Source organism: Syngnathoides biaculeatus, chromosome 19 (genome assembly GCF_019802595.1).
Source record: "Syngnathoides biaculeatus isolate LvHL_M chromosome 19, ASM1980259v1, whole genome shotgun sequence".
In the NCBI taxonomy this organism is placed as follows: domain Eukaryota; kingdom Metazoa; phylum Chordata; class Actinopteri; order Syngnathiformes; family Syngnathidae; genus Syngnathoides; species Syngnathoides biaculeatus.
The window spans coordinates 1,390,548-1,678,905 of NC_084658.1; the positions used below are offsets into that span (position 1 = coordinate 1,390,548).

Consider the following 288,358-nt stretch of genomic DNA (forward strand, 5'->3'; position numbering starts at 1 on the left):
TCAACATCTTCATTTCTGCCACCTCCAGTTCTGCTTCCTGTTGTTTCTTCAGTGCCACCGTCTCTAATCCATACATCATGGCCGGCCTCACCACTGTTTTGTAAACTTTGCCCTTCATCCTAGCAGAGACTCTTCTGTCACATAACACACCAGACACCTTACGCCAGCTGTTCTAACCTGCTTGGACCTGTTTCTTCACTAACCATTGCTCTGGATTGTTGACCCCAAGTATTTGAAGTCCTCCACCCTCGCTATCTCTTCTCCCTGTAGCCTCACTCTTCCCCCTCCACTTTTCTCATTCACGCACATCTATTCTGTTTTACTTCGGCTAATCTTCATTCCTCTCCTTTCCAGTGCATGTCTCCATCTTTCTAATTGTTCCTCTGCATGCTCCCTGCTTTCACTGCATATGACAATATCATCTGCGAACATCATGGTCCAAGGGGATTCCAGTCTAACCTCATCTGTCAGCCTATCCATTACCACTGCAAACAGGAAGGGGCTCAGAGCTGATACCTGATGCAGTCCCACCTCCACCTTAAATTCCTCTGTCACACCTAAGGCACACCTCACCATTGTTCTGCTGCCATCGTACATGTCCTGTACTATTTTAACATACTTCTCTGCCACACCAGACTTACGCATGCAGTACCACAGTTCCTCTCTTGGTACTGTCATTGGCTTTCTCTAGATCCTCAAAGACTCAATGTAGCTCCTTCTGACCTTCTCTGTACTTTTCCACAAGCATCCTCGAGGCAAATAATCCATCTGTGGTACTCTTTCTAGGCATGAAACCATACTGTTGCTCGCAGATACTTACTTCTGTCCTGAGTCTAGCCTCCACAACTCTTTCCCATAACTTCATTGTGTGGCTCATCAACTTTATTCCTCTATAGTTCCCACAGCTCTGAACATCCCCTTTGTTCTTAAAAATGGGAACTCGAACACTTTTCCTTCATTCTTCAGGGATCTTTTCGCCTGCTAGTATTCTGTTGAATAAGTTGTTCAAAAACTCCACAGCCATATCTCCAGATTGCTTCCATACCTCTACCGGTATGTCATCAGGACCAACTGCCTTTCCATTTTTCATCCTTTGTAGTGCCTTTCTGACTTCCCCCTGAGTAATCATTGCCACTTCCTGGTCCTTCACACTTGCCTCTTAACTCTTCCTTCTCTCTCATTTTCTTCATTCATCAACTTCTCAAAGTATTCTTTCCATCTATTTAGCACTCTTTCTGACTACTTGGCACACTACTGGCACCAGTCAACACATTTCCATCTCTATCCTTAATCACCCTTACCTGCTGCACATCCTTCCCATCTCTATCCCTCTGTCTGGCCAACTTGTAGAGATCCTTTTCTCCTTCTTTCGTGTCCAACCTGGTGTACATGTCTTCATATGCCTCTTGTTTAGCCTTTGCCACCTCTCCCTTTGCCCTACGTCGCATCTCGATGTACTCCTTTCGCCTCTCCTCAGTCCTCTCAGTATCCCACTTCTTCTTCACGAATCTCTTTCCTTGTATGACTCCCTGTATTTTGGGGTTCCACCACCAAGTCTCCTTCTCCCCTTTCTTACCAGAAGACACACCAAGTACTCTCCTGCCTGTCTCACTGTTTACCTTGGCTGTCGTAGCCCAGTCGTCTAGGAGCTTCTGCTGTCCATCGAGAGCTTGTCTCACCTCATTCCGAAATGCCGTATAACATTCTTTCTTTCTCAGCTTCCACCACATGGTTCTCTGCTCTACATTTGTCTTCTTAATCTTCCTACCCACCACAAGTCATCCTACACACTACCATCCAATGCTGTCGAGCTACACTCTCCCCTACCACTACTTTACAGTCAGTGTCCTCCTTCAGATTACATCGTCTGCACAAAATATAATCCACCTGTGTGCTTCTACCTCCGCTCTTGTAGGTAACTATATGTTCCTCCCGCTTCTAGAAATAAATGTTCACTACATCTCAATCCTTTTTGCAAAGTCCACCACCATCTGTCCCTCAAAGTTCCTTTCCTGGATGCCGTACTTACCCATCACTTCTTCAACGCCCCTGTTTTCTTTACCAATGTGTCCATTACAATCTGCACCAATCACAACTCTTTCGCTGTCTGGGATGCTCAGAACTACTTCATCTAGTTCCTTCCAGAATTTCTCTTTCAACTCTAGGTCACATCCTACCTGTGGGGCATAGCCGCGAACCACATTATACATAACACCCTCAATTTCAAGTTTTAGTCTCATCACTCGATCTGATACTCTTTTCCCCTCCAAGACATTCTTAGCTAGCCTTTAAAATGACCACTACTCCATTTCTATTCCCATCTACTCCGTGGTAGAATAATTTAAACCCTGCTCCTAAACTTCTAGCCTTACTCCCTTTCCACCTGCTCTCTTGGATGCACAGAATATCAACCTTTCTCCTCATCATCATGTCAACCAACTCGTGAGCTTTTCCTGTCATAGTCCCAACATTCAAAGTCCCTACACTCAGTTTTAGGCTCTGTGCATTCCTCTTTTTCTTCTGACGATGGATCCGGTTTCTTCCTCTTCTTTGTCTTTGACCCACAGTAGCTGAATTTCCACCGACGCCCTGCAGGTGAGCATGCCGGGGGCGGGCGTTGTTAACCTGGGCCACGACCGATCTGGTGTGGGATTCTTTAGATGAACGCTCATATTTGTTTGGCACAGTTTTTACGCCGGATGCCCTTCCTGACGCAACCCTCTGCATTTATCCGGGCTTGGGACCGGCCTACAGATTGCACTGTTTGTGCCCCCATAGGGCTGCATTAGTTCCCTTTCATACTCGGAGATAAAGTTGCATGTGTGATTAGGGATGGCCTTTAAATAACTTACTGGATTCATATAACATAACTGTAAATTAAAAATAAAATAAACAAATACATAACTAAAATAGAAAACTAAAATTTAAAACTCAGAAATTATTATTTATAATTTCAACTGATATTAGTAGAACATGATATAAAACAGAATTTAATCAATAAAAATTATTGTTCTGACAAACATTATCTGAAGAAAACTTAAATGCACTGGCCTTTCAAGGAATAAACATGAATGGTCTATACCCGCAATGTTTTGAAAATGCTGAAAGTTTAGTTCGACATAATCGGCGTTCGTGGCAACAAGCTAGCGATACATTGTAACAAACATTCCTGTCGCCAAACGTGAGGTGTTGTTGTGGGAGGGGCTGGGGGAGCACCCATCGCCACAATTGCCGTAAATAGGTGGCCGGCTTGCTAGAACATGCCTTTATGTGCATGTGCTTGACGTATTGGCCACACCTGAATCAAGCGACGAGGTGGATGATAGTCTAATATCTTTTTTTTTTTTTTTTTTAAACCGTCACACTGCTTCGCGATTGATGCAATGAGCACCCCTGGCATAACTGAATTTCCTTTGACATGGCTGTTGCATGATGTTGATGACTTTCGACGTAAATGCGCTCCCAGTACGTGAAGCAGCTCTGAACATGCCCTTTCGGCCCGAAGAAATTTTCACAAAAATTAGAAAATCGGAATTCCGGGAAAATGCGGAGGACATTCATCACTGCAAATAGAAGAGGTAGTGCATCCTTGTGCAATCCATCCATTTTCTTAGCCGCTTATCCCCACAAGGGTCACGGGAGTGCGAGTGCTGGAACCTATCCCAGTTGTCAACGGGCAGGAGGTAGGATACACCCTGAATTGGTTCCCAGCCAATCGCAGGGCACATAGAAACAAACAGCCGCACTCATAATCACACCTATAGGCAATTTAGAGTGCCCAATTAATGTTGCATGTTTTTGTGATGTGGGAGGAAACCAGAGTACCCGGAAAAAAACCCACACAGGCACGAGGAGAACATCCAAACTTCATACAAGGAGGGCTGGGAGTGAACCCAGGTCCTCAGAACTGTGAGGCCAACGCTTTCCAGCGGCGCCACCGTGCCACCTCCTGTTGCAAACCAATGTTCCCTCTAAGCTGCACAACTGCGCACACTCTCAGCACGGAGGAAAACAGATCTAGCGCAGTGAACAGGCTGACGCAGTCACTCACCTTTGACGAGCACGCCATCGCACTCGCAAATCTACACAAACGATCATGAAAAATCACACGCGTACTATTTGTTACGAGTAGAAATACAGACATTCTCAGTGCTCATGAAAACAAATCCAGCGCAGTGAACCACAGCCAGACTTTTTTTTTTTTTTTTACACGAAAGCACACGGTCTCCTGCTCGTTTACCTGACCCCCCCCCATCTTAAAGGTGTACACTCATTGCAAACACCGTCCACCCACACATTCTGGGCAATGTAGAGCAAAGAAAGTTTGACATGCTGCTTGTGTTTACAAAAAAAGAATTGCTGTTGCTTTAATGAATGTCGGGATATGTGAATAATAGAAAAAGTGGTGAAACTGGATGAGATTTTCTCTTTTTTGGGTAAAAAAAAGTTGGATCTGAAGCCAATGTAGAAAATACAGGATGAGATGGTGTCAATTGTTAAAATTCCACCTTGGCACAGTGTAGGAATAATTGTGATCATAATTATCATACATTTGCTTCCAATAAAGAAATGCTTTGCTCTGCCCTAGATAACGTGGCAGCCTCCGAGCAGGAGAGAGCAAGAACAAAAACATCTAATCATCAGAACTGTTAGAACTACTGCCTGTTAAAGAAATGATGACCACACATGTATTCAGCAATCTTCCACACATGCACACGCACATGAACAAACTTGTACATCTTGTTTCAAACTGTTTTGCTTGTCGTCTCCTTTTTGTAACATCCATGTAAATAAGGGGCATCTTAAAACTAAATAAATTGAGGTGCTGAGGAGAGGATAATCAGAGAGTGCAGTGGTGAATTGTACAAGACAGTTCCTCTCCTCTCTCCTCGCGAGACTTGAACTGGTGTCTTTGCTTCCTTCTTTGTCCTGTTTAATGAATGTCTGATTGGTGAACCTGACATTTACTTGGTCCTTCGAGCCGGATCTCAAGATACCTGAGGTTTCCAGGGGCCGAGTCGACGTCCAGGCAAAGACCGTGGCCACGGCTCTTGAGACCCTTTCCAGGACTGGGCCTCGACTTTGCGCCTGGAGGCTGAGGGTTGACGAGAAGCCCAAGGAAGTGAAGACATCTCTGGTGAGTAGGAAACTCCCACACTCATGAGGAATGAGTGAATGCGCGTCTGGGTGACTGCGGCAGAACCAAACCTCAAGAATACTCGTCACTATCGAGTAGACTAATTAGTCTATAAAACAGAGAAAAGGGCAAGGTGTGTCCTGTACGTGAGCTCCGTGAACCGTGTGCATGTGTAAAAGTGTGAGTGGAGGTTCGATACCTCATTTGAACAGGAAATTGAGTGACAACTGTTTGAGGATGCAGAGGTAAGAATTCCTCGCCACTTGTGGTAGAAGCTTGAGAATTACCTCAAACGGAACGTAATTGTCACCCTGTTCAGGGTAGGTACCCGAGGTGAACCACTGACTCCAACAGGGGAAAAACAAATAGCAAAAGTTGATAAATAGCAAAATAGTTGAAACACAGCATCTGGAAAAAAAAATAATAATAATGATGCGTAAGGACTAGAAGTTTGTAGAAAGCAAATGTCCTACTAAAACAAAACATCTAAATTTGTGGATAACACAATATGACTTTGCTGGCCAGCTCAACATACACAAAAAAAAAAAAAATATATATATATATATATATATATATAATATATATATATATATATATATATATATATATATATATATAGTTAACCTGCAGGATAAAATAAGAGAAACACACACACACACACACACACACACTCACAAAACACCAACAACAAAAAAAAGGCTGGACTCAAGATGATGCAAAAACGTCCATAAAAGGTATCACATCTCATAAAGTTGATGTAACATAATTCGTCCAGGGAACGCAAGACTTGATTAAATCTTACCACATCAATGGTGTGGAAGTACAATAAATTTGGATGACAGCAAAGTACTTTCTCACAGCAGCAGGGAGTTTGAGGGTTAATATCGCGCACCTCTGCGAGAGTTAGAAAAAAACCCCAAATTGTTCTGCCATTGGAAGAGCAAAATAAAATAACCATGAACCATTTGAAGAATATATAATTGGAATGACTGCATGTATTAAAGCAAACAGAGGCATTCCTGAAGATCACACTCCAGGGAGTGTGTATCAAGGGCAATTAAAAAAAATGCTCTTCATGCAAATTCAAATAATCCTACAAAACAATGGATTGAAAAACATTGGGTTGACAAACCGACTGGCAGCCTGTAACATTACGTTAACCAAGCACTACACGCAGAAAGAGTGCTACAAAATAAGAAAAAGAAAGTTGACACCTTTCTGACAGAGGAAGGAGAAATTTATGGAGCTTTATGCGAAACATTTAATAATTGTGGCCAGATGAGAGAGAGCAGCCATCTCACCATCAAAAATGTCACAACTAATGCTCCCAAAATGCAACATTTTTAATTTGCCCCGTACAATTTTTTGGGAAGAGATGGCTTGCTGAAACTACGACTGGGCTTAATTCCCTCTCTGACAAGAAAAATAGAAGTAAAAAGAAAAAAAAGGAATTACTGGGAGGACAGTTAGATATCTTACAAAATAGGAATCCAGCGCTCTATAATTACACCTTAGATATTCCAAACAAACCTCCCACAAGAACAGGAGATTTCTTGCTGCAAACAGCTCAAGACGTGATTGAACAACCACAAAATGACCTAGGAAGAGACTCATTGCACGTGACTATGTAGTATAAGATACTGTAAACTTATAACAACCCACACCAGAAAAAAATCATGATTATCTGTAATCAGATTGTATATCAGTTGTGGTGACAGGAACAAGACTGACTGACAAACTAAATGCACTACACAAGGAATGGACACCACCACACACGTCATTACAACAGGAGTGGGAGAGTTTGGGACAATTTGTATTGGTAGAACGAAATGTTCCTGATTGGACAGAAAAAGAACCAGGTTTGGATTGGGACGACTGGACTGTACAGACAATATCTTATTGGACAGTCTTAAACAATCTGAGACCAAATGCTGCTGTATTCACGGTGGTATCACAATCTACACAGACAACACTGGAAAAATAGAGGAATAGCGACAACGACAGGGAACACAGTGACACATGCAGAGCTACTACAAAATTTGCTCATAGCAGTTCAATTACCAAAAGAAAAAGTAAATATGCAGTACACACATAAAATACAGACAAAGAATCTTTAGGAAATGGATTTACAGATAAAACAGCAAAAGAAGCAGCAGCCAAAACCTTTATGGGATTAGCTGACCATGTAACAAATGAAGACATACTTTGAGATGTGTTAAACAAAATGCAACAACAAAGCTTACCAGTAGAACTAAAAATGTGGAAAAAATAAGGTACTACATTACAAAATGGGAATTATGTCAGCACAGATACAAAAAAAAAAAAAATTCTACCAAAAACATTTTTTAAGTGGGCGGCAATCTTGAGCCATGGGAAGTCTGAGGTCTCAACAGGGGGAATGGTAGCCCTGGTACAAAGGCATTACATGATCCATGGATTTAACTTGTATGCAAAAAACTTTTTGTGTAGGGCTTGTTTGATCTGTGTGCGACATAATCCACAAGGAAATGTGCATCCAAAATGTGGTCAGTTTCCTCAAGCTACACATCTATTTATCCCTCCATCCATTTTCTTAGCCACTTATCCTCACAAGGGTGGCGGGGAGGGCTGGAGCCTATCCCAGCTGTCAACGGGCAGGAGGCAAGGTACACCCTGACCTGGTTGCCAGCGAATTGCAGGTCACATGGAGACAAACAGCCGCACTCAAAATCACACGTAGGGGCAATTTGGACACAATGATAGATTTAGTTTAACTAATTAATTTAATTAACTGTCATAATGGCAACTAAAGGGTTAAATTTTACTGTTGGGTGTTGGATGAAAACGCTACCCGTTATTTTCATTTTTCTGTTCGAGTGGTACCTGTTTGAACCACTCATGGTCCCACCCCCAAAAAAATATATAAAATAAAATAACAAAACAAATTGGATAACTACATACAAAAAAGGTGTTCAAAAGATTGTGTTGTTTGCACAGATCCAGAGATAATACCAATGCTATTAATTGATAATGAATGGAAAAAAAAAAAAGTTGGGGGATTCTGTGTATCCATTAACTTCTCTTGAAAAACAAAACAATGTTTTCTCATGGCGTGCCACGAGGAAATTTCACATGCATCAATTTAATAGGACTAGAAACAAATTGGGAATTTTATCAGCATTGATGTGTAAAGCCATTTTTGTGCCATCGTCATGGTGGTGCGGCAGTAACTGTCTTTTTGATTTTCTTACGCCATATGCCTTTCCTGATGCAACCATTCTGCATTTATTCGGAGAGAGAGCTGAAGCCAATCCCAGCTAACTTCGGGCAGCGGCAGACTACAGCCCGAACTGGTCACCAGCCAGTCGCAGTGCAGATGTCGACACCATCACTGAGCGGGAATCGATCTCACGCTGCCTTCACTCGAAATGTCCCTCTGAGGGAAACCCGAACTACAATGTGGCCCTCAAGAGAAATGAGTTCGACATCCCTGCACTACACCATCAAAAAAAAAAAAAAGTAACAAGTTACTGTGCTTTAATAACCTTCTTACTGTCATTTGTTTATTCATCCTATGTCTGTTTATGAATTAACATCAACTGTACATGCAGTTTTATCCGAACACTGGCATAGACTGAGCAAGAGCTGAATGACATGGACAAAATAGCAGAAAGAAACACGTGGATACACCATACACACTGTTAAAGGTCATCTCAGCTGAGTCACCCAAGGGGAAAGGTGAGCAAAGACCAGCATACGGTGGGTGCAGATTTATAGTATCTGAAAATACCTGAAGGCTGGTGAAGATCTAAAAGACACTTGACTCATTTAGGGGTGACTTAGTCGACATGACTTCAAAATGGCTAAATAATATGATAGCATGTTGGGCTGCAACATTGACAGCTGTAATGATATTTTTGTTCATATGCTACTTTTGGACACCTGTAAAGCTGACAAAAATACATAACAACAGAACCAATAATTATACTCAGTCAACTATGCCTACCACTCATAAGAGGCGCAACCTCATTTCAAATAACTTTGGTAAACAACTATGCGGGATGCATGAGGCATGAGAGGAGGACTCCATGTGTGCCTCCCAGTGAATCAGTTCAGCACTTTTTCAATTCCTTGGCAGTCTAATTGCTGGGGATTCCATCTTTGGGCTTATGCTAAATGAAACCCCCACTTTTTTCTCACCATTTGCCAATTTAATGCTACCTTAAACCCGAATGCCATACAAAAGAGTACGTAAACTATGGAGGGAGTATTTTAACCAAAAAAGCCTGAGGAACATTTTTTCATTATTATGATTATCATTTTTACAAATAGGAAACAAAACTGGTTGTTATTAATGTAGAATGCAGCTAACAAGGTAAACTATCGTTACATCACATGCATGGGCCCTGGGCCACTAATGCGTGTCATTCCAACAGAAATCCCAACACAATGCACCCTGGAGGTAATGACTAAAACAACTCCTAACACCACTTCTCAGAAATGGAAAAGTGTTTATCCAACAACTAAGGCAGTAAATGATAAACTGATATTTTCTACTAATGTTGCATTGGCTAATTTCTCCTGTGTTAGCTTTACAGGGACAGATTTTAAGGTGGGAAGTCTCAACAAAACATGGTGTCATGATATCCATCTGCAAACTGCCCCACTGCTCCTATGCAGCGATTTGTTGTGGTGGTGTGTTGGTCAAAAGTTGTATGACACACTGATAAATGCAACAGGAACAATTTCACTGCTCTTATCTGTGACTGTGTTTCCATCCAAAGCAGAGGATATACAATTGGCCGCATCTATCTTTGGACCTCCCCTTGGGTTCTCCCGAAGGCGAAGGTCCTCTTGGAAAGATGGAGATCTGACATACATTGATGCAAATGGCATCCCAACTGCATACCAGATGAGTATTAAGGACTACACGCAGAAAGAGTGCTACAAAATAAGAAAAAGAAAGTTGACATCTTTCTGACAGAGGAAGGAGAAATTTATGGAGCTTTATGGGAAACATTTTATAATTGTGGCCGCAGATGAGGAAGAGAGCAGCCATCTCCCCATCAAAAATGTCACAACTAATGCTCCCAAAACTCTAGCGGTGTGTCGATTGATTGAAGCCAGTTGGCCATCATCTTGGCACTCCCAAAATGTGTGGAGAACATGGTTTACAGGTTGGATATGGCGGGGTTTTTCTTCAAAATTTGGCATGTAGAATTAAAAGTGGTCATGTGATTGTGACATTTTTTTAATTTCTGGTAACATGAAGGATTTTTAATTCAACTTGGTAAGCCAAAAAAGGCTAAGTGCAAAGGAAAGTCATAAAACAGTCACTACCAAGAAACCTCGCATATTACCTAGGGCCCGATTTCCATGACATTTTAACTTTTCCCAAAATACACTGTGAAGCACGATCATAAAATGGGAAAAAACTAAGCATTTTTTGCCATAAAAATATTACATTTTAAGTCAATCAGTTAGATATATTTTTGGAAATAAGGACTCACAATGAAAAAAAAAATACATGCTAAACGCATCATTCATTTGTTGTCCCTGCGATGTCCTATTTTAGACAGAAAATTTAAACGTGTTTCCTCGCATTTGAAAATCAAATTTCAATTCAATGTATTATGAATTTCATCAAAAATTTCACAGTGTTTTCTTGCTTATCCACTGATGAAGTTTGGGAAAATATTTACAGCCTATAAAGGTGAAACAGAGAGTGAACAGTGAACAACAACCGTAAACAAAATTTTGTTCAAGTGAAGCTGATCTCACACAGACTCAACTCCCTCCTTTACCTGACACCGCCCCGTACACTAATAATTTCAAACACCGGGGTATGTGAATAATAGAAAAAAAGGTGGTGAAACTGGATAAGATTTTCTCTTTTTTGAGTAAAAATGGTCTGGTCTGAAGCCAAAATAGAAAGTGCAGGATGAGATGCTATGTAATGTTAAAATCCCACCCTGCCTTAGCCTTATTGAGCATGAAAGCACGGATGATACATTGCCCATAAAACTAATTCTGTACTTTAAATATAGGAGGCAACAAAACATTAACCCTAAAACTGCTTGGGAGCATCATTCAGCTTTCAGCATGCATTGCGAAAGATATTCTGCAAGCAATAATTCAGTTTTACACCAAAAACACAGACAGGGATATTATTATGGGTTAAAAAAAATGAAACAAAGTTGGAAGCGACATTTCTAATTTATAGGTAATAGTTGGCTTGGTATGTATTTGTTTTATAATGTATTTTTTTGTTGACATTTTCAGTGTAAGTTTGCAAAAACAAAATTGTTCTTAAAAATGTTCTGATGGGAATGTAATCTGAACCTTTTGAGTCATGTAACTTCAATGGATGACTGATCTGACTATAGTGCATACGTCTGATGTTGCTCACAGTGATCAAAAGGAATGCTCACGACCTTAGTGTGTTTGCTCAGACGTAAAAAATTCAAGGGAACATTGGTTGCAACCATTTCATTTTGTTTAAACTTTATTTAATCAAGGAAAAGACCAGTTAAAACAGAACAGCACTTGAAATTAGTGAGCTGGTCAAACAGGCAGTCATCAATCATCAACTTTACAGGGTTGTACTGTTTAACATGTGGAAACAATATGTTCATCAATCCATATTCCACCACATATCCGGGTCAGGTCGCGGGGGCAGTAGTTTTAGCAGGGATGCCCAGACTTCCCTTTCTCCAGCCACTTAATCTAGCTTTTTCTGGGGGAATCCCAAGGCATCTCTCCAGCATGTTCTGAGTTGACCCCCAGAGTCTCTTGCCGGTAGGACATTCCAGCAACATTTCATCAAGGGCCTGGGAGCCATCTGAATCACGTTAAGGATCGAGGCTCAGACTCACCCGCAGAGAGGAAGATCCAGAGCTGAAGGCCATTGATCAAATGGCCAAAGGTCTGCAAGAAGGCTTTGTGGGAAAAAGGTCATCATGGATCTCTGCAGCATTTTGGAAGGGATCGGAGCCACCAGTACAAAGAAGCTGGAAAGGGTAGGTGTAGTTTATATGTATGGAACGGAACAATTTGGAGTGGTGGAAGGCAAACAGGCTGCCCCAGCTACCCCCCAAAAGTCCAGAATACAGGAAGAGATAGATAGCCTGATCAAGCAGAGGAGGCAGTTGAAGAATTTGTGGAGGAAGTCCACAGAGGAGGAGAGGGAGGGCATAAACTTGTTGCAGGAAGAAATCCAGGATAGGCTGGCAGCACTGAGGAGAAAAAAAAAAAAAAAAGTAGATGGAAATAGCATGCAAGATCACGCTTCTATAAAGACCCCTTCAGATTTGCGAAGAGTCTCTTTGCAAAGGAGAAAAGCGGATGTCTCTGTGACAAAAGCCTTTCTGGAAGAACACCTGGAAAATTCCTGCACAGATGACTGCTGTCATGAAGAAGTTATTCTCCCACCGGATATGCCACCAATCGATACACCAGAGCACGAGCTGGACATCACTCCACCCAGGTGGGGTGAGGTAATCCATATTCTGCGGAGAGCAAGGACTGCATCAGCTTCTGGTCCTAATGGGGTTCCATACAGGCTCTACAAAAACCACACCACATGTCCTGCGATTCCTCCGGAAGCTGATGAGGGTCGTATGGCAGAAGAGGGAGATACCAACTGCCAGAGCTGAAGAAATTCTTATCGCAAAGGAGAAGGACTCATCAGAGATTGGGCAGTTCCGACAGATGAGCCTTCTAAATGTCAAAGGGAAAATTTTCTTCAGCATGGTTGCTCTCACTGGCTATCAAAATACCTGCGAGGTAACAAACTGAAACATCAATCCAGAAACCAGGAATACCTGGCTTTCCCAGATGCATAGAACACTAGCATCATCTCGAATCAGATCCAGATTGCCAAAAAAGATCAAAGAGACCTTCATGTGGTGTTCCTGGACCTTGCAAACGCCTTTAGCTCAGTCCCTTATAATCTTCTGTGAACTATTTCAAGGTCCCAGTGGCGATTGCAACCCTGGTTAGACCCTACTTCAAGGATATCCAGCTCTGTGTTACAACAGCAGGGTACACCAATGCATGGTAGTACCTGGAAGTGAGAATCATGGCTGGGTGTACCATTACCCCGCTGCTATTCACCCTGGCCATGGAGGTCATCTTCCGGGCCTTTTGCTGTGTGGTTGGTGGGCAGCGAATACGACCTGAGGTGAGGCTACCTCCAGTCAGAGCCTACATGGATGCCCTCACCACACGTACCACAACCAAGGCCTACACTTTATGACTGTTAACAAAGGTCCAGGAAAACATTGAGCTGGCTCAGATGTAGATCAAGCTGAGTAAATCTGGAAGGATCTCCATTGTCAAGGTAAAACTGTGAAACCACCGCCTTCACATTGATGAAGAACCAATTCCAACTGTCTCCAAGAAGCCTGAGAAGAGCTTAGGCCGGTGGTACGACGCCTGTCTTAAGGACAAATAGCAAGCAGAGCAGCTCAGAAAGGAGGTGGACAGTGGCCTGGAAAGATTCGATAGAACCCTGCTTCCTGGGAAGTTGAAGCTCTGGTGCTTGCAGCATGGGTTACTTCCTCGACTCCTTTGGCCACTAACCCTCTATGACTCTCAAAGGTAGAAAAGCTGGAGAGATTGATCAGCTCATTTGTGAAGAAGGGGCTGGGCCTTCCCAGGTGCCTCAGCAGCATTGGGCTCTATGGTAAAGGAATGTTACACCTGCTCATTTCCAGCCTGGCAGAGGAGTACAAGTGTGCCAAAGTAAGCCTTGAAATGATGTTACTGGATTCCAGCCATCTACTATTAGCCGAGACTGCCCCCATTCTGGCCACTGGGAGGAAGGGGACACCACTGGCTGCAACTGAACAAGCAAAGGTAGCACTCAGACACAAAGATCTCGTTGGCCGAGTGCAGGAGGGGAGGAGTGGCGTTGGGCTTGGGGCCAGTAGACCAGTATGGAGCAACACCACTACTGCTGAGCGGTGCAAGATGGTGGTCCAGGAGGTAAGTCGAGAAGAGGAAGCACAAAGGTGCGCCCAAGCTGTGTCGCAGGCTAAGCAAAGGCAGTGGTTGGCCTGGGAAGGAGTGGAGGCAAGGAAGATCACCTGGAAAGAGCTTTGGGAGATGGAGGCATTCAGGGCAAGCTTTACCATCAGAGTAGTATATAATGTCTTGCTGTCTTCCACGAACCCACACCAGTGGTATGCCAAAGATCCCACGTGCCTGTTATGCCCAAGTCCTGCATCACTGAAGCACATTCTGGTTAGTTGCAAGACCAGCCTTACTCAAGGCTGTTACACCTGGCGGCACAACCAAGTGCTGAAGTGTCTCGCTGGTGTTCTGGAAAACCAGCGGATGAGGATGAACGCCCTCTCGCCCTCACAATGGCCTCGGAGGGGGGGGTGTCGAAGAGGCGTATGAGCGGAAGCGGCTGAGGTATGCAGGACTTGTGGCCTGAGGTGCAACAGCAAGGCTGGAAAGCAGAGGTACGCTCGGTGGAAGTTGGCTGCAGAGGGTTTACAGTGAAGAAAATAAGTATTTGAACACCATGCTATATTGCAAGTTCTCACACTTAGAAATCATGGAGGGGTCTGAAATTTTCATCGTCGGTGCATGTCCACTGTGAGAGAGATAATCTAAAAAGAAAAATCCAGAAATCACAATGTATGATTTTGTTTAACGATTTATTTGTGTGATTCAGCTGCAAATACATATTTGAACACCTGTCTATCAGCTAGAATTCTGACCCTCAAAGACCTTTTAGACCTTTTTAAAAGTCCACCTCCACTTCATGTATTATCCTATAATCAGATTCACCTGTGTGAGGTCATTAGCCGCATGAAGACACCTGTCCACCTGTCAGTAAGACTCAACTTGTAACATAGCCAAGACCAAAACCTGTCCAAAGACACCAGAGACAAAATTTCACAACTCCACACAGCTGAAAAGGGCTACGGAGAAGAAAAGGGAAGGTTCCCCTGCTTCAACCAAGTCATGTCAAGGCACGTCTTAAGTATACCAATGAACATTTGGATGATACAGAGGAGTCATGGGAGAAGGTTTTGTGGTCAGATGAGACGAAAATGGAACTTTTTGGTCATAATTCCACTAATCGTGTTTGGAGGAAGACGAATGATGAGTTCCATCTCAAGAACACCATCCCTACTGTGAAGCATTGGGGTGGTAGCATCATACTTGGGGTGTTTTTCTGCACATGGGACAGGATGACTGCGTTGTATTAAGGAGAGGATAACCATAGCCATGTATTGTGAGATTTTGGGGAACAACCTCTTTCCCTCTGTCAGAGCATTGAAGATGGGTTGTGGCTGGATCTTTCAACATGACAATGACACGAAGCACACAGCCAGGAAAACCAAGAAGTGGCACTGTAAGAAGCATGTCAAGGTTCTGGCGTGACCAAGCCAGTCTCCAGACCTAAACACAATAGAAAATCTTTGGAGGGAGCTGAAACTCTGTGTTTCTCAGCAACAGCTCAGAAACCGGTCTGATCGAGAGATCTTTGTGGAGGAGTGGGCCAAAATCCCTCCTGCTTTGTGTGCAAACCTCGTGAACAACTACAACTCTGTTTGACCTCTGTAATTGCAAACAAAGGCTTCTGTACCAAATTTTAACATTGGTTTTCTCAGGTGTTCAAATACTTATTTGCAGCTGTATCACACAAATCATTAAAAAAAATCATATATTGTGATTTCTGGATTTTTCTTTTTAGATTATATAACTCACAGTGGACATGCATCTACGATGAAAATTTCAGACCCCTCCATGATTTCTAAGTGGGAGAACTTGCAATATAGCAGGATGTTTAAATACCAATTCTCTTCACTGTATATTCTCTTACTGAGGCTAATCTTCATTCCTCTCCTTTCCAGTGCATGCCTCGAAAAGAAAAATGGATATATCTACTTTTGCGTCTGAACGCTTTATATGTGCATGAATGAGAGGCGTGGGGGTTGGGGACGGGAGACGAGATATTGTGGGTGGACGACTTCAAATACTTGGGGTCAACAATTCAGAGCAATGGTGAGTGTGGTAAGAAAGTGAAAAAACGGGTCCAAGCAGTTTGGAACAGTGGTAGAAGGTGTCTGGTGTGTTCTGTGACATAAGTGTCTCTGCTCGGATGATGGGCAAAGATTATAAAACAGTGGTGAGGCTGACCATGACGTACAGATTAGAGACTGTGGCACTGAAGAGACAACAGGAAGCAGAGCTGGACGTGGCGGAAATGAAAATGTTGAGGTTCTCTCTTGGAGTGAGCTGGTTTGATAGGATTAGAAATGAGCTCATCAGAGGGACAGCCAAAGTTAGATGTTTTCGGGTCAAAGTTAGAGAGAGCAGACTTCGATGGTTTTGACACTTCCAGAGGAGAGATATTGGTAGATGGATGATGAGGATGGAGCTGCCAGGCAAAAGAGCGAGCAGAAGACCAAAGAGAAGGTTGATAGCTGTTGTGAGGGAAGACATGGGGGCAGTTTCTGTTCGAGAGGAAGATGCAGGAGATAGGCTTACATGGAAAAAGATTAAGCCCCGTGGCAACCCCTAATGGGACAAGCCTAAAGGAAAAGATTACGTTCAGCGATATATGAATTTGCACATACACATTATATACATATTTTTTTCAATGTTCATGAGGGCTGCAATGTGGCTCATCTGGAAAGCATTGGCCTCACAGTTCTGAGGTCCCAGGTTCGATCCCAGACCCGCCTGTGTGGAGTTTACGTGTTCTCCCCATACCTGCGTGGGTTTTCTCCGGACATTTCGATTTCCTCCCACATTCCAAAAGCATACATTAATTGGACACTCGGTGTGATTGTGAGTGTTGCTGTTTCTGTCTGTGTGCCCTGTGATTGGCAACCAGTTCAGGGTGTACCCTGCCTCATGCCCGTTGACATTTGGGATAGGCTCCAGCTCTCCCGCAACCCTCACGAGGATAAACAACTGAGAAAATTGATTGATGTTCATGATGTGATTTAAAAATCATGTTACTCACAGCAACTTACTTAATACGTGTAATTTTTTTAAATAAGTCATTTCTTACTTCTGAATAATTGTTGGAATTCTTTCGACCTTTACTTAAATCATAAAATTCACTGTAACAGAACTCTTGAGTACATTTGGCTTCGCTACCGATCTCTGCTAATAAAGTTGGGATATGAATGACATTCAAAAATGTAATGTGACCATATTATTGTTTTCTTTTCAGCTTGTCCCTTTCGGGGTTGCCACAGCGTATCATCTCAGATGAACGCATATATATGTTTGGCACAATTTTTACACCGGATGCCCTTCCTGACCCAACCCTTCTCAGGGAGTGGAGGCCCCAGTGGAATACAAACCCACAACCCCTGGCTTACCAAACCAGTGCTCTAACCACTGAACTACGGGGCCTCAATGTGACCATATTATACCTTCTCATTTCAGACCCCTGTACATGCCATCTAATCAATGATACGTACCTGAATCACAATCCTTTAGGAGCTCCTTTGTTGGCCTCTGTGGATCCTGAGCCTATTTCCCCCTCCTGCTATTGGGTCTGGTTGTGTCCATGTTTCCCTCCTGAGGGGTGAAGCTCCTGCTGTTTGGAGTGACACACACAGGCTGTGCTGGACTACATCAGGTTGTGTATGGAAACTGTGTGTGTGTGAGGAAAACCCTCAGAAACCCTGGATGACAAGCTAGGTCTGTTCACTCCTCAGGGTCTATAACAATCATTACCATCACCAAAAATAAATCCTTTACTAGGACTATTACCCTGTTACCCTCACACCTGTCATTATTAAGTGGTATGAGAGGTTGGTTCTCAAATACATCAAAGACTGCCCCCCACCCTTTTTCAACTTCCACCAGTTTGCATGCCACGCAAATAGATCAACAGAGGAATCCATCGGCTTTGCTCTGAACGCTGTGTTGAATTACCTGGAACAACCCCAGAGCAACGCTCGGATGCTCACTGTGTATTATAGCTTGGCATTTAATACATAATTCCAGACATTCTGACAACTAAAGTGGACATTTTGGGCCCCCTTTCCTCTCACATGCACCTGGATAAAGGAGGTTTTGACCAACAGACCCAAGACTGTGAGGATCGGCGCCTCACTTTCCTCCATACACCACCCATAATCATCATAGGGGTGCATGCTAAGTCCACTTCTGCACTCTCTCTACACCTTCAACTGCAGCCCAGCCCACAAAAATAACTGTAAAATTCGCTGACGATACAACAGTGGTCGGTTTGACATCAAAGGGAGACAAGGCACCCTACAGAGAGGAGGTCCAGAAGCTCCGAACCTGGTGCACAGACAACAATCTGGTAATGAACTCGATAAAAATAAAGGAGATAATTGTGGACTTCAGAAGGAACAGAAGTGAACTGGCACCGCTCTTCATCAACGGTGAGTGTGTGGAGAGATTCCGCAGGTTCCTTGGGAGTCCTGATTTCTTAGGATCTCTCCTGGACATAAAACATCACAGCAGCCATGAAAAAGGTTCAACGTTGTCTTCACTTCCAGAGAATGCTCAAGAACAATTACCTGAGCAAAGGTAGCTGCTGGCCTTCTACCCCTCATTGATCGAGAGCCTGGTGGGATACTGTGTCTCTGTTTGGTACGGGAGCTGGACTGCGGCAGAAAGAGCATGCTTCAGAGGAAAATCAAAGGGCAGATCGTTGGCTCCCTCCTCCCTTCCATCGCAGAGATTCATGCCTATCGGTGCCTCAGCAGAGCTCAGAACATTAAGGACACTACACACTACGGTTAACAACTGTTTGAACACCTGCCATCTGGAAGGGAGTACAGATGCACAAAAGCAAGGACCAATAGACTAACGGTTATTTTTCGAGAGCCATTACCATCTTGAACTCTCATCTTTCCTCGAGCCATTCCATTAATGCAAAGCCACATTGGTCTCAAGAACTTGAGCAATGCTTTTCTTACACTCTCTTTTAGACATGCATCTTTATTTGTATTTTTTTTTATTTTGATTTTATATATGCACTGAGACATAAGAGGCTCTCCAGTTTTGTTGAACAGTCGTATAACAACAATGGCATTTATTTGCGCCAGGAAAGTGCTTGCTTCACTGGCCCCTCTCTGTGCGTCTCATCTGGGGACTTGGGGAACATGCTGCTGTGTGCCAGGCCTGTGTCCTCCTCCTCACTCCCATGGGAGTCTGCCGTGGTTGTTGCCCTCTTCTCTCTCGGGCTGTTTGTAGTTCATGGTTGACTTGGGGTTCATGGTGGGGTGACAGCTCCTCCTGCCTTGGACAGGGATGCCTTTTGGGTCCTGTTCTGGTTCCTGGCCGATAGTCAGGGGAGGTTGGATAATTAGCTGCAGGGTTGGGAGGGGTGCCACCTTTTTCTCTCTGGGTGCCAGCCGGTCGGATCAGATCAGCAGGAGTCTAGCCTCTTACTTCTCTTTCTCTCTCACAATACTCGCATGCACACCCGCAGACACACACTGCACATATTTAGTACCCACACTGTAAATACTTGGCACATTGTCCACTTTACTTTTTTTATCATTAGCACAATAAAGTCAAGATTTTGCGAAACTTTTCAATCACAATAGATCTAGTGTACATAAATTATTTGAACACTGCAGAAAACATTCTTGGAGTACAAAAGTATGCTGACCTCTGGCTCTGACCCTTTCTCAAAGCTCAAATGGAAGAAAAATAGAACACTGCTTCCAAGAAACATTTATTCCATAAATGGGAAAATATTTAAACATGCTTGAAAAAAGAAAAAAAAAAGTTAAATGTTTAGTTTCTTTCATTTGCCTTTTCTGAAATTTCTCGGCGTGGCTCCAGTTTTCAGCTTCTTTTGAGTAGATCCTTTTACTTCAGGCTCCTGTGTGGGGAAATGAAAGTTGGTCAGAAAGACAAAACATAGCAATAACTGACAATGAATATAAATAGAAGCTACATTGTCTCATGATAAACTTCTTTTTCTTTTGGCTTGTCCAATTAGGGGTCACCACAGTGCTTTTCCATGTAAGCCTATCTCGTGCATCCCCCTCTCTTACACCCACTGTCCTCATGTCCTCCTACACAACATCCATTAACCTTTTCTTTGGACGTCTTCTTCTTTTGCCTGGCAGCTCCATCTTCAGCACCCTACGACCAATATACTCACTCTCCCCTCGAACATGTCTAAACCATCAAAGTCTGCTCTTTATAACCTTGTCTCCAAAACATCCAACTTTGGCTGTCCCTCTAATGAGCTCATTTCTAATCCTATCCACCGTGTTCCCACCAAGCGAGAACCTCAGCATCTTCATTTCTGCTACCTCCGGTTCTGATTCTGTGATGTGTAAAAGTGTGAGTGGAGGTTCGCCACCTCATTTGAACAGGAAATTGAGTTTCCCTTGTGGTAGAAGCTTGAGAATTACCTCAAACAGAACGTAATTGTCACCCTGTTCGGGGGGAAATCAGTATAGTCACCTTAGGTGAACCACTGACTCCAACAGGGGAAAAACAAATTGCAAAATAGTTCATAAATAACAAAATAGTTGAAACAGAACATCTGAAAAAAATATATAATAATCATGTGTCAGGACTAAAAGTTTGTAGAAAGCAAATGTCCTACAAAAATAAAACATCTAAATTTGTGGGTAACACAATATGACTTTGCTGGCCAGCTCAACATACACACAAAAAAAATATATAGTTAACCTGCAGGATAAAATAAGAGAAACACACACACACACACACACACACCACACACACACACACACACACACACACACAAAACACCAACAACAAAAAAAAGCTGGACTCAAGATGATGTCAAAATGGCCATAAAAGGTATCACATCTCATAAAGTTCATGTAACATAATTTGTCGAGGGAACGCAAGACTTGAGAAAATCTTACCACTTAAATTGTGTGGAAGTACAATAAATTTGGATGACACCAAAGTACTTTCTCACAACAGCAGGGAGTTCGAGGGTTAATGTCGCGCACCTCTGCTTTAGATTTAGAAAAAAAAACAAATTATTCTGCCATTGGAACCGCAAAATAAAATAATTAACTATTTGAAGAATATAGAATTGGACTGACTGCATGTTTTAAAGCAAACAGAGGCATTCCCGAAGATCACACTCCTGGGAGTCTGTATCAAGGGCAATTAAAAAAAGTCTCTTCATGCAAATTCATATAATCCTACAAAACAATGGATTTAAAAATATTGGGTTGACAAACCGACAGGCAGCCTGTAACATTACGTTAACCAAGCACTACACGCAGAAAGAGTACTACAAAATAAGAAAAAGAAAGTTGACACCTTTCTGACAGAGGAAGGAGAAATTTATGGAGCTTTATGCGTAACATTTAATAATTGTGGCCGCAGATGAGGAAGAGAGCAGCCATCTCACCATCAAAAATGTCACAATTAATGCTCCCAAAATGCAACCTTTTAATTTGCCCCGTACGTTTGTTGGGAAGAGATGGCTTGCTGAAACTAGGACTGGGCTTAACTCCCTCTCTGACAGGAAATATAGAAGTAAAAAGAAAAAAAGGAATTACTGGGAGGATAGTTAAATATCTTACAAAATAGGAATCCAGCGCTCTATTATTACATCTTACATATTCCAAACAAACCTCCCACAAGAACAGGAGATTTCTTGCTGCAAACAGCTCAAGACGTGATTGAACAACCACAAAATGACGTAGGAAGTGACTCATTGCATGTGACTATGTAGTATATGATACTGTAAACTTATAACAGGCCACACCAGACAAAATCATGATTATCTGTACTCAGACAACAGTCGTGATGACAGGAACAAGACTGACTGACAAACTAAATGCACTACACAAAGAATGGACACCACCACAAACGTCATTACAACGGGAGTGGAAGAGTTTGGGACATTTGCTGTGGTAGTACGAAATGTTCCTGATTGGACAGAAAAAGAACCAGATTTGGATTGGGATGACTGAACTGTACAGACAATATCTTATTGGACAGTCTTCAACAATCTGAGACCAGATGCTGCTGTATTCACGGTGGTATCACAATCTACACAGACAATACTGGAAGAATAGAGGAATAGCGACAACTTCAGGGAACACAGTGACACATGCAGACACAAAATTACTACAAACTACAAAATTTGCTCATAGCAGTTCAATTACCAAAAGAAATAGCCGTATGTAAATGTGCAGTACACACATCAAATACAAAGTATAATTAGGAAATGGATTTACAGATAAAACAGCAAAAGTAGCAGCCAAAACCTTTACTTAAAAGTGCAAAGCCTTTAGTAAAATCGGTTAAAAAGTGGACCAATGAGACGAAACTAGAACTTCAAAGATGCTTTGATTGCACAGATGTGGAGTGTCTTCGAAAATTTGGCATGCAGCCTAGATGAATTCACGGATATTGTTACAGCGTATGTCAGTTTCTGTGAGGAGGTGTTTGTGCCAACAAAAACTTTTCGCACGTTCAATAACAACAAGCTGTGGTTTTCAGCCAGACTTAGACAACTCTGCCAGGCTAAAGAGATTGCATATTGTAGCAGTCACTACGTATGCGCCTGCGCGCCATTGCACTTGCAAATCTGCACAGTCGAGCGTGAAAAACCACGCGTGTAAAATTTGTTCCGAGTAGAATATATCAAATATCGAAAGACGTCACTTATTTTGTGTAGTCTTTACATTAATTTACGTGTTTATTTCATAAACGTTGGTAACAAAACAAGCCTGATCCTAAACAATCAGTATTCACCCAGAAACAGGAAATAAAAGTTAACTGTACTGAGCACGATCGGAAGTTATGCCAAAAGCACATGTTCCGTGCTTCTTCACATACTGCGAGCACATTTACGTCAAAGTCATCAAGATCATGAGACATGTCAACGGAAATTCAGTTACACTGAAAACATTTCTGGGATGTAACCCATCCCAGCCCGGCTCAGCTCCGTGATAAGCCTCGTCGGCACCAAAAATGAGCCACTCCTGCCGAGGCGCGGCGTGGGCCGGTCACGGTTTCAGCGAAGGCTGCGCGTCGGGCTTGCAGACAGCGGCGGCTCTGATGAACGCTGGGGACAATGCCGCACTAAGCCGCGTGGGACGACAATGCCGTATAGTGCGCCGGCTCGACGGTGTTCTTCATCGCGTACTGCGGCGGCAATGAACAACCCCCTAAAGCAGCCCGGCTGAGCTCCGTGATAAGCCACCTAGGCGCCGAAAATGAGCCACACTGGCTGGCTGCGATGAGCCGCGATGGCTCATCTCTGGCACGGAAGTGGATCGGATGGGGAGGCGGTTTGGCCGTGATACATATCATTTGAATATGCCTCGAACCAATGGGGTAATATTGCCCCGATAACTTCACTCAGTCTTCGAAAAGAGCTTCCGTGTCAGAAGGGGAGTGTTCGTCTCCCATAATAGGGTCCACCGTGTGTTTTCATTGGAGAATGTCCGGGTGACGTCACGGACAGGGGATGCAGCCAATATGGTGACCACTTGGATGTCGTAGACTGACACTTCTGCAACTTTGCGCATGGATGATTCGCCCCCCCCCCCCCCTCATTTATTTTTTTGTATAGACGTTGAAGTGAATAATGCTATATGTATTCATCATTACAATATCTATTTTAGAATGTTTATAGGGATGACACTTGACCTTTGAGGAACTGTCTCAAAACAGAAAGTGTAAATTAACTGTTAATCATTAAAATTGAAGGCCCTGAAGAAAAGTTTTTGATTTTGATACAAGTTTCTGTAAACGGGTGACCAGTAAAAAGAGGAGAATCTTTATGGCAGAAGTCATGCAAAAACTTGTGTTGAACAGCGACGTTATTTTCTATAGCCAGGAGTATAGGAAAGAATTGAGAAACTTTTTTATTTTTATGACACATCTCTGTCATTCTTGATGTTTATTAGATTCAGTTACCAATAAAAATACAATTTCTTGTATCACATTTACATCTGAAAGTTATTTGTATGCATGAAACCTGAAGAACAAGAGTATTAGTCATGTTAATCGATTGCAATTTGACCGGCATGTGATTGGCTATTTTTTGGCTATGATTATAGAAAAGCGGTGAGTGAAAATTTATTTTTGAGAAAAAAAGGCTAATGATGAAAAAAGGATACCCAGGGCCCTGAGATATGCCAAAAGCGCATGTGCAGACCTTCTTCACGTACGGCGAGCGCATTTACATTGAAAGTCAAAGGAAACTTAAAAAAAAAAAGTGTGCCTTTAGTGAAATTGTTCATTTCTTTGGACTTTTTATGGTGCTGCACAGTCACTGTGAATTGTAGAAACAACTGTCACCTTCCACCTGCTTTTATCTGCTAATTGAGAAAACTGCAATCTGAATAAACGGTAAATGCTATTGAATGTCAGGAATGTGTTTTTTTTCCAGTCACCGACCACAAATCAGTACTTGTTGAGAGACATTGATGACTCAAAAGCAACTGGCCTTTTTGAAAAAGTCACTCTCCCAGGAAAAGTAATCTGTTATTTTGCCCATGACTCAAAATGGCGGAATTTTGGAGTAACGCACTAACTGTATGTTGTGATATTCTAATTCATTTTTTTTTTTTAAATCCAATTGAGACAATTCTGAGGTGATTTTTGGTTTCTTATTGCACTGCTGAGTTATCGGATCAGGACTCGGTATCAGCAAAAACAAACAGAGTGACTCAGACTACGGTGCAAAACAATTAGATCGGGATAACTACCAGGAAACCCTAATGAGTACAAATGCTATGGAAAATGGATTGTTTGACATTATGGGTTCCTTTGAACCAGCATCGTCTTATAAATGTTAATTCTCTGCTCTGTACTTCACGTCAGTGTACAGTACCTTCCGTTTGGATGACAGCGACCCGGTGACTGAGAAGAAGGAATCCAGTCGTCCTTGTGTGCTCCCTTGCCGACTCTTTAAAATCTTCTTACACCCATTGCGGATCCTGTCTTCACTACATGGACATACAATCAACTTACAAATGTGAGTAATCAGTGTAAAAACATGTCATCTTGCATTCAAGAGTTTGTTTTTACCCTGTAATAATCTGCGACCAAAAGTGTGTATGGTGATACTTGCAGTAAAGTGAGCTGCGATAAGATCAGGCTCACTTTTGAGAGCACTACCAAAAAAGGATGAAGGGTGGGTGCGTGCATTTTACCTGAACTGTTTTTCTTCGCACATGAAGTGGAGCAGCCCGTCCTCATCTGGCTCAATCCACTTCAGCTCTACTGTGGAACAATCCACCACTTCAGGCTTCAGAAATAGTTCCCTTGCCTCCTTGTAGAGCCAGTCGTCTGGAGCAGGGTGCTTCTACGCGTCAGAAATGATCAATCAATCAAATCACTTATTTAATCCAAAGAAAGCAATTTAAATTAAAACCAATGGTTCCAGACATTCCCCAGGCTTGCTGGAGCCAGGAACATTACAAAATGGCATTGCCCTAGAATAAATAAATAAATAAGCAAACAGTCAAATAATTGAATAAACAAACAGGTGGGTAAATAAATAAATAAATAAAAATTGCTTTTGGAAAATACGCCTTGCCTGCGGAACCCATAAAAAAAAAAAACGCCGGGTAAAAGTATTTTATTATGCATTTTGTTTTGTACTGCGGGCACTTCCTGATTGGCTAAATTTTGTTCTATGTCAATTCACAGCATCATGACCTGGGAGAATCTGGCTCGTGCTTACACAAGAATATTGTTTAAATTGTCCACTACGACATGTTTACAACTCGAAAATAGGGACGAATCCACACTTAACACACATCAAAAAGGTGGTGTGGTGCTCCTCGCGCCTGCTCCCTTCGTCTTCTCTCGGTTTCTCTCTTCTCTTCCTCTTCCCATGAGGTTGGGTGGATGGTCCCCTGCGGGCTGCAGGGCCAGCTGTAGGCCTTTTTTTCCTGCCTGGTTGTGAGTAGGGTGAGGTGGGTCAATCTTACATACAAGGGGGCAGGCTGTGGGTGGGTGGTTGGTTGGGGATTGGTCGGTGCTACGTGTCTGAGTGGGGAGCCTTTTTGTCGGGGCTGTATGGCCTGATGCGTTTGAGCTTTAGCAGCGATTGCCAGTTAATTAATCACTCACTTAGCTCACACTCACACCACTCACTGTAGATATTTTTCAAATCTGGGCACATCAATAGTGTTCCTGGGGGACTGTTATGGGGTTGGGAGGGTGTGGGTGTCTGTGCTGTTTCCTGTTGCATGTGCCCTGCACCTCGGGCCTGCCCGACCCACAGGATTTTAATTGGATAAATAAATCCCACAGACTCAACCCTTTTTGTAATGCACCACAAACAACCATCTCTGTGGGAGGGTGGGTCATAGGTGGGGGGGATTCACCTGTTAGGCTACTTCAAAAATAACAATATTGCTGTACTGGATAATCTTTTAAGTCTCTTGAGTCTTTTCTGCTGTTCAACGTCTTTGGTCGGAAAGGTGAAAAACTGGCATAAAACAGGGTGTCTTTGTGTCAACCGGATCTAAGGCAGTGTCACACATTTTACATGTAAATAATGTAATCCATTCCAGCGCCAATTCTGGCACTTTGCTTGAGTTCATTACGATAGTTGCAAGCGCGCTTTGCTTGTGTTTATTCCGGTATTTGCATGCGCACTTTGCTTGAGTTTAGTACGGTTGTTACGGGTATTGTGACAACAAGCTCAGAGTGTGTGGTTATGTGTGATGATGGGTGAGTAAGACGGGACTGTGCAGGCGTGTGCAGTGTGTGGGTGAGAGGGGAAAAAAAAAGCGCGATGGAGACCGTGGAAGAATAACTATATTTCCCGCTACTCAGCTCACCTGTGCAACTGTGAGGAGGACAAGCTCTCCCGACCACTGTCACGTGATCACACCTGGTAAGGTTCACGGTATTTTCGTAAAACTGGCATGCACATTGAATGAAAATAGTAAGGTTTACCAGTCAGATCGTGATCATTGGAAATAGCAATTTGTCAATTTTGCTCTGAAAATGGGAGGCGAAAATGCAATTAGACGAAAATATATGGATAAACAGGATGTTTTTACCAGAGCAGAAAGCTCAGATTATTTTGTTGAGCGCAACGGCCAACCACTGTGCCTTTTCAGTCAGACGTCTATTACACTTCACAGTTTCAAATCTTCACTTCATCTCATTCTATGCTTACATTGACATGGAATTTCCAAAAGGGACTGAACTTCCCAGTCACAAATTAGTCACTTTGAAAAATGAAACAGAAAAGCAGATACAGTTAAAAAAAAAATACCAAAGCATCCAGAAAAGCTTGTGAAAAATGCAAGGGCTACTAAACCATACAATTAAGGGGAACCTATTAAAAAAACGCATCAGTGGTGTCGCTAAAATCTTGTGTCCTGAAAACCAAAATCTTAATCAAATGTTATCAGATCTTCACCTATCCCACCACACTGTTGAACAGATTAGATTAGGATGGCTACAGATTCACAGTTGCACTCAGACTTCCAATTATGTATTTTAGTGTTGCATTAGTTGTGACGTACAAGACACATACAAGACTGTTGAACTGGTAGTTTAACTGTTTGAGAAAGAACGCACAATTTTATTATTATTTTTTTATTATTACTGGCCTGTGATCTTGGTACTCTGTAGGAATCGATTTTTCTTATGTTGGTGTGGGATTTACAATAAATCTGTCTGAGCAAAGGTAAGTGTGTGAGGAGAGGAAGATGTTCATGTGTATGGTGCAGGTCTTTGGTTCTTTCATATTTACGATGTGGGGATTTGCCGTACCACAGTAAAAAAAAATATGGCTCTTGGATGTCTGCTTTGGCCAACACAGTGGCCAAAACACTTTATGTAGGTACTGGGTCTAAGGCATGAATATACACTGGGTCAACATTTCTCAGAGGCAGAATTATACAGTGACAAACTTTCACACGCAGAATTGATAAATGTACTACATTTATACAAAACTTCATCTCCACCATCACAGTAGACAAAGAGCTTTACAAAGCCTCATAAACACGCACATGCGCACACACACACACACACACACACACACACACACAACACACACACACACACACACACACACACACACACACACACGAGAGAGCAATATTGTCCACCATGGTTGCCCTCGTGAATCTATTTCTTATTCCACAAATGCAATATGAATCAGAATATTATGCTTAGTTTAGACTCGGGGGGGAATATCCTAAATATATATTTTTTCATGTTCCCTTCGCCTTTATCTTTATCAACCTTACATTTGGGTCAATGTTTTCCAGGATCTCCTCGATGCTGCCGTGCTGCTTGATCAAGTCGATGGCTCTCTTGGGGCCAATCCCCTTGATGGTGCCACAGTAGTCGCATCCCAGCAGAATACATAGGTCTATGAACTGGTAGGTAAAACATTAAGGAGGTAAGAAGATTACAAAAGGACAGGCTAAGAGGTCCTGCGGCTTGACATTTCCTGTTTTCAGCCAACAACTAAAAATTATCACGACAACGCAGTTCATTGTTCTACTTTTACCTGTTCATTTGTCAGGTTAATGTCCTGCAGAATGCGACTGAAGTGGAACTCTTGGACTGGAAGCTTCCTATAAACAGAAATTTTCAGAGAAAGAACACACTGCAGTTCATAAAGATTAAAAAAAAAAAACAATGTCTAAGAATCTTTTACAATTCCAGTGTCAGACTGTCTCAAGCATTGTTCAGAACACAATAAACCATCCATTTTATTCCACTTATCCAAGGTTGGGTCGCGGGCCAGTAATTTCAACAGGGACAGCCAAACTTCCCTCTCACCAGCCACTTCTTCCAGCTTTTTCCAAAGGTATGCCGAGGGATTCCCAGGAAAGCAGAATTGTAGTCTCTCCACCATGTCTTTGGTCATCTCTGGGATCTCCTCATGTTGGAATGTCCCAAGACGACCTCACAAGGAAGGCGTCCACGAGTCATCCTAAACAGATGCCCGAACCACCTCATCCGGCTTCTCTCAAGGCAGGGGAGCAGCAGCTCTACTCAGAGCCCCTACTGAATGACTGCGCTTCTCACCCTATCTATAAGGGTTTGCTCACCGGGGTATCCGTCCGTTCCATTCTTCCCTTACTCATAAAGAAAACCAAAGGTACTTGAACTCCTCCATTGAATTGGGGCAAGATCTCATCCCTGACCTGCAGAGGGCACGCTACTTGTTTTCAAACTGAAAACTATGCCCTCTGATTTGTGCTGATTTTCATCCCAACCACTTCACACACTGCTGTGAACATTAAATGGGATGGATGGTGCAGATTTCAATGGACAAGTTGGCGGAGGAAACAGGGGCAATGAAGAAGTGATGGGTAAATACGGCATTCAGCAGAAAAACTTTGAGGGGCAAATGGTGGTGGACTTCGCAAACAGGATGGAATTGGCAATGGTGAACACTTATTTCCAGAAGAAAGTGGAACCTAGAGCAACCTACAAAGCAGAGAAAGAAGCACGCAGGCGGATTCTATTTTTGTGCAGTGTAATCTGAAGGAGGTAACCGACTGTAAGGTTGTGGTGGGGGAGAGTGTAGCTTAACAGCATAGGATGGTGGTGTGTAGGATGACTGGTAGTGGGTAGGAAGACCAAGAAGACCAAGGTAGAGCAGAGAATCAGGTGGTGGAAGTTGAGAAAGGAAAAATGTTGTGTGGCCTTCCAGAATGAGGTGAGACAGGCTCTACATGAACAGGAAGAGCTCCCACAAAATGGAATACTACTGCCAAGGTATTAAGAGACGCAGGCGGGAGAGTACTTGGTGTCTTCTGGTAGGAAAGGGGAGGAGACTTGGTGGTAGAACCTGAAAATACAGGAAGTCATCCAAGGAAAGAGATTAGCGAAGAAGAAGTGGGACACGGAGAGGACTGAGGAGAGGCATAAGGAATACATTGAGATGTGTCGTAGGGCAAAGGTAGTGGTGGTGAAGGGTAAACAAGAGGCATATGACATGCACTCCAGGTTGGATACAAAAGAAGAAGATAAGGAGCTCTACAGGTTGGCCAGACAGAGGGATAGAAATGGGAAGGATGTGCAGCAAGTAAAGGTGATTAAGGATAGCGATGGAAATGTGTTGACTGGTACCAGTAGTGTGCCAAGTAGTCAGAAAGAGTGCTTTGAGAAGTTAAATGAAGAAAATGGGAGAGAATGTAGAGTAGAAGAGGCAAGCATGAATGGCACTGAACAGAATGAAAAATGGAAAGACAGTTGTTGCCGATGAAAAACCAGTGGATGTATATAAGTAATTTGGCGTGGTGGCTGTGGAGTTATTGAGACACTTATTCAATAGAATTATAGTGGGAAAGAAGATGCCAGAAGAATGGAGGAAAAGTGTGAAAGTCCCAATTTTTAAGAAACAAGGCGATGTTCAAAACTGTGGAAACTACAGAGGAATAAAGATGATGAGCCACACAATGAAGTTATGGGAAAGAGTAGTCGAGGTTAGACTCAGGACAGAAGTATCTGCGAGGAACAGTATGGTTTCATGTCTAGAAAGAGTACCACAGATGCACTATTTGCCTTGAGGATGCTCCTGGAAATGTACAGAGAAGGTCAGAAGGACCTACATTGTATCTTTGTAGATCTAGAGAAAGCCTATGACAGAGTACGAAGAGAGGAACGGTGGTACTGCATGTGCAAGTCTGGTGTGGCGGAGAAACATGTTAGAATAGTACAGGACATGTATGAGTGCAGCAGAACAGCGGTGAGATGTGTCATTGGGGTGTCAGAAGAATTTAAGGTGGAGGTGGGACTGCACCAGGGTTCCGCGCTGAGCCCCTTCCTGTTTGCCGTAGTAATGGATAGGCTGACAGACGAGGTTAGACTGGATTCCCCTTGGATCATGATGTTCGCAGATGATATTGTGAGCTACAGTGAAACCAGGGAACAGCCGGAGGAACAGTTAGAAAGATGAAGGTATGCACTGGAAAGGATAGGAATGAAGATTAGCTGAAGTAGAACAGAATATATTTGTGTGAACAAGAGGGGCGGAGGAGGAAGAGTGAAGCTCCAGGGAGAAGAGATAGTGAAGGTGGTCAACAATGCAGAGCAATAGTGAGTGTGGTAAGAAAGTGAAGAAACGGATCCAAGCAGGGTGGAACAGTTGGCGGAAGGTGCCTGGTGTTCTATGTGACAGAAGAGTATCCGCCAGGATGAAGGGCAAAGTTTATAAAACGCCGGCCATGATGTATGCATTAGAGATGGTGGCACTGAAGAAACAACAGGAAGCAGAACTTGAGGTAGCAGAAATGAAGATGCTGAGGTTCTCGCTTGGTGTGAACAGGTTGTTTTGGAGACAAGGTTTGAGAGATGATTTGGACATGGTCAGAGGTGAGAGAGTGAGTATATTGTAAGAAAGATGCTGAGGATGGATCTGCCAGGATAAAGAGTGAGAGGAAGACCAAAGAAAAGGTTGATGGATGTTGTAAGGGAGGACCTGAGGAGGGTGGCTGTTAGAGAGGAGGATGCACAAAATAGGCTTGGAGGGAAAAAGATGACACACTGTGGTGACCCCGAATGGAACAAGCAGAAAGAGAAAAAAGTGCCCAATGAAATACACACACCTGTTGTCGTGATCTTTTCATTTCAGGTAGGAATTATTCTTCTCAATCTTAAATTATCAAGAAGTATTTATAATGCTAATTTGACTCATTTGAGAACAATGTGTATTAAAAAAAAAAAAAAAAAACGTCTGTCACAGAGAGGTTTACGGAGGTAAATGTGGCAGCAAAACGCTTCCGTGAATGGAGGAGACGACTCCCTGTCCTTAATATTTTTCCACCCATAGTTAATGAATGCGAGTTTGTGTAAAACCAGAGGTAGTTTATTTAAATATTAGTATTTGTATTGAAAAAATCTGAGTGGGAAAAGATCCATCAACTAAGTATTTCTCTGCGTCCTGACTTTTTTATGCATTCAAACTCTGTGTATATCTTGATGACTTATTCGCCAGATACATGTGTATATCCATGTGTCAAAGACAAGCGGAAGCGAATTAACAGTCAAATTTCTTCCTGGCAAAACATTGATTTCAGCATTAAATATGGATCCTCTATGGCAAGGGTCTAAAATTTTTCCACATACCTTTGTTTATTAGGGTTAGGGTTCAAAATGTTAAACGGTATTGGACAAAACCCTGGGTGTCGTACTATAAGACGTTTTCGTTTCATCTCAATGGAATTAACTTGCTTTGTTTGACCAGCAATATGGCGACGTTAACAAAAATCCCATGATTTTTATGACGTAGATGCACAAGCTCTATACTGCTGAAGCTGCCCCCCCCCCCCCACACACACACACACCAGACTCCCGGACTGACAAAATCGAAGTCCACAAAACAAATTTAGAATCATTGGACGAACTCCATTAAAGCCTTGAAGAACCTGCCAAAGGCATAGAGGTGGTTCCACTACCAACAGGAAAATCACACTGTTCTTCCAGAATCTGAGAATTGACTTCCCAATAGACCCACTCTCCAGGACTGCGGAATAGACCTTACCGGGCAGGTTGAGGAGTGTACAAACCCTGTGGTTGGAACACACCTTTTGGACCACTTTCTTAAAAAGGACGATCATAACCCCAGTCAGCCAATCCAGAGCCACTGTCGCCAATGTCCATGTGCAAAGGAATGTCAACCACGACAGAATATCCAGACGCTTCAGGAACTCCAGGCGAACCATATCCACTAAGGCGCTCTTTAACCACCCCGGAGACCTCAACCCTAGAAATAGGAAACCCCACCTCATAGATCTCTTCACTGGGGCCCCACCACAGGAGGGAGGCCTGGAGGTGAGGCTCAAAGGTGAGCACCTGGTGGCTGGGCCTGCACCCATGGGGCTCAGGGTAATGTCCCCTTCCCATGGGTCCACCACCTGTGGGAGGGGTAACAGGGGTTGGCTGCACTGTGAGCTGGGCGGAGGCCAATTCCCGGCTACGGAAGCTGGCTCCAGGGGCGTGGAATCCCACCTCTCTGGCAGCGAAGGAGGCCAAGATGTTGTGCGAGGTCAAGAAGTGTCCGAATAGAAATAGAGGGGCTCACCTCCAAACACCGCTAGGCCTTTGGGACCAGTCCTCTTGAGAGGGTTTAGACTCTCTTCCACTCTGGAGTTGCTCTTGGTGAGTGGTGTCAACCAAACGTTGGTAAAGTTATTTCCCCTCAGCTCAGCACTTGTACGTTGTGGTTCACCCCTGTGGATGAAAGGGCAGCATCCTTCTGTATATTGGGAGGGGAACAGGTCTTGACTGTTGTTTGTGCCGATGGATAAAAACAACAGTTCAGAGTATCCACTCTTTTTGGAGTTCCGAGGGGGAGTTCTGGAGAGTGCTTCCCCTGGGGACTTCCATCATTCTGCTGTGGGACTTCAATGATGATCGACTTTGTGGTTGTGTCATGGAACTTGCGTCTGCATGTGTTGTACATTCAAGTGAAGAGAGCGGTGGAGCTGCCAACTGATCACCACCTGGTGGTGAGTTAGCTCCAATAGTGGGGGAAAGATTCCAGTCCGACAAAGCAGGAAGAATCAGAAAAAGTTTCAACTCCCACTTCCAAAAAAACTTTGTTCATGTTCCAGGGGATGTGGTAGACATTGATTCCGAGTGGCCCATGTTCTGAGCTTCCATTACTGAGGTGGCTGACGGGAGCTGCAGCGATACGGTAGTCGGCTCCTGTCGGGGGCCAGTCAGACTCGTTTGAGAACAATGCATATTTAAAAAAAAAAAACGTGTCATGGAGAAGTTTACTGAAGTTTAACGTGGCCGCAACACGCCTCGTGTATGGAGGAGTCGTCTTGCTGTGTCCCCCCCCCAATCGTAGCTAATGAATGCGAGTTTGTGTAAAACCAGGAGTCATTTATTTAAATATTGGTATTTGTATTGAAAAAAATCTGAGTGGCTCCATTGCTATGTGGGATTTATTCTTGATTGAGAACAGATCCAGCAACAAAGTATTGGTATGCGTCCAGACTTCTCTACGCTTTCAAACTCTTCCATATAAATCTCGCCGACTTACTCACAAGATACATGCGTAGATCCAGTTGTCCAAGACAAGCGTAAGCAGGTTAACAGTCCACTTTCTTATCGGCGAAAACATCAACTTCGGCATTAAATATGGGTCCTCTATGCCAAGTGTCTCTCATTTTTCCACGTACCTTTGTTTATTATCACCTTCTAAATGTTTAACAGTATTGGACAAAACTCAGAGTCGTGGTATAGGAGGTATTTTTGCGTGGTCTCCAACTGACTTAGCATTAAAGAATGGTTTGTTTGACCAGCACTTCCGGCCAGTGATGTGATTTGATGACGTAGGTGCACGACCTCTATTGGAACAATTCCACCGACACACCTTCCCATGAGGAAGCACAGTCTGGGTTCTCTGAGGTGGGCTCTCACCGAGGTGAGGTCACTGAGGTGGTTAAAAAGCTCCCCAGTTGCCAGGGGTGGATGACATTCGCTCCGAGTTCCTAAATGATCTGGATGTTGTGTGCCTGTACTGGTAGACACGCCTCTGGAACATTGAATCGACATCGGGGACTGACTGGGGTGGTGGTCACCTTTTTGACGAAGGGGGATTGGAGGGTGTGTACAGACGACAGGAGGATCACACTCCTCAGCCTCCCTTGTAAGGTTTATTGAGGGATGATGGAGAGGAGGATCCATGGGGAAATCAAATCTCAGACACAGGAAGAGAAATATGGTTTTCGTCCTGGCCGTGGAACAGTAGACCAGCGATACAACCTTAGCAGGGTCCTTTAGGGTGCATGGGAGTTCACCCAATCAATCTGCATGTGCTTTGTGGACTTGGAGAAGGCGTTTGACTGTGTCCATCGTGGAGTCTTGTGGGGGGTTCTTCGGGAGAACGGGGTATCGAACCACCTGACATGGGCTGTTCGACCCCTGTACGACCCGACGGTAGAAGATGGATGGGGGAAATGTAAAGCGCACAAAAACTGTGGTAGAGTAACATTACTTTGCTTCACTGGCTGTGAGGTGCCTGAGCAGGATGTTTGTTCCGAAAGTCAGTCCGTCCATGTCCTCTGTTGCTGTGGCAAAGACCTTTCCTGCTTTGACCAGAGCTGCACAGCTGGCCTCAGCCTCACACGGCGCCTACAAACGAAGTACAAACACTATTAAAGCCCTGAGTAGACAACAGCAAACCAGCCATTGCACCCTGTTTTTCATTGGTCTTTGGAGACAAGCACATGTCCACCCAATTTTGCATAGAGGGCTAAAACAAATATTTTATAAATATTTAAGGTAGCCAACTGTGGGAGTTTTGTATTTTACGTACCGCCTGGTGCTTAGTCCCTGCATCAATGAAGTTATATTTTTAGTCACCCGCAAAGTAAAATTCTCCTTCATTTGGGATTTATTGCCATGGCTTCCTATTCTGTTCCTCAATGTTGATACAGCTTCCTTTTTGTCATAAAAAAGTAATTGTGCTCATCCTGGTAAACTTTTAAATCTGCTTTACTAAAAAGGGGAACATTTGAAAGGAAAAGGAACCCTCATACTAACCTCTAAGTAAGGCACTCCCATTAGATTCAGCAGCTTCTTGCATTCATCATTATGCTGCTTGGTGACTTTGACAAGACGTTTAGTGAGTTTATGAATGCTTTCTTGCTCTCCTAAGTTGTAAAAAAATAAAAAGATTAAAAAAAAAATAAAATCACTAAAGGTCTGAAATGTGAAAAAATATATATTTAAAAAAATTCAGGAAACTGTTATTCCAGTGTCAGTGAAATTCTGTACCAAGTTCCTGGGCTTGTGCAAGCATTTTCTCAGCTTCCGCTCTTCTCTCACCTCGCTTTTCTAGCTGAGGTCAAACAGAGGAGTAAAATTAAACAGATGCATTTATTTTAATTTCTTGTCTTCATTCAGGCCACAGATCAGCTGGAGCCTTTCCCATCTGATTTTAGGGGAGGGGTCGGGTATACCCTGGACTGGCTACTAGCTAGTAGTACATAGTAGTAGTACATAATACGTACACTACGTGCATAAACCAATCAAAGAACATTATGTAATACTGACAGTACATACACTTACATCAGTCACGCCTCCGGTAGGTATACTACACTATGTAGTACTACGCTGCAATTTGCTGGCAACCAGTTTAGAGTGTACCCTGCCTCCTGTCCGTTGACAGCTGGGATAGGCTCCAGCACTCCTCTAGACCCTCGTGTGGATAAGCACCAAAATAAAATGGATGGATGGATGTAGTACTACGGTACGGTATGGTGCAAACAACAGCCATGAAAGTATTCAACATCAGTGAATATGTGGTTTTGATGTGGCAAAAATCAAGAAAATGAACTGCGCCAAGTTATGAATACAAAAGAGTTTCTGTGGGAATAAAGCGTGGTAACCAAAGTTAAAACACGTACTTGAACAATGATTATTGAACAAAACAGCCGGGACAAAGTCTACAGTCATCACTTGACTCAAGCCAATAATGACAGCACAAGACATGAAGATCGAACACTTTCAAGGAGCTCCATCTTGATGCTTTTGTTTTATGAAAAGGTGCCATATCTCTATCCGTGCAACTCCAAGAAGATTGGAAATGTGTATTGTTAAATCGTAGAATAAAGTTGAAATCAAACTCAGTTTTGCATCCGTTACCATTTTTTTGTGTGTAGACTATGTTTTAGCATGTGCCCTATAATGCGGTGCACTTTAATCAGTCACTCACATTTGAAAAATGTACGGGTGTGGTCAGTCATGGTCACAGATAAAGATGCGGGTGTGATTAGGGATGGAATCTCAAGACCTTAAAATAACTTACTGGATTAATATAACATAACTGTAAATTAAAAATAAAGTAAACACATAAAATAGAAAACTAAAATTTAAAACTCAGAAATGATAATTTCCAATTTCAACTGATATTAGTAGAACATGATATAAAACAGTATTTAAAATTTTTCATCAATAAAAATTCTTGATCTGATAAACTATCTGAAATAAAGTTAAATGCCCTGGCCTGTCAAGGAATAAACATAAACGGTCAATACTCGCAATGTTTGGAAGATGCTGAAAGTTTAGTTCAACATAATCTCCATTCGTGTCAACAAGCTAGCGATACATTGCAACAAACATTCCCGTCAGCAATTGTCATGTATTCTTGGGGGCGGGCATGCATCGCGGGACTAGGGGGGCAGGCATTGTGGTGGTGCCGTAAATACGAGGCCGGCTTGCTATAACGCGCATTTATGTGCATGCGCTCGACGTATTGGTCACACCTGAATCAAGAAACGAGGTGGATGATAGTCTGTCTTTTTTTTTTTTTTTTTTTAGGGGGATACGCCGTCACACTGCCTCGCGATCGACAGAATGAGCAGCCTTGGTGTAACTGAATTTCCTTTGACATGGCTCATTATGTTGATGATTTTCGACGTAAATGAGGTCGCAGTACGTGAAGCAGCTCTGAACATGCGCTTTCGGCCCAACTTCTGTACATGATCAGTACGGTTAACCTGCATTTCCTGTTTCCGGGTGAATACTGGTTGTTTTGGAGCAGGCTAGTTTAGTTAACGTTTATTAAATAAACTTAAATTAATGCCAAGACTACACAAAATAAGCGACGTCTTTCAATATCAATTTTTTTCTACTCGTAAGAAATTTTACACGCGTGATTTTTCGTGCTTGACTGTGCAGATTTGCGAGCACGGAGGCGCATGGGTGCGAACGCACACGTCAAATGTGAGTAACTATTTTAATGTGTATGTGTTGAGTACAGCAATAGATCATGTAATTGAAACTGCACTTTATAATCTGGTCTGCTTTATGGTGCGGAAAATATGGTAATCATCAGGAACCTAACATGCATGTTTTCAAAATTTGGGGCGAACCCCAGAGTATCTGAAGAAAACCCTTGAAAGCAAAGGAAAACATCCAAACTCCGCACAGTAAAGGTGTTTTGGAGCAGGCTAGTTTAGTTAACGTTTATTAAATAAACTTAAATTAATGCCAGGACTACACAAAATAAGCGACGTCTTTCAATATCAATTTTTTTCTACTCGTAACAAATTTTACACGCGTGATTTTTCGTGCTTGACTGTGCAGATTTGCGAGCACGGAGGCGCATGGGTGCGAACGCACACGTCAAATGTGAGTAACTATTTTAATGTGTATGTGTTGAGTACAGCAATAGATCATGTAATTGAAACTGCACTTTATAATCTGGTCTGCTTTATGGTGCGGAAAATATGGTAATCATCAGGAACCTAACATGCATGTTTTCAAAATTTGGGGCGAACCCCAGAGTATCTGAAGAAAACCCTTGAAAGCAAAGGAAAACATCCTAACTCCGCACAGTAAAGGGAAAGGGGCTCAAACCTTGAACCTCATAATTGTCATGCAGCCATTCCAACCACTATGGTGCTGTGCTACCTGTAAAGACTAAAATAATGCTTTAAAAAAATCCAACCATGTATAGGTATTCATGCTAATGTATGATCTGTTTTGATTCTGAGAAATAGGACTTTACATAACGCAACAAAGTAGGGACGTACTGAACAACAAGAGCGTAAGCACAGACAAACCTCTCCTGACTTGAGCTGTGGGGGCTTGCCATCAAACACATAAACAGGTTTAATGCCATGTTCTAGCATGCGGATGGTCCTGTAGAACATTCCCATGAGGTGGCTGGGAATGAGAAGCAGAATCAAAAATCATGTAGGAATGAACAACCATCATGCAATTACTAAGGTTGGGCCAAATTACCTCAAGATAAAATTTAGATGTTTTTCAACAAAAACAATTTCTGATATGACATGAGCTCCCTCTTCTAGAAAAAGCTAATGAAAATGACATCAAAAACATGTTTTGATATTTTTTTTCCTTCCCTTTCAGTATTGGCAGAATTTATTGATTTATAAATATTTTCTGGGGTGGGCACATTTTTCTTCCAACATGAACTTGTATCAACTTCTACAGATATTTTTTTTACTTTTTAGATGTGAAGATGAGGACTTCTTGTTGGAAAAATGTCCAAAATACAAACATGATTCTTTGGAAATGAAACTTTCAAAACAATTTAATACTGCACAGCAGGGTCGGGAACATTGGAGACTGAGAGAGCCATAAATGGCAAATATTTTAAAATGTAATTCCAAAAGAGCCATCCAATAATTTTAAAAAACTAAATACAAGTGTATTTGTGCATTTTATGTAAGACCAACACTTTAAGAGTACAATAAGTCTGTAGATTAATTTAAATAACATTATACTGTTGCGAACCAATGATGACTTTTTACCATGAATGAGACTTCTTTGCTGATGGCTTAGTTGTCTGTTTCATACGTCATTAAATTAAACTTTATGGAGCCTTTGAGACTTCCATCCATTATTCATGATTGTAGGTTGATCGTAATATATATATATATATATATATATTTTTTTTTTTTTAAATGTGAGAGTTTTCATATGCATAGGTATAACCAAACATTGTCAGTACAGCAAAATTCACACATCGCAGTGTAAGGTATTTGGCGGGAAGTGCATTCCAAGTTTTCACCATCAGCTGGTCTGCACATTTAATTTTTTTCATTTCTCCCCACTTATGTGCACTCGCCAACAGTGCATGCTGACAGAGGCATGTCTTTGTGTAAAGAAAAATTATGGTGGTGGGCAGCGCATAAGCACTCTGTCATTATAAACCACACTGATAGGCTGCGTAAGGACTGTAAGATTTGTAATTATGAGTGTACCGCTTTAAGAGCGGAGGAGGGGTCGGTGCAAGGTAAACTAGGAAGAAGAGTGTGGACGTCATAGCTACTTTTCATTGACGTCACGTCGACCACGTGTTTGTTTTGGACGGCAAGATCATGTCTACATATCATGATTAGGAAGGAATAAGTGTATACTGTAATGTTTTGGCTACGGTTATCGTTGATCTTTTATCTTAATAATCCTTTGAATAATGAACACTAACTAGAAGTGATGGGGGAATAGTGCTGGCGCAAGGAATAAAGAAAGAAGAAGAAAAAGAAGCCACGTGAAACTCGAGAGCATTGTGTCGACGTCAGTGGGACAATAAGGGACAATAAGGAAGTGACCGAGAGAGGTTGGTGGGGGGAGAAGCGAAATATCACCCACGTTAAAAAGTACAGTTGGACTCACGTCTACGTTGTTCAACAACACGACAGCAAGATCATAACATGGTGTCAGAGTAACGGTAGTATAACTCCGGACTCAAAGGCGGCACAGGGGGGGGGGATGAGGACGACGACGAATTGACCACGATGGAGGCGTACATTCGGTGTTCCAAGCCCAAGGATGGACTGGGACTCATCCAATTTACCTGATGCGTGGCGGAGATTCAGGCAACACGCCAAACTCATGTTCACAGGACCGCTTAAAAACAGAGCTGAAGAGGAAAAGTGCAGTTCCTCCAGCGGTGGCTCGGAGATAAAGGACGGGATGTCAGCAATGCGTGGACATTGACCGGAAATGAAGATAAGTTGCTAATAACGTATTACAAAAAATTCTCTGATTACCTCACTCTGAAAGCAAACCCCATACATGTATTTGCTTGATATAAGTTTCATGAGACGGCACAAGGTAACTGTAAGTCATTTGAGCACTTTGTGACAGAACTCAAGCTGTTGGTTAAAGACTGTAACTGCAGAAACAGCGATGAGATGGTCAGAGACTACATACTTTTTGCCACCAACTCAACGAGTCTGCGCAAAAAGTTACTTAGCCAGGGGTCGCAGCTCATGCTTGAAAAAGCGATCAGCATAGCCCAGTACCGGTGGTTAGCAAAAGTGCAGCTAAAGGCTATGGCTAGCGAGAGCCACAAGGTTCACATTATCCACCGCAAATCTGGAAACAAAGTTTCACTGCGGGTGTTCGGAGGCTTTTTGACAGCCCAAAGACCTCCGAAAAGATATGTAACAAGTGTGGAGGATACCACAGTAAATGAGCTGAATGCCCAAGAAAAGGTAAATAATGCCTGAAGTGTCAGAGCCCTTTTTCGGTCTGTTCTTACAACCATAAGCCACACAATGAAATACCATGATGAAAAGGCCGTAACAAGCCAATATTCACAAAAAGATCATGAAACATCACGAGTTGTATTGTAATTTTGCCGTCCAGTGGTTGTCGTAAACAAGTCATGTGACTCCTGACGTCACATGTAAAGTATCTATCGGAGGCCGTGCAGCAGGCTGTTGTTAGAGAAAGTTGTGTGGTGCCAATACGTTAAAAAAAAAAAAAAACACACATTCGGCTGAGGTCTTTTTTTTTTTTTTTGGCTACGCACTCTCACAATCCACCAGAACTTCCAGTCAATCGCGATTGACACATTGAGCATCCCTCCAGTATACAGTATGTCGTTATAAGGATTCTGCGAGCCATACGTAACCACCAAAAGAGCCAGGTGTGGCTCGCCAGCCATAGGTGCCCGAACCCTGCACAATATACTGCACCAGTCTAAACAGATGACCAAATATACATTATTTATTGTGAATAGAATTTTTAGCACTTATGTACATAGTAAACTAACAGGTCTCTTAAATAGTGATTCCATCTTGTGGTTGGATCAGTGATCAGTTAGCGTTTATTTTATTTTATTAACTCACTGATCGGCCCTAAAAATCCTGATCCTGTGAAGCAGGATATTCTACAGCCTGCAGGGCTGGCGCGGTGGATGACCCTGTCCAGCCCGCCTAAGGCCAATGACGAAATAGAAATTAGTTTTAAAAAAATACATATGCCATGCACGTAATACAGCTGTGTTGGTTTTATTTTGAAAAGCGTTATGTTCGTGTTTACTTCTGTGTGCACGTAAATGCAAGCAAGCAGTGAGCCATGAGTGTAGGTAACAGCAACAAATAATGCTCGCTAGGTTACCCTCAAGATCTCAGCTCAAGGCAAGAAAAATCGATGTTTGTCTTTTGTTTGTCAGATGAAAAAAAAAAATAATAATAATGTGTAAGGACTCGAAGTTTGTAGAAAGCCAATGCCCCACGAAAATAAAACATCTAAATTTGTGGAAAACACAATATGACTTTGCTGGCCAGCTCAACATACACACAAAAAATATATATATACTTAACCTGCAGGATAAAATAAGACAAACACACACACACACACACACACACACACACACACACACCACACACACACACACACACACAAAAACGGCAGCTTGACTCAAGATGATGTGAAAATGGCCATAAAAGGTATCACATCTCACAAAGTTGATGTAACATAATTTGTCCAGGGAACGGAAGACTTGAGAAAATCTTACCACTTAAATCACAGTACTTTCTCACCGCAGCAGGGAGTTCAAGGGTTAATATTGCACACTTCTGCTAGATTTAGACAAAAAGCTAAATTTTCTGCCATTGAAAGAGCAAAATAAAACAACAATGAACCATTTGAAGAATTTAGAATTGGAATGACTGCAAGTTTTAAAGCAAAGAGTGGCATTCCTGAAGATCACACTCCAGGGAGTGTGTATCAAGGGCAATTAAAAATGCTCTTCATGCGAATTCAAATAATCCTACAAAACAATGGATTGAAAAACATTGGGTTGACAAACCGACTGGCAGCCTGTAACAATAGGTTAACCAAGCACTACACGCAGAAAAAGTGCAACAAAATGAGAAAAACAAAGTTGACACCTTTCTGACAGAGGAAGGAGAAATTTACGGAGCTTTATGCCAAACATTTAATAATTGTGGCCGCAGATGAGGAAGAGAACAGCCATCTCCCCATCAAAAATGTCACAACTAATGCTCCCAAAATGGAACTTTTTAATTTGCCCTATACGTTTGTTGGGAAGAGATGGCTTGCTGAAACTAGGACTGGGCTTAATTCCCTCTCTGACAGGAAATATAGAAGTAAAAAGAAAAAAAGGAATTACTGGGAGGACAGTTAAATATCTTACAAAATAGGAATCCAGCGCTCTATTATTACATCTTACATATTCCAAACAAACCTCCCACAAGAACAGGAGATTTCTTGCTGCAAACAGCTCAAGACATGATTGAACAACCACAAAATGACGTAGGAAGTGACTCATTGCATGTGACTATGTAGTATAAGATACTGTAAACTTATAACAGCCCACACCAGACAAAATTATGATTATCTGTACTCAGATGTTATATCAGTCGTGGTGACAGGAACAAGACTGACTGACAAACTAAATGCACGACACAAGGAATGAACACCACCACACACGTCATTACAACAGGAGTGGGAGAGTTTGGGACAATTTGTATTGGTAGAACGAAATGTTCCTGATTGGACAGAAAAAGAACCAGATTTGGATTGGGACGACTGAACAGTACAGACATTATCTTATTGGACAGTCTTAAACAATCTGAGACCAGATGCTACTGTATTCATGGTGGTATCACAATCTACACAGACAATACTGGAAAAATAGAGGAATAGTGACAACTACAGGGAACACAGTGACACATGCAGAGCTTCTACAAAATTTGCTCATAGCAGTTCAATTACCAAAAGAAATAGCCATACGTAAATGTGCAGTACACACATCAAATACAGACAAAGTATCATTAGGAAATGGATTTACAGATAAAACAGCAAAAGAAGTAACAGGCAAAACAATGGGATTTGCTGACCATGCAACAAATGAAGACATACTTTCAGATGATGTGTTAAACAAAATGCAACAACAAAGGTTACCAGCAGAACTAAAAATGTGGTAAAAATAAGGTGCTACATTACAAAATGGGAATTATGTCAGCACAGATACAAAAAAAAAAAAAAATTATACCAAAAACATTTTTTAAGTGGGCGGCAATCTTGAACTATGGGAAGTCTCAGGTCTCAACAGGGGGAATGGTAGCCCTGGTACAAAGGCATTACATGATCCATGGATTTAACTTGTATGCAAAAAAATTTTGGAGGGCTTGTTTGACCTGTGCGTGACATAATCCACAAGGGAATGTGCATCCAAAACGTGGGAAATTTCCTAAAGCTACACATCCATCCATCCCTCCATCCATTTTCTTAACTTCTTATCCTCACAAGGGTCGCAGGAAGTGCTTGAGCCTATCCCAGCTGTCAACGGGCAGGAGGCAAGGTACACTCTGGCACTCTGACACAATGATAGATTTAGTCTAACTATAAATACATTACAAGCACGTAAGGGTCCCACTCCATTCAAAACACTGTTTGGGAGACCATACAAATTATCAATATTTTCCACACAATGAGAGATAGACGAATGATGAAGGAAAAAAAAAACCACAAGTGGGTCCCTTTCAGGAATTATTAACAACCCCAAACAGCTTAAATAATTGCAAAAATGGGTACTTGAGTTCATTTGTTGATTGTAAGAAAGTTATTGCTTTTGAAACCATTGTTCACGCAAACAAAACTAATTTGCTTTTCTTGGCCACTTGTTAGATAGCTGTTCTCATTCCCACTGCCAAGGTCGCTGTAGTCCAATTACACATAGGAGTGAGACTGCTGTTAAAATGGTGACTAAACAGTTAAATTTTGCTGTTGGGTGTTGGATGAAAATGCTACCCGTTATTTTCATTTTTCTGTTCGAGTCGTACCGCAAGGTCCCACCAAAAAATCTTCATCTTTTCCTTTCGGCTTGTCCCGTTAGGGGTCACCACAGCGTGTCATCTTTTGCCATCTTAGCCTATCTCCTGCATCTTCCTCTCTAACCCCAACTGCCCTCATGTCTTCTCTCACCACATCCATAAATACAATAAAATAAAAACAAGACAAATTGGATAACTACATAAAAAAAAATTGTCCAAAAGAGTGTGTTGTTTGCACGGATACAGAGATAATACCAGTGGTATGAATTGATATCAATTGCAAAAAAAAAAAAAAAAAAAAAAAAAAAAAGGGGGGGGGGTTCTGTGTATCCATTAACTTCTTTTGAAAAATAAAAAACATTGTTTTCTAATGGGGTGTCACTAGGAAATTTCACATGCAATTTGAAAGGACTGAAAACAAATTGGCAAATTTATCAGCATTGATGTGTAAAACCATTTTTGTGCCATTGTCTTGGTGGTGAGGAAGTAACTGTCTTTTTGATTTTTCTTTTTTTTTTTTTTTTACGATGGATGCCTTTCCTGACGCAACCCTTCTGCATTTATTTGGAGAGAGAGCTGGAACCAAGCCCCGGCTAACTTCGGGGTGTAGTCTGCCGCTGCCCGAACTGGTCGCCAGCTATTCGCAGTGCAGATGTCGACACCATCCCCGAGCGGGAATCGATCCCACGCTGCCTTCAATCAAAATGTCCCTCTGAGGAAAACCTGAACAACAATGTGGCCCGCAAGAGAAATGAACTTTATTACTGCCATTTGTCTATTCACCCTATGTCTGTTTATGAATTAACATCTACTGTACATGCAGTTTTACCCGAACACTGGCATAGACTGAGCAAGAGCTGAATGACATGGACAAAATAGCAGAAAAAAACACGTGGATACACCTTACACACTGTAATAGGGGAAAGGTGAGCAAAGTCCAGCATACAGTGGGTGCAGATTTATAGTATCTGAAAATACCTGAAGGCTGGTGAAGATTTAAAAGACACTTGACTCATTTAGGGGTGACTTGGTTGATATGACTTCAAAATGGCTAAATGATATGATAGCATGTTGGGCTGGAACATTGACAGCCGTAATGATACTTTTGTTCGTATGCTACTTTTGGACACCTGTAAAGCTGATAAAAATACATCACAACAGAACCAATAATTATACTCACTCAACTATGCCTACCACACATAAGATGAAGAGGCGCAACCTCATGTCAAATAACATTGGTAAACAACTATGCGGCAGTCACCGAGGCATGAGGGGAGGACTCCATGTGTGCCTCCCAATGAATCAGTTCAGCACTTTTTCAATTCCTTGGCAGTCTAATTCCTGGGGATTCCATCTACGGGCTTATGCTAAAGGAAACCCCCATTTTCTTCTCACCATTTGCCAATTTAATGCTACCTTAAACCTGAATCCCATACAAAAGAGTACGTATACTATGGAGGAAGTATTTTAACTGAAAAAGCCTGAGGAAGATTTTTTTATCTTTTTTTTTATAAATAGGAAAAAACTGATCGTTATTAATGTAGAATGCAGCTAACAATGTAAACTATAGTTACATAATATGCATGGGCCCTAGGCCACTAATGTGTGTCATTCCAGAAGAAATCCCAACACAGTGTACCTTGGAGGTAATGACGAAAATAACACCACTTGTCAGAAATGGAAAAATGTTTATCAACAACTAAGGCAGTTAATGAGAAACTGATATTTTCTACCAATGTTGCATTGGCTAATTTCTCCCGTGTTCGCTTTACAGGGACAGATTTTAAGGTGGGAAGTCTCAGCAAAAGATGGTGTCATGATATCCATCTGCGAACTGCCCCACTGCTCCCATGCAGCATGTGGTGGTGGTGGTGTGTTGGTCAAAAGTTGTATGACACACTGATAAATGCAATTATCATACATCTGCTTCCAATAAAGAAATGCTTTGCCGTGCGCGAGATAACGTGGCAGCCTCCGAGCAGGAGATAGGATGAACAAAAACGTCTAATCATCAGAACTGTTAGAACTGCTGCCTGTTAAAGAAATGATGACCACACATGTATTCAGCAATCTTCCACACATGTACAACTTTGTTTCCAACTGTTTTGCTTGCCGTCTCCTTTTTGTAACATCCATGTAAATAAGGGGCGTCTTAAAACTAAATAAATAGAGGTGCTGAGGAGAGGATAATCAGAGAGTGCAGTGATGAATTGTACGACACAGTTCCACTACTCTCCTCGCGAGACTTGAACTGGTGTCTTTGCTTCCTTTTTTGTCCTGTTAAATGAATGTCTGATTGGTGAAACTGACACTCATGCATATTGCTTTCTGTGTTTGTGCACTGGGAGTTTATTTGCCGTTTTCGCCCACCTTTTTACAGATTATGGGCCAGAAGAGGAAAGCAGTTGTTTTTTTTAGCAGAGCTAGTCCAGCCTAAAGAAAAGCAATAACCATGGAAACAAAGCTTATTGTCGTTTAAAAAAATAGAATAAAATACAAAACTGGAGAAAGGATTAACACCGACGAGCATGACGGACAAAGACGTGGGCTTCTGTCGGACGAGCATGGTAATTATTAAGGACAACGGCCGTATTTTAGCGCACGTGAAGGGTTTCGCCCCTGTGAGGTATAAAGTGATCACAAAGCAACTTTTTTCTGAAAAATAAATAAATAAATAAACCCAAAGCAACGTTCTATGATCGTTTCCGAGATGGAAAGATTACTTACGTTATGGATTGAGGATCAGAATCACCGAAGGCTTAATATCAGCCTAATGTTCATTAAGGGAAAAGGCAAGGCATATTTTCCGAACTTTGAAAGAGCAGAGAGGCAAGGACGCTCAGGAGGAATTTACTGCAAGCAACGGTTACCTGAACTTGCTTCCTTAGCAATAGCTGAGTGCAACCTCCCTTCATTCTTCGCCATCCCAGCATCGCTTTCCAAATGGTAACTGAAGCATCTTATATTTTTTATTTTAATGTATTTTACTTTTTTTATTTTAAGTAGCAACATCCATTTCTGAACCACTTTTCCTCACGAGGGTCACGAGAATGCTGGACCCAATCCCAGCGGTCATCGTAAATTTTGACTTTAAAGGTGAAATCCGACTTAAGTCGAAATTCGAGTTAAGTCACAACTGTGGGAACAGATCTCAGTCGTACACCGAGGACTCCCTGTAATCAAACACAGCTGGATTCCAATGAAGGTGTAGAACCATCTCAAGGACGATCAGAAGAAAAGGACAGTTTTTATTTTTGAATAACTAAAAAAAATTTCATCCAATCAATATTCTGAGCTGCTTATCCTCCAAAGGTCACAAGAGTGCTGGAGCCTATCCAAGCTATTTTGGGCAGGAGGCAGTGTACACCATGAACTGGTTGCCAGTCAATCACAGGGCACACAAACAGATGAACTCACACCTAAGGGTGATTTAAAGCCCTTGGGCTATAAAGATTCTAAAATAGATATAGTCATGTAAAATACATGTAACATTACTCACTTCAATGTCTATACGAAAAAATAAATATGAGCGGGGAGCGCGTCATCCATGTGAAAAGTTGCGAAAGTGTCATTCGACATCCAAGTGGTCGTCACATTGGTTGCATCTACTGCCCGTGACGTCACCCTGGACATTCACCATTGAAAACATGCTTTGCAACCTACTGTGGGAGACGAATACGCCCCTTCTGACATGGAAGTTCCAATAAGAGAACATCTCACAACAGAGTGAAGGGGCAATATCACCCAATCGTTTCGAGCCATACATAGATGATACGTGGATCATGGCTAAACCTCCCCGCCTGATTCACCTCCGCGCGGCGGTGATAAAAACGCAGCCAATGAGCGATGATGACGATGCCGCCGCCAAACCGCTTCCCTGTATGGGAGCGACGACTATGCCACGGCCAAACCTTCTCCTAGTCCAATCCACCTCCGTGCGGCGGTGATAAAAACAACGCCGCCCGTGGGCGATGACGACGCCGTGGCAAAACTGTTTCCCTGTCCGATCCACTTCGCGGTGGCTCATCTCTGCCGCGGCCCGGCGCCACAACTACCCACCCCAGCCGAAGCCGTGTCGACAACGCCAGCGGCCGGCTCGGCCTTGTCGACAACGCCTGCGGCCGGCTTGGCCATCCTTCAGCGGCTGCTGCACGGAAGCCTTCTGATGCGCATATTGAAACCTTTAGCACCCTTGATTTACGGATTACGCCCTCCCCAAAAAACTATTGTTTTTTTTTTAGTAGCTATATACACGCCTATCTGTCATTTGGAACCCACGAAGCTCTCGTCCTTTGCACCTGTGCAATCCATTTTTCACGACGAACCAGATCTTTTGGAAAAGAGCGAATCCATTCTCCCGAGTGTTCAAGCAATATCCAGCAATACAACGAGCCGGCCTTTTGGCTAACACGAAGGAACAACAAGCTACCTTCCAGCAGGTAAAACTAGTATAAACAGACGAGACCGCTTGAGTGTGTTACTGCCCTGTACGTCACTTCCCGAAAACAAATCCCTCGAGAGGATTTTCATGGCAGGAGTTACAAAAAGCCATATACATCAAAATCATGTTTTGTGATGAAAAAACAGAGGGTTCGATACCCCCTGTCGTTTTTTCATTAATAACATACTAAAAATCATGCATTTCATGACAGCAGACCTTTAAAGTCTCCGATTAATGCATGTTCTTGAGATGTGGGAGGTAACTGGAGTGCCTGAAGAAAACCCATATAGATACGGTTAAAACAGAATCAGCTTTATTGGCTAAGTATATAACAACACACAAGGAAATTGTCTCCTGTAGTTGGTGCTTCCCAGGTACGGCATAGATGTTGAGTACGAAGAACAATAAATCAATTGACAGGGAACTTTTTTTTTTTCTTAAAAGAACTCACAGTTGGCAAATGTTGTGCAAGGATGCAGTCGTCTAGCATTTAGAGCACTTACAGTGCCCATTAGAGCAATAGACCCGTGCGATGACAATTGCGCAAAGGGGTCAAGGGTAAAGGAGTGTATAAAGTTTTAAGTAATGAGTGGTGCGATTGGTTAAGCAGGGTGTGACAACGCGACACAGAAAACTAGCAACACATTGCAATGGACTTGTAAGTTAGCTGTTCAAGAGGGAAGAAACTGTTGGACTGCCAGATAACTTTTGGTTTTCATTGATTGGGAGCGCGTACCCAATGGAGGGATCTGGAAGAGCTGGTGGCCAGGATGTGGAGGGTTTGAAAGTATCCTGCCTGCTTTTGTTCTTGTTCGAGTGGGATGCAAGTCCTCTAGGGTGGGTAGGGTGGTGGCGACAATCTATTGAGCAGTTTTGATTGTCCGTTCCAGCTGGAGTTTGTACTTTTTTGTGGCATCCCCAAACCAGATTGTGATCGAGGTACGCTGTAATGATTCGATGACCTGTCTCAGCAGCTCTTGTGCCAAGCGGTGCTTCTTTCGAAGCCGCAAGTAGTACATCCTTTTTCTAGGCTTTTCTGAAAATGAAGTTGATGTCTGTCTCCCACTTGAGGTCATGTGAGAGTGCAATCCGCAAGATCTTGAATGTCTCGATGGTTGACACAAGACAGTTGGACAGTGTAAGGGGGAGCTGTGGTGATGGTGAAGGATGCCTCATGGTCCACAATCATTTCTATAGTTTTCAGTGTGTTCAACTCCAGTTTGTGTTGGCCACACCAAAGTTCCAGATTCTCCACTTCCTGTCGATACGGAGACTTTTCGCCGTCCTTGATGAGGCTGATGACAGTGGAATAATCTGCAAACTTTAGGAATTTGACAGCCTGGTGCCTTAAGATGCACGACACCATCTTGGTGTGCCCTGGTACTGATGGTGTGTGCGAATGAAGTGGTATCCCGAAGCCTTTCCTGCTGTGTTCTGCCTGTCAGGAATTTGTAGATCCAGTGGCAGATGGCAGACGAAAAGCTGAGCTGGAGAGGCTTGTTGGAAACGAGTTTGGGGATGGTGTTGAATGCACAGTTAAAGTCCACGAAGAGGATCCTCACATAGGTTCCCTCACTGTTGAGCTGTTCAAGGATGAAGCACGTTGACTGCATCATCTGCAGACCTGTTAGCTTGGAAAAGAAACTGCAGTCAGTCCAGCTGGGGACCTGTGATGGTCTTGAGGTGATCCACCGCAAGGGGTTCAAGGGACTTCATGACTGCAGATGTCAAAGCAACAGGCCTATACTCATTTAGACCAAAGATTGCAGGTCTCTTGGGGACCGGGATGATGATGGAGGGTTTGAAGCAGGTTGGTACGTCACACAGTTGTAGAGACCTGTTAATCTTTGTGAAAACTGGAGCAAGTTGATCTGCGCAGACTTTGTGGCAGGACAGAGACAGAAGGCCTGGGCTCACTGCTTTGTGATCTTTTGTTGTTTGAAGATCTACCTCACGTACAACACAATTAATTGATGGTCAAGGAAGGAGTTGGAGATGTAGTCACTGGTGCGACTTGGTGGGCGTATGCACTCAAAGCGTCGTTTTTATATCTGCAGTAAAAGCTGTTCAGATCGTCGGCTAGCACACTATTTTTTTTTTTACTGGGGAGGGGGTCATCGCTTGTAATTAGTAAACGATTGTAATCTGTGCCAGACTGATTTGGAGTCATTAACGCCTTTCCAGTTTTGCTGCATAATCTGTTTTCCAATGTTAATTTTTTTAGTCAGATGGTTTCAAGAGTGACTGTACAGGGCCCTATCCCCCTACTATATGCCACCTCTTTAGGCTCGCGGAGTTGCCCAAGGTGGTCCTGTAAACCACAGCTTGTTATTGAAAGTGCAAAAAGGTTTTTGTTGATAGACACATCCTCAACAGGGACTGACATAAAATGTAATAACAGCTATGTATTTATCTAGGATGGTCGCTGTAATTTCTGACACTCTAATCTGTGCAGTCGAAACAGCCTTGAAGTTCTAATTTTGCCTCACAAATTCCACGGGGCCGGGATTTAAACCCCAGGCCTCACAACTATGAGGTAGACGCTCTAACCAGTCGTCCACCGTGCCGCTACAAAACTTTAAAAAGTCAACAATTCAGTTTTTTTCCGTCAATATATGGTGCTGCGTGTACATTAATAGGGGGAAAAATGAAAGTATATGGAACGTCAATTTTTGAGCACAAGTTATCTTGCTTAGACAAAAATATATGTTTAAGTGTACCATAAAATACGCATCTTGTTTGATGTTTTTACTGAAAAATAAAAGTATTTACAAATACAAATACCCAAATTCTGACAGAGTTTCCCAGACATGGGAAACACCGCCTTCCATTTTGTTTTTTCCGTGTTGTGTCGACGCCATAGTAAGGAGACTTGTGTGTGTATGGATTCAATATCACTCGCAGCATTGCTTGTTGACATCGAAGAAAAACTTATTTGTTTTGAGAATTCCTCAGTGATTGTAGGCTAAAATCAATCCGTTACAATAGTGAAGAAGTATGTGGTTTATTTTTGTGTTAATTGAAATCAATCCAGTCAGTTTACATGATTCTCCCAAAGAGCCAAGCCTCAGAAGACTGAGTTGAGTTTGTGCAAACGAAGAGGGCAGATTTTTCCAAACCCAGTCAGCATTCCGTCATATGCTGTGAACATTTCACCCCGTAGTCTGTTACGGGTCTACTCGTCTGAGATGGGTTTTAAATGTATTAAAAAAAAAAAAAAAAAACAGGATCAGTGCCCACCATACATTCAGTTCCGACACCTGAACAGATCTGTGTTGCTAAAAGGACCAAATGTGAACGTGTATCAGCCGCTGAACCTGGACAAAGTGCAACAAGCTCGGTCTAGTTACTAGTTATCAGCACTGTGTGGATTTATGTGGGAGAAAACGGCATTTGTATCTGTGTTGCTAAAAGGACCAAATGTGAACTTGGATCAGCCGCTGAACCTGGACAAGGTGCAACAAGCTCGGTCTAGTTACTAGTTAGAAGCACTGCGTGGATTTATGTGGGAGAAAACGGCATTTGTAATACGTTGAATTAGGTCAGTAAATTAAACTCATTCCTTTGTTACCACATTGTCGTATCGAGATATCGCATCATAGTATACTGCAACATGTATTTCAACCTCGGGTGGTCTCAAGATGCTCATATTCAAAGCCCAAATAAGCATTAAGTGCAAATACAGAATTATGAGAGAAATATTTAAACACAGTGTAAGCATACAGTTCAATAAAAATGCTATGATTTTAGTTTTGCGGTGTAGGTTTATTTCATATACAAACATTTACACAAAGACTTTAAACAACACAAAAATATTAAGGATGTAGACCAATTAAATTCTGTGTACTCTAACCAACTGGATTAGGAAAGACGTCACGAAAGTTTGACACACAGCAGGATGGAAGTGGCACGCGGTTATTTCTGCATAGGCAGTATGTCTCAATAACCTGAAAATAAGAAAATATACTCATGACAATTTTCCTGAATGGGACTTTGTTTGAACAAGGATTGATTGAACTAATGCTCCTTTGCACAGGAACAATAATAATGGAAATAATTCTTGATTTCAAATAATCTGAATGTGAATATGTTGATTCTCATGGCAACTGAAACTTTCTTCTGTTGTTTCTGTGGGTATGCTTGTACAGTGAAGAAAATAAGTATTTGAACACTCGCTATATTTTAAATTCTCCCACTTAGAACTTATGGAGGGGTGTGAAATTTTCATCGTAGGTGCATGTCCACTGTGAGAGAGATAATCTGAAAAGAAATATCCTGAAATCACAATCTATGATTTTTTTAATGATTTGTTGGTGTGATACAGCTGCAAATAAGTATTTGAACACCTGTCTATCAGCTGGAATTCTGACCCTCAAAGACTGTTAGTCCACCTTTAAAAGTCCACCTCCACTCCATGTATCATCTTGAATCAGATACACCTGTGTGAGGTCGTGAGCTACAGAAAGACACCTGTCCACCCCATACAATCAGTAAGATTCAAACTTGTAACATGGCCAAGACCAAAGAGCTGTCTAAAAACACCAGAGACAAAGTTGTATAATTCTACACAGCTGGAAAGGGCTACGGAGAAATTGCCAAGCAGCTTGGTGAACAAATCATTTGAAAATGGAAGAAGCTAAACATGACGGTCAATCAAAGTGGCGCTCCATGCAAGTTATCACCTCGTGGGGTCTCAATGATCCTTAGAAATGTGAGGAATCAGCCCAAGAATACATGACAGGAATTGGTCAATGACCTGAAAAGAGCTGGGACCACCGTTTCCAAGGTGACTGTTTGTAATACACTAAGACGTCATGGTTTAAAATCATGCATGGCACGGAAGGTTCCCCTGCTTAAACCAGCACATGTCAAGGCCCATCTTAAGTTTGCCAATGACCATTTGGATGATATAGAGGAGTCATGGGAGAAGGTTTTGTGGTCAGATGAGACCAAAATGGAACTTTTTGGTCATAATTCCACAAACCGTTTTTGTAGGAAGATGAACGATGAGTTCCATCCCAAGAACACCATCTCTACTGTGGAGCATAGTATTGGTAGCATCATGCTTTGAGGGTGTTTTTCTGCACATGGGACAGGACGACTGCACTGTATTAAGGAGAGGATGACCGCGGCCATGTATTGTGAGATTTTGGGGTACCTCTTTCCCTCAGTTAGAGCAATGAAGATAGGTCATGGCTGGGTCTTTCAAGATGACAATGACCTGAAGCACACAGCCAAAAAAACCAAGGAGTGGCTCCGCAAGAAGCATATCAAGGTTCTGGCGTGGCTTAGCCACTCTCCAGACCTATACCCAATTGAAAATCTTTGGAGGGAACTGAAACTCCATGTTTCTCAGCAACAGCCCAGAAACCCGTCTGATCTAGAGAAGATCTGTGTGGAGGAGTGGGCCAAAATCCCTCCTGTAGTGTGTGCAAACTTGGTGAACAACAACAGGAAATGTTTGACCTCTGTAATTGCAAACAAAGGCTACTGTAGCAAATATTAACTTTTTTCCCCCCAGGTGTTCAAATACTTATTTGCAGCTGTATCATATAAATAAATCATTTTAAAAATCGTACATCATTATTTCTGGATTTTTCTTTTTAGATTATCTCTCTCACAATGGACATGCACCTACGATGAAAATTTCAGACCCCTCCATGATTTCCAAGTGAGAGAACTTGGAATATAGCAGGGTGTTCAAATACTCATTTTCTTCACTGTACATGCACAACAGTGGATATAATAAAACTTTTTAAAAATCTGTTCACGTTCACAAACTTCTACAGGTCAAAGACCCATATCAGTCCTGTACACAGAACCATCCATCCCATTTACATACCTATTTTAAACATTTAGTGCCCAAACATAACCTCGCGATACCAGTTTACAGATTTCCATATAATTTAGTGGGTTTGCTCAGGACATCTTGGAAAAATTGTGAATGTGGATGAGCGGTTCTGGGTATGGCTCTCAGAAGAAGTCCCAAGATTTGGCATCAGTATATCGGATGAAAATATATTTATGGTGAAGCAAGTTATGACCGGCTATTTCTCTCAAATTAACAACAACTTTTTTTAAACAGATTTCGATCCTTAAAATCCTTATTTGTGAAAATATACCAACTTGGACTTTGGCTACTTAGTGTCAAAATATTCAGAAGAAATATAGGGCCTTTGCATAATTTTAAAAGAATACCAAAACCTTCATATATCTATTCTTAATAGCGAAGCCATTTCTATTTATCAGTTTACAACCAAATTTAAAAAAAAAAAAAAGAACTTCATAAATGCCCACCGGTCAGTGTTTCCAACATGAAATGTGTTTTCCTCCACGGGTCTGACTCCTGCCTTGTGCTGGATTGGGATCTTCATGGCTTTGTCTTCATTTGAACTTTTGTTGTCCACCTGTCTTAAATTGATAACCTTTAACGCCTTTATATACTTCGTATTTTTTACCGTCTTCATGAGACCCTTGCTCGAATTATCGGAAAATTCATCGTCGTTTTCGTACCTGTACGTTCTTATAGTGCAGCCACGTTTGATGTTCTCAGTGTGACGTCACGCATCCTCTCGGGAATTTCCGCTGCGTTTGGGTTTTTCCGGGGAATTTGTCAACGTGCGATCAATTTTTGCCCATAACTGATAAATACAAATGTTTCCTTCATATCTAATTTTAGATTCAAATTTAGCTTAAGAAACTGTACAATATCAACAAAAGTTGCTTTGAAGACTTTCCATACCCATTAAAAGATTCTAGCAAATATTTGGCTGCAATATTACAGATTGAAAAATGTAAGGGGGCTGGAATACTTTCTATACCCACTGCATGTTATTGGTGTTCACTGTATTCAAATGTGAACTGTTTTAAAGTTTTTTTTGTGCATTTAAAAATCGAATTTGTATTTCTGTGTTTGAGGGAATAAATGTATTCATGTTTATTCATTCTTATCCATTGGTAAGATTAAAATTGTTTCATTTCTGGTATATACAAGTATTATTATTTTAACAGGCAAAATGAAAAAAAATTGCCAAACCACAAATAAGTGTGAAAAGACAAGAGAAATTTGGTATTTTTATGTTGTTGGGTTTTTTTTTTGGTGACAGTTTGGGTAGTGGTTATGCAAATCGGAATATGTTCGAGTCCGGAACTTTGGAGTGCAAAAACAGAAACGGAATCAGCTTTACTGAATAAGTGTGTTACAAGATATACAAGGATTTTGTCTTTCGTAGTGGAGATGAAAAAAAAAACGCAACAGAAAACACTTTGGAAATATATTCTGCTAAAGTTACCTACTTTTTAAATTAGTGGCGTTAATGAATCACCTAGCCTTTGCTCACATGAAGCCTTTTTATGATGCATACAGGGAACTGTACCTGGTTGTCTCTCCATCCTCATTCTGGAGCACGTTACCATCCTGTCGCACAGCAATCAGGAACTGGTAAATGCACATGGAGGCATCTATAGCAATTTTTCGGCCTGGGGGAAAAAAAATATGGCCACAGATTTTACTCCCCCTTTTTTGTAGTTCACTGCAGATCAAAGGCGTTGAATACCCATCATAAGTAGTGAATATTTAACGGATCCCAAGCAGTCTTCATCACAAGGTATTGATATACAAAATATTTCATCCATTACCAAAGTAATTCTTGATGTCTTGCTCTTTTATGGCACTAGGAGCGTGGTCAGCAATGAGTTTGGCGAGTCCATGAATCCCCATTGTGGTCGTGCAGCGCTCAATTCAAAATTCCGAGGCTGTAAAAAAAAACAATCAAAACAATTAGGGGGATTACTGTTATGATGTACTTTGTTGTCAATTTTGATTCCAGCTAGTCAAAGCTAAGCTAAGAGCTATAAGCACGCACATTTACAAAAATATAAGGTTCCCAGATTTGAACTGAATTAAACGCACACCTTTTTCTGTGAGCTCCAGAACTAAATGGCGTTTTATTAAAGTAGAGCGAAACGCGAAGACATCAACAACGGATACACATTACAACGTAAGATTGGACTGCTCACCAAACACAAGTATCCGCAAGCGCCGCGAGTCGACTCCCGCCAAGATGGGTGTTCATTTCGTGGGAGAGGAAGTAGCAGGCATGAGCAATCTACTTGTCGATCTTAATAACCTCACAGATATAATGGGAAAATAGTTAATCAAGGCCGCTAAAGTAGCAGGCCTTAGCAACGTGCCTACGCAATGGCCACGTTTGTAGGGGCACAATTCCTATAAAAGGCGAACCATGACTGTTGGAATTCCGCATGACTTGTCATCCCTCAGCAAATGTAATGAGAGTTACTGACTTATCAACGCGAAACCCCGTCAACTCTATCCTCTTGACAAAATAATAATAATATCTATAAATAGGAAGAGCGTTGTTTCCAGTTCCTCAGTTGGGATTCTACGACATTGTGTGCAACTAAGTGCAATTAATGTAGTTGCCATTCTTGTTATTTCTCTTTACTTGACGTACATACAAAAAGAATGCGCTCAGAGTATGCCCCACTAGCTGGCATCGACGTTGGCACGCAGCCTGAAGGAGGTCTCAGAGCTACCGGTCGCTCATATTTATGTCAACAGTATCGATGCGTTCGTGTGCATTTACATGACTTGTTGTAACAAGACTGTGTTTGATTGGTCATTTGACCAACAAGGAAATCCGCCAAACAGTTCTTGGTCTTTGGCAGCTCACACACATTTTGAATAAGAGCAATTGCTACTATATATCCACAATGGGTCGTTTTTTTTTCCATACCTTCCACAAGCGTGTTTGCATACATGTTATAAAGGAGTGAAGTAAAACAGAGGCGTTATTATTATTTTTTTATTTCTCCGCCCACTCCGGAACACTGAAGTAAGCGTTTGCTCTATTTCTTTTCTGAGGTGATTTGGAGTTGCACGCATCTCAAGTCGTTGCGCGCTTGAGGCGCTGTTTGCAACTTAAAGCGTTTGGACGTAAATGGTCAGTTCCCGTTTATGCTTCAACACAATTCGTCGGGAATTCCTTAAATGTTTCGCTGATAATTCTATTCACCGAGCTTCGGCGTCGACGTGTTCCGAGAGACTACCGGGCCCGAGGTTGGAGGATTCCGACGGAGAAAAAGGTTTGTGGGCCATATGAGTCACACTATGAACTCAATGACAAACCAGTAAGAACAGTGCTAGAAACTCATCAGCTTTCACTTTTGGGTATGACCTTTTGTTAAACAGTCCTAGTTAACTACTCCCTCTCACCTCCCCACCCCAAAAATGAAATTAGTGAAGTGACTGAAAATGAGGTTCTACAGGCCTACTACATTATAACTCCTGCCTTAGGTCCTTTGTAAATGCAGATGATTAAAAGCAGTTTTGAGCAAATGCAAAAATGTAACCGTTGCTTTCAGGAGTCTCGATGTGAGTTGACATTTAAATGCACAACACCACTCAGCACTGATTCATGGGTAGGGCCAATGACTGCTTGTCGGGGACCTGGCAGTCATAGTAACGAGGTAGGTAAGTCTTACACTTAGTTACATGGTGATGCTCCTGAGCCCGGCCCACCTGGGCTGGATGACTGCTTGGCGTGGGGGCTCCCTGGGTTTTTCTCTTGTTCTTGGCCTGGGATTGACCGCATCGCAGGACCTGCATGTTTTGGGGGGCTTCCTGTCCTCCTGAGGGTGGCGGGGGGTGGCATTGGGTCCCTGCGGTTGTTGGGGAGCTTCGGGAGTGTGGGCACACCACCCCGGGTTACTCAGCGTGGAATGTCCTGTCCACAGGGTTGCTCTTGGGTGGCCCCCTGGTCCTGGTTTCCATCCTCGATTAATCGGAGGAGGTCCATCACCTCCTTATTACTGACACAGTATTTAGAGGACATTTCTGACAGTCTTTTTGCATTCACTATAGCATGTATTCACTTGAATGTGTCCGTAGACACACACCCATTGGTTTCTTTCTTTGGGTGTGGGACTGCTCAGTTATTACAATAAACAATTCTATATACATCAGGAATGTATGTGTACAGTATTACACCACTTATATTCTTGTTCTATAGACCTATCATTCACTGTCAGTCTCACCACATTCCAGGTTTATAGCCATGTTCACGATCCTTGTCTAGTGTGCTTCTTAACCTATCCTTTTCATGTTCTTCCTTCACAAGGTGTAGTGCTACTGCTACACATAACATCCTTATTTGTTTCTTAGTTATAGAATGGAATGAGGGTTTTTTTCTTATTCTGTTTAAGGTTTGCCGCTTTCTCTTCGTTTATCTTGTTCACCCCTCTAGAAATTTTGTTCTGTTTGACTGATTGACTGTGATCCTCAATAGAAAAAACAAGATGTAATGGTTCAGGGAAATTTGGGGCAATTAGAGGTATCATTCATAAATCTGTCTGTTTAGTTAATTGAAAGTTTGCACTCATTTCATCCCAAAGTACAAGTTTATTTCAAATCAAACCATACCAACCAACAACATAAAACATTACAATAACAAAAAATGCCAAACTGAATTCACAACCTTTGCTTGAAATAGTGATGGGGCAAGCAGAACTTAATTCATTCCATCCATCCAGCCATTTTCTGAGCTGCTTACCCTCACAAGGGTTGCATGAGTGCTGGAGCCTATCCCAGTTGTCAACGGGCAACAGGCACCCTGAACTGGCTGCCAGCCAATTGCAGGCCACATAGAGAAAAACAGCCGCACTCACAATCACACCTAATAGCAATTTAGAGTGTCCAATTAATGTTGCATGTTTTGGGGATGTAGGAGGAAACCGGAGTGCCTAGATAAAAATTTATATATATATATATATATATATATATATATATATATATATAACCCCATCTCCTCTCTTCCAAATTACAGTGTAACTTTTATACACTCCTTTTATGAAGTTTTGTTTAAAGCGCTTTTTTTAGAACTACAAATATCACCACTTAAATTGCCATTACATCTTGCCATTTGTAAAGAAGACGTTTAATTAAACTCAAATATTAAAAACCACAAACTTATCTTGAACATTGTACCTGCGAGAACTATGTACAGTATTTAACACTGACAATAATTCAGTTTTAAGCTTCACTCAAACATACCGTATTTTTCGCATGTTAGCACTCACCAGTTAATAAGATACACTCACTTTGTATAGCGGTTTTTATCCTCAGCACAGATATCATCCTTACACACCGGTACATTTTAAGATATACACACAATAAAAATAAATGCATGAATGCATTTGCATACATCGGCGACTGTAACGTGGAAGTAAAATGGCTCAAAAATAAAAGAAAAGTCATTTTTTTAATTCTCCCTCCTCATGTTTACTGAAACCACTATTGGGGTAACCCCCCAAACAGATTGGTGGACACCCAACAGTGAGGAATGCCATCAAGCTGAAGAAGGAGTCCGATTGGGAATTTCTGGCCTGTGGGATCCCGAGGCATGTAACTGGTCAAGTGGAATGCAGTTTTGGTGGTTTCTGAGGCAAAACCCAGGCCATGGGAGGAGTTCAGTGAGGCCATGGAGAACAACTTCAAGACTGCTTCAAGGAAATTCTGGTCCACCATCTGGCAGAGGGGGAAGCAGTCCACCGTCAACATTGTGTCCAATGGGGATAGGGTGGTGCTGACCTCAACTTGGGACTATGTGGGTCAGCGGGGAGAATACTTCCAAGACCTCCTCAATTCCACCGACATGCCTTCCCACGAAGAAGCCGAAGTCTTGGCCGTGGAATAGTGGACCAGCTCTACACCCTCGACAGGATCCTCGAGGGTTTGGCCAACCAGTCTACATGTGTTTTGTAGACTTGGAGAATGCGTTTGACCATCTCCTTTGGGGAGTCCTGTGGGGGGTCCTTCAGGAGAAAGAGTTGCCGAACCCCCTGATAAGGGTTGTTCGGTCCCTATACGGCTGGTGTCAGAGATTGGCCCGCATTACTGACAAAAAGTCGGACTCATTTCCAGTGAGAATTGTTCTCGTCAAGGGTGCCCTTTATCTTGGATTTTGTTCATAACTTTTATGAATAGAATTTCTAGGCACAGAGGGGGTCCAGTTTGTTGGCTTCAGCATTGCATCTCTGCTCTTTGTAGATGATGTGGTTCTGTTGGCTTCATCAAGCCATGATCTCCAACACTCACTGGAGCGGTTTACAGCCATGTGTGGAGCGGCTGGAATGACAATCAGCACCTCAAAATATGAGATCGAGGTCCTCAGTCCGACAAGTGTGGCAGGCCCTCTCCAGGTCTGGGATGAGATCCTGCCCCAAGTGGAGGAGTTCGAATATCTTAGGGTCTTGTTCACAAGTGAAGGAAGAATGAGATTGACAGGCGGATCGGTGCAGCGTCGGTAGTGATGCAGACTTTGTATCGGTCCGTCGTGGAGAGGAGGGAGCCCTGGTGAGGTTTTCCGAGCACGTCCCACTCGAAAGAGACCCAAGACATGCTGGAGAGACTGTGTCTCAGCCGGCCTGGGAACTTCTCAGGATCCCTCCGGAAGAGCTGGAAGAAGTGGCTGGGGATAGTGAAGTCTGGCTATCCCTGCTGAAGCTACTGCCCTCACGACCCGACGAGGACAAGCGGATGGATGGGTTGTCACCACATCGGTAAATATGCCAGCGGGGTCACATTGCCAGAAAAAAGTAGCGGCTAGTCATCCCGAATGTACAGTAACTATCGAGAGGAACAACTTGGTATTACTGAAATTTTAAGATTGAGGACTTCAGGCCACATTATACTCCTGTAGTCGCCCTACGCGTTGCTCCATGCAGCACTTCTCTGTTGTGTGTGTAGCCTTACCACGCATATGTCAAAAAACGTTGTTGCGCGTGGAAATCCGGCCCATTTTAATTGCTGTAATGATGTACTCAATGCAGTCCTATCGGGGCACAAGCCAGTGCAAGCTGTTGGCAGGTCCTAAGCCCGGATAAATGCAGAGGGTTGCTTCAGGAAGGGCATCCGCTGTAAAACTTTCCCAAACAGATTTTAGTGTTCAGCAAAATACCAAACCATATTGGTAACAATGCCCGCCCCCGGCACCATTAACCTGCACGACATCGCTGGAAATTCAGCTACTTCTGGGTCAGAGACAAAAAAAGAGGAGGAAAGCGGATTTGTCGGCAAAAGAAGAAGAGGAATGCACAGAGCCTATGACTGAATACAGGGACTTGTTGGGACTATGACGGGTAGGGTGCGACCTGGAATTGAAAGAGATTCTGGAAGGAACTAGATGAAAAATTTCTTAGCATCCCAGACAGAGTGAGGGTTATGAGTTATAGAGGCGGCGATGTTCATCCATCGGCGGCGGCGTTGTTCATTGCCGATGGCAGCAATTATTTTTCCTTCCTTCCTCATTATTGTCACCTCCACAGTGCTAACAGCCCAGCCTCTTCCCCTCCATTCAGCTACAATTTGTAGCAGCTCTTCTATAGCATCAGGTTGCGACCAAAACAATGAGAGCTCAAATTACATTGAAACAAGCATTGTCGGCACATTTTAAAGAACAACCATTTTAATTGTGTGCCTTCCTTTTTTTTTTTTCCAAACGTACCGATTACACTCATTTCTATGTTGTTTGAGCTCTCATTGTTTTGATAACAGTCTGACGCCATAGCGCTCTTGTTTTGAACTCTCACAATGCTTCCGAGTTGCCCACTTCAGCAGGAGTGATGGCACGTTTCTTTGAAAAACGGCTGCATAACTAGCTCTTGTAGTCGACATTTATTGTCTTAGTTGAAGTCAAATCAAACTCATGGGCAGCCGTTTCTAATGTTTGGTACAGTAGCAACAAATATGCTACACTAACAACCGTGAAATGCCAAACTCCCATAAGCAGGCAGAGAGCTCAGGGTTGTGGCGCACAATACCGTAACACATATAAATGTGGAACATAAGACATCAAATATCATATTGACATGTAAATGTATGCTTTTTTTTACCACTCTATGTACCTGTATACTACTATACTGTTATTTTCTTTGTTTAATCTATACCGAAATATAATGTGCTCTATTGACTTTTTGACAATATTTTGGGAAGATTTTGTGCATTATATACAAGAAATTATGGTAATTTGGGCAGTGATGCTCCTGTCAGACATGAGTGCAGTTTTTACTCGAACAAGATTTTCAGCAGTATGCGTTTCGGGGAAATGTTCAATACCAAAACAAAAACTGTGCAATGATATATGTTCATCAATAAAATGGCTGATTACAGCCAGACATGAGTCTGTGTTTATGGATGGCCACATATACACTGTTCAGCTAACTGCAAAAGCCTTTGACACCATCTTTTTGTTTTGTTTTTGTTTTTGCCCATCTTATAGTTATCATCCACTGTAGTTTTCAATGCCTAAAAGGGAAGAAGAAGATAATGCTATTGGAATTGCTAGTATGGGGAAATGAGAAAAAAAAACAAGCATCATGTGCTCACATACACACCTTCTTCGTGGGGAGAGCATAGGTACAGTTCAAAGCTGTAACAAATTTTCTGAACCCTTTTACCGCCACATTAATGAAGGGCCGAAAATCCTCAATGATCACATTGAGTAATGCGGTATTTAAAGTGTAACCTAATGTTTTCTATACACTGTGTAATTTAGTACCCAAAGTAATCTTGCTCCAGTTTTATATCTCCTTCCTGTCTAATGCATGAGCAGAGATGTGTTATTATTGTTATCAGGTTTACCCATTAGACATTCATTAAACGGGACAAAAAAGGAAGCATAGACACCAGTTCAAGTTTGACAGCTTGTGAGGAGAGAGGAGACGAACTGTCTCATACAATTCACCACTGCACTCTGATTATCCTCTCCTCAGGACCTCTATTGATTTAGTTTCAAAACGCCCCTTATTTACATGGATGTTACAAAAAGGAGACTGGCAAGCAAAACATAGTTGGAAACAAAGTGTACTTGTTTGTTCGTGTGTGTGTCTGTGTGTGTGTGTTAGTGTGTGTGCGTGCGTGTAGGTGTGTGGAAGATTGCTAAGTACATGTGTGGTCATAATTTCTTTAACAGACAACAGGTGCTCCTGGTTGTAACAGTTCTGATGAGGTAGATGTTTTTGTTCTTATGCTACCTCCATGAGGCAGCTGTCATGTTATCTATAGCCGGGCAAAGCATTTCTTTATTGGAAGCAGATGCATGATAATTAGATTCACAATTATTCCTACATTTCCCCAATGTTTATCCAACATTTGCTACCACGTTATCTAGAGCAGAGCGAAGCATTCTTCATTGCAGGTAAGGACAGTTACTTAATTGGAGCAGAACAAAGCATTCTTCATTGCAGACAAACAGTTTTTTTAATTGGAGCAGAGCAAAGTTACACTCGGAGGAAAATATAGCACTAATCCCTTGTAAAGTTCTGCATCAAAGGACAGGTCTAGAAGAGAAGTCATAACATCATCATCACGGTCAACAATATCATTGTCCTTACCCTGTTGTGCCAATAGTGGATATATTTCTGACCATTTTGAATTTGTCTGGGCAATAGCAGTGCTTATATAAGTCTAAGTGATGCCCTTATGTAGGGAATACAGCATCCGCACAATGAAAGAATAGATGCAAACACAGCTAGACAAACTAGAACAGAGAACATAAAGTTTTTAGATTTGCCAAATATTTTTTTTTTCTTTTCCACCTCTTAGACCAGGCTGATGTGTTCACACCAGAGTGCTCCTTCATCTTGTGGTTCAGGGTGCAGAGGCCTTGAATGGCCCTTGTGAGTGACTCATCAGGTGCTCTGTTATTTGGAATAAACGTACAACACTGGTCACTGAACATTGAGCAGACGCCACCCTTCTCGGCCAGGAGCATGTCGACCGCTATGCGGTTCTGGAACGCCATGAGTGAGGTTGAAGCTAGTTATTCTCTTATGGCAATAAAGCCTGCTTCCGTATAGTTACCTTTTATTTGGGGTTATCCATAAAATGTATTCCCATCCTGCAGCAATCTGGTTAGCCAACTTATAGACCGACATCTGGTATGCCTCATGGGATGGCAGTTGCATCAATGTATGTTGGATCTCCATCATTCCAAGAGGACCTTCGCTTTCAGGAGAAACAGAGGGAGGTCCAAAGATGGATGGGGCCATTTGTATATCTTCAGCTGTGGATGGAAACACAGTCACAGATAAGAGCAGTTATACCAGTGCACGTGTTCCTGATGCATTTATGTGTGTCATACAACTTTTGACCAACACATCGCTGCATGGGAGCGGGGGGTGGAGTTTGCCGATGGATATCATGACACCATGTTTTGGTGAGACTTCCCACCTTACCACCTCTCCCTGTAAAGCTAACACAGGAGATTAAGATTAACATTAAGATATAAGATATAGAAAATATCAGTTTATCATTTACTGCTTTAGTTGTTGGATAAACACTATTGACACTGACAAGTGGTGTTAGGAGTTGTTTTAGTCATTACCTCCAGGGTACACTGTGTTGGGATTTCTGAAATGTAGTAGTGGCCTAGGGCCCATGCAGGTGATGCAACTCCAGTTTACTATGTTAGCTCCATTCTACATTAATAACAACCAGTTGTTTCCCATTTTTAAAATACCTGTCACTGCCCCAAATATAATTAAATATATGTTCCTCACGCTTTTTCGGTTAAAATACTTCAACTCCCTCCATAGTATACATACTCTTTTGTATGGCATTCGGGTTTAAGGTAGCATTAAATTGGCAAATGGTGAGAAGAAAGTGGGGGTTTCATTTAGCATAAGTCCAAAGATGGAATCCCCAGGAATTAGACTCTGCCAAGGAATTGAAAAAGTGCTGAACTGATTCATTGGGAGGCACACATGGAGTCCTCTCCTCATGCCTCGGTCACTGCCACATAGTTGTTTACCAATGTTATTAGAATTTAGGTTCCGCGTCTTTATCTTATGTGCGGTAGGCATGGTTGACTGAGTATAATTATTGGTTCTGTTATATATTTTTGTCAGCTTTACAGGTGTCCAAAGTAGCATATGAACAAAAATATCATTACGGCTGTTAATGTTGCAGCCCAACATGTTATCATATTATTTAGCCCAATTGTGAGGCACACATGACTGCCGCATAGTTGTTTATCACTGTTATTTGAAATGAGGTAAACTCTCTTCGTCTTATATGTGGTAGGCACAGTTGACAAAGTATAATTATAGGTTCTGTTATGTGTTTTTATCAGCTTTACAGGTGCCCATTGGTACAATTTGAACAAAAGTATCATTACAGCTGTCATATTATTTATCCATTTTGAAGTCATGTCGACTAAGTCACCCCTAAAGGAATCAGATGTCTTTTAAATCTTCACCAGCCTTCAGGTTTTTTCAGACACTATAAATCTGCACCCACCTTATGCTGGATTTTGCTCACCTTCCCTTTGGGTAACTCATCTGAGATTACCTTTTTACAGTGTGTAAAGTGTATCCACCTGTTTCTTTATGCTATCCTCAGTCTATCCCAGTGTTCAAGAAAAACTGCATGTACAGTATATTTTAATTCATAAAAATACAATAATAAAGTTATTAAAGCACAGTAACTTGTTGTTTTTTTTTTTTTTTTTTTTCAATCTGATGGTGTAGTGCTTGGGTGTCAAACTCATTTCTCTCGTGGGCTACGTTGTAGTTTGGGTTTCCGTCAGAGGGCCGTTTTGAGTGCAGGCAGCATGGATGGGATCCATTCCCGCTCAGTGATGGTGTTGACATCTGACCTGCGACTGGCTGGCAACCAGTTCGGGGTGTAGTCTGCCTCCGCCCAAAGTTGGATGGGATAGGCTCCAGCTCTCTCTCCGAATAAATGCAGAAGGGTTGCGTCAGGAAGGGCATCCGGCATAAAAAAATCAAAAAGACTGCCACACCACCGTGACAATGGCACAAAAATGGTTTTACACATTAAACACACATGATAAATTTCCCAATTTGTTTCCAGTTCCTATCAATTTGATGCATGTGAAATTTCCTGGTGACACAATCATTCAGAAAAGAATGTGTTTTTTTTTGTTTATCAAAAGAAGTTAATGGATACACAGAACCCCCCCCTCTTTTTTTTTTGTTTGCATTCCTTATCAATTAATAGCACTGGTATTATCTGTGGATTAGTGTAAACACCACAGTTTTTTTGAACAATTTTTTTTCTGCTTTTTTTCCTGTAAGGAGCCAATTAATATTTTGTCCGGAAATGCCTGTTGTAATTTGAATCTATTTTTCTACATTTAATTTAGTGTTTAAATAAGCAGTCACTCCCTAAAAACCTTTCAACTAATTCAAAGGCAACTTATTGTAGTTTGTGACCTGCACAAATCTACACAAGGAATATAACATTTTCGGAAGACACATAAGCCCTAGTTCTATTCGAGGGTACATACATTGTAACACTTGCAACTCCATGGCCTGATTTATTGTCACAAGAATGCAGATCTACTGTGTCATTTTAATTAACTCAAATTCAGTTTTTTGTATCTAGTTATCCAATTTGTTTTTCTGGGACCTTGGTGGTTCCCACAGGTACCACTCGAACTCAAAAATGAAAACAGCAATATTTAACTCTTTAGTCACCATTACGACAGCAGTCTCACTCCCATAAATGACTCGGTCGGGTTGTTTTCTTCACCAGGTTGAGACGGAAGTGTTCTAAAAACCACTACCCCCTGTGTAACCGGACTATAGCGACCTTGGCAGTAGGAATGAACACAGCTATCTTAGAAGTGGCCAATAAAAACATTGTTTTTTAGTGTTAACAATGGTTTCAAAATCAATAACCTTCTTATAATCGACAAATGAATTCAAGTATCCCTTTTTCCTATTTTTAAAGTTGTTGTGGTTGTTAAAAACACCTGAAAGGGACCTTTCCACTTAAGTTTTTTATTTTTTTTTTCATTCGTCTATCTCTCATTGTGTGGAAAATATTGATAATTTCTATGGTCTCCCAAATAGTTTTTTCTATGGTATGAGACATGTCGTGCTTGTAGTATATGTGTCCATCTTTGTTTAGTTCAATGAAATCCATGTGCATTTTCTGAAATTGATATGTAGCCTGAGGAAACTGACCACGTTTTGGACGGACATTCCCTTGTGGATTATGTCGAGCACAGGTCAAACAAACTACAAAAATTTTTGCATTCAAGTTAAATCCATAGGTCGTGTAATGCCTTTGTACCAGTGCTACCATTCTCCCTGTTAAGACATGAGACTTCCCAATGCTCAATATTTCCGCCCACTTGAAAAAGATTTTTTGGTAGAATGGGTTTTATATCTGTGCTAACGTAAATCCCATTTTGTAATGTAGCATCTTTATTTTACCATATTTTTAGTTCTGCTGTTAAGCTTTGTTGTGGCATTTTTATTAACACATCAACTGAAAGTATGTCTTCATTTGTTACATGGTCAGCTAATCCCATACAGTGAAAACAATAAGTATCCGAACACCCTGCTACATTGCAAGCCCCCCACCGAGAAACCATGGAGTAGTCCGAATTCTCCATCCCAGGTGCACGTCCACTGTGAGCGAGATTGTTGACATGTGATCTCATACGTCACTGCACTGTTCTGTGTAAATGTGTGCGTCAATAAAGTTCTTCCTCTTTCCGGTTCCATGGTAAATGAAGAGAGCAGCATTCTTCCTCCGTCGAAAAGATAATATAATGAAAGTTATTCCACGCGAGATGGCTGCGCAAACAGGTCATGGGGCCAGGCGAGATGTCGGTAACCGGTGGTAGAGACCAATGCAGGTTCAGTCGACTTCAGAGGAGGTCGCAGTGAACTCATTCACAAAAGGGACCAGGTTTGACATTAAAAAGTACAACAGACTCTATTATTTGAATACTGTAAATGATGTGACTGATGACAGTTGTAACGATATCCAGACATGGCACAGAATCCTGGGACACTGTAATTATGAAGATGTTTGTAAATTATAAAAGGTTGTAGAGGGGAAGCAGATTAAGGGTAAAGTGGATGAATCCAAACTGGGTTGGGGTATCTGCAGACAAGGAAAATTTGTTCAAACCAGGAATAGGGAGCCAGATCCATGCGCAAAATCAGCACATGAGCTAGTCCTTGCCGATAAAGCTGGCCCTGTTGATCCAGTTACTAAAGATAGATTCAGATACACGATAGCATTTACTGACGACTTTTCAAGTACTATATTTGTGTATTTTCTGAAAGCTAAAAGCGACAGATTTTTTGCTGATATTGCTCCTTATGGAAGTGTGAAAATGTTTTAGAACTGACAACGGGACAGAATTCACAGGAAAAATGTGCTGAACAAAAACAGCACCATATTCGCCTTTTCAAAATGGCATTACAGAGAGAAATTGGGGAACCTTATTTGACATGGCAAGGTGCATACTCATAGAAAACAACCTACCAAAAGAGTTGTGGACGTACGCTGGAATGACTGCTGCAGAAATATGCAATGAGAGGATGAAACAAACCCCTTTCTTTATGTTAAAAGGAAAGAAACTAACCTTTCCAGGATGAGAATATTTGGCTTGACATGCTTTGCATACAGACATGACAAAAAGAAATTAGACTCGTGATGTGATAAGGGAATTTTTGTGGGATACGACAAAAATAGTTGATCATATCTAGTCTATTACCCAGACACAAAGAAGGTCATGAAGCATAGACTGGTCAAGTTTGTTACAAAGAATGTTGTTGAACATGAAATCCAGACCGATCACACAATAACCTGCGATAATGATGTTGATACAAAGAGAGATGAGTCTTCCATGTCTTGTACGGATATGACAGGCCAGAGTGAAAAAGACAGAGAAATTGCTCAGACAGAAACATCTGATGACCAACATATTCAGATTGAAGGAGGAGATTGACTCTCAATACCCTAAAAGAGATAGGAAACCACTGTTGTACCTCTCTGATTATGTATCTTAAATAAGTGACAGATATTAATATTATTATATCATAATATGGACTATTGTTACAGAATGTACGATGTACCCCAAACTTTCAAAGAAGCTATTAGTTCACCCAACTCAGACGCTTGGACTAAAGCTATGAAAGAGGATAATGATACATTCACATTGACTCGTCTACCAGAAGGTAAACATGCAGTGGGGGGGGGTCCACGCCATCAAAACTAATGCACAAAGAGACAAAGACCTCCAAAGCAAGATATGTTGCTGAAGGTTATAACCAAGTTATGGGAGTAGATTACAAGGAAACATTCTCTCCAACTGCAACTAATGAAGATTTACTGTCAGATATCAAGAAAACACTGGCTGTGGAGTTCAAAATTAAGGACCTGGGGAAAATCAAACATTTCTTAGGTATTGATTTTGAAGTTCAAAATGGAGAAATTTGTGAAATATCTGTTTGGTGTGTAGAACTACAGGCGTAATAATATATGAAAATGTATGTAAGCATATAAATTGTGTAAAAGATAAGTCAAACAGTGTGTATGGCACGAGATCAAGTGGGGGTGTTGACATGTGATCTCATACGTCACTGCTCTGTTCTGTGTAAATGTGTGTGTCAATAAAGTTCTTCCTCTTTCCGGTTCCATGGTAACTGAAGTGAGCAGCGTGTTTCTTCCTCCGTAGAAAAGATAAAATAACGAAAGTTATTCCACGCGAGATGGCTGCGCCAACAGAGATAATCCAAAAAGAAAACTCCAGAAATCACAATGCATGATTCTTTAAAGATTTATTTGTGTGATACAGCTGCAAATAAGCACCTGAACACCTGAGAAAAACAATTAATATTTGGTACAGGAGCCTTTGTTTGTAATTGCAGAGGTCAAATGCTTCCTGTAGTTGTTCAACAGGTTTGAACACACTGTCACACATAATCAAAATCTTCCCAAACAATATTTAAAAAATGATTGCAGTTGCACACACGACAGCTCTAACAACAGCTTGAAATCCACAAAATGTTAGATGAGACGATCACCATTGCATTTTGCAGGCACTATATACATAGTCTGTATTGTATATGCAATGCCCATCAAACAATTTCCTGAAGCAGTCACGTAGTCCAGCTGGCCAGTAAAGCTCCACACATCATAATTTCCAGGTTTCGCCATAGAACACGCCCCTCGTTACACGCTTCGTGGAAACACACTTCCCATTATTCGACACGAGCCTCGGCACATATCATCCCATCACGATGGATTTGAATTGATCTGAACCGGTCCTCAGAACTGTGAGGCAGACACTAATCAGTCACGCCACCATACTGCCAAATTAGATGTCAGGCTAGTTTAATGGTCTCTCTGCTGTGTATTTTTCTCAAGACAATACCGCCAAACTGTGTCTGCGTCCTTTAATAACTAAGCGATTTAGAAAATTGATCACTTAACTTTTTTTGTCTGCACCAGGAGTTATGCACAGCGGAAGAGGACACTTGCCAAGCAACCGCCAGAGGACAATGAGCCTGCTTCGCGTCTTGGTCCTGTGCTTCCTTACAGACGTGTCGCTGGGCTACAAGCAGGGGGAGAACGTGATGGTCTATGTCAACAAAGTCGGGCCTTATCATAACCCTCAGGAGACATATCACTTCTACACCTTGCCGGTTTGCAGGCCAGATAAGGTCAGTCTCTTGTCACTCACTGGGTTGTTATGGGCTGTGGTAGTACAAAGAATGAGACGGACGTATACATTGAGAGGCCAATAAAACCTCAATAATGTCACGAACGAGGCTCGAGGGCGGACCCAAATGCACGACTCAAGAGGCAAGCAGGCAGTACAGAGGAGGTCTTTATTTGTTTCGACGTCAGTTACCAGCAAGTCAGCCCAAACGAACAGAAGTACCAGTAGCGGCAGGCTTACAAGGGTGGTCATGGGACAAACGAGGGTCAGTACACAGAAGGTAGCCGTCAGGCAAACGGGAGTGCGGGAACGAGGCATCAAAGGCAACGATCTGGTGAAGGACCAGTCATCCCCAGGGACCTATATATACACACTGGGGTTCATCGGATCGTACGAGGCGCAGGTGTGTGGCTCCCAATCAGTGGGCTGTGCCCAGCCAGGACTGGAAGGCAGGGACATGACAAATAAATTCTCATATAAGATGTTTTTGGCTTAAACAAATACACTTGGTCATCTTACAATGAAATTTAGTATTTAGGTTAGCGCAGCACAGTGATTATCATATTTAAAGAATGACAGCCCCCTCTGGTTGATAGACCGGACCTATTCTGTGTAGCGGGTTTTTTTTTCACTTTCTCACTAATTGGATCTTGGTAAATATCCATGTCAAAGGGTTCCTGGGGTGCTGACACAGGGTTGGGAGGGTGCGGGTGTCGGATCGGGTTCCAGCATATCTGTGCTATTTCTTGGTCTGAGTGCCATGCCAGACCAAGGCTCCTTGACGTGGGGCTGCTCATGGCCTGTGGCCACTCCCTGGGTTCGCACCCTAATCGTTCTATGAGGTGGCCCAATTCGCCCTGCTTTCCTAACAAATAAGGGATATTCTCCAATCCTTGGACTGGGCTGGGACCAGCCCCATTGTGGGCCCTGCAGGTTGTCGGGGGCTTCTTGTTGTCCTGGGGTTGGGGTTTTCTTCATTGATTAGGTGGGGTCCTTTGCCTCCATGTTGCATGCACATCAATTTATAGGATATTTTTGTCAGTCTTTTTGTATGCACAATGATGTGAATTCACTTACATGTGTCCATAGGCACACACACCCCTGCGATTCTTTCAATGCGTTGCACTGCACTTATTGTAACAACATGGATACACGATTTGGTTATGTATCCTCCCGTTCCATTGACTTCAATAATTGACCTTGTCAGTCCCACCACATTTCAATCCTTGTCTTGCGTGCTTCTTCTCCTGTCCTTGTCCTGTCCGATCTTGTCCTGTTCTTCCTTCACAGGGTGGAGTGCTACAGTCTCAAAAAGCATTCACATTTGTTTCTTTGTTGGAGTAATTTACTTTTCCCATTCTGTTGACAGGGCTGTCAGTTGTTTCTCCCCCCTTGAGAAATTATAAAATGAAAAGACCGGTGGTCATGACTATGAAGGCAATGGCGCTACTCGCCGTGTTTACATTCAGATGGACAAAAACAACAGCTTTCATGTTTTGTAGCATTTTCTTTACTGACTTATAACTTGAAGGCACTTTGCTATAAATTGCAAATGTTTTTTGGGGGGGTGTTTCTGGCTCTGCAGATACACACAGAAATAAGTGGTAACAATTGTATTATTACTTAACTGATGCTTATGTTAAATCTATTAAGCGACAGAGTTCTCTTACGGATTACAAATACGTCATCAAGACCATATGCTTTTCCATTTTTCATCTTCTTTAGTGTCTTTCTAACTTCTCCCTGACTAATTATTGCCACTTCCTGGTCCATCACACTTGCCTCTTCTATTCTTTCTTCTTTCTCATTTTCTTCATTCATCATATTCTCAAAGTATTCTTTCCATCTATTCAGCACATGTCCATACAAGTTATGAACAGAATCGCTGACTAAGCAAAGTCCAACCCTTGCTGGAAATTATTACAAATTACTGCCAGCAATGCGGACCCAACTATGACACCAGTCATACAGGGACTGAACAGTCAGTATCAGGGTGTTTGGTAGTCCATACTCCTGGAGCTCCCCACACAAGACTTCCCAAGGGACACGGTCAAACGCCTTCTCCAAGCCCACAAAACACATGGAGACTGGTTGCATGAACTCCCATGCACCTTTGAGGACTCTGCCAAAAGTTTAGAGCTGGTCCACTCTTCCACAGCCAGGACAATAACCACATTGCTCCTGCTGAATCTGAGTTTCGACTTCCCAATGGACCCTCCTCTCCAGCACCCCTAATTAGACCTTATTTCCTTGAATTTCTTTGTAGTGCCGTGGGAATTGTTCTGTGTCCTCACCAAACTTCTCCCACGTCTGAGTTTTATTCCTCAGCGACCACCAACGTTGCAGGGAGCGGTTTAATGGTACGAATCATGCGATAGTCTGCAGCAGTGGTCCCCAACCACTGGGCCATGGACTGGTACCGTACCACTGGAAACACATTTTAGTGACGAGGAATGGGTTGTAAAACTCGCTTACTTGTGCGACATACTCAGTCTGGTGAATGAATCCAATCTGTCACTTCAAGGGAAAATGACAACAGTCTTCAAGTTGCAAGAAGCTGGATTTAAATTCAAACTGGATTTGTGGGGATGGCACGTGAACATAGGCATGTTTGACATGTTTCAAACATTAGCGCGGATTTTGTTTGAGACTGTCTTCATTATCCCAGCTGGTGCACGATCACCTGTCTTTGCTATTAAAAGAGGTCAAGCGCTAATTCCCAAAGAAAAAGAACCCATGAACTGCCAAGCGATGGATCTACTACCCATTTGTCAACAAACCTCCGTGCAGCGGTGATAAACACCCTCTTCTGCGGCGGACATGACCCACCAAGGCGACGAGCCAGCCCGACCGACAAGGCTCGGCCTTGTTGACAAGGTCGGTAGTGATCCACAAGGCCTGCGAAGACCGTCCTTCAGCAACTGCTGCACAGAAGCCTTCCGATGTGCACATCGACACATTTAACAACCCTCATTTATGGATTACGCCCCCCTCAACGGTTGTTTTTTGTGTTTGTTTTTTTTGTAGGTGTATACACACACCTACCTGTCATTTGGAAACCATGCAGCTCTTATCCATTGCCCCTGTGCAATCTATTTTTCACGACCAAACGGGTCTCTTGCAGATTTATGAAGGGTAAATCCATCCTCCAGAGTGTTCAAGTAATATCCAACAATGCAACAAGCTGGCATTTTGGCTAACATGAAGGAACAACAAGCTACCTTCCCGGATGTAAAACTAATAGAAACAAACAAGTCCACTTGAGGGCGGCCGTGCCATGTACATCACTTCCTGCTTCTTCTCGAAAAAAATCCCTCGAGAGGATTTTCATGGCGGGAGTTACATAAAGCTGTATACGTCAAAATCATGTTTTGTGGTGAAAAAACGCATGGGTCCTTTTTTTTTTTCCACATGTATTTTTTGTATTATTTATTTCATTATTATTTTATTATTCATGATCATGTTTATTATATTAGATTTTCAATACCAACGATATTCAATACAAACATCAACTAATTAAAGTTGTATTTGCCCAAATATACAAGGTAAACCTGGAAACATCAAACATTCACAACTGCATTGCTTTTCTGTGAAGTCATCAAAAAAAGTTTACATAATAGTAGAATCATCGTCATTATCAGAGTCCACATACATTTGTTGATATTCAGAGATGGCTACAGTATCTTGAGCAGCTACTTTCATCTCAACATCCATCACCTTCGCAGTACAGACTTTGCACAGGGGAATACCACAAGCGATACAAAAACTAGACAATAATAAAATACAAATGATAATTGCGGCTATAGCAGCAGCTATGCTTTCCCAATCTCTAAACACATTCTGTAGCCATTGCAAAAAGGCATATGGTTCGAGACCTTCCATACTGAGTTTTCTCCCTATAAGCCCTGAGCAGTGTAAGGGTTTCAGTTAATGAACCATAAGACAATGTTTTTAGAGGGATAAAGGTACAACACTCACCAGATTAAAACATTCGACAAACCCCTCTTTTTTCCGCCAATATCATGTCTAATGCCTGCCTATTCTGCAAAACCACAAGTGAAGTGGCATGCAATTGTGAAGCTGTATGCGTGAACAATGCTTCTGTGAAATTTAACGTGTTAACTTTATGATTCAGATAATTGATTAGTTCAGTGTGCTTATATGTGGTTATAGAGAAAAGGTCAATTATGAAAGGCAGCTTTGTGAATGCTGCTTTCGTTTCATCTAACAATTTATCTTTGTCTGCATTATTTTGAGGTTGGACAATTGCATCAAAATAAACTGGGGTGTTGTGTGTAATTGGAGGCTTAAAATTAGCACTACTCAAATCTCTTTTCGTCCTGCGTGTAGTGTTAAGTGTTAACAAATCATTCACAACAAAAGAAGTTGTTTGCTGGACTCCAGTAAAATACACACAAGTTCTTGACCAATAGAGAGACAATTTAACTTACAAAGTCCCTCCTCCTCAATACCACAACAACTGAGACCGCCAAACAAACTTGGTGAGATTTATTGGAAAAGTCTCAGTAGTGGCGCACATAGTGAACTTGATGTTACCATGTCAGTGCACTTAGTCTGTCCAGACTTATCTCGTTTAAAGCACGTGAAGTTCCTGGAGGTCAGAGGGTGAAACATCATCAGTCTGGTCTCTCCTTGCACCATAGGAAAATGAGTAGGGTATGCTAAACAAAAAGAGGTGCCGAGCAGACCCTGGGTCTTAATAAGAACAGACTCAGATGGAACTGCCTCCACAACTTCCAAAGCAGCACGTGGTTTCATGCACACAACACAATCTTTCTTTAACGATTTAGCTACTGCCACCACTCGTTCGTGGAAGAGATTATCGTTGATCCCAACACCTGTGTCTTCTCTGAACAGTTTCAATATCTTCTCCTTTAAAGTGAGTTTTAACACCACACACTTTTTTTTTCCTTATTTTTTCCAATTGGGAGGTGACAACAGCGTTTAGATGTTCTTGCTTTGACTGGCCACTATGGATGGGTGGCTGCCAATTGTAGCACAATTTAATTGGGACACGTGGATGGCCCCCTGCCCCGTACCATGCCCATAGCGTGAGCATAGTACAGTTCTCTCTGTCTTTATTTGGTAGGGATGACATTGGCTGTAATACAAATGTTATGGTGGGTTCATCAGACCTTGTCACTTTGATAGATATTTGGCCGTGCCAAGTTGACGCTCCCTGATTCCTATGTGGATTTGACCAAGAATCACCATCAATAGAAGTGATGTAATTCGACCAAGTCAACCATTTTGTATCATCTTCATCATGGGCACTCATTAGATAAAACCAATAATCTCGCCACTGATTCATTTTAGTTACTTCAGTATATTACTCTTGTAAATCTGCCCCGAATAGTCAGGAACCACTGAGATCTTGCTAAACCATGTCTGTCGGGACTGTAATTGGTCCAGGGGGATGGTAATGGAAAGTTCTTGAGAAAGGGAAGTTACATTAATTATCATCCCCGTTGTGTCCATCAGGAGCCGAAGGTTTCCCAGGATGGACGTAGACAATAGTCTACGACTGGGCAACTGTTTGGTGTTGATGCTTTCCTTGCCGTGAGGTTGTGCACCACCTGCCATTAGGCACACCCCCTGTAAGAATGTAAACAGCATATTTGGTTGACAGGACTGCGTCAGCCTCTGGCCGGTAGTCTGCTCCATCTTCCTGAGAGGGCTGTGTTTGCCACGGAAAACCCTCTCTCCAACTGTGGTCTTTCGTTGGTACACTGGTGTGTACGTTGTGGAGATCCTACCCAGAGGGACTGGCGTTGCTAGGCCCATCAGCAGGTTTGGATATGTTCAGAGGCGGGAGAGTGAGTATATTGGTGGAATGGTGCTGAGGATGGAACTGCCAGGAAAAAGAGCGAGAGGAAGACCAAAGAGAAGGTTTATGGATGTGGTGAGGAAGACTTGAGGGCAGTTGGGGTGAGAGAGGAAGATGCAGGAGATCGGCTAAGATAGAAAAAGATGACATGCTGTGGCGACCCCTAACGGGACAAGCCGAAAGGAAAAGAAGAAAAAGATAATGTTTTTCCTTCGACTGGCACTATCCTCATTGCCGTTGCAACAATTGAAACACAGTCAGGCCATTGTCTTTTTGTTTCCCTCATTGTCTTTATGAATCTAGCTTTGAATGTTCCGTTTGTACGTTCAACAAGCCCAGCAGATTTCGGATGATACACACAATGATGCTTTAAGTCGACTTTCAGCAGCTGTCCAACCTTTGTCACAGTGTCATTCACAAAATGTGTGCCATTGTCACTTCGAATCACACTTGGAATGCCAAATGTTGGAGTAATGCGATTACACAGTGCTTTTACAACTGTCTTTGCATCAGCATGCGCTGTTGGAAACAACTCAAGCCATTTGGAGAACACATTAATTATCACCAAACAATATTGCATCCCACATGCTTTGTTTAACTCAATGTAATCCATATGGATTCTGTGAAATAGTTCTGGATGTAGAGGAAATGTTCCTCTTCGTGGTCTTACAGTAAATACCCCTGTGGAATGTTTTTTAAACAGATAACACATTGTTGGCAAAAAATTTTTGAAAAGTGTGTAAACCCATGTGTGTAATAATATTGTTGCGTCAATGCCACCATCCCCCCTGTTGACACATGACTCAACCCATGTGTCAATCTAGCTGCCCATCCAAACAATGATTTGGGCAGCCAGGGTTTTCCACCAACCAATTTGCTAACCCCGTCCGTGTCAATTTTCAAGCCTTTGTTTTCCCAATGTGTGCATTCGGTGAGTGGTCCTTTTTTCTGACGTGAAATCAAAATGTCATCTTGGTTTACTGTGTGTGCTTTTGTTTCCTCTTTTACTAGTGCTGTGTCAACTGTGGGGATTCCCTGGGCTGCAGCTTTGGCTGCTTGATCAGCTAGTCTGTTGCCAATTGTGATTGGGTCATTTCCTGATAGGTGAGCTTTACATTTGCAAATACTTTGTCGGACAGTTGTACTGCATCCAGTTACTGCTGGAGAAGTGCCTTGTGAGCAACCTCTTTACCTGTCGTGGTAATAAAGCTCCGGTCTGACCATTGTCGACAGAAAACATGAACTGAGCCTGTCAGGTTCACCAATCAGACATTCATTAGACAGGACAAAAAAGGAAGCAAAGACACCAGTTCAAGTCTCGCGAGGAGAGAGGAGAGGAACTGTCTCGTACAATTCACCACTGCACTCTGTGATTATCCTCTCCTCGGCACCTCTATTTATTTAGTTTGGAGACGCCCTTATTTACATGGATGTTACAAAAAGGAGACGACAAACAAAACGGTTTGAAACAAGGTGTAAATGTTTGTTCATGTGCGTGTGCATGATTGCTGAATACATGTGTGGTCATCATTTCTTTAACAGGCAGCAGTTCTAACACTTCTGATGATTAGATGTTTTTGTTCTTGCTATCTCCTGCAAGGAGGCTGCCACGTTATCTAGGGCAGAGCAAAGCATTTCTTTATTGGAAGCAAATGTATGATAATTATAGTAAGTTTCTTACAGCTTGTCCCTTTCGGGGTCGCCACAGCGTGTCATCTCAGATGAATGCACATATATGTTTGGCACAATTTTTACGCCGGATGCCCTTCCTGACGCAACCCTTCTCAGGGAGTGGAGGCCCCAGTGGGATATGAACCCACAACTCCTGGTTTACCAAACCAGTGTTCGAACCACTAAGCTACGGGTCCTCAAATGTATGATAATTATGATAACAATTATTCCTACATTTCCCCCCTGTTTATCCTACATTTGCTACCACGTTTTCTAGAGCACAGCAAAGAATTCTTCATTGCAGGCAGAGACAGTAACTGAATTGGAGCAGAGCAAAGCATTTCTTCATTGCAGGCAGAAACAGTAACTGAATTAGAGCAGAGCAAAGCATTTCTTCATTGCAGGCAGAAACAGTAACTGAATTGGAGCAGAGCAAGGCATTTCTTCATTGCAGGCAGAACAGTAACTGAATTGGAGCAGAACAAAGTATTTCTTCATTGCAGTCAGAAGCAGTTACTTAATACTATTTAGAATTATTTCTACATTAACCTCCCGTTTATCATAAATTTGCTCAAATCCTTAAATCAACACACTCGGAGGAAAATATAGCACTAATTACTTGTAATTTTCTGGATCAGAGAACAGGTCTGGAAGAGAAGTCATAACATCATCGTGGTCAACAATATCACTGTCATTACCCTGTTGTGCCAATAGTGGATATATTTCTGCCAATTTTGAATTTGTCGGGGCAATAGCAATGGTTATAAGTTGGTTACGTGATGCCTTTATGCAGGTAATACAACAACATCCACACAATGCAAGAATAGCTGCAAACAGCGATAGAAACTAGGACAGAGAACACCAAGTTTTTAGATTTGCCAAACTTTTTTTTTTTTTCCCACCACTCAGACCTGGCTGATGTGTTTACACCAGAGTGCTCCTTCATCTTGTGGTTCAGGGTGCAGAGGCCTTGATTGGCCCTTGTGCGTGACCCATCAGGTGCTGTGATATTTGGAATAAACAACACTGGTCACCGAACATTGAGCAGTCGCCACCCTTCTCGGCCGGGAGGATGTCGACCGCTATGCGGTTCTGGAACGTCATGAGTGAGGTTGCAGCTGGTTGTTCCCTTATGGCAATAAAGCCTGATTCTTACCTAGTTACCTAGATAATTACCTAGTTTTTGTACATTGTAATGTATGTAGTTGATTCTGTCAACGTTTTTATTCAGTTATCCATAACAAGATGGATTCCCATCCTGCAGCAATCTCGTAAACCAATTTATACTCATCTGGTATGCAGTTGGGATGCCATTTGCATCAATGTATGTCAGATCTCCATCTTTCCAAGAGGACCTTCGCCTTCAGGAGAACCCAAGGGGAGGTCCAAAGATTGATGCGGCCAATTGTATATACTCCGCTTTGGATGGAAACACAGTCACAGATAAGAGCAGTGATACCAGTGTACACGTTCCTGCTGCATTTATCAGTGTGTCATACAACTTTTGACCAACACACCACCACAACAAATCGCTGCATGGGAGCAATGGGGCAGTTCGCAGATGGATATCATGACACCATGTTTTGTTGAGACTTCCCACCTTAAAATCTGTCCCTGTAAAGCTAACACGGGAGAAATTAGCCAATGCAACATTAGTAGAAAATATCAGTTTATCCTTTACTGCCTTAGTTGTTGGATAAACACTTTTCCATTTCTGACAAGTGGTGTTAGGAGTTGTTTTAGTCATTACCTCCAGGGTACATAATGTTGGGATTTCTGTTGGAATTACACGTATTAGTGGCCCAGGGCCCATGCATGTGATGTAACTATAGTTTACCTTGTTAGCTGCATTCTACATTAATAAAAAACAGTTTTGTTTCTTATTTGTAAAAATGATAATCATAATAATGAAAAAATGTTCCTCAGGTTTTTTCGGTTAAAATACTCCCTCCATAGTATACGTACTCTTTTGTATGGCATTCGGGTTTAAGGTAGCATTAAATTGGCAAATGGTGAGAAGAAAGTGGGGGTTTCATTTAGCATAAGCCCAAAGATGGAATCCCCAGGAATTAGACTATGCCAAGGAATTGAAAAAGTGCTGAACTGATTCAATGGGAGGCACACATGGAGTCCTCCCCTCATGCCTCGGTGACTGCCGCATAGTTGTTTACCAATGTTATTTGACATGAGGTTGCACCTCTTCATCTTATGTGTGGTAGGCATAGTTGACTGAGTATAATTATTGGTTCTGTTGTTATGTATTTCTGTCAGCTTTACAGGTGTCCAAAAGTAGCATACGAACAAAAATATCATTACACCTGTCAATGTTCCAGCCCAACATGCTATCATATCATTTAGCCATTTTGAAGTCATATCAACCAAGTCACCCCTAAATGAGTCAAGTGTCTTTTAAATCTTCACCAGCCTTAAGGTATTTTCAGATACTATAAATCTGCACCCACTGTATGCTGGACTTTGCTCACCTTTCCCCTTGGGTGACTCAGCTGAGATGACCTTTTACAGTGTGTAAGGTGTATCCACGTGTTTCTTTCTGCTATTTTGTCCATGTCATTCAGCTCTTGCTCAGTCTATGCCAGTGTTCGGATAAAACTGCATGTACAGTAGATGTTAATTCATAAACAGACATAGGATGAATAAACAGATGGCAGTAATAAGGTTATTAAAGCACAGTAACTTGTTACATTTTTTTTTCTGATGGTGTAGTGCAGGGATGTCAAACTCATTTCTCTTGCGGGCCACGTTGTAGTCCGGGTTTCCCTCAGAGGAACATTTCAGTTTTAGTAGGACATTTGCTTTCTACATACTTCGAGTCCTTCCACATAAATTTTTTCCCCAGATATTCTGTATCAACTATTTTGCTATTTATCAACTATTTTGCTACTTGTTTTTCCCTTGTTGGAGTCAGTGGTTCACCTAGGGTGACTATACTGACTTCCCCCTGAACAGGGTGACAATTACGTTCTGTTTGAGGTAATTCTCAAGCTTCTACCTCAAGTGTTGGAGAATTCTTACCTCTGCATCCTCAAACAGTTGTCTTTCAATTTCCTGTTCAAATGAGGTAGCGAACCTCCACTCACACTTTTAAACATGCACACGTTTCACGGAGCTCACGTACAGGACATACCTTGCCCTTTTCTCAGTTTTATAGACTAATTAGTCTATTCGATAGTGACTAGTATTCTCGAGGTTTGGTTCTGCCGCAGTCACCCAGACGCGCATTCACTCATTCCTCATGAGTGTGGGAGTTTCCTACTCACCAAAGATGTCTTCACTTACTTCGGCTTCTCGTCAACCCTCAGCCTCCAGGCGCAAAGTCGAGGCCCAGTCCCGGAAAGGGTCTCAAGTGCTCTGGCCACGGTCTTTGCCTGGACGTCGACTCGGCCCCTGGAAACCTCAGGTATCTTGAGATCCGGCTCGAAGGACCAAGTAAATGTCAGGTTCACCAATCAGACATTCATTAGACAGGACAAAAAAGGAAGCAAAGACACCAGTTCAAGTCTCGCGAGGAGAGAGGAGAGGAACTGTCTCGTACAATTCACCACTGCACACTCTGATTATCCTCTCCTCGGCACCTCTATTTATTCAGTTTTGAGACGCTCCTTATTTACATGGATTTTACAAAAAGGAGACGACAAGCAAAACAGTTTGAAACAAGGTTTAAATGTTTGATTGCTGAATACATGTGTGGTCATCATTTCTTTAACAGGCAGCAGTTCTAACAGTTCTGATGATTAGATGTTTTAGTTCTTGCTATCTCCTGCTAGGAGGCTGCCACGTTATCTAGGGCAGAGCAAAGCATTTCTTTATTGGAAGCAAATGTATGATAATTATGATCACAATTATTCCTACAAAGCCCCAGCCACATTCGCTGTGAGTCCAGATTGTAACATGTTTCTTTACAAGCCTGGATCAGTGCAGACAACTCTGCGCCCTGTGCTGAATACACAGAGTTAAGTGTTGCCTGAAACAAGACCTTAGTTTGTCATTATAACAAATTCCACCCTGTTGCGGCAGTCTTCCCCTTTGCTTGCTGATCTGTCAACAAAAAGAACCTCTCCAGTTGGGAGGGGAGTGTCCATGAGGTTAGGTCGTGGTTTGGTGGAAATTTGTACGTGGCTTCCACAGTTGTGTGGAGTGCCCTCTCCCGGTGCGGGCATAAGTGTCGCTGAATTCAGTGCCCCAATTGTGATGTGTCCCTGTGATAAGAATGTCACAGTGCAATGTATGTGTCGTGCTGGTGAGAATAATGCCAACTTTGTTTCCAGCAGAAGGACTGAAACTGCGTGTAGCACTTTCAGTGTTAACTGGTGGAACACGATTACTTCCGCAGATGCCTCAACAGCCAGAGCAGCGGCCAGCACTGCCTGAAAGCACCCTGGAGTGGCTCGTGCTACGGAATCCAATTGTTGTGAATAGTATGCAACTGGTCTCATTTTTCCTCTGTGTTTCTACAGCAACACTGAGGTCACTAACTCATTTTTTGCGGTCACTGTCTGCTCAAAGGGCCTGTCATAATTGTGTGCTAGCACAGCTGAACCAATGAGTTCTCTCTTGACAAGATCAAAAGCTTTGTTGGCTTCTGGCGTCCATGCATTTTTGTCTTGTAATGTCATTGTCATAAATGATCTTCAGCAATGGTCGTATGATTTCTGAGTAATTTGCAATCCAGGCGCGACAATAATTGACCCCTCCGTGGATATTGCGCAATCCGCGTCACTGACCAATCAGAGGCCAGAGATCTGCATAAACCAAAGCCCGTTTGTGCTCCCGCCATTTTCTCAGACAACATTGCATGGTCCAGTATAGGTTTAGTTAGCGTTTTATCGCGTATTTGGATTATTTAACAACAAATATGGTTAAGAGGTGTAGTCACGGACTTTGTAATAGTGACGACAGGTATCCTGAAAGGCTCGTTGGTGGAGTTCCATTCGTACCCTTTCCAAAACCGAAGACCCAGTAGGAAAAATGCCTTCGTTAGATCAAACTTTGTGGAAGACCGCATCATCAACTAAATCCATCTAAAATCAACTGGAACAGATATGTTTGCACGAAGGTATGCCTTATATTTGATTTTCAATACGTCTCGTATAAATGAATTTGAAGTTCTTCGCTAGCATAACACTGCTACGTGTGAACGATTGCCACCCTTATTCTTTGTTGAGCGATATTTAGCGATGATCGGACTGCACAAACGTATTGATTTCTTGCTGGCTTCCGACCGAAGCCTAACCAGACTGTGTTTGCAAGAAGATATGCCCTAAATTTGATTTTTAATACACGTCTCGTATAAATGAATGAGACATTCTCCACTAGCATAACACTGCTGCGTGTGAACGATTGACACACTTATTCTTTGTTGAACGATATTTAGCGATGATCGGACTGCACAAACGTATTGATTTCTTGCTGGCTCACGGCAGAAGCTTAACCAGACTGTGTTTGCACGAAGATATGCCCTAAATTTGATTTTTAATACACGTCTCGTATAAATGAATGAGACGTTCTCCACTAGCATAACACTGCTGCGTGTGAACGATTGACACACTTATTCTTTGTTGAGCGATATTTAGCGATGATTGGACTGCACAAACGTATTGATTTCTTGCTGGCCCGCGGCAGAAGCTTAACCATACTGTTTGCACGAAGATATGCCCTAAATTTGATTTTTAATACACGTCTCGTATAAATGAATGAGACGTTCTCCGCTAGCATAACACCGCTACGTGTGAACGATTGACACACTTATTCTTTGTTGAGCGATATTTAGCGATGATCGGACTGCACAAACGTATCGATTTCTTGCTGGCTCGCGGCCGAAGCTTAACCAGACTGTGTTTGCACGAAGATATGCCCTAAATTTGATTTTTAATACACGTCTCGTATAAATGAATGAGACGTTCTCCGCTAGCATAACACTGCTGCGTGTGAAGGATTGACACACTTATTCTTTGTTGAGCGATATTTAGCGATGATCGGACTGCACAAACGTATTGATTTCTTGCTGGCTCGCGGCCGAAGCTTATTCAGACTGTGTTTGCACAAAGATATGCCCTAAATTTGATTTTTATACACGTTGAAATGAATGAGACGTTCTTCGCTCGCATAACACCGCTACGTGTGAACGATTGACACACTTATTCTTTGTTGAGCGATATTTAGCGATGATCGGACTGCACAAACGTATCGATTTCTTGCTGGCTCGCGGCCGAAGCTTAACCAGACTGTGTTTGCACGAAGATATGCCCTAAATTTGATTTTTAATACACGTCTCGTATAAATGAATGAGACTTTCTCCGCTAGCATAACACCGCTACGTGTGAATGATTGAATGAAATCAGAAGCATGGCGTCTCTCTCAATTAAGAATGTATTGTATTTAGAATCTATAATATATCGTTGATTTGAATGAATTCAGAAGCATGGAGTCTGTCTCAGTTCAGAATTTATTGTATTGTATTTGCCATTTTTACTGTTTGTCTTACGTCAGCGCACGTGGCGTGACGTCACTTCAGGAGGGGTGGTTAAGTGCCACGTATGGAGGGGCCAATTGCAAAGACCCAAAAATGACATTATGTGCTTTTTGGTTACCGGTTGTGGAGCTGTGGCAACGACTTGATTCTGTTTGTCACCGACAATGCATCCTCATTCAGTCAAAATGTGTCCTAGATAGGTCTCTTCTTGTTTCCATAATTGCATTTTGTCTTTTGAAACTTTGTTTTCTGTGTCATGCCAATATTGCAGTCACGCTAATCTATCGATTTTGCATTGCTCTTGTGTTTTTGAGGCCACTATAATGTCGTCCACATATACCAAAATTTGGCTTTTGTGTGGGGCATTAAATGAGGCCAAACACCTTGTGATTGCTTCTGAGAAAATTGTTAGGGAGTCACAAAATCCCTGGGATAGCCTTGTAAATTTTTCACCTTTGAACGTAAACGTGAACCAGTATTGGCTGTCAGGTGGACAGGGATGCTCCAAAACGCATTACTCAGGTCCACCACTAAAAACCAGCTGGTTCTGGGTTGTAATGAGTTAATAAGTGTGTGGATTAGGAACATTTGGTGGACGCAATTGTACTGCTTGGTTTACTGCACGCAAATCCTGAATTAATCTCCATTTGTTTGGTTATGCTTTTTGGACTGGGAACATAAGCGTTATTACATGGAGATTTTGGGCACGCACGGAAAATTCCTGCCTTTTTTAATTCATCAACTACGGGTCGGATCCCCATTTCAGCATCTTTTTTCAGCGGGTATTGGCAAATTATCGGTCTGTGTTCCGTTTTTCCCTGTATAATTACTGGTGGTGTGTTTGTCACGAGTCCAATGTCAGCAGGTCCAGTGCTCCACATCCCGGATGGAAGATGACAAATGGCATCTTCCTCAACAGGGGTGAGAACATAAACTTCGGCTAATCAGCTGTAGTGGACTTGTGCAAACCTATCAAAATTCCATCGAACACGCAATCGGAACCATCCTGATTCTGTTTCTTCAACATCGGTGAAGTTTTGTGATTGGACCCAAATTTCGTGTGGGATTGTTCCGGCCAAATTGTTCGTGTCTCTCCATTCACATTGTTTTGGCTTCGCGAGTGAAATGTGTGGATGCTGCCCAGGAGGGAGCAGCATTTTCACTTCCGCAGTGAGTCTGACAATGGCAAATCACCATTTTCCTTTCCAATAAATGTAATTGACCTCCACTTGTTGTTCAGCCAATTCCAAAAACAATTTGGTGTAATCTTGATCAGGAACCGGGATTCTTTGTACCTAATGGTGACATGTAAATTATTTCAGTTCTACATGTCACCTCCCGGGCGGACCCTCCCATGAACTACTTTTAGTAAATTTTCAACACCACATTCCTCTTCAGGCAAATCCAGCAACCAATAATAATGTTGCCCATTTTCTTAAATTTTGATGTTTGCTTCCATTCGCCCCTATTTATTAATTATGATGCTAACTGATCTCTAATTGTGTCAATGCATCGCAGCCTTTTAAATTGAGCGGGCACCGTTGGCTGTAGAACTGATTCCACACTTGTCTTTTTATTTGGGTCATCAGTACTGAACATGTGTTTAATGTTTTTCTCAACATTTTCATCGTTGTCGCTATCGGAGGAATGCAGAGGGTGGGTCACCAATCTGCGGTCCGCGGCCCCTCTGGAGTCCGGCCTAGTCATTCATCATCAGATGGATCGTTAACACTGCGTCGACTAGGCTTGGCCTTGGCTTTACAATGGCGAGAGCGATGACCCTCTTCTCCGCAGTTAAGACACTTGCCTTCTCTAAACAACTTTTGGTTTTTGGGTGATAATTTAGACAAGTCAAATGGAAGTTTTTTGTTCCTCCTGTCACGTGGTCCCCCTTTTGTGTCACGACCCTTTCCTGTAAAGTTAATGTTTACCACAGGATGCTCTACTTTTTTATTTTTCTGTTTGACACATTCATTATTTTTTGCATAATTTAGGATTTCCTCCATTGGGCTAATCGGCCAATTAAAATTATGCTTCTTTATATAATTACAAATTTCTGATCGAACTTGATTAATAAATTGTTGTTTTAAATGGGAGTTAAATAATTCCCTTTGAGCCTCTGGAATTTCACCGTGCACCTTGAAAATGGTGCGCAGGCTGTGAAAGAAATCATCTAGACTCCTCTAGTTTCTGGGTGCATTTCACAATTTCCTTTGGATCAGCACTTTTTCTGAATACATTAACACATCTTTCCATGATTTGCCGTAAACGTCCACCGACCTGACGTGTCAGTTTTTTATAAGGAATGAACTGTCCGTCATTTCGTCTCGGAACATACTGTTGGTCTATAGCGCCATATTTTGACCCTGTTGTTAATGCCACTAGTTTCAAAAATTCCCCTGCATTTAGGCTGTGAACCACGTCTGTCATTTCATTAACGAATGCATCCGAGTCGTCATTTGGATTCGGGAGTGATCTTGCAATGTTTCTGTAATCGGTTGGGGCCCATGGTCTGTACACAAAGATGGGATCATCACTCTGGACAGGCATTTTGTACCATCGGGTAGGCCTGAACTTGATCATTTTCATAGGGGTGATGACTCATGTCTGGGACTAGTGGGGCATCCGAATGTCTCCACTGGCCCACTGATCCCTTAGATTGGATCTGATAAAGGCTGGTGTTACAACTTGCCCTGCATGGTTCATTCTGTTCTATTTGCCCGTCAGTCAGTTTACCTGTCACCTGAGAATATGATGGCAAAGGTGAATATAATTTTTGCTTGGGTGTCTTTGATATCATATTGCCAGATTGTGCAGTTGTGGTCTTTTTTTTTTTTTATTTTATTTTATTTTTTTTTTTCCCCAGTTTTACGACTGAATTTCTCAGGCCCTATCCAGAAGGGGCCTTACAATAAAACCACTCTTTACCGTGGGTATTATCTTTTCTCTTCTGCCTGTCTTTAATAGATAATTTACTGAGAAGTTGGTCCAATTCTTCACATTTGTCTACATTTCCAGGAAACACATAGTTTTTCTGCCACTTTTTGGTGAATTTTGTTGTTCCCTTGTAATCAATTTCAGGCAAAAGGCATTTTTCCTTTACTTCAGCCTTGGAAAGTGGACAGTTGGATTTCTTAGTTGACATTGCCTCCATTTCTGACCGTCTTATTTCTTATAGGCGAATAGATATGATTCCTGAGTTTTGAGAAAAATTCAAAATGCCTGACTTCGGGTTGAATACCAAGCTTCTACTCTCAATTATGAGCGGGTATTTCCTGGGTGTTTTTACACACGACCACTTAGTCAGTTTTAGCTTTCTCAAACTTTGGACATTCACTGTACACATTCACTCTCACAGACTGATCAATTTCTGTTTCCTGAAACTAAAAGTTTCTCTTCGGAGGTAGCGATCTTCTGACTATCTACTTCCTTTGAAAATAGGAAATATACTAGTCATTTGACAATAGTTATTCTGTGCTATTTAATTTGTGAAAAATGTAAAATGTACTAGTTGCTCGACAAAAGTTATTCTGTGCTATTTTCTTTGTGGAAAAATAGGTAATATACTCATCCGTCGACTAGATATTCTGTGCTATTCTTCCTGTGAAAAATGGGAAATATACTCATCTTTCAACTACATATTCTGTGCTATTCTTCCTTTGAAAAAATAGGAAATATACTAGTCTTTTGACTAGATATTCTGTACTATTTTTCTTTTTTATTTTAATCTCTCCATTGGTTGAGACACATGCAATTCCTTGGATGACGTTTGTGTTCTCCCGGCGGAGAATGTCTGAGGGCTAGCCTCGTGGAAACGAGGATTTTCCAGGTCTCCTGGAGACTCGGACGGTGCACCGATTTCAGTCGTTGTCAATCATTCGCCAAAAATAAAACGTCATCCGGCTCGAAGGACCAAGTTTTAGAATGTCAGTGATGTTCCTAGAAAAACAGCTTAGACAAGCCTTGAGGACTGTCGTGAATGAATTCAAACCAACCAAGATTGTCTTACTCGCAGGGGACAAGCAGGGAGACCTACTGCATGAGTGCTCTCCCCCAGACTGCCAAAGTGGTAGTCCCCGTCTGGTCTTTTTTTTTATTGTTTTCTCAGGTCAAAGGGTTATGTGGTTACAAGCTCACACAGTGAAAATGTTGACACAGATGGCTACACCAACAGCACATTAACACTAAGGTACATGTTTTTTCAAGGCTGCAAGAGTGTCCTGATAACCCCACAAGAGAAAAAGCAGGGCATTGTTTAAAGACCTGTTTATGCCATTTGGGGGGGTATGCTCTAGTGGTAGAAAGGGGATACCGCCTCCCTGTGTTGAGGAGTATCTGCTTAAGATCAGAAGGGAAACACGCTGAGGTTCGGATAGACATCACTTCCCAGTGTTCGGGGGTACATGCTTGAGGTCAGCAGGGGGGGCATTTGGCTCCCAGGTGTCACTGGGTCACATTCTAAGACATGCACACAGCTCACAAAGAGATGATAAAACAATTCTAACAGTAACTATAGTTGTAATGATATGCTTTTTTCATGATTACTAATGTAGTAATGAATTCTTTCACACTGACACAACACGGTTGGACAGTGTCAGGGGGGCAACTGTGGTGAAGGGTGCCTCCTGCAGTCCACAATACCATACCATACCAAAGCTCCAGTCTTGCCACTTCCTGTTGATACGCAGACTCATCACAGTCTTTGATGAGGCCGATGACTGTGGTGTCATCTGCAAGCTTGGTGAGTTTCACAGTCAGGTGCCTCGAGGTGCAGTCATTTGTGTAGTGTGAAAAGAGCAGAGAGGAGAGGACACAACCTTGGGGTGCCCCAGTCCTGATCGTGCGCGTGGATGAGTTGGTGTGCCCCACCTTCACCTGCTATTTCCTGCCCATCAGGAAGTTGTTGATCCACTGGGACGTGGCAGGCGAGATGCTGAGCTGGAGAAATTTGGAGGAGAGGAGGTCAGGGAGGATGGTGTTAAACGCAGAGTCAAAGTCCACAAACAGGATCCTCAAATAGGTTCCCTGGCTGTTGAGATGTTCAAGGATGATGTCCAGACCCATGTTAACGGCACCATCTGCAGTTCTGTTACCTCGATCAGGAAACTGCTGTGGGTCCAGCTGGGTGAGGTGGTCCAGTACAAAGCGTTCAAAGGACTTCGTGACCACAGATGTCAAGGCAACAGGCCTGTAGTCATTAAGAACTTAGTTTGCTGCTTTTTTTGGGGGGGTGGGGTATGATGGTGGAGCATTTAAAGCAGGTTAGTACTTCAGTCCAATAACAAAACACTATTCAAGTTGTGATTGTGGACACAGGGACCCATTACTCCTAATCACTCCTTTCCAGATTTTTGCTCTCATTGCCCACGTTAGCAGTTAAGCCCCCCAGCAGAACTACAGTATCCCTAGCATTAGCACTCTTCAGCAAAGACTCCAAAATGGGTGGGTTCTCTGAACTGTTCTTTGATGCATAGGCCCAGACAACTATCAGGACACTTGCCCCCACCTCAAGGTTTCTGTAGCCAAGTATTGCATCACCAATATCACCAATATCAAGGTCCCCACCTTTGGCCACCACCCAGCTCACACTGCACCCGACCCCTATGGTCCCTCTCACTGGTGGTGAGCCCATGGGAAGGGGTCCCATGTCATCCTTTCGGGCCCCATGGCTCCAGGCCCAGCCACAAGGCACTCTCCTTCGAGGTCTATCTCCAGGCCTGGCTTTAGAGGGGTGCCTTTTGACCTGCTTCTGGGCAATGATAGGGGTTTATGGAGCCCTGCTTTGTCTGGTCCCTTGCCTAGGACTTATTTGCTATGCTGACCCTACCAGGGGCATGAAACCCTGAACAACTTAGTTCTCAGGATCAATGGGACCAACAAACCCGTCTACCACGATCAGGTGACAGCTCAAAAAGGTGGAGAATAAAAACACAGTTTTCTGTGGCTATTTCTAGTTCCGTTACCTAACAAAAAAAAGTTAGGATAATTTGAATGACTACTCTAAGCCAGAGTATGACCCCAACCACCACCATTCTTCTCTTGCCCAAAGGCAGCTGGGTTTGGATCCAGATCAACCGCAACCCTAATAAGGGCATGTTTTGTTTTGTATGTGTGTGCATGTTGATTGTATGTGTGTATGGGATACACCCTGAACTGGTTGCCAGGCAATCGCAGGGCACATCGAGACAAACAGCCATACTTACAATCACACCTACGGGAAATTTAGAGTGTCCAATTAATGATGCACGTTTTTGGGATGTGGGAGGAAACCGGAGTGCCCGAAGGAAACCCACGCAGACATGGAGAGAACATGCAAACTCCACACAGGCTGGTCTGGGATGGTATAAATGGTCTTTTTTTTTTTTTTTTTTTTCATTGGTCCATGTTGTCACGTTAGGGATGGCGCTTTAATATGTATCAATCCAGCTTTTTTTTTGGGCTGGGGGTATCCAGAAATCCACGATGCACTGAATCTGCGATTGGTGATCTGCGAACCAGAGTGGGATTACTGTGTGCGTGTGTGTGTGCATTTATTTATATATATATATATATATATATATATATATATATATATATATATATATATATATAGGAGGAGTGTTGCTAACCACATTTGCCCCTATTTCTAAACCACTTCTAGTCAAATAAAGCTTTGTGTCATATCTAAATATTTTATTGGTAATTATTCTGCAGGTGCACCACAAGTCTCTGAGTTTGGGAGAAGTGCTGGATGGTGACAGAATGGCCGAATCATTGTATCAGATTCGGTTTAGAGAGAATGTTGAGAAGAAAACTCTTTGCCAGCTCACACTTTCAGAGAAACAGGTATGAAATAGTTCGGGACTCTTAGGCATTTACCATAATACAATGCTGGACAAACCAATTTTTTTTGGGTTAGGGCCTAATGCTTAAAAATCAAAATTCTGAATCTCAGTGGTCAAACTGTATTAATTTTGGTTACTAATTGTTGGAGATTGCAAACCAGTGTAATCATATTTGGTATTCTCCTTCGTGGAATTAATTTGTTAGTAGCTGTTTTTGTCGTTTCTCACTGTATTGCATTGCAGCAGAATAGAATCCATTAACAGAGTAATTGGCATCTTTTGGGTGGGTTTTTTTTTTTGTAGCGTTGGCAGTCAGTATATCCTTTTGTATAATTTTTAACTGAATTAGGATCACTGTATACAAATGTACAAAACACAAGACAGTGATTCTCAACCTTTTTGGGGTCCTACAAATTTTTCCTCAACCTAAAGGAGCCCCCCACGCCAAATCGAGTCAGTGGGCGTGGTCTTTAGTGTTACAATGTGATAAAAATAGCAGAAAGTGCATTTTCAATTGCATATATTTCTTAAACTGCGTAAGAATACAGCATTTTTATGCAGTTTAAGAAATATATAACAAACAGCATTTTATTTAGCAGCATTCAGAAATATTTAACAAGATATTTTTTTTTCATTTAGTAGTCTTGGGACAATTGTAACAAAACAACAATAAAACAAGTATAAAATCTCTACGAATATATAATAAAGTCCTTTTAGTTTACATGGATAAAGGTTTTAGACTTAGAAAGACCTTAAAGGTCTTCGAAAATGTTGATGGATATTGTGAGGGAGGAAATGAGGACAGTGGGTGTATGAGATTGGCTTAGATGGAAAATGATGGCACGCTGTGGCGACCCCTAATGGGACAAGCCGAAAGCAGAAGAAGATAAAGGTTCTATCACCTTAACGATCTTTTCAAAAAGGTGTTTTGCAATTACCGTAATTTCTCATGTGTAATGCACAAAATTTTCCAAAAATATTTTCCAAAAGTCAATAGAACACATTTTACTGTATTTAGGTATGAATTAAAAGTAAAAAGAAAATCAGATTATATAGTCATATACAGGTACATGGTGGTAAAAAAAGATATACAGTACATTTACATTTCAGTCTGATATTCAATGTCTTATGTTACACATTTATATCTATTACGCTAATGTGCGCCGCCAACCTGAAAATCCTGACATGTTCACGGGAGTTTGCCATTTTATGCTCGTTACCATATATGGGGATACTGCACCAAGCATCAGAAATGTCCGCCCGTGAGTTTGTATTAACTTTAATACAAAAAAATCTCGACTACAAGGGCTAGTTATAGAGCCGCTTCAAAAAGAAAAGTCATCACTGCTGCCAAAGAAGTTGAAAACCGCGAAGCAGCACGGCAGTTGAAAGTGGCTGAATCAAATATGAGATTGTGGAGAAAGAAGAAGGAAAAAATAATCTATGGAAGAACTTTGGGATGTGAGAATGTTGCGCAGTTCCTGGAGATGGATGAAGAGCTGCTACAGATTGTAGCGGACCGTAGGGCAAGGGGCTCCGCTACTAGCACTGTGGAGCTTCGGTTCAAAGGGCTGACAGTAATGAGGAATAAAGGGAACCAAGACTCTTGGGATTCAATTCAAAAAATGTTTCCTCACAAACGCCATGGATAACATGCTTCGGGAGGAAGATGGGATCACTGTTCATGATGTAATGCAGGATGCACCAGAACTGGACCAAGTTATCAATGATGAGTTCTACAGTGATGCACCAAAGGTACCTGCTATGGATCTTTTTCAGATTGGAGTCAGATGCTTCTTTTGAAGGCTTGCCCAAGGATGTGTAATGTAGTGGATAAACTGCACGCTGTACAAACGTTTTATGCAGAAATATTTAATGCAAAAAAAAAAATTATTCTGCACAAAGTTCAAGTTAAACAAGTGTTAAACTATTTATTTATTTAAGACTGTAATATGTGTTATCAACAGTATCAATAAAATGCTATACCATCATTGAGCATTTATTTTAGTTTGTTGAGGGATTACAATTACAGGGATCAGGACAAGTGTGTCCCTGCCTGTCTCAAGAGATATATTACCGGTACATCAGCACATTCACAAAGATTATTGATGATTGTTGAACATACAATCTTTTGAAAAACAATACAAGTACAATCCTAGCAAAATAGAAATAAAGATAATTCCTAATGTTTTGAGCATATGGATAGCAGCAAATTTTTGGTGCCCAGTGTACATTGTAGAAGGGTTTTCGTGTTTTTTTTATTTTTAAGGTCAACTTTGAAGGTGCGCATTATACTTTAGGACGCATTGTACACGAGAAATTATGGTACATAAAGGACTCCGAGTGGTCCTTAGACCATGGTTGAAAAACTTTGACATAAGGGACTCACCATAACTGAGAAACATTTGACATCAGGGACTGACCATATGAGCTTTTCGCCTCGGCCACCCGCCACTTTTAATTATGTATGTTTTAGGTAGACCAGCTTCGCGAGGCCATCGAAGAGCTGTACTACTTTGAATTTGTCCTGGATGACATTCCAATCTGGGGCTTCGTGGGATACATAGAGGAGAGTGGATTCCTGCCTCACAGTCACAAAGTAAACTTGCTCATTTCTTTGTGAGGTTCAGGAGTGCCACAGTTTAGTTTTTTTTAAGAGGGACTTGGTAAAAGATAAAAACATGCATTTTAGATTCTTGCAAATTTACTGATGCAAATCTTCACTTAAACACTCTGCTGCTTTGCCTCCCTATCGCCAACAGGTGGGTCTGTGGACTCACCTGGACTTCAACATCGAGTACAATGGCGACTCTGTGATCTTTGCGAACGTCTCTGTGAAAGACGTCAAACCTGTCCCTTTGGAGGATGGTGCCGGAGTAGCCCTGAGCGGCATTGGGGTGGGTGGAGGAAGCCTGACGGTCATTCACACGTACAGTGTGCACTGGTTCGAGTCCTCACTGCCCCATGCCCGCCGAGCTGAGCGCCTTAGGGACTACTCGTTCTTCCCCAAAACATTAGAGATCCACTGGCTGTCCATCATCAACTCATTGGTGCTAGTGGTGCTCCTTCTGGGCTTCGTTATCATCATCCTCATGCGGGTTCTTAAAAACGACTTTGCCAGGTTTGTGTATTTATTTATTTTAAAGGATTCTGATTGTCTATGTCTCTCTGTCTGATTATTTTCATAATCAATAATTATTAATTAATCCAGGCATTCACAACTGGTATGTCGGGACCCATTTTGGGAGGGTCGTGAACAGCTTTTAAAAATTGCATATACAGTGCCATGAAAAAGTATTGGCTCCCTTCTCAAATTATTATATTTTAAATAGTTCCCCACTTTATGTTCATCAAACAAATGTAAATATGCAAACCAACCCAACTAAGTGAACTTAAAGTGCCACTGACACCTAAAATATGAAATTTTGTATGTTTTTAACCAAAACAAATCAGCCATAATGAAATCTTCCATTTTTTCACAGCACGGCAGAATGTTGCCATATATAGTTTTTTTGGTTTTTTTTATCCCCCATCCCTCCCGCCATCAAAAATCTGTCGACAGTGTTTGGTTGAAGAAGAAGCCGGAAGTGAAGAACTCGTGTTGCCGACTCTTGTTGCTGGATTTTGCCGAATACTCGCGAGGATGGATTTACTCTTCACATGTTTCCAAAAGGCCCGATTTGTCCTGAAAACTAGATTGCACAGGTGCAAAGGACAAGAGCTTTGTGGGTTTCTAAATGACACATGTATAGAGCTATTAAAAAAAATTATAGTTGGGGGGACTTATTTGTTTCACAGTGAATAGCATATGTTACGTGTGAATTTAGAATAAATCCCCCTGGTAAAACCAACAAAATATAACAAAGCACTTGTATTGCATTTAGGACAATTTAATCACACACAATACAATACAACACAAAACATTAACAAAATAGAAGTACAAAGACAGTTTAGTAGCGTGCAACTAGCCAAACGGCCTACGGTCACCATAGTCGAACGAATGTTCCAAATAGGCGAATATTATTTCCAGCGAATGTTCCGAAAACGTGATGGAAGACGGAAGGCAGTGTGGGGTCCGTGTACTTGTGGACTTGTCCGAAAGCAGCAGTATTAATAAAAAGCTCAGTCGACAGCCATCCTCATCCTTATAGGAATGTTCTAGAAAACCGCATCAGACAACGTAATAGAGTTAGAGCGTAACAAAAAAATCCCCCTCATAATAACTTGATAAAGTATGCAATAATGTTCGTAAGAAAGGAAAATAAAGAGAAGAACAAAGAATAAATAACTAAAATAACAATAAGACACACATAACGCATAGCTCCAGATTCATTTCGATAGCATCCATATTTACTTCGCCCGGTATGTGTCCTCTGAGTACGCTACATACACAAGAGTTGTATAAGGGTAAGGAAATCGAACAATTATGGGCCAGTCATTTTGAATATTTCATACGGTCACTCGTCCTCCTCCTCTGTCTGTCGGGGAGTCTGTTTTTAGTTAGAAGTAATCTGCATGTCGTCAAAGTATGGCTCAAAACGATATGGTAATATGACCCTGGTCGCTTCACTTGCTTCTGAGATGTTTTCTTCCTCAAAAAGAGCTTCAGTATCAGAAGGGGCATCACAAAAATCCGAAAATCGCTCTCGTTCCTCTGCCATTGCATTCGGCGCAGCGTGTTTTCAATGCCAGGGATCCAGTGTGATGCCTGTACATGATGTCACAGACGAATATGGCCACCACTGGGATGCACATAGTCAGGCATGTGCAACTTTGCGCTTTTATAAAATGTTCCCAGCTCACTTTTTTCAACTAGTATTATCATCAAAGTGATTAAAGGGAAATCCGGCCGTTTGGATTAACAATGTGTCCGATTGGTCATGTCATATGTACTGTACCTTGATATTTAAGGTTAATCCTCCACCATTTAATGATGTTTTGAGAAGATTTTTATCAGCAATTATGAATTTTCATGGGCGCCGCCATTTTGACGAGTCACATGACCTAGATGCGCGGATGTGATGTATTACGTGCGCAGACAAAGAAAATCATCGCCGGTTTGTAGCGTCTTCACAGGTGGTACCACCACAATAGGACACGGTAAAATACTGTATCGCGAAAATTTAGAAATAATCCGCGGAATGTTCATTGGCATGTTCTGGCCAGTAAGAAAAAGAATCATTTAAGGACAGGAAAGCGGAGTGCCCGGAGAAAACCCTCGCAGGCACAGGGAGAACATGCAAACTCCATAGTTCTACACACACACAAAACTCCACAAAAAAAAAAAAAAAACTCCACAAAAATCAAACCCAGGTCCTAAGAATTGTAAGGCCAACGCTTTACCAGCTGAGCTACCGTGCCGCTGTTGTGGAGGCAGTATTAACTTCCACCAAATCAAAGATCATTTCATTATGAATGATTAAAAATCATTTATACCCCTACCACCCTGTTGGCTATAACAACCTTTCCCACAATATAAGGCCTACCTTTCACTGATGGGTTCTACCATCCTTCATTGCCACAAGTGCTGTCCTCAGTGCAGTCCTCCACTGGCTGGCCCAAACGCACTCCAAAATCGATGGGATGGATGAATGGTGTGTCCCACACGTCGGCCTCCACGTAGTCACACCCGCGTCATTCTCGTCCAAAGAACCATCCGAATATTCAACATTATTTACAGCCACAGATTCAACTCTGTATGGACGTATTCCTCAGTCTTCCCGAGCAACCAATACTGCAATTTCTTCCTCAGATGAGGATAAATCTTGGAACTCAGCGCTGTCCATTATTGTGTAGGGCGAATCTCATCCACCCCTGCGGCGTTCCCACTGAGGAGCTTTTTAACCACCTCAACCTTGGAGATTGAAGAACCCCCCCTCACAAAACTCAGAATCTGCTCTCCTCATGGGAAGGCGTGTCATTGGAATTGACTTCTTCGAAGTATTCTCCCCACCGATTCACAACTTCCCAAGTCGAGATTAGCAGTGCCCCATCCTCACTATACGCAGTGTTGACAGTGCACTTCTCCCCGTTTCCTCCCAGTCATACTATTCCAGGTCTTATTGTAATCACCCACGAGAACATTGAAGTCCCTCAGCAGAATAATGGAGTCCCCAGTAGAACCGGTCTCTAGCACCCGCACTAAGGACTCTAAAAAGGGTTAGTATTCTAAACTGCTGTTTGGTTAATAGGCACAAACCACAGTCAGGACTCATACCCCCATCCGAAGGCGGAGGGAGGAACCCCAACCTACAGGCACCGAGCCAGGGGCAATAGGTATACCCGTGCCTGCTCGGCCCCTCTCACCATTGGCAACTACAGAGTGGAAAAGAATACAAACCCCTCTCAAGAGGACTGGTACCAGACCCCGAGCAGTGTGTGGAAGCGTGTCAGACTATATTTAGTCACAACTTCTCGACCATACAAACCAACTCGGCCTTTCCCTGCCACAGAGGTGACGTTCCACGTCCATAGAGCCAGCTTCTGGGGTCGGGGATCAGATAACCAAGGTCCCTCCCATCGGCCACCGTCCAGCTCGCATGGCACCCAATCCCTATGGCCCCTCCCAGAGGTGGTGAACACATGGAAAGGGGGACCTACGTTACCCTTTCAGGCTGTGCCCGGCCGGAGCTCATGGTTGCGAGCCCAGCCACCAGGCAGTCGTCCTCGAGACCCACCTGCAGGCAAGCTTGACTCATTGCTCGTTAATTTAAACATCCATTACCCATCTGCAGGTATAATGTAGAAGAGGAGGTAGGGTGTGATGACCTGGACCAAGGAGACAACGGCTGGAAGATCATACACACTGACGTTTTTCGGTTTCCCCCATACAAAAGCTTGCTTTGCGCCGTGTTAGGAGTTGGGGCACAGTTTCTTACCCTTGCTACAGGTATTTACACACACACGCACACACGTGCGGACACACATAATTGTTGCAAGTTATTGTGTTATGTTTTTGTGTCATAGGAATCATCATTATGGCACTCCTGGGAATGTTCAACATACACCATCACGGCGCGATTAACTCTGCAGCCATCGTCTTGTATGCTCTGACCAGTTGTGTGTCAGGTTACATATCATGCAGCTTTTACACACAGATTAATGGAAGGCGTTGGGTGTGGAACATCATCTTGACTTCATCTCTCTTTTCTGGTGAGTCTTTTGAAAGGAATGTTTGTGAAAGACTGTGGCTACGGAACTGAATGGCAGACACCTCTTCAGGGTTTTCCAAAATTTATACTCCCTCTTTGACCAACCATTATCAGTATATTTAATGAATGAATGTCATTTATAGTCATCATAGGAAACTGTACAATGACATTGAAGAGCCTCCCATGCGTCAGTCTACACATAAAAGTAACATATGAATAGATAAATGAGAATGTAAATAAATAAATATACTGATAAAAATGGAATGCATAAGTATTGCTCAAGATGCTGAAATCAGTGTGCCTTCACATATCAAGTAAGAGCACAGCTTCAGGAAAAATGAGAGTTCATGGTGGTGATGTCTCCCAGAAAAAACTGTTTCTCAGTCTGTTGCTCCTTGCTTTTGTGCATCTGTAGTGCCTTCCAGACGGCAGGAGCCCAAACAGTTAATAACCCAAGTGTTTAGTGTAATGTTCTGAGTTCTGCTGAGGCACCAAGAGGAGTAAATGTTTGCCATGCACTTCAAGCGCTGTTTACATGTTTAGCACTGCAAAGCATGCTGGGAGTGCCTCCAGCCTCCCAGCAACGCTACAATACGGTATTTTAAAACATGTGGTAGCATGCATACATACTATTTAAAAATGGAGCGGGACCAAAACTGAGTTCAGTTCTCCTTTAGTGAGGTATTTACCAATATAAACAGTGAGTTCAGTTGTACATTATTGAAGTATTTAATAATGTGCTCATGTTATTTTATTTGATCAATGCTCATCCACAAATCCATCTTCTGTATGCTAAATGAACAGCTGGGCACGTTCTCCATCAAACACGGGACCTGCGTGGGTTATATATATATATATATATATATATATATAATATAAATATTTCCACATTATCTACCTGACACGTAATTTCAATACCCTCACCATTTTATCATGAGATTCCTTCCCAACAAATTGATTGCACATGTGGTTGACGCCACAAACAGATACTGAAACAGCACATTTGGCCCAAAGCCACGCAATGCACATGAAGCAGGGTGCATAAATTTATCATTTGTGAAACCTCCATTTGCACACATTGAGTAACAAGATCTTTTGTTTGGAGCACGAATAACGGGCTCAGAGGCCCTCAGAATTCGAAGCTCCTGAATCAACAAAGAAAATAATAATGTATTATTTACCAACTGTCAACTGTGGGAAAGTTCATGTCAGCGGCAGTTTTCAAAAGCATCCGTATGTCTGGTGGTTGGGCTCTAATTTTTCTCTCTCAAGCAATAATCCTATCTTGAATTTCAGCATGTAATGTATCAGTAGAAAGTGTTTCTTCGTTGCAAAGAGCGGGTGTTGGTATAAAGGTGTGTTCGTGTATCACAGTTCAACTGTGCCACTCCGGGGCCCATCAGGAATCAATCAGACGCGACACTACGTTAGCTTCGTGTCGGCAACGAAGGGGGACGGGAGGCGGTACACAACTTAAACTGTAAAAGAGGGGACATCGACTTGCGCTCCTGTTGATTCACCTTGTGAACCTTCGCTCCCTAGCCAACAAAATGAATGAACTTCAGCTTCTGATGAAGACCTGCAAACACTTCGGATGTTCTGCTGGCCTGTGCTTTACGGAGACTTTGCTTTGTGGACCCGTCCCTTTGTGGAAGCTTTCACCTTCATTGTGCGGACCGTGACGTGGCGCTTACACGGAAATTCAAAGGCGGTGGAATATGCTTTTATCAATGAGAAATGGTACATGGACATTATACAACTCAACACAAACTGCAGCCCGCTTTTAGAGACGTTTTTTAACTGTAAGCATTTTATTCGGCACGTGCGTGAGATCGCATCTTTCATTCTCGTCGGTGTTTACATTCCATTTCAAGCTAGCATGAACGCAGCACTGCTAACGCTCGCTGAGCAGGTAAATGAGATTGAGAGAAAAAAATACCCAGATTCACCGCTAATTATCCCAGGAGATTTTAACACAGCTAAACTTAACCATGAACTCCATAAATAGAAGCAGCAAGTGAAATGTCCAACGAAGACAAATAACACTAGATCACCGTTACACTTCCATTAAAAACGCATATCGTGCAATCCCCCGCGCACCAATTGGCTCTTCTGATCACTGCTTGCTCTACTTAATACCTACATATAGGCAAGCACTTAAGTGTGCCAAGCCTTTGGTAAAATCAGTTAAAAAGTGGGCCAACGAGGCAAAATTAGAACTTCAAAGCTGATTTGACTGCACAGACTTGAGTGTCTTTGAAAATTCAGTGCGCAGTCCAGATGAAATCATGGATATTGTTACCGGGTATGTCAGTTTCTGTGTGGAGGTATGTGTACTAGCAAAAACCTTTTGCACGTTGAATAACAACAAGCCGTGGTTTTCATCCAAACTTGGGCAACTCCGCCAGGCTAAAGAGATTGCATATTGGAGTGGAGACAGGGCCCTCTACAATCACTCTAGAAACCAGGTGACTAAAGAAACTATCATTGCAAAGAGGGACTAATGACTATGCTAATGACTCCAAATCTGTTTGCCACGGATTACAATCGCTCGCTAATTATAACAACGCCCCCAAAAATAGAAAACAAGAGCGGGCTACAACAAATAGCTTTTACTGTAGATTTAAAATCGACACTTCCACTCCAAGCACCCACCAAGCCATACCACCTTCCACTCTACCGTTTGACATCCATGAAAGGGACGTTAGACAGATGTTCAAACAACAAAAGATCAAGAACGTGCCGGGCCCAAACCTTGCATCCTTGCCATCCTGCCTCAAACTCTGCCAGACCAAGTTGCTCCTGTCTTCACATATGTCTTCAACAGGTCTCTAGAACTGTGTGAACCTGCTTCAAATGCTCCACCATTATACTTTTCCCCAAAAAAGCAGCAGTCTCAGGTCTGAACGACTAAAGGCCTATTGCCTTGATGTCTGTGGTCATGAAGTCCTTTGAACGCCTTGTGCTGGACCACCTCAAGAGCGTCACAGGTCCTCAGATGGACCAACTGCAGTTTTCCTATTAAGCTAACAGGTCTGCGGATTATGCCATCAACATGGGTCTGCACTTCATCCTTGAACATCTCGACAGCAAGTGTACCTATGTGAGGATCCTGTTCGTGTTCTTCAGCCCTGCGTTTAACACAATCATCTCTGAACTCCTCTCCTCCAAACTTCTCCAGCTCAGCGTCTCGCCTGCCACCTCCCTTTGGATCTAGAACTTCCTGACGGGCAGGACACAGCAGGTGAGACTGGAGGACACCACCGCATACACGTGCACTATTAGTACCGGGGCACCCCAGGGTTGTTTCCTCTCCCCTCTGCCCTTTTTGCTCTACACAAACAGCTGCACCTCAAATCCGACTGTCAAACTCCTGAGGTTCACAGATGACACCACGGTCATCGGCCTCATCAAAGTCTGCAGCGAGTCTACATATCGACAGGAAGTGGCAAGACTGGAGCTTTGGTGTGGTCAACACAACCTGGCATTGAACACTCTAAAGACTAGAAATGATTGTGGACTTAAGGAGGCATGCCTCACCACAGCTGGCATCAACCGTCAAGACCTTCAAGTTCCTGGGAATTCCAGTCTCAGAGGACCTGAAGTGAGAGCCGAACATCAACTCCATCCTCAAAAAAGCCTAGCAAACGATGTACTTCTTGTGGTTTCTGAGGAAACGCAGCCTGTCACAAGAGCTGCCCATACAGTTTTACACAGCGGTCATCCAATCAGTGCTGTGTACCTCCATCACAATCTGGTTTTGGGCCACCACAAAGAAGGACAAACTCCGACTGCAAAGGACAATCAAAACCGTTGAATGAACCACTATTGAAGACTTGCATGCAACACGAACTAGGTCTAGAGCAGGCAGGATCCTTTCCTCCACATCCTGGGCACCAGCTCTTCCAGCTCCTTCCATCAGGAAAGCGCTACAGATCAATGCAAGTCAAAACTTGCAGGCATTAAAACATTTTTTTCCCTCTAGCAATTAAGTCATTAAATTCTTGATCAGCAAACCTATTTTCTGCATTGTGCCATTTGTTGGGAAACACACTTATATCCTGCTGGTCCAATTGGAGGGTTGGCCTTACCAAACCCTAAATGCACTCTGTACAAGCTTAACACAATGTGGGACGGTGACAGACACTTATCTCACACCTGTTCTAAATGAAAAACACTTTACATCTTGCACATCTGTGACTTTTATAAGGAATAGTTCCTTTAAACAGAAATGTCTCTGGTTCTTTGTTCTTGTTACTTAGTTGTTCTTTGTTCTGAATGTCGTACCAGGGTAGCACCGACTGCTGGAGAAAAATTCCTTGTGTGGCCAATCAAGTCAACTTGGCCAATAAAGACTACAACTATTTTTTTATAACTGGTCCTTTGGGTCAAATGATGAGCTAGAATCATCACAACAGCGATGACCATAACCAATGATTCCATTACTCTCACAGCTCCTCTGTTCCTGACTTGGAGCGTTGTCAACTCCATCCACTGGTGGAGCGGCTCCACACAGGCCTTGCCGGCCACCACCGTGCTCCTCCTGCTGGGTGCCTGGGTGTTGGTGGGCTTCCCACTCACTGTCATCGGCGGCATTGTAGGCAAGAACCGAGCGGGTGGCTTCCAGGCTCCGTGCCGCACTCGCAACATTGCCCGGCAGATCCCTCCGCAGCCTTGGTACAAGCATACGGCTGTGCACATGGGCATCGGTGGCTTCTTGCCATTCAGGTGAGATAATGTTGCTATTTCTACTGGGAGTAGCAGCTACAAATTACTTTTGTGTTGAATGTAAAGTAATCTATGAATGAGTATTAGGGCATCTCTGAACCGGAAAAATTACTAAATACAACAAATCCTCACTTTCGGCAGGGGTTTAAGACCAAACCCGGATGTAAAGTGAAAATCTGCGAGTCATAGAGACCCACCCCAAATTGTTCATGCGCATGGTAATAATTTAAACCCTTAATACAGTACACGGGTGCCTTGAGATACAAGTGACTAAATGTATGTTTGTCAAGATAAAAAATCATTGTTCTCCCTATTTTTTACTGTTCTGCTTTGACTTGCAAGCACATGCTTAGAACTCGTTGCCATACTAGACACATTTGACCTCTCTCAATATATTTTAAGAGCAGGCACGCGGCCCTAAAAGTCCCTAAAAACCCCTAAATTTTCGAAGGTGCATTTAGGGGCTCCTAAAAGTCCTTAAAAATCTGCGAAAACTGGTCAAGCCCCTAAAAAGGCCTTAAATTTAAAAAAATCGATGGGAGGACCTCTACCGCCAAAATTCTCCCTAAAAAAAAAGTTATCTTTTATTTAAAAAAAAAAAATAGCGATCCGTCTGGCATCCAAAACAGCTGGAAATTGTCAACGGAAGTCACCGTGTTGACAATTAGTCGCCATCTTGTCGATATTCTATTGTTTGTTTCCATGAGTAGGCATTTCAGTTCGTCTTCGTTACGACGTAGCATAGTTCTTTCATCGATCCAACTTGTATCATAGGGAAGTGCATTTTTCAATATGCTTGGGTTGAAAGTAAGGAGTTTGGGAGCTGGGTTCGACAAGATCCAAAAGATCGGCACATGTTTTACTGCCATCTGTGCAAGCAGAGTTACCAGCTTGAAAAGATGGGCGTCAAAGCGCTGGAGTCGCACCGGAAAAACAGGAGACACGCTGATTTGGCGAAGACTTTCTCATCTTCCGTTGGTATGAATTTGTTTCTAAAATATCAAGATAGTGAAGCATCAACTTCAGGCAGTTTTACTGGCAGTGCATGCGCACCTACAGTTGTCCAGTCATCGACTTCAACCAGCCAGAAGTCAGGCTTTATGAACGTAGTTCAATACACGAAGAGGGACTTGTTAAAGGCAGAGATCGTGTGGACTTTAAAAGCGATCTGCAGCCATTAAAGTTACAAATCTTGTGAAAATAATTCGAAAGTGTTTGCAGTCATGTTCCCAGACAGTGACATTGCTAAAACCTACCACTGTGGGGAAAGGAAGACTTCGTACCTGGCTACATTTGGGATCGCTGCCCACTTTTCATCTCTACTGCCTCAAAGCCAAAAAAGCCAGAATAGAGACTGACATATGTACGCTTATTGAGAAGGCTGACAGGTTGTGTGAGGAGGCAGAAGAAAAGAGGAATCTGAGGTTTATCACCGAGGCCAATGCACTCAGAGGCAGAGCAAAGGAGAAGAGAGCCACTTTGGCACCTTTGCAGCAACAAATAGAGGAGGCACTGGGTAGGCTTAAGGAGCTAGATTAGGGGTGCTGAGACAGACATCAGTAGAAGACATTTGTGTATATAGTTGGAATTGTAGTTAGAATCTGTTTTTCTGTATATTATTATGTGAAGACGTTGACAATGGTCATATCAATGAGAACTACCACAAGGAGCGACAGGTGATCACTGTCACAGGTACTGAGTTACTGGAACATTTGATGAACCAAGAACGGTTGATGGCACCATTGGGTGAGTCTTTTTTCCTTACTCTTGATTTCCCACGATGGCCCTAAATTTTTCGTGTCGGCCCTAAATTTTTTCCGTGTCGGCCCTAAATTTTTCATGTCAGCCCCTAAGAATGCTCCTAAAAAGCCCTTAATTTTTTTGGGTCAGACTGAGTATGACCCCTGTTAGAGTCTGACTCACACTAACGGCCACATCTTAGACCCAGTCTTTTCAAAGGATGTTAACATTCTATCAGTTGACATTGAGGATATGGCTATTTCTGACCATTTTGTATATTTTTTTAACTATAGATTCTTCCAAAAGTTCAAACAACCTCAGTGTCTATTAAGAAAAGGTACTTAAATGAGAGGCCCCGGAGCTCAGTGGTTAGAGCACTGGTTTAGTAAACCAGGGGTTGTGGGTTCGTATCCCACTGGGGCCTCCACTCCCTGAGAAGGTTTGCGTCAGGAAGGGCATCCGGCGTAAAAATTGTGCCAAACATATATGTGCGTTCTTCTGAGATGACACGCTGTGGCGACCCCGAAAGGGACAAGCTGAAAGAAACTTGCTACTTAAATGAGAGTACTGCCATTAGGTTTACGGCGACTGTAGCTGTGCCACAAACTGTGAATGCTAAGACCGTTTATGAACTTTTGGACAATTTTACCTCGAAAATCTCGAATGCCATGAAGGCTGTCACTCCTGTTAAAACTAAGACCATCTTGAGGTGACCTAAAACACAGTGGAGGAGCAGAATGATGGTCAAGAGCTCTAAATCAAAGTGTAGGAAAGCAGAACGCAAATTGACTATGACTTCTACAGACAATGTCTTTGTAATTTTAACCAAAAGTTAGTGAGGGCTAGACAACAACACTTTTCTGAAATCATCAGTCAGAACCTCAACAATACTTGCGCTCTTTTTGCTGTGGTTGACAAGCACACAACCCCCCCAAATCAGAAGTCCAGAACTTGTAACAGCTGTCAAATGCAATGAGTTTGCCTGTTACTTTAGTGAAAAAATACAATCCATCAGGTTAAATATCAGCACAATGATAAAATACTACATTTGAAGCCACCCAGGGAAGACTATATTGCTATGTCCGAATTTGATGCAGTTGACCAAAAAAAACCAGTTGAGAAAACTGTTCAGCAGCTCAAACCATCAACAAGCTGGCTTGACTCAATACTATCTGACTTTGATTATTTGAAACAAATAATCATTTGCTCACTTCAGCCTGCCCAGTTTCCTAAAGCTCTTAAAGTGTATGTAACATTTTATCTAGATGAAAATATATGTTCAACTGTACCATAAAATGCATATCTTGTTCAATTTTTTCACCGAAAAATATAAGTATTCATGAATTAAAGTCTGCGAACTTTGACCTAGATTCGCTGTATCTGACAAATGCCCCCTTTTGTGTGGCATACTTCTGGCATCACAACAAGGACTTGTGTCTGTGTAATGGCTTTATCGCTCGAAGCATTGATTGTTGACGCCGAAGAAAAAACAATTTGTTTCAAGAATTTCTCAGTGATTGTAAGATAAAATGGTGAAGAAGTGTGTGGTTCAGTTTTGTCACAGTTTACATTATTTCCCCAAAGACCCCAGCCTGAGAAGACTGTCAGGTTTGTGCAAACGAGAGCTAATTTTTCAGTCTTGTCATATGCAGTGAACATTTCCGCGGGACTCTCTTACTGGTGGACTCATGTCTGAGATGGGTTTTAAATGTTAAAACCTGGATCAGTGCCTATCATCCAGCCTTGAAGAGATCAGTGTTGCTGAAGGGACCAGACGTGAACTTGGATCAGCCGCTCAACCGGGACATGGTCCAACAAGCTCAGAAGCCCTCCAACACACACACACACACACACACACACACAAAAGGGCTTTTATTAAAAGACAAGGTGTGGAGGTATGTTGATCATCTTTTATTTCCTGAAAACATCGAACACTGTTGAGATGGTTGAATAAAACCAACATTCATTGTTCTTGGCGGAAAAATATTTTATTACAGCAAATATTTGACCATTTTCAACTAGAAAACAGGAGATTGCATACAAACCTTTCATTATTTAATGACAGCTGTGCAAAATGTAAATAAAAAATGCCCATGACTCCTTCATTGCCAGCTATTTAGTCTGCATTTGAATGTGTGTTCTGTGTAACTGGCTCAAATTGATAACCTTTGACGCCTTTATAATCTCGTATTTTTCACCATCTTCATGGGACCCTTCAGAATCATTTTCATTGCTCAAAGTACTGGGAAATTCATAGTCGTTCTCACATTGCAGTTGAAGAGCAGCCATGTTTATGTCTCGTCCTGATGTCACGTCCCTTCTCGAGATTTTCTGCTGTGTGCTCGGGTATTTCCGGCTAATTCAGCAATGTGCGATCAATTTTTGCTGATAATCGAAAACCACAAATGTTTTCTTCATAGCGTATTTTTCAGATTCAAGTTCATCTTGAAAAACTATGATACAAGCAAAAGGTCCTTCGAAGACTTTACATACCCTTTAAACTAGCTGCTCATCTGCCTCTTTGAAAAAACAGCACTGGACGCTTCCATGTTAGCAAGCCACCGACCTATCTCTAATCTCCCTTTCATAGTCAAGCTTGTTAAGACATATTTTTAATCAACTCAGCAATTTATTGACTTTAATTTTTTTTTCACAGGTTTCTGAAGTCATCACAGTACAGAATCTGCTCTTATGAAAGTGCTAATGATATGTTTGAATAGTGACTCAGGAATAGTGTAAATCTTTTAACTTGGATTTGAAAACATTCACACTTGAAGCTGACGTCAGCTCTGTTGACATTCCATTTTTTGTCCTGCATAATGGCTAAATGCTGTTTCACCCATGTTTGCTTTGGACTCTATACTCCACTATTTGACTTCAGTCAGTTGATCTTGGAGCCCGACTGGGTTTGTATTCTATTAGTATTTATTTAATGTATTCAGGACCTAAATCATTTAGTGATACTGTATATAGACTAGTAGCAGAACATCAAAATATAATCTGAAGATGACTGGAAGCCAGTGTAAAAACTTTTGATTTGGAGTTCTATGCTCTGACCTCTTTGTTCTGGTCAGAAGCCGAGCTCCAGCATTTTGAATGAACTGCAGGTGTTTAATGCTCTATTGGGGGAGTCCAGTCAGAAGACCATTACAATAATTAAGTGTACTTGAGATAAAAGCAATGATGAGCTTCTCTTGGTCTACATGACACATGGAAGCCTTCACTCTGGATATGTCTTCAGAAGCTAATAGGCAGTTTTAGTAATTGATTTGAGTGTTGAAGGTCAGGTCGGAATTTTTCAGAACACCAAGGTTTCAGACTTGGTCTTTGCTTTTTAAGTCCAGGTATTTAGTAACAGCAATCCATCGATCCATTATCTTTGCGTGTTCCTCACAAGGGTCACGGGGAGTGCTGGAGCCTATCCCAGGTGTCAACGGGCAGGAGGCGGGGTGCACCCTGAACTGGTTACCAGCCAATCACAGGGCACATGGAGACAAACAACCACACTCACAATCACACCTAGGGGCAATTTAGAGTGTTCACTTAATTAACAGGAACGATTTTTTTTATTTATTGTCAAAAGCAATTATCTCAGTTTAGTTTTACGAATTTCTGGCTCATCCAGTTATCTGCTTTAGGCATTGGCACAACACCATAGTTTAACTGTAGACCAAATTTCCACTTTATTATATTGCAGCTGTTTGCTAAAATCATATGTTCATTTTTCCCCGCATTAATGTACACACAGCTCCCCATATTTTAATTAAAAAAAACAAATTGGTGAAATTTTTGCAAATTGAAAAACTAAAATATCAGTATTCAGTATTAAGTGAGACTTTGTGTGAAGCAACATCAGTATATATACCATATCATATAATATGTATCATATAGTTTATGAATGTCGTACCACGGGGGCACTGGCTGTACACACTTGGCATTGGGTGAAGAGAAGGGCAGAGTTGTCATCTGATCACCACTGAGTGATGAGGTGGCTCCAGTGGTGAGGGAAGATGGCAGTCCGAAATGGCAGGCCCAAACGTATTGCCACAGTCTGCTGGGAACGTCTGACAGAATCCCTTATCAGAAAGAATTTAAACTCCCACCTCCAAAAGAACTTTGCTCATATTTTGGGAGATGCAGGGGACATTGACTTCGAGTGAACCATTTTCCGCGTCACCATTCCTGAGTCGGCTGACTGGAGCTGTGGGCTTAAGCGGTTCAGTGCCTCTCACGGAGGCAATCCTCAAACCCATTGGACACCAATGGTGAGGGATGCCGTTAATCTGAAGGAGTCCTATTGGGCATTTTTGGCCTGTGGGACTCCTAAGGCATCTGATTGTTACTGGCTGGCGAAATAGAATGCAGCTTTGGTGGTCGCTGAAGCAAAAACTCCGACACGGGAGGAGTTTGGTGAGGCCATAGAGAAAGACCTGGATGGCTTGGAGGAAATTCTGGCCCACCATGCGGCTTCTCAGAAGGGGAAAACAGTGCACTGTCAACACTGTGTACAGTGAGGATGGGGAACTGCTGACCTCGACTCGGGACCCTGTGAGTTGGTGGGGAGAATACTTCGAAGACCTCCTCAGTTGCATTGACAAGCCTTCCCATGAGGAAGCAGAGTCTGGGTTCTCTGAGGTGGGCTCGCCTATCTCTGAGGTTGAGGTCGCCGATGTGGCTAAAAAGCTCCTCTGTGGCAAGGCCCAGAGGGTGGATGAGATTTGCCCAGAGTTCCAAAAGCCTCTGGAGGTTCGTGGGGCTGTCCTTGTTGACATGTTTCTGCAACATCCCGTGGGCATCGGGGACAATGTCTCTAAATTGGCAGACTGGGGTGGTGGTCCCCCTTTTTAAGAGGGGTCATCAGAGGATTTGTTCCAACTACAGGTGGATCACACTCCTCAGCCTCCCTGGTAAGGTCAATTAAGGTGTGCTGAAGAGGAGGGTTTGTTGGGAAGTCGAATCTGAGATTCAAAAGGAGCAACATGGTTTTCCCCCCGGCCGTGGAACAGTGCACCAGCTCTACACCCTTGGCAAGGTCCTTGAAGGTGCATGGGAGTTTGCCTCACTAGTCCACGTGTTTTGTGGTTTTGAGAAGGCGTTCAACCGTGTCCCTCGGGGAGTCCTGTGGGGGGTATCCTTTGTGAGTATGACGCACCCAAATCCTCTATGGGATGTTCTGTCCCTGTACGACCAGTGTCAGTGTTTGGAATGCATTGCCAGCAGTAAGTTGGACTTCTTTCTAGTGAGATTACGAGTCCGCCATGGCTGCCCTTTGTCAGAGGTTCTGTTCAGAACTTTTATGGAAAGAATCTCTCGGCAGAGCTAAAGGGAAGAAGGGGTCCGATGGTGCAGTCTCTATTGCATATCTGCGTTTTGCAGATGATTTGATTTGATGTTTTGTTGGCTTCAACAAGCCGTGATCGCTAACTCAAGTGTGAAGCATCTGGGATGAGAATCAGCACCTCCAAATCTGAGACCATTTGGAAAACGGTGGCTTGGCCTCTCCAGGTCGAGGATGAGCTCCTGCCTCAAGTGGAGGAGTTCAAGTATCTTGGGGTCTTCTTCACGTATGGAATGGGAGATCGACAGATGGACCAGATATGGACTTTGTATTGCTCCGTTGTGATAAAGAAGAAGGTAAGCGGAAAGATGAAGCTCTCAATTTACCAGTCAGTCGATCTACATTTCGACCTTCACCTATGGTCATGAGCAGTGGGTCATGACCAAAAGAACAAGATTCCCAATACAAGCTGCCAAAATGAGTTTCTCTGCAGGGTTTCCAGGTTTTCCCTGAGAAATCAGACGTGAAGCTCGGTCATCCGGGCTGGCCTCAGAATCGGGACGCTGCTCTTCACATTGAGATGAGCCAGATGAGGTGCCTGCGACATCTGATTCGGATGCCTCCCGGGCACCTTCCTGGTGAGATGTTCCAGTTACGTCCTACCAGAAAGAGGCCCAGGAAACGCTGGTCGTGTTCCTTTATGCTAAAGAGGACATACATGAAATTTATGTTTCAAGACAATGACCCCAAACACCAGTAAACATGCAAAGTCTTGGTTCCAAATCAACAATGTTAATATCATGGACTGGCCTTTCCAATCCCCAGACCTTAATCCAATCTAGAATTTGTGGAGTGACATCAGAAATGTTTCTGAAATAAAACCAAGACATGTAAATGAATGTCGTCAAGGAATCTTGGAGTGCAATAACAGCTGAAAGATGACACAAGTTGGTTGAGTCCATGCCACACAAATGTGATGCACTTACTTACAAAAAAATGTGGTCATAAAAATAAATATTATTTTGATTCAAATGATTGGTGAATCTTAGAAACAAAGTTTGTACAAAATAATTTTGAGTATGCAACATCAACGGCTGACTGCTATTTTTTTTAACACGCCCCTTTCAAATACAACATTCCATAATTCATTTGGATTTCTTGGTTTTGCTTAGAAACCGCATTATTGATGTCACCCCACATGTTCCCAATTGGATTAAGGTCTGGAGATAGGGCTGGGCACTCCATGACAATTCTGTTGGATTGGAACCAAGAGGTTGCGTGTTTACTTGTGTGTTTGGGGTTATTGTCTTGTAGAAACACCCACTTCAAGGGCATTTCCAATTCAGCTTAAGGTAACATGAGATGACCTCTTCAAGTAATTTGACATAAGCAAACCAATAGATCCATGATCCCTGGTATGCAATAAATAGGCACAACACCATAGGAGAACCATGCCCATAGCAGGATGCTTGCACCACCATGCTTCACTGCCTTCATTGCATACTGTGGCTTGAATTCAGACTTTGGGGTTGTCTCAGAAACTGTCTGTGGCCCCTGGGCCCATCAATCCATCCATTTTCTACCACTTCTCCAGTCGGGTCGTGGGAGAAGTAGCATTAGCAGGGATACCGAGACTTCCCTATTTCCGGCCACTTCTTCCAGCTCTTCTTGAGGAATTCCGAGGGGTTCCCAGGGCAACCAAGAGACATAGTCTCCCATGCGTGTCCTGGGTCGTCCTCGGGGTCTCTCTCCGGTGGGACAAGCCTGGAACATCTCACCAGAGAGGGGTGCGGGAGGCATCCGGATCAGATGCCCCAGCCACCTCATCTGGCTCCTCTCAATGCGGAGGAGCAGCGGCTCGACACTGAGACCTCCTGGATGACCGAATTTCTCACACTATCTCTAAGGGAGAGACCGGACACTCTGCGGAGGAAACTCATTTCGGCCCTTGTATCCGGGATCGTTTTCGAAAACCACATTCCTTCTCCTGCATCTGAGATTCGACTTCCTGATGGACCCTCCTCTCCAGCACCCCTAAATAGACCTTACCAGTGAGGCTGAGGAGTGTGATCCCACACACACCGTCCAGTCCCCCTTCTTGAAAAGGGGGACCACCACCCCAGTCTGCCAATCCAGAGGCACTTTCCCCGATGTCCACGCGATGTTGCAGAGGCGTGTCAGCCAGGACAGCCCCACAACATCCAGAGCCTTTAGGAAATCCGGGCAAATCTCATCCACCCCTGGGGGCCCTGGCACAAAGGAGATTTTTAACCTCAAGCTCAGAGATAGAAGATCCCGCCTCAGACTCATAGGAAGGCATGTTGGTGGAATTGAAGTCTTTGACGTATTCTGCCCACCGACTCACAACATCACCAGATGATGTCAGCAGTAACCCATCCCCACTATACACAGTGTTGTGTGTAGTGCTGAGATGCCGGACGGTGGACCAGAATTTCTTCGAAGCCGTCGTGAAGTCCTCTTCCATGGCCTCACCAAACTCCTCCCACACCCGTGTTTTTGCATCTGTGACCACCGAAGCTGCATTCCGCTTGGCCAGCCTGTACATATCAGCTGCCTTGGGAGTCCCGCAGGCTAAAAATGCCCGATAGGACTACTCCTTCAGCTTGACAGAATCCCTCATTGTTGGTGTTTTGGTGTCCACCAACGTGTTCTGGGGTTTCCGCCAAGGCAGGCCCCGACCACCTTAGGGCCACCGGTCGGCCGCCTCAGCAATGGAGAAGCGGAACATCGTCCACTCAGACTCATTGTCCCCCACCTCCTCTTGAATGTGAGCAAAGTTCTTTCAGAGGTGGGAGTTGAAATTCCTTCTGACAGAGGAATCTGCCAGCCATTCCCAGCAGAGCCTCACAATACGTTTGGGCCTGTCACGTCGGACCGGCATCTTTCCCCACCATCGGAGCCAACTCACTACAAGGTGGTGATAGGTTGACAGCTCCGCCCCTCTCTTCACCTCAGTGTCCAAGACATGTGGTCCCAAGTCCGATGACACAACTACAAAGTCAATCAAACTGTGGCCTAGGATGTCCTGGTGCCAGTTGCACGCGTGGACCCCACTATGCCTGAACGTGGTGTTTGTTATGGACAATCCATGATGAGCACAGAAGACCAATAACAGAACACCACTCAGGTTCTGATCGGGGGGCCATTCTTCCCAATCATGCCCTTCCAGGTCTCACTGTCATTGCCCACCTGAGCATTGAAGTCCCCCAGCAGAATGATGGAGTACCCAGAGGGAGCGCTCTCCAGCACTCCCTCTACGGACTCCAAAAAGGGTGGGTTCTCAGAACTACTGTTTGGTGCATAAGCACAAACAGTCAGCTCCCGTCCCCCTACCTGAAGGTGGAGGGAGGCTACCCTCTCATCCGCCGGGGCAAACCCCAATGTACAGGCTCCGAGCTGGGGGGGAATGTGTATACTCACACCTGCTCGGCGTCTCTCATTGTGGGCAACTCCAGAGTGGAACAGAGTCCAACCCCTCTCAAGAGGAGTGGTGCCAGAGACCAAGCGGTGCATAGAGGCGAGTCCGACAATAACTAGTTGGAACATCTCGACCTCACACACAAACACGGCTCCTTCCCTGCCAAAGAGGTGACATTCCATGTCCCTAGAGCTAGTTTCTGTAGCCGGGATCGAATTGCCAAGGTCCCCACCTTTGGCAACCACCAAGCTCACATTGTACCCGACTCCTATGGCCCCTCTCACAGTGGTGAGCCCATGGGAAGGGGGACCCATGTTACCCTTTCAGGCTGTGCCCGGGCAAGCCCCATGGGTGCAGGCCCGGCCACCAGGCGCTTGCCTTTGACCCCCACCTCTTGGCCTGGCTCCAGAGTGGGACATCAGTGACCTGTGTCCGGGCAAAAGAAAGGAAGATCCGATTTTTGTATTCGTCATAGGGGCAGGGCCCAAAAAGAACAATTTTACGCTCAACAGCCCACAAAAAGTTCCTCCATTTCTCTTTAGGCCACTTATGTGTTCTTTGGCCAATTGTAGCTTCTTCTGCACAAACTTTGAATCAAAGTTCTTCTGAACAATGTGCTGAGCAACCTATTTGCCTCAGGCTTTCAAGGAGAAATGCATGTTCAACAGGTGCTGGCTTCATCCTTAAATAAGGGCCACCTGATTCACACCTGTTTTTCACAAAATTGACGACCTCACCGATTGACTGCCACACTGCTGTTTTTTTTTTTTTTTAACATGCCCCTTTCAACAAATTGCACATTCTTAAGAGTGTGTGTCTCATGAATGCTGCATCTTCTTGGTTTTATGTGAATCTACTGCACCTACTGGGAAATTGTTTGACATGTAGCAATGAAAAATATATTGAAAATGTGGATTAATGTGGTTGGTTTCGTTGGATTGCTCTTATTTTGAACACTGCTATAGCAAATAGATTTATTTCATTTTCTGTTTCACTGTCAGTCTGCATGCATACATTTGGAAGGTAGGAGGACTACTGCACTTTCATTGAAAAAGTTCCCCCATTAGTTTATATGGTGTGTGAGTCAGTTGACCCTTTCAAGATTTCTAGATGGATGTAGAAATTTATCTCAATTTAAAAGAATTTCCAAATGGGTTGTTTTATGAAAGGTACATACAGTTTGTAGATGTACTGTGATCTCCAAGTTTCAACTGTAAATGAAAACTGATTCATTATATTGCTAGATACAGGTTTGTTAGGTTTCGTCACACATCCAAAAAACGTGTATTAACTGGAGACTCTAAATTGCCCCTGTGTGCGAGTGTTGTCTACTTCCATGTGCCCTGCGATTCACTTTCAACGAGTTCAGGGTATACTCTGCCTCCTGCCCGATGACAGCTGGGATTGGCTCCAGGACTCCAACAACCCTTGTGAGGATAAGTGCTCGGAAAATGGTTGGGTGGACATTTGTGATTGCTCTATTTGAAATGCGATTGGCTCAAAGATAATCAATAAATGTGAAAGATTGTAAGTCTTTATGTGCCTTGGTACTCGGACTTTTACTATGTTGCTTATGTCTCCTAATTTATGATCTTTGCACATTATGATACTGTGCATTATACCTTTATACCATAATTCCCTTTAGCTTCTTTATACTGTTTGCTTTTGTGGCACTGTGGGCCCTTGAGTGCCATAATTTCATTTCTGCATGTGCTATGCATATCGTAGAATTGAAGAAAATCACAATATACATATAAAAGGCAACAAATTACCATGATGGATCAAATATGAAACTGATCCCCATACACTAAGTCAATGTGGCCCTAATACCCCTTTATATGAACTAATTTCTTTGACTGCCCTAATACCCCTTTATATGAACTAATTTCTTTGACTGCCCAAATACCAATTTGTACTTTCCATCCATTTTTCTTGTCAGTGCCATCTCAGTGGAGCTGTACTACATCTTTGCTACAGTGTGGGGCAGAGAACACTACACACTCTATGGTATTCTGCTGTGCGTCTTTGCCATCCTCCTCTCCGTGGGCGCCTGCATCTCAGTGGCCCTCACCTACTTCTTGCTGTCTGGCGAGGACTACCGCTGGTGGTGGCGGAGCATACTGAGCACGGGCTCCACCGGCCTCTTCATCTTCGTTTACTCTGTGTTCTACTACAGGAACAGGTCGTCCATGAGTGGCCTCGTGCAGAGTACAGAGTTCTTTGGCTACTCCCTGCTCACAGCGCTGGTTTTCTCACTGATGCTAGGAAGTGTGTCCTTCTGGGCCTCACTGGGTTTTATTCGCTACATCTACCGCAGTCTTAAAATGGACTAGGTACTCGTGCACTGCAAACTTATCACACAAAACAGTGGTCTTTGTTCCCCTGTTCTTTCCATGTGCATGTGCACACAACATGAGCAAACATACTGTGGAGTAGGTTGGAGCCAGCAGTTCATGTCGAGGAGCAGCTGTTTATCATGGATTGTCAGATGAAGTTTGCATTTGGGCTTGCGCGTAAACAAAATGGAGTAACAAAGGGATGTGACTTGTGAGGACAAGGAATTTTTTTTTTTTGCCGTGGTTGTCCACGAATGTTTACAAACTGTTAAGTATAATTAATTGTAATACAATTTTTGTCAGCCTGTTAAACAATTTGAAACCAATGTTTTTCATTGGCCCTTCAAAGGATAGCTTTGTTGCCTTGAAAAGAATGTGCTGCATAAAAGTGAGGAGAGAAAAATCAACAGTGGCAACCAATTGTAATTTGTTTTGATCTAAATAAAATACATTGTAGTCATAGAAATCTTACTATAGTCACTTAATTCTATTAAGACTGAGGAATTATACAGCTAATTATAGACAAGACATTGTGGGTTTCCACACAAATGTATTTATAGGAGTAAAGTCTGCAAAAACTTTCAAACATTTCCAAAAAGTCAATACAATGCATTGAATGCATAGTTGCATTACCGGGTACAAGGAGCACACCAACAAGCATTAAATAGTTATGTATAAAAATAAAACTTGGTGGTTAAAAAAAAAAAAAGCAGCAAGATGGGTTTTGCTCAGCTATATGAACAATATACAACCACTTGAGACAAAAAAAAAAAAAAAAAAAAAAAAAATCACAGCAGGACCCTTAGATAAAATTGTATACACACACAACAACAGTCTTACTGACAAATGTCATGTACAATGACTGGAGTTTTGGGTCGTGACACACTCTTTATCTTTTCTGTCAAAGCTGTTATCTGGCTCAGTGTTGCCAGTTGGGTGGAATACACCTGGGTTGCATTTGTACTGGTTGATCCCAGTAGGCATGGACCAACCAACTGCCTGGGACCGAGTGGGCATGACAGCCTGAGGCGTGCCAGATGACCATGTGGGATACGGAGTAGATGCAGCGGTGCTGCCCATTGTGGCAAGATAGAAGGCCAGGTTCTGTGGAGCTGAGTTCTTAAAGGGTGCTTCCATCGTGTGATGATTGTAGCATTCATTGGGTGGTGGTCTTTGGGCTTCAGCTTGATACTGAAAAGACAAGATCATCAAAGTTAAGTTACTTTCTGTATAGTGTTGAGTCTCAACTTTAAGGCCATAACCTAAACTATGGTTAGACCACCATAATGGATGCGTCCCTCTGTGTCCAAGCTGTTATATTACTGTTATTAGCCAACAGAAAACCAAAGCTGGACATCAGTATGATTAAAGGTACACACAAGTCAAAAGAATTTTCTTACAGCTGGAGGATGGGTAATGACAGTTCCACTAATCAGGCTGGCTTGCCTGCGGCTGTAGCGCGCTGACACCCAGTTGTTGTCTTTCTGGTGCCTCCTCAGCTTCATCCTTCGATTTTGAAACCAAGTCTTCACCTACAAGCACAAAAAACAACTACTGAAGACAACTGGTTAAGATGGCCTTTGCACACCCAAGTAAATTGTCAAACTGCTTACCTGTTTGTACGTAAGTCCTGTCATTTCAGCAAGGTTGTTCATCTCTGCAGGGGTAAGGTATCTCTGCACACTGAACCGCTGGACAAGAGCGTTCATCTGGCTTTTGGAGAATACGACACGCACCTTTCCTTTGAGAATCTTCGCATTAGTGCGTGGTATCTTCAGCGTTGGTAAGGGTGCTTGTAGAGGGAGCACATTGTCGTTTTGACTACCCATATCAGTACAGGAGGACAGCTCCCCCATAAGAGAGCTGGAAACCTGGTCTCCAGTATCAGGAATCCTGCTGTTGGCATCCTCACAGAGCTCTTTCTTGACCCATGTGGTGGGGTCCGCCTGTGGAAGACCACTTTCTCGGCTGCTACTAAAACTCCATGAATCTGAGAGGGAATATTAGAAGACTACAATAAGATTCACTAAAAAGTCACAAACTGGTACTTTTGAAGAGAACATGAGAAATTGCTTTGTTTTAAAACATGTTAACACTGCGCATGTGTGTGTGTGTGGCTGGCAGTGTGCATGCAGTTGTGTCGCAACCCGTAAAAACACTTCACTAATATTTTTTTTACCTATACTCCATTCTATTGTGTTTTGAGTTACTTATCTGATCAGCAACTTCCAACACTGCCAGTATCAACATCCAGACTTTGGTCGGGCTCATTTTGTTACATTGACCACCATCATTAATTGAGGCCTGCAGAAGCCTCTGCCTGTTGGACCTCAGCTGGAATCTATGTGCTTAATAGCTGCATTTTAATTACCCCAATGATTTTTGGTTATCCATTCTTAAAATGAGCTACATTGAAAAAAAAAAAAAAAACTAAGTAGTTATTAGTTATTTTCATACAATAAAGCCACTATACAAATAGTGTCTCTTATGTCCCACATACTGTGCAAAGCAGTGGCAATCCAATAGTCTGGTAAATTTACAAAAAAAAAAAAAAAAAAAATCATAAAAACAATTAAAATTAAAAAATTTAAATTTTAAAATAAAATATTCACATTCACAATACCATATTGTGCTCATAGGCACGAGGTAGCTCCAAAGGAACACAGGTATCCTGTGCACGGATGAGTTCTCTAATTTATTTACAAATTCTTCAGAGCCAAAACTATAGCCATAAATGGCGCCTTTTAGCAGATACACAAATGTATTCACTATTTACACATTTTTGTGTGTGCATTCATCTTGACTCATTTGTAAATAAACAATGCAGCTCTATGGGGGCACATTCCAGTGCAATCTGTAGGCCAGTCACAAGCCAGGATAAATGCAGAGGGTTGCGTCAGCAAGGGCATCCAGCGTAAAACTGTGCCAAACAAATGTGCATTTGTCTAAAGAATAGCATACTGGCTCGGTCAACCACGCCCGCCTCAGTCACCGTTAACCTGCGGGGCATCGTTGGAATTTCAGTTACGGACAAAGAAGAGGAAGAAACCGGATTCATCGACAGAAGAAGAGGAATGCACAGAGCCTACAACTGAGTGTAGGCACTTTGAATGTTGGGACTATGATGGGAAAATCTCAGGAGTTGGTTGACATGATAATTAGGAGAAAGATTAATGTATTGTCCATCCAAGAGAGCAGGTGGAAAGGTAGTAAGGCTCGAAGTTTAGGATCAGGGTTTAAATTATTTTGCCATCGAGTAGATGAGAAAAGAAAGAGTAGGTGTTATTTTAAAGAGGGGTCGGGAACCTATGGCTCACGAGCCATATCTGGCTCTCTTGGTGGTTGTGTATGGCTCCCAGAGCCCTCATAATGACTCTAAACAGCTTGGGTGCTCAATGAGTCTCCCGAGGCAGTTTTGCTCCGATGTGCCCAATAAATAAATAAAGTCAGCCTCTGACGTCTTTTTTTCTTTGAACATTTTGGCAGCACAAGTAACTTTCGCTAATGGCCTGTTGCACAGCCACACACTCTCCTTCCGAGTTTACCTCACCAGAAAGAGATGAGACAAGTTCTCGATGGACAGAAGGAGCTCGCAGAAGACTGGACTACTACAGCCAAGGTGATCAGAGAGACTAGGAAGAGTGTACTTGGTGTGTCTTCCGGTAGGAAATAGGGAAAAGTAGACTTGGTGGTCGAAACCCAAATTACAGGAAGTCATACAAGGAAAGAGGTTCACAAAGAAGTGGGACAGGAATACATTGAGATTTGATGTAGGGCAAAGGCAGAGGTGGCGAATGCTAAACAAGAGGCATATGTTGACATGTACAACAGGTTGGACACAAGAGGGAGAAAAGGATCTCTACATATTGGTTAGACAGAGGGATACAGATGGGAAGGATGTGCAGCAGGTAAGGGTGATTAAGGGTAGAGATGGAAATGTGTTGACTGGTGCCAGTAGTGTGCTAAATAGTTGGAATACTTTGAGAAGTTGATGAATGAAGAAAAGGAGAGAGAAGGAAGAGTAGAAGAGGCAAGTGTGAAGAACCAGGAAGTGGAAATGATTACTAAGGGGGAAGTCAGAAAGGCACTACAATGGATGAAAAATGGAAAGGCAGTTGGTCCTGATGACATACCGGTAGAGGTATGGAAGCAATTTGGAGAGATGGCTGTGGAGTTTTTGACCAACTTATTCAACAGAATACTAGCAGATGAGAAGATGCCTGAAGAATGGAGGAAACGTGTGCTCATTCCCTTTTTGCAGAACAAGGGTGATTTGCAGAGCTGTGGGAACTGTAGAGGAATAAAGTTGATGAACCACACAATGAAATTATGGGAAAGAGTAGTGGAGGCTAGACTCAGGACAGAAGTAAGTATCTGCAAGCAACAGTATGGTTTCATGTCTAGAAGAGTACCACATATGCATTATTTGTCTTGAGGGTGCTCGTGGAGAAGCACTGAGAAGGTCATAAGGACCTACATTGTGTCTTTGTGGATCTAGAGAAAGCCTATGACAGAGTACCAAGAGAGGAACTGTGGTACTGCATGCGTAAGTCTGGTGTCGCAGAGAAGTATGTTAAAATAGTACAGAACTTGTATGATTGCAGCAGAACAATGGTGAGGTGTGCCTTAGGTGTGACAGAAGAATTTAAGGTGGAGATGGGACTGCATCAGGGATCAGCTCTGAGCACCTTCCTGTTCTCTGTGTTCATGGATAGGCAGACAGATGAGGTTAGACTGGAATCCCCATGGACCATGATGTTCGCAGAGGACATTGCGATCTGCAGTGAAAGCAGGGAACAGGTGGAGGAATATAGAAGCCAATCACAGTTATGCTTTCTTAGTCACATGACGTCACATACTCAGAAAGCGTGACTGGATTGGCTGGGTGTTGGTTTTTGACCTGAAGTAACCATGCCTGGTGGGACAGATGGTGAATTTTAGACAGCGAATTGTTAACGTTGAAAAGTTACACTGAAATACAACCATTGAAAATGTTATCACTTTACATTTCAAATTCAAATCCTGTTTTCTGTGAAATTTCAAATTCAAATCCTATTTCACTTTGCATTTCAAATTCAAATCCTGGTGTCACTAATCTACTTCCATAGAGGAACATTTAGAAAGATGGAGGCATGCACTGGAAAGGAGAGGAATGAAAATTAGCCGAAGTAAAATGGAATTTATGTGTGTGAGATCGAGAGGGGTTGAGGGGGAAGAGTGAGGCTCCAGGAAGAAGGAATAGTGAGGGTGGATGACTTCAATTACTTGGTCAACAATCCAGAGCAATGGTGAGTGTGGTAAGGAAGTAAAGGAACTGGTCCAAGCAGGTTGGAGCAGCTGCCGGAAGGTGTCTGGTGTGTTATGTGACAAAAGAGTCTCTGCTAGGATGAATCGCAAAATTTATAAAACAGTACAGATTGGAGACGTTGGCACTGAAGAGACAACAGGAAGCAGAGTGAGAGGTGGCAGAAATGAAGACGTTGACGTTCTCTCTAAGAATGAGCAGGTTGGATAGGATTAGAAATGAGCTCATTAGAGTGACAGCCAAGGTTGGATGTTTTGGAGACGAGGTTCGAGAGAGCAGACTTTGATGGTTTGGACATGTCCAGAGGCGAGAGAGTGGTTATATTGGTAGATGGGTGCTGAGGGTGGAGCTGCCAGGCAAAAGTGAGAGGAAGACCAAAGAGAAAGTTGATGGATGTTGTGAGGGAAGACATGAGGGCAGTTGGTGTTAGAGAGCAAGCTGCAGGAGATATGCTTAGATGGAAAAAGATGGCCCGCTCTGATGACTCATAACAGGACAAGCCAAAAGAAAAAGAATATTTGTAAATAAACAATGCTTGGGAATTGCTGAAAGTATGCTTGCGGCTCCACAAGCATGCGCAATACTTTTAAGACTAATTTAACAGTATAAGATAGTCACTCAAATTGAGAATATTCACACGCTTGGGAAGGCCTGACCCTCCGTTCACTACACGGCAGTGTTGCTGTCTCCATAAGACTGCAAGTCATTTTTATGGAAATCCAACAGTTCAGTGTGGTTTCAAAATTATTTGTACAGGATTTTTGAAATGCCACATCAGATTTTTATAAGTGTGGTTTAGTTGGGAGTCTTTCGGTGGTCTGGTATCCCCCAAAACAGTTTTCATTCTTGGATAACTAAGATTTTTTTTTAAATTATTTTTCTGAAATCAGTCAATCATAGAATTATATGGAGGTTCAAATTTTCCCTTTATAAAATGATGCAACTTCAGAATCTTTCTCGATGTAATACTGGCACACCGTTCTTCCTATCAGTGGTAGACTTGTTTCCGTAAGGAAAAAAATGCATCTCGTGGATATATTGGTGGATCGAAAAAACGATCGATGCTTTATGCACAGAGTGTAAAGACTGAATACATAGGAGTTTGTAATGATGACCAGCTGCTAGTTTTGGAGCAAAGATAAACGTACCGGGAGAGGCATGAGCCTCCGAGTCGCTTGTGGAGTCGCTGCCTGCCCTCCTGTTCTCATCGTCGGTTGCAACTCGAAGTGAGCGGTCCACTTGACTCTGCCCAAGGCAAACGACACTGGAGCCCTGGTAATGGCAATAACCACTGGCCACGTGCTGCTCCGGGCTGTGAGGCGGAGACTCTCCGGGGGTCCTGGCGGCGGTAGCTGCATAGTAGATTTGCGCCACCCCGGGCGTGTAGTTATTAAATTCGGGCGGACCCGCTTCGCCCCAGCCGGTCACATGGCGGTGGTTCTGTTCGTTCCCCGGTTGATACATGAGGCCGTAAGCGTAGGCGTGGTACGGCGGATTGTATTTGTAATTTAGCTGTGTCTTCCACTCTGCCATTACAAACTTTTAAAAAATGTATAGAAAATACTGTCAACTGTTCCAAAGCAACCGGTAACAGAACAGCAGCCCCAAAGCCACACCACCGTCGTAACCAGTTCGTGTCCAAATTCAGTTTGTAAACTGAAGCAGCACGGACTTTTATTTAAAAAAAAAAAAAAAAAAGAGGCTCCATAGGCAGGTGTGGAGAGTGAATACCGACATTGGAGCCAATCGCACGCCCTCACCTGTCCAGGAGCGAGAATCTCATTGGGTCATTGCACACCGCACGACCAATAAGGATGCTGTAGTACAGGGGTTCCTGGAGTGGGAGGTGTGGGAGGAATGAACGAAGGAAAACATTGAGGTTGAATATTTAAAATACACGCAAAAAAAAAAAAAAAACACACGTACAAAAAACCCACGTACTTACACCCTTAAGGTACTGGATAAAACGTACAGTTAGTTCACCGTGCAGTCTATGGCACTTGACTTTTTCTCGCCCAAACAATGTTAACGTTTTTATTCATTACAATGGACTCTGGAAACAAAACGTATGTCCTGTTTTGGGGTTTTTTTGTGGGGTTTTTTTTTGGATGGGAGGGGCAAAAAAAATTTTTGAACCAAAGGAAGGCCCAGCAGCAGGCCCAGGTAAGCCCTCATAAATGAAAGAGAACGTGACAGGAGTTTGTCAATACATGTTACTGTTGTTTAAAGCTTGTGAATTACATCGATTCACATTACTTCTAATTGAATGTCACACTTTAATAACATCCATTCATTATCTGCACTCTGAATTTCCTCTAGGTGTGATTGTGAGTACGGCTGTTTGTCTCGATGTGCCCTGCGATTGGCTGGCAACCAGTTCAGGGTGTACCCCACCTCCTGTCCGTTGACAGCTGCGATAGGCTCCAGCACTCCCCGCGACCCTCGTAAGGATAAGCGGTGAAGAAAATGGATGGATGGATTCATTATCTGCACTGCATATCCTCACAAGGGTTGCAGGAGTGGTGGAGCCTATCCCAGCTACAGTATCGTTGGGCAGGAGGTGAACAGTCGTGGTTGCTAGCCAATCAAAGGGTGCACAGAAATAAACAACTAATCTCTTTCACAATCACACCTAAAGGCACTTTACAGTCTCCAATTCATGCATATTTTTAGGATGTGAGAGGAAATCAGAGTGCACGGAGAAAACAGGACAGGAGGAAAACATCCTAACTCCCCACTGGTGAGGCTGGATTTTGAACCCCAGTTCTCAGAACTGAGGCCAAAGCTGTAACCAGTTGCTCTACCGTGGCACCTTGTTTTTTGTGTTTACTGTAAAGTGATAGTTTCGTAGATGCAAGGTACCCTCCTTAGGGCGATATATGCTCTGAAGTCAGATTTTAACTCAAGAATATTTTTTAATTTAATCTATCTCATAACCTAGCCACCAATTTGTTTTGTCTACCACTTATGCTGTTCAGAGTCACAGGCAGGGGTTTGCATCCTATCCAAAATGTGTGAAATGAACCCACGCTACCTGGACCATAGTCAGTGAGACAAATGTATCAATATATTTATTTTAATATACTGGGTGTCCACAAAGTTTGTGCATCCATCCATATATCCATTCATTTTCTACCGCTTCTCCGGGTCGGGTCTCGGGGAAGTTGCTTCAGCAGGGATACCCAGAGTTCCCTTTCCCCAGCTACTTCTTCCAGCTCTTCCGGAGGGATCCTGAGGCGTTCCCTGGCCAGCCGAGAGACATAGTATCTCCTGCTTGTCCTGGGTCGTCCCCGGGATCTCTTTCCAGTGGGACATATCCGGAACACCTCACCAGGGAGGTGTCCGGGAGGAATCTGGATCAGATACCCCAGCCAAGTCTGTGCAATTTACATTAATTCCAAGAGTAATTGATGGGCTACTGTATTTTAATCAGATTTGTCCGATGTACAAAGTGGTTAACAAAGTTTTTAAACACAATGCATTTGTGTGTTTCAGCTACCTTGTCGATGAAATGTTTTTTTTTTATTAATTTAAATGGTTTCTCTTACAGAAAAGACACTGCCTATTTTAAATTATTGAAACAAAATTGGATAAGATGACACGATGAAACTCCAAGATTAAAAATAGAAGATATCCATTACTATTATCTATTTACTAGTATCTCTTAATTCATGCATGGTACAATAAATTTATGGAGACAGGAACAGTGATGGATAAAAAGAGGAGTGGAGGATCAAACTGTCAAACGTCAATATACTGTATACCCCTTACTGTGTACAAATATCCAAATATTTGTCTGTTCATTTGTTTGATTATAAAGTGATTTTATGGACAGCTTTGATGTTCCGCAATCTTGTTTCTATGTGCAGAGATAGTGTATCTCTCTGAATGTCTTATTTAGTGTATTGAGCTGGGGTTTTGCATCCTTGATGAGGCAAAGTAGATGCACACACAGTCTATAAACTGTGTGTATGTTCAGTAATATGGACCTAGTAGTTGTGGGTCAGCATTAGATCAATGTACTCATTGAAATTATGACTCTTGGGATAGCTTATAAATGATTTAACAGACCTTAAACTGATTGATTGTCTGGTGTAAGGGATAAGCCTACATAGGTGTTTAAACAACACCCTACTAATGAAAAGAGGAAAACTAACGGCCCATGGGCATTCGATAAGGCCTGGCTTTTCAATTCTAAAATCTAATACAAATCTCAAACCGTTATAAAAAGCCCCATCGTATTTAACCCACAAATGTTCATAAAAATACACATCTAGTTGATATAGTAGTGAGTCCTTGGCGGACTGAAATGGCTCTTTCCCCGCGTCTGCTCTACTGAGTTGTACATTTTCACGCAAATTACCACTGGTTTTCATTTGCAATCCTTTTCAAAGAGACAAATCAGATTAGGTGGGTCGTTTCCTTCAAAGTTGCTGTTTGTGTTCCCCCACCTTGCTTCTATTGACGTGGTAATGATTCAGTTAGCGGTGATGTGATAACAGTGAACCTGATGGCTGCATTTCCATTTCTGATGTATAATTAGACGGTGTGTGAGTGAACAGATGTCTTCACATTATCATTGGAATGTGGCCAGAAGACCAAAGAGTGGCATTTGAAGTTTAAAGGGGTTTTTTTTTAGGTTGTGAAGTGTTTTTCCTTTTAATTGCACATTGTAGACTCAACATATGTGCCTGAACGAACCTTATGTCATTTTTTTAAGGCAATACACATGCATTGATCATGAGGGTAAATCCGAACATTTTTGAAAAATGTTTCTTTTACATCATTTTAAAAAATTCCGTGGCACCGTGGATCAGCTGGTAAAGCGTTGGCCTCACAGTTCTGAGGTCCTGTGTTCAATCCCGGACCGGAGGTTGCATGTTCTCCCCGTGCCTGCGTGGGTTTTCTCTGGGCACTCCGGTTTGCTCCCACATTCCAAAAACATGCAAGATTAATTGGACACTTTAAATTGCCCCTAGATGTGATTGTGAGTGTGGCTGTTTGTCTTAATGTGCCCTGCGATTGGCTGGCAACCAGTTCAGGGTGTACCCTGCCTCCTGCCCGTTGACAGCTGGGATAGGCTCCAGCACTCCCTGCGACCCTCGTGAGGATAAGCGGGGAAGAATATGGGAGGATGGATTAAAAAAAAGTCCACTGTAGAAAAGTATTTCCCCGTGTTTTGGGGAGTCAATGGACAAAGCTGCAGCTGGCAACTACTGTGGACTGAATGAGTGGCAGTAATGAGGAAATTAAATGCCAGAGGGGAACAGCCCATCAGTAACATGAGGAAAAAAGAAGAACTGTGAACTTGTTCATACTTTGAAAGGTGAACTTCCATCCATTTTCTTAGCTGCTTATCCTCACAAGGGTCGCAGGAGTGCTGTACCTTATCCCACCTGTCATTGGGTAGGAGGCAGTGTACACTCTGAATTGGTTGCCAGCCAATTGCAGGGTACATGGAGACAGGCAACAGTCGCACTCAAAATCACACCTAATTTAGAGTGTCCAATTAATGTGGCATGTTTTTGGGATGTGGGAGGAAACCAGAGTGCCTGGAGAAAACCCACGCAAGCATGGGGAGAACATGCAAACTCCACACAGACGGGTCCGGGATCAAACCTGGGACTTCAGAACTATGAGGCCAACGTTTTCCAGTGCCCTTTTAAAAGTAAATTAATAATGTCACAGTTGATACTTTATTGGCTTTGGATTTCAAAACTAGTTATCAATTAATTCGTTGTGTATACATGAGGCAACAATTCATTTACAAGTAACTCTATATGGCCTCACATTATAACAGTGCTCCAAGTTCATACGAGTGCTTTGTGTCAATCCTACTGTATTATTGACCTGACCTGGGAGAAAGTGCGTTCACCTGTTTTGGCAAATGTTTGCACATATGCCCGATGCAAATCAATAGCTGGATTTACATGGAACCCTTTTTGCCTCATATACACACAACGGTGGCCGACACAGTTTTGCAAACTGGAGCATTAGCTTCAAAGTTCTAAGGACTGGGGTTCAAATCCCGGGCCTGCCTGTGTGGAGTTTGCGTCTTTTCCCCGTGCCTCTGTGCATTTTCTCTGGTCACTCCGGTTTACTCCCACATCCCAAAGACATGATTTAATTGAAGACTCTAAATAGCTCTAAGGTGGAATTGTGAGTGTGAATGGTTGTTTGTTTCTTTGTGCTCTGTGACTGGCTGGCAACCAGTTCAGGATGTACCCAGCCTCCTGCCCAAAAATAGCTGGGACAGGGTCCAGCACTCCTGCGACCCATGTGAGATTAAGCAGTTTAGAAAATGGATGGATCCACAACATATTGATGGATGACTCGTTTTGAAATCTGAAGCCAATAAAAAAGCAGAGTATATGGGAACAGTAGGTCTTGGACCAAGCACCCATATGAACTTGGAAGGCCGTTATGACTGTGAAACCATATACTGTACGTGTAAATGAATTATTGCCTTATATATACACAAAAAATTGCTGGATAACTATTTTTTTAAATCAGAAGGTGATTAAAAAAAGTACAGCATTTCTGCACAGTATGACTCGGACCAAGCACCGATAAGAGCTTGGAAGGCCATTATGAATGTGACTTGTAAATGAACTATTGCCTCATATTTACACAACAAATTGATGGATAATTAGTTCTGAAATCAGAAGCCAGGAAAAAAAAGTTCGTCAACTATGGCATTATTAAATTTGTTTTAAAAATGGTGTTTGGTAACAGAGAAACCTTGCACTATATCAGTGTTATTAAGTGAAGATAATTTGCAATTGATGTTAGTTCAAGAAGAGACAAAATCCACGCATATGTTTTGCCACATAAAATTATGTCCCGGGCGGCAGCTGGCCACTGGGATGCGTTTGATGCCCTGTGCTTCACAACACCTTCACAGGATGGCGCCACAGACCCTCAAAATGACACAATTATGTTTACACAAGTCATATATTTGTAAGTTAATAAGATATATGCGTATACGTTATGTCAGATATGCAAGGTATCGATGCAAATTAACATGTATTCACAATGTCCAAAGATACCATCATACTTAAACAAAAGAAAACAAAATTTCAATATATTCTGCTTTGAAAAAAAATGTTATCAATCTGTAGCCATGCTCCTTAGTGTAGCATAAAAGCCACAGCATAAACCCAAGTCCACTACCCTGTTTGCCGGGTTTAGTTACGCCCTCAATATAAAAATGCTTAGAACATCCCGCTAACCGACGTGCATATTTTGCGGTCATGGTCGAGAGGTCAAGATTCGCAAAGAAGGCAATGCATGAACACTGGGATGAAGTTGTCGGTTGGTTATTCCTCAGTCGATTTTCACAAGGGATTCTGTTTTGTCAACGCCACAGCGCGTGCGATCACCATTTAGAAACACACAACAAATATATTTTTCGATGTGAAAGTAACTCCCAGTTCACTTGCTGTAACTGGGTGTCGTTTTACGCAACCATCTGCATCACGATGTTCCGGCATCTTTGGTCAGTTAGTTTTGTTGCCGACAACGAATTCCCTCGTATAAGCATCGGATTCTGCGTGGAGCTCACGTTTGTGCGCTACGTCATCTCCGCATACAACCGATTCCGGTCAGTGTTTTAATGTGTAATAGAAATCATGTTTATCGACTTTTCATACACTGTACATATTAGCTGAATCACCTTGGGTATTTTACAATTTAGCATTATATATCACTGTCAAGACTATATAGTTTTCTAGCCATCCTTTCCCTTGAGGAAAGCGCCGCAAATTATAACTGCACCTAGTCCTCCTCTCCAGTGAAAAGCGCTGTTGGTTTTCATCCGTGTTAAAAAGGAAAAAGACTAAACGTCTGCCCCTTTATCGCGTTCACGTGGGACTTTGAGTAGAGACTGTCTCGTGTGCTGACAGCTGATGCAAACAAGCTAACCTGTTCGATACACTTCAACAGCCCCGCAGTTTCTTTTATTTGAGCATTAAAAACAAGTGGAGTCACTGCCAACGCGTGTGCGTAAACGCCAAACTTTCCTTTGACAAGCGTCACTTGTTTGTGAGGAACCCCGCTCGAGTACCCGCACCGATCGAGAGAGGACAGCGGGAGGATATTCGATTAACTGTTTCTGTGTTTGCTTCACGGACAGCTCAACCAAGTGGTGACAATGTCAGAAGAACTTGAACAGATCCTCCTGCGAATGACAGAGCCTGACAATGCTCTAATCCATCAGGTAAAACAAGTCTAATAGAAGAATATTGGTATATGTTTTAGTATACTAGAACAATTTGATACCAGTTACAATTTCATATGGGATAAGAGACACGGTTTCTATGGATACGTTTGTTTTACTCTATACAAGTCGCAGACAATGTAAACTATTGAGCTGTGTGGTCCCCTTTAGGCCACAATCCAGTTAAAGCAGGTTTTCAAAGACCCTGCCATCATCCCTGCCCTTTGTGCTGTCATGAGTGGCTCCCAAAGCCCTCAGGTAAGTTAACTATTTTATATCTAGCAACTTTGCTGACTCCAAATTCTGTGTGATTTCTTATTTCATCAATATTTCCTGTAAGGGAATTTTAATGTGGAGGACTAATGATATCACCCCCTTATTTTTATTTTTTTTTTAAACCGTAGGTCCGTGAGGCAGCTGCAGTGATGCTGCGGCTAAGAGTGAAGAAACAATGGAGGAAGATAAGTCATGCTGACAGAGACTGGTCAGCTCCAATACTTTCACTGAACATACCAATACTGAACAAACTGATACCAAGTGATGGGCAAAGTGAAGCCTCATGAACATTTGCCTAGACAATGTCTGTGATTGTGTCCGTCAAAGTATCATTACTATACTCGGTTACATTCATATTAGCGCTTTAATCACTCCTGCTGCACAGTGAACTGTATTGCAGATGTATTTTTGTGTCTAATAATGTTGCTTTCAAAGATATCCCGAAGTATCACTATTAATTGTTGATAGCAGTTAATAGTGATAATAAAACAACATTTAACACATACATAAATACACAAATATAGGTGCGCAATAAAGCTGGTTGGTATCATTTGATTATTTGTTTAAGAAAACAATTTTTTCAAGTGCCGTGGAACTTTGTCTTGTTGATGCAATTTCCACAACTTTCCCCCTCGATGCACACCATCTTAGCTCAGAGCTCATTTTCACCCGGTCACGTGACTATCCCTGGCTCAACACGTAACACCCAAAATGACTTATTTTCTCCTGGTCACCAAACAATGTTGTCATTGACACGCCTCGATACGAGGCTTAATTTTCCATGCCCAGTTTTACTCAAGAGCTTTGAAGGTGCGCTTCACTTTTCCCATCATAAGAGTTGGGTTTAAAAAAAAGTCACGTTTTACCTCTGTTCACACAGCCTCAAAGTGGTGGTGTTGCAGGCCTTCATGCAGGAAACAGAGTAAGCAACTTTTTTTTTATATATGACAAAGTCTAATGCTCAGTGTCCCTCAAATTGTTTTGGAAACGAACCAAATATAAATGTTCTACAACATACAATAAATATATACAACTCAACATTTTTTTCTGTCATTTACAATGTCATACTCATTATTGAATAACATTGTATTACTGAATCTTTATTATTGTGGTTGCTGAGCAAAAACAGAGTTCCCATTAAGGCGTGGCAATTGCTGAAAATTTTATAATTTCATGCATCATTTTCAAAATTTTAAGCAGCATGTATTCTGCCCTGATAGAAAATTAATCATTAAACTAACATAAAACCTAAACTTAACATTTACTGTTTTGTTGTTTTACTCATGTTGTTTGAAATTTGAAATAATGTAATGTGTGTAAACTATGGAATTGTCGAATTTATGGGTTCACCTTATGTGTGTAAAACATAAAAGCTGGCTGGGTCGGTGGGGTAAATTTCATTGTGTCGTCGTCGTCGTCACTTGGGGCAATTCTGACACATACTTTGAATGAGTTTTTCTTTGCATTGCAGACACCAAGTGCAGCACTCTCTCTCCCAGTTGTGTGCTATGATGGTCAAGTATGAGACCCCTGATAACTGGCCTGCCCTGCTGCAGCTCCTGAATCAATCCACCAAGAGCATCAACCCACATGATAGACAGGTTTGACACTGAAGATTACAACACCTCAAAGGACCAATAACCATTCCCACCTTCCTCATGAAGGTTGGACTGCTGCTTTTGAACAAGGTGATTGAGTCCAACCCAGAGCCTTTCCAGCCTCACTACTGCCAGCTTCTGCAGCTCTTTAGTACGGTGCTGCAGGACCACAACAACCCAACGGCCTTGTACTACTGCATCCTCAGCCTCACAGCCATGACTGCGTACACTGGCACCCAACACATGGTGAGATCAATGTTAGTTTTTTTTCCTTTACTACGTGCAATTCAGTTTCAGATGTCTATATTAGTTTTGCTAATATATATTGTGGCACATATTTTACATGAGAAATTTCACTTCCCATGAAAAGTCAAAAAAGTATATACCTACTAGAAAAGGCTCAATGAACCCTGTGTGAAATTGAGCTATTTTAATTGAACTCAAAGCCATTATTCAGTGTGCAAACCCAATTTCCAATGAAGTTGGGACCTTATGTAAAACATAAACGGAAGCAGAAAATGATTTTCAAGATTTTTTCTACCTGTATTCAACTGAATCCACTACATAATCAAGATATTAAATGCTCAAAATGCTGAATATGATTTTACATTTGTAAATATTCTCTAATTGTGACTTTGATGCCTGCAAACATTGAGAAAGTTGAGAAAGGCAAAAAAAAAATGTTTGCAAAATTCTACAGATGAACAGGTTAATTGGAAATACCTGGTTTTCATGATTACATATAAAAGGAGCATGGATCGAAAGGATCAGTTGTTCACAAGCAAGGATGAGGCGTGGTTCATCACTTTGTGATCAACTGCCAAGCAAGTAGTCAATACAAAACAGTTTAAGAACATTTTTCAATGTAGAATTGCAAGGAATTATGGCTTTTTATATCTGTGGTCCATAATATCAAAACATTGAGTATCTGGAGAAATCTAAGCACATAACCAGCAAGTGTAAAAACCAACTAAGAATGCCCGTGAACATCGATTGCTCAAGCACTACATAAAAAATTGCATCTTTGTGGAAAGGATATTGCCACATAGGCTCATTGTCATTTACCAGTGTGCGCGTGTATATGTATCCATCCATTTTCTACCGCTTTTCCGGGTTGAGTCGCGGGGGAAGTGGCTTCAGCAGGGATACACAGACTTCCCTTTCCCCAGCCACTTCTTCCAGCTCTTCCAGAGGGATTCAGAGGCGTTCCCAAGCCACCCGAGAAACATAGTCTCTCCAGCGTGTCCTGGGTCGTCCCTGGGGTCTCTTTCCAGTGGGAGATGCCTGGAACACCAGAGAGGTGTCCGGGAGTGCACCAGCCACCTCATCTGTCTCCTCTCAATGCGGAGGAGCAGTGGCTCGACACTGAGCCCGTCCCGGATGACCGAGCTTCTCAACTTATCTCTAAGGGAGAGCCCAGACACCCTGCTGAGGAAACTCTTTTCGGCTGGTTGTATCTGGGATCTTGTTCTTTTGGTCACAACCCAGAGCTCGTGCCCATAGGTGAGGGTAGGAACGTAGATCGACTATTAAATTGAGAGCTTTGCCTTTCGACTTAGCTCCCTCTTTACCACAAACGGACCGTTACAAAATCTGTGTTTTAAAACATTTCTGATACCTCGCTCAGGAGTTCGGTATCAAATTTTAATAGGTTCGTCGGAGATAGGCACTCAGAAATGAAGACAAGACACACTTCTGGCTACCAACAATTGGCACTTTATTGGTCCCACACAGAAATGGTAACACAAGCACAAGCACAAATCACGTGGTATGAAGCTAAGTAATATCCAACCAGCTCTTAGAAGAATATCCAGCTCTTACCGTGCGCCAATAGGAGGGAGAGCCAACACTCCAGGTAGAGCAGCTTCAATACCGGCTGGGCATCCGTACGCAACCCGCAGCAGACTCTACCGAGAGTATCCAAAGTTCTCCTTTTATACTCTAAGCGTGTGTGGAAGGAGGGGTGAGTGGCCAATTCATCCCGCCTGACGCCACACTATTCTTTGTTACCAACAGATGGCGTTGCACGACATCATATAACACAAAATCATCTTTTTATGACATTGCTGGTTATCCAAACATCCTTTTATGACATTGGTGGTTATTCAAAGCTATTGCGATCGTCTTTTAGGTTATACAAAGCTATTGCGAAACATACGAAGCTATTGCGAAACATATACGAAGCTATTGCGAAACATCTTTTAATTATGGAAAAACAACACAATAAAATTATTCTTACTTCAATCTGCATCACTATAGATGCTGCACCGTTCTGTCTGTCAATCTTGAGCTCCATTCTTCCCTCACTCGTGAACAAGACCCCAAGATTCTTGAACTCTTCCACCTGGGGCAGGATCTCACCCCTGACCCAAAGAGGGCACGCCACCCTTTTCCGACTGAGGACCATGGTCTCAGATTTGGAGGTGCGGATTCGCATTCCACCCACTTCACACTTTGCTGTGAACCGCTCCAGTGAGAACTGGCGATCACAGCTTGATGAAGCCAACAGAACCACATCATCTGCAAAGAGCAGAGATGCAATGCTGAGTCCACCAAACCGGACACACGCAATGCCTCGGCTACGCCTAGAGATTCTGTCCATTAAAGTTATGAACAAAATTGGTGACAAAGCAGCCTTGGCGGGGTCCAACTCTCACCAGAAATGAGTCTAACTTCTTGCTGGTAATGTGGACCAAACTCTGACAACGGTTATACAGGGCCCAAATAGCTCATATCAGGGAGTTCGGTACTCCATACTCCTGAAGAACCCCCCACAGGACTTCCCGAGGGACACGGTCGAACGCCTTCTCCAAGTCCAGAAAACACATGTAGACTTGTTGGGTGAACTCCCATGCATCCTCGAGGATCCTGCCGAGGGTGGTAGAGCATCGAGTCTGAGTGGCCCACTGGAGTTGTGGATGTCAGGTTGTCGGTGCCTGAGTTTGGTTCAGATTGACAGCTGTAAATTGGATTCCGCCAAGGCTGCCTTTAATCACAGATTCTGTTCATAACTTTTATGAACTGAATTTCAAGGCGTAGCCGAGGTCTCGAGTGGGTCCAGTTAGGTGACCTCAGTATTGCATTCCAGCTTTTTGCAGATGGTGTGGTTCTGTAGCAGTGATCCAAGCAGTGATGTCCCAACTCTCACTGGAGCAATTTGTAGCAGAGTGTGAAGTGGCTAGGATGAGAATCAGCACATCCAAATCTGAGATCAGAATCAGCTTTATTGGCCAAGTATGTAAAAACACACAAGGAATTTTTCTCTGGCAGTCGGTGCTGCCCAGTACGATATTCAGAACAAAGAACAACAAAGCAACAAAAACAGAGAACAAGACATTTGTGCTTATAGGAACTATTCCTTAAATGAGTCGTGCAAGATGTAAAATCTTCTTAATTTAGAATAGGTAAGTGCGTTAACGTCCCACATTGTGTTAAACTTGTACAGAGTCCCTTTACCCATTCACGGTTCCCGTTATAGACCAGTGCAATGACAATTGTGCAAAGGGAGAAGTTTAAAGTGACGAATCGCGTGATAGTCTTCAAAATATATTACTAATACTGATTGAACCAGCAGGATGTGAATGAGTGTCCTAACATGGCACAAGGCAGAAAACAGTAGGTTCACTGATAAGGAATTTAGACTTATTTGCCAGAGGGGAAAAAAACTGTTCAAATGCCTGTTAGTTTTTATTTTCATTGATCTGTTGCACTTTCCTGACTGAAGGAACTGGAAGTTGATGGCCAGGATGTGGAGGATCTGAAAGGATCCTGCCTGCTTTGGACCTAGTTGGCGTTGCGTGGAAGTCCTCAATAGTGGGTAGCGTGGTGCCGACAAACCAAACCGTTCAGCGGTTTTATTTGTCCGTTGCAGTCGGCGTTTGTCCTCTTTTGTGGTAGCCCCAAACCAGACTGTGATGGAGTTACACAGTACTGATTGGATGACTGCTGTGTAGAACTGTCTCAGCATCTCTTCCTCAGAACCCGGAAGAAGTACATCTTTTGCTGGGCTTTTTTGAGGATGGAGTTGATGTTAGTCTCTCACAAGGTCCTCTTGAGACTGTATTTCCCAAGAACTTTAAGGTCTCAACGGTTGACACAAGACAGTTGGACAGTGTCAGGGGCAGCTGTGGTGAGGGATGCCTCCCGAAGTCCGGAATCATCTCTACAGTCTTTAGTGTTTTCAACACCAAGTTGTGTTGACCCCACCAAAGCTCCAGTCTCACCCCTTCCTCTCGATACGCAGACTCGTCGCCGTCTTTGATGAGGCTGATGACCGTGGTGTCATCTGCGAACTTCAGGAATTTGACTGTTGGATACCACGAGGTGCAGTCGTTCATGCAGAGCGAGAAGAGCAGAGGGGAGAGGACACAACCTTGGGGTGCCCCGGTGCCGATAGTGCATGTGGATGAGGGAGTGTCCCCTAGCCTCACCTGCTGTGTCCTGCCCATCAGGTAGTTGGAGATCCACCGGGAGATGGCAGGCGAGACGGTGAGCTGGAGGTTTGGAGGAGAGTAGTTCAGGGATGATTGTTAAACAGAGCTGAAGTCCACAAACAGCATCCTCGCATAGGTACCCTCGCTGTCCAGATGTTCAAGGATGAAGTGTAGACCCATGTTGAAGGCGTAATCCGCAGACCTGTTCGCTTAATAGGCAAACTGCAGTTGGTCCAGCTGAGGACCTGTGACGCTCTTGAGGTGGTCCAGCACAAGGCATTCAAAGAACATCATGACCACAGATGTCAAGGCAACAGGCCTGTAGTCATTAAAGCCCAAGTGTCATCCCTAGAAACATTTTAAAATAGCTATTGTAATGAAAATTACATATAACATTATTCACTTCAATGTCCATACAAAAAAATAAATGTGAGCGGAGAACGTGTCATCCATGCACAAAGTTGCAGAAGTGTCATTTTACGATATCCAAGTCGTCACCATATTGGCTGCATCCTCTGTAAGTGACGTCACCCGGACATTCGCCAATGAAAACACGCGGTGCACCCTCACTATGGGAGACGAACATGTCCCTTCTGACACGGAAGCTCTTTGCGAAAAGGACAACACCACACAACTGAGTGAAATTACCGGGTCAATATTACACTTTTGTTTCGAGCCCTCAGGGCAATATTACGCTATTGTTTCGAGCCATATTCAGATTATAAGCGATCACGGCCAAACCGCATCCCCGTCCGATCCACTTCCACGGCGGAGATGAGCCATCGCCGAACGCCCGTGTGGCTGATTTTCGGCGCCGTGGTGGCATATAATGGAGCCGAGGCGTGCTGCTTTTAAAAGGTTGTTCACAGCCACCGCGTGCTGCTTTTAGAGGGTTGTTCACAACCACCCCAGTACGCGATGAACACTATCGAGCCGGGGGCACATTACTGCGCGCATGAGACATTGTTGGCTTGGTTCTTCAGATTCGTCGCCGTACGTGCAGCAGCCCGACGCCATCCGACGCGCACATCGACATATTTCATACGCAGATCTTTTGTTACGTTATGAAAGACCGATTACATGGTCCGCCCCAAACTATTATTTTTTTTTTTTTAGTAGCTGAATACACACCTGTGATTTTGAACCCACAAAGCTCTCGTCGTCTGCACCCGTGCAATCCATTTTTCATAACGAACCCCTTTCAAACTTATGAAGAGTAATTCCATTGTCCCGAGTGTTCAAGCAATGTCCAGCAATGCAATGTGCTGGCATTTTGGCTAACACAAAGGAGCAACGAGTTACCTTCCTGGAGGTAAAACTAATGGAAAGAAGTCCACTTGGGGGCGCCGCTGTCCTTTACGTTACTTCCTGCTTCTTCTAAAAAACAAATCCCTCTAGAGGATTTTCTTGGCGGGAGTTATAAAAAAACTGTATACGTCAAAATCATGTTTTGTGGTGGGGAAAAAAACACATGGGCCCATATTGGCTGACGTTTTTTTCATTGATAACATACTAAAAATGATCCCTTTCATGACACTTGACCTTTAAGACCTGAGACTGCTTCTTTTTTGGGGACCGGTATAATGGTAGAGCCTTTGAAGCAGGTTGGTACGTCACAGAGTTGTAGAGACCTGTTGAAGATCTATGTGAAGACAGGAGCAAGTTGGTCTACGCAGACTTTGAAGCAGGATGGGGACACAAGGTCAAGGTCCGGTACTTTGTTGATCTTTTGTGGTTTGAAGATCTCACGTTGCTTTCATAGATGTTAGAAGTTGGAGTGAAAGGTGGTACAGCTTGTGGTGCGGCTTCACGGGTGCTTGGTGTGGAAGTGTCTATTTAAAACCTGCAGTAACTCGCGGTCCTCAGTTGGAAAAGGGTGCTGTGCCCTCTCTAGGTCAGGGATGAGATCCTGTTCCAAATGGAGGAGGAGTTCATGTATCTTGGGGTCTTGTTCATGTGTGAGGGAAGAATAGAATGCGAGATTGACGTGGATCGGTGCTGCGTCTGCGGTGATGCGCCCTTTGTACTGGACCGTTGTGGGAAAGGAGGTAGGTCGAAAAGTGAAGCGCTCTATTTACTGGTCGATCAGCGTTACGAGCTCTGGGTCATGAAAGAATCAGATCCGAGATACAAGTGGCCGAAATGAGATCCTTCTCCAGCGTGTCCGGGCTCTCCCTTAGAGATCGGGTCAGAAGCTCAGCTTCAAGCTCACTAGCTCACCTTATTCATTTCGGGCACGTCTTTATCAGAAGGAGATCCAGGGGACGACCCAGGACACGCTGGAGAGACTGTCTCTCGGCTGTCCTCGGAATGCCTCAGGAGCCCCCTGGAAAAGCTGTCTGAAGTGGTTGGGGAGAAGAAAGTCTGGGCGTCCCTGCTAAAGTCTGCTCCTGTGAGCCATCCATGGAAAAGCGTTAGAAGATTAATGGATGGATGTTCACTAAACATACTTATTTGCTCCCTTGTAGAACCAGATGCGCTCAATCATCCCAAATCTGATTGTCGCTCTGAAACACCTCATTAAAGCTAATCAGGTAAATGTATTCATGTGAGACTTTTTTTTTTTTTTTTCAATGACTATTTTTAACGTGTCTTTCTTTACTCAAGACTCAAGCCACTGAGGCAATGGAGGTGTTCAATGAGCTAATGGAGAGTGAGGTTGCCATCGTATTGCCTCATATTGCAGACATGGTTCACGCCTTCTTGGAGGTGGGGACATTTGTCATCTTAAATTGTATGAATTTGTCGAGGCCTTTTAAAATGTTCTGACATTCAGTGTTGTTTCTAGGTGGGCACTGACACCTCGCTGACTGACTCACTGCGTGTCAAAGCTCTCTCTTGCATTGCATTTCTCATCAAGTTAAAGAGCAAGGTAGGTTGTACATCATATCAGAAAAACATATGATAGGAAACATAAGTCAACTAGTATTTTTACCTTGCATTGTTCTTTTTTATGCTGTAGGTTGTGCTGAAGCAGAAGCTGCTACTCCCCATTCTGCAGGGCATCTTCCCTGTTTTGACTGCAGCGCCTGTGCCCGGTGAGTACAACCAGGATGATGATGAGGACGATGATGGAGATGAGACAGACAACGACAATCCTCAACATTGTGCTGCTCAGGTTTGAGAGTCTTTCTGCTAAAATTTTGTGTATTTTGGAGTCTGTTTATTCTAGAAAACGCCTGATGAAGGATTATACTTACTTATATTATAATATACAGATCATTGACACCATGGCACTCCATATGCCTCCGGAGAAACTCTTCAATCAACTGGTAAGTGATTGTGATTTTTTTTCTTTCTTCCAATTTCAACAGAGCCACAGTGAAGAAAATAAATATTTGAACACCCTGCTATATTGCAAGTCCTCCTCCAGGTCCATGTTCACTGTGGGCAAGATAACCTAAAAAGAAAAATCCCAAAATCACAATTTATGATTTTTTTAACGATTTCTGATACAGCTGCAAATAAGTATTTGAACACCTGAGAAAACCAACGTTAATATTTGGTACAGTAGCCTTTGTTTGCATTTATAGATGTCAAACTTTTCCTGTTTTTGTTCACCAGGTTTGCACGCACTGCAGGAGGGATTTTGGCCAACTCCTCCACCCGGTATCTGGGCTGTCACTGAGAAACACAGAGTTTCAGCTCCCTCCAAAGATTTTCCAATGGGTTTAGGTCTGGAGACTGGCTTGGCCACGCCAGAACCTTGATATTCCTATTACGGAGCCACTCCTTGGTTTTCCTGGCTGTGTGCTTCGGGTCATTGTCATGTTGAAAGACCCGGCCACGACCAATCTTCAATTCTCTGACTGAGGGAAAGAAGTTGTTCCCCGAAATCTCCCAATACATGGCCGCGGTCATTCGCTCCTTAATACAGTACATTTGTCCTGTCCGAATGTGTAGAAAAACTGCCCCATAGCATGATGCTGATTCTTGGGATGGAACTCATCATTTGCCTTCTTTCAAACACGGTTAGTGGAATTATGACCAAAAAGTTCCATTTTGGTCTCATCTGACCACAAAATCTTATCCCATTACTCCTCTGACCAAAAAATCTTCTCCCATGACTCCTCTGTATTATCCAAATGGTCAGTGGCAAACTAAAGATGGTCTTTGACATGTGCTGGTTTAAGCAGGGGAAACGTCCGTGCCATGCATGATTTCAAACCATGACGTCTTCATGTATTACCAACAGTCACCTAGGAAACGGTGGTCCCAGCTCTTTTCAGGTCATTGATCAAGTCGTGTCGTGTAGTTCAGGGCTGATTCCTCACTTTTCTAAAGATCATTAAGACCCCACGAGGTAATATCTTGCATGGGGCTCCACTCTGATTGAGATTGACAGTCATGTTTAGCTTCTTCCGTTTTCTAATGATATCTCCAACAGTGGACCTTTTTTCACCAAGCTGCTTGGTAATTTCTCCCTAGCCCTTTCCAGCCGTGTGGAGTTGTACAATTTTGTCTCTGGTGTCTTTGGACAGCTCTTTGGTCTTGGCCATGTTACAAGTTTGAGTCTTACTGATTGTATGGGGTGGACAGGTGTCTTTATGCGGCTAACGACCTCACAGGTGCATCTGATTCAGGATAATACATGGAGTGGAGGTGGACTTTTAAAAGGCGGACTCAGGTCTTTGAGGGTCACAATTCTAGCTGATAGACAGGTGTTCAAATACTTATTTGCAGCTGTATCACATAAATAAATGGTTAAAAAATCAGACATTGGGATTTCTGGATTTTTCTTTTTAGATTATCTCTCACAGTGGACATTGACCAATGGTGAAAATTTCAGAACCCGCCATGATTTCTAAGTGGGAGAACTTGCAATATAGCAGGGTGCTCAAATGCTTATTTTACTCACTGTATATTCCTACAGCTGAAATGTAACCTGAATTTGTCGGATCATGCTGTTGACCATCACTAACCTATGCAAACACAGTAGTAAAGCTAGAGTTACAGTCAATATTTATCAAATAGCAGAGACATAATATAAATGCCACAAAACTGGACTTGCACTGTGCCCAGAAATTATGACCATAAAACTTAGGAGCATAATTGGTGATGAAAGTACAGCCTTTATGGACTCCAACCCTTACTGTACATACTTCCGGCAATGGACCAAAGTGTTTGACACTAGTCTTAAGGGGACCCAACACCCCGTATTCCAGTATTTGGTATGCCATACGTGCCAAGGACCACTCACAGGGGTCCCTGGGGGACACGGAGACAAATTTTTCCAGTGTGGCGCAAAATAAGCACTTAACGTATAACGCGATAATAAGATGGCCCAAGTCTATATAGGATTTTTCTTTCCACTCATACATGGGCCGCACCTGACCATGATGCCGCGGATATATGCCAGACCTAGTGCTGTGAAATTAGATATTCACAGAGAGTTTGTAAATGTTTTACATGCGTAATTTCCAAACACTGACTAACACAGCAGTACGTCGTCTCAGACTTAACAGCTTTTTATTCGTCCTCTTCCTGTTCACCTGAGATATCAAAGTCCTCGTCTTGAGTATCGGAGATAAAGACCTTCAGAAACACCAATTGATTCTCTGTCACTCTTAATGTCATTTTCATCTCGAGTTACCAGTAAAATTGTGCTGTTCCCCTCATGTAGCAGTCCAACCTGTCAGGATACCGCCGCTCCAGCCCGGGCTGTGCGGGTGCCCGCGCGGTCGCGCTAATTGGGAGGCACACACCTGCGCCTCATGTGGCCTGATTGGCCCCGGTGTATGTAGGTCCAGGGGGACGACTGGTCTGGCGCCAGATCGTTGAGGTTCATGCCCCGTTCCAGCACCCCTGTATCTCTGATCGTATTCCTGTCTGTACCGACCTCCGCCTGTTCTCCGTCTGACCCCGTAAACCTGATTCCTTTGACATTTCTGCCTTCCTTGATCGATCTCCCATGTACCGACTCCTGCCTGCCCGCTGACCTGCTCTCTACGCCCAACGTCCTCACTATTGTTGCTGCACCTGACTGCCTGCCCAATCCCCAACCGTGGAACAAACGTTTTTCCCGAATTACACCTGCGCCTCCCGACTCCTGCATTTGGGTCCTACCTCCGTTCCGATGGGTCGTGACACAATCTTTTAATCAGTTGGTGATAGTACATTCTTTCAGCTACACCACGCATTTAAAATCCACTGACAGGCCTCTGAAAAGGAAGACCTACACATGCGGGCATTTTTTCTGATTTTGAATCAAAAAGTACATGTATTTTTTTTGTTTCTGCGTGTCGTGCTGCGTCTTGCTTTGAAGCCAAGAACAAGAGCCGTAGTCTACACGCAGTAGAGGTAGCTTGGTCTTCTACACACAATTGCGGTAGATTCTTCTATGCACAATTGCGGTAGATTCTTCTTGATATAGATTATTCTGCGCACGCTGAAAGAAAAATCTTATACATTGGTGGTATATGTGCATGCCGAAAAACGAAGATTATAGGGAACAAACATGCTTTAACCATTTTATGTGAACTTGAGTTTGTTGTGTAAACTGATAACCTGTACCCACCCCCCCAAAAAAAAATACAATTTCAGCCGCATCACTAATTTGGAAAAATGGTATCATGGGAAATAAAGAAAAAAAAATAAATATTATCCATCCCTAGTTGATAGAATGCTTAACTATTTTTTTCATTTTAAACCTATTTTGATTTTGTACCATAGATGCCACTGACTCAGGCCTGCCTGGCCAGTGATAACCCCTATGAGAGGAAGGGGGGTCTCATGTGTCTTGCTGTGCTGGCTGAAGGATGTGCAGATCATATATGTACCAAGTATGTCTAGATTGTTTAGATGAAATGTCAAGGCTGCTGAAAAAGAGTGCAACATGTTTTGTCTCCAATACCTTTGCAGGATGCTGTCATCAGTGCTGCAGACGGTCTGCCAAAGCCTTTCAGATGGTAATCAGGTGGTGCGCAGTGCTGCCCTCTTTGCACTTGGGCAGTTCTCTGAACATTTACAGGTGACCCTTCACCTTCTACATAAGCGTATTTTTTTTTCCAATTCTAAAAAGTCCTCCTTGTATATGTCTTGTCAAAATATTTACATTTGCATTTGTATCCCTCCCTTTCACAGCCTGAAGTGAGTAAACACTGTGAGCAGTTGATGCCATTGCTGCTTGGCTACCTTTCATCTTTAAACCAGGCCAAAGTGGGGCATGTCACGAAGGCTTTCTATGCGCTGGAGAATTTCATGGAGAACTTGGGTAAGCCATGGAATAGTGGTGTGTACCTTAGATACGCCGCAGAAACTGCACACTTTCCACGTATCTGTACTACTTTATAGCAAAAAAAAAAAAAGGGACGGAACCCTTCTTACTGAGAATGTGAGACCTTTTCTCAACAGAAATCTCAATTTTTCATCTTCTGTGCTTCCCAACTTTCTGGGAACAGTTTGTGCAAGATGCCTTTTTCAAGATCGAATCATAATTTGATATCACATGAATGGTAGCTTCTACTTGCAATAGTTGAGAGCACGGAGTGCTGGGTGGAAAAAGTGAGCCTCCAGTAAGACAAAGTGGTGCATTGACATACAAGTTTTATTGATAAAGTGGCTATGCTCAAACTCAAAACACTGATCACAAATCATCCATTCCCCATTGAAATTAATGGTCATGACAGGATCCATTCAGGAATTCAATCTAACACTCCCAACTTCCCTCTGAGGGTGCAGTGGTAAGAGAGTCGGAGCATCCTCCATTTTCTATTAATTTACAAATGAGCCCGTTGGCCATTGGCAATGCCATATTGAATCTCAGTTATGCCTGTAAACATTCACATCCTGACTGATGCTCTGCCTACGCGCTCTGCTCAGTCAGAGCAGTGGGAGTGCATGCCAGCACTCCTAAGTGTGGCGCTGTCAACCAAACAGCACACTCGAACAACGCTTTGAATTTCCACTCTTACCCTCAGAATGCAGTGAAATAATTTGTGTTCCCGTTTTTTTTCTTATTTGTCTTGGTGTTCAACCCAATTCTCGGAGTCCAAACACCCTACCAAAGCTGAACAAACGTTGATTTGCGCCGTTGTGTCAAGCAATGCAATGCTGAACGCACATGGGGTGGTTCTGAGACAAGGCACTGCCTACTTCCAGCCAAGCAGGCAGTCATAGTGTGAGCACATACATTTCACGATTCCTTCTCAATATTTTTAACATTTATACCAGTACTTTTTTTGCCATGGGCACAGATAAAAGACAGCAGTGCTACCAGCACCCAAGAAAAAAGAAAAGTTGAGTAAACCACAGTGGAAGGAGATAATAGCGAAGTACAAAAATGGGGTGTGTTTGTTATGGATCATGGTAAATAATATTGTATGGCTAAGTCGACTATTTCGATTAAAAATGTAGTAAAAGGCCACGAGTGTTTCCAAAGGAGTGACTAGCATGACAAAGCGAAGGGAGGAAGGCCACAGATAAAGAAATGGAGAAGCTACTGGAGAATTAGCCAATCAACTCATGAAGGGTGACGTCTGATATCACCGCATCCCATTTTTTTATGATCATTGGGCTTTATCTTCTCAACTCAAATGTGACAGAAGCCACTAGTTGCCGTGTGGATGACAACAGAAGTGGATTATGCTGCCTGTATTTTAAGAATAAATGGGTGGAGGGGTGGTGGGAGATGGTCACCGGTACTCAGGACAATCAGAGGAAGACATGTGGAGCACAAGTCTGGCTCATCCTAGAGTGCAATTTCCAGATGCTTGAAGGTGCCGCGTTCATCTGTTGAAACAATTATCTGCAAGTACAAACATGATGAGAAATGTCCAGCCATCACACTGCTCAGGAATGAGACGGGCTCTGTGTCTTAGCAATGAGCGTGTTTTTGTCTGAAATGTGCAAATCAACCCTAGAACAAATGTTAAAGACCTTGTGAAGATGCTGGATTTTGCTGGTAAGGTTTCATTATCCACAGTGAAATGAGTCCTACCCCGAAATGCGCTGAATGGTCACTCAATGAGAATGAAGCCATTACTCCTAAAGATACTTAAAAAGCTAGATTACAGTTTGCAAAAAGACACAAAGACAAAAGATCTTACTTTTGGAGACATGTCCTGTTGTTTGATAAAACTAATGTGGAGCTGTTTGGCCAAAATGATCGTCATATGTGGAGGAAAAAGGGGAACGCTTATAGACCTGAAGGACCCCATACCAACAGTGAAGCATGGAGGGGGCAGCAGCATGTCGTGGGGATATTTTTCTGTGGCAGGAACTGGAGCGCTTAAATAGACTGCTTCATGAAGAAAGAAACATAACATGGAGGGGTCGGGAACCTTTTAGGCTGAGAGCCATAAATAAATACTTTAAAAATAATTCCAAAAGGCCAAACAATATTTTAAAACTGTAAAGTGTGTTCATGCATTTTATGTAAGAGCAACACTTTTACAGTATAATAAGTCTCTAAATTCATTTAAATAACGTACGGTTGCTAACCAATGAGAGCATTTCAAAGCATTCATGATGCCATGCACCCTAACAAGGTTCCCAGGGCCTTTGGAAGAGAAACAGCCCCACAGCATCACTGACCCACCCCCATACTTCACAGTGGGTCTGAGGTGCTTTTCAGCATGCGCATCTTTCGTGGCACGCCAAAACCACTTAAGAGTGTTTGTTGCCAAAAAGCTCTATCTTGGTCCCATCTGACCAAAGCACACGGTCCCAGTTGAAGCCCCAATACCGCTTGATGAACTCAGACATTTGCATTTATGATTGTGAGTGAGGAAAGGTTTTCTACGTGCATGCCTCCCAAACAGCTTGTTGACGTGTAGACAGCGCCTGATGGTTGATTTGGAGACTTTGTGACCCCAGGATGTTACCATTTGTTGTAATTCTGAAAGTGAGCTTTGGAGATCTTTTGATTTCTCTTACCATCCTCCTCACTGCTTAATTTCTTAATTTTTCCTCTCACAGTGGATATGGGCAGCTACAGTTGAGTGGCAATCCTCTTGTAGCCTCTGCCTGACCTGTGAAGGTCGACGCACATCTGCTTCACTTGTATGCTGTGTTCCTTTGTCTTTCCCATGTTTAAGAGTGAATAAGAGAAATGGCCTCTGTGTCATGTCATATTTATACCCCAGGGAAACAGGAAGAGATGAATTACTAATTATATGTTCCTACATACTCTGGTAAACTTTGTAAACTACTGTAGAAATGACAGAAATGCTTCAATTATATTTCCTGGGAATTGTTAAGGGTGCCAATAATTGTGGAACAGTTGATTTAATGAAAAATAATTATTTTTTAGTCAGGAATTTTTTTATTTTCTTACAATTACTTTGAGTTGAAGGTTACATTTTCCTAAAATGTTCAGTGTGACAGTATTCTTCTGCAATAAATACTGAATTTATTTGAAGGCTTTTAACACATCTTAACCGGGCGTACCAATAATTATGGAGGGCACTGATGTGTGTGTGTGTGTGTGTGGTGTGTGTGTGTGTGTGTGTCACAGCACAGTTATTGCTGTGATTTTGCAATTTTTTTTAATCTGCAAAATAATTCCATTTTTTTCATGTCAGTTGGGGATGCTGTGTGCACATTCATGAGGAAACCAATGACCTTAAATTATTCAAGCAAATGGTTGCAGTATAACAAAGCGTGAACAATTTAGGGTTGTCTGAATACTTCCCGCACTCACTGTACCTCGAGCAAGCTTTAGATGAAAGTCAATTTCCCGAGGAGCGGTGACCACACTGTTTTGCCCCATTTTTTTTTTTTTTTTCCCCAAAACACATGTCGCGGTGTTATCGCTATGGTAATGAGTGCAGTTTGAGGTGAGTAGATAAAGCTCCATGGTCGTTGTAGACTAGATGCAAAGATTTTATTGCAGTAATTGAACGTAGCGCAATCATGAAAAACCAAATTATCTTGTCTGATTTACCCATTTTGTTGTCTGTCTCAGATGTCTGTTCCACACTGCTGTTTTAAAATAACTATTGGATCTCAGATATTTACATTTGTACGTCAAAAGACATAAGACGAAACAAGGATAAAAATAAATTGGGTTACAAATATACTGCACACGACGGCGATGCACAGTAAATGTCGGCGAATTATGACATTACAGCCGATCATCATAAAATGGTAATTATTGTCCAAAACATTTTCATATCATAAATAATCATTTTGAGATATTGCAAGAATTATTGGGTACCGAAGCATCAGCAATGCTTCAAAACACATTAACCTTGACTTCCAATTCCAAAACTAGTTCATAAATCTCACGTGTAAATATAATGAGGCGAAAGATTTTCATAGTTTCACAGTCATAACGTCCCTCTCAGGGAAACCATAACTACAACGTGGCCCGCGACAAAAATGAGTTTGACACCCCTGGTCTAATCTATGCACACTTGAGGTTTTTTTTTTTTTTTTATAGCGATGTGTGCATAATTTGTACTCAAACAAACTGCATATGAAAATCGCTTCAAAAAATCAGTGAGTTGTGATTTTTTTTTTTTTTTTTTTTTTTTTTTTTTTTTTCTTTTTAAGTTTCCAACAGTCTCCATAAAAATAAATGGAGTGGAGCGATTTGGCCTTTGTGGAGCTCCTGGTTCAAGAAAGGGGGCACCCTAGGGTTGTGCAATCTGCACTTCACACCAATCTCTAAATCCAACCACCTTTTAGCATTATATATGATCTCGATTGGACGGCATGGTGGGGCAGCATGGTAGGGCAGCTGTGGAGTGTTGGCCTCACAGTTCTGAGGACCGGGGTTCAAATCCAGGCCCTACTTGTGTGGAGTTTGTATGTTCTCCCCATGCCTGTGTGGATTTTTTTCCAGGCAGTCCGGTTTCCTCCCACATCTCCAAAACATGCATTCATTACAGATTCTAAAGTGCCCCTAGGTGTGATTTTGAGTGCGACTGTTATCTGTCTCCATGTGGTTGACAACCAGTTCAGGGTGTATTCTCCCACCACCACCACCTTCTGCATGATGAAAGTTGGCATTGGCGCCAGCGCTTCCGTGACCCTTGTGAGTATAACAGCTCAGAAAACGGATGGCTGGATGATGAATGGAATATCTCAATGGTGTAAATTGGGGAGATAATTCCTCCATGGACAGTATTCACAGGTGAGTGAGTGGTGAGCAGCAATCAAAGAACGGGAGCATATATGTTGCGGGGAAGGGCTTTATTTGCAACACTGCACTACAAATTAGTTCTTAACCAAGGACACTCTTTGACTTTATTTCTTTTCACTTATTCCCGTCACCGCCACTATGCCTCCGCCACGCAAAGGCACGCATCTCATGTGATCACTTCCTCCACATGCAGTACTGCACACTAACAGATTCCACACAACAACACACGTTGAGCTCCCCGTCACCCGAGCCAAAGAAAAATAAATTAGCAAGTCTATCAAAGGTTCTGTCTATCACAATCGACATATTGTAAATACTTGCGTGGCTGTCCCCCGCCCCCAACAAAAGTCATTTTTATTGGCTCATGAAGGCTTTGTGTATAGTAATGTAACTGCCTTGTACCGTCAAATTGGTCATTATATCGTTTTGTCGATGTCGGGCATGGCCAGGCCACTGCCCTGTGCATAGCTGCCTCCGGCAGCAGCTCCTCACCTGCGCCACATTGTCTTTTAATTATGGCATGTAAGCCTTGTGTGTTGTATTGCTAGTTGCTAGGTCTTTGTTTGAGACTCCACTAGTCTGTGTGACTATACAATCTTCTGGTTGTGTATTTCACCCATTGTTAGAGCCACCATTACTGTGCCCTGGTTTTCCCTAGTAGTTATCCAGCCTCTTTTCATGATTTTGGACCTTGCCTTTTGCTAGGTGTTTTTTTGCTTTTGCCTTTTTTGTACTGCTTACCTGAATATGACCTCTGCCTGAAATAAAACAATCCTTGGCATCACGTCACTGACTCGAAGTCATGCATTTGGGCCCAACCCCATGTCCAGTGCTTGTGACAGAAAGCACTGGCCAGAACAGTTCACGCCGCCGGTCTCCCAAATGTCCCCTCTTTAAGTGGGCTGTCTTTTTGTCCTCTCCTTCCTTGTCACCTGCGCCCCCACGTGTTATGATTGTCCTCCACGACTGACCCGCTCATCACCATGTGTTTTATTAATTTATTTTGCTGATTTTTGAGGAGGGTCTTGACATATATAACTGCCTGCCTGATTCTGTTTCACATATAAAAAAATATCCCTATTTTTAGTCCAAGTCAATTTCTCTCACCTCTCCCCATCTCTAGCGCCAGTGTGCCTAACTAAGCCCAAGTCCTCTTCCCCCGACCTTTTTGGGGTCACCTGTTTAGCCATTTATCCAGGACCCCCGCGTGGTGGCCAATGGAGGCGTCTAAGTAGAGCTCAGTTTTATGCCTCACGCTTCACCCTGCCCAAGCAACGGCAAGCAAAAACCGCCTGTGTCAACTCAGTCTATACCACCCAAGTTTTCCTAGTTCACCTTCCCGAGTCCCTGTGCACGCTTTCCCTCTCGTATTCACCCTTACCAGGCTTCGATGGCTGCAGGATCCAGGGGTCGGGTTCCTAGCCGACCTTCTGAACTGCTTAGCCAACCTCCTTGCTTTGGCCAGGCCACTGAGCAGACTGAGGTTAAGGTTTGTGCCCTCCTCCGGGCCCTCTTCACACCGGCCCGGTCGGTGTTTTTTTTTTTTTTGGGAGTGGCTTCTGTCAGGGGCACGGCCAGCCCACTTCCCTGTGGGTGCGTCACCTCTGGCAGCAGCTCCTCAAATGCGCCTCATTGTCTCTATTTATGGCATGTATTTAAGGCTTGTGCGTTGTATTGCTAGTTGGCAGTTCATTGTTTGAGACTCCATTAGTCTGTGAGATTATACGAGCTTCTGGTTGTGTATTTGTCTTGTTGTCACGGCTAGCCTTCCTGTGCCACCACAGTCAAGTTTAGTTAAGCCTTGTTGTTACCTAGTAGTTATCCAACCCTCGTTTTCATGTTTTTGGACCTTTCTTTTTGTGACATGTTTTTGTGCCATTGCCTTTTTTGGAATGCTTACCAGTGTATGACCTCTGCCTATAATAAAACCACCCTCAACATCAAGTCACTGCCTCGGGAGTCCTGCATTTGTGTCCAACCCCATGTCCCATGCTTGTGACGGTCAATGAATTTACTTTTAAGTAACCAAATCAATGAATTTATATTTAATGTAACCTTTGGTGACAGTACGATTTAGTCTTAATATATTTTTAACATTTATCCCACTCAGGCAAGTAAAACATTCTCATTTGCAACTTTGACTTGGCAACAAAGAACAACAAACAAACTCAGAAGTGTGAGACCAACGCTCTACAGCTGTTCCACCGTGTTGCCATCATAGTAACAAAATACATTGTATTACATAATACCACAAGATGATTAAATGGTTCAAAACAGGCTAAAAACAGGTTCAGCGATCATACAGGGTAGCCGTCACTAACATTTTGAAGCAAAATATGAGTGAAGTAATGAAATATATTTTGTTTTAAAATAGGAGCAGATATTGAGCCATACCTTCCCACCCTGATGGATACCATGTTGTCTGCCCTGAACAGCACAGACAGCCTAAAAATCAAAGCACTCATTGTGTCTGCCATCGGAGCCATTGGTGAGCAATGCTTTTGTAGCGCGGTCTCATACCGAATGACACATCTCTAAACATCTGTGAGAGCTGATTTTAGACATTTTCTTGTGATGATAGATTTTAACATTTTGTTCTTTGGGCCTGTAATGTGTTATCACCAATGTGCAACTACTCATCTAAAATATCACATCTCCTATCAGCCAATGCTGCCAAAGAGTTGCTGGTTCCTTATTTCCCCCAAGTCATTGAAAGCCTGAAGGGCTTCCTAAACACCACCACCACAGAGGAAATGAGGTCTCTGCAAATTCAGTCTTTAGGCAAGTGAACTCACATTTTTCAACAAGGGCTATTCCCCCAAATGTTTACAAGACTTGTCAGCTTGCAGGTTTCTTTTATAGACACTCTTTCTGTGCTGGCTCGTACTATCGGCAAAGAGGTCTTCAGTCCTCTTGCTGCCGAGTGTGTTCTTCTGGGCCTCAAACTGACTGACTCCATAGATGACCCTGACCTGAGACGCTGCACGTATGTTTATCCTGTTTCCCTTTTAATAGCCAGTCACTGTCATTGATGTATGAACCTTGACGGGAAAACAAATCTTCTCACCATCAGATACAGTCTGTACTCGTCATTGTCCACAGTCAGCCCAGACTGCCTGACTCCTCACCTCACTCCCATAACAACAGTAATGCTACTCGCCCTCAAATCCAATGAAGGCATCACGGTATGAAACCACCCAATAGAAACGTTTTTGCACTTAGGTTTGAGAATCTCTGGTACGTGACCAATTGGATTCATATCTAGATAAATAGGTTGTGAATCAATTCAAAAACAGTATCTTTAAGGGCTTAACCTATTTTCAAACATGTAAAAGACCAGATATTTCTGGGCATTGTTGCTGTATTGCACTGTGAAAAAATATCTTTACCAGTAGCAAATTATTTTAAATTTAAATAGACCTTGACAATTTATTTTGTAGAGAAAATAATCTTCCCAAACAATAATGATCCAAGTGAGGGTTTGCACAGAGTACCATTCAAGTTAGGACCTCTACTTCACACATGCACAGCTTTGCTATCCATCTGTTTTCTGTACCGCTTGTTCTCACTAGGGTCGCTGGAGTGCTGGAGTCTATCCCAGCTACCTTTGGGCCAGAGGCGGCATATACCCTGAACTGGTCACCAGCCAGTTGCAGGGCACTTATAAACAAACAACTATTTGCACACATGTTTACAATGGTGAGCAATTTAGAGTCTTCAAACAAACTTAAGTTTTTTTTTGGGCCAGTGTGAGGAAACTGGAGTACCCCGAGAAAACCCATGCAGGCGCAGGGAAAATATGCAAATTCGACACAGGCAGGGCCGGAATTTGAAATGTGCGAAGCAGGCATCTGCCATACTGCACTCCCTGCTTGTTTTTTAAAAAAGCAAGCACCCCCCCCACCCCAAAAAAACAAAAACCCCTGCTGTTTTTTGTTGTTGTAATACACGCACTGCTTGCTGACTTTTTTTTCTTAACTTTATTCATGGGATACAGCTAAGCTCAACTAGCGATTGTGGTTTGCTTTCAGACATGTCTGTCACCAAAGTTTCTTTTCCCCAATGCAAAAGCCCATAAATGGAGAGGGCTCCACCAGAAAGGGGATCTGCCTTAAAAATTTGACAAATATGAATGTTCATCCAAAGATCTACATACATGATCATTCATATCCCAGGTTAACAACGTCCTCCAGTGTCACCAGTAACTGGCAAGGTGCTGTTTGAAGTTCAGCCTTGAAGTTTAAAGGTGCGGAGCACTTTGGCAGAAAGAGAAGAGGAAAGCACAAAGCCTGGAGAAAAACAGGGAGTTTGAATGTTGGGACAATGACAGAAAAATCTCAGGAATTGGGTGACATGATCAGGAGAAATTTAGTATATTGTGTGTACAAGAGAGCAGGTGGAGAGTCAGTAAAGCTAGAAGTTAAAGGACAGGGTTTGAATTATTTTACCATGGTGTAGATGGGAAGAGAAATTGCGTAGGGGATTATTTTAAAGGAAGTGAGCCAAGAATGTCTTGGAAGGTGAAAGAGTATCTGATGGAGGGATGAGGGTGACACTTCAAATTGAGGGTGTTATGCATAATGTGATACGTGGCTATTCCTGACAGGTAAATTGTGACTGAGAGGTGAAATGAAATACTGGAAGGAGCTAAAACAAAATAGTTCACCGACAGACAGAGTTGTGATTAGTGCATATTATAATGGACTTGTTCGTGAAGGAAACTGGTGATGCAGAGGTGGCATTTGGCATCCAGGAAAGGAAACTGTAGGGACAGATAGTTTTGGGTTTGCAAAAAGGATGGAAATGGTTGAAGTGAAAATTTTCTTCCAGAAGAGGCAGGAACATTGAGTGACCTACAAACCAAAGGTAGAAGCACACAGATGGAGTATATCTTCTGTATACAATGTAATCTTGAAGGAAGTTACGGACTGTAAGGTAGTGGCAGGGGGGAGTGTAGATAGAAAGCATAGGATGGTGGTGTGTAAGCTGTTGTAGAGGAAGCTTAAAAGACAAGGTAGAGCAGAGAACCATGTGGTGGAAGCTAAGAAAGCAAAAACGTTTTGTGCAGCTTTTCATAAAGAGGAGAGACAGGACAGGAAGAACCTCCACAAACCTGTACCATTACACTTTAGGTGAACAGAGAAACAGACAGGAAACTACTTGTTTCTATCTTCTGGCAGGAAAGGAAAGGAGACTTGGTAGTGTAACCTCAAAGTGCAGGAAATCATACAAGACAAGAGGTTAGCGAAAAAAAAGGGGAACACTGAGAGGACCGAGGAGCAGAGAAAGATACAGTATACATTGAGATTTGATGCCTGACAAAGGAAGATGTGCCAATGGCCAAATAAGAGGCAGCTCATAACATGTATGGCAGGTTGGACACTAAAGGAGGAAAAGATGCATGCATGTTTGCCAGACAGAGACATAGGAAGGATGTTCAGGATGTGGTTATGGTGATTGATAGAACTCGAAATCTGTTGAGTGGTACCAGTAGTATGCTGGATAGATGGAAAGAATACTTTGAGGAGTTGATGAATGAGGAAAATGAGAAGGAAAAATAAGAAGCTTGTGTAGTATACCAGAAAGTTGTAGTGATGCGTAAAGGGGAAGTTAGGGTTTAAAAGAGGATGAAAAATGGAAATGCAGGTGGTTCTGATGGCGCCTACAAGTGTGGCTGCCTTCAGTAAGTGTTCCCTGGTATTGTTTCTCGTGACTCAAGTACACAAGAAATGACTTGCTAACCATCAGAGAGCCTTCTCTGGACTTTTCCCCCCCAAAACTGTCACTAATTCACTGTATATATTCCCGGAGAGTTACTTGGCGGCGAAGACGCAGAGGCTCGCAATCCGGTGCACAAGGTCAATGCCACAAGAGGGCGCACAGACTGGTGCTTCCGTCGAGTCATTTCATGAATCTACGCTCCCCAGCCACCAAAATAGATGGCTTGCCGCCGTGTGCTTCACGGAGGCTTGGCTGTGTGGACGTGTTCCCGATGGAGCAGTTACGCTACCAGTTTGCTCACATACGCCTCAGAACTATGCTGCTTCACCTGGCAGGAACTTTTGGATTTAGGATACTAACACAAAATAAGTTTCAACCAACTTTCAGCGCAAACATAACATTCCAGACGATATAGCGAGATCGCTAGGCTCACCATGGATTGTTGTCGAGCCATTGAAGTGGAGTTTGCGTAGGAGGGAGAGGAAGCAAAAATTGGGCCATCGGTCTACCTTCCTCTAAGGCTAAGGAACGATCCTCACACGCTACCTCTTCCAGGCTCGTACCTCACCAACGCCAGATCCATCGTCAACAAAATGGACAATCTAGAATTACAATTTGCGATTAATTGCTGTTAGTGACTGCTGCTGCATCCTCATCATTATGGAGACCTGTCTTCACGCAAACATTGCCGATGCTAGTGTGCAGGTAGCAGGCTGCACTCTGCACTGCTTGGATTTGACTGATTGGATCATCAGTGGTGGTGGCGATCTGTGTGTACGTGTGTGATTATTGGTGCAACAACAGCGTGATTATTGAGAGACAGTGTTCACCTGACATTGAGTACCTGTCCGTTAAACACTGGCCCTTTTACGTCCCGAGGGAATTAACTGTAACCATCATTACATTTGTTTATATCCCACCAGATGCAAATGCTAACGCCGCACATTCTCCTGCTGTCCTTCGTTGTTGAACAGCAGCAGGGCCACACCAAAGGCACTCACATTACAGCCAGAGACTTAAAGAGGACCAGTCTAAAGACTGTACTCCCGAAGTTCTACCAGCATGCCAAATGTCCAACGAAACAATTTGTCATCCAACATTAGGCATGCCTACAGAACCACACCCCTCGCCCACATGTGTGAGTCACACCATATCTCCCTGCTGCTCATCCCTTCATATACCGCCCTCAGACACAGATCCAGGCCCACCACAAAGTTTGTTACAACCTGGCCAGAGACTGCACTCACTGGATCTCAGAACTGCTTCCGACACACAGACTGGGACCGATTTGAACATCAGGACCTGGACACATAGACAGGCTGCACTCGACAAAATCAAGTCCTGTATGGAAACTGCGTGTGTGTGTGTGTGTGTGTGTGTGTGTGTGTGTGTTTAAAAAAAAAAAAAAAAAAAAAAAAAAGCATCAGGGTTTTTCCAAACCAGAAACGCGGGATCACCAGCAACTCACTCCTTATGGCTGTGACACTTCTTTCAGGTCAGGTGCTTTCAGGTCTTTACAGCACAGCTCAAGATCAACTGAAAAAAGGCATTAAAGATGCCTTTTTGGTGAGGTAAATTTATTAAGAAAATAATAATATGCAACAATTGGTACAAATTGACCCATTTATCATGGGTTACATAAAATTTAACAAGAATATACTACAATTGAGACAATAAAATGGGAATTCCCAAGAAATATATTCAATCAAGCCAATAAGAAAATCTATCCAGTTTCTGTACCGCTTATCCTCACAAGGGTCACAGTGATGCTGGAGCCTATCAGCTATCTTTAGGCGATAGGGACAAAACTGGTCGTAATCGGAAGGCACATAAAAACAACCAACCATTCGCTTGCTCATACACACCTAGAGGTAATTTAGAGTCTTCACTCAACCTACCACGCATGTTTTTAGGATGTAAGAGGAAATTTGAGTACCCGGAGAAAACCCATGCAGGCACTCGGAGGACACCTGAACCCCACACAGTCAAGACTGATATTTTGAACCGGGGTCCTCAGAAACGAGAACTAGATGTGCTAACTAGTAGTCCACCGTGCTGCCCTAATAACAAAATCTTCTTCTTTTCCTTTCGGCTTGTCCCGTTTGGTGTCTCCACAGCGTGTCATCTTTTGCCATCTTAGCCTATCTCCTGCATCTTCCTCTCTAACCCCAACTGCCCTCATGTCTTCCCTCACCACATCCATAAACTTTCTCTTTGGTCTTCCTCTCGCTCTTTTGCCTGGGAGCTCCATCCTCAGCATCCTTCTACCAATATACTCACTCTCTCGCCTCTGAACATGTCCAAACCATCGAAGTCTGCTCTCTCGAATCTTGTCTCCAAAACATCCAGCTTTGGCTGTCCCTCGAATGAGCTCATTCTAATACTATCCAACCTGGTCACTCCGAGCGAGAACCTCAACATCTTCATTTCTGCCACCTCCAGTTCAGCTTCCTGTTTCTTCAGTGCCACCGTCTCTAATCCGTACATCATGGCCGGCCTCACCACTGTTTTGTAAACTTTGCCCTTCATCCTAGCAGACACTCTTCTGTCACATAACACACCAGACACCTTTTGCCAGCTGTTCCAACCTGCTTGGACCCGTTTCTTCACTTCCTGACCACACTCTCCATTGCTCTGTATTGTTGACCCCAAGTATTTGAAGTCGTCCACCCTCGCTATCTCTTCTCCCTGTAGCCTCACTCTTCCCCCTCCACTTTTCTCATTCACGCACATCTATTCTGTTTTACTTCGGCTAATCTTCATTCCTCTCCTTTCCAGTGCATGTCTCCATCTTTCTTATTGTTCCTCTGCATGCTCCCTGCTTTCACTGCATATGACAATATCATCTGCGAACATCATGGTCCAAGGGGATTCCAGTCTAACCTCATCTGTCAGCCTATCCATTACCACTGCAAACAGGAAGGGGCTCAGAGCTGATCGCTGATGCAGTCCCACCTCCACCTTAAATTCCTCTGTCACACCTAAGGCACACCTCACCATTGTTCTGCTGCCATCATACATGTCCTGTACTATTTTAACATACTTCTCTGCCACACCAGACTTACGCATGCAGTACCACAGTTCCTCTCTTGGTACTCTGTCATAGGCTTTCTCTAGATCCACAAAGACACAATGTAGCTCCTTCTGACCTTCTCTGTACTTTTCCACGAGCATCCTCAAGGCAAATAATGCATCTGTGGTACTCTTTCTAGGCATGAAACCATACTGTTGCTCGCAGATACTTACTTCTGTCCTGAGTCTACCCTCCACTACTCTTTCCCATAACTTCATTGTGTGGCTCATCAACTTTATTCCTCTATAGTTCCCACAGCTCTGAACATCCCCTTTGTTCTTAAAAATGGGAACTAGAACACTTTTCCTCCATTCTTCAGGCATCTTTTCGCCCACTAGTATTCTGTTGAATAAGTTGGTCAAAAACTCCACAGCCATCTCTCCAAATTGCTTCCATACCTCTACCGGTATGTCATCAGGACCAACTGCCTTTTCATTTTTCATCCTTTGTAGTGCCTTTCTGACTTCCCCCTTTGTAATCATTTCCACTTTCTGGTCCTTCACTCTTGACTCTTCAACTCTTCGTTCTCTCTCATTTTCTTCATTCATCAACTTCTCAAAGTATTCTTTCCATCTATTTAGCACACTACCGGCACCAGTCAACACATTTCCATCTCTATCCTTAATCACCATAACCTTCTGCACACCCTTCCCATCTCTATCCCTCTGTCTGGCCAACCTGTAGAGATCCTTTTCTCCTTCTTTCGTGTCCAACCTGGTGTACATGTCTTCATATGCCTCTTGTTTAGCCTTTGCCACCTCTCCCTTTGCCCTACGTCGCATCTCGATGTACTCCTTTCGCCTCTCCTCAGTCCTCTCAGTATCCCACTTCTTCTTCGCTAATCTCTTTCCTTGTATGACTCCCTGTATTTTGGGGTTCCACCACCAAGTCTCCTTCTCCCCTTTCCTACCAGATGACACACCAAGTACTCTCCTGCCTGTCTCTCTGATCACCTTGGCTGTCGTCGTCCAGTCTTCCGGGAGCTTCGGTTGTCCATCGAGAGCCTGTCTCACCTCTTTCCGGAAGGCCGCACAACATTCTTCCTTTCTCAGCTACCACGGTTCTCTGCTCTACCTTTGTCTTCTTAATCTTCCTACCCACCACCAGAATCATCCTACATACTACCATCCTATGCTGTCGAGCTACACTCTCCCCTACCACTACTTTACAGTCAGTAACCTCCTTCAGATTACATCGTCTGCACAAAATATAATCTACCTGCGTGGTTCTACCTCCGCTCTTGTAGGTCACTATATGTTCCTCCCTCTTCTGGAAATAAGTGTTCACTACAGCCATCTCCATCCTTTTTGCAAAGTCCACCACCATCTGCCCTTCAAAGTTCCTTTCCTGGATGCCGTACTTACCCATCACTTCTTCATCACCCCTGTTTCCTTTACCAATATGTCCATTACAATCTGCACCAATCACAACTCTCTTGCTGTCTGGGATGCTCAGAACTACTTCATCTAGTTCCTTCCAGAATTTCTCTTTCAACTCTAGGTCACATCCTACCTGTGGGGCATACCCGCTAACCACATTATACATAACACCCTCAATTTCAAATTTTAGTCTCATTACTCGATCTGATACTCTTTCCACCTCCAAGACATTCTTAGCCAGCTCTTCCTTTAAAATAATCCCTATTCCATTTCTCTTCCCATCTACTCCGTGGTAGAATAATTTAAACCCTGCTCCTGAACTTCTAGCCTTGCTACCTTTCCACCTGCTCTCTTGAATGGACAGTACATCAACCTTTCTCCTAATCATCATGTCAACCATCTCCTGGTCTTTTCCTGTCATAGTCCCAACATTCAAAGTCCCTACACTCAGTCGTAGGATCTGTGCATTCCTCTTTTTCTTCTGACGCTGGATCCGGTTTCCTCCTCTTGTCTTCGACCCACAGTAGCTGAATTTCCACCGACGCCCTGCAGGTTAGCAGTGCCGGGGGCGGGCGTTGTTAACCCAGGCCACGACCGATCCGGTTTGGGATTCTTTAGATGAACGCTCATATTTGTTTGGCACAGTTTTTACGCCGGATGCCCTTCCTGACGCAACCCTCTGCATTTATCCGGGCTTGGGACCGGCCTACAGATTGCACTGGTTTGTGCCCCCATAGGGCTGCATTGCCCTAATAACAAAATACATATTTAAATTGCAACATAGCCAGTGCTCACCTTAAACATAAGTATATTCTACATTAAAATAGATTTAAATTTAAAAAAATGTTGTTAAACTAGGAGTGTAGTGCCTACCAATTTTGTTTTTGGATGTAAATATAATGTTACGTATGGAGACTGCTGCAGAGCACAGCATTGAGTTGTCTTGGGCTTGTTTTGAGAGATGAAAACTGAAATCCTCAGATAACAGAGTCCTGTGCTCGCAATATTCGGTCCAAAACACTACAACTGATGTATAGATTCTGGGCGGATTTCGTATTGTATCTGCTGCCAATAAAGTATTTTTACCCTTTAAGTACAGATATCCGGTTGCATTGGTTTAAGAGATTCCAACCCTAACTGCACTACCGATAGTATGGAAGGTGACCTATAGATGGTTTCCCCTTCACAGGCACACCTCGAGGAGGACAAGACTTTTGCCTTGCTGGACAATAATGATGATGATGATGACGATGACAAGGAAGAGGCAAAGGATTCGGACGAATTTCTGGATGATGAGCCTGGCATGGATTTCCATGATGCTACAGGGTACAAACTTAATTCCTAAATCGTACATAAAAAAAATTAATCTTTCACTCAGGGTTCGTACAGATCAGGGAATTTCTGGAATATCATCGGAAGAAACGTTGCCTTTTCCAGGTCTTGGAAGGTCCGGTAAATAAAAAATATTTGGCTTGGGTCAGGGAATATCATGGGATTTTCAGTCACTGTGACTTGACGGGTGCGATCGCACTCGCAAATCTGCACATTCGAGCACGAAAAATCTTGCGCATAAAATTTGTTACGAGTATAATTTTTTTTATTTATTCCACTCCACCCAACACGGAAGCACTTGGTCTCCTGATAGTTTACCTGACTCCGCCCCCTTTCGGCTCTTAAAGGGGTACACTCATAATTACACCATTAAACATGCTGCTTGTGTTTACTCTCGATAATATTGGTAAAAGTTAAAAAAAATGTTGGGGTATCTGAATAATAGAAGAAAAAATAGTGAAACTAGATGAGATTTTCTCTTTGAGTAAAAAAGGTCTGGTGAAGCCAAAGTAGGAAGTACAGGATGAGATGGTGTATAATGTTAAAATTCCACCTTGGCACAGCCTGATAGAGGATGAAAGCATAGACTATGCAGTGCACAAAAAGCTAATTCTGTATTTTAAATATAGGAGACCTCATAACATTAACCTTAAAACTGTTTGGTAGCATCATTCAGCTTTCAACATGCATTGCTAAAGATATTCTGCAGCCAATAATTCAGTTTTACACCAAGAAAAACAGACAGGGATATCATTGTGGCTTAAAAAAAATGAAACAGTTAGATGCGGCATTTCAAATTTACAGTTCATAGTTGGGTTGGTTTGGTTAGCAGTGTATTTTTTTGTTTGTTGACATTTCATTGTAAGTTTGCAAAAACACAAAATTGTTCTTTAAAATGTTCTGATGGGAATGTAAATGCTGTAATCTGAATCTTTGAATGAGCCATATAACTTCAATGGATTACACTGATCTGACCACAGTGCATACGTCTGATGTTGCTCACGGTGGTCAAAGGGGGCACTCACGGCCTTAGTGTATTTGTTCAGACATGTAAAAAATTAGAGGGAACATTGGTTGTAGGCAAGTTTGAAGCCCAAGACTTGCTTGCATAAAGCCTTCGTAACTGAAAAGTACGCTTACCTGACAACACAGCAGATAAGAAACCACTTTCGAGTGTGCTTTACTGCCAAGTTATAGTGATAGGATAAGCAAACTCAAAAGCAAATGGCTTTGTAAAAGCATGCCCATGTCCCTGCTGATTACATGCAGAGCCAATGAGTTTCTTATCAAGATTCCTTTTATACACTTGTAATTATAGTTTATAATTTTAATAACCATAAATTTCACAGTCATTATGATGCACCTGCTCCATTGTTAAGCTTTGGCACTTATTAGGTGGCAACACACGATCATAAAGCTGAAATATTGCTGTCTGCCAAAACCAGTCAATCCAATATTAGTAATGGAATTTTGTCTTGAGTAGCTGGAAAGTCATGGAAAATTCATGGAGTTTTGATTCTCTGAAAGTGTACGAACCCTGTTCACTTTTTATCTCTTGTGTTAGGTTCAGTGTGGAGAACGCCTTCATTGATGAAAAGGAGGATGCCTGTGATGCACTTGGGGAGCTTGCCTACAACACTGGGTATTTAAGTATGCTTAGAATTGAATAAGCAAATACTGTAGACATTCCCCAAGTAAGTACAGTGGACCCAATATGATGGCAACAGATGAGTAGCACATTTTTGAGAATAATTAGCACTCCCCTAACAGTGAGTAATTACCCAATGCTTACATTGACCACAAAACACTTTAGTAGCATTTAAACCTTGTTACATCTTCAAATATTGCTGTGCCCTTAAAACTACAGTAAACATCTTTTGTGATGATGACGATGGTGAATTACTGTAGCGGTTCAGTCTGGTGTAAAACATTGAACTTTTTTTTTTCCATCTACCCATATTAGCAGTTAGAGCTAGTATGTTTCCTGCCTCGTAACCACTGGATCCTTGCAATGACATGAACTGATGGTCATGGATTGCGTTGAGCTGTTAATGGATTCTGTTGGTTTTGATGCTATATTCTGTCTTATTTTGGGGGAAAATGTTTTTCTTTATCCATACAATCAAGGAAGAAAAATTTCAAAGAAAACAAAACTCTACTCTTGAGTGGTGGTGGCTACAATGACAAATAGGCTCTAACATGTGTGACTATAATACCGTAGTTTCTCATGTACAATATGAATTCTCACCCCAATTAATCGGAATTAAGTAGAGTTCATTATAGATAAGTAAATACCAAATGTAAAAAATAGTGCACATTGTGTTTTGTATACTGTTATGTAGGATTTTTACAAAGGTGTACACTCATTCCAAAATGTAAAACCTGTTACAAATTTACATACAGTGGTAGGTCTACTTACAAAATTAATCAGTTCTGGAAGGCATTTAGTAACTTGAATTTTTCGTAAGTAGAAATGCATTTTATTTGTAAATTGCCTAGTCCGTTCCGAGGGGTATATTTAGAGATGGTTACATAACTTTTGGTGTCGATTGGTCCCAGTTTTGTGACATTAACCCTTTCCGGGCAGGGGTTTTAAATTTGCAACAAAATATTAACATAATCAAAAATTTTAACTCCAGAGTATCATTTTCTGAAAGTATCAGATATTTGGTCCAGAGAGGGTTAAGAGACCTTAAACTTTTTCTCTACAGTGAGCACCTATGGTGAGGAAAGCTTTTGTCCTTAAAATCCCGAACACAGTAGCACCTCTACTTATGAACGTTTCTAGTCAGGAAAAATTCAGGTTACGAAACACCTCCTCGGAAAAATATTTTCTCTAGTTATGAAGGAAATTCAGGACTCGAAAGGGAAAAAAAATGGCGCTGGATTACTCAAATTCCACCAAATATAAACATCCTGTATCTTGGGTTGTGTGGCGTGATAGAGCTGCTCTCACAGGTTTACGCTCTTTGGAAAGGTACAACTTTTTAATTTATGTTATTAGCAAGTTTATTCATCTTTCTTCACCAAGGCCCCCAAGAAACTGTAGTAAAATTAAGTTGTGTGCGTGCGTACATCCATATGTATGTTTTCTCTTGCCTGTCAAAGTTTGCCTCCTCCTTCCCTCACGATCCGTTTTGCCTGTCACGCATCCTTCTCTTCGCATAGTCACCCAACCCCAAAGGTAAATGTACATACATTTTTTTATTATTATGTACATTATGTACTTTGAATGGTTATTCGGGTGGAGGAGGTAGTCATGGGGTTTGAAACGGATTATGCTATTTACATGTAAAATGCGCTTCTACTTACAAAAATGACTTCCGGAACGGATTAATTTCATAAGTAATGGTACCACTGTATTAGGGACTTCATTATGATAATAGAAGATGGGGAAGGTGGCACAGTTAGAGATGTCACATGCTGTTTTGGGACGATTGGTTTCAGATTTGTGTTATCAAGTAATGTTAAGCTTTTTTACCTTAAGTGAGGGCTGTCCTGATTTATGGGAGTAAAAAAACAAACAAAAAACACATTTGTGCTCAGAATGCCCACAGAGCATAAGGTTTATTTGAAAAACATAATAAACTATGGATAATGTTTCATCATGTTTTGACCAAAGAGAGAGCAGCCAATTGATTGTGTGCAAGGGTTTTTCTCAATTTTAGGGGTGGGCATTAGACTCCATCATATATTATGCAACAAATTACAACAAATTATAGTCTGTCAGCATATATTGTAAAATAAATTACATTTTGTATTTGTGTCTGGTCCACACAGACAGATTGAAAACTACATTTCTTTTGGGGGAGATTAGAATGATAAAAGTGCATGTTAAACAGTTTTTTTATACAAATAAAAAGAGTGTTCATGCCGCTCTAATAAATGTGTTGTATCCTTGCTCCCATCTGATTTTCTGATCTGGGTATTTGCATGAACAGGACATTGTTTTCCAGTTAATTGGGCAAATCAGTATGTCTCCAATTGTTTTCAGATTTTTTTTTCTTTAATTCTAGCCATGTTTTTCTCTCATTTTATTTCTTTTTTCAACAGTGCTGTTTTCCAGCCCTTCTTGGAGTCCAGCTTCCAGCAGGTTTTCAAGATGAGAGATGTAAGTTATTCACCCTGCCTGGCTCACCTCCCACTTTTTCATGATTTTTGTAACTTCCCGGTCTAGTATCCCCATGAAGATGTTCGCAGGGCAGCGTTCGGGGCCATGGGCCAGTTCTGCCGTGGACAGCACAGGATTTGGAACGAGAATCCCACTGACTTAAATCATCAAAGTAAAATATGCTGCAGAACTTCTTTTTGTGAGAACACGGGAAATGACAGAGTAAAAAGTCTCATCCTGTTCCTTCTGTGGACAGCCTTACTGAAGATGCTGGATGTGGTGTTTCCCAGTTTCCTGGAGATGGTGCGCACTGAGCCAGAGCGCCAAGTTGTGATGGCCATCCTTGAAACTATGAACAGTGTCATCAAGACATGCAAGGAGGAGGTTTTCAAGAACCCTACTCGCCTCAAGGAAATTAGCAATGTTATCCGTGACGTTTTGAAGAAGAAGGTGAGAAGACGACTGACATATTGACATAGGTTGTGTGACACAATTTTGGCTCTTAAGCTATTATACTCTGTCCATTTTTTTCTACACTACTTATCCTCAATTTCTATCCACAAAGTATTCTAATTCAATCAGCATGTAAATGTGATTATCAACCCTTGTTCTCAACACTGACCTGTGTTAATGAGAGAATCACTGACATGATGTCAGCTGGTCCTTTTGTGTCAGGGCTGAATTTCTGTGGAAATGTGTGTGTGTGTGTGGGGGGGGGGGGTGACATTCATTTTCATGGCAAATGCGGCCTTTGCAATTAATTTCAATTCATCTTATTACATTTCATAACATTCTGGAGTACTTGCATTCAAATTGCTATCATAAAAGAGGCAGTAGATTTTTTGAAAATTATTTTGTCATTCTCAAAACTTTTGGCCACGTATTTATTTGAGTGGTGCAAATGATTTTCTGCGTGTAGAAAATTTATTTTGCCTTATTGTACTCTAAAGAGTCTTCCCGTTTGCCTAATTTATGTTAGAAATTAAAAAAAAAAATCTCTGCAGCGGCCCGGCTCATCCCCCCAGACCCACGTACAATGTTTGGTTTTATTTTATTCATTTGTCACATCTTTCTTTCCTTTTGTGTTTCCATGTCTGACCCTAAACTGCGCCAGCCAATTGCAGCGCACATAAAAAAAATAAAATAAATCATTCGCGTTCACACTCGCACCTCTGGACAGGTTAGTCTTCAATTAACCCACCATGCGTGTTTTTGGGATGCGCGAGGAAACAGAGGTACCCAGAGAAAACAAACGCATGCAGGCAGAGAACATGCAAATTCCACACAGTCAAGGCTGGATTTGAACCCACGTCCTCAGAACTGAGAGGTGGATGTGCTCACCAGTCATTCACCGCAGTGGCAGTTGTTATTCTTTAATAATTTGATCCTTTTATTTCTGCTTCCAGACTGAATGTCAGGACAGTGATGAAGCTGACGATGACGACCAACAGGTTGGCTCTCCAAAACTACTACTACGACGGTTATAGACATATTGTACTACTCTTTTCATGGACTGTTCAGATTCATTCTATCAGGGGTCAGCAGACTCTCAAAGACCGATTTCGACCCGGTTTCCACAGTAAAGACAACACTGGGAGCCACAAACACTTTTACATCTGAAATGAAGATTTAAGCATACAGCGGTACCTCGGTTTTTGAATGTCTCTTGTTTTCGTACAAATCGGTTTTTCGAACGAAAATTTCGAGAATTTTTTGCTTAGGTTTTCGAACGAAAATTGGTATTCGAACGTCCCGACCAGCTGATCCATGAGGATTTGTTATTGTGCTTTCGAATGCAACCCCAAAAATAAAGGAAACGACATTATGCATGTGACCGCGTGCGACGCAACAAATTGACCCACACAATCCTCAGCACACGGATGCCAAGTTGTGAATGCCATCCTTGCAACTATGCGTGTTTCTGAGCTATCGAAGAAGTATGGCATGGCGAAGTCGACGATCAGCAACATTCTGAAACACAAGGATGCCCTCAAAGCAAGTGATGTTGATAAAGGAGTAATCGTGTTGACCTAGCAGAGGCCACAGATCTTGGAGGAAGTCGAAAAGTTGCTTCTTATTTTCATAAACAACCAGCAGTTAGCTGTTCGAGAACCTAGGCACCACTTTATATAATAGTTATGTTTTTTGTCCATACTCCCCCGAAAGTGTGTGTGTGTTTTTTCTCGTTTTCGGCCCCCTTGAACTTTTCAACCTTTTGCCACATTTCAGGCTTCAAACAAAGATTTAAAATTAGTTGTCCAGAATCAACAAGTGGAACAAAATTTATTGGCTATTGAGAATTTTTTTAACAAATAAAAACCTGTGTGTGTGGGGGGGGGGTTGCAATATTATTCGGCCCCTTTACTTTTAGTGCAACAAACTCACTTCAGAAGTTCAGTGAGTTTCTCTGAATGATTGACTGACGACGATAAATAATAAATAGAATCCACTTGTTTGTAATCAAGTTTCCGGATACATGCACCTACTGTGTGAGAGTCTCGGGGTTCTGTTTAAAGTGCAGAGAGCATCATGAAGACCAAGGAACACACCAGGCAAGTTCGCGATAGTGTTGTGGAGAGATTTAAAGCCGGATTTGCCAAGTTTTGCACGTCGAGAGACTGAAATTCTTGCCCATTCTTCCTTGCAAAATATCTCGAGCTCAGTGAGGTTGGATGCAAAGCGTTTGTGAACAGGAGTCTTCAGCTCTACCCAGAGATTCTCGATTGGGATTCAGGTCTGGACTTTGACTTGGCCATTCTTACACCTGAATACGTTTATTTGTGAACCATTCCATTGTAGATATGGCTTTATGTTTTGGATCATCGTCCCGTTGGAAGATAAATCTCCATCCCAGTCTCAGGTCTTTTGCAGACTTCAACAGGTTTTCTTCCAGAATGGTCCTGTATTTGGCTACATTCATCTTCCTATCAATTTTAACCATCTTCCCTGTCCCTGCTAAAGAAAAGCAGGCCCAAACCATGAGACTGCCACCACCATGTTTGACAGTAGCGATGGTGTGTTCACGGTGATGAGCTGTGTTGCTTTTATGCCAAACATAACATTTTCTATTGTGACCAAAAAGTTTGATTTTGGTTTCATCTGACCAGAGCACCTTCTTCCACATGTTTGGTGTGTCTCCCAAGTGGCTTGTGGCAAACTTTAAACAAGACTTTTGATAGATATCTTTGAGAAACTGCTCTCTTCTTGCCACTCTTCAACAAAGGCCAGATTTGTGCAGTGTACAACTGATTGTTGTCCTATAGACAGACTGTCCCACCTCAGCTGTAGATCTCTGCAGTTCATCCAGAGTGATCATGGGCCTCTTGGCTGCTTATCTGATTAGTCTTCTCCTTATCAGAGGTCAAAGTTTAGAGGGACGGCTGGGTCTTGGTGGATTTGCTGATCCTCTGTCCATTTCAATATGATTGCTTCCACAGTGCTCCTTGAGCTGTTTAAAGCTTGGGAAATCTTTTTGTATCCAAATCCAGCTTTAAACTTCTCCACAACAGTATCTTGGACCTGCCTTGTGTGTTCCTTGGTCTTCATGTTGCTCTCTGCACTCTAGAAAGAACCCTAAGACTATCATAGAGCAGGTGAATTTGTAGAGACTTGATTACATACAGGTGGATACTATTTATCATCATCAGTCAACATTGGATCATTCAGAGATCCTCACTGAACTTCTGAAGTGAGTTTGCTGCGCTGCAAGTGAAGGGGCCGAATAATATTTCACGCCCCACTTTAAAGTTTTTTTATTTGTTTAAAAAAAGTATAAAATATCCAATAAACTTCATTCCACTTCACGATTGTATCCCACAAATTTTTCACAAGTAGAAGCACATTTTTCATGTAAATAGCTCGAGTGTAGGGACTTGAATGTTGAGACTATGACAAGAATAGCTCAGGAGTTTAAATATTATGAGGAGAGAGGTTAATATATTGTGCATCCGAGAAAACAGGTGGAAGCAGGGTTTGTAGATGAAGTAGTTTTGAGCATCCCAGACACTGAGTTGTGATTGGTGCAGATTGTAATGGACATTTTGGTTAAGGAAACGGGGGCGATGAAGAAGTGATGGGTAACTACGGCATCCAGGAAAGGAACTTTGAGGGACAGATGGTGATGGACTTTGCAAAAAGGATGGAAATGGCTCTAGTGAATTTTTCCCCAGAAGTGGCAGGAACATATAGTGACCTACAAGAGGTAGAAGCCCTCAGGTGGAACATATTTTGTCCAGACGATGTAATCTGAAGGCGGTTACTGACTGTAAGGTAGTGGTAGGGGAGAGTGTATCTCGACAGCCTCGGATGGTGGTATGTAGGATTACCCTGGTGGTGTGTAGAAGATTAAGAAGACAAAAGTTGAGCAGAGAATCCTGTGGTGGAAGCTGAGAAAGGAAGAATGTTGTGCGGCCTTCCGGAAAGAGGTGAGACTGGCCCTTGATGTACAGGAGGAACTCCCAGAAGACTGGACCTACAGCCAAGGTGATCAGAGAGACAGGTAGAAGAGTACTTGGGTTGTCTTCTGGTAGGAAAGGGGAGAAGGAGACTTAATGGTGGAACCCCAAAATACAGGAAGTCATACAAGAAAAGAAATAGGATACTGAGAGGACTGAGGAGAGGTGAAAGGAATACATTGAGATGCGAGGTATGGAAAAGGTAGTGGGGGCAAAGGCTAAACAAGAGGCATGTGACGACATGTACTGGAAAGAATGAGAAAAGGATCGCTACAGGTTGCCAGACAGAGGGATAGAGATGGAAAGGATGTGTAGCAGGTAAGGGTGATTAAGGATAGAGATGGAAATGTGTTGACTGGTGCCAGTAGTGTTTTAAATAGATGGAAAGAATACTTTGAGAAGTTGATGAATAAAATAATAAATGAATAAATAAATGAGAGAAAAGGAGGAGTGGAAGAGGCAAGTGTGAAGGACCTGGAAGTGCTAATGATTAAAAAGGGGGAAGTTAAAAAGGCACTACAAATGATAAACAAATGGAAAGGCAGTTGGTCCTGATGGACATGCATGTGGAGGTATGCAAGCAATTTGGAGAGGTGGCTGTGGAGTTTTTGACAAACTTATTCAACACAAAACTAGCGGGCGAGAAGATGCCTGAAGAATGGAGGAAATGTGTGCTAGTTCCCATTTTTAAAAACAAAGGCAATTTGCAGAGCTGTGGGAACTATAGAGGAATAAAGTTGATGAGCCACATAATGAAGTTATGGGAAAGAGTAGTGGAGGCTGGACTCAGGACTTAAGTAACTATTTGTACAATGACAAGAGTACCAAGAGAGAACCTGTGGTACTGTATGCATAAGTCTGGCGTGGCAGAGAAATATGTTAGACTAGTGCAGGACATGTATGATGGCAGCAGAACAATGGTGAGGTGAGGCTTCTTCTTCGCTAATCTCCTTCCTTGTATGACTCCCTGTATTTTGGGGTTCCACCACCAAGTCTCCTCCTCCCCTTTCCTACCAAAAGATACACCAAATACTCTCCTGCCTGTCTCTCTGATTACCTTGGCTGTCGTTGTCCAGTCTTCCGGGAGCTTCTGCTTTCCATCGAGAGCCTGTCTTACCTCTTTCTGAAAGACCGCACAACATTCTTCCTTTCTCAGCTTCCACCACATGGTTCTCTGCTCTACCTTTGTGTTCTTAATCTTCCTACCCACCACCAGAGTCATCCTACACACTTCCATCCTATGCTGTCGAGCTACACTCTCCCCTCCCACTACTTTTCAGTCAGTAACCTCCTTCAGATTACATCGTCTGCACAAAATATCCACCTGCGTGCTTCTACCTCCGCTCTTGTAGGTCACTATATGTTCCTCCCTCTTCTGGAAGTAAGTGTTCACTACAGCCATCTCCATCCTTTTTGCAAAGTCCACCACTATCTGTCCCTCAAAGTTCCTTTCCTGGATGCCGTACTTACCCATCACTTCTTCATCGCCCCTGTTTCCTTTACCAATATGTCCATTACAATCTGCACCAATCACAACTCTCTCGCTGTCTGGGATGCTCAGACCTACTTCATCTAGTTCCTTCCAGAATGTCTCTTTCAACTCTTGGTCACATCCTACCTGTGGGGCATAGCCGCTAACCACATTATATATAGCACCCTCAATTTCAAATTTTAGTCTCGTCACTCGATCTGATACTCTTTTCCCCTCCAAGACATTCTTAGCTAGCTCTTCCTTTAAAATGACCCCTACTCCATTTCTCTTCCCATCTACTCCGTGGTAGAATAATTTAAACCCTGCTCCTAAACTTCTAGCCTTACTCCGTTTCCACCTACTCTCTTGGATGCACAGAATATCAACCTTTCTCCTCATCATCATGTCAACCAACTCCTGAGCTTTTCCTGTCATAGTGCCAACATTCAAAGTTCCTACACTCAGTTTTAGGCTCTGTGCATTCCTCTTTTTCTTCTGACGATGGATCCAGTTTCCTCCTCTTCTTTGTCTTCGACCCACAGTAGCTGAATTTCCACCGACGCCCTGCAGGTTAGCAGTGCCGGGGGCGGGCGTTGTTAACCTGGGCCACGACCGATCCGGTATGGGATTCTTTAAATGAACGCTCATATTTGTTTGGCACAGTTTTTACGCCGGATGCCCTTCCTGACTCAACCCTCTTCATTTATCCGGGCTTGGGACCGGCCTACTGCAGGTTAGCAGTGCCGGGGGCGGGCGTTGTTAACCCGGGCCACGACCGATCCGGTATGGGATTCTTTAGATGAACGCTCATATTTGTTTGGCACAGTTTTTACGCCGGATGCCCTTCCTGACTCAACCCTCTTCATTTATCCGGGCTTGGGACCGGCCTACTGCAGGTTAGCAGTGCCGGGGGCGGGCGTTGTTAACCCGGGCCACGACCGATCCGGTATGGGATTCTTTAGATGAACGCTCATATTTGTTTGGCACAGTTTTTACGCCGGATGACCTTCCTGACGCAACCCTCTTTATTTATCTGGGCTTGGGACCGGCCTACTGCAGGTTAGCAGTGCCGGGGGCGGGCGTTGTTAACCCGGGCCACGACCGATCCGGTATGGGATTCTTTAGATGAACGCTCATATTTGTTTGGCACAGTTTTTACGCCGGATGACCTTCCTGACGCAACCCTCTTCATTTATCTGGGCTTGGGACCGGCCTACTGCAGGTTAGCAGTGCCGGGGGCGGGCGTTGTTAACCCGGGCCACGACCGATCCGGTATGGGATTCTTTAGATGAACGCTCATATTTGTTTGGCACAGTTTTTACGCCGGATGACCTTCCTGACGCAACCCTCTTCATTTATCTGGGCTTGGGACCGGCCTACAGATTGCACTGGTTTGTGCCCCTCTAGGGCTGCATTACACTACTTCATCCAATAAACTGAAACATTGATTTCATGTTTGGGCATATGAGACACCATACAATAAAGCTGTGTACAGGTCTACACCACTCCAAATGACAATAATATTTATTTGGTTAAACAAATGTCATGGATGTTCGGAGCTGAAGTGATTGTCCAGGTGTATTTGGCTTATTTTCCTCCACATGATGAAATTACCATGTTAGATGAAAACATGCTGTAATGAAGTTTTTGTCTGTGTTCCTGATGGACATTCATCATTGTTTGAACATCACCTGCTAGTTAGACTCAATATGAGAGTCTCTGTTAATGCTGCGTTTGTTTTAGGCTGAGTACGATGCCATGCTCCAAGAGTTTGCGGGTGAAGGGATCCCCATCCTGGCTGCCTCGGTGCCTGCAAACAACTTTGCTCCTCTCCTCAATGATCTGCTTCCTCTCATCATGAGCAAAACTGTGAGTTAAGATTTGCTAACAAGACATGCAACACATACCAACTTGATCAGTGTCAGCCATCAGTGCTTTTATCCCAGAGCTAGCAGATGATTGCACCCGTTGGATGCCAGCACTCGATGTCTATAATTCTTCCCATACAAAGACAATCATACTCAATCTATGCAGCAACTTGACAGTTTTTCCCAAAATGATCATCTGCCAACATGGTGAATGTGGTTGGAATTGCCGCTTTAGCCTGAACAGTTGATCACCATTATTCGTGAGATACAGTGAGTGCTCGGCCTTGATTACCGACTTTTCGGGGATACAGTGATGCTTCTACTTACGTCTCTAGTCACAAAAATTTCAGGTTTCGAAACACCTCCTTGGAAAAATATTGTCTCGAGTTACGAAAGAAATTTAGGATCTCAAAGGGAAAAAATGGCATTGATTTCCCCAAATTCCAAAAAACAAAAACATCCTGTATTTTCATCTGTGTGGCACGATAGAGCTGCTCTTCCATTGGCTATCGCCAGAGCATTTTCCTGGCATCCCATTGGCTAAGAGAGACATCAATCATTGCCCATGATGCTTTTTGATTCCCTTGGATACTCGACTGTCACCGAATCACGCTAGCGCTGTCCCAGACTGCCCGTTTGAGACCCCTGGTTTAGACCAATAGTAGGCAACACCATGGGCATCTGGTCAGCACATTCGTTTCCTTTGTGGAGTTTGTATGTGCAGTGTTCCCCCATTATTCACGGGGGTTAAATTCCTGACACCCCCGCGACTAATTAAAATCTGCAAATAATGGATTCAGTATTAATACACACTGGTTACACTGTCAGCACCAGGCAGTGAGGAACAATTGCATTTCACATCTGTAAAGCGACGAAGCTTACATTACCCTATACGCAGCTTGTGTAGGCAGGTCATGACTGACAATGTTGTACACACGGTGTCTCAAAACTAAAATTAATACACCACAGCAAACAGAATAGCATAACTAGCAAATTATAATAAAGGACCTCCATAGTGCCACAAAACAACATTGGGAACATGTAAATAGTGTTTAAAGTGCATGTTTTGTGTGAAAATCTTTCGTGAGTCATTCTTTTATTTGTTATATTATTTGCTAGTTATGCTACTCAGAAATGAAGATTGAAGTTGAGGTTCTCGCCTGGTGTGAACAGGTTGGATAGGATTAGAAATGAGCTCATTAGAGGGACAAGCAAAGTTGGATGCTTTGGAGACAAGGTGAGAGAGGGCAAACTGATTTAGACTTGTTCAGAGGCGAGAGAGTGAGTTTGTTAGTAGAAGGGTGCTGAGAATGGAACTGCCAGGCAAAAGAGTGGAAGACCAAAGAAAAAGTTGATGGATGTTGTGAGGGAGAGGAGGATGCACGAGATAGGCTTAAATGGAAAAAGACCCCGAATGGGACAAGCCGAAAGAAAAAGAAGAATTTGCTAGTTATGCTTCTCTGTTTGCTCCTCCCGCAACCCGACCTCATAAAGGGGAGGAAAATGGATGAATCGATGGATCTGGGCTGTTCAGCCTGTGGCTCTTACCTGGGGTGTGAACCAGAACAGACCAATCGACAGTCTAGAGAGAGTAATTGACTACAAGTAACATTATAAAATTATGTGTGGATGAAGGGGAGATGGGTCCATTCAGTGAAGACATGCCATAGCTAATAAATAGAAAGGAAAAGCACAGTACAGGATGTGGGAAATGACCAAGGCAGTGCTACTGATGACTGGTGTGTGATTTTTTTTTTTTTTTTTTTTTTTTTTTTTTTTTTTGAGTCTGAACACCTACAAGAACATTGAGTTATTGTTTTACAATTTGTGATTGTCAGTGGTCCCAGCAGTTAATAATCCAGAGCACATGTATTTTATTTTTATCATATAAATGTAGCTAAAATGTCATTAAAAAATATTTTACAAAATTCTCAACACAACAGAAATTAAATAAATTAGCATCAAAGTCAGTCTCAAGATTTTATTCGAAATGTCACTTAGATTTGGCAAGTTCCATAACTCCCCAGAATGTGACGTCACATGAAGACATTGAGCCAGAGAGTGAAAAAGCTATCAAAGATGGCTAGGAAGCGAGTTGTATATGACTGTTCAGTGTGAAACGCTGACGGAGTACGCTTACATGAATGGCTGAAAGATGAACAGATAGGCAGGTTATGGACCAGGTTTGTGAATACAAACCAGACGCATTGGACTTACAAATCAGTGGACAGTAATATGTTCCAAGCATTTCACAGAGGACTGCTTTGAAAACCTGGTACAGCGTTCACTTGGGTTCGGTACCAAGTAAGTACGTATGTGTTCAATTATTTTGTATTGACAAGTATCTACCTTGTTTTAAATATTAAGTACAATACCGATACAGATATATATGTCAGCTAATATCCGTATCCATGTGATGTTTAGGAGGTGACAATTTGGACATTGTATAAAGTTAATGTTGACGCTGACGTCTTACTGAAATTCGACAACGGCAGTGTGTGCTCACAAGTGTTAGGTGTGTTATTTACAATACGAGCGAAATGCATGTAAGTAACGTCAAGATTGGGCTATAAATGTGATTTTTTTTTAAACGCAGAACGACAGCGAAGGTATCGATTTTTGTTTTACGCCGACTCAGTCGCTAATACAACAACAAACGACTCACTGTTGTGTGCAAGCAGCATCACATGTTTAAACGTGTGTGTTTCCTTTTGGCTTGTCCCGTTAGGGGTCGCCACAGCGTGACATCTCAGATGAACGCTCATGTTTGTTTGGCACAGTTTTTGCGCCGGATGCCCTTCCTTGAGGCGCCAGTGAGATTGACGTTTAAACGGGTATGAATGAGATTATTTCATCAACAAGGTGTACGTAGATTTCTTGAGGCACCTACCACTCTGTCTTTTGGGTGCGAAGTTCCACGTCAACTTGTCAGGTCTCACCGAATCCTGTCTTTGTGTTGCATTCGTGAACTCAGGTTCGAACATATAGTGAAGAAAATGAGTATTTGAACATCCTGCTATATGGCAAGTTCTCCCACTTAGAAATCATGGAGGGGTCTGAAATTTTCCTCGTCGGTGCATGTCCTCTGTGGGAGAGATCATGGCCGTAGTCATTCTCTCCTTAATGCAGTGCTGTCGTCCTTTCCCGTGTGTCCTTTCCCAAATAAAAACACCCCCAAAGCATGATTCTACCACCCCAATGCTTCACAGTTGGGATGGTGTTCTTGGGTTAGAACTCATCATTCGTCTTCCTCCAAACACGGTTAGTGGAATTATGACCAAAACGTTCCATTTTGGTCTCATCTGACCAAAAAACTTTATCCCATGACTCCTCTGTGTCATCCAATTGGTCATTGGCAAACTTAAGACGGACCTTGACGTGCTGGTTTAAGCAGGGAAACCATCCGTGCCATGCATGATTTCAAACCATTGACGTCTTAGTGTATTACCAACAGTCACCTTGTAAACCGTGGTCCCATCTCTTTTCAAGTAATTGACCAAGTCCTGTCGTGTAGTCCTGGGCAGATTCCTCACCTTTCCAAGGAACATTGAGACCCCACAAGGTGATATCTTGCATGGGGCTCCACTCCAATTGAGATATACAGTCATGTTTAGCTTCTTCCATTTTCTAATGAGTGCTCCAACAGTGGACCTTTTTTCACCAAGATGCTTGGCAATTTTGCCTTTCCAGCCGTGTGGAGCTGTACAGTTTTGTCTTTGGTGACTTTGGACAGCTCTTTGGTCTTGGCCATGTTACAAGTTTGAGTCTTTCTGATTGTATGGGGTGGACAGGTGTCTTTATGCAGCTAACGACCTCACACAGGTGCATCTAATTCAGGATAACACATGGAGTGGAGGTAGACTTTTAAAGGCGGACTAACAGGTCTTTGAGGGTCAGAATCCTAGCTGATAGACAAGTATTCAAATACTTATTTGCAGTTGTATAGACAGGTGTTCAAATACTTATTTGCAGCTGTATCACACAAATCGTTAAAAAATCATACATTATGATTTCTGGATTTTTCTTTTCAGATTCTCTCTCACAGTGGACATGCACCTACGATTAACATCTCAGACCCCTCCATGATTTCACAGTAGGCGAACTTGCAATATAGAAGGGAGTTCAAATACTTATTTTCTTCACTGTATATGGTTTAATTCCACCTGCATGGGATGTTTTTCGAACATAGGAAGAATAAGAAAATTCCTCCTCTTAGGTCCTACAGTGCCCTCTATAATTATTGGCACCCCCAGTAAATATGTGTTAAAAGCCTTAAAATACATTTATTGCAGAAGAATAGTCACACTGAAAATTTTAGGAAAATGTAGCCTCCAACTCAAATGAATTGTAAGAAAATAAAAAAATCCCTGACTAAAAAAGTTATTTTCCATTAAATCAACTGTTCCACAATTATTGACACCCTTAACAATTCCCAGGAAATAAATATACTTGAAGGATTTCTGTCATTTCTACAGTCGTTTACAAAGTTTACCAGAGTGTGTAGGAACATATAATTAGTAATTCATCACTTCCTGTTTCCCTGGGGTATAAATATGACATGACGCAGAGGCCATTTCTCTTATCCACTCTTAAACATGGGAAAGACAAAGGAACACAGCATACAAGTGAGGCAGATGGGCGTCGACTTTCACAGGTCAGGCAGAGCCTACAAGAAGATTGCCACTCAACTGCAGCTGCCCATATCCACTGTGAGAGGAAAAATTAAGAAGTTCAAAACAACTGGAACAGTGGTAAACAAGCCTGGATGAGGACCCAAGATTATTTTGCCACCACGCACAGTGAGGAGGATGGTAAGAGAAATCAAAAGATCTCCAAAGCTAACCGTTACAGAATTACAACAAATGGTAGCATCCTGGGGTCACAAAATCTCCAAATCAACCATCAGGCGCTATCTACACGCCAACAAGCTGTTTGGCAGGCATACACGGAGAAAACCTTTACTCACTCACAATCATAAACGCAAACGTCTGGAGTTAACCAAGCGGTATTGGGGCTTCAACTGGGACCGTGTGCTTTGGTCAAATGAGACCAAGATTTTTTGGCAACAAACACTCTTAAGTGGGTCTGGTGTGCCACGAAAGATGCGCATGGTGAAAAGCACGTTATACCCACTGAAGTAAGTATGGGGGTGGGTCAGTGATGCTGTGGGGCTGTTTCGCTTCCAAAGGCCCTGGGAATCTTGTTAGAGTGCATGGCATCATGAATGCTTTGAAATACCAGGACATTTTAAATCAAAATCTGTTGCCCTCTGCCCGAAAGCTGAAGATGGGTCGTCACTGGGTCTTTCAGCAAGACAATGACCCTAAATATATGGCCAAATCCACATAGAAATGGTTCACCAGACACAAAATCAAGCTCCTCCCATGGCCATCTCAGTCCCCAGAACCTCAACCCCATCGAAAACCTGTGGGGTGAGTTGAAGAGGAGAGTACTGAGGAGAGGACCCAGGTCTCTGGATGATTTAGAGGAAAGGGGAAAGGCTGAAGATCCCTCTTTCTGTCTTTTCCATCTTGTGAAACATTAAAGGAGAAGATTTCGGTTCTGTTTTGTTGGCAAAAGGGGGTTGTACAAAGTATTAACACCAGGGGTGCTAATAATTGTGACACACATTATTTGATGTCAAATTATTTGTGGGATTTTTCCCCACTGAATAAATGCACAATAAATGCATACATTTATTGAAGGTTGGATTTTTCCCTTTTTTCCATTAAGGTCCCACATTATTTAGAAAAAAAAAATATTAGAAGCTAAAAAACACATCTTAACCAGGGGTGTCAATAATTATGGAGGGCACTGTATCTCTTCCACATTTCAGAAAAACTTCATCACTGCTGTCTATGTCGAGATCCCACTCGCAGCATGTATGATTATCTGTATAGGAAGCCATTTTCTTTACTGGGGTTGTCCTGGTGTGACGTCACACGGCAGCAGCTTCAACAGAGCCTCGGTTTGCAACAGACATCGGAGGCATTCGGATTACAAAAAAAAATTGCACTTTGGTGCTAATTTTTCATTTGTTGTGTTGAAAATTTTTAAAATATTTTTAATGAAAAATTAGCTACGTTTGTATGATGTATAAATAAAATACAGGTCCTCTGGATTAGACCTTTAAAGCTGATATGATGTCTGTGGTACTTATGAGTGAATTATCAATGTATCACATGCTTGTTAGTCAACTGGTAGGTGGAGTTGCTGTGGCAGCACATTAAGGAAAGGTGGGCCCGGAATGGAGGGTGTGTTCGTTCATAGGAGACCTGTCAACCAGATCAGGATGTACAACGCCTCTCGCTCAAATTCAACTGGATGAGATGCCAGCACACCAATGACTGTTGTGAGGATAAGCGTTTCAGAGAATGGATGGATGGATGGATGGATGGATGGATGGATCAGTGGTTCGCAAAGTTTTACACCAACTACCACCTCAGCGACCAACATTAAAACACAGCGGCATAGTAGGCAAGTGTTCACGAAAAACTTGAAAGCGTATCGTAACATACACTTGTTTCAGCACAAACATTGCATTTACATAGAGAAAAAAAAATGTCATGATTTAATCAATTTTGCACATAAAAGTTAACTAGAAATGATACCTATTTTTTTTTTTCCCCCACATGCTAGACTGGATTTTGCCAAAATTGTAATCTTCCTTTCCTTTTGCCTTGTCCTGTTAGGAGTCACCACGGTGTGTCATCTTTTTCCATGTAAGGGTACTTTCCATTTACACTTGTCTCTTGCATCTTCCTCTCGAACACCCACTACTCTCATGTCTTCCCTCACAACATCCATCAACATTCTCTTTGGTCTTCCTCTCACTCTTTTGCCTGGCAACTCCATCCTCAGCACCCTTCAACCAATATTCCCACTCTCTCGCCTCTGGACATGTCCAAACCATTGAAGTTTGCTCTCTTCAACCTTGTCTCCAAAAGATCCAACTTTGTCTGTCTCTCTCATGAGCTCATTTCTAATCCTATCCAACCTGCTCACTCATAGAGAGAACCTCAACATCTTCTTTTCTGGTACATCTCGCTCTGCTTCCTGTTGTCTCTTCAGTGCCATCGTCTCTAATCCATACATCATGGCCGGCCTTACCACTGTTTTATAAACTTTGCCCTTCATCCTAGCAGTGGCTCTTCTGTCACAACACACCGGACACCTTTCGCCAGCTGTTCCAACCTGCCTTGGACCTGTTTCTTCACTTCCCAACTCCACTCACCATCGGTCTGGATTGTTGACCTTGAGTATTTGAACTCATGCACTGTCGCTATCTCTTCTCCCTGGAGCCTCACTCTTCCCCCTTCACCCCTCTGATTGACGCACATATATTCTTTTACTTCAGCTAATCTTCATTCCTCTCCTTTCCAGTGCATGCCTACGTCTTTCTAATTGTTCCTCCACCTGCTCCCAGCCTTGACTGCATATCACAATATCAGCTGCGAACATCATGGTCCAAGGGGATTCCAGTCAAACCTCATCTGTCAGCCTATTAATTACCATAGCACATAGGAAGGGGCTCAGAGCGGATCCCTGATGCAGTCCCCCCTCTACATTAAATTCTTCTGTCACACCTACGCCACACCCCACCACTGTTCTGCTGCCCTCATCCATGTCCTGTACTATTCTAACATTTCTCTGCCACACCAGACTTGGGCATTCAGTTCCTCTTGGTACTCTGTCATAGGCTTTCTCTAGATCCACAAAGACACAATGTAGCACCTTCTGACCTTCTCTATACTTTTCCTCTAGCGTCCTCAAGGCAAAGAATGCATCTGTGGTACTCTTTCTAGGCATGAAACCATACTGTTTGTTGCTCACAGATACTTCTGCCCTGAGTCGAGCCTTCACGACTCTTTCCCATAACTTTATTGTGTTGCTCATCAACTTTATTCCTCTGCAGTTCCCACAGCTCTGCAAATCACCTTTGTTCTTAAAAAATGGGAACTAGCACACTTTTTTTTCCTGTCTTCAGGCATTTTGTCGCCCGCTAGTATTCTGTTGAATAAGTTAGTCAAAAACTCTACAGCCACCTCTCCGAATTGCTTCCATACCTTCACAGGTATGTTATCAGGACCAACTGCCTTTCCATTTTTCATCGTGCCTTTCTAACTCACCCTTTACTAATCATTGCCACTCCCTGGTCCTTCACACTTGCCTCTTCTACTCTTCCTTTGCTCTCATTTTCTTCTTTCATCAACTTCTCATAGTATTTTTCCATCTATTTAGTACACTGCTGGCACCAGTCAACACATTTCCATCTCTATCCTTAATCACCCCCTACCTGCTGCACACCCTTCCCATCGTTATCCCTCTGTCTGACCAACCTGTAGAGATCCTTGTCCCCCTCTTTTGTGTCCAACCTGGTGTACACGTCGTCATATGCCTCTTGTTTAGCCTTCGCCATTTCTTCCTTTGCCCTACGTCTCATTTCAATGTTTTCCTTTGGCCTCTTCTCAGTCCTCTGTGTCCCACTTCTTCTTCTTCGCTAATCTCTTTCCTTGTAAGATTTCCTGTATTTTGGGATTCTACCACCAAGTATCCTTCTCCCCTTGACTACCAGAAGACAACCTAAGTACTCTCCTGCCTGGCTCTCTGATCACCTTGGCTATAGTAGTCCAGTCTTCTGCGAGCTCCCTCTGTCCATCGAGAGCTTGTCTCATCTCTTTTCAAAAGGCCGCACAACATTCTTCCTTTCTCAGCTTCCACCACATGGTTCTCTGCTCCACCTTTGTCTTCTTAATCTTCCTACCCACTATCAGAGTCATCCTACACACCACCATCCTATGCTGTCGAGCTACACTCTCCCCTACCACAACCCTAGAGTTAGTAACCTCCTTCAGATTACGTCGTCTGCACAAAATATAACACACCTCCGCTCTTGTAGGTCACTCTTATTTTCCTGCCTCTTCTAGAAAAAAAGTGTTCACTGTTGTCATTTCCATCATTTTTGCAAAATCCACCACCATCTGTCCCTCAAAGTTCCTTTCCAGGATTTTTCATCGCCCCTATTTCCTTTACCAACATGTCCATTATAGTCGGCACCAATCACAACTCTCTCCCCGTCTGGGCTGCTCAGAACTACTTCATCTAGTCCCTTCCAGAATTTTTCTTTCAACTCTGTCACATCCTACCTATAGCATAGCTGCTAATCACAGTAGAGTATACATAAATCATATATCATGAAGAACGCTCATATTTGGTTGGCACAGTTTTACGCCGGATGCCCTTCCTGATGCAACCCTCTGCATTTATCTGGGTTTGGGACCGGCCTACAGATTGCACTGGTTTATGTCCCCATGGGGGTGCATTGTTCTGCCAAAATCATAATCACTGTAAAATTATCCACAGTTTGACAGGACTCTACACTAACTTTTGCACCAGTGGCACTGGTGTGACCAATCGATTTTTTTTTCTTTTTTTTTTTTTGAAGAGGTAAAGCATGACCATGGCATAGAGTAGTTTCTTCAGACAAAACTGTTGAATTAAATAAAAACACCATCTTTATTTATACAGACCCTTTTTCCCAAAAAATAATTTCCTGGAAATATTTTATTTTCATAATTCCTTTTAAAAAGTTACAGTCCCTGGTGACATGGTGTGTGTTACAGGTGGTAGCTGTTGTTACTTTGCTCCCAGTTCTCTGCAGGTCATTCACAAGGTCCCTCCTGGTGGTTCTGGGATTTTTGCTTACTGTTCTTGTGATCATTTTGACCCCGTGGCGTCAGATCTTGAGGCTGAGAGAGATTAACAGTGGTAGGGTTGTTTGTCTGGCTGGCAACCAGTTCAGGGTGTACCCTGCCTCCTGCGTGTTGACAGCTGGGATAGGTTCCGGCCCTCCCACGACCCTGTGAGGATAAGTCGCTAAGAAAATGGATGGATGGATAATCAAATACATGTTCAGAAATTTTAACATATAGAAATTGAGTGACTTTAGAAGATCTTGATCACTCCATTGGAGGTTATTTGGGGTCATACAGTCTCAGTGACGTAGGATGCAAAGCGTTTGTGAACAGCAGTCTTCAGCTCTGCCCACAGATTCTCCGGTGGATTCAGTTCTGGACTTTGACTTGGCCATTCTAACACCTGGATATGTTTATTTGTGAACCATTCCATCATAGATTTGTCTTTATGTTTTGGATCATTGTCCTGTTGGAAGATAAATCTTCATCCCAGTCTCAGGTCTTTTGCAGACTCCAACAGGTTTTCTTACAGAATGGTCCTGTATTTGGCTACATTCATCTTCCCATCAATTTTAACCATCTTCCCTGTCCCTGCTGAAGAAAAGCAGGGCCAAACCATGAGGCTGCCACCATGTTTGATAGTGGGGATGGTGTGTTCAGGGTGATGAGCTGTGTTGCTCTTACGCCAAACATATTGTTTTGCATTGTGGCCAAAAACTTCCATTTTGGTTTCATCTGACCAGAGCACCTTGTTCCACATGTTTGGTGTGTCTCCAAGGTGGCTTGTGGCAAACCAAACGAGACCTCTTAAGGATATCTTTGAGAAATGGCTTTCTTCTTGCCACTCTTCCATAAAGGCCAGATTTGTGCAATGTACGAATGATTGTTGTCCAATGGACAGACTCTACCACCTCAGCTGTAGATCTCTGCAGTTCATCCAGAGTCATCATGGGCCTCTTGGGTGCATCTTTGATTGATCAGTCTTCTCCTTGTTCGAGGTGAAAGTTTAGAGGGACAGCCGGGTCTTGGTAGATTTGCAGTGGTCTGATACTCCTTCCATTTCAATCTGATTGCTTGCACATTGCTCCTTGATGTTTCAAGGGAAATGTTTTTGTATCCAATTCCTGCTTTAAACTTTCCCACAACAGCATATCGGACGTGCCTGGTGTGTTCCTTGGTCTTCATGATGCTCTCTCCACTTTAAACAGAACCCTGAGACTATCACAGACCAGGTGCATTTATATGGAGACTCGATTACACACAGGTGGATTCTATTTATCATCATCAGTCAGCATAGGATCATACAGAGATACTCACTGAACTTCTGAAGTGAGTTTGCTGCAAAGTGAAAGGGCTGAATAATATTGCACGCCCCACTTTTCAATTTATTTAAAAAAGTATAAAATATCCAATAAAGGGTTCCACTTCACAATTGTATCCCGCTTGATTCCTGACAAAAAAATTTAAATTTTAAATCTTTGTTTGAAGCCTGAAATGTGGTGAAAGGTGGAAAAGTTCAAAAGGCACTGTACATGGAGTGGTAAAAAAAGGTATACATTTACTTTTCGATATGATATTCAGCGTCCTATGATACACATTTATATGTATTATAGAAATGTGCGCCACCAACCTGAGCTGCTGCTGACCTGTTAACGGAGTTTAATTTTGCGATCGTTAGCATAGCATTTTTTTTTGCTAATGCACCAAACATCAGAACATCTGCCCGTGAGGTGTTTTAACTTAAACTACGACAAAAAATATAGACTGCAAGGGCGAGTTATGCAGCCGCTTTTATAAGAAATGTCATCACTCCTGCTGATGACTGGTCAACCCGGAAGCAGCTTGGCAGTTCAAAACAACGAGAGTTCTATGGCTTCAGGTTACAATCAAAACAACGAGAGCTCAAACTACGTAGAAACGTAGAAAGATATATATTACCGCTACATCAGTACAAGCACAAAGATTATTATTATTAATGATTGTTGTCAGACAGTTTTTTGACAAACAATACAAATACAAAAAATAAAAGTACAAACAGCAAAGTAGAAATACAGATACCGGTAGTTCCCAATATTTTGAACATATGGATAGCAGCAAATTGGTGGTGCACATTATACATTCGTAGAAGGGTGCGCATTATACTTTCAAACGTATTATACACGAGAAATTACAGTGAGAATAGATGTTTTTCAAGATATATATTGATGATTGTATAGGGAGTGTTGACACGAATGCATGAAGGGGCCCAGTGATGGGAGAAATGGTGAGAAACTTTGCCCATAATTAGGGGGTAGGGGGGCGCTCTGCTCATAGACGGTACTAAAAATAACCCCAAGTTGATGTCATGTTGAATAGTGCAATACTAAATATAAAAAACAAGGAAGAATTGGGGCTCTTGCTTTGCTGATTGGATGGGTTTCAGAGGTCTGTGTTGTAGTTCTTTTATCCATTTGTGTAGTACGCAGTGTGAATGGAAAGACTGCATTGAATTGGATATAAAACTATAGATAGAGCTATCTAAAATCAGGAGTTTAGCCTAGCCTTGAACTTAAGCCACTGATCTCTATCCTGAGTCCTTATCTATTCTGGAGCCAATTAGAGATTTTGGGTGATTGATCTGATCAATGTAATACTCCTTTAATCAGAATGAAGATAATTTTATGAATTGTTTATCTTGTACTTTTGAAACTTTTTAAGTTTTCAACTTTTGTAACTAAATGGAGGAAAGTACATTATCTCCTGTTTCTTTCATTTGTTTTATATTTCAAGGTAACTGTGAACTTTGAATTAGATCGAGTGAAGATTCATTTTCACACCCAGTTCCTTTGTTTACTTATTTTAACTTTTATCGTTTTTCCTTTGTCTGAATTATTAACTTTATACTTTATTTTCATTATTGCTTTGCGCTTGTTAAATCAAATCAATTAAATTGTAATCTCAGGGCATTCAGATTGTCTCCTCTCTCTTTTCTCTTAAACGATTTGTGTGATACAGCTGCAAATAAGTATTTGAACACCTGTCTATCACCTCGAATTCTGACCCTCAAAGACCTGTTAGTCCGCCTTTAAAAGTCCACCTCCACTCCATGTATTATCCCGAATCAGATGCACCTTAGCTGCATAAAGACACCTGTCCACCCCATACAATCCAGTAAGACGCAAACTTGTAACATGGCTAAGACCAAAGAAGTATCCAAAGATACCAGACACAAAATTATTCAACTCCACATGACTGGAAAAGGCCACAGAGAAATTGCCAAGCTGCTTGGTGAAAAAAGGTCCACTGTTGGAGCAATCACCTTATGGGGTCTCAATGATCCTTAAAAACCTTTTAACGATTTATTTGTGTGATACAGCTGCAAAAAAGTATTTGAACACCTGTCGAAACAACTGCAAATAAGTATTTGAACACCTGTCTATCAGCTAGGATTCTGACCCTCAAAGACCTATTAGTCCGCCTTTAAAAGTCTACCTCCACTTCATGTGTTATCCTGAATTAGATGCACCTGTGTGAGGTCGTTAGCTGCATAAAGACACCTGTCCACCCCATACAATCAGTAAGACTCAAACTTGTAACATGGCCAAGACCAAAGAGCTGTCCAAAGACAACAGAGACAAAACTGTACAGCTCCACACGGTTGGAAAGCCGAAATTGCCAAGCATCTTGGTGAAAAAAGGTCCACTGTTAGAGCAATCATTAGAAAATGGAAGGAGCTAAACATGACTGTCAATCTCAATTGGAGTGGAGCCCCATGCAAGATATCACCTCGTGGGGTGTCAATGATCCTGAGAAAGGTGAGGAATCAGCCCAGGATTACACGACAGGACTTGGTCAATGACCTGAAAAGAGCTGGGACCACCGTTTCCAAAGTGACTGTTGGTAATACACTAAGATGTAATGGTTTGAAATCATGCATAGCATGGAATGGTTCACTGCTTAAACCAGCACAATGTTAAGGCCTGTTTTAAGTTTCCCAATGACCATTTGGATGATACAGAGGAATCATGGGAGAAGGTAAAATGATTAAAAGCACTCTGGTTTCTGCCCACATTCCAAAACGGTAGATTGAGTAAAGACAGTCATTCACCAAAGACTCAAAATTGCACATCGATGTAAATGCGCATGTGATTTTGTTTTGACTGTATGACTTTATGTCGCAAAAGTATTTTCTGTCAAATAGCTGTCTGTTGTCGTGCTAAAGCATGAAATAGTTAATAAAATAGCTTGTCTTGTTTTCTGTTGCAAATTTTTATTTGTAGCCATTCGGCGTTTGCCAACAACTCTAAGCAAAGGGTGAAAAAGTGAAATTAAAGTGAAAAATGTTTTTTTATACTCTATTCGTCCGTTATTCATGGGAATTACGTTCCTTACACCCCTGCGAATAATGAAAATATGTGAATATATGCAGTATTAATATTGCTATGTATATGTCCTATATTTTTGCAACCATAAGATGCACTTAAGTCAATTTTCTCCAAAATGGACAAACATGCCTTATGTGCACAATTGTGACTTGTCTAATGAAGTGTTTGCATGTATGCAAGCTACCATATGATGGTGCTAAGAAGGCAGAGAGGAATAAGTGCGTTTTGGATCTGTAAGCAGATTACACACTGCATGTGTAGGCAAGGTTATTACTGACGATGTTGGTCACACTCACAATGTCATCAAAACTAAAATTATCACACAACAGCACACAGAGTAGGGTAAATAGCTAATAATAAAACAAAAGAATGACTTGAGAAATAATTGACACAAAACATGTCTTTAAGCTAAGGACCTCCTTAATGCCGTAGAGCATGCCATTCAATTGCCAAAGGAGGTTTGCTTATAAATTGTTGATCTTGTACTTTTGAAACTTTTTAAGTTTTCAACTTTTGTAACTGAATGGAGCCAAGTACATTATCTACTGTTTCTTTTTTTTTTTTTTTTTTTTACATTTCAAGGAAACAACTGTGAACTTTCAATTAGATCGAGTGAAGATTCATTTTCACACCCAATTCCTTTTACTTATTTTAACACTTGGTGCAAGAGAGGAGCAGTTGAGTTACTACTGTATTGTACAATAAAGGAATCTGCAATGCACTGAACCTGCAATATGTTAACTGTGATATAGATAGGAACAACTATATATTAAGTTAATCTAATGTGGGTCCATGGGAAAAAATTTATAAGATGATGTTCTATATTTCATGTTTGAATAAGTCAGTAATTGTGTTGACTAAAATATAGTATTGACCCCACCTCTAAAAAGAAATCCTTGTTACAGAACGTGTACATTTTTTGTTGTTCTCACAATGTATGTTCTTTTGATTGTCCAAAGAAGTCATCATGCACTGAGGCAGAAAAGTCCTTTTCTCTGGGTACCATTGGGGAAATTCTGGAGGCTCTGATCAGCACGTCCGGCGGTCAGGAACTAGCGGCTCAACTGTCCCATCGTGTCCTCCCAGTTTTTGTCACCGGAGTGAAAGACAGTGACGCGGAGGTGCGCAACAACTCTGTGTTTGGACTGGGGTGTCTTGCTCAGGCTGGTGGGCCCCTTGTCGCCTCGTATCCTTCTTTTTCAAGTTACATCAGTACGATTGAGTTATATGTTACACCTCCAAATATTCTTTAGCAAAATCCACCTCAAGAGATTATCCCATCATGCTCTCTGTCTTTTCCAACCTACTGGCAAAAGAAGCGGACCTAAGAGTCATTGATAACTTGTGCGCAGCTCTCTGCAGGATGATCCTAGGACACGTGGAAGCTGTCCCATTGGAGCAGGTGACGTGACATTTTGAGCACAGTGAGGTTTAGTTTTTGAAAAAATATGTCTTCTCTGACAGGTTGTCCCAGCTCTGCTCGCTCGTCTTCCACTCAAAGAGGACATGGAGGAGAACAAGACTGTGTTCAGCTGCTTGGCCATGCTCTACTCGCACAATCCTCTTCTGGTAGCATGCATTCTCCTTTAAAACGATGAACACTGATGGTCTGATGGGTAAATGATGAAAATCATGATTCAAAATATACGGTTGTGTTGAGAATAATGGGAGTGATGTGTGCGTGCGTGCGTGTGTGTGTATATACACACACACACAATATGAAAGCTCAAAAGAGAAAAATATAATTTCTAAACATTGGGATGCTTTGGGAACACAGACTGAATATTCATTTCCAAATCCCAAAATTTATCTAATTTGTTTTTCCTTTAAAAAAATGAAAGGAAATATTAGGATGTTTAAAGATGAGAAGCTGTTTTTTTTTTTTTTTTTTTTTAGGCATGAATTTACTGTGTAAATTGAAAAATGCTGAAATTGTTTTCCTGTGAATTATTGAAATAATTTTGGGTTCGATAATCAGTTTCGAAAACTCCATCACATTTGATTTGCTTGGAGTTTACAAACCTGGCCAGTGCACAGATGCAATACCATCCACCCATCCATTTTGTTAGACGCTTATCCTCACAAGGGTCATGGGAGTGTTGGAGCCTATCCTAGCTGTCAACTGGCATGGCACAGACTACACCCTGAACTGGTTGCCAGGCAATCGCAAGGCACATAGAGACAGTCGCACTCACAATCACACCTAGGGGCAATTTAAGAGTGTCAAATTAATGAATGTTGAGTGTTTTTGTATTGTGGGAGGAAACTGGAGTGCCTGGAGAAAACCCACGCAGGCATGGGGAGAATATGCAAACTCCACACAGGGAGGGCTGGGATTGAAGTTGAGTTGAGTTCTCTTGAGTTCTCAGAACTGTGAGGCCAATGCTTTCCAGCTGTGCCACCATTCCGCCGTGCTATTCCATTTAGTTATTTTTGATTCAGACTCTTGTAAGAGGTATTAGTTCACCAGTATACATAATGTTGTAGATTGCCTTCTAAACCTTTCTGCTTGGCGTTTTTATTCCGGCGATTGTTTTATTGTCATTCAAGGGCAAATCTCTTCTATTAGAGGTGCTGGAATTCACTTTAGGAGTGTTTTAGCACCTGTCAAAATGGACTACAAATGATTATGGTAGTTATTAAGCTATTCAAGTCCATCTTGTCTTTAATATTATCACTACAATAATACAAATTGTACAATTCAATCCTATTCAAACAAGTGGTACTCTTCAACCACCACAATAATTTCCTATAGCTAAAAATTAAAACAATGTGTGTTGTTACAAACCTGGCCATTAAAGTTGATACTAATTTTGATTCTGTACTCTTACCAAACAACATAAACAGTGACCTATGATTAAATCACTGGTAATGACAATAGTAGATTGGTATTGAGTGGTTGAAGTGAAGAAATGTGGCAACTTTTCTGGTTTAAATTAGGCACTATTGGTGGAGCTATTTTTTGTGGGTGGGGGTGGGGGGGGGGGGGGGCATGGTTGCTACTGTTATGCAGCACTATGGAGGCACAACCCAGTGAAATCTGTAGGCCAGTCCCAAGCCGGGATAAATGTAGAAGGTTGTGTCAGGAAGGGCCTCTGGCTTAAAACTTTTCCAAACAAATATGACCGTTCATCTATAGCAGGCTGAGAGAGCCATAAACGGCAAATATTTTAAAATGTAAAATACAATATTTTTAAAACTAAATACAAGTGTATTCGTGCATTTTATGTAGGATCAACACTTTAACAGTACAATAATTCTCTAAATGCATTTAAATAACATTATGCTGTTGCTAACCAATGATGATAAAAGTACTAATTACCATTAATGCAACTTCTTTGCTGATGGCTTTGTCTTTTTTTCATAAGTCACTAAATTAAACTTCATGGAGCCTTTGAGACTTCCATCTGTTATTTGTGAACGTAGGTTGGTCTTAATGTTTTTTTAAGGGTAAGAAAGACTTTTCATGTGCATAGGTAGAACCAAACATTGTCAGTATAGTAACACTCGCGCCGCAGTGTGCGATATGTGACGGGAAGTGCGTTCCAAGTTTTCACAATCAGCTGGTCTGCAGATTTAATTTTTTTCATTTCTGTCCACTGATGTGCACTCGCCAACAATACTTGCCGACAGAGGTATGTCTTTATGTAAAAAAAATTTAAACGGTGGATGTCTCATAAGCACGCTGTCATTATAAATCACACGATTAGGCTGCGTAAGGACTGTAACATTTGTAATTATGAGTGTACCCCTCTAAGAGCAGAGGGTGCAAGGTGCTAGGAAGAGTGTGTGGCCGTGCAGCAGATAGCTGTGAGAGAAAGTTACACGTGCTGCCAAAATGTTAAAAAAAAAAAAACTTTGGGCTGACATCTTTGGGGGGGGGTGGGGGGGCACGCTATCACGCGATAGACACCGTTATGAGGGCTCTGCGAGCCATACTCAACCACCAAAAGATAGGTTCCTGACCCCTGATTTAAAAAAAAATCATATCTCTGATTGATTGTGGCCCGGGTTAATAACATCCGTCCTCGGAGGGCATCGGTGGAAATACAGCTACTGTGGGTCGAAGATAAAGAAGAGGAGGAAAGCAGATTCTTTAGCAGAAAGAGAAGATCAAATCCTACAACTGAGTGTAGAGACTTAGAATGTTGGGCTATGACAGGAAACGCTCAGGAGTTGATTACAAGCGTGGGTAAGAAGTTGCCTGAAGAATAGAGGAAACGTGTGGCAGTTCCCATTTTTAAGAACAAAAGCGATGTGAAACGGGTCCAAGCAGGTTGGAAAAGCTGGTGAAAGGTGTCAAGTGTGTTATGTGGCTGAAGTCTCTGCTGGGATGAAAGGCAAAATTTTTAAAAATGTGGTGAGGCCAGCCATGATGTATGGATTAGACAGTGGCACTGAAGAGACGACAGGAAGCAGAGCTGGACGTGGCGGAAATAAAGACATTGAGGTTCTCTCTAGGATTTACCACGTTGGATAGGATTAGAAATGAGCTCATTAGAGGGACTGCCAAGTTAGATGTTTTGGAGACAAACGTTAAGAGAGAGCAGACTTCGTTGTTTTGACCATGTCCAGAGGAGAGCGTGAGTATATTGCTAGGAGGGTGATGAGGATGGAGCTGCCAAGCAAAAGAATAATGGGAAGATCAAAGAGAAGGTTGATGGATGTTGTGAGGGAAGACATGAAGGCAGTTGGTGCAAGAGAGGAAGATGCAGGAGATAAGCATAAATGGAAAAAGATGATGCGCTGTGGCAACCGCTAACTGGACAAGCTGAAATGACAAGAAGGGGTTGTGGCTGTATTTTTGTTTAACAGTGGTTTTTAAAGTGAGAGTGTGTGATGTCATGATGCGGGTCTGGTTTGTTTCAGCAAAAATCACACTTAATCTGCTTTTAACGCTCTTCCAACAAGGATATAATTTCCAAAATGTCTGACAGAAAGAGGAAAAGTTTGAATTTTTTTATTTTTTTTATTTTAGATAACCCTTCAAACAAGTGAGGCCCCGTAGCTCAGTGGTAAGAGCACTGGTTTGGTAAATCAGGGGTTGTGGGTTCGTATCCCACTGGGGCCTCCACTCCCTGAGAAGGATTGCGTCAGGAAGGGCATCCGGCATAAAAATTGTGCCAAACATATATATGCATTCATCTGAGATGACACGCTGGCGACCCCAAAAGGGACAAGCCGAAAGACACACTTCACACAAGTACTTAAATTACAAATTGTGAAAATTTCCACACAAAAAAAATCTAAACTAGTTGGAGGGCTCACTACTTTTTGATTCATCTCCGTATAGAGTACAATATGGCATTACATCGAATGAATGTTTCATGTGATGTCTGCCAATGTTCTTAGATTGTGAAGCTAATGAAGCCAATAGTCGACTTGTCCTGTCACATACTTGGCGACAAGAAAGTGGATAAAGGTAAGTTTTATGTCCGCTATGGTGTCTACATCAACACCTTGTTTTTTGCACCTCTAGCTTTCATTTGTGCTCAGAAACGCAGAATATTCTGGTCACATTGTTGAAGCAATTTGCTCAGCGGCACCTCCCAGACTTCCAGGCGGCTGTGACCTCACTTCCTGGAGAACAACAGGCCAAGCTCAGCGCCGTCATTGTGACCTCATGATGGCGAGCTACATATAGTTGACATAGCAGTTAAATTTTATGAAATAAATAAAAATACAGCATTCATTGGTGAATAGCTAACACCATTCAGTCTTGTAATTTGTTTAATCGATACCCTTCTTGTAATTTTCATTCCTTACTCTGGGTATTGGGTGGGATCCCAGCGCTCATAAAATGTGACAAAACGAGTAAATCGCGCTCAGGCTGAGTCACTAGTCCAGCTCTATGACTGCTATTTATGCAGCTGCTCCCAGTCCCAAGATACTATGTCACTGACAATATATTTGATAAGGAAAGTACATTTATTCGCAATGACTGTTGTGCAGAAATACTATAGTCCAGTCTTACAAGCTTGGAGAGAGTTTCACTAGATCTGTTTCTAATACGTATATCAGACAGACATTAATATCCATTAAGCAGCACAATTTCGATATGTGGCATATGGTGACCTGCAAGGAAGGATGAGAAAGGCAATTCTACTTCAAGTTGGTGAAGTTTGATGGTTTGCAATTTATCTGAAAGCCTTGTATCAATAGTAACAAATAAACCCACATCTTTTCAACATTTGTGATGGTGGTTTGATTCCGTGATTAATGTGGCAACATCCAAGGTGCACATTGTAAGTCACTCATGGATACTGATACTGGTACAAAAGAATCACCTTTGAAATCTTAGATGTATCTTTAACCACAGGATGCAAAATATATCAGCGGAAGACGCAAGAGGCAAGTAGGACCAATTTTTACTGAACCATAAATTAATTTAGGCTACCTGGAAGATGACAAAGCCCTCAGTTTGAAAAGGACAATCCAAAAACTGGACCTGACTTTTTTGGTAATGGCATTTTGAGAGTAAGTACAGTTGAAGCCAGAAGTTTCTGAAGTCGGACTAAACCTCTCCAGTTTCGCGTCAGTCAGGATCACCAGAATTATTTCCTTTACTGTCATTTTCTTGTGGTCAAAAGTTTTATCCACAAAAACTATTGTCTGAGATAGCAGAGAGGTCATGGCTTTGGAAACTCCTGATAGGTTAATTGACAGTAGACTTGGGGATGAAAGGCCACACTAAACATACACACTGCCTCTTTGTGACAAATAATGGGAAAATCAAAATTGTGGAGCTCCACAAGTCTAGCTCATTCTTGGGTGCAATTTTTAAATACTTGATAGTGCCACAGTATCTTTTCAACAGCGATAAAAATAATGGTTATTTTTTTCAGTAACAGGTAATTACTCTTGTATAATGCCCTTACCATTATCCACACCCTGTTACTGCACATTATTGAGGCTGCCCAATGAAAAACAAGCTGTCATCCGACTTTGCGCACACAGACACAAGACTCAGGCACAAGTGTATGTCTTGTCGTGTGTGTGATTGTTGCAGAATGACAAGGGAGGGGAGGGTGACCAACGTTACATCTGGCAGAAAAAGGTGGAAGCAGACCAAACCAACAGTGAATCATGGAGGTGGCACCATCATATTGTGGGGCTGTTTTGCTGCAGCAGGAATAGGAACGCCTCATAAAATAAGATGGCATCATGAAAAAAAGAACATGGAAATATTAATCTCATAAATAATAATCTTAATAAATCTCAAAACATCAGCAAGAAAGCTAAAATGTGGGCGCAATTGGGTCTTCCAAATTGGCAGCAACCCTAAGCATACTGTTCAAATAGTTACAAGTTGCTTGAGGATAACGATGTCTTGGAGTGACCATTAAAATCCTAATCTGAGTCCCATAGAAAATTTGTGGACAGATCTGATCAGGGGTGTGCGAGCAAGGCAACCGACAAACCTGACTCAGTTACACCAGTCCTGTCGGGAAGAATGGGCCACGATTCCAGAAGATTACTGTGAGAAGGTTACCCAAAAAGTTTGACCCAAGGCTGTCCGTCCATCAATCCATCCATCCACCGCTTTTCCAGATCAGGTCGCAGAGGCACTACCTTTAGCAAGAATGTCCAGACTTCCTTTTCCCCAGCCATTTCATCTAGCTTTTCTGGGGGAATCCCGAGGCGTTCCCAGGCCAGCAGAGATACGTAGTCTGTCCGTGTCCTTGGTCATCCCCGGGGTCTCTATCTGTCAGGACGTTCCGGAAACACCTCACCAGACAGGCATCTCAATCAGATGCCCCAGCCACCTCATCTGGCTCTTCTAAATGGTCCTCTGCATTTAGAGGAACGATACTGAGCCCCTCCCGGATGACCAAGCTTCTCACCCTATCTTTAAGGGAGTGCCCGGACACCCGGTGGAGGAAACATATTTCGTCCGCTTTTATCCGGGATCTTATTTTTTCGGTCACAACTCGTGACCATAGGTGAGGATAGGAATGTAGATCGACTCGTAAATTGAGAGATTTGCCTTTCAACTGAGCTCCCTCTTCACCACAACAGACCGGTACAAAGTCTGCATCACTGCAGATGCAACACAGATCTGCCTGTCGATCTCCCGCTCCATTCTTCCCTCTCGTGAACAAGACCCCAAGATACTTGAACTCCTCTACCTGAGGTAGGATCTCATCCGGACCCGGAGAGGGCACGCCACCCTTTTCTCACTGAGGACCAATGTCTCAAGAGCAAAACTAGGACAGAGAACACCAAATTTTTGGATTTGCCAAACTTTTTTTTTCCCCACCACTCAGACCAGGCTGATGTTTATTTTACACCAGAGTGCTCCTTCATCTTGTGGTTCAGCGTGCGGAGGCCCTGAATGCCCCTTGTGAGTGACCCATCCTGTGCTGTGATAATTGGAAATTAACAACACTGGTCACCGAACATTGAGCATTCGCCACCCTTCTCAGCTAGGAGCATGTCGACCGCTATGTGGTTCTTGAACATCATGAGTGAGGTTGCAGCTGGCAATAAAGCCTGCTTCCATATAATTACCTAGTTTCTGTACGTTGTATGTAGTTGATTCTGTCAACGTTTTTTTCTCTCTCATTGTGTGGTAAATATTGATAATTTGTATGGTCTCCCAAACAGTGTTTTGAATGGAATGAGACCTGTGGTGTTTGTAATGTATGTATAGTTTGACTAAATCTATCCATTGTGTCCATGGTCTGTGTTTCTTCCATGCATTTCTTCAGTCTGTTCTTAATTGTAGTATTTATTCTCTCACTTTGTGGATGATAAGAAGAGTGGCGTTTTCAAGTTAATGTGGAACACGAGGTGTGATTGTGAGTGCGGCTGTTTGTCTCCATGTTCCCTGCGATTGGCTGGCAACCAGGCCAGGGTGGACCCTGCCTCCTGCCCGTTGACAGCTGGGATAGGCTCCAGCACTCCCCGCGACCCTTGTGGTGATAAGCGGCTAAGAAAATGGATTGAGCGATGGATGGACGTGTATCTTGAGGAAACTGACCACGTTTTGGATGCACATTCCCTTGTGGATTATGTCGAGCACAGGTCAAACAAGCCCTACAAAAAAAAAAAAAAAACATTTGCATACAAGTTAAATCCATGGGTCATGTAATGCCTATGTACCAGGGCTACCATTCCCCCTGTTGAGACCTCAGACTTCCCATGGGTCAAGATTGCAGCCCACTTAAAAAAGTTTTTTGGTAAAAAAAAAAATTTGTATCTGTGCTGACATAATTCCCATTTTGTAATGTAGTATCTTATTTTTTCCACATTTTTAGCTCTGCTGGTAAATTTGTTGTTGCATTTTGTTTAACACATCATCTCAAAGTATGTCTTCATTTGTTACATGGTCGGCTAATCCCATAAAGGTTTTGGGTGCTGCTTCTTTTGCAATTTTATCTGGAAATCCATTTCCTAATGATTCTTTGTCTGTATTTGATGTGTGTACTGCACATTTACAAATGGCTATTTCTTTTGGTAATTGAACTGCTATGAGCAAATTTTTTAGTAGCTCTGCATGTGTCACTGTGTTCCCTGTAGTTGTCGCTATTCCTCTATTTTTCCAGTATTGTCTGTGTAGATTGTGATACCACCGTGAATACAGCAGCATCTGGTCTCAGATTGTTGAAGACTGTCCAATAAGATATTGTCTGTACAGTTCAGTCGTCCCAATCCAAACCTGGTTCTTTTTCTGTCCAATCAGGAACATTTCGTTCTACCAAAACAAATTGTCCCAAACTCTTCCACTCCTGTTGTAATGACGTGTGTGGTGGTGTCCATTCCTTGTGTAGTGCATTTAGTTTGTCAGTCAGTCTTGTTCCTGTCACCACAACTGATATACAATCTGAGTACAGATAATCATGATTTTTTTCTGGTGTGGGTTGTTATAAGTTTACAGTATCTTATACTACATAGTCACGTGCAATGAGTCTCTTCCTAGGTCATTTTGTGGTTGTTCAATCACGTCTTGAGCTGTTTGCAGCAAGAAATCTCCTGTTCTTGTGGGAGGTTTGTTTGGAATATCTAAGGTGTAATTATAGAGCGCTGGATTCCTATTTTGTAAGATATTTAACTGTCCTCCTCGTAAATCCTTTTTTTCTTTTTACTTCTATATTTCTTGTCAGACAGGGAATTAAGACCAGTCCTAGTTTCAGCAACACCTCTCTTCCCATCAAACGTATGAGGCAAATTCAAAAGTTGCATTTTGGGAACATTAGTTGTTACATTTTTGATGGGGAGATGGCTGCTCTAGTTATGCGGTGGTGGGTGTTTTGTTTTTAGGGCAGTCACGTGAAATGTGACCTTTTTCTCCACAACACTAGCAAATAATTTTTTTTGGATCAAATTTGCATCCCCCTCCCCATTACTCTTCCCCTACCTCTTCCTCATCTGCGGCCACAATTATAAAATGTTTCGCATAAACCAGTGTCAACTTTTTTTCTTATTTTGTAGCACTTTCTGCGTGTAGTGCTTGGTTAACGCATTGTTACAGGCTGCAAGTCGGTTTGTCAACCCAATGTTTTTCAATCCATTGTTTTGTAGGATTATTTGAATTCACATGAAGAGCATTTTTTAATTGCTCTTGATACACACTCCATGGAGTGTGATCTTCAGGAATGCCACTGTTTGCTTTAAAACATGCAGTCATTCCAATTCTATATTCTTCAAATGGTTCATTGTTGTTTTATTTTGCTCTTCCAATGGCAGAAAAATTTCCTTTTTGTCTAAATCTAGCAGAAGTACGCTGTATTAATCCTTGAACTCCCTGCTGCTGTCAGAAAGTACTTTGCTGTCATCCAAATTTGTTGCACTTCCACACTATTTACGTGGTAAGATTTTCTCAAGTCTTCTGTTCCCTGGACGAATTATGTTACATCAACTTTATGAGATGTGATACATTTAATGACTGTTTTCACATCATCTTGAGTCCAGTTTTGTGTGTGTGTGTGTGGTGTGTGTGTGTGTGTGTGTGTCTTATTTTATCCTGCAGGTTAACTATATATATTTGTGTGTGTGTGTGTGTGTGTGCGTTGAGCTGGCCAGCAAAGCCATATTGTGTTATCCACAAATTTAGATGTTTTATTTTAGTAAGACAATGGCTTTCTACAAACTTCGAGTCCTTACACATACATTTTTTTCCCCAGATATTCTGTATCAACTATTTTGCTATTTATCAACTATTTTGCTACTTGTTTTTCCCTTGTTGGAGTCAGTGGTTCACCTAGGGTGACTATACTGACTTCCCCCTGAACAGCGTGACAATTACTTTCTGTTTGAGGTAATTCTCAAGCTTCTACCACAAGTGGCGAGGAATTCTTACCTCTGCATCCTCAAACAGTTGTCTTTCAATTTCCTGTTCAAATGAGGTAGCGAACCTCCACTCACACTTTTAAACATGCACACGTTTCACGGAGCTCAAGTACGTACAGCACACACGTTGCCCTTTTCTCAGTTTTATAGACTAATTAGTCTACTTGATAGGGACTAGTATTCTCGAGGTTTGGTTCTGCCGCATTCACTCATTCCTCATGAGTGTGGGACTTTCCTATTCACCAGAGATGTCTTTACTTCCTTCGGCTTCTCCTCAGCCTCCAGACGCAAAGTTGAGGCCCAGTCCAGGAAAGGGTCTCAAGTGCCGTGGCCACGGTCTTTGCTTGGACGTCGACTCAGCTCCTGGAAACCTCAGGTGTCTTGAGATCCGACTCGATGGACCAAGTAAATGTCAGGTTTACCAATTAGACATTCATTAAACTGGACAGAAAGGAAGCAAAGACACCAGTTCAAGTCTCGCGAGGAGAGAAGAGAGGAACTGTCTCATACAATTCACCACTGCACTCTCTGATTAGCCTCTCCTCAGCACCTCTATTTATTTAGTTTTAAGACGCCCCTTATTTACACGGATGTTACAAAAAGGAGACCGCAAGCAAAACAGTTGCAAACAAAGTGTACTTGTTTGTTCATTTGTGTATTCATGTGTGTGGAAGATTGCTGAGTGCATGTGTGGTCATCATTTCTTTAACAGTTCTGATGATTAGATTTCTTGTTCTTGCTATCTCCTGCAAGGCGGCTGCCACGTTATCTCGACCAGAGCAAAGCATTTCTTTACTTGAAGCAGATGTATGATAATTATATTAACAATTATTCCTACACATTTCAAATTTACAGTTCATAACTGACTGGATTTGGTTAGCAATGTATTTTTGTTTGTTGACATTTTTATTGTAAGTTTGCAAAAACACAAATAAAATTGTTCTTAAAATTTTCTGATGGTAATGTAAATGATATAATCTGAATTTTTTAATGAGGCATGTAACTTCACTGGATAACACCAATCTGACCACAGTGCTCAAAGGGAGCGCTCACGGGCTTAGCGTGTCTGCTCAGACATGTCAAAATTAGAGTGAACGTTGCTTGTGACCAACACTGCGGCGAAGGTTGGTAAAAGGGCTACGGATAACACTGTGTGGAGGTTGCAACACTTCCAATGATGCTGGATCCTCCACTCTTCTCATCTATTGGGGCGATTGACCATGAAGGTCATCAAGATCATAAAGGTTGTCCTATAAAAGCTGGGTAACCTCAATGGGTTTACTTTCCTCATTCCCAGTCTGCTTCATACTTCACAACGACCCGCTTTTTATAGATTTTCTTAAACCAGCGGTGTGAATTTCTGGATTTACCATCATGTGCACACTTTTGTTTGAAATTCTCATTACTTTGCACCATTATCTGATCACAAATTGATTACAATTCATTTAGATGTTTCTCATCAACATAAATACAATATGCGAGGCTTTTATAAATTAAAATGAAAACTTGTTGAATGACAAAACATTTTGTGATAGGGTAAAGGAAATGGGACTACAGTGTAACAAACATGCGACATGAAGATGACACCCCGCAGTTCAGCGCTCGGGCCATGTTCCCACATTTGTTCTGGCACCCCAACGTGAACATCAGAGGAAAGACTGGACACCCGTGGCGAGAATGGTGGTGCTAAACTCATTAATCGCCACCCCAGAAGTACCCCGCAACCCAGGGGGTCTCTTGCTCCTTGGAAGGGACACCATTTGGGCCACCAGGTCGGGACATTGAATGGGTCAAGAGCGACGCTTACAGGCGATGGAGTGCCACAGCAGTCTTGCTCACTAATACTAGGACAGGAGAAAAATACTGTATAATATTTTGAACACTAGAATGAACGCCAATGGTGACTGGATTAATGAAAACTTGAATGTCTGATGTTGAATCTGTGTTAATTGTGCCAACAACGGAAAGCAAAGAAACGTAATTGCAAATAGTGAGATAATAGTGACAATTTATAGCCATGCAACACACAAACATTCAACGCTGGGACTACTCGCTAGAGGAAAAATGTTCTTGTTACCTGAAACCCAATAATTCTTTATAGAAATCCAGGCAATGGCGTAGCTGTTAAGTGTTGGCTTCACAGTTCTGAGGAACAGGGTTCAATCCCAGCCCTCTCTGTGTGGAGTTTGCATGTTCTTCCCGTGCCTGCGTGGGTTTTCTTCGGTTTCCTCCCACATCCCAAAAACATGCATTAATTGGATACTCTAAATTGCCCCTGGGTGTGATTGTGAGTGCGACTGTTGTCTGTCACCCTGCGATTGGCTGGCAACCAGTACAGATTGTACCCTGCCTCCAGCCTGTTGACAGCTATGATAGGCTCCACCACTCCCGTGACCCTTGTGAGGATAAGCAGCAAAAAAAGATTTCACAACATTAATCTTAAAATGAAAAGTAAGGATCAAAAGAGGCTTGGTCTGGCCTCTGGTTCAAGCTCTGCTGTGAAACCACCCTTTTGTTCCTCCTCCAGGGATAGAAAAAGGCCAACCTCACACTTGGCTCATTCTCTTGGAACATGGCGCCCTTGGGACATGCTTTCTTGGGAACAAGATCTGTCACACCACGCTTCGCCCTACAGGGCCACCTGACGCTCTCCACTTGTCTGGTTCCCCCTTGTTTTCGGGTCTGTTGAGGTCCACCCAGACCCCCTTTACGGTGCATGGTTTCACCCTCACCGAGGTAGCGTAGACATAAAAGACATCAAAGAGCAGCCTCGGTGGCCGAGGATACCTGCCCGTGCTCAAAACTGAGAGAAACGGGCACCACCTGCTTACTCTAACCCTCAACTATAAGCAACAGTTTCCTCAGGATGAGCCTCCTTGGTCGACCCGCCTGCCTTAACCTTGGTCAACGGTTTTCAGTGCAATCTTGCAGCCGAGTGAAAGTCCAAATTGGTGCATGTTTGGCTTAAATGAACGAGAACAGCGAGTTCTGCCCATCCCACCCTCACTGACCTCCCTTTATTTATAACTCAGCTTCCTAAATCAATGTTCATCAGTCTTCGTTTGTGTTGTATATTGCCTTATCTGTTGTTGTAGCATCCCCTTTTAGTTCCTATTTAAAACTCTAAAATTCACTCCGTGCATTCTCATTTCTTTTTTTTTTTTTTTGAGTAAGGAGAATCGACAAGCTGCTCGTGGATGGAGATCATAAATTGATTTACTGTTGCAAACCTTCAAAGTTTATGAGACTGATCAACAATTAGTAACAAGAAAAGGGTTTCTCGTCATTTCCCCTAAGTGTTACGTAAAGAAAATAAGCGATGAGGCCTCATACATAAAAAATTTGATTTACAATACGCAATCTAAAAATTACTTGAAGCAGGCGTCCCTCCCAGCGACCACATCCATTCCCAATTAATTATATTTTACTTAATCTGGTAATTGCAACAACAGCACAATGCTACATTTAAAGTTACTCAAAATGTACGATACACTCCAAAACTAATATCTATATTTCACAATTTCTTGATGTTAATGACAAATGTTCTTTTTGTAAAAGTGAATCTGAAACTCAATAATATATTTTATGAATGTCCTTTGAGAGTCACATTATGGGAAGAAGTTAAAAAAAATATTGTATGTAAAACAAAATGTACTACACTTGAAAAGGAAAATATAACATTTTGAGTCAGCAGAAGTCAAATTAACTTGTATGCTGTATTAGGTAAAACTCAAACTGAGTCGCAAGAATTAATTTTACTGCTATAATTTACATTTTTTAAATTATATTTAGTTTTTTTTATTGTCCCTTTAATGTATTTGTTTAATACAAGCGAACTGGATTGTTTGACAGAATGTCAATGTGTATATTTAATTTAATGTTTGATTGACAAACGTGTAAATGTGAAATCCTGTATATTGATAATACATTTATCAAAAACAAAAAAAAAAAAATTGGCCGCGCCCCTACGCGAGGCAGGATGCAGGCAGGCAGGCAGGAAGTAACGTTACGAGAAGAGAAGTGGCGCAGAAGTGAGTTTCAAGCTACACTCCTAGAAGACGTCCGAGTCAGAAACATTTTCCCTAACCTTCTTAAAAATGGCATATCACAGTCCTTACAGAGCTTCTTCGCATATAAACACCCCTCCGGATCAAAGCTTTTTGTGGAATATCTTCCAGAGGTGAGTATGGTAGAGGCCAGAGTCTCATTTACGACACTCTTTTCCCTTGACACCTCGTATTGTGTCGCGTTGTCATTTTTATTGTTAGCTCAAACCAAAAGAAAGACGCGATTCCTTCAGCTCTTAGTGGGGCTTCCTGGAAGTACGTCACTTCCTCAACAGCTGGAGGACGACTATTTAGTTCAGTGCTTAAATTACAGATATGAATGTCTCGTGAATAATTTGTCACTGGAATGACACTATCTTATAGTTTAAGTACTATAAAGTTGCAAACAGATTTTCCTTTATCTCAATCTTATGTAACACTCCAGATGTACTACTTTGTTCAAATGAAATGCTGCAGGCTTTGCAAAGCACGGTAATTATTTGTGTGTAGTGGAAACTCCCTTCGGAAAGCAGACGGATTTGAACCATTTCTGTCCCCGTCTCTGTTTGTCTGTGCATGCTATGGAAATGGAAAGTCACATATCGAGAGGCATTTGGTGTCCACAGTGCGATTTGCATGACCGCACAGTCATCCCTCACATGAACGAGGCGATTTGTGTGCTGCCTCATAAGACTGATGGAAAGCTCGAAATCCCTGAGTAACCTGATTAGTCAATAGAGCGAATTGAGTTGGGACAAATCTGTATCACACTCAACATTCAGGTGTTAGACAATAGAAACCCCAGTTCTTCCTATGTACGCATTGATTTTTGTTTTGTTTTTTATAATCTGGAGAGATTCCATCAATCAGCCTTGCTTCACAGCAGGCGGTCGCACAGTGACTGAAGGGTAACAAGTTCAATCCCAGCTATGAATATCCGGTTGTTGAAGTGTCCTTGGGAAAGACACTGAACCCTAATTTGCTCCGAGTGAGCCTGGGAGCGCCTTGCATGGCACCAGTCTCCCATCAGAGTATGAATGTGAGGCTTTGTAAAGTGCTTGGGCACTCATAGCGTTGAAGCATTACAGTGTTCCTCTGTTATTCACGGGGGTTACGTTGCTTACACCCCCACGAATAATGGGTGCAATATTAATATACTTATGTATATGATCCCATATTTTTTTGCAACCATAAGATGCACTTAAAAATCTTAAATCTTCTCCAAACTGGGCAGAATGCTTTATGTACACGACTATTGTGTGACTGGTACCATGTATACTAGCACATATTGTTGTGTTTGTCAGCTACCATATGATATCACTCACAAGGCAAAGAGGAATAATTGCTTTTTACATCCATAAGCAGAAGCTTATATTGCCCCACACACTGCCTGTTTAGGCAGGTCATTACTGATGATGTTAGTAACACAGTCACTGGTGGTGGCATTAAGGCGGCTGCATCCTGGGAGGATGAAAATACCGTTTTAAGTGTTTTTGTGTCAATTATTTCTCGAGTCATTTTTTTTGCTAGTCATACTCTGTTTGCCGTGGTGTGATAATTTTATTTTCGATGTGACACCTGAGTGTGACCAAACAGGCAGTGTGTGGGATAATGTAAGGTTCTTCTGCTTACAAATGTAAAACGCAATTGTTCCTAATTGTCTCGTGAGCACCATCACATGGTAGCTAAGGTGTATGCTCAAATACACGCTAATGGTGTAACCAGTGTGTTTAAGTGTACTTTAATGGACAAGTCACACAAGAACATTAATTGAAATGTTGGAATTCAATGTGTTCATAAGGTGCATCACTTTGTAAGGTCCCATGTCTTATGTAGCATCTTGTCTGTTTAGAAGAAAATTTAAGACTTATACGATTGTGAAAATACAGTACATAAAAAAAAATTGCAGTGCAAAATTTGTGAATATGCAGGCAGGGGCACACAGTATATATGTGCAGTCCATTTACCAGTTCACACGCATGTATGTAGCACCCAATGAGTCATGGATAAGCCGACGACAAGGTGATGTTCATATCCATCCATCCATGTTCTGAGCTGTTTATCCTCACTAAGGTCATGGGAGTGCTGGAGCCTATCCCAGCTGTCATCAGGCAGGAGACGGGTACATAGACCCTGAACTGGTCGCCAGACAATCGCAAGGCACATGGAGACGGACAACACGTAGGGGCAATCTGTGCCCAGAGAAAACCGACGCGGGCACAGGGAGAACATGGAAACTCCACCCTGGCGGGGCCAGGATTTGAACCCCGGTCCTTTGAACTGTGAGGCCAACGCTCTACAGCTCTGTCACCGTGCCGTCGTGATGTGTTTGTAAAAGTAACCCATGTTTTTAAGAATCAACAGCGAGAGGCAGATTGAAGTGGCTTCAGAAGGACGTCATTGCTTCTTTTCAAACACTTTTTACTGGTCTGGCCCTCTTGGTAATAGATGTGCCTCCACGTGGCCCATGAGCGAGAAGGAGTTTGACACCCCTGGCTTACATGTTGAGTATATTATTGAGTTCAAAAAATCATTCCAGAGGAGTTGTAATGTACGGTATCTGCATAATTTTTGGGTTTATTTAGTGGCGTCACAATGGTGTGGCTGTGAGTGGGACTGTTGTCTGTCTCCATGTGCCCTGCGATTGGCTAGAACCAATTCAGAGTGTAGCCTGCCTCCTGCCCGTTGACAGCTGGGATAGGGTCCAGCATTCCCATGACCCTTGTGAGGATAAGTGGCTAAGAAAATGGATGGATGTCTTTACAAGTGTGTTAGCGTACATTAGTGATCAACTATGGCACATTCCGACTTAACTCCGAGTTACGCCGCTGCCAAAAGGATGGAATGCTATCTTAAACTGAAGACCCCATGTCGAATTAATGACACTATAGCCATATTGTACTGAGCAGATAGGACAGGTGTCTACCATATTTTACATGGTTATAGGTTCCACTTGGTCATCATCTACCTGAATGTGGTGGTCAAAGAAGCGAAAGAGAAAGCAAAACAGAGTTGCTGAGTGAATGATTTTAGGGAGGTAGGAAAAAGTGTAATGGGTTTTCCAACCTGATCGGTTCCATGCATCCACTAATCAATTTTCAGAGCCGCTTATCCTCACGAGGGGTGCGGGAGTGCTGAAGCATATCCCAGCTGTCATCTAGTAGGAGGCAGGGTACACCACAAATTGGTGCTATGTGGATATAACGAATGGGTAGTTTTCCTTTCCATGGACGTCAATATATGCTTTATTTGCGTCTGGGGTGGGTTACCTTGAACTACTTGTGCACAAGTCGAGCACATAACATTGAGTAAAGCCACATATCCTGCAGCCAGGGTAAAAAAAAGTGTCACATACGAGTGGAAAGTCTGCCTGCCAAGTATGCAACTGGGCTGGGTTGATAATTTTTTTTTCTCAAAGGTTTTCCCAGCTCCTCCCTTACCTCCTCAGCTGGAATTCATAGGTTGATTAAGCGCTCTGTTGACATGTTGTTTTGGAAGAAGTGAGTCACCTTTTTTGGTAAGACATATCAATGTCCCTTTAATGATATAATGACTCAGCTGGTCATGAGACTGTGACCAAATCAACAATAATACAGTATAAACTATTCTTGTTCAGAACAAGTGGGAAAAAAAAAATCTAAAATCCACATCCCCTCCATTTATGCCATCAGCAAAGTAGATAATAGCCCTTAAAACTCATCCATCCATCCCCTTTCTGAGCTGCTTATTCTCACAAGGGTCATGGGCGTGCTGGAGCCTATCCCATGTGACTTCGGGCAAAAGGCAGACGACACCCTGAACTTGTGGCCAGTCAGCCACAGGCCACATATTTTTACCATCACTGAGTGGGAATTGATCCTCCACTGCCCGCACAAAAGTCAGGGATGTATACCACTACACAAACAGCAGTTACTCACATGTGAAAAATGTACAGGTGTGGTCAGTCATGCCCGCAGATATAAAGTTATGGGTGTGGTCCACCAGTCATGTCCAGAGATAAAGTTGCGGGTGTGATTAGGGATTGAATCTCAAGACCTTAAAATAACTTAGTGAGTTGTTATACCTGAGTATGGAGTTGTTACCTAATACCATGATCAGAATTTATTGACATTGCACTCAGAAAGATATTTTTGAAGAGGTCAAAAGACATTCATATAATCAAATTATTGTATTTCATCATGATGTATTGTTATAATCTTGCGTAATTTACGGCGGTATCTATTGTCAATCCATTGATGAAAGCTAGCAATAGATGATCTATATCTTCCTAAACCATGGAGAGGGGAAAAGTCTTCAACTTCAAGGTAATGCGGGACCACGGGAGAAAATGACCGTTCGCATTTAGATATATGGACAGACTACTCTGATGTTATAACTTAAATCAAGTTAAAGCAAATCACAATCTCATATTTATTATAGGTAGATATTGAAACATGACCTGTGTTATATCCCAGAAATGTTTTCAGTGGAACTGAATTTCCTTTGACATGACTCATGATGTTGATGACTTTTGACATAAATAACCTCGTAGTACGTGAAGCAGCTCGGAACATGTGCTTTTGGCATCACTTGGCAACATGCTCAGTACGGTTAACTTGCATTTCCTGTTTCCGGGTGAATACTGATTGTTTAGGATCAGGCTTGTTTTGTTACCAATGTTTATGAAATAAACACGTAAATTAATGTCAAGACCAACGTTCCCGCGAATTTTTTACGTGTCTGAGCAAACACACTAAGCCTGTGAGTGCCCCCTTTGACCACTGTGAGCAACATCAGACGGATGCGCTGTGGTCAGATCAGTGTCATCCATTGAAGTTACATGGCTCATTCAAAGATTCAGATTACAGCGTTTACATTCCCATCAGAACATTTCGGAGAACAATGTTGTGTTTTTGCAAATGTACAATGAAAATGTCAACAAACAAAAAAAATCCATTGCTAACTAAACCAAACCAACTATGAAGTATAAATTTGAAAGGTCGCTTGCAACTTTGTTTCATTGTTTTTAACCCACAATGTTATACCTGTCTGTTTTTCTTGGTGTAAAACGGAATTATTGTTTGCAGAATATCTTTAGCAATGTATGTTGAAAGCTGAATGATGCTCCCAAACAGTTTAAAGGTTAATGTTATGTTGCCTCCTATATTTAAAATACAGAATTAGCTTTTCGTGCACTGCATTGTCTGTGCTTTCATCCTCGATTAGGCTGTTCCAAGGTGAAATTTTAACATACATCATCTCATCCTGTACTTTCTACTTTGGCTTCAGACCAGACCTTTTTTACACCTTCTTGGACCTGTTTCTTCACTTCCTTACCACACTCACCATTGCTCTGGATTAACCCTAATTATTTAAAGCCATCTACCACGTTATCTCTGCTCCCTGGAGTCTCACTTTCCCCCCTCCACCCTCTCTTTCACGGACATATATTCTGTTTTACTTCGGCTAATCTTCGTTCCTCTCCTTTCCAGTGCATGCCTCCAACTTTCTAATTGTTCCTCCGCCTGATCCCTGCTTTCATCGCATATCACCATATCATCTGAAAACATCAGAATCCAAGGGTATTCCAGTCTAGTTTCATCTGTCAGCCTATCCATTACCACAGCAAATAGGAAGGGGCTCAGAGCTGATCCCTGATGGAGTCCCACCTCCACCTTAAATTCTTCAGTCACACTTAAAGCACACCTCAGCACTGTTCTGCTGCCCTCATACGTGTCCTGTACTATTCTAACATATTTCTCTGCCACATTTGACTTACGCATGCAATACCACAGTTTCTCTCTTGGTACTCTGTCATAGCCTTCTCTAGATCCACAAAGACACAATGTAGCTCCCCCAGACCTTCTCTGTACTTTTCCACTAGCATCCTCAAGGCAAATAATGCATCTGTGTTAGTCTTTCTAGGCATGAAACCTTACTGTTCCTTGCATATACTTACTTCTGTCCTGAGACTAGGCTCGATTACTCTTTCCCATAGCTTCATTGTGTAGCTCATCAACTTTATTCCTCTATAGTTCCCAAAGCTCAGAACATTGCCTGTGTTCTTAAAAATGGGAACTAACACACTTTTCCCCATTCTTCAGGCATATTCTCACCATCTAGTATTCTGATGAATAAGTTGGTCAAAAACTCCACAGCCACCTCTCCAAAATGCTTCCATATCTCCACAGGTATGTCATCAGGATCAACTACCTTTCCATTTTTCATCCGCTTTAGTGCCTTTGCAACTTACTAATCGTTGCCACTTCCTGGTCCTTCACACCTGCCTCTTTCTACTCTTCCTTCTCTCTCATTTTCTTTCTTTATCAACTTCTCAAAGTATTCTTTCCATATATTTAGCACACTACTGGCACCAGTTAACACATTTCCATCTCTATCATTAAATGGGAAGTCCGGTCGTTTGGATTAATGTATCCAATCGGTCATGTCATATGTACTGTACTTTGAAAATTTGACGTTAATCCTCTATCATTTAATGGTGTATGTTTTAATTGAGTAGATTTTTATCGGCAATTACGAATTTTCATAGACTCCTCGATTTTGGGGAGTCACATGACCTACGTGCGCGGATGTGACGTATTACGTGCGCAACAAAGAAATCATCCCCGCTTTGTAGTGTCTTCACATGCGGTAACACCACAAGTATCGCGAAATTTAGCAAAAATTCACATAGAAATTATCCGCGGAATGTTCTGCCTATTAAGCAAAAGAATAATTTAAAGACCGGTGTGACGGTCTGAGCGCTCCCCCGTGCTGAAAAGTCTCCTTGTGATTGATTTGCCTGCGTTACTGACAGGGGAACTCTGGGTACATAGTAGACACTTACTGGGAAATTCCCCGGTCTCATAGTTCCCCTTCTTCTACATAGAGGGAGCTAACATATGTTATATCCTAACCCTAACCTAAAAACAAAAGTTGATAAAAAGATATACACATATATGTATGTTCGCTGTGTTCATCTTTCGGAGACGTCCATAGCGAACATGAACACTCGGCAACAAGTTGTCCAATGGCACATGTTGAAGCATGGATGGGGATGTTTCAGACTGGCCGGAAGTTTTCAAAATATACGCGCATGTTCATTAATCACAAGGAGACTTTTTAGCACCGGGAGCGCTCAGACTGTCACACTGGAAATCAGAGTGCAAGCTACACACACACACTCACACACACTCACACACACAAAACTCCACACAAAAAAAAACTCCACAAAAATCGGACCCGAGTCCTCAGAACTGTAAGATCAACACTTTACCAGCCGAGCTACCGTGCTGCTGTTCTGGAGGCACTATTAAAGGAGGACTTTGTTCAAAATTCATGTGTACAACAAATGCTCCAATGTGAAGTAATATATTTATTACATATATTTTGAACATTAATTGAAAAAAACATTTTAAATTAAGAATATTTTTGAAATCCAAGCAAAATCTGGATATGTGCCAGCTTTCACAGCCAAACCCGGAAGAAACATCCTTGACCCTGCCCCTGACATTGCCAGTTCTTAGCATTACAGACCGTTTGTTCTAGATAAGCCAAAATGGCGACGTGTTGTGCAACAAAACTGAGAAAACGCACCCAAATTTGTCCTTCTTTTCCTGCTGTGGGGTCAACCTGACAGGATAAAGCTGTTGCTGTCACAGTTGAGGCTCGTTCTTCAGCGGGGGAAATTTGCATGCATCGACTCATTACTGGTTATTAGCCACCTAGTTTTAGCCTCTCATGCTAGTGCTGTATTAAGCAACATCATACTTTATGAGGCGCCACGGTGGCGCAGCTGTTCAATCTTGGACCTCCGTGTGTGGAGTTTGCATGTTCTCCCCATGTCAGCGTGTGTGTAACCTGGCTCCTCCCGATGACAGCTGGGATAGGCTGCAGCACTCCTGCGACCATTGTGTGGCTAAGAAAATGGATGGATGGATATATACGTGTAAGCACACAACACTTCCCGGTTACTATTTACGGCGATGCACGCGTGCAAACCCCCCTGCCCACCCTCCTGCCATCCCTGCCACCGATCGATCGCAAGAAGCTGGCTGCTTGAAAAGTACAACTTGGTGTAAAAAAGTCTGGCCATGCCTGCTGTATATTCCCTACATCTAAACCAACTCCTCAGAAAAGCATCACACAAATCTCCGCAGTTCATATAATGGGACGGTTATTGTTCGTTGTCAGTGCCATGCACCTCCCAACACGTCGAGTTCCACCTGTGTGTATTCTGGCTTAAACGCTTGAACATTGTACATTGTTATTTTTGTTTTCTTTGGTCAATGGTGGGAGTAGTAATAACACGGAGCGTTGACTCGCTGTTATAATCGCTTTGTTGGCTCTTAGCACACAACACTTCCCAGTTACTAAATAACGTGATTCGTGCGTGCAACCCCCAACACCCCACTCCCGCTGCCGGTCGATCACGAGAGGATGGCTGCTTGAGAAGTACAACTTGAGGTAAAAAAATAAAAAGTCTGGCCATGCCTGCAGTATATTCTCTATATCTAAACCAACGTCTGAGAAATGCATCAAACAAATCTCCGCGGTCCATATAATGGGATTATTGTTCGTCGTTCGTGCCACGCCCCCTCTCCAACACGTCAAGTGCCGGCTGTGTGTATTCTGGCTCAAACGCACAGGCTTGAACATTATACATGGTTATTACAATGATACATGTTTGATACATGGTTGTTGCTTTAACTTCCACCAAGCCAAATATAATTTCATTATCACTTGGACGCGGCCACCCTGTTGGCTAAAACAACCTTTCCCACAATATAATGCCTACCTTTCACTGATGTGTTCAACCATCCTTCATGGACACGAGTGCTGTGCTCAGTGCAGTCCTCCGCTGGCTGGCCGAAATGCACTCCACAATTGATAGGATGGATGAATGGGGTGTCCCGCGTGTCGGCCTCTGCGTAGTCAGATTCGCGTCATTCAGGTCCAAAGAAAAAGTTAGTAAGTTTCTTTTGGATTGTCCCGCTAGGGGTTGCCACAGCGTAATATCTCAGATGAATGTTCATATTTCCATCTGAATATTCAACGTTATTTACAACCACAGATTCACCTTTGTATGGACGTATTCCTCTGTCTTCCCAAGCAACCGATACTGCTATTTCTTCATCAGATGAGGATAAATCCGAGAAATCAGCGCTGTCCATGATTGTGTAGGAATGTACCCGAGCCTTTGTTTATGCACTTAATGTTCCGCGCGTCGGCCTCAGAGTAGTCACTCTGCGTCATTCCCTTCCGAAGAACCATCTGAATATTCAACATTATTTACAGACACAGGTTCAAATCTTTATGGACGTATTCCTCCGTCTTCCCAATCAACTGATACTGCGATTTCTTCATCAGATGAGGATAAATCCGAGAAATCAGCGCTGCCCATAATTGTGTCCCAACGTAAGCGAGCCTTTGTTGGGGCACATAATACGTCACATCCGCGCACGTAGATCATGTGACTAGCCAAAATGACGGCGCCCATGAAAATTCGTAATTGCCGATTAAAAATATTCTCAAAACACAATTAAATGATAGAGGATTAACCTCAAATTTTCAAGGTACAGTACACATGACATGACCTATTGGATAGATTGTTAATCCTACTCCTTTAATCACCCTTACCTTTTGCACATCCTTCCCATCTCTGTCTTTCTGTCTGGCCAACCTGTAGAGATCCGTTTCTCCTTCTTTCATTTCCAACCTTGTGTACATGTTGTCTTATGCCTCTTCTTAAGACTTTGCCACCTCTACCTTTGTCCCATGTCACATCTCAATGTATTAATTTTGCCTATTCTCAGTCCTCTCAGTGTCCCACTACTTCTTCTCTAACTTCTTTCCTTGTATGACTTCCTGTAGTTTGGGGTTCCACCACCAAGTTTCCTTCTCCCCTTTCCGACCAGAAGACACACCAAGTACTCTCCTGGCTGTGTCTCTGAACACCTTGGTTTCAGTACTCCAATCTTCCGGGAGCTCCTCCTGTCCATCGGGAGCCTGTCTCACCTCTTTCCGAAAGTCCCCACAACATTCTTCCTTTCTCAGCTTCCACCACATGGTTCTCTGCTCTACCTTTGTATTCTTAATCTTCCGATCCACCACCAGAGTTATCCTACACGCCACCACCTATGCTGTCAAAATACACTGTCCCTTAGCACTACCTTACAGTCACCTCCTTCAGATTACATCGTCTGCACAAAATACAGCAAAGAAAACAAGTATTTGAACACCTTGCTATATTGCAAATTCTCCCATTTAGAAATCATGGAGAGGTCTGAAATTTTCATCGTAGGTGAATGTCCTCTGTGAGAGAGATAATCTTTTTTTAAAGGATTTATTTGTGTGATAAAGCTGCAATTAAGAATTTGAAGACCTGTCTATCAGCTAGATTTCTGACCCTCAAAGACCTGTTAATCCGCCTTTAAAAGTCCACCTCTACTTCATTTATTATCCTGAATCAGTTGCACCTGTGTGAGGTCGTTATCTGTATAAAGACACCTGTCCACCCCATACAATCAGTAAGACTCAAACTTGTAACATGGCCAAGACCTTGTGGGGTCTCAATAATCTTTAGAAAGGTGAGGAATCAGCCCAGGACTACACAACAGGACTTAGTCAATGACCTGAAACGAGCTGGGACCACCGTTTCTTAGATGACTGTTGGTAATACACAAAGACGTCATGGTTGAGAACACCATCCCTACTGTGAAGCATGGGGGTGGTAGCATCATGCTTTGGGGGTGTTTTTCTGCACATAGGACAGGACAACTGCATTGTATTAAGGAGAGGAGGACTGTGGCCATGTATTGTAAGATTTTGGGGAACAACCTCTTTCCCTCAGTCAGAGCATTGAAGATGGGTAGTGGCTGGGTCTTTCAACTTAACGCCGAAACACACAGCCAGGAAAACCAAGGAGTGGCTCCGTAAGAAGTATATCAAGACTCTGGTGTGGCCTTGTCAGTCTCCAGATCTAAACCCAATAGAACACTTTTGGAGGGAGTTGAAACTCCGTGTTTCTCAGTGACAGCCCAGAAACCTGTCTGATCTAGAGAAGACCCCTCCATGATTTCTAAGTGAGAGAAGATGCAATATGGCAGGGTGTTCAAATACTTATTTTCTTCCCTGTATAATTCACCTGCGTGCTCCTACTAACGCTCTTGTAGGTCACTATGTGTTCCTCCCTCTTCTGGAAAAAAGTGTTCACTAAAGCCATTTCCATCCTTTTTGCAAAGTCCACCACCATCTGTCCCTCAAAGTTCCTTTCCTGGATGCCGTACTTACCCATCACTTCTTCACCGCCCCCGTTTCCTTCACCAACATGTCCATTAGAATCTGCACCAATCACAACTCTCTCTCTATCTGAGATGCTCAGAAATACTTCATCTAGTTCCTTCCAGAATTTCTCTTTCAACTCTGGGTCACATCCTACCTTTGAGGCATAGCTGCTAATCACATTATACATAACACCCTCAATTTCAAATTTTAGTCTCATCAATCGATCTGATACTCTTTTCACCTCCAAAACATTCTTAGCCAGTTCTTCCTTTAAAATAACCCCTACTCCATTACTCTTCCCATCTACTCCATGGTAAAATAATTTAAACCCTGCTCCTAAACCTCTAGCCTTACTACCTTTCCACCAGCTCTCTTGAATGAACAATAGATCAACCTTTCTCTTTATCATCATGTCAACCAACTCTTGAGCTATTCCTATCATAGTCCCACCATTCAAAGTACCTTAACTTAGTTGTCGGCTCTGTACATTCCTCTTTTTCTTCTGCTGACAAATCTGGTTTCCTCCTCTTCTTTGTCTTCAACCCACAGTAGTTGCATTTCCACCAACGTCCTGCAGGTTCACGGTGCCAGGGGCATGACTGATCCTTTTGATGAACGCTCATATTTGTTTGGCACAGTTTTACGCTGGATGCCCTTCCTGACTTAACCCTCTGCAATTATCCGAGCTTGGGACTGGCCTACAGATTGCACTGGCTTGTGCCCCCATAGGGCTGCATATATATATATATATATATATATATATTTATATATAAAGAAAATATTTTTATATATATTTTTTTGACTCCACATTTTTTTATGATTATCTGCATACTTTTATTACGCTTGAGTTTCATCCTACTACTGTTCATTTAAATTTTGTATCCGGTTGTTTTCCAAAGTCATCAATGTGAAAATTGGAACCACTTTTTTCATTGTAGTTTGGATGACCACATTGAATTTCAGACGAGGAAGCATAATGTTTGAGGTTTGGCCTTAAGTACATACCCAGATATGCTGTCAGTTAACTCACGTTGACAGTTAACTGTAAGGAGCTTCCAAAGCCATGAGCTAATCATCTGGGCTTCCCCATGTTCTTTAAAGAACCTAACCTTGTTGAAAACATTATCAAATTATCTTGTAATTTCTGACATTGATCAAATTTAAATAATTTTGGTGATCCTGACTGACCTGAAACAGGAGAGGTTTAATCCAATTTGACTTTAGACAGTGAGCCAAAAAATGAAACGTGTGTTATTGAACATTGTATGTAAACTTCTGGCTTCGACTGTATGCATACAATTTCATTTATCCTTTGAGGACTGTCGAAAAAAGTGAAACATCCCCTGAGGGATCATGTTTCAGTGTTTTTTTTCTGGGATTTATTGTGAGGTGTGAAGTTGTCCATTAAGAAGATTGCTAATCTGTGATTTGCTCTCCTCTCTCCACAGGGTTGACAAGGACCGCAGTGGGGTGATATCCGACTCTGAGCTACAGCAGGCATTATCCAATGGTTCGCATGCATGTGTAACTGTTTCCTTCTTAGCTTTCCTTTCGCTTTCATTTTTATCTACTTCACCTTGAGGATTCAGTGGGACAAAAAAGTAGTCAGCCATCCATTATGCAAGTTCTTCCACGTAAAAAGACAAGACTTGTAATTTTCATCATAGGTATAACACTCACCTAAAAGAAACAAAATGAGAAAAATAAATCCAGAAAATCAGTTTGATTTTTAAAGAATTTACAAACTAATTTTGGTGGAAAACAAGTGTTTGGTCACCAACAAACAAGCCAGATTTGTGGCTCTGACATACCTGTAACTTCTTTTCAAGGTTCCTCTGTTCTCCACTAATTATCTATATCAAAGGCATCTGTTTGAACTTGCTATCAGTATAAAAACACCTTTTCACAACGCCAGTCACAGTCCAAATTCCATTCTGGCTAAGACCAAAAAGCTGTCAGAGGAAACCAGGAACAAAATTGTAGACCTGCACCAGGCTGGGAAGACTAAATCATCTATAGGTAATTAGGTTGGTGTAATGAAATCAACAGTAGGGGAAATTATTAGAAAGTGGAAGACAAAGTGTACATGATCACTGTTAGTCCCCCTCGATCTGGGGCTCCATGCAATACACAAATTGGATGATCACAAGAACGTTGAGCAAATATCCCAGTACCACACAGGGGAACCTAGTCAATGACCTGCAGAGAGCTGGGACCAATGTAACAAAGGCAACAATCAGTCACACACTACGCTGCCAGGAACTCAAATCCTGCAGTATCAGACGTGTTCCCCTGCTTAAGACAGTACATGTTCAGACCCAAAGTTTGCGAGAGAGCATTTGGGTGCTCTAGAAGAGGATTTGGACAATGTCATATAGATATATATAAGATTAAGCCAAAAAAAAACTTTTTAGTCCAAACTCAAATTGTCATGTTTGGAGGAGAAAGAATTCAAGTTGCATCCAAAGAACACCCTAACTACCGTGACCCACGTGGGTGGAAACCTCATACTTTGGGTCTGTTTTTCTGCAAAGGGACCAGGATGAATAATCCGTGTAAAGGAAGAGTAAATGCCCCCGTGTTTCTTGAGATTTCGCAATTTTAATGCAGCCCTATGATGTATGACCAAGATGGCCAGGAGTTGAACCGAGAATCTTCTGATTCGTACTCAGATGCATAATCCATTGCACCACTAGATGTAGCCCTATGTGGGCACAAGCCAGTTCAATCTGTAGGGCGGTCCCAAGATTGGATAAATGCAGAGGGTTGCGTCAGGAAGGGCATCCGTCTTAAACTTTGCCAAGCAAATATGATCATTAATCTAAAGCAGTGGTCCCTAACATTTTTTTGTACCGTGGACCGGTTTCAAGAATCATTATTCTTCACGAACCGGCTGTCAAAGTGTGGCATATGGAATCACTGTGATTTGACGAGCGCATACGCGCCCAGCGCCATCACACTCGCAAATCTGCACAGTCGAGCACGAAAAAGCACGCGCATAAAATTTGTTACGAGTAGAAATACATAGGTATTGAAAGACATCGCTTATTTTGTGTAGTCTTGACCAATGTTCCCTCTAACATGCACCACTGTGCAATTGCGCACTTGCCGCACACTCAACCCACATGAAAAACAATCCAACGCGGTGAACCACAGCCTGACGTCTTTTTTTTTTTTTTTTTTTTTTTTTTTTTTTAAGAGAAAGGTTTGTGGTCAGATGAGATCAAAATGGAACTTTTTGGTTATAATTCCATGAACCGTGTTTGGAGGAAGACAAATGATGAGTTCAATCCCAAGAACACCATCCCTACTGTGAAGCATGGGGGTGGTAGCATCATGCTTTGGGGGCGTTTTTCTGCACATGGGACAGGACGACTGCACTTTACTAAGGAGAGGATGACTGCGATCATGTATTGTGAGATTTTGGGGAACAACCTCTTTCACATAGTCAGAGCTTTGAAGATGGGTCGTGGCTGGGTCTTTCAACATGAAAATGACCCGAAGCACACAGCCAGGAAAACCAAGGAGTGGCTCCGTAATATCAGGTTCTGGTGTGGCTTAGTTAGTCAGACCTAAACCCAATTGAAAATCTTTGGAGGGAGCTGAAACTCTGTTTCTCAGCGACAGCCCATAAACCTGCTGATCTAGAGAAGATCTGTGTGGAGCAGCGGGCCAAAATCCTCATTTAATTATTTTACCATGGAGTAGATGGGAAGAGAAATGGAGTCGGGGTTATTTTATAGGAAGAGGTGGCCAAGAAAGTCTTGGAGGTGAAAAGAGTTTTAGCTCGATGAGGCTGAAACCTGAAGTTGAGGGTATTATGTAGAATGTGATTAGCGGCTATGTCCCACTGGACAGGATAGGATGTGACCTAGAGTTGAAAGAGAAATTCTGGAAGAAATTAGATGAAGTATGTTCTGAGCATCCCAGACATGAAGAGAGTTGTGATCGGTGAAGGAAACGGGCGCGAAGAACTGATGGGTAAGTGGGGTATCCTGGAAAGTAACTTTGAGGGACAGATGGTGGTGGACTTTCCAAAAAGAATGGAAATGGCAGTGGTGAATACTTTTTTATGGAAGAGGTTGGAACATAGGGTGACCTACAAGAGTGGGGATAGAAGCACGCATGTTGGCTTACATTTTGTGCAGACGATTTAATATCAAGGAGGTTACTGACTGTAAGGTAGTGTGGTAGGGGAGAGTGTAGCTTGACAGCATAGGATGGTGGTGTGAAGAATTTGTATGGTGGTCAGGAGGAAGATTAAGAAGAGAATCATGTGGTGGAAGCTGAAAAAAGAACGTTTCAGAAAGAGGTGAGACTCGATGGACAGAAGGAGCTCCCGGAAGACTGGACTACTACAGCTAAAGTTATCAGAAAGACAGGCAGGGGAGTACCTGGTGTGTCTTCTGCTAGGAAAGGGGAGAAGGAGACTTGGTTGTAGAACTCCAAAATACAGGAAGTCATACAAGGAAAGAGGTTAATGAAGAAGAAGTGGGACACTGAGAGGACCGAGGAGAGGTGAAAGGAATACATTGAGACGCAATGTCTGGCAAAGGTTGAGGTGGCGAAGGCTAAACAAGAGACTTATGATGACATGTACCCCGGGTTGGACATGAAAGAAGGAGAAAAGGGTCTCTACAGTTGGCCAGACAGGGATAGAGATGGAAAGATTGTGCAGCAGGTAAGGGTGATTTAAGATAGAGATGGAAATGTGTTGACTTGTGATGAATGAAGAAAAAGAGAGAAGGAATAGTAAAAGAGTCAAGTGTGATGGACCAGGAAGTGGGAATGATTACTAAGGGGGAAGTTAGAAAGGCACTAAAGAAGATGAAAATGGAAAGGCAATTGGTCCGTATGACATACCTGTGGAGGTATGGAAGCAATTTGGACAGGTGGCTGTGGAGTTTTTGGCTAACTTATTCAACAGAATACTAGCAGTCAAGAAGATGCCTGAAGAATGGAGAATAAATATACTAGTTCCCATTTTTAAGAGCAAATGTGATTTGCAGAACTGTGGGAACTCTCGAGGAATAAAGTTGAAGAACCACACAAATAAGGTATCGGAAAGAGTAGAGGCAAGATTCAGGCTAGAAGTAACTATCTCCGAGTAACAGTATGGTTTCATGCCTGGAAAGAATCCCACAGATGCATTATTTGCCTTGAGGATGCAGGTGGAAAAGTACAGAGAAGGTCAGAAGGAGCTACACTGTGTCTTTGTGGATCTCGAGAAAGCCAATGATAAAGTACCAAGAGTAGAACTGTGGTACTGCATGCGTACGTCTGGTGTGGCGGAGAAATATGTTAGAATAGTACAGTACATGTATGAGGGCAGCCGAACAGTGGTGAGGTGTGCCATTGGTGTGATATAAGAATTTAAGCTGGAGGTGGGACTGTACCAGGGATCAGCTCTGACCCCCTTCCTATTTGCAATGGTAATGAATAGGCTGACAGATGGGTTCCATTGGAATCACCTTGGACCATGATGTTTGCCGATGATATTTCCTTTTTGCCATCATTACTGTCCAGTAGTGTCATCACATTTTCATAAAATAAAACAAGATGATTTTTATGCTGACAAGATGATGAACTCCATGTTTTGTACTCCCCAAATAAGATTTTTACTTTGTCCAGTTTGTTCACATTCGTCAATATTCTCATCTGCATGCCACTTGAATGTGTTTGTGTTCACATGGTTGTGCAAAGGTAATTGCCTGAGGCACCATAAGTGGCTGGATTTCATGAGTGAAAGCTGCTGTGTTCACACTCAACGTCTTTGGCTTTCATTTGGGTGGTAACGTTGAAATGTTTGTGTAAGAGTTAGGAGTTCCTTCGATGCTAAATCTACCATGTTTGCAAATTTTTGTTTTGGTGTGAAGACGTTTAATGGCACCTCATGTTTTTCTGACTTTCATGGATCCAGTGTGTTTGTACAAGGAACCTACTGAGCACCATACCAGCTGTTCTGTACACATTGGTTTTGATACAAATGTGTGTGTGCGTGTGCGCATGCGTCTGTACGCACTGCGGTCACATCATCCAGTTTTCAAGCAGCCCCTCCCCTTCCTCTTCACCTCTCTCTCCATCTAACTCTATGAGAGAGCCCAGTGTGAAAGCACAGTGTATGTATTGTCCCTCTCAGATTTTTCTCAACCAAGAAAAGTGTCTCATTGGTAGCATCAGTGTGATTGACTTGGTCATAGTATTGCTTACTTTGCCGCCAAAGCAAAATACATGCCAAAAATAGTAGTGGGAATTGATTAAAATAAATATTTAATGGGTTCTTAATTAATCTTAACCCCCAGAGAGACCAGACACAGGTAAACTTAGATCCCTGCCAGCTCCTGTACATGGGGATTTGATTCGGTGGACAGGAGGGTAGCCTCCCTCTGCCTTCGGGTTGGGGATGGGTTCTGGGACTGTTGTTGTTTGTTTGTATGCACCAAACAGCATTTCAGATTGCCCTCTCTTTATTGTAGTCCTAGGAGGGAGTCCTGAAAAGCGCTCCCGCTAGGTATTCCATCATTTTACTACGGGAGTTCAATGCTTATGTGAGTGATGACAGTGAGACAGGGAAGGGTGTGATTGGTTGAACACCACTGGTATCAAAAGTACAAAGCTGTGTAACACGTTGTATTTCGAAAATGCGGGCCATGCAGAAATTGGGGATGGCACCCAAATAGCCCCCAGTCCATAGGTAACCGCTGCTGTTGGGACAACAAAATGGCAGGTTTGGGCATTGAGTGATTCGTTCACTGAACTGAGGAACAAAATGATTTGTTTTGGGAACTAGTGTACTGAGGAACATAAGAGTGATTCGTTCAGAATAGGAGCTTTGGTGAACTGAATAAATCATTCAGTGAACCGGTGTTCTGAGGAACTGAAGTGATTCATTCAGAGAAGGGGCTTAAGTGAACTGTGTGGTTCATTCATTCAACTGTACTGAAGAGTAATTTTATTCGTGATCCACTAAGGTGTGATGTATTAGTACATTGAGTGATTTGTTTGCCATGGAATGACGTAATAAGCAGTAAGCGTACTCAAGTGATTTCAGCAGCAAGTCCTGACATCTTTGGGGGACAACTTTCACAAGCAGCTGTTTCTTACATTTTGAAATTTTGAGTTCGGCAAGCAAATGAAAACAAGTATGCATATTTAAACGTTGGGGTAATGGCACGTCGTTGTAAGGGCCGCAAATTGCCCTGGGGTTTATACACTACATAGTATGACTAGTGCAATACACTGAGAGAGTAAAAGTTGGTCACACAAAAAATGGCTATACAGCCATTGGCTCACATTTATTAGATCCATCTAAACACCCTCTCCAAGCAGGAGTGCAGGGAGAAAAAAGAGTGATGTGGTTGAAAAACATAGTGCACAGGGTTCGCATACATTATAGATGTGATGTATGTACATGGTAGAGTGTGAGAAGAAGTCAGATGTAACGGTAAACCTACCTAAAGAGGGGAGGTAAAAGAACATGCAACACCTTCATGATTACCATAATTTCTCGTGTATAATGCATCCTGAAGTACAATGCGCACCCCCAAAGTTGACCTTAAAAAAAATCATGAAAACCCTTCTACCAATGTACAATGCACACCACCAATTTGCTGCTATTCATATGCTCAAAATATTAGGAATGATCTGTATTTCTATTTTGCTAGGTTTGTACTTTCATTGTTTGTACTTGTTTTTTTATTTTTCAAAAAAATTGTCTGTACAACAATCACGAATAATAATCTTTGTGCATGTGCTGATGTAGCAGTAATATTTATCTCTGGATAGGCCACAGGCTATGCTTGTCCTGGTTCGGTTCCTGGAATTGTCGGAACAGAATCCTTCAATCAACAAAAATGAATGCTCAATGATGGCACAACATTTTATTAATACTGTTGGTAACAGGTATCACAGTCTTCCATAAAAAAACATTGAACACTGTTTAACTTAAACATTTTTTGCATGAAATATTTGTGGATAAAACGTTTGTGCATAGTGCATCTACTCCATTACATCCTTGGCCAAGCCTTCAAAAGAAGCATCTGACTGATCTCAAATCTGAACAAGAGCCATCGTAGCTACCTTTGCTGTATCGTTGTGGAACTCATGGATGATTTGGTCCTCCATCATGAACAGTGATCCCGTCTTGCTCCCACAGCATGTCGTCCTCTGTGCCATCCATGCATTTGTGAGGAAACATTTTTTTTAATCTTGGTTCCTTTTATTCCTCATTATACACTCCAAGTTGCCCCTAGTTGTGATTGTAAGTGCGACTGTTGTCTCTCTCTCTATATGCCCTGCGATTAGCTGGCAACCAGTTCAGGGTGTACCCTGCCTCCTGCCTATTAACAGCTGGGATGGGCTCCAGCACTCCTTCGACCCTTGTTAGGATAAGATGGACAGATGGATGGATATATGCATGTGATTGTGAGTGTGGCTGTTTGTCTCAATGTGCCCTGCGATTGGCCGGCAACCAGTTCAAGTTGTACCCTTCCTCCTGCCCGTTGACAGCTGGGATAGGCTCCAGCACTCCCGCAACCCTTGTGAGGATAAGCTGCAAAGGAAAATGGATGGATGGATGGACATATACAGTGCGTTTTGTGAGTATTCGGCCCCCTTGAACTTTTCTCAACTTTTCCCCACATTTCAGGCTTCAAATATAAAGATATAAAATTTTCTTTTTTTTTGTCAACAATAAACAAGTGGGACACAATCGTGAAGTGGAATGAAATTTATTGAATATTTTATACTTTTTTACCAAATAAACTGAAAAGTGGAGCGTGCAATATTATTCGGGCCCCTTTACTTTCAGTGCAGCAAACTCACTCCAGAAGTTCAGTGAGGATCTCTGAATGATCAAATGTTGACTGATGATGATAAATACAATCCACCTGTGTGTAATGAAGTCTCCGTATAAATGCACTTGCTCTGTGATAGTCTCAACGTTCTGCTTAATTGCCGAGAGTATCATGAAGACCAAGGAACACACCAGGCAGGTCCGAGATACTGTTGTGGAGAAGTTTAAAGCCGGATTTGGATACAACTTGATTTCCTCATCTCAAGAAGCACTGTATCAGACCACTGCAAATCTACCAACACCCAGCCGTACCTCGAAACTTTCACCTCGAACAAGTAGAAGACTGATCAGAAATGTAGCCAAGAGGCTCACTCTGGATGAACCGCAGAGATCTACAGCTGAGCTCAGAGAGTCTGTCCATACGACAGCAATCAGTCGTACATGGCAGAAATCTGGCCTTTATGGAAGAGTGGCAAGAAGAAAGCTATTTCTCAAAGATATCCATAAAAAGTCTTGTTTTAAATTTGACAAGAGCCACCTGGGAGACACACCAAACATTTGGAAGAAGGTGCTCTGGTCAGATGAAACCAAAATCAAACTTTTTGGCGACAATGGAAAATAATATGTTTGGCGTAAAAGCAACACAGCTCATCACCCCGAACACACCATTCCCACTGTCAAACATAGTGGTGGCAGCCTCATGGGTTGGGCCTGCCTTTCTTCAGCAGGCACAGGGAAGATGGTTAAAATTGATGGGAAGATGAATGGAGCCAAATAAAGGATCATTCTGGAAGAAAACCTGTTGGAGTCTGCAAAAGACCTGAGACTGGGACGGAGATTTATCTTCCAACAGGACAATGATCCAAAACATAAAGCCAAATCTACAGTGGAATGGTTCACACATAAAAGTATCCAGGTGTTAGAATGGCCAAGTCAAAGTCCAGACCTGAATCCACCGGAGGTCCCTTTGCATCCAACGTCACTGAGCTTGAGCTGTTTTGCAAGGAAGAATGGGCAAGAATTTCAGTATCTTGATATGCAAAACTGATAGAAACATACCCCAAGCGACTTACAACTGCAGCAAAAGGTGGCGTGACAGAGTATGAATGCAAGGGGGCCGAATAATATTGCACGCCCGGCTTTTCGGGTTTTTATTTGTTAAAAAAGTTGAAAATATCCAATAAATTTCGTTCCACTTCATGGAAATTGGATTATATTTTATATCTTTATGTTTGAAGCCAGAAATGTGGCGAAAGGTGGAAAAGTTCAAGGGGGTCGAATACTTTCACAAGGCACTGTATATGCTTGGTTTCAGTTATTGCTGCCAAGGGTGGCACAACTCGTAATTAGTTTCAGGGGTCACTTTTTCACAGAAGGACAGAAAGGTTTGTGCTTTAAAAAGCTGAATTTTCATATGAAAACTGCATTTTGTATTTCCTTGGATTCTCTCTGAGTGATATTAAAAGTGATTTGATGATTTGAAACTTTTGTGAGTAATATGCATCCAGCCATTATCCACCGGTTTCCGGGTCGGGACGCGGGGGAAGTAGCTTCAGCAGGGATACCTAGACTTCCCTTTCCCCAGCCACTTCTTCTAGCTCTTCCGTAGGGATCCCGAGGCGTTCCCAAGCCAGCCGAGAGACATAGTCTCTCCAGTGTCTCCTGGGTCGTCCTCGGGGTCTCTTTGATGATGGTGATATGCAAAAAAAAAAAAAAAAACTGAAATCAGGAAGGGGGTGAACATTTTTTCACAGCACTGTATATACCGGTTGATGGAGATTCATACCTCCACCTATGGTCACGAGAATAAGCGTGGTTTAAGCTGTTTTTTGTTTTTTTTTACACTCAGTAGGAGTTTACGATAAAACTAAATTCACAACAAAGAGGATTCCTCACATTGAATATTTTAATAAAAGACATGTCTCATGTTACAAATTGTGAACTTATGCCATCTGTCGATGGAAAACCATATTGACGGGCTAGCTACAGCATGAGATCACGTGAGGGATTTACCGTCAATTAATGAATATTCATCCATTTTCTAAACCGCTTATCCTCATGATAGTCGGGGGAGTGCTGGAGCCAATCCCAGCTGTCATCGGGCAGGAGGCAGGGTTCACCCTGCACTGGTTGCCAGCCAGTCACAGGGCACATGGAGATGGACAACAATCAGACTCACCATCACACATAGGGGCAATTTAGAGTCTCCAGGTAATGCATGTTTTTGGGATGTGGGAGGAAACCCGAGTGCCCAGAGAAAACCTATGCAGGCACGGGGAGAACATGCAACCCCCACACAGTCAGGGCTTGGATTTGAACCCCGGTCCTCAGAACTGTGAGGCCAACGATCAAACGAGATGGACCATCGTGCCAAAAATATAACATCAGTAGACGAAATGTATTGAAGACAAGACTGGAAAGAATACTGCAGAATCTAGGGTTAAGGCACAATAAACCATATGCTAATGTTAGAATGTGTGTGTGTTTTCCCTGCATTTTATTTACTTTGCCAAAATACTGCACAATTGAAAAATGGAAAATATGCATTTGTTCATCTAAGTTGTACTCTTCTGTTTGTCAGGCACATGGACACCATTCAATCCTGTGACCGTGCGCTCCATAATATGTAAGTAACAAACGATGTGACTGTTTACTTCTACACAACTGGCTTTTGTACACTTGTCTATGTTTGGCTTTGTTGCCCGTGGCAACTGAATAAACGTTTACGGCATGAGCTAATGAATAAATGTGTGCATTAGACAACCATGGCAATAACTTTCTGTTTTCTTTAAAAATTTCCTTTTGCTGTCCTTCAGCCATGTTTGACAGGGAAAATAAGAGTGGGGTGAACTTCAATGAATTTGCTGGTGTATGGAAGTATATCACAGACTGGCAAAACATCTTTAGAACCTATGACAGGGACAACTCCGGCTTCATCGACAAGACCGAGCTCAAACAGGCACTGACTGGATTCGGTGAGCTGCAAAGTATGGTTTGGTATTTTCATTTGGTTTGTTTACTGGAAGGCTCTGCTTCTTCTGTCAGCAACTTTTCCAAGTTGCACTTTTGTGTAGATCTGTGTTTTGTACTTACTCACATTGTAATTTGTAATAACACTGTATATACTTTTGTCTGCATTTAACTTTAAGAAGGTGGATTACTAAATTAATATTTGTTTTCCTCCATAGGAATTCTACATCCAACACCTAATGACATAAAAAAAGATAATTCTCAAGATTAAAATAAAAGATGGAAAAAAACACATAGAGGGTAACTTTAGGCTATAAGTACTGAGGAAAGGCTGTTAACATAATACAGATTTGTTTTTATATAATTTATATATTTTAATAAATTTACCCCCAAAAAATTCTAAAGCCTTTTTCCATGTTATTTCATGGGGTGTTGTGCACTCGATACATTCAATATTCAAAATCGGTTCACAAAATGTAACTTCAGTCTGTACTCAAGTCCTAAAAGGTGTAGTTTTTATTCCATCCATCCATCCATCCATCCATCCATCCATCCATCCATCCATCCATCCATCCATCCATCCATCCATCCATTCATCCATCCATTGCATCTGTGGGTTGGATTACGGGAAAAGTAGCTTCAGCAGGGATACCCAGACTTCCCTTTCCCCAGCCAATTCTTCCAGCTCTGCTGGAGGGATCCCGAGACGTTCCCAGGCCAGCTGAGAGACATAGTCTGTCCAGCGTGTCTTGAGTCATCCCCTGGGTCGCTTTCTGGTGCGACATGCCCCGGAACACCTCACCAGGGAGGCGTCTGGGAGGCATCCGGATCAGATGCCCCAGCCACCTTATCTGGCTCCTTTCAATGCGGAGGAGCAGTAGCTCGACACTGAGCCACCCCCCCGGATGACCGAGCTTCTCAGCCTATCTCTAAGGAAACTCATTTCCTGAACATGGTGTTTGTTATGGACAAACCGTGATGAGCACAGAAGTCCAGTAACAAAACACCACTCGGGTTCTTATCAGTGGGGGGGGGGGGGGTGTCTTCTTCCCAATCACACCCTTCCCGGTCTCACTGTCATTTTCCACGTGACTCCAGAGGGGGGAACCATGATCATGGCATGCTTGGCCATGCTTTGTCTGGTGCCTCACCTAGAACCTATTTTCTATGGGTGACCCTACCAGGGGCAAGAAGCCCCAGGGAATTTAGCTCCTTGAATCATTAGGACACATAAACCACTCCGCCACAATAAGGTGATGTTACAGGCGTAGGTTGGTAAACAAGGGTTCAGGATCAGAAACGAGAAAGTGCAGGAACGAGGCATGGATGGCAATGATCTGGCAAAGCCAGACCGTCCGCTCGGTCCTATATATACACTCGGGTTAATTATCAACGATGAAGCGCAGGTGTGCGCCTCCTCACCAACGCAAGTTTGTGGGGGACCTGTACAATCAGGGCTGGGACCGGCAGGACCATGACAGTGGGTGGAATCCCCAAATATTATACTCAAGTAAGAGTACTATTACTTTGGAATATGACTCTAGTGAAAATAAAAAAAAGGCTTTATTTGATCACGAATTTTGGGACCAATCAGCAAGTTTAAAAAAACAACTGATCACCGAGCCGAGTCTATTTAAATGACTTCTTCATTTACTTGTGTAATTATAATCCAGGAATTCCTCATTTTCGCAGTGAATTGGGACCAGAACCACCTGCGAAAAGTAAAAAAATCGTGGAGTAGCGGAGAATGTATATGTGGGTATTAGAACGTTTAAAATATGTTAAAAGTATTTGTACTTTGCCCCTCCTCGAGCCGTCACCTTATCATGGTGGATGGGTTTGTTTGTTCCGATGATCCTATGAGCCAAGTTGTCTGGGGCTTCACGCCCCTGGTAGGATGATCCATGATAGAAAGGTCCTAGGTGAGGGACCAGACAAAGTAAGACTCCAAAACTCCCATGACGAGTACAAAAATTGGATCTTGCTTTCCTTTGCCCAAAAGGATAACATGGGTTCCCCTTCCCATGGGCTCACAACCTGTGAGAGGGGCCATTGGGGTCAGGAGCGATGTGAGCTGGGCGGTGGCCAAAGGCAGGGACCTTGGCGATCCGACATGTAATGTCACTTCTTTGGCAGGAAAGGAGCCTGGAGTTGGTGTGTGAGGTGGGGAAGTCCCGACTAGATATAGTAAGACTCTCCTCTACGCACTGCTTGGGTTCTGGCACCACTCCTCTTGAGGGTGGTTGGACTCTGTTCCACTTTGGAGTTGCCCACGGTGAGAGACGCCGAGCAGTTGCGGGTATGCTAGTTGGCCGCGGGCTCAAGGCCTGTACATTGGGGTTTACCCCGGTGGATGAGGGTAGCCTCCCTCCGCCTTCAGGTAGGCGGACGGGTCCTGACTGTTGTTTGTTATTATGCACCAAACAGCAGTTCAGCGTACCCACCCTTTTTGGAGTTTTTAGAGGGAGTGCTGGAGAGCGCCCCTCTGGGGACTCCATCATTTTGCTGGGGGACTTCAATGCCCACGTAGGCAATGACAGTGAGACCTGGAAGGGCGTGATTTGCAAGAACGGCCCCCCTGATCAGAACCCGAGTGATGTTCTGTTACTGGACTTCTGTGCTCATCATGGATTGTCCATAACGAACACCATGTTCATTGATTGGGGTGTCCATATGTCCACCTGGTACCAGGACACTCGAGGTCGCAGTTAGATGATCAACTTTGTGGTCGTGTAATTGGAGTTGCGACCGGATGTCTTGGACACTCGGGTGAAGACAGGGGCGGAGCTGTCAACTGATCACCACCTGGTGGAGAGTTGGCTCCGATGGTGGAGGATCATGCCAGTCCGACGTGGCAGGCCCAAAGCGTCTCCATTGCTGAGGCAACTGACCGTAGCTGTGGCCGTAAGGTGGTCGGAGCCCGCGAACATGTTGGTGGACACCAACAGTGAGTGATGCTGTCAAGCTGAAGAAGTTGTACTATTGGGCATTCTTGGCCTGTGGGACTCCCGAGGCAACAAATTGGTACTGGCTGGCCAAGTGAAATGCAGCTGCGGTGGTCACTGAGGAAAAAAACACGGGTGTGGGAGGAGTTCGGTGAGACCATGGAGAACGACTTCAGGAGGACTTCGAGGAAATTCTGGTCCAGCATTCGGCGTCTCAGGAGGGGGAAGCAGTGCACCGTCAACGCTGTGTATAGTGGGGATGGGGCACTGCTGACCTCAACTCGGGATGTTGTGAGTCGGTGGGGAGGATATTTCGAAGTCCGTTGTGGTAAAGAGAGAGCTAAATCGAAAGGCGAAGTTCTCAATTTACCAGTCAATCTACTTTCCTGCCCTCACCCATGGGCACGAGCGGTGTGTTGTGACCGAAAGAACAAGATCCTGGATACAAGTGGCCGAAATGAGTTTCCTCCACAGGGTGTCGCGGCTCTCCCTTAGAGATAGGGTGAGAAGCTCAGTCATCCTGGAGGGGCTCAGTGTCGAGCCGCTGCTCCTCCGCATTGAGAGGAGCCAGATGAGGTGGCTGTGGCATCTGATTTGGATGCCTCCTGGACGCCTCACTGGTGAGGGGTTCTGGGCATGTCCCACCAGAAAGAGACCGCGAGGACGACCCAGGACACAAACACTATGTCTCTCGGCTAGGTTTCGAACGCCTTGGGATCCCTCCGGAAGAGCAGGAAGAAGTGGCTGTGGAAAGGGAAGTCTAGATATCCCTGCTGAAGCTACTTTTCCTGCGACCCGACCCGGAAAAGCGGTAGATAATGGATAGATGGATGGACGGAGGGTTGTCATTTTTTCCCTTTTCATATGTTTTATCTCTTTGGATTCAAATCCTTTTAATAATTTAAAGCACATTGAATGATCATGTGTATGAAATTCGCCATAAAAATAAATGTGTTTTGCTATTCTTATTAAGGCACAAAAAAAATCCAAACTTTCTAACCCTCTGTGAAAAAGTAATTCCCTCATCAAAGCTCATCTCATCTTCTTCTTTTCCTTTTCCTTTCGACTTGTCCCGTTAGGGGTCGCCACAGCGTGTCATCTTTTTCCATCTAAGCCTATTGCATGCATCATCCTCTCTAACACTCACTGTCCTCATGTCCTCCCTCACAACATCCATCAACCTTAACTTTGGTCTTCCTCTCGCTCTTTTGCCTGACAGCTCCATCCTCAGTACCCTTCTACCAATATTCTTACCCTCTCACCTCTGAGCATGTCCAAACCATCTAAATCTGCTCTCTCTAACCTTGTCTCCAAAACATCCAACTTTGTCTGTCTGAGGTCATTTCTAATCCTATCCAACCTGCTCACTCCAAGCGAGAACCTCAACATTTTTATTTCTGCTACCTCCAGTTCTGCTTCTTGTTGTTTCTTCAGTGCCACCGTCTCTAATCCATACATAATGGCCGGCCTAACCACTGTTTTATAAACTTTGCCCTTCATCCTAGGTGACTATTATGTCACATAGAAATCAAGGCTCATCTCATATTTGCCAAAAAACATCTTGATGATCCGAAAATAACTTTTGGAGAAACATTCTGTGGACTGACGAGTCAAAAAATGAACTTTTTGAAGGTGTGTGGTCCGTTATATCTGGTGTAAAAATGGCACAGCTTTTGATCAAAACGACATTTGGCAACAATGAAGCAAGGATGTGGCAGTGTGATGGTCTGGGGATTCTCTACTACAGGGGTTGAGAACCTTTTTGACTGAAGACAGCCATAAATGCAAAATATTTTAAAATGTAATTTAAGTAAGAGCCATACAGTATTTTAAAAAATAAATATGGTGTATTTACGCATTTATGTAAGATCAACACTTTTAGAATACAATAAATCTCAATTATTTTAAATAACATTGTTCTTGCCAACAAAGGCATGGCTTTTATTTGTTTGATTATATAGGCTTTATGCAAAGTTGTCTACATTTTTTTTGGTACCATCAAATACGAATGCTTTGGCATACTCCCCATCTGTGAATTTAGACACACAGCAGAACTCTCCGTCTCCACAAAGGCTGTCCATTCTTGTTGAAAACTTCAGTACACCTCGTCTTTTTTTCTTTGAGCGACCTTTGTCAAAAGTGTTTCCATAATTAGTTGTTCCAACCTGATCTGCGTTCGACCCTTCTGGGCTTGTGCCCATCGACTGCCACAGAAAAGTACGACAACCCTACTCGGGCAAACTCTCTGCGTCATTTGTGTTGCCTGCATGACAGAAATCACATGTACAGTATGTCATTATGAGGGGTCTGCGAGCCATATGCAACAATCAAAAGACCCAGATATGGCTCACGAGCCATAGGTTCCTGACCCCTGCTCTCCTGCCCTCAGGACTTGGACAACTTGCTCTGATTGTTGGAACAATTAATTCTCCTGTGTACCAGAAAATTTTGAAGGAGAACATATGGGTAATCAGTTTGTGGCCTCAAACTCAAGCGCTCTTGGATCACCCAGCACGACAATGATCCGAAATACACCAGCAAGTCCACCTTTGAATCGCTCAAAAAAAAAACAAGGGGTTGGAGTCGCCAAGTCAAAGTCCGAATTTTAATTCAATTGAGATGCTGTAGTGTGACATTAAACCGGTAGTTCATGCTACAAAACCCTCCAATACGGCAGAGTTGAAACAATACTGCAAAGAAGAGAGGGACTAAATTCCTCCAGAGCAATGTGAAAGATTCATCATCAATTAAAAACGCTTGATTTTAGTTATTCCTGCCAAGGGTGGCACAACCCGTTCTTAGCTTCAGGGGGCAGTTACTTATTTACAGAGGCTCAGAAAAGTTGGGATTTTTTTTTTTTGTGCCTGAATAAATTGAATTGTCATTCAAAAACTGCATTTTGTATTTCCTTGCGTTGTCTCTTCGTGATTATAAAATTGGCTTGATGAATAGAAACCTTTGTCTATCCATCCATTTTCTTTGCTACTCATCCTTACATGGGTTAGGGGAGTGCTAGAGCCTATCCCAGCTGTCAATGGGGAGGAAGCAGGGTACACCCTGAACTGGTTGTTAGCCAATTGCAGGGCACATAGAGACAAACAGCTGCACTCACAATCATACTTAAGGGCAATTTAGAGTGTCCAATTAATGTTGCATGTTTTTGTATTGTGAGAGGAAACCGGTGTGCCCGGAGAAAACCCACGTAGGCATGAGGAGAATGTGCAAACTCCACACTGGGAGGGCTGGGATTGAATCTGGGTCCTCAGAACTGTGAGGTAATCACTTTCCAGCTCCACCTCTGTGCCGACCTGAAATCTTTGTATGCGATAGATATGCAAAAAAAAACTGAGACCAGTCAGGGCGCAAACTTTACATGCAATACTTTTTCACGGCCTCTATATACATTTTTTTTTAGTGGTGAAGATTCTAGCAGCTGTCATGACACCATCTAAGGTAACATATTTCTGTGCGCAGGTTATCGTTTATCGGACCAGTTCTATGGTACGCTGATTGAAAAGTTTGATCGACAGAGGAAAGGGCAGGTAGCCTTTGATGACTTTATCCAATGCTGTATTGTATTGCAGGTATCATCATCACAAAGCCTCCACACATCACTTATTTTTTTTCTATAACTTAAGTAAATTGGTTTTTACTCTCTTCCACAGAGGTTGACAGATGTTTTCAGGAGGTACGATACAGACCAGGATGGGTGGATCCAGGTGTCATATGAACAGTATTTATCCATGGTCTTTAATATAGTTTAATGGCATGCAGGGGCAGCGAAGAGAAGCACAACAGCTGGACAGAACTGTGCCAAAAAGCTATCAGCACTTCCTGGATTTCCATCACAGTGGACTCTTCAAGATTTTTTTCTCCCAACTCTATGACAGCTGGCCCGACGTTGGGCTCATTCGTGCACATTTATACCAGTAATATAAAAGAAAAAATATCAGAGAAATGTTAGAATAGTTCCGGGACTGCAAACTCCTGGACCAGATTCAGGATTACTACAATTGGTGCACTTTTTTTTCTGTCAGTCACTTTGTCATCTTGATGTCTCAACTTTTGTGAACAGACTTATACTAAAATATTAAAAATCAGTTATTTCATATTGCATAATCAATTGCATGCTTTTCAGGGAATTTTAACCCTCAAGTTGGAGCATACTCTTCCCCTTTCTCTCATTTCTTTCCTATGTTCAAAGCCATGTTTACGATTACTGTGAAATCAGCGCTACGTTCTGATTTAAAGTGTATATGCCATCTTACATGGAATATTTGTACAAAATTAATTTGTAAACAAAATGTGGGGTAGAGAGGGTGAGCATAACTCTATAATGCTTGATTTTTTTTTTTTTCATTTTTTGTGCATGATGCCTTGAAGAGTTGTTTAAAAAAACACACAAACTGAACTCTTTTAATAAAAAATAAAATAAACAATGCTTCAATGCTGGTCAACCACGCATGAAAACAAATGCAACGTTCTTCAATGACGCCCACTGCTTTTTGTCAATCTTACCGCTGCAATGCGGCCCAGTGTGGAAACCGGAACTTTGGTCTTATCGCCTTGATTTTCGTGGGGAACTTAACGTGTTGCACGTTCACACTTCCAATTTATTTATGTCAAGGGCTTAATTAAGACGCACCTTTTGCTTCTTTTGTTTATGTATTTTTTTACGAGCTGTAGTTGTTTTAAGTTCTCCAATGCGACTTTTAACAATGAATCTAAAACTTGATGGAACGGGAGTTTATCGAAATACTCTTTCTCGACTTGCAGGAAAGAAACACCTGGCACCAAATAAGTCCTTATGCACCACAACGAAAGGTAAACAAAGAATTTATATACAATACATAAATATTCCAACCAGTTGTACAGCATGTTCGAGCAAACTAATATTAATTTTATCGAGTTTACAGGTTAGAGGAAGGAATTGAAGAGAGTTGAATGGATTTAGATGAGACCCGGGTTATTGGACAGATCCTTGAAAGACGATTCCAGTGATAAAATTGTAAGAACTCTTGCTAGAGCCTCTGTACACCCTGCTGTTTGAGGGGTGTCAAACTTATTTTAATTCGCGGGCCATATTCAACCCAATTTAGTGTCAAATGGGCGTGGCCAGTATTTCGTGGCCGTATAAGATTCAAATTAATTAAAAATACATAGTTACACATCTATAAACTATGAACCTTATGAAACATATTTTTCAATTCATCCATTTTCTGTACTACTTTTTCTCATGAGGGTCGCGGGCATGCTTGAGCTATTCCGCTATCTTGGTGTAAGAGGCGGGGTAAACCCTGAAGTAGTCAGCAGCCAGTCACAGGCCACATAGAAACAACCAACCTTTCTCACTCAAACCCACTGGCAAATTAGACTTAAATACATTTACCACTCATGTTTTTGTGATGTGGGAGTAAACCATAGTCTTCTTTTCCTTTCGGCTTGTCCCGTTAGGGGTCGCCAAAGCGTGTCATCATTTCTCATCTTATCCTATCTCCTGCATCTTCCTCTCTAAACCCAACTGCTCTCATGTCTTCCCTCACAACTTTCATCAACCTTTTCTTTGGTCTTCCGCTCGCTCTTTTACCTGCGAGCTCCATCCTCAGCACCCTTCTACCAATATACTCACTCTCTCGCCTCTGGACATGTCCAAACCATCGAAGTCTGCGCTCTTGAACCTTGTCTCCAAAACATCCAACTTTGGCTATCTCTCTAATTAGCTCATTTCTAATCATATCCAACCTGCTCACTCCGAGCGAGAACCGCAACATCTTCATTTCTTACACCTCTAGTTCTGCTTCCTGTTGTCTCTTTAGTGCCACTGTCTCTAATCTGTACATCATGGCCGGCCTCACCACTGTTTTATAAACTTTCCCCTTGATCCTAGCAGAGACTCTTCTGTCACATAACACAACAGTCACATTGCGCCAGCTGTTCTAACCTCAGTGTTCACACGCGGCCCTAAAAGTCCCTAAAAACCCCAAAATTTTCGAAGGTGCATTTAGGGGCTCCAGAAAGTCCTTAAAAATCCGTGAAAACCGGTCAAGCCCCTAAAAAGGCCTTAAATTAAAAAAAAAAAAAAGAAATCAAAGGGAGGACCTCTACCTACTCTACTGACTTTAAAAGTGATCTGCACCCATTACAGTTACAAATCTTGTGAAAATAATTCGAAAGTGTTTGCAGTCATGTTCCCAGACAGTGACATTGCTAAAAACTACCACTGTGGGGAAAGGAAGACTTCGTACCTAGCTACATTGGCATCGCTGCCCACTTTTCATCTCTACTGCCTCAAAGCCAAAAAAGCCAGAATAGAGACTGACATATCTACATTTATTGAGAAGGCTGACAGGCTGTGTGAGGAGGCAGAAGAAAAGAGGAATCTGAGGTTTATCACCGAGGCCAATGCACTCAGAGGCAGAGCAAAGGACAAGAGAGCCACTTTGGCACCTTTGCAGCAACAAATAGAGGAGGCACTGGGTAGGCTCAAGGAGCTGGAGTAGGGGTGCTGAGACAGACATCAGTAGAAGACATTTTTATATAGTTGCAATTGTAGTTAGACGTTTTTCTGTAGAATTTTATGTGAAGACATTGACAATGGTCATATCAATGAGAACTACCACAAGGGGCGACAGGTGATCACTGTCACAGGTACTGAGGTACTGGAACATTTAATGAACCAAGAACGGTTGATGGCACCATTGGGTGAGTCTTTTTTCCTTACTCTTGATTTCCCACGATGGCCCTAAATTTTACGTGTCAGCCCTAAATTTTTTCCGTGTCGGCCCTAAATTTTTCGTGTCAGACTGAATATGAACCCTGTAACCTGCTTGAACCCGTTTCTTCACTTCCTTACCACACTCACCATTGCTTTGGATTGTTGACCCCAAATATTTGAAGTCATCCACCCTTGCAATCTTTTCTCCCTGTCGCCTCACTCTTCCCCCTCCACCCTTCTCATTCAAGCACATATATTCTGTTTTACTTCGGCTAATCTTCATTCCTCTCCTTTCCAGTGCATGTCTCCATCTTTCTAATTGTTCCTCCACCTGCACCCTACTTTCACTGCATATCACAATACCTGTGAACATCATGGACCAAGGGGATTCCAGTCTAACCTCATCTGTCAGCCTATCCATTACCACAGCAAACAGGAAGGGGCTCAGAGCTGATCCCTGATGCAGTCCCATCTCCACCTTAAATTCTTCTGACACACCAACGGGACACCTCACCGGTGTTCTGCTGCCCTCATACAACTTCTGTACTATTCTAACATATTTCCCCGCCACACCAGACTTCCACATGCAGTACCACAGTTCCTCTCTTGGTACTCTGTCATAGGCTTTCTCTAGGTCTACAAATACACAATGTAGCTCCTTCTGACCTTCTCTGTACTTTTCAATTAGCATCCTCAAGCCAAATAATGCATCCGTGGTACTGTTTCTAGTAGAGGGGGGCTATAATTCTACAAAATGCCGGGAATGAATTCAAATTAACCACATACCAATAACAACTACATTTTTCAACATCATTTTTCATTTCGAGTTGGCTTCTCTTGGCTACTGGCATATATGTGAAAACCGCAGATATGCGCATTTTTGCCGAAATAACACACAGAGAGTTTATCATCAATATCATGTACACCATTATGTGGCCAAACTGAATGCATGCATTCAATTACTCATTTGACTAGTGAAGGTCAAGAAGATTTAAAGGAAAACTTGCCACTTGATTGACTTATACTTACTTGACTTGATTGCTATAGAAACCACTGAAAATACAGCAGATGCAATAGCAGTTGACTTTAAGGTTCCAGAAGTTGCATCTGGACATACAGCAGAGGAACTCTACAAAGCTGTAGATGTTCACATGACTGACTCCACTGCTCACAACAAAGGTGTGGCGGCTGCACTGGCAATTAAGTTCAACTGAGATGAAACGCTGGACAAATCTTTTGTGATAGTCACACAACACTTGGATTTGATCGTGGTATGTCCAAAGTTGTCAACAGTATTGAGGATAAGATGGGAATGCAAAACCTATTCAATGGTTTCCTTTTAGACCTGGATATTGACCAAAGAAAAGATACAGTCTTCATGACAACTGTCTCCTGGGCACTGAGTCTCTTTGGATCAGACAACATTCAAAAACCATGGAACTACTATAAGGATTTCAAAGTCTTCATGCAGCAGAAAGCCAAGCCAACTCATCTATTTCTAATGAAGGATGCACGTTTTGGTGCGCTTTCAAAATGATGTGCTATCATGTGCCATCTCTGGGATGATTTCATGAGCTTCCTGAGTAGCCATAAGTACATTACCAATAAGATAGCCTGCCTTGTTCGAGATGCGTTAGGTCTTGAATATGTCAAAGTGGTTATTACTGTTGTTGCTGCCTTTGGCTTGCACCTTGTTGCCCCATTTCATGCAAAGACTTTTTCAAGCAAAGCAACACATACAAGCCTTGCAGAAATCTTTGCATCACTCCACAGTGATCTCCAGAACACAGAAGTTGATGAAGAATTCTTCTGTTTCCAGCAACCTACTTTCAGTGGAATTTCTCAGATTCTCTTTGATGCAGTCAAGGCAAACTACAATCTTGATGTAGTCGAATCTGTCAAAGAGATGGCAACTACACATACCAAAGAATGTGTATCTTTGGCAAACAGAAAACAAAATGGCTCATGTCCTTGGCATGCAGAGGGGCAAATATGATGATTTTGGAGGATATGAGAAAGAATAGCCAGTGTTTGAACAGGCCCAGAATATGGACAAGGCTTGCAGTTGGAAAGGCAGTGTGGAGATACAGATCAGTGGCTAAAGAAGAAGCCTAGTTTGGACACTGTATCTCATGGTAATATACTAAAGCTGACTAAAGACTTGCGCCAAAAAGATGCTTCAAGTGATTTCCGTAAAATGGGCCCAATGGTCAAGATTATGGATAATATTACTGTAGACCCCAGCAGGATCTTAGAGGTGGTGGGCTTAGTAAGAAGGAAGCTAATCTCCTGCATGTTGAGAACAGACAACTAAATATTTTGGACAGACTGAAGGACCAAGGGGGACCATTCACAGCAGCTGAACATGTTGACGAGTACCTTCAGAATACAGTAGATGACCTAAAGACAAAGACTAAAAGAATGAAAGATGAAGTAAGATATGCCAGAGGTACCTCTGTGTCACTACCTAGAACAAGCCATGTCTTTAGGATGTTCAACATTGAAGGTTGAAAGCGGAAGATGCTGACTCCTGAACAGTTTGGTGATAATCTTAAGGTTCTGTTCGGCAAAACCAAGGACAGATCTACAGTTACACCATCAGACTTTTGTTTGGCCATGGAACAACTTCCCTGACACTATATCCAATAAGTGAATGTGAATAGCCTGACATGTGTCAGACATACAAGGATGCATACTGAATATTTCTTCAAAATAAGGATTTTAAGGAAATAGTCATGTATTTCATAAAATGAAAGTAGCCGCAAGAAGCAAAATCACAGAGAAATAACATTTAGATAGCTTCTTTATGTACAATAAAGATTTATTTAGTCATTCCCAGGGTTTTTTTCCTCCAAAAAGGCATTTATAGCCTCCCCCTATTTCTAGGCATGAAACCATGCTGTTTCTCGCAGATACTTCTGTCTTGAGTCTAGCCTCCACTCTTTCCCATAACTTCATTGCGTGGCTCATCAACTTTATTCCTCTATAGTTGCCACAGCTCTACAAGTCCACTTTGTTCTTAAAAATGGGACCTAGCACAATTTTCCTCCATTCTTCAGGCATCTCGTGTTAGTAGTATTCTGTTAAACAAGTTGGTCAAAAACTCCACAGCCACTTCTTCAAATTGCTTCCATACCTCCACATCGTCCTCATCAGGACCTTTCCATTTTAAATCCTTGGTAGTGCAGTGTAGAACTTCCCCCTTGCTAATCATTGCCACTTACTGGTCCTTCACACTCTTCATTCATCAACTTCTCAAAGTATTCTTTCCATCTATTCAGAACACTATTGGAACCAGTTAACACATTTCCATCTCTATCCTTAATCACGCTTACCTGGTGCACATCCTTCCCATCTCTGTCCTTCTGTCTGGTCAACCTGTAGAGATTCTTTTTTTCCTTTCGTGTCTAACCTGGGGTACATGTCGTCATATGCTTCTTGTTTAACCTCCTACAGATCACATCGTCTGCACAAAATATCCACTGCGTGCTTCTACCTCCGCTCTTGTTGGTCCCTCTATGTTCCAGCCTCTTCTGGAAATAATTGTTCAGTAGAGCCATTTCCATCCATTTGGCAAAGTCCACCTTCATCTGTCCCTCAAAGTTCCTTTCCTGGATGCCGTATTTACCCTTCACTTCTTTATAGCCTTTATTTCCTTAACCAACATGCCCATTACAATCTGCACCAATAACAACTGTCTCTGTCTGAGATGCTCAGAAATACTTCATCTAGTTCCTTCCAGAATTTCTCTTTCAACTCTAGGTCACATCCTACCTTTGGCGCATAGCCACTAATCACATTATACAAAACACCCTCAATTTCAAATTTCAGTCTCATCACTCGATCTGATACTCTTTTCACCTCCAAAACATTCTTAGCCAGCTCTTCCTTTAAAATAACCCCTACTCCGTTTCTCCTCCCATCTACTCCATAGTAAATTAATGTAAACCCTGCTCCTAAACTTCTAGCCTTACTACCTTTCCACCTGTTTTCTTGGATCCACGATATGTCAACCTTTCTCCTAATCATCATGTCAACCAACTCCCAAGCTTTTCCTGTCATAGCCCCAACATTCTAAGCCCCTACACTCAGTTGTAGGCTCTGTGCATTCCTCTTCTTCTTTTGAGGATCAATCCAGTTTCCTCCTCTTCTTTGTCTTCAACCCACTGTAGCTGAATTTCCACTGACGCCCTGCAATTTAGTGGTGCGTTGTTAACCCGGGCCACGACCGATTCGGTATGGGATTCTTTAGATGAACGCTCATATGTGTTTGGCACAGTTTTTAAGCCAGATGCCCTTCCTGACGCAACCCTCTGCATTTATCCGGGCTTGGGACCGGCCTACAGATTGCACTGGCTTCTGCCCCCATAGGGCTGCATTGGGAGTAAACCATTATATCCATAGGAAACCTACGCAGGTACAGGGAGAACAAGCAAAATCCACACAGGCAGAGCTGGCGGCCGTTGTGCCGCCACAACTTATTTCGGAATTTTACCTTTAAATAAATTTCCACATTCACCTGGAAATCTTGAAAGGCTCAACTGACTCATCACACCATACAAGCTAAAGTGGGAGGTTTTTTAGAATGAAAGTACAGTTATCCCCCGCATTATAAATGTTTACAGGCTGCTTGACAATAATAATTAAAAAAAAAAGACAATTTGGCTATTAAAGTATTAATGTATTCACTCACCCATCCAAGTATTATTAGGAATCAGGTAACCCAATCACTTCCATAGATACAGATGCACCTAGACATGGAGATATACACATTTGTAAAAGAATTGATTGCTTTCCGCAACGCAGTGAATTCCATCCTGGATCCATGATTGGGTCTCACCCATGCAACAAGGTCAGTTGTGAGATTTCCTTCCTCCTAAATGTTTCACATTCGACTGTCAGTTAAATTATGCAAAGGAGTAAGAATGTGGAGTTATTTGGGAATTACAGCAACTCAGCCACGAAGCAGTAGCCCATGTGAACTCACGGAGTGCGGTCAACTGATGTTGAGGCGCAGTGTGAAGAAGTCCCTAACTTTGTGCTGAGTCAATTGCTACACACTTCCGAACTTCGTGTGGCTTTCAGATCGGCTCAAGAACAGTGCTCAGAGAGCTTCATGGAATGGGTTCCCGTGCCTGAGAAGGTGCAACCAAGCCATACATCAAGTGCAATGTGAAGCGTAGGATGTCGTAGTGTAAAGCAGTGGTCCCCAGCCTTTTTATCACTGTTGATTGGTCATTGCTTGAAAATTTTACCATAGACTTGCAGGCTGTTCTGTAAATTGTTTTGAATATGTTTGTATTGAAAATTGAATATAATAAACATGCTCATGAATAATAAAATCATATAATAATTAAATAAATTTAAAAAACTAAAATAAATAAAGAACAAGAACCAACAATACCACATTTTTTTTTAAATCTAAACATACCTACACAACAGTTAAATTTTTATAAAATGATCAAACAGTCCATGAACAGCTAAAAATAAATTTTTCAGTTTGAACTATCTCCTCTCCCCTCTGCCTCACCTCCCGACCACAGCCCCAACCCTCTCTGACTGGTTGCAATAGTCACGTTTAAACAAGCCTTCGAAATAAGATACAGATGCATCACGAGAATGAATCTAAAGTACATGACAATTTTAACTCGCCATAATGCTCAATCAATGGGAGCCTTGAGTTTGTTTCTCTGCAATTAGACAGTCCTGTCTGCTGGTTATGCGGAGGAACAGCGGCTCAACACTAACCCCCTCCCGGATGACCGAGCTTCTCACCTTATCTCTAATGCAGAGCCCGGAGAGCCTGAGGCCGAAATGAGTTTCGGCCTCAGGCTCTTGTATCCGGGATCTTGTTCTTTTGGTCACGACCCACACCTCATGCCCTTAGGTGAGGGTAGGAATGTAGATCTGGTGTATCTGTGTATCTGGCCTTTCGGCTTCGCTCCCTCTTTACCACAATGGACCGATACAAAGTCCACATCACTGCAGATGCTGCACCGATCCGTCTTTCGATCTCCCGTTTCATTCTTCCCTCACTCGTGAACAACACCCCAAGATACTTGAATTCCTCCTCTTGGGGCAGGATCTCGTCTCCGACCTGGAGAGGGCACGCCACCCTTTTGTGACTGAGGACTGAAGACTATTTTACTTTTATTGCACTTTCATTATTTGCTTAAATATGACCTTCCACATTTAATCAACAGATAAAGTGTTTTCCATTTACTAATCATACAAGGATGTGTTGTGGAGCCGGTGGTTGTCCTTGATCTTTGAACGCAGAAAACCGGCTGGTGGCATCCTTCTCTCCCAGGTGTTGCCGTGGAGACGAACAACACCAGATAAGGAGCGGAAAGTTACCATCCCGGCTAAGGACCAGGCTCCGGGGGGACTTCCACTTTTACCATGGACCCATACGTATAAAAATCCTGTGTTACTTAGCTTTTGTATTCTTCTTTGGCTGTCCTGTCAGAAGACACACGTCTCGTGTGCGGCAGATACCTAGATAAGACCCGGACGTCTGTCTTGCACATTCCTTTGTAATAAATCCATTTGCTGTTAACTTTTTCTAATCATTAGTCATATCTTCCTCAATTTGTGAACATGCATACGGTCCAAATTCGGAAATCCCTACAGGACCATAGTCTCTGATTTGGAGGTGCCGATTCTCATCCCAGCCACTTAACACTCTCCTGTGAATCACTTCAGTGTGAGCTGGAGATCACGGCTTGATGAAGCCAACAGAACCACATCCTCTGCAAAGAGCAGAGATGTGATGCTGAGGCCACCAAAACCGGACACCCTCTATGCCTCGGCTGCGCCTAGAAATTCTGTCCATAAAAGTTATGAACAAAATCGGTGAGAAAGGACAGCCTTGGCCGAGTCCAACTCTCACCGGAAACGAGTCTGAGTTATTCCCGGCAATGCAGACCAAACTCTGACAGCAGTCATATGGGGACCAAACAGCTCGTATCAGGGGGTTCGGTACCCCATACTCCTGAAGAAAACCCCCACAGGACTCCCCGAAGGACACGGTCAAACGCCTTCTCCAAGTCCACAAAATACATGGTTGAGCGAACTCCCACGCACCCTCAAGGATCCTGCTGAGGGTGTAGAGCTGGTCCACTATTCCACGGCCAGGACGAAAGCCACATTGCTCCTCCTGGATCTGAGATTCGACTTCCTGACGGACCCTCCTATCTATTCTCCTGAATAGACCTTAGCATGGAGGCTGAGAAGTGTGATCCCGCTATAGTTGGAACACACCCTCTGGTCACCCTTCTTGATCCCACTGTGTTTGTTATTTTGTACACATGACTTAGGCAGCTCATTGTGTGGGTTTTAAATGGCTATGGGTCCAACTCTGCATCCTTCACTCAATTTTCTTTTATTTGGTGCAGGACAAACTGTGGTGTCGGAGCGCAGGGGGTCTGTGGTCACCATTGCCATAAACCGTCCAGAGGTGCGTAATGCTGTGAACCAGGAGACAGCGAGGCAACTGCTGGGGGAGCTACAGAATTTTGAACATGAGCCGACCTTGAACGTGGCAGTCCTTTGTGGCTTAGGTAAGATTTAGGAGGATATTAACATTATTCAATGACTTGCTCGTGGTTGCTTCCCCCCCCCCCCACACACACACACACTGACAGGTTGAACAACATCTTAAAAAATTAACATCATACCATCAGTCAAACATTGATTGTGGTAGCATGATGGTCTGGGGCTTCTTAGTCACTTCAGGACCTGGATTACTTTCTGGTATTCATGGAACCCTAAATTCTGCTCTTTATCAGAAAATCACAAAGGAGAATGTTTGGCTGTCAGTTTGTGACCTTTAGTTAATGCGCACTTGGGTTCTGCAGCAGGACAATGACCCCAAACACACAAGCTAGTCAATTTAGAATGATTTTAAAAGTGGCCTAGTCAAGTACGGACTTAAATTTGATTGAAATGCTGTGAGGTGATCTTAAAAAAGCTGTGCTGACTTGAAAACCCTCATGTTGCTTGTATATGTGAAACAATTCTACAACGAAAAATGAGTTCAAGTATCTCCATAGCCACGTGAAAGACTCATTGCTTGTGGAGCCAAACGTTTGTCAGTTGCTGCTCCTGAGGTTGATACAACCAGGTTTTAGGGGCATTACTTTTGCCACACAGAGCCAGGTACCGTTGAATAGTTTTTTTTCCTTAAAATTAATGTAGAACAATGTTTTCATACACAATTCAGTGCTTGACATTTTAATAAAATCATTAAATCAGTAAAAAAAAAGCATTTTATTTTGATCTCGGTTTTCTTTGATTTTTAGATTTAGTTGGGATCTTAAAGATTGAGGTCATCCTTCTGAAGGTTAAAAAAAATCATTTAAATAGAAAAATGGAGAAAACTGGGAACAGTGGCAAAACATCCCAGGAGTGGACGACCTACAAAATTTACTCCAAGAGCGCGACGATGACTCATCCAGGAGGTCATAAAAGACCTCGAACAACATACAAAGACCGGTAGGCCTCCATGGCCCAGTTAAAGTCAGTGTTCATGACTACCATATGAAAGACACTTGTCAAAAATGGCATCCATTGAAGAGTTCCCAGGCAAAAACCTCTGCTGTCAGCAAAGAATACAAGGGCTCGTCTCACATTGACCAAAAAACATCTTGATGATCCTCAAGACTTTTTGACAAACATTCTGTGGACTGATTAATCAAAACTTGAACTTTTTGGAAGGTGTGCAGCCCTTGCACCTGGCAGAAAAATGGCACAGTATTTGATAAAAAGAACAATATGCCAACAGTGAAGCAATATGGTAACAGTGTGATCATCTGGGACTGGTTTGCTGCTTTGGGTTGAAGACATCTTGCTATGATTGATGGAACAATGAATTCTGCTGGGTACGAGAAAATCCTAACACTCTAGCAAGTTCACCTCTGAATGGCTAAAAAAACAAAAAAAAAACAAGCTGTCTCAACTCATTACCATCTGACATTTTCAAAAATATTGTGAAGTCTTTGCCTGCTGATTTGCAGCAAATAATCAATTGCTCACTTAGTTTGGTGAGTTTCCTTAGAAGGAAATTCCGGTGGCTTGGATTAACAATGTATCCAATAGATCATGTCATATGTACTGTATCTTGAAAATGTGATGTTAGCTTGCTTGCGCCTAATGTGGACGAGCAGCGGCTTGACACTCCACCCATCCTCGATGACTGAGCTTCTCACCTTATCTCGAAGGGAGAGCCCAGACACCCTGCAGAGGAAACTCATTTTGGCCACTTGTATCCGGATCTTGTTTTTTTGGTCACGACCCACAGCTTGTGACTACGTGATGGTAGGAACTTAGATCGACTGGTAAATTGAGAGCTTCGCCTTTCGACTTAGCTCCCTCTTTACCACAACAGACTGGTACAAAGTCCGCATCACTGCAGATGCTCCAACGATGTGCCTGTTGATCTCCTGCTCCATTCTTTCCTCACTTGTGAAAAAGACCCCAGAATACATGAACTCCTTCACTTGGGGCAGGATCTCATCCCCGACCTGGAGAGAGCATGCCACTCTTTGCCGACTCACAACATCCCGAGTTTAGGTCAGCAGTGCCCCATCTTCACTATGCACACATTTGGTCATAATTCCATAACCATGTTTAGAGGAAGACGAATGAGGAAGAACACCGTCCCTACTGTGAAGCATAGGGGTGGTAGCATGATGCTTTGGGGGTGTTTTTGTGCACATGGGACAGGAAAACTGCGCTGTATTTAGGGGAGGATGACCGCGGCCATGTATTGTGAGATTTAGGGGAACAACCTCTTTCCCTCAGTCAGAGCATTGAAGATGGGTCGTGGGTGAGTCTTTCATCATGACAATGACTCGACGCACACAGCCAGGAAAACCAAGGAGTGGCTCCATAAGAAGCATATTAAGGTTCTGGCGTGGCCGAGGCAGTCTCCAGACCTAAACCCAATGGAAAATCTTTAAAAGGATCTGAAACTCCGTGTTACTCAGCAAGAGCCCAGAAACATGTCTGATCTAGAGAAGATCTGTGTGGAGGACTGGGCCAAAATCCCTCATGCAGTATGTACAAATATGGTGAACAACCACAGGAAACATTTGACCTCTGTAACTGCAAACAAAGGCTACTGTACCACATATTAGCATTGGTATTCTCAGGTGTTCAAATACTTATTTGCAGCTGTATCACACAAATAAATTATTAAAAAATCATACATTGTGATTTCTAGATTTGTCTTTTTAGATTATCTTGCTCACAGTGGACATGGACCTACGCTGAAAATTTCAGAGCCCTCCATGAGTTCTGTGTTCACATACTTATTTTCTTCACTGTATGTATGGTTTCATGCCTAGAAAGAGTACCACAGATGCATTATTTGCCTTGAGGATGCTCGTGGAAAAGTACAGAGAAGGTCAGAAGGAGCTACATTGTGTCTTTGTGGATCTAGAGAAAGCCTATGACAGAGTACCAAGAGAGGAACTGTGGTACTGCATGCGTAAGTCTGGTGTGGCAGAGAAGTATGTTAAAATAGTACAGGACATGTATGATGCCAGCAGAACAATGGTGAGGTGTGCCTTAGGTGTGACAGAGGAATTTAAGGTGGAGGTGGGACTGCATCAGGGATCAGCTCTGAGCCCCTTCCTGTTTGCAGTGGTAATGGATAGGCTGACAGATGAGGTTAGACTGGAATCCCCTTGGACCATGATGTTCGCAGATGATATTGTCATATGCAGTGAAAGCAGGGAGCACGCAGAGGAACAATTGGAAAGATGGCGACATGCACTGGAAAGGAGAGGAATGAAGATTAGCCGAAGTAAAACAGAATATATGTGCGTGAATGAGAAAAGTAGAGGGGGAAGAGTGAGGCTACAGGGAGAAGAGATAGCGAGGGTGGACGACTTCAAATACTTGGGGTCAACAATACAGAGCAATGGAGAGTGTGGTCAGGAAGTGAAGAAACGGGTCCAAGCAGGTTGGAACAGCTGGCGAAAGGTGTCTGGTGTATTATGTGACAGAAGAGTGTCTGCTAGGATGAAGGGCAAAGTTTACAAAACAGTGGTGAGGCCGGCCATGATGTACGGATTAGAGACGGTGGCACTGAAGAAACAACAGGAAGCTGAACTGGAGGTGGCAGAAATGAAGATGTTGAGGTTCTTGCTCGGAGTGACCAGGTTGGATAGGATTAGAAATGAGCTCATTCGAGGGACAGCCAAAGCTGGATGTTTTGGAGACAAGATTCGAGAGAGCAGACTTCGATGGTTTGGACATGTTCAGAGGCGAGAGAGTGAGTATATTGGTAGAAGGATGCTGAGGATGGAGCTCCCAGGCAAAAGAGCGACAAGGAAGACCAAAGAGAAGGTTTATGGATGTGGTGAGGGAAGACATGAGGGCAGTTGGGGTTAGAGAGGAAGATGCAGGAGATAGGCTAAGATGGCAAAAGATGACACGCTGTGGCGACCCCTAACGGGACAAGCCGAAAGGAAAAGAAGAGGATTTTCATCCAGATAAGATAATTTGCATTAGAAATTAGACATTCCAAACGCTTTAATCATGTTCACATGATGTAACCTTTTGTGTTTACGACCAGTCTGTCGCTAACCTTCTTGTTCATCAGAAATGGACCCTGATATCTAGCTCTGAGTTGTTGGCTAGGAATGGGAAGTAAAACTGACAACTGACACCAGGAATAAAATTTCTTTCTTTTAACTTTTTGTCATGATATAGTTTCATTTCAGCTAAATTGTCAAGGATTGGGTGACTTTTAGCAACCCAACTAAGGTGTAAAATTTGATCAAAGCCTTGCTAATCACAGGAGCAACAATCTGACGAATGGCAACACCCTCAGGAAATCTGGCTGAAGCACACAAGATAGAGAGCAGATACTGATTACCAGATCTAGTTTTAGGCAATGGATCAACACAATCAATGAAAACTTGATTAAAAGGTTCCCCGCCAGCCAGTATAAGTTTTAAAGGAGCAATAGGAATTTTCTGATTTGGTTTACCAAAAATTTGGCATGCATGATAGATCTTACAAAATCCAGCAGCAACTTTCCTGAAGCTAGGCAAAAAGAAATGTGCTAAAAATTTTTTTACAGGTTTTGTTTACCCCCAAATGCCCTGCCATGGGACTTTTGTGCCAATGAAAGTACGTGATCTCAAAAAACCTGTGGATAAATACCCGGAAAGTCACATTCCAACTTCTCTGTACTGACTGAATATTCTGGAGAAACAGTGACAATAGAATTAACGGCAACTTGAGCTCCCATCAGATTGTTGCAGATCGACAAATCAACGCCTGGCACCAGAAAGGAGTCTAGAACACCAACTTTGACGGTCACAGAAATCAGATCTGAACTCAAATTCACAAAATGTAAAGGAGGAAGAGAACTGCCACTTATACCCTGAAGACTAACATATGAGTTAAGTGAAGACACTGCAGAAAAAGGCAAAATATCCTTCAAAATCAGATTGAAGATCTCCAGTGTCCCTCAGAATAGTAATGGGCCATGGAGTAGAATTATCTCCCATAAGTGAAACTGAACCAGTGTGAATAAAAGGCAAATATTCCTTAGGAAGTACAGAATCTGAAAGTTTTTCATAAACAAAACTCTCTTTAGAAGTGTGTTTAAAGACTGTCTTACCAAAATTTGTCCAGTGTGTGACGTGTCCCACCAGAGGAGACCATGTTTACTCTAACATTAAACATGCATACAGGGCTAACCCCCCCCCCCTCCATCTTGCTGGATCTGACCATGTCTGCGTCACCCTCACGCCCACATACATCCCCCTACTCAAACAAATAAGGCCTCATACTAAGACAATTACAACATGGCCTGAAAATGCTCTATCTCGACTGCAGGACCGTTTTTCATGCACTGTTTGGGAATCATTTGAACACCGGAACCCCCAGGAACACACAGATACTGTTTTGTCTTAGATCAAAAACTGTATAGACACTGTGACTGTAAATAGACTGATGCGGGTTTTCCCCAATAAAAAACCCTGAATGACACAAGAGACTAAGGCACTCCTTAGACATTACAACGCCGCCTTCAGGTCAAGTGACAAGGCACAGTACAGTGCTGCTCGAGTGCCGGGGAAGGTACTCAAAGCCTGTGCTGATCAGATGACAGATGTTTTCACAAAAATCTTCAACAGATCCCTGCAACAATTAACCATTCCCTCCTGCCTGTAATCTGCAACAATCATCCCTATCCCAAGGAAAGCAGCCACTGACAGTCTAAATGATTACAGGCCTGTTGCACTCATAATCATGAAGTGCTTTGAGAAGCTGGTTGCACGCCACTTAAAGGGCTCACTTCCTCCCTCACCCAACCCCTACCAGTTTGCCTACAGAGGAAACCGGTCCACCAAGGATGCTATCACAATAGCTCTCCATACTGCATTGAGCCACCTGGAGCGCCAAAGGAACTACGTCAGGATGCTTTTCATAGACTTTAGTTCAGCCTTTAATACCATCATCCCAGGTATTTTGGTTGACAAACTCTCCCTCCTTGGACTATCTCCTTTCATCTGCTGCTGGATTAAAGACTTCCTCACAAACCGTCCACAGTCTGTCAGATTTGGCCCACACATCTCTTCCTCAATCACCCTCAGTCCCGGGTCCTTCCAACGCTGTGTACTGAGCCCTCTCCTATACTCTTTGTACACATGTGACTGCATACCAGCTGATCCCAGCAACTCCATTATCAAGTTTACTGATGACACCACCGTGATCGGGCTCATCTCAGAAGGAGACAAGTCTGCCTACAGAGATGAGATTGGTAAATTGTCAAAGTAGTGTTCTGCAAACAACCTTACATTGAACTGAACACCACAAAGATGAAGGAAATCATCCTGGACTTCCGGAAGTTTTGCGTTGACTGTTCATGAATGGGGATTGTGTGGAGACTCTCCTTCAAATTTCTGGGAGTCTACATCACGCAAACTTACTTGGACTGTAAATACCACTGCGGTGGTGAAAAAGGCCCAACAGCGACTACACTTCCTGAGAGTGCTCAGGAAGAACAACTTGGAAGCTAAACCGGCTTTTACAGAACCACCATGGAGAGCATCCTCACTCACTGCATCGCAGTGTGGTATGCTGGATGCACAGCAGCGGACAGGAAACCACTGCAAAGAGTGGTCAACAGCACCCAGAAGATCACTGGCTACTCTCTGCCCTCCCGAGAGGGCATTGCCAACTCCAGCTATCACTGCAGAGCAACTAATATTGTAAAGGACTCTTCACATCCTAACCACCCGTTTAACCTGTTGCCCTCTGGCAGGTGGTACAGGTCCCACAAAACACGGACAAACAGATTCAAGGCCAGCTTTTTCCCCAGAGCTATCAACTCAAACTCAAACCACTGAACATAACAATGTAATATTTTGCAACTGCACTTTTGTGCTTTCATTTATTTATTTGTTTGTTTTTTTATCTATTTATTTATTTTTGCAACAACTGTGCCTTGATGTTTTATCTATTGTTTTTACCAAAGATGTTCTTCGATTTTTATTCCATTTTATTGCACCTTGTGGAGAAGCTCTCATTTCATTCTATGCACAGCTTATAATGACAATAAAGGCTTTTGATTGATTTTTATTTGAGAACCACCTGGAAACATGTGCTTAGGTGTGATAGATACAAAAGGTGTGATAGATACAAAAGCGTTTGGGAAACAGTGGACTGAGTTTTGTACTTGAGCTTTTGGTAAGCAGAAATCAAGTGACCAGGCTTCTTACAATAAGCACAGACAGGAGCCGACTCACAACAGTCACTAGAAGATTTGGGTTTAAACTGAAAATATGACTGCTTGCCAAAAGAATTTGAACCTGCCTTATTACCACTTGACCCTGTATGATAAGTAGTCTTACCCGACGAAAAGTCTTTTTGACGAGAAACCTTAGAATTGCTGGGAGACTGAAAAGAACTCTTTGAGTCAAAAAGCAATCATCTGCCATCATCGCTGCATCATGTAAGGCATTAACCTTACATGATTAACCAATTTGGAGTGGTAGAAGGCAAACAGGCTGACCCAGAGGCAGAGGAGAGGAGGCAGCTTAAGAATTTGTGGAGGAAGGCCACAGAGGAGGAGAAGGAGGACATAAGCCTGCTGTAGGAAGAAATCCAGGGTAGGCTGGCAGCAATGAGGAGAGCTGAAAACCTTCGGAAAAAACGAAGAAGGAAGGAGGACACAAGATCACACTTCTATAAAGAGCCCTTCAGATTTGCGAAGAGCCTCTTTGCAAAGGAGAAAGGCGAAAGTCTCTTGGTGACGAAAGCTATCCTGGAATAACAGCTGAAAAATTCCTGCAGATGACCGCAGTCATGAAGAAGTTATGCTCCCACCAGATATGCCACCAATCAATCCACCAGAGCATGAGCTGGACATCATTCCACCCAGGCGGGGTGAAGTAATTCATATTCTGGGTAGACCAAGGGCTGTATCAGCTCCTGGGACCAATTGGTTCCATACAGGCTCTATAAAAACGCGCCAGATGTCCTGCGATTCCTCAGGAAGCTGATGAGGTTCGTGTGGCAGAAGATAGATAGTCTTTAATCCAGCAGGCAGACGATAGCGTGGAGCTGGAGGAATTCTTATCCCAAAGGAGAAGGACTCATCAGAGATTGGGCAGTTCTGACGGATAAGCCTTCTAAATGTCGTAGGGAAAATCTTCTTCAGTGTGCTTGCTCATAGGCTAGCAGAATGCCTGTGAGGTAAATGCTGATTGACACGTCAATCCAAAAAGCAGGAATCCCTGACTTCTCTGGATGCATAGAACACACTAACGTCATCTGGCATCAGATCCAGGTTGCACAAAAAAGAGGGAAGAGACCTTCATGTGGTGTTCCTGGACCAAGCAAATGCCTTTGGCTTAGTCCCTCATAATCTCATGTGGAGAGTGTTCGACTAGTTCAAGGTCCCAGCAGTGCTCACAACCCACGTTACAGCATACTTCAAGGATATTCAGCTCTGTGTTACAACAGTAAGCTACACCATTGCATGGCCGCACTTGGAAGTGCGAATCATGGATGGGCGTACCATCTCCCCGCTGCAATTCACCCTGGCCATGAAGGTCATCATCCAGGTCTCTTGCTGGATTGTTGGTGGGCAACAAAAAAGACCTGGGGTGAGGCTGTCTCTAGTCAGCTCCTACGTGGATGACCTCACCTCGCTTACCACAACCAAGGCTTGCACTGCATGATTGTTAAAAAAGCTCCAGGAAAACATAAAGGGCTGGCTCGCATGAAAATCAAGCCGTGTCACAAACAAACATAAAGTGACGGATTGAGGAATCAGAATCATCTTTATTGGCCAAGTGTGTAACAACACACAAGTAATTTGTCTATGGTAGTCGGTGCCGCCCTGGTATGACATTCAGAACATAGAACAAACTAAACAACAAGGGACATTCAATACAGATGTGCCATAAGTGCAGTCTTCTTCAATGGGTGACTTTCAACAGTCATATCATATCAATCACAAAAACTGCCTTATGCCATCGGAACAACACATCTAGACTAAAGGCTTGTATGTGTCAAGCAGACCAGGAAAAGCTCATCCACGATTTATCTCAAGTAGACTTGACTACTGTAATGGTCTTCTGACTGGACTCCCGAAAAAGAGTATTAAACAGCTGTAGCTCATTCATAATGCTGCAGCTCGGTTCAGACAAGAAGAAAGAGGCCAGAGCATAGAGCTCCAATCCTAAAGTCCTTACAATGGCTTCCAGTCAGGTTTGGAATAGATTTTAAAGTTCTACTAATGGTCTATAAATCACTGAATGGTTTAGGTCCTTAATACATGAAAGAAATGCTTACGCAATACAAACTCAGTAGTACTCTGAGATAACTGACAGGTCAAATAGTGGAGCGCAGAGTCCAAGACAAACATGGTGACACAAATGGAAAAATTTGCCAACAGATTGCTAAAAGCCCCCAAGTGTGAATGTTTTCAAATCTAGGTTGAAAACATGCTTCTTAGTGTTTACAATTTTAATATTTCTTGCACTGTATGTTGTTTTTGATTGTAATTTTCGTTCAGTTTTTTTAATTTTTGTTTTTGTTTTTGTCCTGTTTTAAATGTTTTATGTCTTTGTACTAAAATCATTTTAATCATGTAAAGCACATTAATTACCTTGTGTATGTAATCCTATAAATAAATTTGCTTTGCTTATTTCTGTTGAAGTTGCAGGTATACAGCTAATTCTTGACCTGAGGAGTTTGTTCGTCTGTGTTGTGCCTCTCCAACAATTGTCTGTCCTTTCCTCATTGTAACTGTGTACACCAGATTGCAGATCTTTTTTTTGTTTAAATACAATTAAAAATGCATTTTCCATATAAAAGTTTGTTTAATTAATTAGCCCACTAAAATCTATACAACTTGCTTTTTAGTCCAAATATTGTTTTACAATTATAATGTAATTAATTCGGAATAATTATTTATAAAACTTCTAATGAATTTGATTTTTTTTTAAAGTTAAGTCCGATCCCTAAAATGCATATAATACTACAATAAATAAGTGGAAGCTATTTCGTGGATTTTATTTAGTGCATGGATTTTCTGTGTGCTTGTGCTTTGGGGTTTTATGAAAACATTTGTGTGCTAGCTCGACTAACTGCTATCCAAATTCCAGCCTAATTGCTCTGCCCTTCTTTTTATTCACAGCATTTTCCTTTCCTGTTTAACTTTGCAGCTGTTATATTTGCTAATTTTGTGGTCTCTCTTGTAGGAGGGAACTTCTGTGCTGGTTATGATCTGAAAGAACTTGCCAATCACACGGCCTCACTCAAATTGGAGCAAGATGTCACCAAGGGTCCTGGACCAATGGTGACTGACGTCTTAATTTTATTTAAGTGCATATGTATGCTTAAATTAGACCCGTTTATTGATATTCCTCTATTTACACAGATTGGAGCCTTAAAGTCTGTTTGGATTCTGGGTTGTAATTACAGGGAGTCCTCTGTCTACGACTGAGATATGTTCCTACACTGGCAACTTAACTCGAATTTCGACTTAAGTCAAATTTCACCATTAAAGTCAAAATTTACGATGACCGCTGGGATTGGCCTCAGTATTCCCCTGACCCTCGTGAGGATAAGTGACTCAGAAAATGGATGGGTGTTGGTACTTCAAATAAAAAAACTAAAATACATTAAAAAGTAAATACCTAAAATACATTTTCCCTTAGTCAACATTCAGCTGATATGAAGCCGACGTTGATTTTGATCCTCAAGTCATAATGTAAGTCATCTTTCAATTTCGGCAATGATTGAAAAACGTTGCTTCGTTTTGGTTTTTTTTTTTTTTTTTTTGCTTTGTGATCACTGTATCCATCATAGGGGTGAAACCCTTCACGTGCGCTAAAATACGGGTTTGTCCTTAATAATTGCCATGGTTGACTGACCGAAGCACAAGTCTTTACTGACTTTACTAATGATACTTCTTTCGCTGATTTTATTTATTTATTTATGATATTAAGCTTTGTTTTGACGCTCATTGCTTTTCTTTCAGCTAGGCAAGCACTGCTAAAAAAACCCAGCTTTTTCTTTTGGGCCATAATGTGTAAAAAGGTGGGCGAAAAAGGCAAATATAGTCTCAGCACACAAACACGAATAAGCAATATGCATGAGCTAAGCACAAACACTATGGTGCTGGGGTCATAATGGCAGACAAGAAACATCTTAAAGTCAAAAAATGTAGGTTTAGACCGTTTTAACCTGACAACTCCCCTGTATATTGAAATCTCCTTCATCCCCTCACAGTTAACATACAAGAGAAAGTAATGTTTGAAATACGCATTTTAAAAAAAAAAAATCTGCATAATCAGACAGCAAACTTTTATTTAAAAAAAAATTGGCATCATCAGACAGCAAACCTTTCTGCTTTTCAAAAAAAAACAAAGGAGCCTAAAAGTTGAAGGCATGAAGGTAATGAAATTACAATTTGATGGATTAACTCAACAATGGCACCATGGATAGGTAGCACATTTGCTGCCTCACAGTTCTCAGACCCATGTTCAAATCCGGCCCCGCGTATTTAAAGTTTGCATGTTCTTCCCATGACTGCGTGGGTGATCTTCATTTTTTTTCATTTTCCTCCCACATCACCAAAATATGCATAGCAGTTTAATTGAATACTCCAAATTCCCCATAGGTGTGAATGTGAGTCCAAATGGTGATGTGCCCTGCAATTGGCTGATGACCAGTTTATGGGGTACCCCACCTCTCGCCCGAATATAGCTCGGATAGGCTCCTGTGTGCCTGCGACCCTCAAATGAATTGATGATTAGTTGATGTAAAATACTAGGGAAATGCAAGTTTCAAAACAAATGTTCCCACAGGAAATATTGATTGACTTTATCAGAATCAGAATCAGCTTTGTTGGCCAAGTGTGTAAAAAACACAAGGAATTTTTCTCGGTCGGTGCTGCCCTAGTACGACATTCAGAACAAAGGACAACAAAGTAATAAGAACAAAGAATGAGAAACATTCTGTTTATTTACTCAGAATAATAGCAGTCCAATGTGACGAAACAGATTAATCCACATTTCGTCTTCATTTAGAACAGGTAAGAGTGTGACAACTCCCCACATTGTGTTATGCTTGAGTTCCTTTATCTGTTTGAAGTTCCCGTTAGAGACCGGTGCAGTGACGATTGTGCAAAGAGAGCAGTTTAAAGTGATGAATCGTGCGATACGCTACAAAATATATTACAAATACTAACACTGATTGGATCAAAGGGATTTGAAGATGTGTCCCAAGAATGGCACAAGGCAGAAAATAGTAGGTTCGCTGATCAAGAATTTAATGACTTAATTGTCAGAGGGGAAAAAAAACGTTTGAATGCCTGCTAGTTTTGACTTGCATTGATCAGCAGTGCTTACCCAACAGAAACAGCTGGAAGAATTGGTGGCCAGTATCCGAAAGGATCCTGCCTGCGCTGGACCTAGTTCGAGTGGTGTGCAAGTCTTCAAGGGTGGGAAGAGTGGTGCCGACAAGCCTTTCAGCAGTTTTGATTGTCCGTTGTAGTCGGAGTTTTTTTTTTTTTTCCTTTTTTGTGGCAGTCCCAAACCAGACTGTGATGGAGGTACATAGTACTGATTCTAATACCGCTGCATAGAACTGTCTAAGCAGCTCTTGTGACAGGCTGTGCTTCCTCAGAAGCTGCAAGAAATACATCCTTTGCAGGGCTTTTTTGAGGCTGGAGTTGATGTTAATCTCCCACTTCAGGTCCTCTGAGGCTGAAATTCCCAAGAACTTGAAGGTAAATGCAGAGGGTTGCGTTAGGAAGGGCATCCGGCGTAAAAACTGTGCCAAAGACATATGAGCGTTCACACAAACTAATCCCATACCGGATTGGTCGTGGCTTGGGTTAACACTGCCCGCCCCCCGGCACCGTTAACTTGCAGGGTGTCGGTGGGAATTCATCTACTGTGAGTCGAAGACAAAGAAGAGGAGGTAAGTGGCTTAGTCGGCAGAAGAAAGAGAGGAAGGCACAGAGCCGACAACTGAATGTAGGGACTTTGAATGTTGGGACTATGACAGGAAAATGTCAGGAGTTGAGGCTGAAGCTTGAAATTGAGGGTGTTATGTATAATGTGATTAGGTAGGATGTGACCGAAAGTTGAAAGAGAAATTATGAAAGGAACTAGATGACGTAATTCTGAGCATCCCAGACAGAGAGAGAGTTGTGATTGGTGCAGATAGTAACATGTTGGTGAAAGAAACACGGGCGATTAAGAAGTGATGGGTCAGTACGGCATCAAGGAAAGGAACTTTGAGGAACAGATGGTGTTGGACTTTGCAAAAAGAATGGAAATGGCAGTAGTGAACACTTATTTCCAGAAGAGGGAGGAACATATAGTGACCTACAAGAGCAGAGGTAGAAGCACACAGGTGGATTATATTCTGTGCAGACGATGTAATCTGAAGGAGGTTACTGACTGTACAGTAGTGGTAGGGGAGAGTGTAGGTCGACAGCATCGGATGGTGGTGTGTGGGATGACTATGGTGGTGGGTAAGAAGACAAAGGTAGAGCAAAGTGGAAGAATGTTGTGCAGTCTTTCAGAAAGAGGTGAGACATGCTCTCGATGGACAGGAGGAGCTCCCGTAAGACTGGACTACTACAGCCAAGGTGATCAGAGGGACAGGCAGGAGAGTACATGGTGTGTTGTCTAGTAGGAAAGGGGAGAAGGAGACCTCTTGGTGGAACCCCAAAATACAGGAAGTCATACAGGGAAAGAGATTATCAAAGAAGAAGTGGGACAGTGAGAGGACTGAGGAGAGGCGAAAAAAAATTCATTGAAATGCGACGTAGCGCAAAGGTAGAGGTGGTGAAGGCTAAACAAGAAGCATATGACGACATGTACCCCAGGTTGGATACGAAAAGAGAAAAGAATCTCTACAGGTTGACCAGACAGATGGACAGAGATGGGAAGGATGTGCAGCAGGTAAGTGTGATTAAGGATAGAGATGGAAATGTGTTGACTGGTGCCAGTAATGTTCTGATTAGATGAAAGAATACTTTGAGAAGTTGATGAATGAAGAAAATGAGAGAGAAGGAAGAGTAGGAGAGGCAAGTGTGAAGGACCAGAACGTGGCAATGATTAGCAAGGGGGAAGTTCGAAAGGCATTTCAAAGGATGAAAAATGGAAAGGCAATTGGTCCTGATAACATACTGGTGGAGATATGGAAGCAATTTGGAGAGGTGGCTTTGGAGTTTTTTATCAATTTATTCAGCAGAATACTAGCGGGTGAGAAAATGCCTGAATAATGGAGGAAAAGTGTGCTAGTTCCCATTTTTAAGAACAAAGGGGACTTGCGGAGCTGTGACAACTATGGAGAAATAAAGTTGATGGGCCACAGAATGAAGTTATAGGAAAGAGTAGTGGAGGGTAGATTCAGGTCAGAAGTCAGTATCTGCGAGCAACAGTATGGTTTCATGCCTAGAAAGAGTACCACAGCTGAATGATTTGTCTTGAGGATGCTAATTGAATAGTACAGAGAAGGTCTGAAGGAGCGACATTGTGTCTTTGTGGATCTAGAGAAAGCCTATGACAGAGTGACAGTGACAGACTGTGGTACTGCATGCGTAAGTCTGGTGTGGCGAAGAAATGTTAGAATAGTACAGGACTTGTATGAGGGTAACAGAACAGTGGTGAGGTGTGCTGTGGGTGTGACAGAAGAATTTAAGATGGAGGTGGGACTGCATCAGGGATAAGCTCTGAGCCCCTTCCTGTTTGCTGTGGTAATGGATAGGCTGACAGATGAGGTTAGACTGGAATCCCCTTGGACCATGATCTTTGCAGATGGTATTGTGATATGCAGTGAAAGCAGGGAGCAGGTGGAGGAACAATTTGAAAGATCGAGGCATGCACTGGAAAGGAGAGGAATGAAGATTAGCCGAAGTAAAACAGAATATGTGCGTGAAGTGAGTGGTGGAGCGGGAAGTGGTAGGCCACAGGGAGAAGAGATTGTGAGGGTGGACGACTTCAAATACTTGGGGTCAACAATCCAGAGCAATGGTGAATGTGGTAAAGAAGTGAAGAAACTGGTCCAAGCAGGTGGGAACAGCTGGCAGAAGCTCTCTGGTGTATTATGTGACAGAAGAGTCTCGCTCGGCATGAGCAGGTTGGGTAGGTTTAGAAATTAGCTAATTAGCGGCACAGCCAAAGTTGGATGTTTTGGAGATAAGGTACGATACAGCAGACAATGGTTTGGACATGTCCAGAGGCGAGAGAGTGAGTATATTGGTAGAAGGGTGGTGAGGATGGAGCTACCAGGCAAAAGAGCGAGAGAAAGACCAAACAGAAGGTTGATGGATGTTGTGAGGGAAGACATGAGGACAGTGGGTGTTTGAAAGGAAGATGCTCAAGATCGGCCCATTTGAGCCGTCACCTTATCATGGTGGAGGCGCTTGTGTGTCCCAATGATCCTAGGAGCTAAGTTGTCTGGGGCTTAGATGGAAAAAGATGTCACGTTGTGGTGACCCCTAATGGGACAACCTGAAAGGAAAAGAAGACTCCATACACGCTGACATACTTTTCCTAAACGTAACCAGCGGACATTAGACATGAGTAAAACAAGTACGTGTGCTCAGCGTCAGTTTCTTCAAGAAAATTAATAAACTGACGATGGTGAAGTCCGCTTGCTCTATAAAGTTAACATGTTTCATAACTGGCTTAATTACGTGGTCAAGCTGCAACACTTATTTCCACAGTGCTTATTCATGAATTATGCAGTGTAGAAAATTAGATCCTGCTCAGGGTTGTCCTCTCTCCCCCTGTCCTGAATTCTCTTGAGCATCCCAATGCTTTTTCCTCAGATTTGGTGATCCATCAGCTGTAATGGTGGCGAGGGTAACTTGTGCTTCTGTATGACTGCTGACACGCTGTTAAAAAAAATCCTCTTCACATATTTTTCCTTTGAGATTCCATATCCCAAAACTCCCTCTGTTATTTCAAAATTCACATTAATCTCTCTGATAAAAATTAAAAGCTGAGCAGTATCCTTTGTATCATTGCTATGGTCCATTGCCAAAGAATACAATGTATATGACTCGGCTTTCCTGTTTAACTCACCAGTTAAGTGTTCGTCAATTACTTCAATACGGCGAGTCACTAAGCTGTGTGATAAGCTAATATTTTCAAATTTGTTCTTGCTCTCAGGACATAAAATGCCCATTTTCTCCATCATGCATTCTTTAAGAAGCTCCCCTTCGGAGAAAGGCTTGCTGGCTTTTGTCTTCGTGCTTGCTTCTTGGATGGAAGATGCTCGAATAAAGGTGTTTTGCTCAGCCTGTAACCTAGCTACCAACCTGTCAGCAGTCGCCGTACGTTCTTGTGATGAAAGGTTGCTGGGTTTATTAGCATGCTTGGTAGAAAAGTGACAGCTGATGTATTCTTTTAAAACTGCAACAATTTCTTGGCAAATAAAACATACAATCATGGACCGGACTTCAGTATTTAGGTATCCATTCTTTCTTAAACACCAGGCACTTACTATGGACTTTTCTTTTCTTTAAAATTGTTGTATATGGGTTCTGATCTGACCAGTAGAAAAAGACATAACAGGAAATGGCTTGCGGTCCGTTAAATCAAAACACTGCACCTACTCTGCCACTTAGTGTTGAATGCCTGCCATTACAAGTGAAAATGAATGCAATCATACCTTAATTCCCTACCAATCTTTGGCAGGCCGTATTAAAAAGACCAACAGGCTAGATGTGATCCGCAGGCCGTAGTTTGCCCACCTCTGCTTTAGAATGTTCAATGCCAGGTTGTGTTGATCACACCAAAGCTCCAGTCTCGCCACTCGCCCCCAGCCTCACCTGCAGTGTCCTGCCCATCAGAAAGTTGTGGATCCACCAGGAGATGGCAGACGGGATGCTGAGCTGGAGAGGTTTGGAGGAGAGGAGTTCAGGGATGATGTTAAACGCAGAGCTGAAGTCCACAAACAGGATCCTTGTATAGGTACCCTCGCTGTGGAGATGTTCAAGGATGAAGTGCAGACCCATGTTAACATTATCATTCGCAGACCTGTTAGCTCGATAGGCAAACTGCAGTGGGTCCACCTGGGGACATATGATGCTCTTGAGGTGGTCAAACACAAGGCGTTCAAAGGACTTTATGACCACAGATGTCAAGCAACAGGCCTGGAGTCATTAAGACCTGATACTGCTGCTTTTTTGGGGACCGGGATAAGCAGGTTGGTACTTCACACAGTTCTAGAGACCTGTTGAAGATATTTGTGAAGACTGGAGCAACTTGGTTTGTGCAGACTTTGACTTTTTTCACTTTCTTTAGATGAACGCTCATATTTGTTTCAGAAAGTTTTAAGACTGATACCCTTCATGAAGCAACCGTCTGCATTTATCTGGGATTGGGACCGGCCTAAGATTGCACTGGCTTGTGCCCCCACAGGGTTGCAATAAAGGTCCACTGTCATGAAATGCATGATTTTTAGTATGTTAATGATGAAAAAACGGCAGGCGGTATGGACCCAGACATTTTTTCACCACAAAACATGATTTTGACGCATACGGCTTTTTATAACTCCCGCCATGAAAATCCTCTCAAGGGATTTGTTTTTGAGAAGGAACAAGAAGTGATTTACAGGGCTGTAGCGCACTCAAGCGGTCTCCTCTGTTTAAACTAGTTCTACCTGCTGGAAGGTAGCTCGTTGTTCCTTCGTATTCGCTAAAATGCCGGCTTGTTGTATTGCTGGATATTGCTCGAACGCCCTTAAAAATTTTGACAAAAGATCCTGTTTGTCGTGAAAAATGGATTGCACAGGTACAAAGGACGAGAGCTTCGTGAGTTCCAAATGACAGGTCAGTGTTTATACAGCGTCTAAAAAAAACAATAGTTGAGGGGGCGTAATCCGTAAGTCAGGGGTTCAAAATGTGTCAATGTGCGCATCGGAAGGCGTGCAGCAGCCGCTGAAAGAGGGCCTCTGCAGGCCTTGTGAATCGCCACCAGCCTTGTCATCAAGGCCGAGCCGGCTGCCGGCCTTGTCGGCTGGGGTGGCTCGTCACGGCGTCGAGTCGCAGTGGCTCATCTCCGCCGCAGAAGTGGATCGGACGGGGAAATGGTTTGGCCGTGATCCTCATATCATCTATATATGGCTCGAAACAGTAGGTTAATATTGCCCCGGTAACTTCACTCAGTTTTGAGATGTTCCTCTTCGAAAAGAGCTTTCATGTCAGCACGGGCGTGTTCATCTCCAAGTCGGGGCCACAGCGTGTTTTCAATGGGGTTTGTCCGGGTTGACATCATGGGCAGGAGATGCAGCCGATATGGCGACCACTTAGATGTCGAACGACACTTCCGCAAGTTTGTGCATGGATGACGCACTCTCCGCTCGTACTTATTTTTTCGTATAGACATTGAAGTGAATAATGTTATATGTATTTTTCATTGAAATATCTATTTTAGAATGTTTATAGGTATAACAGTTGGGCTTGAAGGTTTCCCCTAAATGTTGGCTTAATTGGATATAAAGTTATCTCATATTTGCTCTCTTGGTTGTCTTTAATGTTTTTTTGCTTAAACAATGTGATGCAACCAAAAGGCCCATTTGGTGCTGTAGATGGTACTGGCTTCTTGTGTGTGTGTGTGTGTGTGTGTGTGTGTGTGTGTGTGTGTCATACAAGAAGCCAGTAGCATTTACATGGGTGCCAGAAGACAGCAGATATGAACTATCGCCTGTGAGTAATTTTTTATCCTGGGCCGCTTGTTTTCATTTTTTGGCAGACCTGATGCTATGCTAACTGGCTAGCCGAGAACATCTTTCATTTTTTGCCAAGTCATGGCGGAGGGTTTCCACAAGCCAGACCCCGTCATTTTTGACGAAAATGTTGCCAAAACCTGGCGTGTTTTTGAACGGGAGTACGACATTTTTATTGCCGCAGCACACCCAGAGAAACCTGCAAGGACAAAGGCGTACGTTCTCCTTAACCTGGCCAGCTCTGAAGCCATTGACGGTGAACGCTCCTTCGTGTATGTGGTTGAAGTGCATGAGCCCGGGAATAATAGAGCGATTATCACCCCGGCGGAGACCAGAGAGGATCCAGAGTCCTTGAAGAGGAAATTCAGGGAAATGTGCAATCCTCAAGGCAACAGGACAATGGACAGACACAGATTTCATTCACGGAATCAAAGACAAGGTGAGAGTATTGAATCCTACATAAGTGACTTGAAAATTAAAGCTAAAACTTACTTTGGAGATTTGACTGACGAACTTATATGTGATCACATTGTGTGTGGCATTGCCAATAACTCTTTGAGAAATTCTCTGCTGAGAGATCGTGAACTGACCCTGGCCAAAGCCATCTCAGTCTGTCGCATCCATGAAATGACTGAGGAAAACAGTAAAACACTAGCCACCCAGGTCACCCATGTCGGTGGAATCAAGCCATCTTACCTCAGAACGCAGCAGTCCAGGCCTCAGACACAGTCAGACCATAACCAAATGCAAGGATTGTGGAGGGAGCCTCACTGCTAAAAGAGAGAAATTTCCTGCTTATGGACAGCAGTGCCACAAGTGCAACAGAATGAACCATTACAAAAGCTGTTGTAAATCCAAGCTATGGCAATGGAAAACGGGATATAAAAGTCTTCAAACAGCCAGTGCATGAAGTGTCAGTGGAGCAGACATCAGCACAGGAAGATGTCACGTTCTATTTGGATATATGTTGATGTTGCCTTTCACATCAACAGCGTTGATGGTCAAGATGAAGGATTTGTTACTGTGCAACTCGATGAATAAACTGTGGAACTTAAAGTGGACACTGGAGCGAAGTGTATTGTGGTTCCACAAAAGACTTTCATGCAGATGTCAACAAGGCAAGAAATCACACTACAAAAGAGTGATACAAACGTTTCATCATAGATAGTGCTGCTCCTATTCTTGCATCAGGCGACAACCGATTTGTACATTTTGACGCAACGTTTTGGGGAGGAAAAAGCTGTGAGATGCCTTCAGATTGGATCAAATGTTGAACCACATCCAAAGAGGAATAGACTGGAATGACAAAATGAACACGTTGTATGTAAACCTACAAATTTCTGGGGCGTGATTTGGCTATAGCAGCACCTTAATTTAACATAAAAAATGTTTGCAGTTTTTAAACCACTCCAACCTTTTATTGTGAGTAGTTGTCTCACCTCTCCTAGGTGTTATGGGTTGGGTCCCTCATCTGTGTTATCTATGATGTTCTATGTATTTACCTACGTCAGTCCATGATAGCCACTTGCTATGCACATGTCCTAGGATTTCAATAAACGCTCATTGCGACAGAAACCCGTGTGATCTCTTAATCACACACAAGAAGCCAGTAGCATTTACAGGTGCCGTGGAAACTTTTGCTATGATGTGGCGAAAGCCCCAGTGACATGCTGATAAACATTCTAAAATAGATATTGTAATGAAAAATACATATAACATTATTCACTTAAATGTCTATATGAAAAAATAAATATGAGCGAAGAGCATTTCATCCATGTGCAAAGTTGTGGAAGTCTCACTCGACATCGAAGTGGCATAGCCATATTGCCTGCTACATCATATATCACACTGGGACATTTGCCATTGAAAACACGTAATAGCACCTGCGAGAGAGGAACAACAGAGAGTTTCTTATTTTTCTGAACCCCCCCCCCCCTTTCTGACACGGAAGCTCTTTTCAAAGAAGAGAACAATCACAATCGAGTGTAGTGACCCGGGAAATATTACCCTATCATTTCAAGCCATATTTAGATGCTACGCAGATAACTTCTAACGTACAGACTCCCTAACAGTATGTAGCGCCCCCAGCCGTGAGGACACCACCATAAAGTGGCTCAGCTCAGCGCCGTGATGAGCCACCCCGGCCAAAGCTGTAATCAGCTTGTCACACCCGGGCCGCGGTGTTGTCATTGCTCACGGCTGAGTACACTACATACTGCGGCGGCGTTGTTCATCCGTCGGCGTTCAGCTTTGAACAACGCCACCGACAATGGCGTGCTCAGCCGCGAGCGACGACAACGCTGTCAAGCAGCCTTGCTCGGCACCGTGATGAGCCACCCCGGCCGAAGCCGTGATCGGCTCGAAGCGGGTGGGCTGCGATGGCTCGTCACGCCTGGGCCGCGGCGTTATTGTCGCCCGCCGCTGAGTACGCAATATACTGCGGCGGCGTTTTTCAACGCCGAACGTTGCTGCCGTCTGTGATGAACAAAGCCGCTGCTGTCGGCGATGAACAACGTCAACAGGTGAACAACGCCGTTGGCGTCAACGCCACCACCGACGTTATCGCCGATGATGGCGCACACACAGCCACTCGGCTGCGCAATCATCCTGGCTCGGCACCACAATCCCCCCAGCTCGGCGCCGTGATGAGCCACCCTGGCCAAAGCCGAGACCAGCGGACGTGGCGCCAACGAGCACATCAACACTCTTAGCACCCCTGACTGATGTAAACGGATCTTTTTTTTACGTTCTGAGAGGATTACGTCCATCCCGTCCCGAACTATTATTTTTTTGTAGCTCTTTACACACCTACTTGTCATTTGGCACCCACGAAGCTCTCGTCCTTTGCACCTGTGTAATCCATTTTTCAAAACGAACTGGGTCTTTTGAAAACATATGAAGAGTTAATCCATTCTCCTTAGTGTTAGAAGAATATCCAGCAATAGAACAAGCCAGCATTTTGGTGACCACGAAGGAACAAAGAGCTACTTTCCAGCAGGTAAAAGTAGTATAAACACACGAGGCCATCTTAGTGCACCCCTGCTGATAATGTCAATTCCTGCTTCTCCAAAACAAATCCCTCGAGAGGATTTTCAAGGCGGGAGTTACAAAAAGCCATATACGTCAAAATCACGTTTTGTGGTGAAAAAACAGACCGGTCCATTCTGGCTGCCTTTTTTTAAAAAAATTAAAAACATACTTAAAATCATGCATTTCATGTCAGTGGAGCTTTAAACAATGTGATGCAATCGAGTTCTATTGGGTGCCGTTGAAACAGTAGATAGTGATGCAGCACACAACATAAAGACTGACGATCTTGTGAGAATGATGAAGACATCGCAAAGACTCACATTGGCTTTTTATTGTCATGGTTGCTTTGTTTGTCATGTTTGCTTTGTTTGTCATGTTTGCTTTGTTGTGAAGCAGCCCACACAAAGGAATAAAAAAAGAGGATTTGTGGAGATCTGAGCAGAACGGGTTGGAGATGGTGAAAGAGACACATCCCACCTTCTCCTCGTGAGCAAATGTTCCTCTTGTCTTTCTTCCTTGAGAAATTGGACTTCAAATGTCCTGGATTGTGTGAGCCGTGCTATCACTGGATGCTATATCATTGATCACATCACTGAAGCTGTCTTTGACTGCAAAGGCTCCATAAACCTGACATTAACTTGGTCCTTTGAGCCGGATCCCAAGACACCTGAGGATTCCAACAGGTGTGTTGAATACCAGAAAGACCGTGACCACGGCAGACTCCTTCTGAGTCTAAAGACGCTTTCCGGGACTGGTGTGCGGCCTGCTGGCTAGGATCCGATGGTTGACGGGATTCAGACGAAAGGAAAGAAAACAACAGGGTGTGTTGAATTTTCGTACAAAAGAATTTTAGTTCAAAAAGAGTGAAACAGGTTCAAAAGAGTAAATGACGGGCAGTCATTAAAACGTGTAAGGTGACACGATTCAACCTTGTGGATGTGTAAATAGCTTCGCAATAAATTCCATAAACACCCATAGGGTGACGGAGCCCTGTACCGCACTTACATTCCTTTTGTAAATATGACCGAGCTTCTCACCCTATCTCTAAGGGAGAGCCCGGGGACCCTGCAGAGGAAACTCATTTCGGCCACTTGTATCCGGGATCTTGTTCTGTCGGTCACAACCCACAGCTCATGCCCATGGGTGAGGAAAGGAACGTAGATCGACTTGTAATTTGAGAGCTTTGCCTTTCAACTTAGTTCCCTCTTCACCACAATGGACCGATACAAGGTCCACATCACTGCAGACGCTGCACCGCTCTGTCTGTTGATCTCCCGCTCCATTCTTCCCTCACTCGTGAATAAGACCCCAAGATACTTGAACTCCTCCACTTGGGGCAGGATCTCCCGACCTGGAGAGGGCATGCCACCCTTTTCCAACTGAGGACCACAGTCTCGGATTTGGAGGTGCTGATTCTCATCCCAGCCGCTTCACACTCTCCTGTGAATCGCTCCAGTGAGAGCTGGAGATCACGGCTTAATGAAGCCACCAGAACCACATCATCTGCAAAGAGCAGAGATCCGATGCTGAAGCCACCATACCGGACACCCTCTACACCTCGGCTGTGCCGAGAAATTCTGTCCATGAAAGTTGTTTACAAATCGGTGACAAAGGGCAGCCTTGGCGGAGTCCAACTCTCACCGGAAATGAATCCGCCTTATTGCCTGCAATGCGCCCCAAACTCTGATAGCAGTCGTACAGGGACCAAACAGCTCGTATTGGGGGGTTCTGTATCCCATACTCCCGAAGAACCCCCCACTGGACTCCCCAAGGGACACGATCGAACGCCTTTTCCAAGTCCACGAAAAACACAAGTAGACTGGTTTGGCATATCCCATGCACCCTCGAGGATCCTGCCGAGGGTGGAGACCTGGTCCACTGTTCCACGGCCAGGATGAAAACCACATTGCTCCTCCTGAATCTGAGATTCGATGTCCCAAAGGTCCTTCCTCTCCAGTACCCCTGAGTAGACCTTACCACTGGCTGAATAGTGTGATCCCTCTATAGTTGGAACACACCCTTCGGTCACCCGTTTTGAAAAGGGGGACCACCACCCCAGTCTGCCAATCCAGTGTCACTGCCCCCCGATGTCCACGCGATGTTGCATAGGCCTGCCAACCAGGACAGCCCCACAACATCCAGAGCCTTTAAGAACTCCCCGGCGAATCTCATCCACCCCTGTGGCCCTGCCACCAAGGAGCTTTTTAACCATCTTGGTGACCTCAACCCCAGAGATAGAAGAGCCTGCCTCTGAGCACCCAGACTCAGCTTCCTCATGGGAAGGCGTGTTGGTGGATTTGAGGTCTTGGAAGTATTCTCCCCACCCACTCACAACATCCCGAGTTGAGGTCAGCAGCGCCACGTCCCCACTATAGACAGTGTTGACAGTAAACTGCTTCCCCCTCCTGAGATGCCGTATGGTGGACCAGAATTTCCTAGAAACCATCCTGAAGTCATTCTCCATGGCCTCACCGAACTCCTCCGACGGCCAGGTTTTTGCCTCAGCGACCACCGACGCTGAATTCCGCTTGGCCAGCCGGTACCTATCAGCTTCCTCTGGAGTCCCACAGGCCAGAAATGCCCGATAGGACTCCTTCTGCAGCTTGACAGCATCCCTCACAGTTGGTGTCCACCAACGTGTTTGTGGGGTGCCGCCACGACAGTTAGTCGCCTCAGCAATGGAGGAATGGAACATCGTCCACTTGGACTCAATGTCCCCCACCTCCTCTGTGACGTGAGAAAGTTCTTTCGGAGGTGGGAGTTGAAATTCCTTCTGACAGGAGAATCTGCCAGCCGTTCTCAGCAGATCCTCACAATACGTTTGGGCCTGCCACGTCGGATTGGTATCTTCCCCCACCATCGGAGCCAACTTACCTCTCTTCAAGCGAATGTCCAAGAAATGCAGTTGCAAGTCCGATGACACGACCACAAAGTCGATCATCGAACTGCGACTTTGGGTGTCCTGGTGCCACGTGGACGTGATCACCGTTATGCCTGAATATTGTGCTCTTTATGGACAATCGGTGATGAGCACAGAAGTCCAGTAACAGAACACCACTGGAGTTCTGATCTGGGGGGTGGTTCTTCCCAATCAAGCCCTTCCAGATCCCACTGTCATTGCCCACGTGGGCATTGAAGTCCCCCAGCAAAATGATAGAGTCGCCAGAGCGGGCACTCTCCACCACTCCCTCCAAGGACTCCAAAAAGGGTGACCCTCAAAGACCTGTTAGTGCGCCTTTAAAAGTCCAGCTCCACTCCATGTATTAACCTGAATCAGATTTACCTGTGTGAGCTCATTAGCTACATGAAGACACCTGTCCACCCCATACAATCAGTAAGACTCAAACTTGTAACTGTTAGAACTGTCCAAAGACACCAGAGACAAAATTGTACAACTCCACATGGCTGGAAAGGGCTACGGAGAATTTGCTAAGCAGCTTGGTGGAACAAAAGGTCCACTGTTGGAGCAATCATTAGAAAATGGAAGAAACTAATAATGACAGTCAATCTCAATCGCAGTGGAGCCCCATGCGAGATATCACCTTGTGGGGTCTCAATGATCCTTAAAAACGTGAAGAATCAGCCCAGGACGACACGACAGGACTTGATCAATGACCTGAAAAGAGCTGGGACCACCGTTTCCAAGGTGATTGTTGGTAATACACTAACTGTGTTCCATCCCTTCTGTAAAGCATGGGGGTGGTAGCATTATGCTTTGGTGTTCTTCTTCTGTACATGGGACTGGATGACTGCACTGTATTAAGGAGAGGATGACCAAGGCCATGTATTGTGAGATTTTGAGGAACAACCTCTTTACCTCAGTCAGAGCATTGAAGATGGGTTGTGGCTGGGTCTTTCAACATGACAATGACCCAAAGCACACGGCCAGGAAAACCAAGGAGTGGCTCCGTAAGAAGCATATCAAGGTTCTGGCGTGGCCTAGCCATTCTCCAAACCTAAACCCAATTGAAAACTTTTGGAGGGATCTGAAACTCCGTGTTTCCCAGCGACAGCCCAGAAACTTGTCTGAACTAAAGAAAAAGATCTGTGTGGCGGAGTGGACCAAAATCCCTTCTGCAGTGTGTGTAAACCTGGTGAACAACTACAGGAAACGTTTGACCTGTGTAATTGCAAACAAAGGTTACTGTATCAAATATTAACATTGATTTTCTCAGGTGTTCAAATACTTCTTTGCAGCTGTATCACACATATAAATTGTTCAAAAAATCATACATTGTGATTTCTGGATTTTTCTTTTTAGATTATCTCTCTCACAGTGGACAAGCACCTACAATGAAATTTTCAGACCCCTCCATGACTTCTAAGTGGGAGAACTTGCAAAATAGCAGGGTGTTCAAATACATATTTTCTTAACTGTATGTTTTATCATACATTTGCTGCAATGAAGAAAATGCTTCACTTTTCACTTGACACTTTGCTCAGGACTATATAGTTATCAATGATTCACTGATGGTGTAGTGGTACACACGGCTGCCTTTGGTGCGGGCAGCATGGGATCAATTCCCGCTCAGTGATGGTGTAAATATCTATCTGCCCTGCGACTGACTGTCAATCACTTCAGCGTGTAGTCCGCCATTCCCCCGAAGCTCACTGGATGCGTTCCAGCTTTCCCGCAACCCTTGTTAGGATAAGTGGCCTGGATAAGGACATGACCTATATAGTTATTGCACATATTTGTTTGTTTACATAGCGTAACCTTCCAACAAAATGCAGAGACAGAAGTCACACAAACACGTTTTGGTTTCCCCCAACCTTTAAATTTGTAACCGTTGGAAGGGCCTCCTAAATCTAATAAAAAGAGAGGGTTCAAGGAACACTGCTTTAGAACATATTCAAACTGTACATTGCTGTTCTTCTGCATTCCCCTTGAGCTCAAACAAACAGGTGTCTTCTCTCCTTAGTGCTTGGTATTTAACGAATGTCAAATTGGATTTACCTGACACAAACTGGGGGGGAAAAAAAAGTATTGCTTGGTCATATTAGATGCATTCTCAAAATGGATCGAACTCTTTCCAACACAGCATCCCAACTTATTGACATCAGCAGGACACCACATTGGTGGAACCAGAAGCCCAAGTGGGAATGCCCATTTCAGGTTTTGTTGACAACGCTCACAGCTGTAAAAATTGGTTGACTTGGATTCATTTGGCACATTCCAAAAAGGTCATTTCAGCCTAGGATCCGATTGGGGAGGTGAACTTCACCCATTCATGGGCAGGCTGACAATTTTTTGCCTTATTGAGATAAAAGTCTCCCAACAGGCCACAATGAAGGAAATAACACTTCTTTTTTGTTAAACGCATAAAACAAAGATGTACCCTCTCGCGGGCAGCGTCCCACAAACTAGGACGGGTATATTATCAGTTCTGTGAAGTGGTACATACAAGAGATATGTTTATTAATTAATTCTTATTCTAGAACGACACACATTAATAATACTGATGGATTAGTATTTTGAAGACAAACTTGGTTGCATACTGACCTTTCTCCCTTTCTTCTCTTGAAAAATGCTCCATGTGTACTTGAGGCAGCCATTTTGGGTCAGGAAGGAAAGGGAAATAACTCCGTGCTAACTTTGACCAGTGAGTTGTCCTCTCCTAATATCTGTGGGGTGTCAGATTGTTGTCCTTCAATGAAAAACCATTGACAATCCAAAAACTAAATTATCCACAATTGGGTTCTCATACGTGCGATGATGATCCAAATTTTAATTTAGAATCATCCCATGGTAAAGTCTGACAGACAGGGCAACAAGGACCAGTGCTAAATCAAATTAAGTGGTATATAATGAATAATCTGATGCACACGAGATGGGACACTTTGGTGCCTGATGAAAATGATGAATGAACACCCTCTTCCAGCACGTCTGAATTCGCTAAACACTAGCAACAGACTATACAGTTGTACAAAATGAGTGAAGAGCTCCAAATCATTTTGAACACCACCAAAGTCCCTCTCAACCCCACCCTAATTCCATGTTGGGGCCTTTACCTCTGGACCTACATCTCTGGTTACTTAGATTTTTTGCGAAGGCATAGAGGTAGGTAACCACTAGCACCCTTTCTCCTAGAACGAAACTGAAAAAGAGGAAGTTGCATGGTCCAGTATAGCTTTTGTTAGTGTTTTATCGCGTATTTGGGTTCTTTAACAATAGATATGGTTAAGAGGTGTAGTCACGGACTTTGTAATAGTGATGACACGTATCCTGAAAGGCTAGTTGGTGAAGTTCAATTCGTACCCTTTCCAAAACCGAAGACCCAGTACGAAAAATGTCTGCGATGGATCAAACTTTGTGGAAGACCGCATCATCAACTGAATCCATCTAAAATCAACCGGAACAGAAGACCGAGTACGAAAAATGCCTTCGATGGATCAAACTTTGTGGAAGACCGAATGATCAACTGAATCCATCAACCGGAACAGATATGTTTGCAGATATGTAAGCCCTATATTTGATTTTCAATATATGTTTCATATAAATGAATTAGCAGTTCTTCGCTTGGATAACATAGCTACGTGTGAATGATTGGCACGTGATCTGTGTTGAGCGATATTTTGCGATGATCTGACTGCACAAACGTGTCTCTGTTCGGCGCTCCCGAGCTAAGCTAAACCGGACTTTGTTTGTTTGCACGAAGGTATGCCCTATATTTGATTTTCAATACATGTCTCATATAAATGAATTAGCAGTTCTTTACTTGCATAACATAGCTAAGTGTGAATGATTGACACACTTGATCTGTGTTGAGCGATATTTTGCGATGATCTGACTGCACAAACGTGTCTCAGTTCGGCGCTCCCGAGCATAGCTAAACCGTACTTTGTTTGTTTGCACGAAGGTATGCCCTATATTTGATTTTCAATATATGTCTCATATAAATGAATTAGCAGTTCTTCGCTTGCATAACATAGCTAAGTGTAAATGATTGACACACTTGATCTGTGTTGAGCGATATTTTGCGATGATCTGACTACACAAACGTGTCTCTGTTGGCGGCTCCCGAGCTAAGCTAAACCGGACTAGCGAGTCCTAAAAGCCTTCGACGTGCACCCAGACACCAAGACTGAAGGAAGGATGTTTGAGGACACTATAAAGTAGTGATTGTCGTACTCGGTCGGGACTTACGTAGGTTCGGCACTAATTCAAGAATAATTATTGATGGGAGCGCGTGACGTTATACAAAGAAAACGGGAGAAACAACTCGTAAATCAAGCCTCGCCTTCTTCTTTTCCTTCATACGGCGGTTCACAAACGGCTATACAGATACACATACAGATTCTGCACACAAGTGTAATAGGTAACATGAAAATAGGAAACTGTCAATGACAAATTCGTCTTTGGGTTATAATATATTTTGTGGCTTCGCGGTCTTCCTCTGACTCCGGAAATATCTCGCGCTAATATCAATGGTATATCCGTCGATATGAATGTAAATACCATTGAAATACCCCTCGCTGAAATACTTGAAGGTCTGCTGTCTGCTTTTCAACGATAATTCACTGTTAGCTCAGAATGCGAGTGAGAAATCAGCTGGTAAATCGGACAGTTCCGCTCTATTCTTTTCTTGCTGCGCCGCCCTTTTTGCTAATTGTTTGTCTGAGGTTTGCACACGTGGGGTGACGTAACTTCAGGAGGCGTGGTTAAGTGCCCTGTACGGAGGGGTCATAAAAAAATTGCTTGTATAGCCATTGGCTTCTTTTGAAAAACAAAAAACCCATTGCTTTCTAATGATGTAGCACCGAGTATTTCACAAGCCTTCATTTTCCAGGAACCGGAAACAAATTCGGAAATTTATCAGCAATGTGTAAAACCATTTTGGTGATTGTGAATTCATTAAAGCCTTTGTCACATTGTGACATCTGGTGGTGGTGCAAAGATAACAAGCTTTTTGACAAATTGCCCAAGAATGTAACAGATTATTGTGCTTTATTCATCCGACGTCTGTTAATGAATCAAGATCTACTGTACAGGGAATTTCCCCTGAACAATGGTGGAGAAGAGAGCAGCTGAACGGCAAGGATAAAACGATCCAACATCCTTCTGCGCATTGGTGTTTCCTGTGGTGTTCCAAAAGAGTGTAAATTGGTTGACCAAGTGGCAGCTGGATTTAAATCTTTCCTGTGTTGGTGGTGTGCAACCAACGAGAATGTGGAGAGAATAAACTACATCCATGACAATGTCCAAAATTGGGAATTTGGACTCAAAAGTGTTTTAGAGGCTGTGCATGTACAACTCCCAGTCAATTATTTAGTGGCATTTCAAAACCGAATAGCCATGGACATGCTCCTGGCTGAAAAACGTGGTGTCTGCGCTCTCTTTGGGGAGCGATGTTGCAACTTCATCCCAATCCATATGGCTGCTGACGGGAGTCTGACCAGGACTGTAAGAACGCCTTCGTGTCCTCAATGGTAAAATGAATGAGCACTCTGGTGTTGACACCTCCACGTGGGATAAATGGATGAATGTGTTTGGCAAATACAAAGCACTTCTCTCATCTATTTTAATGTCTATTGCGGTTTTCGCAGCTATTTTGACTTTGTGGTTGTTGCTGTATTCTCTGTCTGCCCTCTTGCCTAATCAGAATTATTACCACAGCAATCTCACCCATGGAGAACAAAATACCGCAGATGTATCCTTTGGTGGGGACAAATAATGGGGGAGTATTCCAGCTGATGTAGTTGATCTGTCTCCAGAACCCGGCCGTTATGACTATGCTTAAATCAACCATTTTTCCTCTGAGTGTATTTAAGGTAGTCGAAAATCTAGTGAAGTGTCTATCTGGGGTGATTGAGAATTTAAGCAAATGTTAGATAAACAGGAGGGAAATGTTGGATTAATTGGATATAAAGTTATCTCACATTTGCTCTCTTGGTTGTTTTTCATGCTTTTTTACTGAAAGGTCAAGTGTCGTCAAACGGATGATTTTTGGTATATTATTAATTAAAAACCCACAGCCAATATGGTCCCATGTGTTTTTTCACCACAAAACATGATTTTGACTTATACAGCTTTTTGTAACTCCCGCCATCAAAATCCTCTCAGGGGTTTGTTTTCCAGAAGAAGCAGGACATAAAGGACAGGAGCGCCCCCTCGTGGACTCGTTTGTTTCCATTATTTTTACCTCCGGGAAGGTAGCTCGTTGTTCCTTCGTGTTAGCCAAAATGCCGGCTCATTGCATTGCTGGACATTGCTTGAACACTCGGGAGAATGGAATTACCCTTAATAAGTTTGAAAGAGACCCTGTTCGTTGTGAAAAATGGATTGCACGGGTGCAGAGGACGAGAGCTTTGTGGGTTCCAAATAACAGGTAGGTGTGTATACAGCTACTAAAAAAAATAATAGATTGGGGCGGACCACGTAATCGGTCTCTCTCATAACGTAACAAAAGATCCGCGTATGAAATATGTTGATGTGCGCGTCGCCCAGCCAACAATGTGTCACTCAGCCTCGTCTCGATAGTCATCGCATACTGCGGTGACTTTGAACATAGCCCTAAAAGCATCATAACTTGGCTCCACCTCCTCCTAATATGCCACCATTGGTGCCGAAACTGAGCCACACCGGTTGAGGCGCCGCGTTCGGTGATCACAGCTTTTCATTACAATATCTATTTTATAATTTTCATAGGGATAACAGTCCCACTTTAAAAATGTGATGCAATCAAGAGGCCCATTGTGTGCTGTGGAAACCTTTACTATGACGCGCTTAAAGAATGTGATGCAATTGAGTTACATAGGGTGTCGTGGAAACACCAGATAGTGAGGTGACGTGGAAACACCAGACTGGTGCAACAGATAACATAAAGACTGATGATCTCGAAAGGATGATGAGGACATCGCAAAGACTCACATTGGCTATTTTTGTCACGGTTGCTTTGTATGTCATGTTTGCTTTGTTGTGATGTGGACAGCGCTAAGGAATAAACAGGAGGATTCGTGGAGATGTGAGCAGAACGGGTTGGTTCCTTGAGAAATTGTATTTTAAATGTCCTGGGTTCCGTGAGACCTGCTATCACCGGATGCTACATTACTTACCACGTCACTGAAGCTGTCTCTGACTGCAAAGTCTGCGTAAAGCTGACAGTTTCCCCTCTCCAATCAAAATTAATCAAAGTACGCTGCTCTTGTGACCAATGTGTTGAATTACCCATTTTCCTCAGGCTTTCAAGGAGTATGTATGTCCAACAAGTGCTGGCTTTATCCTGAAATAGAGAATATATTGAAAATGTGGATTAATCTCGTTGCTCACATTGGACTGCGATGATTTTGAACACTACTCTATTTGAACAGTTGTGGTCATAAGTTTACATTTAATATAATTGATTGAACAACAAACATCATGAATTTCTTTGTTTTGTTTAATGATGATCCTTTTTGGAAATGCTTGACAGTTTAATTTGAATCCCGTTAAAGTGCGACTGACACTAAAGTCACATTTTAAAATGGGTATTATCATCAAAACTACAAATAATATTCATCTAATGGTAATACCAGTCGGAAAAAGTGATCTGTAAGTGTTTTAAAAATAGCGCAAAGTTGCGTAAGGCTGACTGGACACAATGCGCATCGTATTGGTGGCCATATCTGTCTGTGACATCATGTGCAGGCATCTTGTGGATGTTGTATACTCAGGAGGACCCATGCCAAGCGAAGTAAATGTCATGGATGTTATCAAAATTAATCTAGGCCTATTTGTTATATATGCGATATTGTCATTGTAGTTATTCATTCTTTATTCTTCTTTATTTTCCTTTCTCACATACTTAATTACTTATGTCAGGAGTGCCCAGACATCGGTGGGGGGGCTTCTCTCTATTCCTTGCCCCTGGTGCGACCCCACGTGCCCGCCCACCTGCCCGCCTGACCCTCCACGTTGGGGGAGACAGCAGGCCTCGCCACCGCTAAAGGCAGCTCACATGCATCGACACATAGAGCACCCCTGACTTGCGTACTTTATGAAGTTACGATGACACGGATCTTTTCTTACATTCTGAGAGAAGGACTCCCTTATATCGTGGATGCGGATGCCTGGAATGTCCGGGAGGATGGCTGTCGACGGAGCTTATTTACTACCACTCCTGCTTCTGGACAAGTACATGGACGCCACAGTCTTCTGCCCTTCATCTTTTGGACATATCCGGAACATTCGCCAACTTCGAACATTTGCTGGAAATAATATTTGTCTATTTGGAACATTCGTTCGACTTTGGTGACACGTCGTTTTGCTTGTTAGCTCTTGTTACATGGCACTTAACTGTCTTTGTTCTTCTTTTTTGTGTTAGTTTGTTTTGTGTTGTGTTGTATTGTGTGTGATTAAATGCAATACAACTGCTTTGGTGTATTTTGCTGGTTTGATCAAGGGGATTCCAAATTCACACGTGACATATGCTATAAACTGTGAGACAAATTAGTCCCCCCACCCTATTAATATTTTTTTTACTAGCTCTATACACACCTACCTGTCATTTGGAACCCACAAAGGTCTTGTCCTTTGCGCTTTTGCAATCCATTTTTCACGACAAATCGGGTCTTTTGGAAACGTGTGAAGAGTGAATCTATCCTCCCGAGTATTTGAGCCAAATCCATTGAGACAACGAGCCGGCATTTTGGCAAAAACACAGAAGAAAACAACTATTTTCTTGACTGTACAAGAGGTAAATACACTTGATCCTCCAGCTGACGTTGTCTGCAAAATACGTCACTTCCAGCTGTTTCAACCCCACACAGTCCACAGATTTTTCATGGTGCGAGAGTAAAAAAAATCAATATACGGCAACATTCTGACGTGCAGTGAATAAATGGATGATTACTTCAGGCTGATTTATTTTCTTTTTTTTTTGGTTAACAACATGCAACATTTTATATTTTTGTGGTCTCAGTGGTAATTTAATGATTTGTACCCATCTGACGAATTCTGCCTGCGTAATCAAACATATGAGCACAACTGTGTGTTTTCTCTTATGCTAAATAAAAGTACGGCTGTGTATTTAAAAATAAGAGCAAGTACATGTTCATATAAAATGCTTAACCTCAAAAGAATAAAAAGAAAAGATAAAATACAGAATACTTCAATTTGATCAAACTCATGCATTGTAAAAATATATTATAAATTGTTAAAAGGGTTTTCCAGAAATATGAGCTCAACTTGGTCAACGGGTGCAATGTAAGCTGGGCACTGCCGAAAGCGACCTTGGCGATCTGATCCCTGGCTACAGAAACTAGCTCTATGGACATGGAATGCCATGTCTTTGGCAGGGAAGGAGCTGGAATTGGTGCGTGAGGTCGAGAAGTTCCGACTAGATATGGTCAGACTCGCCTCTACGGACCGCTTAGGCTCTCGCACCACTCCTGTTAAAAGAGTGGTTGGACTCTGTTCCACTCTGGAGTTGCCAACGGTGAAAGACGCCGAGCAGGTGTGGGCATACTTACTGCCCCACGACTCAGGGCCTATACGTTGGGGTTTAGCCCGTTGGATAAGAGGGGAGCCTCCCTCTGCCTTCAAGTAAGTGGACGGGTCCTGACTGTTGTTTGTGCTTATGCACCAAACAGCAGTTCAGAGTACCCACCCTTTTAGGAGTCCTTAGAGGCAGTGTTACAGTGCTCTCCCTCTGGGGACTCCATCATTCTGCTGGGGGACTTCAATGCCCACGTAGGCAATGACAGTGAGACCTGGAAGGGCGTGATTGGGAACAACGGCCCCCCCGAACAGAACCTGAGTGGTGTTCTGTTATTGGCCTTCTGTGCTCATCACGGATTGTCCATAATGAAAACCATGTTCAAGCATAAGGGTGTCCATATGTGCACCTGGCACCAGGAAACCCTAGGCCACAGTTCGATGATCGACTTTACAGTCGTGTCATCGGACTCGCGAGCGCATGTCTTCGACACTCGGGTAAAGAGAGGTGCGGAACTGTCAACTGATCACCACCTGGTATTACGTTGGCTCCGATGGTGGGGGAAGATGCTGGTCCGACGTGGCAGGCCCAAACGTATTGTGAGGGTCTGCTGTGAACGGCTGGCAGATTCCTCTGTCAGAAGGAGTTTCAACTCCCACCTCCGAAAGAACTTCACTCATGCGGGGAGGCGGGGGACATTGGGTCTCAGTGGACAATGTTCCACCCCCTCCATTGCTGAGGTGGAATCTTCTATCTCTGGGGTTGAGGTCACCGAGGTGGTTAAAAAGCTCCTTGGTGGCAGGGCCCTGGGGATGGATGAGATTCGCCCAGAGTCCCTAAAGTCTCTGGATGTTGTTGGGATGTCCTGGTTGACATGCCTCTGCAACATCGCGTGGACATCGAGGACATTGCCTCTGGATTGGCAGACTGGGGTGGTGGTCCCCCTTTGTAAGAAGCGGTGTTTTATTGAAAGGATCGGTGCTGGTCGGCGCGCTCAGGAGACAAAGACGACACTCAACAACAGTCTCCGAGCGTTGCTAACTCCGCCAACCTACTTTTCACTATCGAGAATGTCAGGTCAGCGGCTCCCAACAAAATAGTTAATACCGCCGCTCTATAATGTGGGGGAGCATCACGTATTATCGCATCCCGGATCATTTTCGGGACCTCCCCATCTCTTATTTCCACAGAGCCATCACTCGAAATTGAGTGCCTCATACACAACCGTGTCAATCTCATCACTGCATCCCTGATGGTTGACCATTGCCCTCTCAGTTCTGGCCAATCTTGATATGATGGAAATATCAGCTGCGTGGCTGCCCCATATAACGCCGAGAGAGGGAGCCCTACATCACCGCCCATGACTCTGCACATTACCCGGAATTCCGCGTTTAGCTGGCTATCGGTGGAAAGCCCTGCGAACCGCTGATAATCCCCAGTATCTATAATAACAGCATCACCTCCTTCCTCTAGCAACCGAATGAGCCAAACATCGATCGGTTCGCCCGGTTTCTGACGATACTTTGTTACAATATGAGTAGTCTCTTCCTGTGTATAATAATCTTCTCTAGTCATAAACAATTCTGGCTCTGGCTGCGCTTGTGGGGCCGGCCCCCGCACTCGCTCGGCATTTTCATCCAGAATCGGTCGACCGTCCGCCCCCATCAGATCCTGGATTCGATCCGGTATCACGCGTCGCTGCTCTTTTCGTCGCGTGATAGGGTGTATCTGCAGCCCCTTTAACGAGGGATACAACCCGGTCTGTGGTGGCGGGTCCGGTCTTACACCTCTATCATATTCATCATCAACATTATTATCATCATCATCATCCCCCCACATATCCCCGTTCCACTCCTCCGGATTTCACTGCGCTGACAGCCCAGTGGTGAATGAATGGATTTGCGATTGTTCTATTTTACGAGGTTTCTTCTTTCGCCCTCTTCGTGCCACTCGGGAGATATGCATTACAGCTCTTTCCGTTATACTCTGCATTTTTGCCAAATGCTCCTTTAATTCTTTCACTATAACCTCTAGCTAGATAACCTCTTGCGCCTTTTGATTTTCTGCGCTTCTAACCTTATCCAACTCCAACACGCAATTTTTCCAAGCTTCCGCACACATCCACAACATCTGCTGCGTGCCTCCCAGCGGAGCACGAGCATTCACATCCACTCGCTTCAACATATCACATAATGCCAGCGGCGTGGCAGCGGGATTCACTCCTGTCCACGGTCCGGGGCGTCCCCCACGCTCCCGTAAGACAGCTTCTATCTCTCGGAAAGTGATGCCTTCCAACCCGGGCGCCACCTCCTCCTCTGGTGCCTCTAACGCTCACTGGATCAGTTTGCAGCAGAGTGGGAAGTAGCTGGGATGAGAATCAGCACCTCCAAATCAGAGACCATGGTCCTCAGTCAGAAAAGGATGGCATGCCCTCTTCAGGTCGGGGACGAGGTCCTGCCCCAAGTAGACGAGTTCAAGTATCTTGGGGTCTTGTTCACGAGTGGGTAAAAGGTGGAACGGGAGATTGACAAAAGGATCAGTGCAGCGTCTGCAGTGATGCGGACTCTGTATCGGTCTGTTGTGGTGAAAAGAAGAGGGAGCTCAGTCAAAAGGCAAAGCTCTGAATTTACAAGTCGGTCTACGTTCCTACCCTCACATATGGGCATGAGCTGTGGGTCGTGATCAAAAAACAAGATTCCGGATACTAGCGGCCGAAATGAGTTGCCTCCACAGGGTGTCCGGGCTCTCCCTTAGAGTGAGAAACTCGGTCATCCGGGAGGGGCTCATTGTTGAGCCGCTGCTCCTCCACATTGAGAGGAGCCAGATGAGATGGCTGGGGTATCTGATCTGGATGCCTCCTGGTCACCTCCCTGATGAGGCATTCCGGGGATGTCGCACTGGAAAGAGACCCCGGGGACAACCCCGGAAATGCTGGAGAGACTGTGTCTCTCGGATGGCTTGGAAACGCCTCAGAATCGCTGAGGAATAGCTGGAAGAAGTGGCCGGGGAAAAGGAAGTCTGGATATCCCTGCTGAAGCTACTTCCCCGTAACCTGACCCGGAGAAGCGGTAGAAAATGAATGGATGAGGTCAACTTTGGGGTTGCATATTACACTTGAGTGTCCATTATACATGAGAGTTGATGGTATAAAAGGATCACTAGTGGTACAATTTCATGACTCAATCTTCTTCTTTTCCTTTCGGCTTGTCCCGTTACGGCTCGCCAAAGCGTGTCATCTTTTTTCATCTATGTGTATCTCCTGCATCTTCCTCTCTAACCCCAACTGCCCTCATGTCTTCCTTCAAAAAATCCATCAACCTTTTCTTTGGTCTTCCTCTCGCTCTTTTGCCTGACAGCTCCATCCACAGCACCCTTCGAGAAATGTACTCAGTCTCTCACCTCTGGACATGTCCAAACCATCGATGTCTGCTCTCTCAAACCTTGTCTCCAAAACATCCAACTTTGGCTATCCCTCTAATGAGCTCATTTCTAATCGTATCCAACCTGCTCACTCCGAACGAGAACCGCAACATCTTCATTTCTTCCACCTCTAGTTCTGCTTCCTGTTGTCTCTTCAGTGCCACCGTCTCTAATCTGTACTTCGTGGCAGGCCTCACCACTGTTTTTTCAACTTTGACCTTGATCCTAGCAGAGACTCTTCTGTCACATAACACACCAGACACCTTCCACAAGCTGTTTCAACCTGCTTGGACCCGTTTCTTCACTTCCTTATTACACTCACCATTGTCTGGATTGTTGAGTAAGTATTTGAAGACGTCCACCCTCACTATCTCTTCACCCTGTAGCTTCACTCTTCCCACTCCACCCCTCTCATTCACGTACATATACAGTATTCTGTTTTACTTCAGCTAATCTTCATTCATCTCCTTTCCAGTTCATTCCTTCATCTTTCATATTGTTCCTCCATCGGGTCCTTGCTTTCACTGCACATCAATCTACGAACATCTTGGTTCCAAGGGGATTCCAGTCTAACCTCATCTGTCAGCCTATCCATTACCACAGCGAACAGGAAGGGGCTCAGAGCTGATCCCTGATGCAATCCCACCTTCACGTTAAATTCTTCTTTTACGCCTACGGCACACCTCACCATTGTTCTGCTGCCGTCATACATGTCCTGCACTATTCTAGCATATTTCTCTGCCACACCAGACTTCCCCATGCAGTACCACAGTTCCTCCCTTGGTACTCTGTCACAGTGGTACCTCTACTTTCAAACGTCTTTTGTCATGAAAAATTCAGGTAACAAAATGCCGCCTTGGAATAATATTGCCTCTAGTTGTGAAGGAAAATTCCGGATACGTAAGGAAACAATACACGCTGCTATTCACAAAGCCCAAATTCCACCAAACATAAATATCCTGTACCTTGGTTTGAAAGTGCCATGATAGAGCTGCTCTCCCATTGACTATTGTCCAGCATCTTCCTGGCATTCCATTGGTTAGGAGGGACATCAATCTTTACCTGTGATGCTCTTCATTTCTCTTCGACACTTGTCACCGAATCACATGCTAGCGCTTTCACAGGCTTGATCACACGCGCACCTTGGTTAAAAAAAAAAAAAGTACAACTTCTTTGTGAGTTTTTTGTTTGTGTTTTGTTTATTCATCTTTCTTCAACCTGGGCCCCAAGAAACTTGAGTGGAATTAAGTTGTGTGTGTGCGTACATTTGTATGTGTTTTCTCTCAGCTGTCTTCTCGTTTGCCTCCTCTTCCTCTCCACCAACGTGCAAAGTCCACCACCTTCTGTTGCTCAAAGTTCCTTTCCTGAATACTTACCAATCACTTCTTCATCGGCTCTGTTTCCTTCGCAAACAAGTCCATTACAATCTACACCAATCACAACTCCCTCTGTGTCTGGAATGCTCAGAACTACTTCATCTAGTTCCTTCTGGATTTTTTCTTTCAACTCTAGGTCGCATCCTATGTGCCGCTAATAACATTATTCATAACACCCTTAATTTTGAGTTTTAGCCTCATCAATCGATCTGATATTCTTTTCACCACCAAGACATTCTTAGCCAGCTCTTCCTTTAAAATAACCCCTACTCCATTTCTCTTCCCATCTACTCCATGGTAAAATAATTTAAACCCTGCTCCTAAGCTTCTAGCCTGACTAATTTCCACATGCTGTCTTGGGTGGACAAAATATCAACCTTTCTCCTACTTATCTTGTCAACCAACTCCTGAGCTTTTCCTGACATCGTCCCAAAATTTAAAGTCCCTGCCCTCAGTTCTAGGCTCTGTACATTCCTCTTCTTCTTTGGGCAACGAATCCATTTTCCTCCTCTTCTTTGTCTTCGACACAGAGTAGCTGAATTTCCATCGGTACCCTGCAGGTTCATGGTTCATAGTTCCCACAGCTCTGCACATCGCCTTTGTTCTTAAAAATGAGAACTAGCACACTTCCATTCTTCAGGCATCCTCTCGCCTACTCTTATTCTGTTGAATATGTTGGTCAAAAACTCCACAGCCACATCATCAGGATCAACTGCCTTTCCATTTTTCATCCTCTTTTGTGCCTTTCTAACTTCCCCCTTACTTATCATTGCAACTTCCTCGTCCTTCTACTCTTCCTTCTCTCTCATTTTCTTCATTCATCAACTTCTCAAAGTATTCTTTCTATGTATTTAGCACATTGCTGGCACCAGTCAATACATTTCCATCTCTATCCTTAATTACCCTTACCTGCTGCACATCCTTCCCATCTCTGTCCTTCTGTTTGGTCAACCTGTAGAGATTCTTTTCTCTTTTCGTATCCAACCTGGGGTACATGTCGTCATATGCTTCTTGTTTCGCCTTCACCACCTCTACCTTTGCCCTATGTCTCATCTCAATGTATTAATTTTGCCCCTCCTCATTCCTCTCAGTGTCCCACTTCTTCGCTAACCTTTCCTTGTATGACTTCCTGTAATTTGGGGTTCCACCACCAAGTCTCCTTCTCCCCTTTTCTACCAGAAGACACACCAAGTACTGTCCTGGCTGTCTCTCTGATAACCTTGGTTTTAGAAGCTCAGTCTTCTGGGAGCTCCTCCTGTCCATCAAGAGCTTGTCTCATCTCTTTCCGAAAGTCCAAGCAACATTCTTCTCAGCTTCCACCACATGGTTCTCTACTCTACCTTTGTCTTCTTCATCTTCCTACACATCACCATCCTATTCTGTCGAGCTACACTCTCCCCTACCACTACCTTACAGTCAGTCACCTCCTTCAGATTACATTGTCTGCACAAAATATAATCCAATTGCGTGCTTCTACCTCCGCTCTTGTAGGTCACTCTATGTTCCTGCTCTTTTGGAAAAAAAAATGTTCACGACTGCCATTTCCATCATTTTTGCGAAGTTCACCACCATCTGTCCCTCAATGTTCCTTTCCTGGATGCCGGTTTTTCTTTCACCCTTTTGCCTGGCAACTCCATCCTCAGCACCCTTCTACCAATATAGTCACTCTCTCGCCTCTGGACATGTCCAAACCATCGAAGTCTGCTCTCTCGAAACTTGTCTACAAAACAGCCAACTTTGGCTGTCCCTCTAATGAGCTCATTTATAATCCTATTCAATTTGCTCACTGCTAGCGAGAACCTCAACATCTTCATCTCTGCCACATCCAGCTCTGCTTCCTGTTGTCTCTTCAATGCCACTGTCTCTAATCTGTACATCATGGGTGGCCTCACCACTGTTTTATAAAGTTCGCCCTTCCTCCGAGTAGAGATTCTTATGTTGCATAACACACCAGACACCTTCCGCCAGCTGTTCCAACCTGCTTGGACCTGTTTTTTAAACTACCACATTGTCTGACTATTGCTCTGGATTGTTGACCTAAGTCTTTGAAGTCATCTGCCCTCGCTATCTCTTGTATTTGTTGACTCCAAGTATTTTCCTTTCAAGAATGTATACATATCTGTATATATCTTTACACTTGTAAAATAGTGTGTTGCTTATGAAATCCATGCAGTCATCTATGTTTCAGAAAATAACATTTTATTCAATAAATACATCAAACATTTTTAACTCATAAAAAACATCGTAGAGTTGAAGGCCTCTTTCAAATTAATTAAAAAGCTAAACTTAAATTATTGATCCAGCATCAAGCATAGTCCTTTTGGCTTTTGAACCATGAAGTGGAGCCTTGAGGTGAATTTAAAAATACTGTAAGATCTGTAATCCTGAGTGTACCACTTGAAGAATGCAGGAGATAAAGGGGGAGTAAGGTAGATGAGGGGAAGAGTGAGTGTAACCGAGCAGCTTGTTGTTGTTGGAGAGTTGTGTGTGCTGCCAGAGTGTAAATTAAAAAAAAAAAGCAACTAACAAACCCAGAGGTGACTCTTGTTTGTCTTTGCCCATTGCCGGGGGTATCACAATACGATGGAAAAAAGACCAGTATATCATTGAACAATGAAAATAAATATTTGCAAAATAACTGCCAGAATACTTTTTTTTCCCCCCTCCTTCTATACCTTGGCGCACAGCGTCTGCAAATCATGGCTCTAGTAGGTCACTTTCATCATTACGAAGGACTGTAAAGATGCCGTCTGGGAGGCATGTTGTCTGTGAGGAGTTGGCATGTTCTCCCCGTGCTTATATATATATATATGTATATATATATAATTTTAATATTTCAAGATCACAATAATCCTACAATTTACAGCTACAATTAAATAAACGAATTCACTCAAATGAAATACTTTGTTCAGGTACTGTGCAGTTCTGGTGTTGCTGTGCTTTATACGCATGCCGACTGTCAAATCTGGCTCTTTGCATGCCAAGTGCTGTCAAGCGTCTCTGAAGGCAAATAATAATCATTGAAATTGCACAAGGTTTGAAGAAAGAATTTAAAAACTCTGATTTTATAAGAATACATGATACAGTTCAAGGGAAACTAATTTATTTTCCCAAGCCACGCAGAGCTGCAACATAAGGATGAAAGAGCTGTTGGCAGCTCTGGAGCCATGGATTGCTGATTCCTGTTATAGATTGTCATGGACATGGTGAAGGAAACAGGGGTGATGAAGACGTTATGTGTAAGTACGACACCCAAGAAACTTGGAGGGACAGATGGTGGTAGACTAAAAAGGATGGAAATGGCAATAGTGAACACTTTTTTTCCAGAAGAGTCAGGAACATAAGGTGACCCACATGAATGGAGGTAGAATCACGTAGGTGGATAACAATTTGGGCCGATTATGTAATCTGAAGGTGGTCACTGACAATAAGGTTATTGTTGGAGAGAGTGTTGTCAGACATCATAAGATGGTGGTGTGTAGTGTTACTCTGGTGGTGGGGAGAAAGATTAAGAGGACAAAGATTGAGCAGAGAGCCATGGAGTAGAAATTGGGAAACGAAGAGTGTTGTGCATCTTTTCCAGAATAGGTGAGACAGGCTTTTGGTGGATAGGAGGTGCTCCCTGAAGACTGGACTACTATTTAAGGTGATCGGAAAGACAGGCAGTAAAGTACTTGTTGTATCTTCTGGCAGGAAAGGGGAGAAGTAGACTTTGTGGTGGCACCTCAAAGTACAGAAAGTCATGCAAAAAAGAAGTAGGACACAGAGGACCGAGAAGAGGAGAAAGAAATGCATTGAGATGTAATGTAAAGCAAAGGTAGAGGTAGTGAAGACTAAACCAGAGAATATTGAGGATGGAGTTGATGGACAAAATGATCTCAAACAGATGCTAACAGTCGATTTCAGGAGTCTGCCTGACTTGATGTGACTTGGTCTTTCATATGCTAATTACTGTCAGGAGGGGGCCGCGTTAAGCCCTCTTCACACTCGTGGGCAGCGACATCAGTGTGGCTCTCCCTGCGTAGTTTGCCTTTATCCTTTCGCGCAACGCACAATGGATTTAATTGGAACCCATTTTGTCCAGACAATGTAATCTGAAGGAGGGTACTGACTGTAAGGTAGTGGTAGAGCAGGGTGTAGTTCGAAAGATAGAGCATAGAACCATGTAATTGAAGCTGAGAAAGGATGAGTGTTCTGTGGCCTCGTGGAAAGAGGTGAGACAGGTTTTCATTGGAGCTCCTGTAAGACTCGACTACGACAGCCAAGATGATCAGAGGGACAGGCAGGAGAGTTCTTGGTGTATGTTCTGGTCGGAGAGGGGAGTAACAGACTTGGTGGTGGAACCCGAGAGTACCAGAATTGATACAAGGATAGAAGTTAGCGAAGAAGTGGGACACAGAGGACTGAGGAGAGGTGAAAGGAATGAATTGAGATGCAACATAGGGAAAAGGTAGAGGTGGCGAAGCCTAAACGAGGCATATGTACACCGGGTTGGACACGAAATAATGATAAGAGGATCTCTACAGGTTGGCCAGACAGAGGGATAGAGATGGGAAGAATGTGCAGCAGGTTAGGGGGATTCAGGATTGAGGATGGAGTTGAGATTTGTCTCCCGCTCCAGGTCCTGAGACACTAATTCCCAAGAACTTGAAGGTCTTGACGTTGACACAAGACAGTTGGACGCTGAAGTACATGAACAGTATCTTTGCATAGGTTCCCACATTGTCGAGGTGTTCAAGGATGATGTGCAGACCCATGTTGAATGCATCAACTTCAGACATGTTAGCATGAAAGACAAACTGCAGTTGGTCCAGCCAGGGACCTGTGACACTCTTGAGGTGGTGTGGCATGAGGCCTTTAAAAGGACTTCATGATCACAGATCTCATGACAACAGGCCTGTAGTCATTCAGACCTGAGATTGCAGGTTTCTTGGGGATGATGGTGGAGTTTTTGAAGTACATTAGTACTTGCACAGTTCCAGATACCTGCTGAGAATATTTTTGAACACAAGTTGGTCTGTGCAGACTTTGAGTCAGGATGTGGACGCAAGGACTGGGCCCGCTGCTTTGTTAATCGTTTGTTTGTTTTAGGATGCGTCTGTAAAGCATAAGGCGGTGGTACGTCCGTAGTCTTTGCTAATCCTCATCAGGTAGCTTGTTTATTTTGGTGGGAAGTTGAAGCTTCGTTGATCTTTTGTTGTTTGAAGATTTGCCTCACTTCTATTACATGAATGTTAAACAGTGGAGTGGATGGTAGTGTCTATTTCAAATCTGCATTAAAAGCTATTTATACCCTGAGCCTTGAAATTTTTTTTTTGTTTGTTTGTTTGTCACCAGCTTTTCCTTCATCACGAGCAGCCTTCTGTAGTTGTATGACTGGAAAAAACAACAAAACAGAGCCCACACAGAAATTAAAACACACTTTTAGAGTTCATCCTTCAGTTCCTTACTGAGTTTATGGCATCTTCTGTGATATCACACAAGATAATGCTTTTGTATGTTTTACCACTTTCTGGACATTTGATTAGTATACTTCACTGTATGTGCACTCATTTACTAATCCGTTAATTTTCCGCAGGGTCCCTTCCGTTTACAGTTCTCAAAGCCCCTGATAGCAGCAGTTACTGGATATGCTGTGGCTGGAGGACTTGAACTGGCCCTGCTGGCTGACCTACGAGTGCTGGAGGAGAGTGCCATCATGGGAGTGTTCTGTCGCAGGTTTGGTATGTCTCATATCATAGTGTATGTACTATCAGTCATTGTGTGTTCCACCACAGTATTTGTCACAGTAGACCACTCTGAAAGTCCTATTGCTACTAACATATGACACACTATATAACCCTATTTACACATATCCATATTTGGATGAGTGAGCGATCCAATATGACTTTGCAGTTCCGGCTTCTGTGACGGAGGGATTTTCTACACTCCTTCCCTGTCTCGGGGATCGTCGGGGGGACCACTTGGGTGACCTCCCAGGATGTATTGGTTGTGTGATGGTGACTCATCCATATTCAATGGGTACCTGCCTGGGTCCACCTCCATCCGGCTCCTGGTGGGGGCGGTGGGGCCCCCTTGTCGCTCCTCGGGCTTGCTTCCTTCTCTTCTGTCGTCCCTTGCATTCTGCCAGGATTAGCACTGCTGTAGCTCCTCGTGACCCTGAGGAGGAGAAAGAAAAGGATTGATCGTTTCAGTAGTAATTGGTTGGTGGAGCTATCAGTATGTTTGGTGGGCGTTGTTGGTCACCTTGTAATACAGCACAAACTCATGCACATACTCCGAGCAGTAAGCGCACACTTGATTTTTTTTTTCTCATGTGTGGGGTCGTCCACGTTGAAAATATAAGGTTATGAAGTTAAAAATCAGTATTTGTGAACCAAACTTAAGTAGAGGTACAGTGTGATCACTTGCTAACAGTGTTATTAGTGTTAGATTTTAGAATTGGTACATGTTTGGTGTCTTGTTGATTGTTCACATGTTTGCTGATTTATTGGCTGCATCGATCATATTAACCTATCCGCACACTAACTGACCCGTGTAATTCAATAGGAGTTAATTAGCGGAACTGTAACTGATTAGATGTGACTTTCATTTTTTTTCACAGTGATATTTTTATAAACAAACAAAAGAAGCAGTCCCTTTTGAGGTCTGTGGCCTCATTTAACAAGTGAGGCTGTGGTCTGAAGGAAGCGACACTGTGTGTGCACCTTGCAGGAAAGCAAAAGAAATGCAAAGTGACATTCTTTATTTTTTCTGTAATGCATTTGTCAAAATTAACACATTCCCAGTCGAATGTGAACAATTATTGAAATGACTAATACAAAGATGAAAAAAAGTTCAGGTGCACATTAAAGCTGGTAAGAAAAATTACCTTTTTAAAAAAGTACGAGTGTCTTTTGGTTGCATGAATTTTCCATCCCTTTTCTCCCTCCACACTCTGCTTCTCGTCCTGTTTCCATTTAAGGATACATCATCTATGGTCTCATTCCAGGAAAGGAACGTTGCTTCTGTTTTTTGGCTTTGTGTCTTTCTTATCCCAGATTGCGTCGTATGTCTTGTGCTGGAACACCAGAGCCCATGACCACCTGACCTCTCTGATAAGTAGAAGAGGAAACCACAGAGTGCAGGGCTAAACAAGACTTGTGTTTTATTGATGTCTTGGGACTTCCTCAAACATTTTTGGCGTCTTCCAGCCAACTTGTGAGATTTGCCCTCTCATGCAGAAACACTAACAAGCGCAGTGAGACTGTGGATTGGCTCCTGTTAGACTATTATGACATCTGTCATTAATGTGCTGTGAGAGTACTTAAAATACAAGCAGGATGTTTATAAATATAACTGTTGTTCAATAATTTACTGGGAGTGCTTGATTTTGAGCCCAAACATTAAGGGCTCATCATCACA

General features: G+C 42.8%; 6 protein-coding genes, 1 long non-coding RNA gene and 1 other non-coding gene across 20 annotated transcripts in view; 5 read left to right on the forward strand and 3 right to left on the reverse strand.

The window, feature by feature from the left end:
- Positions 1 to 19,177: 19,177 nt before the first annotated feature.
- Positions 19,178 to 57,223, reverse strand: fen1 (flap structure-specific endonuclease 1). 3 transcript variants are annotated; one of them, XM_061805767.1, is made up of 13 exons: positions 57,071 to 57,223; positions 56,690 to 56,806; positions 56,428 to 56,530; positions 38,614 to 38,716; positions 35,822 to 35,885; positions 35,588 to 35,697; positions 35,040 to 35,176; positions 28,587 to 28,653; positions 28,321 to 28,452; positions 25,255 to 25,406; positions 24,933 to 25,047; positions 19,895 to 19,964; positions 19,178 to 19,410 (listed from the first exon to the last, which is right to left on the reverse strand). In XM_061805767.1, the coding sequence occupies exons 2-13, from the start codon at positions 56,769 to 56,771 to the stop codon at positions 19,193 to 19,195; spliced, it is 1,353 nt and encodes a 450-aa protein (XP_061661751.1). In that variant the 5' UTR covers positions 56,772 to 56,806; positions 57,071 to 57,223; the 3' UTR covers positions 19,178 to 19,192. The 3 variants fall into 3 exon arrangements, with proteins under 3 accessions (XP_061661751.1, XP_061661752.1, XP_061661753.1); XM_061805768.1 differs by having other exon boundaries at positions 56,966 to 57,090; XM_061805769.1 differs by lacking the exon at positions 19,178 to 19,410 and having other exon boundaries at positions 19,442 to 19,964; positions 57,071 to 57,222.
- A 462-nt stretch (positions 57,224 to 57,685) lies between these two features.
- Positions 57,686 to 117,779, forward strand: tm9sf1 (transmembrane 9 superfamily member 1). Of its 3 annotated transcripts, none has more exons than XM_061805757.1 (9): positions 57,686 to 58,156; positions 71,352 to 71,563; positions 92,265 to 92,396; positions 94,872 to 94,994; positions 95,158 to 95,516; positions 99,130 to 99,284; positions 99,362 to 99,547; positions 104,001 to 104,274; positions 104,416 to 113,594. In XM_061805757.1, the coding sequence occupies exons 1-9, from the start codon at positions 58,012 to 58,014 to the stop codon at positions 104,444 to 104,446; spliced, it is 1,617 nt and encodes a 538-aa protein (XP_061661741.1). In that variant the 5' UTR covers positions 57,686 to 58,011; the 3' UTR covers positions 104,447 to 113,594. The 3 variants fall into 3 exon arrangements, with proteins under 3 accessions (XP_061661741.1, XP_061661739.1, XP_061661740.1); XM_061805755.1 differs by lacking the exon at positions 104,416 to 113,594 and adding an exon at positions 116,671 to 117,779 and having other exon boundaries at positions 57,687 to 58,156; XM_061805756.1 differs by lacking the exons at positions 92,265 to 92,396; positions 104,416 to 113,594 and adding an exon at positions 116,671 to 117,779 and having other exon boundaries at positions 57,687 to 58,156.
- On the forward strand, positions 106,366 to 106,438 carry trnat-agu (transfer RNA threonine (anticodon AGU)). Its single transcript has one exon. It is a non-coding gene; the product is annotated as a tRNA-Thr (tRNA).
- Positions 117,780 to 117,803: 24 nt separating the features above from the next.
- On the reverse strand, positions 117,804 to 124,738 carry nanog (nanog homeobox). Its single transcript, XM_061805770.1, has 4 exons — positions 123,521 to 124,738; positions 118,681 to 119,057; positions 118,468 to 118,599; positions 117,804 to 118,258 (listed from the first exon to the last, which is right to left on the reverse strand). Exons 1-4 carry the CDS (start codon positions 123,903 to 123,905, stop codon positions 117,917 to 117,919), a joined length of 1,236 nt encoding a protein of 411 aa, XP_061661754.1. The 5' UTR covers positions 123,906 to 124,738; the 3' UTR covers positions 117,804 to 117,916.
- A 4,898-nt stretch (positions 124,739 to 129,636) lies between these two features.
- On the forward strand, positions 129,637 to 192,645 carry ipo4 (importin 4). 6 transcript variants are annotated; one of them, XM_061804842.1, is made up of 31 exons: positions 129,637 to 129,686; positions 130,507 to 130,590; positions 130,762 to 130,848; positions 130,995 to 131,074; positions 131,747 to 131,788; positions 132,338 to 132,467; positions 132,531 to 132,710; positions 139,366 to 139,431; positions 139,505 to 139,606; positions 139,686 to 139,769; positions 139,860 to 140,015; positions 140,116 to 140,169; positions 143,570 to 143,679; positions 143,759 to 143,867; positions 143,981 to 144,110; positions 151,360 to 151,473; positions 151,650 to 151,766; positions 151,848 to 151,971; positions 152,059 to 152,170; positions 160,348 to 160,484; positions 162,055 to 162,132; positions 164,544 to 164,601; positions 164,668 to 164,773; positions 164,858 to 165,051; positions 166,008 to 166,052; positions 172,270 to 172,395; positions 187,416 to 187,639; positions 187,723 to 187,855; positions 187,918 to 188,022; positions 191,806 to 191,875; positions 191,958 to 192,645. In XM_061804842.1, the coding sequence occupies exons 1-31, from the start codon at positions 129,663 to 129,665 to the stop codon at positions 192,095 to 192,097; spliced, it is 3,321 nt and encodes a 1,106-aa protein (XP_061660826.1). In that variant the 5' UTR covers positions 129,637 to 129,662; the 3' UTR covers positions 192,098 to 192,645. The 6 variants fall into 6 exon arrangements, with proteins under 6 accessions (XP_061660826.1, XP_061660825.1, XP_061660827.1 ...); XM_061804841.1 differs by having other exon boundaries at positions 129,640 to 129,686; positions 187,413 to 187,639; XM_061804843.1 differs by having other exon boundaries at positions 129,645 to 129,686; positions 187,413 to 187,639; positions 191,950 to 192,645.
- A 9,074-nt stretch (positions 192,646 to 201,719) lies between these two features.
- pdcd6 (programmed cell death 6) lies at positions 201,720 to 231,679 on the forward strand. 2 transcript variants are annotated; one of them, XM_061805932.1, is made up of 6 exons: positions 201,720 to 201,925; positions 214,505 to 214,566; positions 224,432 to 224,476; positions 224,667 to 224,837; positions 231,240 to 231,349; positions 231,431 to 231,679. In XM_061805932.1, exons 1-6 carry the CDS (start codon positions 201,843 to 201,845, stop codon positions 231,527 to 231,529), a joined length of 570 nt encoding a protein of 189 aa, XP_061661916.1. In that variant the 5' UTR covers positions 201,720 to 201,842; the 3' UTR covers positions 231,530 to 231,679. The 2 variants fall into 2 exon arrangements, with proteins under 2 accessions (XP_061661916.1, XP_061661917.1); XM_061805933.1 differs by having other exon boundaries at positions 201,722 to 201,925; positions 224,667 to 224,825.
- Positions 231,680 to 231,736: 57 nt separating this feature from the next.
- Positions 231,737 to 288,358, forward strand: part of zgc:101569 (uncharacterized protein LOC449822 homolog) — an 87,876-nt gene continuing 31,254 nt past the window's right edge. The window contains exons 1-5 of one of the 2 annotated variants that reach the window (XM_061805931.1): positions 231,737 to 232,589; positions 241,878 to 242,042; positions 252,216 to 252,313; positions 286,533 to 286,677; positions 286,850 to 287,809. In XM_061805931.1, coding sequence (XP_061661915.1) covers positions 232,469 to 232,589; positions 241,878 to 242,042; positions 252,216 to 252,313; positions 286,533 to 286,677; positions 286,850 to 287,139 — 819 coding nt within the window. In that variant the 5' untranslated portion in view covers positions 231,737 to 232,468 and the 3' untranslated portion in view covers positions 287,140 to 287,809. Of the gene's footprint in view, positions 232,590 to 241,877; positions 242,043 to 252,215; positions 252,314 to 286,532; positions 286,678 to 286,849; positions 287,810 to 288,358 lie in introns of those variants that run through there. The other variant, XM_061805930.1, reaches the window with a different exon arrangement.
- The window catches only part of LOC133493015 (uncharacterized), a 65,582-nt gene continuing 30,075 nt past the window's right edge, over positions 252,852 to 288,358 (reverse strand). The window contains exons 2-5 of one of the 2 annotated variants that reach the window (XR_009792821.1): positions 286,980 to 287,113; positions 269,246 to 269,367; positions 254,838 to 258,877; positions 252,852 to 254,742 (exon numbers count right to left, since the gene is read on the reverse strand). This is a non-coding gene — a long non-coding RNA (uncharacterized LOC133493015). Of the gene's footprint in view, positions 258,878 to 269,245; positions 269,368 to 286,979; positions 287,114 to 288,358 lie in introns of both variants that reach the window. The other variant, XR_009792820.1, reaches the window with a different exon arrangement.

What these genes read in the sequence shown, in the direction of transcription:
- fen1 (XM_061805767.1), bottom strand. Translation starts at nt 56,771, where the DNA reads ATGGGGATTCATGGACTCGCCAAACTCATTGCTGACCACGCTCCTAGT. An exon ending in AGACATCAAGAATTACTTTG is followed by an intron (nt 56,531 to 56,689) that starts GTAATGGATGAA and finishes TTTTTCCCCCAG; the next exon opens with GCCGAAAAATTGCTATAGAT. An exon ending in TTAACCTGACAAATGAACAG is followed by an intron (nt 28,453 to 28,586) that starts GTAAAAGTAGAA and finishes TTTACCTACCAG; the next exon opens with TTCATAGACCTATGTATTCT.
- tm9sf1 (XM_061805755.1), top strand. Translation starts at nt 58,012, where the DNA reads ATGGTCAGTTCCCGTTTATGCTTCAACACAATTCGTCGGGAATTCCTT. An exon ending in GGATTCCGACGGAGAAAAAG is followed by an intron (nt 58,157 to 71,351) that starts GTTTGTGGGCCA and finishes TGTCTGCACCAG; the next exon opens with GAGTTATGCACAGCGGAAGA. An exon ending in GTTTCTTACCCTTGCTACAG is followed by an intron (nt 99,285 to 99,361) that starts GTATTTACACAC and finishes TTTGTGTCATAG; the next exon opens with GAATCATCATTATGGCACTC.
- nanog (XM_061805770.1), bottom strand. Translation starts at nt 123,905, where the DNA reads ATGGCAGAGTGGAAGACACAGCTAAATTACAAATACAATCCGCCGTAC. An exon ending in GGAGGCTCATGCCTCTCCCG is followed by an intron (nt 119,058 to 123,520) that starts GTACGTTTATCT and finishes ATTCCCTCTCAG; the next exon opens with ATTCATGGAGTTTTAGTAGC. An exon ending in CAGGACTTACGTACAAACAG is followed by an intron (nt 118,600 to 118,680) that starts GTAAGCAGTTTG and finishes TTGTGCTTGTAG; the next exon opens with GTGAAGACTTGGTTTCAAAA.
- ipo4 (XM_061804841.1), top strand. Translation starts at nt 129,663, where the DNA reads ATGAACACTGGGATGAAGTTGTCG. An exon ending in CTCAACATTGTGCTGCTCAG is followed by an intron (nt 140,016 to 140,115) that starts GTTTGAGAGTCT and finishes TATAATATACAG; the next exon opens with ATCATTGACACCATGGCACT. An exon ending in TCTGCAAATTCAGTCTTTAG is followed by an intron (nt 151,767 to 151,847) that starts GCAAGTGAACTC and finishes TTTCTTTTATAG; the next exon opens with ACACTCTTTCTGTGCTGGCT.
- pdcd6 (XM_061805932.1), top strand. Translation starts at nt 201,843, where the DNA reads ATGGCATATCACAGTCCTTACAGAGCTTCTTCGCATATAAACACCCCT. An exon ending in ACAGCAGGCATTATCCAATG is followed by an intron (nt 214,567 to 224,431) that starts GTTCGCATGCAT and finishes TCTGTTTGTCAG; the next exon opens with GCACATGGACACCATTCAAT. An exon ending in TGGATTCGGTGAGCTGCAAA is followed by an intron (nt 224,838 to 231,239) that starts GTATGGTTTGGT and finishes TTCTGTGCGCAG; the next exon opens with GTTATCGTTTATCGGACCAG.